At 32.3% G+C, this 288,358-nt stretch overlaps 3 protein-coding genes, 2 long non-coding RNA genes, 1 other non-coding gene and 1 pseudogene across 22 annotated transcripts in view; 4 read left to right on the forward strand and 3 right to left on the reverse strand.

Annotated features, from left to right (window-relative positions):
* The first annotated feature begins 7,413 nt into the window (after positions 1 to 7,413).
* LOC143244688 (uncharacterized) lies at positions 7,414 to 76,313 on the forward strand. The gene is made up of 3 exons (XR_013025278.1): positions 7,414 to 7,655; positions 74,636 to 74,695; positions 76,135 to 76,313. It is a non-coding gene; the product is annotated as an uncharacterized LOC143244688 (long non-coding RNA).
* LOC143244682 (uncharacterized) lies at positions 31,953 to 42,774 on the reverse strand. Of its 2 annotated transcripts, none has more exons than XM_076489781.1 (3): positions 42,668 to 42,738; positions 35,358 to 35,447; positions 31,953 to 32,930 (listed from the first exon to the last, which is right to left on the reverse strand). In XM_076489781.1, the coding sequence occupies exons 2-3, from the start codon at positions 35,431 to 35,433 to the stop codon at positions 32,296 to 32,298; spliced, it is 711 nt and encodes a 236-aa protein (XP_076345896.1). In that variant the 5' UTR covers positions 35,434 to 35,447; positions 42,668 to 42,738; the 3' UTR covers positions 31,953 to 32,295. The 2 variants fall into 2 exon arrangements, with proteins under 2 accessions (XP_076345896.1, XP_076345895.1); XM_076489780.1 differs by having other exon boundaries at positions 31,958 to 32,930; positions 42,692 to 42,774.
* LOC143236915 (NADPH oxidase 5-like) lies at positions 47,440 to 72,290 on the reverse strand (annotated as a pseudogene). The gene is made up of 13 exons (XR_013019798.1): positions 72,256 to 72,290; positions 67,070 to 67,188; positions 66,532 to 66,682; positions 63,692 to 63,902; positions 62,969 to 63,139; positions 62,156 to 62,335; positions 61,251 to 61,417; positions 60,542 to 60,730; positions 59,603 to 59,837; positions 56,092 to 56,300; positions 51,988 to 52,186; positions 51,189 to 51,458; positions 47,440 to 47,603 (listed from the first exon to the last, which is right to left on the reverse strand). The product of XR_013019798.1 is annotated as an NADPH oxidase 5-like (transcript).
* A 3,961-nt stretch (positions 76,314 to 80,274) lies between the features above and the next one.
* LOC143244684 (uncharacterized) lies at positions 80,275 to 133,242 on the forward strand. Of its 2 annotated transcripts, XM_076489782.1 has the most exons (12): positions 80,277 to 80,635; positions 97,235 to 97,317; positions 101,316 to 101,589; positions 102,657 to 102,848; positions 103,658 to 103,819; positions 115,752 to 115,849; positions 122,172 to 122,269; positions 127,155 to 127,344; positions 127,809 to 127,933; positions 129,038 to 129,666; positions 130,628 to 130,805; positions 133,015 to 133,241. In XM_076489782.1, exons 1-12 carry the CDS (start codon positions 80,524 to 80,526, stop codon positions 133,100 to 133,102), a joined length of 2,229 nt encoding a protein of 742 aa, XP_076345897.1. In that variant the 5' UTR covers positions 80,277 to 80,523; the 3' UTR covers positions 133,103 to 133,241. The 2 variants fall into 2 exon arrangements, with proteins under 2 accessions (XP_076345898.1, XP_076345897.1); XM_076489783.1 differs by lacking the exon at positions 102,657 to 102,848 and having other exon boundaries at positions 80,275 to 80,635; positions 133,015 to 133,242.
* A 19,327-nt stretch (positions 133,243 to 152,569) lies between these two features.
* TRNAE-UUC (transfer RNA glutamic acid (anticodon UUC)) lies at positions 152,570 to 152,641 on the forward strand. The gene has a single exon. It is a non-coding gene; the product is annotated as a tRNA-Glu (tRNA).
* A 12,352-nt stretch (positions 152,642 to 164,993) lies between these two features.
* On the reverse strand, positions 164,994 to 279,903 carry LOC143244685 (nuclear factor 1 X-type-like). 14 transcript variants are annotated; one of them, XR_013025275.1, is made up of 16 exons: positions 279,764 to 279,903; positions 253,925 to 254,014; positions 240,300 to 240,455; positions 237,544 to 237,735; positions 225,723 to 225,906; positions 223,213 to 223,269; positions 213,280 to 213,348; positions 208,232 to 208,582; positions 207,683 to 207,877; positions 206,131 to 206,318; positions 205,424 to 205,541; positions 204,657 to 204,803; positions 198,444 to 198,553; positions 198,008 to 198,242; positions 167,785 to 167,920; positions 164,994 to 165,633 (listed from the first exon to the last, which is right to left on the reverse strand). XR_013025275.1 is itself a non-coding variant. In XM_076489788.1 (16 exons), the coding sequence occupies exons 3-16, from the start codon at positions 253,988 to 253,990 to the stop codon at positions 195,516 to 195,518; spliced, it is 2,223 nt and encodes a 740-aa protein (XP_076345903.1). In that variant the 5' UTR covers positions 253,991 to 254,014; positions 268,345 to 268,401; positions 279,764 to 279,897; the 3' UTR covers positions 195,498 to 195,515. The 14 variants fall into 14 exon arrangements, 12 of the variants coding, with proteins under 12 accessions (XP_076345904.1, XP_076345906.1, XP_076345903.1 ...); XR_013025276.1 differs by lacking the exon at positions 164,994 to 165,633 and adding an exon at positions 166,735 to 166,751; XM_076489788.1 differs by lacking the exons at positions 164,994 to 165,633; positions 167,785 to 167,920 and adding exons at positions 195,498 to 195,670; positions 268,345 to 268,401 and having other exon boundaries at positions 279,764 to 279,897.
* A 99-nt stretch (positions 279,904 to 280,002) lies between these two features.
* Positions 280,003 to 288,358, forward strand: part of LOC143244687 (uncharacterized) — a 10,702-nt gene continuing 2,346 nt past the window's right edge. Inside the window, exons 1-2 of the long non-coding RNA XR_013025277.1 lie at positions 280,003 to 280,142; positions 285,396 to 288,358. The exon at positions 285,396 to 288,358 is cut by the window's right edge and continues 1,041 nt beyond it. This is a non-coding gene — a long non-coding RNA (uncharacterized LOC143244687). The remainder of the gene's footprint in view (positions 280,143 to 285,395) is intronic.

Raw genomic sequence — 288,358 nt, forward strand, 5'->3', positions numbered from 1 at the left:
ATAACGCTCCTACGGTTGAAAGGGCGAGCATGTTTGGTGTGACATGGATTCGAACCTGCGCCCCTCAGATTACGAGTCGAGTGCTTTATCCAGCTGGCCATGCCAGACCCACCTTGTAACCAAACACACTTCCCCCTTTTTGGCGGCATTATAATGTTACAGCTAATCCCAATATTCGTTGTTAAAGAAAATTGTAAGAGTTGGCAATGGGTTGTGTTGACTAGCTGATTTCTCTCTGTATATCAACATTAAAAAACAGCTAGTGAAGACAGTCATTGAGTAGTTGTACACAAAATTGATTAGTATACTATAGAAATTTTAAATTAATGGTGCTTACATTGTCAGAGTCAGCCAAATTAAGGAAGGGGAGGGGGGTATTTTGTCAGAGCCATCAAAGCAAATACAACAGGTAGGCATTTTCAAAGAAATAAAAGATGATTTGCAAACCTCTTCTGTATATTGTAAACAACAAAAATTTACCTACGTCTATCAGTGAGGGTAATTCTTAACATATTAATCACCAATATTACAAGTAAAAATAATATCTATATGTGTGTTTTGATACTGATAATTTACTAACTAAAACTGAATTATTTTTCAGGAAACAAAACTTCATGTGCGATCATAAAGAGGTAAACTAGTAATCAATTTAACGCTCTCAAAACGCTGCATAATCGACATCGCAGATGTAGACATACAGAAAACCAAAAAAGGTCATTTTTTAAATAGTTTGTTGTTGATGTAACAAACTCTTTGTGTAATTATTGATAAATGAAAACGCTGCATAATCGACATCGCAGATGTAGACATACAGAAAACCAAAAAAGGTCATTTTTAAATAGTTTGTTGTTGATGTAACAAACTCTTTGTGTAATTATTGATAAATATTGATTTCGAGTATCTAATAAAAATATTAAGACTATTTTAATTGATTCAATGAATTTCAGTTATTTTATACATTTTTTTAATTTTTATTGACGTATTATAACATATTTGTACTGTTCAATCTATTCAGTACTAAAAGTAATTCCCACTTGAGTTTCTTAAAGTTAAGTTAGAGTTTCGTTATTAAATTGGAAATGAATTAAATAATTTTTTACTACTAAGTAATTTGAGTAATAGTAAATTTGCTTCATACTTGAAATAATAAGAGAAAGAAACTTATTGACTTTAAAAGTTTTGTGATCAACTAAGAGTATCGTTGAAATGCCACCTTTTATAAAAAAAGACACTGATCCTCAGTGAAATTATACAAATTTTATTTTTTATGCTCTTTAAAATCAAAGAGGTGATATCAAATCAAGGCTAAAGCAAAATGTCGAAATACAACTGAAGCAATAAAATTTAGTGAGCTCGTAATAATATCAAAACTTCAAATCGGCCCTCCAACATTGTACAATGAGGGACTGTTAGTATGTATTCCACCTTAAAAAAATCTCTCAGTCTCATGGGAAGAATTGCAAAAAATTGCCTGAAAGTGCTAGATGTTTAGAAAAGCATCAACAGAATGTCCATTCAAAGCAGCTATAACGCAACGATCTAGGCCGTATGTTTTGCTTTAAATTGTCTGCAACACACTTCCAAATACACTTTAAGCCATCACTTGTTATTCTTTGCAGTCATCTGATAAAGATCTACAGACCTCCCAACTTTGTTTCAGGAATTATGGTCACTATTTGTCTTGTTTGGAAGAGGAATATATATCATAAATGCATTTCGATCATGTTCTACAAAATGGCTTTTGAGATCTATCAATACTGCATCAACTGCATGTATGAAGTCAATGCAGACAACTGCTCCCAAAAACATTTAACTACAAGATCTTTATTTTCAAAATGAGCAATGAGAAGTTTTATAAGATTTTTACTTCTATACGCCTTCACTGTTCTTATCTTTTCTAACGTACAGAAGCAGTTCTATACTTTTTGTATTGTCTGTGACAAATGCAATGATTTCTTACGTTGCATAGTATGGATTTCAAACAACATCCACAAAGGTCATCTGAAATGTTGCCATGTTCATTGCGGGTTTGCACAATAAAAGAAATATACATGAAGCACAGTCTTCTTCACATATACTACCATACTTACCCTTACACTTGACATAAATGCTACTCCATCACAGTACTATGCAATAAGTTTGAAGATCTAGTACCCACTTTTGCAGGTTATCTTTAATCATGAAGGCTATACTTTCTATACTCATTTGTATTTGTTCAGCAGCTCCTAGCCCACGTATTAGTTTACAGATGTCATAAAGGATATCCAGTCAATTGACAACAAAAGTATCGCTTTCTTTTAATGTGTAACGCATTTCTAGTGTAATTTGCTTTCCATTGGCTCAACCTGCGACTTTGTTTACCATTAATTCCCATGCAGGTGAAGCCTACATTTTGCATTTATTTACTGTTGTCATATTTGAGAAAAACTCATTTTGCACCGTTTTGCTGGTATACGCTGCAGTTTGTTTAGTTTCATGTATATACTATTTCTAGATTCTTATCATCACATTGCATTCTGAATTTTAGTAGCATACTAAATTTACCAATGTTTTTAACAGTAAATGAATCACTTGGATCCATAAGGTCATCAAGACGATTTCTTTGCAAAGGGAAATTTTGAATAACAACAAACTGAATAAGTATTTTCCGTTGTTTTGACAGAATATTATTACGTCATTATATTTTGTGGTGTGTAAAATGTTCTAGGCCTTATTCAGGTCATAAATACGCATACAATATTTAGTTCGAGCAAGTAAGAAAAAATTAGATAGTTAGTTAGGTGGATACATAGAGTTAAATTGTGTTTGTGAGTTTACCCATAAAGACCATATAATGGTGTGTGTTTAAATAACATTACCACAGATTGTCTTGATAGTTGTGTTCTAACGTAACGAACAAACATGATGGACGTTTGACAGAAAGAGAAAATTACTTAAAACTCTGGATATAACTGTGTTAAACAACAGCGTAACGTAAGAGAAATTATCAACGTTTGCTTTTTAACCACACAGCAAGAGTTAAATAATTAGTCTTGTCATTTCTGTTCTGACGTAAATGAACCGGATTGTGTAGACTTGGACGAAAAGATATGATCATTTAAAGCTCTGGATATAACTGTGATGATTAACTGTGTAACAAATGCTTGTTTATACGTTTGAACATAGTATTCAAAATCAAATGTGCTGTTTGTTCATTGTTAACATCTATTGACAAAAGTCTCTCTAAGAAAACATTATACGCCCAGGTAGCCCTCGTGTAGCTTTGCGCGAAATTCCAAAACAAACAAAACATTATACATCTTACTTGATATCACCTTAACGGCCTTTTTTTTTGGCGAGTAAGCCCTATGGGAAGTTTACATACAAAACTTAGGTTTATGTGTTAAAGGGCAGGCTTTACAATTCTTTTGGTTCAATCACATCTATGATAACACTGCAGCAGGAAAATAGTCGTTTTGAGCTCGAATCATTGAATTCTTAACCACACGGAGATACTGTTTTCCTTATATGGTGTGTAAAAGTCGTTGCGAAAATGAGTCACCATTTTCAAGAGTAAACAAACAGATTCTCTTCATTCATTCCACTTCTAACTACATCCATTATATAAGACATCAGTCGGTTAAATATAGAGATTCACAAAAAATATACTTTATAAATACTTGCTCCCTTCAAAGGTTAGGCTTAATAGTTTATCTGCGTATTTTAAAAATAAGATATGTGAAATAATTACAGTATTATGGGCGATAATAAAAGCTTTTGAGGCCGATATTATATTTAACAACCATCCCTATACTTTAAATCTGGCTATATATGAACAAATCTATTCCATATAACTTCGAGCTGCTCCTTCTCATTATATTTTGATTTTTATGTTTTAGAATATATTTACAATAACTAGACGTTAAACAGGATAAAATACTAATATAGGAAAAGATTATTGCTTTTTTGGTTGAGAGTACGGGTATACAATGAAATTATAACCTCGTTAGACTTATATTTAAAATTACTGTAAATACAACATATTAACTTTCGAGGTCATTCAGTCTTATGAGCTTCGATACCTGTGGTGGGCAGAGCGCAGATAGTCCATTGTGTAGTTTTGTGCTAAATTTAAACAAACAGTCTTGGGAGGGGGGATTGTATACCGTACTGTTTCACCTCAAGAGGATCTAGTTTTAACAGCATTAAAATTACAGCAATTTTTTATCTTATTACTAGCCAATTGAAGTCATTCCCGTGTAGAGTCATGCATGCTATTGATAGTTTTTATTACTCTTTAAATACCTTATGTAATATTCTTCTGAGTGAATTTCTTTGAATTAGAGAAACGAAAGTCCAATGACTCTCTCAGTTCTCTCCCAAACATCAGTATTGACAGTGTATTTCCTGTAACTTTAGTTGTTGCTTTAGGAAACCTCATTAATAACAATGTAATATCTTTATCATATGTTTCTTTGTTCATTCACATACATGGCCAATTTTGTGTAATTTTTTTCTCTCCACCATAATGTCAGAAGATGAATGAAGGGCTTTTGCCTTAGTTTTTTAATTTCAAGAATCTAATATTTCTGCAAGCAACTCTAAATCGAAGTCCCATTTCCGATACACATGAAGTTATATATTTACACCGAGTCATAGTAGCTAGGTAGTTTTGAATTTTATACAAACCATCTCTTGGTTTACTTCTTTATAAACAAAGAATGGGATTGACTGTCACATGATAACACTTTCATGGATGAAAGGGTGAACATGTTTGATAACAGGGATTTATGTTAGTGACCTGCAGATTACAAATCGAGTATCCTAGAGATCAAATCTTTAAATAGATTCATTGACAAGTTTATGCAAAAGTTCCTAATTCATTGTTAGGAATATAAGGTGCTTTTGACCCTTTGTTCAACCATAATGCATTTGTTCTCAACACTGCTCTGTGGAAGAGTATTAAGCACAAATTTCACCAAGAGTGTTTGGTTTCATTCCCAAGTCTTTTTTTTTAGTCTCAATAAAATTCGTTTCCGCTTTTAACGAAGTTAACGTAATCATATATATATTTTTGCAACAGTTACATTTATCTGTCGATATAGATGAGATAAACAGATGGTACATAATACTGCCACGAAATTTTATATTTCCTTCAGATATTGTTATTCACAAAGTCATTTTACTCATTAACAATAACACATAACAATTTCAAAATTAAGACTTATTCGTTTATCAATTAATAAAACGTCCATTAGTATAATATTGTTACAATAATTAGCATAACTTCAGTTAACTTTCAAAGGATTACATTGATTATATTCATTGCTTTTAGTTTTAGAATATTCATTTATAATACTCAAGTAATTCAATATAATTATCAACATATTTATCATACATGCTTTGTGTGAAAATACAAATATTAATATTAAAAATATAATTCAAATTTATATATTTATCTTTATCCTCTGATACTTAATAAAACAAACAAAAGAGGAAATATAGCATAGTTCTTATAATGCAAATCACTTGTCATACCAAATGTTTTTAATTCCTATTAAAGTAATATATGGAGTATAGATTGACACAACATTTATACCATCGATTTATATCCTATAAATTCATTAACACCGCTATAATTTTTTTGTTAAAACAATCCATAGCAAGTGATAAAATTGTGAAGAATTCAAATATATTATAATCTCACTACCTCCCATCTACATATTTGGTTATATTGATATTTCTGCATATAATTTATTTGTTATATATATATATATATTAGTTAAAATAATTGGCCCGGCATGGCCAAGCGTGTTAGGCGTGCGACTCGTAATCTGAGGATCGCGGGTTCGCATCCCCGTCGCGCTAAGCATGCTCGCCCTTTCAGCCGCGGGGGCGTTATAATGTTACGGTCAATCCCACTATTCGTTGGTAAAATAGTAGCCGAAGAGTTGGCGGTGGGTGGTGATGACTAGTTGCTTTCCCTCTAGTCTTACACTGCTAAATTAGGGACGGCGTTCAGAAGAGACCTGCTCTTCGTCCTACATGCGAACTTAGATTTAGCTGTACTGATGATTAATAGCTAGCTACACCTACAAAATTTAAAGGTAACGAGATTATGCAGTCAACTGGTGTTTCGCGAGAGGAATATTTACTCCATAAAAAAAAAAAACACAACACGAAGGTAGGGGTCTGTAAATCCTAATACTCGGTAATTTAGCTGTGGGAGCGAAACGGGAGTACTCCGAGAAAAACCCACTTTCACTAACCGGATGCTGAAAAATATATCTGGTTAGTGCCTGAGCTGCAAACAAAAAAAGGTAATTAGACAAGATAATCATAACTAAATTGAGATAAAAGACATTGGCAAATAGAGTTGAGTGTATTATAAAGTGAAATGTGCTTTTGCCAAGAGGAGGGGGTAGCTGATAAATCGGCAAACTCGGCTGTAAGCAAGTTACGGTTTTCTGCTTTTTTATAAACTTTAGTGGCTAGTTGAAGTAAACGTGTTTTAATAGGTGGTATGCCGTATATTTTATCGAGGTAGCAATGGGGAGTGTAGCGTGGTAAACGGAAGGCAGTCCTGATAGCCGTGTAATGCTTGTAATGTTTTGGTGAGAGAGTCAGGCATGTTACAGAGTAGCATGCAACCGTATTCGACTAGAGGTCTACTGTACACTTTGTATATGAACATAATAGTTTGAGGAGTACATCCTTTGTTTATACCGCTAATCCTTCGAAGGAAGTATATGCATTGACTAATACGTGATGCAATTGTGTTAATATGGGTTGACCAGGTAAGTTTAGAATTAAAATGTACACCTAGAAATTTAACAGATTTTGAGAAGGGGATCACAGTATCATGGATTTTAATTTGTACCTTGGACATTCTTTTCTTTTTCTTTTTAAAGCATCTATAAAAGAAAATAGCTTGAGATTTGTGAGGATTGAGTGCTACCCGCCATTTGTCACACCATTACGTGATGGCGTTGGTAGTCTGAACACGATAGGCGGCTGTAACCGCGTTAATAGGCATACTCCAAACAGCTATGTCATCGGCGTATTGTGAGGCATGAGTATGAGTAATGGCAGGAAAAGGAATGTCATTCACAAATTTCAAGCCATTTAACAAATTTTGAGAGGGGGATCACAGTATCATAGATTTTAATTTGTACCTTGGATATTCTTTTCTTTTTCTTTTTAAAGCATCTATAAAATAAAATGGCTTGAGATTTGTGAGGATTGAGTGCTACCCGCCCTTTATCACATTATTGCGTGATGGCGTTGGTAGTCTGAACACGATAAGCGGCTGTAACCGCATTAGTAGGCGTACTCCAAACAGCTATGTCATCGGCGTATTGTGAGGCATGAGTGTGAGTAATGGCAGGAAAAGAAATGTCATTCAGAAAGAGAATCTATAGCAAAGGGCTGAGCATGGAGCCTTGGGGGACTCCCGCTAATAAGGGGAACGAGTGAGTGAGTATATTTTTAACTTTAACGCTGGCGAGATGGTTATTAAAAAGTTAGCTATTCAACGGAAAAAGGTATGCAGAATGTTTATGGAGAATAGCTTATAGAGGAGAGCGTTGTGCCACACCGAATCAAAATCTCGCCTGACATTAAGGAATTTGCTCACGGCTACCTGGTTCCGGTTAAAAGCTTGAAATAGATATTCGGTAAGTCTAACGAGGTGGTCAGCAGTTTGACATTTTTGCAGGGAGACGTTCTGAATATTTGATAGGAGATTATTAGTCTCAGGGAAGAAAATAAGTCTATTACTAACTATTTTCTCTAGTAATTTGCCTAGGGTGTTAATAAGACTAATAGGTCTGTAATTAGAAGGATCAGACAAGTTAGTTGAAGACTTGGGGATGACAGTTATAGTGGCTGTTTTCCAAAAATTAGGATAGTAGCCATGCAAAAATAAGTAATTGTAAATATAAAGTAAATGAGTTAGAAAGTTTAAGGGTAGATGTTTAATGGCGCAGTTATTTATGCCATCTTCTCCGGGGACGCTATTGATTTTGAGTCGTTTGATGGAAATTTTGAGTTCGGCTAACGTGAGCGGTTTGGTGATATAGAAGTTATGGATGGGAAGGTCTGAACTAAAGTTGGGATTTAATAATTCGTGATGTTGGGATATGAAATTATTTATTTTGAGGAGATGAGTGCTGTCAAAAGTGAGAAGGTTAGGTGTAGTGAAGGATTTTTTGAGGACTTCGGCGAAAATGGTGCATTATTTTTATCAGTAGAGACCGTTTGGTTGTTATATACCAAATTATGAGAGTTAAGGTTTAGTGATGTTTTACAAACAAATTTAATTTTTTTTCCAGAATTCTTTAGGGTGGTTACGAGAATTGTCTATTGAGGCGCAGGATTTTTCCCACTTAATTATTTGATGTTCTTTTATTAGTCGTTTAATGGTATTATATGATTGATTGATTAATGTTTTAAGATGTTGGTTGCGCATAGAGATAAGAAGTGACTATCACGCTCTAGAGAAGCCTTTTTATTCTGCAAGGCGTACATCCGCATAAAGTAGAGCCAAGTTGTTAAATTATCTTACTCTTAACTAAAAATAGTTATTAGAAATCTTAAGTACATTTTTTTCTAATTTTTATTTCTTTATAAGAAGGTCGAAACGTCGTTCTCTGCTTTATTTTAGTAAAAGTGTTAATATCCATACCAGTCATCCTGAGATACATATTTATTTCAAGTGGGTTTCTAGTCATCAAGAAAATTATTTTTGTCGTTTTCTTTTTCATTTGTGATAAAATTAATCCTACTAATTTTAATACATAATAGTTGTGTTTTATAATATACTAGCTTCATAAATTCATGAAACTAACCGGAGTTGATCATCAGTCTACCTTATAATATATATTAAATGGATGGTTTACAATCATTCATTTCGACTACTTCAGTAACCTTTGAATATGACAATCTATTTTTGCGTGGTTGTGTTCTCTTTTCCTTTTAGAATTTGTATAGCAGCCTATCCAATCTCATTAATTAAATTAAAGCCAATTTGTTATGTGCTATTTAGAAAAGTATACTTGCTGGTAAGCATAGTGTTATGAGCATTGAATTCGATAACACCCACTTATCTAACCTTTTTCTCTTTGGCCTCGATCTTTAGCGATCTACATGCTGTTGAAATTCTTTAATAGTTAACAGTTATCTTTTAGCGGACAATCGCTAAGTTGCTTTAATATGACTGTAAGCTATTTAATATCTGAATGTGTAACTGAAATTCCTTCTCTGTTAACAATTCCTGCAGATCAAATACTTTTGTATTTAATTGAGCTTCTTTATATTTAGTTTTAAAACTTAAGGATAAAGCTTTCCCAGTCCATGTACAAGACAATTTCTAGCTCGTTTAAGGTAAACACTTAAATACTTCAGTTTGATAATCAGATTGATGCACATCAGATTTAGGATATACTACTGATATAGTTATTTCAGTCCGTGTCTTAAACTAGGGCCTGGCATGGCCAAGCGTGTTAAGGCGTGCGGCTCGTAATCTGAGGGTCGCGGGTTCGCATCCCCATCGCGCCAAACATGCTCGCCCTTTCAGCCGCGGGGGCGTTATAATGTGACGGTCAATCCCACTATTCGTTGGTAAAAAGAGTAGCCCAAGAGTTGGCGGTGGGTGGTGATGACTAGCTGCCTTCCCTCTAGTCTTACACTGCTAAATTAGGGATGGCTAGCACAGATAGCCTTTGAGTAGCTTTGTGCGAAATTCCAAAACAAACAAACAAACAAATGTATTAAACAAATGTTCCTATAATTCTTATCTTACGGAAATAAAAAGGCTGAGGACAGCTACTCTGTTTTCATATTAATCAGCTATTCTATTCCTAATCCCTGAGAATATAGCGTAGTTACAAGTTATAATGGGTATGTACGAGGGCTGTTCAAAAAATACGCAGACTGACGTCATAAAACAAAATGTACTTTATTTAGAAGTTACAGGTCTGGGACTCCTTCAAAGTACTCTCCTCCCCAACGCACACACTTATCCCAACGGTGTTTCCACTTGTTGAAACAGTCCTGGTACGCTTCTTTTGTAATGTCCTCCAGCTCCTTCGTCGCATTTGCCTTAATCTCGGGAATCGTCTCAAATATTCTTCCTTACAAGGGTCTTTTGAGTTTGGGGAACAAGAAAAAATCGCAAGGAGCAAGGTCAGGTGAGTAGGGGGGGTGGAGAAGAACAGTGATCGAGTGTTTGGTCAAAAACTCACGAGTTCTGAGGGCTGAATTTCGCAGCAACGCGGTGCATCTTCAATTTTTCGGTCAAAATCTCGTAACAAGATCCAACTGATATCCCACAACCTTCAGCAAGCCCCCTGACAGTCAGACGTCGATTTTCCCGCACCAGGGTGTTGATTTTGTCGACGTGTGAGTCGTCAGTTGACGTGGAAGGACGTCCAGGACGCTCATCATCTTCAATGGACTGTCGACCATCCTTAAAACGTTCATGCCACTTGAAACATGCCGTACGCTTCATAGCAACATCACCGTAAGCCGTGTTAAGCATAGCAAAAGTTTCAGTCGCAGATTTTCCAAGTTTAACACAAAATTTCACAGCAAGTCGTTGCTCCTTCAGGTCATTCATTCTGAAATCTGCCAAACGAAAAAATCGCACTTCACTTAAAACCGCGTAGCTAATACACAAATAAAGATATCTGCAATCGGGAGATGGCGTCGTAATCAGCTGATCTGTGCAAACCTAGCGACACCAAGCGGATTCCCCTGGAACCAACTGGAGCCGCTCAATTCAAACAGTCCGCGTATTTTTTGAACAGCCCTCGTAATAAATTCCTGAATAAGTCTCATACTTGAATGGGCCATATCTTCTGTTATTCCTAAGCATATGCTGACTACTTAAAACAGTAGTATACGGGTTTTTATTGTTTATAATTAGCATTAAAGTGTTGTACAGTAATATTGGTAAAGGTGAAATTCTACATATCTTAAATATTCTATTTCATGCTTTCAAGGGTACTTCTAATAACTTATATATAAGACATGTAAATTTGATCACTAAGAATTGGGATAACAAATAATAAGTGATGTCGAGAAAACCCACTTGTAGAGAAATATATATGCAAAAATGGCTCGTTTGGGTTGAGAAAATATTTTACGTAGAAGAGCGAACAACGTTTCGACCTTCTTCGGTCATCGTCAGGTTCACAAAGAAAGAGGTAACTGACCGGAAGCTGACCACATGTTTGAAGGGGTTGTGTAACTGAGTGTCGGAATGTAGAGGGCGGTGTTAGATGTTTGAATATATAATTTTATTTTATTATTCTTAATATAGGTATAAAGGCGTTCCTTTATATTGGTTTATTTTGGGCTTAAGTTGTTGTATAAGTAAGGCTTCTTTAATTTTGCATTTGTTTATGTTTATTTCTTTATTTAGTATTTGAGTGTTTTCTATGGTTATGTTGTGTTTATTTGACTTGCAGTGTTCGAAAACGTGTGAAGGTGACTTTTTATGTTCTTTGAATCTGGTTTCCATTTTTCTACTTGTTTCTCTAATATAGAAGTCGTGGCAGTTATCACATTGTATTTTATAAATAATGTTGGTTTGGTGTTTGTCAGTGTAGTTTTTACATGGTATAGACCTCAGTTTTGTGCCTGGTTTTTGAATAAATTTGGTATTAACTGGAATGTCATATTTCGTTACTAGTTTTTGCCAAATGTTGGTTATTTGTCTGCTGATAAGTCACATTTTCTTGACTTTAGCTTCAAACCTGCTTTTTTATCCTCTTGAAGTGGTCAGGTTCTCAGCCACAGACTGGAATAAGTAACAGAATACTAAAATGTCATTGACATAAACCAGACATTTCTCTTATTATGGCTTCTTCATTATAAGCTCTTATTAACTTCTTGAGAGTGAATGGCATATTACAGATGTCAAATACCATGACACGAAACTCATAAAAGTCAATCATCTTGTTAAATGTAGCTTTGAATCTGCTCTCATAATGCTGTTGGACTTGTCAGCACCTGGATATCAGGTTTAATGCACTGAACCATCAGACCATTTTCAATGTATTCAAACTTTCATCTGCTTGCAGCAAAAAAAAAAAAAAAATAGTGTGAATTATCACGTTCATTCATCTAAAATCACATTAAACCTTGTTGGACCCGTCTTTTTTCTGGCAATCACTAGATTACTCTAGTTTTCCTGAGTTAAAGCTGTATTGTTCATCACTTACTACTGATATTTTTGAAAGAGCTGTGTTGTGAACCAAAACCGAGAGCATTGGCTCTCTTGCTACTTGGTATGATATAGATAATTCACTTGAAAGCAACATAGTGTTCTACTGGTTAAATAAATTCCTTGTTTCTCTTCTTAGATTATACTGAAGTAGAAACATTACTGCAGATTACATGATATAAAAACATAGGAGGATGAGAGTAATGCTGCTTATTCACTGGGTACCTTTGTAATTGCATCACAGTACCAAAATATGTAGATGGCTGATTACCCCTTGACATGGTTTGAGTTTAGTATGATGTAGTTGCCTAGGTGGGATGTACTGAGATATAGTCACAAAGAAACTTTTTCATCTCCTTTTACCATTCAAAGCTAGAGCTTTGTTACTTGTTGTGATAGAGATGTCTCTATAAAGACAAGAGTATCTCTCACACCTGCCCTCCACTAGAAACCACGTTTTTATACCCATTATGGGCGCAGTATAGCTTTGTTCTTACTTACAAACAAGTAATTATTCACATCATGGTGATGTCTGATAATTTAACTGAGTAGTCTCTCCACAAACTTGTTAAAGAAAATATCCTCACAACCAGATGAAGTTACTACAGGTTCAGCAACACCATTTACATGGCACAGGTGGTCTGAATAAATGGGTAGACTCTTAATGACATCTGTTTTCTGAGTACTGACCACCGGTAATTTACGTTTTCTAGCACTGGGGTTAATTTTCATTGCACTTTTTTAAAAACCTGAGGATCTAAGTTTGATTGGAAAAAGTACTTCGCTCCTTTGCTCCTACCATTATGTTATTCTCTGTAATTTTAGCTAGTAGGTACAGAATGTGACAAAATCTATTCTTTGTTACTAACAAGATTACACGTGAAAAACCCACATTCATATATCATTTCCAATTAGGAAGAATAGTACACGTGCATAGGTAAGGCCTATCCACAGCACAATTATGACATCATATAGAAATAACCAATCCCATTATTCTGAATTTCAATTCAATTTTTATAGGAATTGATAGTGAATTTGAGAACCTATGTCTGGAGAAAAATTTTCAGTGTCACAACGCCAAGCTGGTCAAGATAACACAATGGCTAAAATGTCATTGTTCATTATTACTACCCTAAACTGTCCAGACTAACCATGAATATAAAATAATGGCTCAAAACCAGGATAAAGGTTATGTTTGGATTAATAAGTGAATAAATTCAAGTAACTGAGCCCAAAAGAAGATGGATACAAAATGACAATATAACATATGGTCAGACAATCAATTAAATAACAGATGATTTTTGCATTGCTTATGTTAATTTATTAAAACTTTGGTTAATTGTAGACATATAATTTGGTTTAGATGGAAAAGGTCTCTGTCCAAGATTACAGAATTTGATAAGCTATTCTCAGCAGAAAAACAACGACAAACTTCTTATACGTCAAGGTTTTGCAATTCTGGAGCACGGAGGAATGTTTTTAGCAGAGAAACCCATTAAAATATACCTACATTGAAAGAAAAATTGTTAGAAAAGAAGTTTACTTAGACTATGGACAGAATCCAGTCCAACAAATCAAATTATAAATACATAACCTCAAGCAGTACATTAGAATGCAAATAAGGAACATGTTTAAATTGGGCAGGTGACGTGAGTTGGAACATATAATTTTTAAATTTGTATTTATCTGGTATGTCAAGTTGATTTGAATGATGTGAACACAGAGCGAGAGTATCATATTGCCTAATAGCTTAACTGTTGTTCTGAATAACTAATATATTTATAAAGAGTGACACTCATAATTCCCAACGAGGCAAGTTGGTGAAGAAAATGTCACTTATGGAAGGAAGCACAAAGATAAGTGTCCGTGGTATAGTCATTAATAAACTAGTTTCGTTTGTCATTCAAATTCTTTTCTCTAATGATGAAGTAACCATATTATGACAGTTTATAAAAAATTGTTTTTAATCTTGGTAAATATAAATTGGAAATGAAAAATCAGAAAGAACTAAGAAGACTCAAACCATCTATAGTCAATAATGAAGACTTTAGATTTGCTATAAACAAGAATAAAAAGATATTTTTAAAAGCGTCACTTGAGTCTTGAAGGTTAAGAAGATGACGAATGAAGCAGAAGTGCTAGATGAACAGAAAAAGCTTTCGCCGATAGTATTGACGAGGCTCAATGGATGGAGTGGTGGAAAATAATTTCCGAGCGTCTGGGTAGGAAATATTGTTTACGGTCTTTAAACATTGCACCACTGCCTCCTCCTCCCACTTAGGGCAAGAACAATAGTATGAGGGGTGTGAACCACTACAGTTAACATATTGTGGTTCCAGTTCACACTTGTAAGCATCATGTTCTTGACCACTGCAATGAACATATGTTAAAGAACAACAAGAAGATGTCTTTGAGTGACTGAACTGCTGACACTGAAAACATCTAGTGGGTTGGTAATATATGGCGGTACCTTACAGTTCAGATAATCTGCTTTGACTGTGGCAGCAGGACGTGGATATAAACATCTATATCAGAACATTAGTAGGCATCATATTTCCGTCTTTGCGAGTGGAGATTCGGCGCACTGCAAACACGCCTTGGCTGGAGAAACCAATGAGGATCTTCGACTCGGGAGTGTTTTTTAGATCTTTCTCAACTATAACTCCTCTGGAAGAATTCAAAGTTGCATGAGGAGTAACCTGGGTAGTATATTCCCAATGGCTTTTGATTCTAAGACGAGTTTGGTATGTTGTGGTGAAGATGCTTCCACCAAAATGTCTCCAGCGTATAACTTCCTTACTGACTTGAGAGAACCAGTAAGCCCCTCTAATCCATTTTAAATAAAAAAGGGAGACATCTGTCCTATGGATTTCTTGAATGAGGAATATATAATTAGAAATCGAAGTACAGAATCTAACTGTTATGGTGGCTGTACAACAGAGTCGTCTCTGTGTAGTTGTATTCCGATAATCTGGTTTTTCATTTTTTTCATATGTATTTATTTTTTCATGGATGGGGTATTCATAATAAAGACAAAACTTTTCAGTACCTACTGCTCGCACCCACCTTGGAGCTCTATGAATGACGCACTGCAATACCAAACAAGGACATTGTAGTAATTCCTGGCTTTGTGAGTACTATATTCAAACACCAACATCAGACACAATGTTCACAACACCTGTTTATAACGTCCAATACCGGTACTCAATTGTTCTAAGTCTAAGTGGAGCAACTGATTGACCTTGGGTGGGCCGCCCTAAAGTCACCCGTTTACATCAATTCATGAACAAAGTGGTGTGTTTGGGTTGGACCTCTCAATCACCAGGATCCTCTTCTCCCCTCCAATGGTCGTTATACACGGCACACACGTGAGAGGATGTTCAGTTCCCATAGGAGATAAACTGAAAGTACAGAACCTTCTCTGGGAGGTCCCCTCACCACATACAGGAATCCACCTCGACGGATTCATTATGTAAAGTTAGAGCACAGAAATGCCAGAGTTTATGGGAATTGTATTTAAATACTAGTCATAGACATGAAGTATGATATTATTAGTTCTTAGATTACTTTATAACCACTGTTGATCAGCCAACTAACAGTAAAAAAAGTACTATAGGAGCTCTTTTCTGATGTGATACAGGATGACATAATTACCAGAATTTGTTTTTTGCCACAAATGGATTGTTAAACACGAAAAATGTGTACGTGGATGTTGGGATCTTAAGTAAGTGCACAGGCTGACCTTTCATTGTTATATCTCATCACTACAAAGAGGAAATCATGTTGAAGATAGGATGGATAAGAAATGATCATAAAGAAAAACCAAAGAGAATACTTTTTATCTGGAGATAAAATTAGTAGAGAAAATGTAGGTAATTCCTAGAACAAATGGTCAAATCATATAATGAAAAACAGATTTATATCTTCTTTAATAATATTTGGCTCTTACTGTCGTGGTGCATTGTTTATAGGAATTAGAGTACATAAGTAGCACCTTTCTTCAGATGACAGGAGATTCAGTCACATTAAATCGGCAGGTCAGTCAATGATTCAAGATATGCAGGTAGTAGTAAAAAGACAATATCAAATGAACAGGGAAAAGGTTTAATAATCACTCAGATACTGTACCATGACTGGCAGACAAATGAAGCTCTAGTAAACATCATGATATATATTACACATGTTCCAAGCTTTAAAATACACTGGGCAAACAAATAATAATACACATAAACAGTTTTTTAATTGATTCACACTAATATAACTAGGGGATGATGTATCCTCATATAGATATTGGGCTTGTAGTCTATAAATAGTCTATATAAATCTTCTTCTAACATTATAGAGTTTATTCTGAACATACTTTTGTCTTCTATATATGTGCAGGTTTCACATAAAATGTATTTAAGAAAACTGTTAATTTGACTTTCTTTTAAAAATGCCATTGCTCCTTTGTTATTTTGGAAATGAATAATATCTGTTATTGCCTGACAAGGATGTTGCTCAATATGACATGCTGTGCAAGAACGCTGAAAGCAGTATCCTTATACTATTCTAGAGGCTATGTTCAGTCACAAGAATATTACAAGTTAAATCACCTAACTAATGGACTAGGAAATCACTTGACATTTAAATGCTTATGCTTGAAAATGTTGGCATACAAGGAGAAAACAATTCTGTACAAAGAAAAGGATTTCAACACCAACGTTCTAGAGGTGGTGCATATCATCAAAATAACTTGGTGAAAAAAGAAACAATTCAAAAATTGCTTCATGTACACTTTTATAACCATCACTAACTGCAAACAAATTCAATGTTTTTTCTCATTCAGATTGGAGAAAAACTCTAATAAAGAACTTTTCCAAATTAAATAATGAACTTCTGGCTCATAACGTTGATTACCAATGTGCACGCTGATGGATGATAAGTGAATTACTGATTCAATCATATGAAATAAAGACCACGAGAAAACACATGAGAGGGAAGTTGAGTGGATTTAGCCAAGCTTCCTATAATAATATTATGAAAAATATGCTTATATATTTATAGTGCAACTGCTTATTGTATTTAACGTTTTGTACATTGTCTACAATCTTCTGATGAAACATCAGCATTTTTGGCTTACAATAGTCACATGAAATAGCTTTTGACACTGTTATTGAAAGCCGAACTTATATTTCTACTGTTTAGTTTTGTAAGCCAAATTTTTTACAGTAGGTGTCTGTGATTCATTGGTGATAAATTTCAACAATAAACAAACAGAAACACAGTCCACTTGTTTTAAGAGAATATATTAACACAAGTCAAAAATATATACTAATGTTTTTTACATTGTTGATTATCACCCTTGTACCCATAATTTTAGATAACTGTTTTTTGTCAAACTCAAAAGAGTTTGGTTCGGTTTGGCTGGGTTAGAAAACAATTAACAAAACAAATTATTATTCTCTGTTCTGTTATTACAGTGCAGCCTCTTATAATTTCACTTTAAAAGTCGCCACTACAGATTCTTTATTGTTTAGCTCAAAATTATGCAGCCTAGGCTTAAATAATTTTTTGATGCATATTTGTACCTTAACTAAAAACATCCAGACAATACTAGATGTTTTGATGTAATAATTTTCAATTAAAAAAAGAGAAACATTCATAATGTTCGAGTAACATGATACAACAACATAACAGTTGTATCGAGAAACGGCTGGTATTTGTATTAACACAACTTCAAGTTAATATCATCTGCACCATATAAGCTATTTAAATCATAATGCTCTCTTTGTTAACCTGAAGATGATCTAGCTAGATCGAAAAGTTGTTCTATGCTTATCAATAAAAGTGTTAACACCTATACCAGCGTTCTAAGATACATCTTTATTTCAAGTGGTTTTCTCGTCATCAAGAATATAACAATTGTGAATGCATAACGATTGGATGTACACACTATTTGATGTATGATTTGTAAACAATTACATAAGTAAATTTGGCTTAAACTCTTGCCTTTAAAAATAAATGATTATGGCATCTGCATTTTATAAGTTATCCAAATCATAATGCTCTCATTAAACTGAAACAGTTATATATATCTAATAGGTATACGTTGTTTTGAATACAAGCAAGCTTGTACTGTGACTAAAATAAAACTATAAAGTGATTGTGGTTTGAGGTTTAAGAACGTTTGTAGCATTTTGTTTTCGTACAAAGAAGGAACTTTCTTAAACCCATTTGAAAATTACCCACTATTCAAGTAAGAGTCTGGCTCGTGAGAATACATAGTATGCAAGTTTGTTTTGTTTGTTTGTTTTTGAATTTCGCACAAAACTACTCGAGGGCTATCTGTGCTACGTCCCTAATTTAGCAGTGTAAGACTAGAGGGAAGGTAGCTAGTCATCACAACCCACCGCAAACTCTTGGGCTACTCTTTTACCAACGAATAGTGGGATTGACCCCCACGGCTGAAAGGGCGAGCATATTTGGCGCGACGGGGATGCGAACCCGCGATCCTCAGATTACGAGCCGCACGCCTTAACACGCTTGGTTATGCCGGGCCACATAGTATGCAGTATATAAATTAAACCTTCGACACTTTTTACTGAACAGAATGAAGCACCTATATGAAACTCATTTGAGTAATATACGAATATTTTTATCAGCAAAATAAAAGGATTAAAACATGAAGACCAAGGTATAGTACTACATAATATTGCTGCCTTATTAGATAATATAGGTTTTGACAGACAATTATAATAGATGTATTGTGCTGTGCTATGCATATATCTTGTGTTTAAAATGGCAAAGTTTGTGCTTAAGTTCTGAATTGTTAAACATGATATTACAATTCATCCATGTGCAGCTGAGTGCAATAATGATTTTAAGTATCATAAATTACAGTTCAATATAAAAAAGCATATATTGCTCACCTCTTATATATATTTTTGTTTTACAAACCAGTTGCCATCTGTTTATTTTTTGGCGCTAGCAGTGAATGTGAAGCTTGTAAGGTTGATGCTATTGAGTTGTGTAGTTGTGGCGATGACATTGATAATAAGCAAACTGGTTTATTTGAGTCTAAAAGTGGTTTAAACAATGAAAACTGTTCTTTCTGAACCACCATCATTTCACTGCATTATGGCAATCAAGTATTCATCAGAGATTTGTCATGATATTTCTGTATTCACCAAGTCATGCATTGACATTGGTAATTCATTGACACAAAAAAAAAACTTCATAAAATCTGCCAAGGTATGTGTAATCTATCAAATGCTGAAAAGTATTCCTATCTTTATAAGTGTGTAGCACCACCAAACACTTTTCTATCCCATTTTCTCATGGGTGTAACCGCAAGTTTAAAATAGCTTGGTTTGAGAAATACCTAAGGTTATCACCCAACCAAAAATTGAAATTTTATGTGGTACTTGTGCTACGTTTCTTCCAGTGCTTAAAATACGTCATAAAGTAGTTCTTGTTAACAAATCGTTTAACAACTGAATGGAAATTAGTTATAGTTTAAGCAACCACTCTAAGCTTGTTTATCATTGTGATTTTATTTAGGCTGTAGATATTGTGAAGGCTTTTATTGAATATGTATCATCTACTATAATTGATATTAGTACAAGTTGTGGTTTTCAATCATGTATAACTTAAAATAAGCATGCTCTTCAGCAAATTGTTCATGTCAATTTTAGATTGATTTTAGAAAAACAAGGCTAATCATTTTATGGTAATACTTAACCTTTAAATTTTCCAAAATTCCTGTCAGTTTTTTGGCTTTGCTGAAATAGTATGCTGAAAATGATAAAATACAAAGAGTTCATTTGTATCATTCTAAGGAAAAATTTTCTTCATATTTATTCGCATGTTCATGAAATAATGCAATGAATGTGAATGATATTATGTAATTCAAGCAAAAGATATTGATGAGATAACATGGATTCTATTTTGTTCTTGCTGATGAAGTATCTTCTCACAGTGTGAAAAATTTACTGACATGTCCCTGTTTTCCAGTTGACAACTGGAAATTATAAAATAATTTTTGTCTTTCTTAAGCTACAGAAAGTCAAAGCAACAGATATTGTATATGTAATTACAAACATATTGATTTATGTTGGATTATCTCCAACTGAATTGCGTAATTAAGGATGTAATGGAGCATCCACCATGGCTTGTGTAAGATCCGACAGTCAAAACCAAATATGTGATATACAAAACAAGGCCTTGTACAATCATTGTAACTTGATCTTACAATTATAAATCCATGTTCACTTCTATTATTACGAAATTATATTAGTGAGATTGAAGGTATAAATATTAAAATAAAATCCTCATTCATCAAATGAGGAAAAATTTTTACAGGCAATCTCACCCATTCTTAATTCACTTGTGTGAGGTCATTGTAGGAAAGATTATAATTTTGAAGTGTTTAATAACAATTGGGCTGCTAAAGCTAAGAAAAATGTAAATACTTACATAAAAATACTGGAATTATTTGAATATATTTCTTGTTTAATAGTTTTGCAATATTCCCTTAGCTATTTGGAAGAAGTTTCTGTGAATTTGTAAGTTTCAAGCCAAGACATTATTTCTGGTATTTTCCTAATAGAAACAATACTATAAAGAACTGCTTTCACACAGCAGTAGTATTGTAAACAAACGTAATAACTGTATTAGCATGCCACGAGCTAGTCGACTACAAGCTCAATATGCAAATACAGAATATAGTTTCATGGAAGATTACTTTAAGAAAACAATAACTGTTCCTTTTCTTGACCATATTATTAGTAATCTTTCCTCCAAGTTTGATGCACATGTAAAAAGTAGAATAACTTCACAAATTATGCTATCAAACGTAACACAAGAGTTTTCTATCTTTGATATTAGACAAGGCATAGATTTTTACGGGAAGGATTTGGCAAATTCTGATATTTTTGATGAAGAATGTAATCGATGAAGACAATACGGAATTTTGTACCACTCTAAGACAGACCTCAAATTCTGGCTGACTGCATAAAACCATGGTTCAATGTACTGAATATATTTATGTTATTGAAAGTTTTTGCTAACTAAGCTCATGCAAATGTTTAAAGTTTGCTTTCCACCAGTTATATAATTACCTGATGCGTACACAAACTAAATAGACTGAGAGCTCTAGCTTTAACACTTGATCATTATAATATTGCTATCAACATTGAAACTGAATGTAATTTATTTATGGAAGAGTATCTCAGAAGAATGGAACATGCTAGGATGTTATTTCAGCAGTGGAAACGTGCATATGTGATAGCGAACGATTGAAATAGCTAATATACTATTGTTGTACAGAGTTTGTTAAAGTAGTAATATAATTTAACAATTAATTACCACTCTACATATAGATAATACAATACTTTATTACAATAAAACATACATATTTATGCTAATTTAAGTCTCGCTCTTTAGGCTGTGTTACAACAAAATGAGAATTTGTGGACTTTTCACTGAATGTTTGTGGATTTTATGTTAACCACCATGCAATTGCATGTGCTATATTTCGTACAAATTGGCTTTCTTATTTAATCACTTTGCACCTGTTTTTTTACAATCTTTTGGAGAGCACGATCACAGACCCTTGTTGCATTAGCATGCTGATTGTGCTTCATACAATATGTGTTGGCTTTTGGTCTCACAATTTATAACTCTATTTTCAAACATTTTGAATATGCGCCTAGGAAGAATAGGATAAAAAAGTCTGGGTAGAGCCCAAATGACAATATGTCACTAATTCTGAAACATTTAAAAACTCGAGTAATTTAGTGATCATTTTTCAAGCATACAAACCAAGTGATGAAGTCTTTGATTTGACTGACCAGCTGTCAGCTGCTGTCGAGAAAGTGCAGCTTTCGTGAAAAAAACAACAACACCACAAACAAGTATCATTAAAGACCATGCCAAAGACTGGTCAGCTTGATCATGAGAAGTAGTTAAGACCATGCCAAAGACTGGTCAGCTTGATCATGAGAAGTAGTTAAGACCATGCCAAAGACTGGTCAGCTTGATCATGAGAAGTAGTTAAGACCATGCCAAAGACTGGTCAGCTTGATCATGAGAAGTAGTTAAGACCATGCCAAAGACTGGTCAGCTTGATCATGAGAAGTAGTTAAGACCATGCCAAAGACTGGTCAGCTTGATCATGAGAAGTAGTTACTTTTACTTTTACTTTCTAGAAAACTCCTCTAATTGTTTTTTGTTCTAAATGTTTTGTGACTTTTGGTATATATGGCTAATAAATCTTCTTTCTTCTTATATTTATTTTGTATTGAAAGCTTCATAATGCTGATTTAGAGTAAAACTTAGTTTTCATTGTGCAATCTTTCCGCGTGTGTGTAAAGTAAAAGGAAAAGAGCTATTTTTCTCTTCAAACTTTGCTTTTGTGACCTGGGTAATGAAATTTTCAATTTTACCTATTTTCTAGAACATTCCAGGTAGACTCAGTGCTGAGTAGCTGATAGAGAATTTTCTCGAACTTACAAGAACTTTCTAGAATGTTGTAGAACTTACAAATAATTTTCTAAAATGTTGCAGAACTTACGAGAATTTTCAAAAACCTTTTAGAATTTTCTAGAAATTTCCATAGTAATATACATACAGGTATGAAGTATGATTTTGGCGTTCGTGATGGGTCTCCAAGGAAGCTTTACCAAGTTTCCTTGTTATCTTTGCCTTTGGGACAGCAGGGACACCAGAGCAAATTACAACAGGAAGCACCTGGCCACAACGGATCGAGTTCTCTGTAGGGAGACACAATGTCAAGTGTGAGCCACTACTGGACCTCCAGAAGATGTTCCCACCATTGCACATAAAATTGGGTCTTATGAAACAATTTCTCACAGTTCTTGATAAGGAGACTGCAGCCTTCAAGTACCTTCGAGACTTATTCCTTAAGCTGACTGAGGAAAGGTTAAAGCTGGTGTCTTCGTTGGACCACAAATAAATAAGATCCTGGAGTGCACAGAATTCCCCAAGAAGAGCTCAGTAGAAAAGAAAGAAAAAGCTTGGGGCAAGTTTTTCGCAGTGGTTTGGGCCGAAAATTATGTGGAATTGGTTAAGGCTCTGGTGAAGAACTACGGCAAAATGGGTTGCAGGATGTCCCAGAAAAACTATAACCTTGACGCTCATCTCGATAAATTCAAGGAGAACATGGGAGCATACTCAAAGGAGCAAGGCGAGCGCTTCCATTAAGATATAGTGAACTTTGAACGTCGCTACCAAGGAGCGTATAATGAAAACATGATGGGTGACTATATTTGGGGGCTGATGAGGGAAAGTGATTTACATTACCATCGCAAATCTCGAAAAACTACTCACCTTGTGTAACACTTTTGTATAAATTTAGTTTAAATATATATAAAAAGTCCTATGTAACACAAATCTTGTTCCTGGATAGAATGTGTTATTTTTTAATTGCTTGTGTTGTAAAAGTGCAGAAAACTATACAAAAATCACTAAATACGTAGGATTTTAACTTGAGGCTTTCGAATTTCTCAGTTATATTCGCCAACCACTCAGCCATACTTGGGCCTTTCAAGTTATGAATATGACCACAAGTAGGAATGCAAAGTGACTTTTATAAAATATAATTTTGTATGTTATATAATAACGTGCTTAATAACATCCATATATATATGACGTGTAAACTATAAAACGACTACACTTAAATGTTACTAGTTCCAAGGCTCCAAACCTTCCTCATGATTCACAGATGCTCTAATGTATAATCAAGTCCGTCATTGTGTCCATTTACTTCTGTAGCTTTTCCAAAGGGGGTTTCGTTGCTCAAAACAAATGTCGTTATAACATCTGTTCGTGGCACCTGACTACGTGTGTCACATTTTTGCTTGTAAATAAGAGTATTTAAAACAGTTTCAAAAATAACTCCCAGAAATACCACAGATGGGGAAGGGATGGCAATAACAAAGTATTCGATAGAGGGTAAGTAACCCTGAAAGCCACCTCTTAAGTCACTATCATGTCTGAATGATCTTGTTTGTTTTGAATTTCGCGCAAAGCTACTCGAGGGCTATCTGCGCTAGCCGTCCCTAATTTAGCAGTGTAAGACCAGAGGGAAGGCAGCTAATCATCGCCACCCACCGCCATCTCTTGGGCTACTCTTTTACTAACGAATAATGGGATTGACCGTCACATTATAACGCCCCCACGGCTGGGAGGGCGAGCATGTTTAGTGCGACCGGGATTCGAACCCACGACCCTCGGATTACAAATCAAACGCCTTAACACACTTGGTCATGCCGGGCCCATTGAATGATCTTACGGGCGCGTTTTAGTTCTCTCCCACTTTATATATAGAATGATACGTCGTATAATACCTTAAGTCTGGGTTCTGCTAGCTCCAAAACTATGGAGGAGTTCTCTGAAAAACGGGAAAAAACTTCAAATACAATAAGAGCTAATTAAAGAATAAGTAAAGAATGAAACACTGAATCGATTTTATTGCTAAAAATAAAACTCCCTGATTGCTTTAAAGTACTTTTGCTAATCTTATTAATTAAATAATAATACATTGAGTGTATCATTAATTGCAGAATTAAGAGTTTTGTTTTAATAGAAAACTTAGTATCATCTTGAACGTCTTATTTTCATTCACATTTTTATCATGGCAAACACATGTGCAGTATTTCATTAAATTAAAATATGTGTTTTTTTTATTTGTATAAAAACAAAGAGACCAAAACTTATTCTATAATCTATGAATGTTACATAAATGGTATATTACTTTACCAAAAACTCTATACAAAACCAATAATGCTTAATCTAGTTTCAGTGAACAAAAACCTATATTTGTTCAGGACCAGTTTTCACACAATGTGCGTGATATGTTTACACCGGTGATTTCAGTTTCTCAGGACCGTGATTTAAGTGAGTGTGTACATGTATTTTAAGTTAATACGTAAATTCATTTGAATGAGTGTTAAGTAAACCTATATTGATATGCAAACAAATTTTAAATTAACTTACAGTACTGGAAGTAATGATGGGTAAAAGGGGTATAAAAGGCAAATACTACGAAAATACCACCCACTTTATGGTATGAAAATGAATTCAAACAAAATACAGTCACATATTAGTAGTTTTCATTGTAATTAATGTTCACTTAAGGATGAAAAAGTCCCATAACACTATGTAACACAAATTTTCTTGCTGGATAGTATGTGTTATTTCTTAATTGCCTTTATTCCCTTCAAACATTACTTTTGTGATCTGGATAATGAAATTCAGATGTTAATCTATTTTCTAAGTGAAAACTGACAAATTTGCACATTTTCACTCATATAAGGTCTGAATAAAACAACAAATGAATCAAAATTTACATGTACAGTCATGTGAAAAAGTTAGGATACCCTATGAAAGCCTGTGTATTTTTGTAACATTTTTGGATATATAGATATTTAATCTCAATTTCATCAATACTGAGAGATTATAGGAATATAACTAAAAAATTAAAACTGAAGAAAAGACTTTTCAAAATCTTCTGTACGTGTAATTCTACAAAAATGCATATTCTAACTGAGGAAAAAGTTAGGACACCCTACCCCCTAATAGCTAGTGTTACCCCCTTTGGCTGAAATAACTGCAGTGAGACGCTTCTTGTAGCCATCTACCAGTCTCTAACATCGGTCTGAAGAAAGTTTGCTCCATTTCTCAGTGCAAAATTCTTTCAGCTGTGAGATGTTTGATGGGTTTCTTGCATGTACAGCCCGTTTCAAGTCACCCCACAGCATCTCAATGGGATTAAGATCTGGGTTGTGACTCAGCCATTTCAGGACTCTCCATTTCTTAGTTTTCAGTTAGTCCTTGGTGGATTTACTGGTATGCTTTGGGTAATTTTCGTGTTGCAGGGTTCAGTTCCGCTTCAGTTTTAATTTTCTTACAGATGGACTCATATGATCCTCAAGCACCCTCTGATACACGGTAGAATTCATGGTGAATTCTGTGATTGTGAGCTGTCCAGTTCCTGCTGCAGCAAAGCAGCCCCAAACCATGACACTTTCACCTCCATGCTTCACAGTTGGTATGAGGTTCTTTTCCTGGAATGCTGTATTTGGTTTACGCCAAACATGCCCTCTGTTCTGGTGTCTAACTAATTCAATTTTGGATTCATCTGTCCAAAGAACATTATTCCAGAAGTTCTGGTTTTTGTCTACATTCTCTCTGGCAAACTTCAGTCCGGCCTTGATATTTCTCTTAGAGAGCAAAGGTTTCTTCCTTGCACACCTCCCATGCAAGTTAAACTTAAATTAGTTAAAGTTAAATCTCTTTCTGATTGTAGAGGCATGCACTTTCACATCAACAGTAGCCAGAGCCTGCTGTAGGTCTGGTAATGACATGTTAGGGTGTTTTGAGACCTCTTTTAGCATCTTGCGGTCTGCTCTCGGGATGAACTTGCTTGGGCGATGAGACCTGGGCATGTTGGCAGTTGTTTCGAAAGTCCTTCACTTCTTGACTATTTTCCGGACAGCGGAATGGCTGATTTCAAAATCTTTTGGGATCTTTCTAAATCCCTTACCAGACTCAAAAGCTGCTACAATTTTCTTTTTGAAGGCCTCAGACAGCTCTTTTGCTCTCACCATGGTGATCACTCACACATCAACAGTTAGGAGCACACCAAACTAAATGTCTGAGGTTTAAATAGGGCAAGCCTCATTCAAAATGCTGAGTAACGATATTCTAATCATGTGCATCTGGTGTGATACACCTGTGTGTGAGTTGAGCCCTTTTAAGTGGGAACAAATGTGGGGGTGTTCTAACTTTTTCCTCAGTTAGAATATGCATTTTTGTAGAATTACATTTACAGAAGATCTTGAAAAATCTTTTCTTCAGTTTTAATTGTTCCGTTATATTCCTATAATATATCAGTATTGATGAAATTGAGATTAAATATCTATATATCCAAAAATGTTACAAAAATACACAGGCTTTTATAGGGTGTCCTGACTTTTTCCCATGACTATTTATACTAAAGTTATACAAAAATGTTTAGAAGTGAGTAGTTTTTCGAGATTTGCGACTGTAATGTAAATCACTTTCACGTATCAGCCCCAAAATATAGTCTCCCATCATGTTTTCGTTACACGCTATTTGGTAGCGCGTTCAAAGTCCACTCTTTCTTGGTGGAAGCGCTCGCCTTGTTCCTCTGAGTATGCTCTCATGTTCTCCTTTATCGAGATGAGCGTCAAGGTTATGGACTTTCAGGGACATCCTGCAAAAAGCCCCGAGCCACTGCAACAAAGCTGCCCCAAGCTTTTTTTCCTTTCTACTGAGCTTCTTGGGGAATTCTGTGCACTCCAGGATCTTATTTATTTGTGGTCCAACGAAGACACCAGCTTTAACCTTTCCTCAGTCAGCTTATGGAATAAGTCTCGAAGGTACTTGAAGGCTGCAGTCTCCTTATCAAGAACTGTGATAAATTGTTTCATAAGACCCAATTTTATGTGCAATGGTGGGAACAACACCTTCTAGAGGTCCAGTAGTGGCTCACATTTGACATTGTGTCTCCCTACAGAGAACTCGATCCGTTGTGGCCAGGTGCTTTCTGTTGTAATTCGCTCTGGCGTCCCTGCTGTCCCAAAGGCAAAGATAAGAGGGAAACTTGGTAAAGCTTCCTTGAAGACCCATCACGAATGCCACCATTTTGAAGTCTCCGATAACCTCCCAGCCATACTCATCATACTTCAAGGCTTCTAACAAGGTCTTGACGCTGTTGTATTCCTCTTTAAGATGCACCGAATGAGCCACGGGTAGAGACAGATACTTATTCCCGTTATGGAGCAGCACAGCTTTGAGGCTTCTGGATGAGCTATCAATGAAGAGGTGCTACTCGTTCGGGTTATAGGCAATTGCAATTGCCTCGCACAGGCCGGACACATTGTGGCAGAGGCAGAGTACATCTTGACGAGTTAAGAAGCTTGAAAAGTGTCGGTGACGCTTCCTCTGACTTGTGACTTGCACACTTTCATCTTTCAAATCCCAGTTAAAATAAGATGCTTAGGGTTTGTTTTGATCCCGACAGGCTTGCCGAAATATGCCTTGTAGACTTCACACATTTTAGCAGATGCTGTCACAGAGTACTTTTTCGCTTTTTTTGATAAATTGGCCACATATATATGAGAATGCGTCTGGAAAATGCTTGAAGCTTTTTGATGCCATATCTGATAAAATCAGATAGGTCTATATGTTCACCTAGGCAGCTAGAACTAAATTGTAGTGGTAAGTGGTGAGCCCCATGTATATGTATTACTATGGAAAGTTATAGAAAATTTTCGTAAGTTCTACAACATTCTAGAAAATCCTTGTAAGTTCTACAACCTTCTTGAAAGATCTTGAAAATTCTTGTAAGTTCGAGAAAATCCTCTATCAGCTACTCAGCACCGAATCTACCTGGAATGTTTTGGAAAATAGGGAAATTTGAAAATTTCACTACCAAGGTCACAAAAACAAAGTTTGAAGAGAAAAATAAGTCTTTTCCATTTACTTTAGGCATAAGCAAATGGGAAATAACACTTTCTGCCCAAGAACAAGAAAATGTAAATATTTTGTTACATAGCGTAATAGTTGTAAAACCTAAAAAAAAACTAATAAAACAATTGCAAAACTTAAGTGTGATGCAGGGATTGCAATATTAAAAAGTACAAAGACATAAAACCATACAAAAATCTATACATAAGTAACCAATTAGTACTGAGTCAACCTTACAATCTTATCATTATTAGCAAATGTAAGACTCGATAACATTATTTAATTTGAGTGCTTTTAAACAAATTCGAATTCATGAAACTGACAGGAATTATACATTTGGTCGTATAAAAAGTTATTTGTCAAATTGTTTGGTTATTTATTTAGTAACTTTTGAACGGTTTTTGTGTATTCATCACTACCATATTTATGCACTTATTGACACTACCATTCCAACATCATCGTTACTTTTTGCAATTTTTTATTATTTCTTTCCCTTTCTTTATAAAACAATTTCATTTAAGTAGGTTGACAAGTGAACATTTGATTAATTTTGCTAATTTATTAGCATTAAATGATGTTAATATCACATCAGTTGTGTAAGTTTCTTTAATTTTGAATTACATTGAGTGCCAGTGAAGCTAGAATAGTTCCCCAGAACGATACAAATACTCCAAAACGCTGCATTGACGTTAAGATGATATTTACAGAATTCACACTTTATAACTTCATCTCAACTCACCAAACGTGGATAAAATTGACTCCACCACATGCTAGGATTATGTTCATTAACAGGGAGGACATTATATAGGTCCAAGTTTATGATGTGTAATATCTCACGTAGAAACACAGGTGCCATTCTTTGCCCAACTGAAAATTTGAAGAAAAGCAGACTGCTTTAAAATCTATTGTTCTGCTATCTAGTGACTAGCACTGAAACTGTTATTTATAAAACATAAAATAATTCATGCTTACAAACAGAACTTTCTATTATTTAGAAGTTTTTGTTGTTATTATTTCTCTACAACAATTCGTTTGTTAGAAGAAAATAGTAATGGTACTGTTATACAATACGAGAATCACGTAATAATGGTAATTGGGTGCTCAAATAAGGCTATAACTCAATTTTAGTGGTTATTTGTAAGCATTACAGAGTAATAGATTGAATGTAGTAGCCATTTTATCTTTTGCTCATCCCTACACACGAAGTACTACTATGCTTAGTGGTAACCTGTTTCCAAGTATTCTTAAAATGCTTTTCTGTCGTACTAAAGATGTTGCGAAAACTTTACTCATTTTGTAGTTAACATTGGAGAAGAAAAAAGAAAGATTAGCTCTCTGACTCTACCTGGTTCCCAGATCTCTACTTTAGTAACACTTTGAATGATACTGGGAGTCTCATAAACTCTGAAACACTTGGTAGCAGCAATTAAGTGCTCAAATAAGGCTATAATACAACTTTATCAGTTATTTGTAAGTACCATAGAGTAATAAATTGACTGTAGCAGACATTATTTCCTTACCCAACCCTACATACTAAGCATTACTGTATTAAGTGATAAGGTAACTTATTGTTCGATATATTTTCTCAATCATAAATGGGCATATACTATTAAGTGTGTTTTCAAATGGTGGAGTTCTGAACCACAGGTTTGAATTTACATCACATCGATTATGCTTACCATTTCAATCGTGGGAGCGTAATAATGTGGCGGTAAATCCCGCTATTCAATGGTAAAGAAGTAGCTCAAGAGTTGGCGGTGGATGGTGTTGACTAGCTTATGTTTGTAAATAGATTGAAAGAGAAACTAATAATTTTGTCAAAACTGTTGAAATGTAATGAAAAGTTATGAACAGTTATGAGATTTTTTAGTTACGTATAACTTGTTTAGAAACCCAGGTATTAGATAAGTTTTGTGTACACCAATATAGAAAGTTTATAATTATTTTGTTTTCTAAGAAGTATATTTGAAGCCTACAAAAAACAATATCACTTCACTCTTCACTTAGTGGAATAAACAAACTTTAGGGCAAATTACCTACAAGTAAAAATCCCACAACACTAAGTACAGATAGTCCTTCTGCAGCATTGTGCGAAATTCAAACCAAACCAATCTTTCATGGAAGGTTTGTTTTTGTTTGTTTGTTTTTGGAATTTCGCACAAAGCTACTCGAGGGCTATCTGTGCTAGCCGTCCCTAATTTAGCAGTGTAAGTAGAGAGAAGGCAGCTAGTCATCACCACCCACCGCCAACTCTTGGGCTACTCTTTTACCAACGAATAGTGAGATCGACCGTAACATTATAACGCCCCCACGGCTGGGAGGGCGAGCATGTTTGGCGCGACGCGGGCGCGAACCCGCGACCCTCAGATTAGGAGTCGCACGCCTTACGCGCTAGGCCATGCCGGGCCCTTCATGGAAAGAATATTTACTATTAGGTATAATGGTTTCACACTTGAAAAATGAAACAAAACAATAATATTAGTTACAGTTAAGTGTTAATCTCCTAAGATAAAAATTAAATTCATTTAAGCTTCTTTCAACACATAAAATAACAGTTGACAACGTCTCTCTAAGTTTAAAATAATAATATACTTAAATACTTCTTCACAGCTACAAAAGAGCTCTTATTTTCAAATAATCTTATTATTAAATTTAGATAGGTACTTTTTCTTCCTTTTTCATATTTATAGATTCGACTGGTTTCCAATTTTAGGATAAAGATTTTTAGTTTACTTGATTTTGTTTTGAATTTCGCGAAAAGCTACACGAGGGCTATCTGCGCTAGCCGTCCCTAATTTAGCAGTGTAAGGCTAGAGGGAAGGCAGCTAGTTGTCACCACCTACTGCCAACTCTTGACCGTCACATTATAACGCCTCCATGGCTGAAAGGGCAAGCATGTTTGATGTGACGTGGTTTTAGTTTCCAACTTGAATCGTGCTTCTGCTAATTTAATATTGCAATGTGTTGCTACATAATATCTTGATTAAAATTTAAGTAAAGAGATGATGGTTTATGTTTATTGTTGTTTTCATTGCTGAAGATTACACCTAAAAGACAAAAAAGCGAATATTCGAGACCGTTTTTTTAATGTTAAAGCTTAATTATCAACAGTTTGTTTTCAAAATATTTTAATAAACCAGAAACATTTAAATTTAAATAAAAGGTATATACAGTTTTTAAGATATTACAAAATAAATTAAGCTGAATAAATTCAATACGAACACCACTATCTGAAAACGTTGCTTGAAGAAAGATTTATTTCACACTAAACTACATAGGTTTCAAACTGTTTAAATATGCAAATGCACATGACTAAAAAAGGTAATAAATATATTCCCATAAAACATTATCTTATTGATTTAAACATATTTAAAGGTTAAGTTTTTGCTTAATGTTTATTTCAGTGAATTATTTCAAACATCTATAATTAAAGGTTTAATTCATTATGATAAAAACAACAACAAATTTGTTGCAGTGCATTGCTGCAAACTCATCATAACCCAAGAACGTGTGTATTTAATTTTTAAATCCGTGCTACTTTGATGTGACTGTTCATTTCTTGTTGACATATTTGAAACACTTAATGTGTTTTACGTGAGCCATTGAGAAAGAGAGATGAAAGGCATATTGTTCATCTGAATTTGTAGTGTCTTCGTTACAAAAAAGTCCAGAGCATCTTGAAAAACTGGAAGAAAACTAAACGGGGATAAAGCAATAAAGATGTTTATTAGACTGCATGAGAAAGCATTACAGTCACTTGCTGTTATATTCGTCTGTGTGGGTCCTGCAATCTCCATCCTGAATATTGTCGAGTTTTCCTGGCATCCAAAATGTACATTTGTTTCGCTTATTATATCTAAAGAAGAGACTTGGAAGGTAATTTTTGCAGAAAGAGTTCGAAAAAAAAAGGGTCTGACACACTTGCACTTCACAGTTAGATTATTTAGACTGAGTTGGTTCCATATCAAACTTTTGTTCCCAGAGCACGACATGTATGGTGTGGCCACCCGTGTCAAGTTGTAAAAGCTATAAGCTGAGCAGTCGTTACAGGTAAACATTGCCATCTTGGTAGGAACGTTAAAACAGCAGAATGTTCCATTCGAACTGTCTGCAACTTGAGCTGAGATAAATTCTTGATATTTTATAATTAGATCTGCCATTAATGGATGGCATGAATTTTGTGGAAGAAGAGGTTGGAACACCGCCCCTGCACTCGTTTGGCTAGCTGAGAATAAAAAGCATTTGCATTTTACGAATAAAAGTAGATCTTACACATTTGGGAACAGTTTATGTTATTATATAACAGTTTTTTTCTACTTATAGTAAAATGAATGAAACATTATTTTTAAATATTGGGATTCTTTTCAGTATTTTCTTACCTACATAGAAAATAAACCATTTTTCATACAACCTATAATTTTTTGGTTTTTCATCTGTAGAAATAAACTAGGAAAACTTAAATAGTCATAGCCAATAAATGTACTATCAAGCAGAAAAGTTCAGAGACAACTTATTATAAATTGTTGAACATTCATATGTTTAAACAAAAAGAAGAAAAATGTACAAATCATTCCAAATGAATTTATTTATGAAGAATAAAAGAAAATTTCATTTTATGATATCACATTAAATTGAATTGAGAGGTTATGAAAATATGTGTACTGCAGATGGCTAAGTACGTTATATTAAAACGGTTTTGAATATACAAATCAAGTCATGTGAAACAACAGCAGATCTGAAGTCACCGTGTGTCGGCATGTATCAAAACTACATTTTTACGTTGTGTTTGGATTTCCCAGATAGTGTGATGGCACCGCAAATTGATTTCTTTAGAAAAGCACATGTAACAGCCCTTTCCGATGCAAAATATTCATATACTCAGATAAAAACACGTGCTTTAATAGCAAATTAAGAATTTTAGAACTGAGATAACTTTTATATTAAATCACATTGGAAAAACATTGAAGAAAGAGAATCGCAGTATGTCTTACCCAAACCGAAGTAAATAAAGTTCGGTGTTGTGTAGCTGGTGAGAATCCATGAACATAAAGATTAGTAGTAAAAGCCGTTCATGAGTCCCAGGCAACAGAACGCAACATATTCAATAAATGTATCTCTGTTTAGAATGGCGACACAAGATGCTTCTGTTTGTTTTGGAATTTCGCACAAAGCTACTCGAGGGCTATCTGTGCTAGCCGTCCCTAATTTAGCAGTGTAAGACTAGAGGGAAGGCAGCTAGTCATCACCACCCACCGCCAACTCTTGGGCTACTCTTTTACCAACGAAAAGTGTGATTGACCGTAACATTATAACGCCCCCACGGCTGGGAGGGCGAGCATGTTTAGCGCGACGCAGGCGCGAACCCGCGACCCTCGGATTACGAGTCGCGCGCCTTACGCGCTTGGCCATGCCGGGCCATAGATGCTTCTGCAACATACTGGTTTAACTGTAACAAACCTTGAACAGCTGGAGAAAGAATTGGATGTCCACGCTGTTCTATCTGAGGGCAAACTGGTAAAGTCGCCAGTCACAGTACCTAATGATTAATGCTCAACTCAATTATCGAAAAAAACCAATAGAAATCTATCATCTTTGTTAATTATACGACTTAGAAAAGCACACAAGGAAATGTGCTTTCAATATTAAAGTCCTAAGATGAAGGTTTTCGCAACATAAATAACATTGAAGCACAGTAAGACGCTGAGAAAGAGCATGACAAGACGTGGCGACACGGACTGTAACGACTGTAGTGAAGCACTAAAATCGTTCTATTCAACTTCTGTTGAGTGTCTTACGCCGCGCAACTTTTTAGCTACGTTTAGATAGCAATAAAACTCGTATTGTCCTGTGTTCTGAAACACAACAAAATGTCAAGTCGTCAAACAGTCTATGAATATAAGACAGTGGCACATTAGTTCATTCACATTCTAAATAATCGCAATACAAAAGTGTTCTATGTTCTAATTTATTCACTTCACTCTAATTAATTGTTTAAAGGTTTTTTAGAAGAGTACTTAAAGAATAGAAAATGAAGCTATAGCTTGGTCAAGTTATTGAGTTCTGTACTACAATCTTTATAGCACTCAGTTTCGCAATACCAAAACTACTCGGATTCCGGATGTTAAGTTGTTGTCTTGAGGTCGTGGTTCATGTTATTTAATATTTTCAATGTTTTAATTTGTCAAAAGAAAATGTGTCACTCTTAAAGCACAGTTTGCACTTCGAAGCAATCGTTATGCAATTAAGATAATAAAATAAATATTCAGTTTAACGCTACGTACATGTATTAATATTGAAATATTTCTATATAAATATGTATATTACTATATAAACAAATTTAAGTAGTTGCGTGTTTCAACAGTAGGAGCATATAAGTGTCTGGCTATCTGCTGAGTCCACCGAAGGGAATATATGTTTGGAAAACAATTTGTATGTATAGTAATAAAATCTGTTGAAACAGTTCTTTTGCATTACTATAATAACTTGTGAACATTAAAAAAAATATTTTTTAAGCAAATAAAAGGGTTTAAGTTAATATTAATTACAAAAAAAAAGTTAATGAACATAGAGAAAAAAATTAATGCAATTTAGGAAATCAGAACCAATTCCAAGGATATATTTATCAGCAACAACATCGGCTGCAAATACTTACCTACAAACATCTGACTGAGTGCAATTCCGTACAACAATAAGGACAACAATAGAATCACCAGGCTAAGAAAATTCATTTTTCAACTCTGCTCTGAAATAATATATGCCTGTTGTTACATCCTAGTTGTGATGCTTAGATTATCTTTTAAATGCAATTAAACTAGTACTTTTTGTAACTTAAGAAAATATCAGATTACACCTCATTTTTGTTTGTTATTTTTAGAACTAATGTAATATAAGCAAAATTACAGTATTTTATTTACTTTTTCCATTTAATTGTTGTGTCTACTCTAATTAGGAAACCTGTTGGTGACATAAATATATAAATAAACAAGGCACTTGAAATTATTTTAAGTAGGTAAATTAATCTATGAGACCTTTATCATCATTGTATTTGCTTTTTCTCGTGCGCCAGCAGTATGAAGCGTGAGATTTACATATAATAGATTCGATTTTATTATTCATCAAGATCTCTAACAACCTACTGTCAAATTGAAATTTCTTTTAGGAAGGATTAGAATAAATAACTTATGAGATCTTGAGCATAGTCAAATATATAAATGGAAGAGGTTTGACTTCTTCAATCCCAAACTGTAATTATATCTTAAATCGCCCAAGAGATGACGGACCTAAGGGTTTGAACTCAGAGCCATTTTATGAGCCACTCAACCGCAGCTAAAAAAACTCAAAGCAGACAAACATATTTTGACTCTAGAATTACTCTAAATATTGGCTTTTAAAACATGTTTTTTTAAAATTATAGTTGTAGAGAATATTTTCTAATTACACGACTTTGTTGTTTGTAGAATCGTTAATAATACGTGTCACACAATAAACAAAAATACTACTAATACTGCAATTAATCTAGGCATGCAAAATCACTAATTTACTGTGTATTTTGCAAAGAAAATGAGTGATTTTACTGTTTGTGTTTCGCAGCTTCTTTTCTTTCAACAGGCAGGAACATAAAAATATTTAATAAGTATTGCAATATATGGATCTCACTGGTAATCAACGTTGTGTAAAAAGAAGACAATTTTGAGTTAAGTGCTTCGCATATTTTGAAAGAAAAACATTTTTATAATGTAGTCGTTTGTTAATGTCATTACCAAAACATGAAAACAAAAAGAGTATGTAGAAACAAAAAAAAAACAACTATTATTATAATTTTGGTATGATAAATTAACTTATATATAATTTTAAAGCTGTCTTCAATTTTTACTAAATTAAAAATTATCAAGGGCAGGAAGTTTTCAGCCGACATAAGAACACACTGTACAAAGAACTTTAGCGTGAAATGAATATTAGAACGAGTAAAGGGTACGTAATTTCTTTTGAGATACATGATGTTACGAGATATTAAATGTGAAACACAAATACGACGTTTTTGGCCTGATGTAATATAAAGTATTTTTTAATTGTATCAGCAAATTAATTATCATCGTTATTGGTTGTAAGTGAATTGTTAGCATAACTTTGGCAAATATAGAGATTTTTAGTGTGTCATTAACATATGCTGTGATATCTAGATGTAAACAACGTAACAATGTGCTTAAAAGCAGTAACATTGGGTGAAGGTTATTATCCTAGAACTATTGGCACAGCTTTTAATAGAATAAAAGACAAAACCCTCCAAATGAAGTAATATAAATTAACTTAATAAAATTCATCTCATTATAAAATAATTCTGATCCAATGGTTATAAGATAGCTTTTGTTCATTAGAAAAATATTGTTAACCATTTACAAACACTTAAAGATAAAAAAGGTATTCAAAAATGGAATTATGAAATTAGTTGTAGTTGTGGAAAAAAATGCATAGCACAAATAAGAAGGAAATAAAACAATACTGAAAGAAAACCAGCATAATAAAAAAGGATAAAACCCTTTTAACCTTTTTTGAAAGAGATTTTAGTTGAGTGGATTGAGTGACAGAAATATTATCGTATTGATTGATAGCTTCTGAGATAGGAAGAAATATAGAATTGAGACAGGGAAGAGTAGAAAATCTATTAAAAATTGAAATAAGAGATAATTGGGGTAACTTAAAACAAGAGTGGGAGAATGCTAGGGAAATAATGTATTTGAAATTTGAGACCAGGGTAGAAATACAAGAAAAGTTAAGGCGAAGTTCATCTCGTGCGAGAAAATTAGTGAGTAGTGTTAGATTTGTGTGGTTAATGCAGACAAGTAGGGAGTTAAGTCTGCATAGGTGTTTGGTTAATTCATTAAAATGTTCAATTTTATTGTTCAGCTGTTTAATTATTATGCTGTTTTGTGTGCGGCAATCAGAGAAAGCGTGTCTATTCGCATGCTTGTAGATAACACTAGAGTTTAATGTGTGGTATGCGCCTGAAGACATGTGTTATTTTGTTTATAAGTTTTAAGAAATAGTCTTCATCAGTCTTACCGGATTGTTTCAGGCCCTTAGTACCAAAGTGAATTACCAGAAATCGGACATACTCGGGATTGTTTATTTCGCTGCACGGGTGGGTGTTTAAAGGACTGTGTGTCCAATAATAAAAGCTAAGTGCTCGTGTAGGTACTTGAGCATTGAATAACCTACAATGTCTATGTTAGAAAATAAAAGGTTATACTTACATGAATTGGGTTCGTGTTCCTTTTGTGGTAGTATATTCATGATGTCAGAAAAATATGTAGGTTCAAGAAGTCTTGATACAAAATGACAAAAGAAACCTTTATGGTTGTTATCATTTTGTATTAAGACTTCTTGAACCTATGTTTTTTTTTTGACATCATGTTTGTTTGTTTTTGGAATTTCGCGCAAAGCTACTCGATTGCTATCTGCGCTAGCCATCTGTAATTTAGCAGTGTAAGACTAGAGGGAAGGCAGCTAGTCATCACCATCCACCGCCAACTCTTGGTTTACTCTTTTACCAATGAATAGTGGGATTGATCTCACATTATAACGCCCCCACGGCTGAAAAGGCGAGCATTTTTGGTGCGACGGGGATGCGATCCCATCACCCTCGGATTACGAGTCGCACGCCTTAACCCACCTGGCCATGCCGGGTCTTGACATCATGAAAGCTTAACATAAAATATTGTAAAACCATATCTTCAACGGTAGCTGAATATTTTTAGGACCTCATATTGTAAATATTTTAAATACCGGAAAATTCAAAATATTAAGAAATGCACAACAATAAAAATTAATTTAAAATAAATTATTTAGATAATATTGAATAATTTTTGTGTAAATATTGATGATGTACCAAATAACGTTTGTGTTAAGTATTTCCGTATTTACCTACCCACCTCATCTTCTTAGTTCCCATCCTTTCCTGATTCTTTTTTTAAATATAAATTTATGGATATAAAGGTTATAGTTTACTATAAGCTAAGCTAACATAGTATTCATAAATCTTAACGGTGGTAACAGTATTATCGAAACTAGTGATCCCAATATTAGTTATTTCAGCCACCTTGATTAAAGTACTTTTGACGACATTTCGTGTTAAAAGTAATAATACATATTAGGTGTACCTTACTATCTAAGCTATGGCAAGATGACATTCTTATTTTTGACTTTTAAGGTCATTTCCAGGATTATAATATTCAAATAGAATAATATAAATGTGATTTGAGTTTTTTAAAGGGAAATGTGTTTAAGTGAGAATGTTCCACATGAAGTTTCATGAAGCGTATAAATGCTCACATATTAACCAGTTTAATCAATAAACATATCACGCTGAATTGATTAAAACAGTAAATATGTTTGTTTTTTTTGTTTTTTTGTATAGCAAAGCCACATCGGGTTATCTGCTGAACCCACCGAGAGGAATCGACCCTTTGATTTTAGCGTTGCAAATCTGTAGACTTACCGCTGTACCAGTGGGGGACAAAACAGTAAATAACTGTTGTTTGTTCAAAACTACTTTAGAACTACCTATGAGCTTGGTATGGCCAGGTGGTGCTCAAATTGCACTCTGCAGATAGCGGGTTCGAGTTCCCCGTCCCTCTAAATATGTTTGCCTTTACATATTTACCACTAGTCTTTGGTAAAAGAGTAGCCTAAGAGTTGGCTGTGAAAAATGATGATTAGCTACCTTTCTTCTAGTCTTATACTGCTTAATTAATGAAGGTTTACGCGAAATTTCAAGCACACCAAACCAAGACTGTTTATGCTAGCCGTCCATAACCTTGTAGTAATAGGCCAAGGCAGTTAGCAACATCACTCATTGCTAACTGTTTTAATAGAATAGTGGGATTTGACGGTCACTTATAACACATCAAAGTTCAAAAGTGAGGGGACTACCTCTGTCTTTAGTATAAAAGTCTTTAATCGATTTCAACCGAGTAAATTTAATTTCATAATCAAATCAAATATTTCACTTTGTGGTCAGCTAAATTCACTGTGTTTCTTTTATGTAAAAATTAAATACATTAATATTACACGAAATTTCATATGTAATGAATAGATGTCTGTGATGTTCAAAAGAAGTGAATATGTATTAAGAAATGTGTATAACTTATGTGGTTAACTTTCTGTTGGAAAACTTTCGATTATTTACTAAAGTTGTAGAAGATTCTTAAGTGTAAGAATTAACAATATATTTGTGTGCGTAAATACTGATGTATAGTTTGTATTGTTGCGTCAACTGAAGTCTCAAGCAATTTTCCTCCAGCCTTAAATTTGACTAATGAGACCCATCAAGAGACGGTATATTTTAATGGTTTGCTACAGTTGGTATACTATAAATCTCGAAAGTTATAATTGTGATTAACGCTTATTAATCGAGAACTTCAGATATTTTATCAGGAATGTTTATTGATATTGAATATTACAAACCTGTTAACTTCAGCAGATTTACATTGGACATTACTATTTTTACAAAGACATTATATAACTTCAGCAGTGAAAATCTCAACATGTGGACAGCGAAGAGTGAAGAAAGCAGAGCTAGTTAGCTCTCTGTTAAGTGAATTGTATCTACATAAACAGGAAATTAATTCGTTCGTCTTTAAACCCTCGATAAGATATCAAATAGAATACTCAATATTGTTTGCAAAACTTTTGTATATAGATCATTATTTGTAATAAACGTTATTGTAAATTGTATTACTATTTGTTCATTAAATTACATTTGTACTAAAAAAGAAGCCGTGTATATCATTCTTGCTGACAAGTATCGTAAATTAGATACATATCGACATCTATATAACTTTTAAATCTAAAATATATTTTTATTCAGTTTTATGGACTTTAAAATTGTAATGAGCAATATTATTTTACCAATAAAACATAAGTAATAGTTTTATTTCAGGAGTAAAAGATTCAGTTGTTTTGTTTGCTTGTTAAGTTGCTACGTTACACTATTAAAAAAAATGACTTAGAGAAATTAGAGCGTGTGTGTGTTTTCTTATAAGAAAGCCACATAGCTGTCTGCTGCATACGCCGAGGAAAGTCGAATCGTTAATTTTAGCGTTGTAAATCCGAAAACTTACCGGGGTACTACAGAAATAAAACCAATGATTTTATTAAATCTTATTTTGTCACATCTCGCAAATGTTGCAGTATTAAGAACTAACAAGAACTATGAAATTTTGAAAACAGTTGTTTCAGATAGTTTTGCTAATGAAAATCATTTGTTGACAACTAAATATATTGTCGTAGATATTTTTCAAGTAGGGTTTTGCATTGTTGTAGGTTAGTACATGAAGATGTGTTTATTTTAAAAAGCATTTACTCATTTTAGCTTGCCTTTGGATAAAATACCATATTTCTTGCTTGTTTGGAGAGGGACATGAAGCAGTTGCTGTTTTCAGCATGATAGCATGCCATAGCTTTTATTACCTGTATATGCAGGGGAGAATTTAGTGGGTATGGTGGGAAAGTATGTAATATCCAATCTGCAAATGTTTTGAACAGAAGTTACATATACAAAAATCAAATGTTGTACAACATTATGTTACAAAAAATATGATATGAATATCGCACTTATGAAGATGACTGTAAAACAACAAATTTTTTATAGGACATTAATTTTACCTTATTGACTAATTAGCTGTTTCAGCGTATTAGTATGAACCATTTTTATCAAAGCATGTGAGCCAGTAAGTTAAACTATTTGCACAAATACATTTATGATAAAGATTAGGTATATACATAATGTTGATAATGCTATTTTGAGGGGGAAAAAGTGCGTTTTTTGTTCTTATTTTGCTTATATAGCAAGACAAAGCAAAATATTTATCACTCTTTCATATATGTTGTTGGTCTTCTAATTATAGTAAAGTTAGTTTTTTCTGGAAGTTATCACAAACAAGTGAAACTTCCAGAACGTTAGTGATTCGACTTCTGCTGATATCTATCACATTTAATTTGATTTTAAAGGGCAAAAGTGAGAATGTCACCTATCTGAATCTTAATACTTAATCCTTTTATAGACGAGTGGGCGACTGCTTTTATTAAGGAATGCGACCAAAACATTTTATTTCCGATGTGGCTAGTAAACTATAATGACTTCTGGTGGTTAAAATGTAAGCTTGAGAGCATATAAATGGGATGGCCAGAGCAAAAATAACCTATGTGCAACTGCGCTTAACAACAACAAAGGCAAATAAACCTCCTATAATAAACATCCTAATATTCGGTAGTATCAGAAAATTTTTTTTTCCATTTTTTGCTTTAAATTAAAGAACACATTTTCGTATTGACAGTTAAATCAAAGAGGTATTTTTGGACAGCTTAATAAATTCGATGTTCTGTTAAAGATATAATCTAAACAGATTTTATAAGCTTTACGATCTAAATACAAAAACATATAACAATTAAACTCTTATTTGGGGGAAATGTTAAATCGTTAACTTAATCAAGGGATTTGTTATACTTTCAAAGATTTATCAAAAGAATATCTGTTGATGGCAATCTACATAGAGTTTAAAATATCCAGAAAATAGCTACAATGGAATAGAAAAAATATGAAATAAAACAACTTTTCGCCACTGTTAACGTGGCATCCGGCCTGATGACGTCACGTTAAGAGTGACGAAATGTTGTTTCATATGATATTATTTCCATCCTATATTAGCAAGTTCTGAATTTTTAAAATTTTGAAATGTGTGAGATACCTCCAGTATCGATACAGAGAGTTTTATTGTATTATGTTAAATATCGAATCTAAAAGATATACTCTTCTAAATATTATCTTAAAAGTGAGATATAATCTTGACAAATTGAGCTATCGAATAGGTAATAATTTTAAAGGTCTAATCAACATGGTATCTTACAAAGCCAAAGACACATTCAAAATCTATTTTAGTTCAGACTATCGTAATGCATACTTACATTACAGAAATATATTTTACTTACTCTCTTGTACGATGCTGATTGAAATGGTAGGTTATGTGTTCTCACGCTTAGTTTCAAGAACGTAAATCCAATATATATATCAAAGTATTATAAAAATAAGAAAGATTTATAAAAACACAAATACAGGTAAATTTCCCTACCTGTTTCTTTAATGTTGTTGCTTAAAGTTTGTTCTTGTCATCAAATGAATAATGTGGTTCCTGTTGCAATGAGAGGCTGTGTATTCTCAGGTGCAGGATATTTGCGTTGTATGATACTAAGCTTTAATTCAAACATTATTTGTGGCATTACGTTATAAATTACAGGAAATATTAAATAGACCCGAAGCCTTCTAATGCTTTTACACATAAAATGTTACGAATGAAAGTAAAATAAGTTAAGTATTTGATATTTATAGTAAAGTATATGTTTGCATGATAGAAGTGAATTGAAAAAAAAAGTCATTTTATTACATATCAAATAGAAAAGGTATTTTTATTGGATTTAACCATGCAAGAACAGCTGTCCTGTTTGTATTGTTAATTATAAGCGAAAACGTTTAGCTATTTTTCAAATTATGAGGAATTTTGACTGTGTATTGTGTAAACATTTTTGACATAGAATATTTGTAGTCAGTGGTCAATGCATTTTTCGATACAAATCAACGTAAAACACAGATAAATGCATGTTATTTCTAGACAGGAACTTGAAGTTTTGAAAACGATATTTCCTGTATGAAGATTTCCGGTATTTTTGTTTACAGTTTTCAAACATTTCTGTGTTGTTAAAGACGCTGTAAGATACCCTCAATATTACTACCTTAGGTATGTTATCTTTTTTATCTTTACAGTCTTTTACAAAAATGAATTAAAAATATCTTTGCGATTTTGCAGTTGTACTAATTAATGCACTTGCTGAGAGGTTATCTTATTAGATGACAATAAATTGTTAAATACAGCTTACGGTGAATAATAACCTCCATGCTAAAATCAAATGAAAAATATTTTCATATTTAATTAGTAATCTAACTTTCCAAATAACGTTGGCTGGCATGTTGATGTTTACGCTGGTTCTTTTATTTAATTCTCCTATAGGATTAAATCCAAAGCACAAAAAAGATTTTTCATGAACAGTAAAATTTTATAATGCGTATCGTAGTATTAAATAAGTTAATTATGTAGAATTTAATCTTAATTTTTTCATTTACATATTGCTGTTTGTTTGCACTTTATATAATGTGCCACAAGAACTGAAAATAAATCAGCGCATAAAGTTGGACGTCAAAGTTAAATACTCATAACGATGAGACTGGAATTTTATTAATCATTTGTGATGTTTGTATCTCAGAACGGTTGGTATGACTTTTAACACTTTTATTGATAAGCAGAGAACAACGTGTTAATACCCATTCTAGTCATTCTGAGATAGAATTTTATTTCAAGTGGGTTTCTTGTCATCAAAAATTTGTGATATTCATATATAGTGAATTTCGTAATCTGGAGTGTGTGCTTATTACGTTTTTAAATAAATATATTATTAACTAACGATGTAAAGCTAGTTATATTACAATCTCCGATAACTGTACGACAGGTATGTTTAAGAGAATGTAGGTGATATAATCATAAAGTTCAATTATGATAACAAAACCGTATGTATCTTGAAGGTACAATATTTGTGAGATGTTCAATAAGTTGGCATTAAAACTTTGTAGAGCTCTTAAAAATAACTTGTCTTTACACTTTTACTATTGCATAAGAATAACGGCCCGGCATAGCTAGGTGGTTAAGGCACTCGACTCGTAATCCGAAGGCCGCGGGTTCAAATCTTCGTGACATTAAACGTGCTCGTGTTATTATGTGACGGTCAATCCTGCCTATTCATTGGTAAAAGAGTAGCCCGATAGATGGTGATGACTAACTACCTTCCCTCTAGTCTTACATTGCCAAATTAGGGACAGCTATCGCAAATATCCCTCGTGTAACTTTGCGCGAAATTTAAAAACAAACAAAGTGATATTATAAAATTACTTCGTCTAACACACAATTCTCGGATCAGATGCAGAAAACTTCGCTTTTATATATTAGATCGTAGTTAGAACCCAGATCTAGATAATATACGTAGTTCTTGTTGTTTTTTTTTTTATCTAGTTGATGCAACTGCAGGTTGATCATGTAACATGTATGCACAACCACTTGTGCAGTTGCACGTGATATAAAGGCGGGTTGCTACTAGACAACTTAAAGAACATGCGCGTTATCATAGAATATGGCTACTGGTGTATTATTAACGCGTTAGTAGCGTTGCAAAAATATTCTTGTTACTACTTTTACTACTAGTAAAATTGTAATTAAAATAACAACAACATTAAAAAACACTTTTATCCAAGGTAACGTCATATGAAGTTAGATTTACGTCAGACAGGACAGAACTATGTCTTTCCAACAACGTTAGTCAGTCAGATAGTCAGACTGACAAATTTATGGTTTTTGTGAAGGTTTTCGCTCTATCGATTCTCTCAAATGCTTTGTTGACTTGTTTACAACTCAATAATGTGTGTAAAGTGCTTATAATGTTTTATTTACATGCTGTTTGCTGTGTGTTTGAAATTTTAATTTTGTATTGCACATCTGTACTTATTATATCATATTATCTGATTAGTTTAAGAATTTTGTTTCCTTGTAGTTAAACACAAAGCTACACAATGGGTTTTCTGTGCCCTGCCCATTACAGGTAGAGAACCCCGTTCATAGTGTTGTGAGTACGCAGATATATCACTATGCCACAAGGGGAGCTAGTTTAAGGAAGAGAAAAAAAAATTACTATTTTTTCTGAGGGTCCAAAAGAGACACATTTTCCTTTGATATTTAAATAAGAAAACTATATTTATAATTTCTAAGTTTAAGATAAAAGAAATTTTATTCAATAAAGTAAATATGTAAGAACTGTTGTCCATTAAAACTCCACCCCAATATCACAACGGCATGTCTGCGGACTTACACTACTAAAACAAAGGTTTTGATACTGGTGGTGGGCAGAGCACTGATAACTCATTGTGTAGCTTTGAGCTTAAATATAAACAAACAAATGTGTAAAGAAGTAGATGTTCTACTCTTTATACAATTTATTGAATTTTATGCTATTAAGAATCTTTATAAACTTGCATGTTATATTTCAAAATGGTTGTTGGAATTATTTCTTTTGCAAACTAGAAGTAACATTACAACAAGTATTTGGATTTCTAAGCACTTTACGAACTGATGTGGTACAAATTATTTTTTCTTTTATTTTGTTATGGTATTCTGAAATGAAAATCTCAATATATTTGTTAAACAATATTGAGAAATACCTGTATAACAACAGGGATTCACTTTTTAGTGCATCAGTAAGTATATTAAACTAATTTCAGCAATAAACTTCAAAAAATTAAACTTATATCTTATAATAAATGAGGTAGTCAAATGAAAATGTAAATGTCTTAGGAAGATAGTTAAAAAGAGTGATATAATAACTGTTGACTTAAAAGTGAACATTGATATAAATCTAAAACGAATATACAGTGATTGAGTTTAGAACAATATTTATATTGGCGTATTATTCTTATTTCGTTTTCTGTGGTTTCATGGATTATTAAGAGCCTAGTCTAGAATAAGTTTTTGTATTATTAGATCCTCTTCCTTACACTGTACGCTCTCTAGTGGCTCAGCGACAGTTCTTACGGGTTACAGCGATAAAAGATAAAAGTTTCGATACTCATTTGCCAGTTGTGTAGCTTTATTCTAAAAACAAGCAAACAAACCTTATAACGCGAAAAGGTTTTGAATGGTATTTTTTATTGTTGATATGTAGATTGCATGTTTTGTAAATGCTCTTTGTATAACTGTACTTTTGTAACGGAATAAAGCATTACTATTATTTTTTTTTGAATTAGGAGCATAGATAAAATATTTATATTAATTTTTTCATAAACAAAAAATATCATGAGATGTAGTCCAGTGTATTATTTGTTTGTATTGAACTCTGATGTTTATATATTTTTGTGAAGTGAAAAAAATAATCAGAAGCGCATGTTCATTTCTCAGTTAATGATATGAATAAAAAGTTGAAAAATATAACATTAAGTTCTATTAATCAGTCATTAAACACCCTGGAAACCATACGTATCTGTTTTTATCATCCATTAAGTAGCACATGGTGATAGGTAGATTATACATGAATAAAACGGTTCCACAATAACCACATATCTATATAAATTTGAGAATATTTCATGCGATCAAAGGTTTTACTAGTAAGTAAACAATAATAAGTTATTTTATCAAGTATAGATGTTAATTACAAAAAGACACATTACTGTTATCTTTCTTTATGCCTCTCAGTGGCAGCGTGGTATGTCTGCGAATTGTAACGCTAAAAACCAGGTTTCGATATCCATGCAGGGCAGAGCACAAATAGTTAATTCTGTTACTTGTGTTTAACTTTAAACAACAATCTTTCTTTATCCATTATAATAAACCAAAACAAGTTACAATGTTCATGCCAGTTGATTTATTGAAACCTTTGAATAAATTTTAACAGGAAACGGCTAATAACAGAACATGCTTTATTTATTGGTATAGAACAGTAGTATGAAAATATTATTTAGAACCATTTAAGGTAAATGATTTATGTATAAAAAACATTTTCCAAAGTTTCAAAATGCAAGCAAAAGAAACATATATATATATATATATATATAAGTATTGCAAACAAATTAACTTTTTATATTTATCAGTATTACATTTTGTATTATTGTAATGCAAATTATTTAAAACATTTCTTTCTTGAAACAAAAACCGTATTCATTACATTTCGCATGTAATATCTTGCCCAAATATGGAGGTTCACAGTAAAACACTGAAACTTTGCCTTTTCTCTGATCAACTAACTCTTGAAACACCTGTGTATAGAACGTTGACGTAAGTTTTCTTTACTGATTCTTTAACACCGACGTAAGTATTGTTAACAAAATAGTCAGTCGAAAATTTACAAACAATAATGTTTTGTAAAACTATTCTATTTGATAATTAGTATTGATCCAATATAGTTTTCTTACGGGAAGTAACTGATTTAGAGTCAAAACATGTAACATGCAACAGCAATATAATTACACAGAATCTAAGCGGGAACATATTTCTAATTTCTTCCGAACCAGACATAATACAAGATATTGTTTTGCTAAGTTATTTTATTTTTCAAATTAGCTATTATACCGAACCTTAAAAATATAAAAGTACATTTCTTAATTATACTTATTAGAAGTATCTTTGTCAGTGATACTTGTTATTAATAAATTTTCAAGTGACACTTATTATTACTACTTTTGTCAAAGACATTTAGTAGAAGCACTTGTGTCAATTACACTTGTAATTAGTACTGTTGTATATGAAATTTTCTATTAGTAAGCTCATCAGTAACATTTGTTACAAATATCTTTATCAGTGAGACTTGTTACCAGAATATTCGTCAGTGACACTTATTATTAGTCCCATTTTCTTGTTTTCATTAATTTTGCTATTGGCACTTTATTCCTGTATCAGTGCATTATTCATGATTACCTTTGTCAGTGAAAACTTTTGTTATCTATATCCCATATATAACAATTAAAAATAAACCCAGCAAATAATGTAGGTAATTAAACATATCACTCCTACTAGGAGCTTGCAATTTCAATAATCAAATATTTCAATATCAAATATAAATTGATTCATCATTTGGGTATGTTCGCCATTAACGATATTTTCGACTATAACCTCTATAATATCTTAAGCAATATATGCCGCCTGAGTGTTACTTAACTATTCTTTCTTCCATGTAATAGAACTTCATCGGTCTGATTACCACAGGCTTGTGATGGTTTTATTGTCTTGAAATGTTTTACAGTAACTTCTGTATGCTAGATCCAAAAATGATATATTTTTTTGCCTTCACGTGCAGATGCAGATTTTTCACAGAATGTCATGTGTACATTTACCCAAATGAAACATTTTATTGAAACTGGATTACATTTTACATTTATAATCACTTAAAATGTTTACAACTACTGGCTATAGATTTCTCAGACAAATAACGACTTGAAAGTCTTATCAGTTATTCTAGAACCTATTAGAAACACACCATTATTATATAAAGGACCAACAGACTTTATGGCACATCATTTCTTGATAGTATTTGTGTTTGCATGCACTTTGACATTATTTTTTTTTCTATATTACATATTCATTACTACGACAACAAGAGCTTGTGTAAACGATGCAAACATATTTTGTTATATTTTTGGTAAATTAGTTATAAAAACAAAAGCAATACATTATAAAATTTGTCAAAATTAAACGTGTTTTGGAATAAAACTTGGGTAGCAAGAGAATTTATGAGCTCTGCACAATGTTAGCACCATTTGAGTTGAAGAGTTGAGACAATGGACTAAAGGTAAGAAAAAGCCTTTGCTTTTTGCAATTCCAGTGGTCTGGCATGAAACCATGGAGATTACTGCTATTTTTACTTATGTACAAGGCTATAACATTCTAAGTAAAGAGAAAATTTCTTATCAGAATCTATAACTAACCAGAGACTCTTGATACAGTTTCATCTGGTTCTGAATCTGATGTCAATAGAAACTATTATAGGGATTGTTTAATACCTGAAACATCTGTCAACCAAAAATTTTCATCAAGGTGAGCTTAATGAATTAGTGAAAGATTTGAGCCTTTCAAAGGATTCTTCAGATATTTTGTAGTAAACAAAATAATAGTCTGATATAAATAAGTTTTTCTTCCAAATTTGTAAAAATTCCTTGTTTGATATAAAAATAAACGTTATGTCTGAAATAGCTTGAGTATGGAAAATCTGTTACTAAAATCAGAACAATATATATAAAGTTTGTATTCGAGCGTACCAATGATAATCAGAAACAGCTAACTCTGTTACCATTCGAGTCCACAATTTGTTGTATTTTATAACGAAATATGATACATTTTAAATGCTTATATAGTCTAAGTAAATGTCATAGAGTAGAATTTAATTAATCTTTAATTTTTTAAATTATTCTAAGTCAACTGACACAGTATGAGCTCCTGAATATTTGTTGGTTACAGAACTGAGTAGAAAACAGTAATAATTGCACGCAAGTTGAGATGTCTCATCAAATATTTATAATATAAATTTAGTGTTTTTATCACTATATAAGTGAAAGAACTATATTTACTGACTTTTAATTCATTAAAATAAAATACTTTACTGAAAATATGGTGAGCATTATATCTATGTATAAAGTATATGATTATGTACAGTTTGATCATTTATCTTCAGTATTAAGTATAATGTTAATACATACAGGGGTGGGCAAAAAGGTGCCTCCCTTGAAGATGTTAATTTGTTATATCTTTTATTAGAAAAAATGTGTGAAACTATATGTTTTTTAGAACGTACTCTATGACATCTGTTAAAATTGGTCTTAAATCTTAATTCTAACATCAGATTTAACAAATATCTGAAATTTTCATGATTTTAGTTACATTTTCTCATAAAAAGTGTTGTGCATCTGGTGTGAAATCTTAGATCTTATTCCAATTAACCTTCAAATTAGCTTACAAATTCTTTTCTAATAGTTTTAGCATTAAATGATGACATTTTGAGCATTATTATAACTATATTTGTAATTTATTTCCGTATTAGTTTTCTTCATTAATCTATCTCTCACTACTGTATAGTCATAGTTTTAGGTTGCTCTTACAGTTCAATTAATAACCCTTGCAAACCTATCAGCCCCTATCTATTTAAATGTAAATCATCTATTTCAAAACACTTCCTCTTTCCACTGAATTGAACTCAAAAATAAAACCAGCTAACATACTTGTCCTTATAAATTAATCTTAGCCTATTATTAAGCCCCAGTAACCAACCTACATTTAATTTCATTTTCACAGTGTTATCTTTTGGCAGTATTCCTGATAAAACTAAATTATTATAATTCTTTTCTTTAAATTCTAAAAGGTTCTTGAAATTCTCGTAAGTTCTACAACATTCTAGAAAGTTCTTAAAAATTCTCGTAAGTTCGAGAAAATTCTCTATCAGCTACTCATCACTGAATCTACCTGGAATGTTATGGAAAATTGATTAATTTTAAAATTTAATTACCCAGGTCACAAAAGCAAAGTTTGAAGAGAAAAATAGCTCTTTTCCATTTACTTTAGGCATAAGCAATTGGGAAATAACACTTTCTGTCCAGGAACAAGAAAAAGTAAAAACTTTGTTAAATAATGTCATCGTTATTACTTTAAACTTTTTTCTTCGATTTTTTTAACAAAAAATTAATTCATTAAGTGCAATGTTCTCGTATTAGGACATATATCAGGAACGACTCTTCACCGGGTCAGTGTAAGCACAGGGTGAAACTAACAATTACATTTTACAAATTAATAAAACAATCATCCTACCAAAGATAACGTAGATATCCATACAGCTATATATTTAAACCGAAACCTACCTTATTCCAGTCTGGTCGGCCTGGCAGTGTTCTTGTTTTCAATCCAGTAATTAAACATCTTTTCGATTTTTCATGAAGTAGGTCAAGAGCGATTTGTAGGCCAAGTGTTTTCATGTCGTTTTTACGAAAAGCTGATGTAATAAACATTTGGATGTCAAGAAATCGTTCCATAATGTCACTTGCTTCTGCCTGTTGTATTTCGAGCTCGCTTAGAAGGTTAACAAACCATTCGAACGACCGTTAATCTCGGTTTATCCAAATAAAATCAATCTGAGATATGAGAAATCAATTATAAGTAATATTTTTAGGATTACTAATGATACCGGGATTGTGCAATAATCTCATATTTAACAGATAGCGAAGGCGAAATTATTATCATATATATTGATATTCTCTTGAGTATAAAGTTAAAACATAAGTTGGTACATTAAATTTAAAGTAAAAAATGAAGTTTTTGGCACAATAAAAGCTAAAAGGCTGTAACCTATAATAAAGATTATACTTATTGCTGCGCCAGAAATCAGTCGTCTTTTGTGTTTTTTTTCACTTTTAATGTTGTACCACAATATGCCTGAAAAGAAATTATAGTATAACTAATTTTTCACATTTCGTTTGAAGCTGAACTTTATTCAGGTACAAAATAAAAAAAAAACGTTTCTTGTTTTTTGTAGTCTAATTAATTGATGTTCATGAGAAAATTAAAAAAATATATTCAATTTTGAGAATAAGAACAACATCGAATACAATTTCAAAACATTTTTTATGACATATTTGTCTATGTAATTCCAATTATGGTCACCTTACAAAGATTATAGATAGAGTGTAACATTTGATTCACCCATTCATGGTTTCACTTTGGGCATGTCATTCTTGCGTGTCTATACCTCATCATAATGCTTTGCAAAGGGTGTTACTCCAATTTCAGTAGCAATGAGAAATGCGTGTTGAGATATGAAGATTTGTCTGGTAGGTGAGCCGTATGAACCTTCTATAATTAGCTAGAGCAATGAGTAAACTTTTGTTACATATTCTAATACAGTACCACTAGATATAATATTTAGATTAATCTCACTTATTCAACACAAGAATTCTGGTGTGTGTGTGTTTGTTTTGTTTTTGTATGCACCACAACAACAATAATGAGAATTATTATATTATATAAATTTTAACTCTACTTCCTTTAGAAATAATTTTCATAATATTTTCTGTTTTATAGAGATCGCAAATAGCTCATGTACAGTATTACTACTACAAGTTAATTGCTTACCATTCTCTAGTATTTTGTTGAGAAGTTGTGATATTCCTTATTTATTAAAACGTCATCACACACAAGTGAGGTACCTTTAAAACAAGTAGTGATGTATGAGAAGGACAAGATGCACAGATAATTTCACATTTAATTTGTATTTAGCTCTTGCAGCCAGAGTGGGAAAAACACGTAAAATAAACAAAGGGTGAGAGAGAGAAGCGATGAAATTGCAAAAATAAAGTTGATAGACCTCGATGATGCATGCATTTAGAGATGCAATTGGTTACGAGAAGATCTGTTTAACCCGTTTCTAAACTGAAACTTAAAATCAAGCAACGTAAGAACAAGGGTATAACGTCACCTTTTATAGAGAGCCAGTCACACCTAGACAAACATAGTTTCTGATAGCTCTATTTTCCCACTTTATTAATTCCACATATCAGTAAGAAGACGTATTTGTTTGTTCGTTTGTTTTTAATTTCATGCAAAGCTACATGAGGGATATCTGCAGTAGCATTTAGCAGTAATATACTAGAGTGAAGGTAGCAAGTAAAAAACACTATTCGCCAACTTTTGGTATATTAGTTTATCAACGACTAGTGGGATTGACCGCACGTTATAACGCTCCCAAGGCTGAAAGAGTGAGCATAATTGTTGTAACGGCGTTTCGAATCCGCAACTCTCAGATTACAAGTCGAGCGCACTAACCACCTGGCCATGTCGAGCCTCAAGAAGATGGAAATACCCGAGATTATCCAATATATAACACGTAAAATTCCAAGGTCGTGTTTACCAACAACGAATAAGGGGTTACCAGTTCAAACAAGGAGAATAGGAAGAGTACTAAATTTTGAAAACAAAAGGAGAAAAGTAACATAAAGTATAATGTATGTAATTATACATTAAAATATGACAAAAACGAACGTTTTATTTAGTTTGAACTTACTACATCAAACGGATCTTTTTATCTCCATTTTTCTTTTGTTTTGAATTTCGCGCAGTTAAATGAGAAATATCTGCACTAGTCGTTCCTAATCTGAAGGTTGCGGGTCGATCGTCCTAACCACTTCTGTTGTTCTTTTTAATTAGTGAAAAATGTTGTGGAAAATAAATGTTATATCTAATAAGTTACCACAAATATTTTGCCGATTTCTCCAGTTTCCCACTGCTAGTCTCATTCAATTGATAACAGTTGTATTAAACCAAACATGCACGTAAGAAGTGAATCGGTAGCACTTAAGATGATTTTTTTATTTCGATGAATACACTATTGGCTAAAATCTTAAGGCCAATGAACATAAAGAAAAAATATGCATTTTGCGTTGTTAGACTAATCCACTTATTTGAGTAGAGCTTCGAAAGATAAAAATAAGAAAAGGAATTTTTTTTTTTTTAGTATTTAATAGGGAAAACGTGACCACTATGAAATTAGCCTAAATACTAGCTGGTCAAAAGTTTAAGACCATACCCAAAAGAAGTCCTAAACAAGGTAGGAAATGAGATTAAAATTAAGAAAACGTTACATCAACTTAAAGTTATAAGATCAATATAACTTTATTGTAATAGGTCATAATTTTTGTTTTCAACTTGCCTTAAGCACTTTTTATTTCTCTGATTATAGCCAAATAAGTTTTATCTGAAGTAGATATTTTCAAATTTATTATTTCATTATCACGATTATTGATATGTTGTATCGTCATATGAGTTCGTTAATGGTATTCTGTTTGCTTGCGTCTTGTTGCGATAATTGACATCTCTTTATTAATTATTCCCACGTGTCAACGTGCGTACATTATGCAAAGAACTGCATGTATTTTCTGAACAAAACGTGCATTCTATCACAGTATTAATAATTAGAAATGAAGCACTTACTTGCTTGAGAAAATATAGTTTAATTTTTCAGGTAAAAGAGAATCGTGGTGGAAAGTCATAGGTCCTACGGCTATAATGAAAATAAACATAATACCGTCTTATATGTAGGATTTACGACCAAAATAAGTTAAAATATATTTCTAGGTGCTAAAATTTTATCTGTAGTTAACGCTAGTGAAACCAAGCGAGAACAATTAGAAATTGTTTGACTTGATCGCCATTGATCATTTCCTCCTATTTATATGAAGAGGATGTAAACGAATAGACTTAATTCGCAAAAGAGAGGTTATTTCGGGTCACATTATACTTCTGTTTGTTATTTATAAATAAATTTGGTTGCATGAATAAAAAAGGTAAGAAAACAAATAATGCATTGGATTTATCGATAATTTAGAAAAAATATTGCTGTCAAAATATTACAGATGAAAAATTAATTTCATAATTTCTTTTAAACCACCTGGTATGGATACATTTTCTTTAAAAGAGATGAATAAAACAGTAATATTGTTGAGTCATTACAAGATTGAATGTTAAGACCCATATAATCTGTTTAAATGTATTGTTTACTTCCCTTCATAAACAGTAACTATAAACTACAATACACTGAACAATTCTGGCAAACAAAATAGAAACACCTTGATGAATATTTATGATTACCTTCAAAGGCTTCGTCATTTTGACAATATCTTCGAGTTAAAAGGTTTCATGTGATAATGGTGGCTCTAGTCCTGTTGCTTTCTCTTGGGGTACAAGAAGTAAAATAGTCGGCAGAGTTTTTTTTTAATCCTTGAGGAACAGCGGGAGCACTAAGTGACCTCTCGCTCATCTGCGGTCTATACGTGTTTCTACCTTCTCTGATCAACCGAGGCGATATGGATTTGTGAGGTGCGGGCGCTGAAATTGTTCGCATCATCTTTTGTCTCTTATTTTTCACATAAACTGAGAGAAATGTAGAGTCTGGAGTATCAAGATGTTCAGTCAATTTATCAGAAACTGCAATATCGTTGTTATCACTTTCAAATTCCGTTTGGCTGCATGACTTGCTCTTTCTGCTGTTTTCGTCTTTAGTAAAAGGGATACAAACAGATTGTTTATGACTTTGTGTCTCCTAATCATCGATTCGCTCAAATAGAATAGTTTCATAACTATATATCTGTTTTTCTGATCCGTTATCATTTGCATTTTTTTCAGTTAAGTAAAATGCACTACAGTGTATTTGGTCTTGTGATCTAACTTCGTGAGTACCACTTTCAGATAATACCGTGTCTGACATTGTGACGCATTATTAGGGATATTACTTTCAAGAAATGGAAATGCATTACTTTGTGTCTGAGTTTCCAACTGGTTGTTGATATCACCTTCAAGTAATGAAATTTTGTTATGCGCATTATTTTGTAATTGATTATCATTACTATAATTTTCGAATGAAGACTTTTCATCATATTTTTCACAGCCTTCTGAGATACCATCATTGTTATCTTTTTCAAGTACTGTGGATAAACTATGTTTAATTTGTTTATTTGACCTGTTATCTGGTTTATCTCTGCATTCCAATTCCAATGTAACAGTGACAGGATATGAAATACATTCTGTTGCATTTTCTTTAGAATGCTGTTTAGTCATCTGATGTTCAGCTGATGAAGCTTCAATGCCAGTCTTTGAATGCATGTTCTCAGTTAAAGTCGAGATCAAATTTTTATTTCCTCTTCTTGCTTTCTGTCTCCGTTCGTAAAACTAAGATTCATTATTCTACTTTTGAATGAACTAACATATTCTCTTTCATAATCCTTGCTTATGATTGACACGATGTTTCAGCGGAGAAAGTGCTGCATTATCGGCATCATTTCTGTTATTGTTAAAAAACTGCTGACGATTACAGATATAGGAATGATTATTATTGTTATTTTGATTGAGAAAAAATGGTTTATCAAAATAATTCCACAACTGACTTGTCCATTGTCCGACAGTCCGGATATGCAACCACAGGACATCTGTAAAAAGACTCAGAACAATTATTCATATTAATATCATTACTACTGTTATTGAAAGCTCCTCGGTAACTCAGAGGTAAGTTTGAGGAATTATAACGTTAAAATTCGAGGTTAGAGCTCTAGCAGTGGACACAATGCAATTAGCCCTTTGTGCGTCTTTGAGTTTCAAAATTCAAATAAACAAATTAAATAAAGTAAATTATTTTCCTAGGTTCCATGTTATGCAAAGCATAAATCAGTTTCATAAATAAATTAATTTGATGGAAAACATTATTTTTACGTGCTGGGAATGGCGTATTGGTTAACATGTCTAGCGGTGTGTCAGAGAATCCATGGTTAGCTTACGGTGACTGAAAAGAGAAAATTTACACTTTGAGCTCAGTCCCTTGATGGAGGAGGGGTGGTAAGTCTACGGAGTTACACACGAAAACCCAAGTTTTGATTCTCCGCGGTGGACACAGCAGATAGAACAATGTGACTTTGCTCTAGAAGCAAAAAACAAACTTTCATGGCATGTATACTGTCGATTTGAGTAGCTCAAGAGTGGACGGCGGGTGTTGTTGTTTAGATGTCTTTCTGCTAATTTATCATTTAAAAATTAGAAACGATTAACACAGTCTATTATAGGCTAAGAAAATACAAAGAACGATGAACCATTTCTTGGAATATGAAACGAGATGCAATATAATCAAAATATAAACGAGAAAATATTTTTAGCTTAGATCTTTCTAATGCGTCCCTCGCATTTTTCTCTTTTATGCTTAGTACTTGATTTATACTTCTTTTTACTAACTTTACATTATACTTGGGGTATTACATTATGCTTGGGGTATTACATTATACTTGGGGTATTACATTATACTTGAGGTATTACATTATACTTGGGGTATTACATTATACTTGGGGTATTACATTATACTTGAGGTATTACATTATACTTGGGGTATTACATTATACTTGGGGTATTACATTATACTCTCAACTTCACAAATGAAAATTAATATTTTCAACTAGATCGAAACATTCTACTTACTCAGTTTCAAGTAAATCCAGTATTTGATTTACAGAGACTCAGTAAACCCTTCTCACATATATAAAATATAATGTAAGTTTTAAACAAATGTTTTTAAAACTATCTATCTTGTAAAAGTAACAACGCCAAAGAAGGCAGTTTTACGTATTAAAATCTTAATTATAAAAATTAAAATCCAAAACAGTTTCTGTCTACTTTGTACGTCTAGTAATTATTGTAATTTATGAATATTTTTAATATGACGGTTTGTCCCCAAAAATCCGATTGTTTTTCAAAAATAGGTCCGAGTGGATCAGAGGGAAAGTCTGTAAGCTTAGGATGCTAAAACTTAAGTTTCGATACACGTGTTGGCCAGAGCACAAAAAGCCCATTTTTTAATGTGTATTTAACTACGACCAAACAAGAAGTAATATTTTGTAAGATGCATTAAAGTTGCAATAGTTTTTAATGTTCTTAAACTCAGATTTATAGTACGATAAAACCTGAGTGAACGATCTTTGAGTGTATTTATTAGAGTTTATACTTTTATTTAGGATTTTTATCAGAATTTTGTTATAAATCAGTTATTGTTTATGAAATTAAGTGTTTACAATATCTTTAAAAACTGCTTTTGAAATGAAATCCTCATATTTTATTTATACGTTAGTGTTATATTTGTAAAGATAGATTTGTTTTACCAATTAAGACAATAACGAAATCAATGAAATTGATAATGCTCCCAATCTATCTTTAAACTTTCATTGCATAAGCCCTAGATAATTAGAGAATCAGTTTAATTTATAATAACATAGCTATTTCAAACTATTCCTTAATATTATGTAATCAGGCTTCTGACCTAAAATGTATATAGTTGGACATTCAACCTACACAACAAGTTATATTTTCATTTATATTATGTTGTATTATTATATTGTCTCACTTGTCACTTCACAATGAATCGCAAAAAATAAAGATTTCGAAATAGTGATAAATCATGAATAGACCCCAATAAGATGTTTGTATGTGTCTCTCCTATGAAAATCAATCAAACAAATGGAAGTCAACCAATAACAACTGCTCAATGCAAATTGGTTACGTAAGTACCTCAACTGTTGTTAACAGACCATGAAATGACTTTGAAACAAAGATCACAATTGATCATGCATCTGAAAAAGGCATATTATAATTATTAATGATGCAAGCAAACTATTTCAGTCTGATTCCAAGCATTTTTAAAGTAGCTAATCCAAGACTAAACCAGATTGTAGAATCCTCAGTTGGCAGCAATATAAACCAATGTTGTTAATAGCTATTTGTGATAACCATTATTATAAATTGTATTGTTGTTTTATATTAAAATATATTTGTGTTAAGAAAAAAAATTATGTGTATTGTTTCTTGTGAATTTCGCGCAAAGCTACTCGAGGGCTGTCTGCGCTAGCCGTCCCTAATTTAGGAGTGTAAGACTAGATGGCCCGGCATGGCCAAGCGTGTTAAGGCGTGCGACTCGTAATCTGAGGGTCGCGGGTTCGCATCCCCGTCGCGCCAAACATGCTCGCCCATTTCAGCCGTGGGGGCGTTATAATGTGACGGTCAATCCCACTATTCGTTTGTAAAAGAGTAGCCCAAGAGTTGGCGGTGGGTGGTGATGACTAGCTGCCTCCCCTCTAGTCTTACACTGCTAAATTAGGGACGGCTAGCACAGATAGCCCTCGAGTAGCTTTGTGCGAAATTCAAAAAACAAACAAACAGTAAGACTAGAAAAAAGGCAGCTAGTCATCGCCACCCACCGCCAACTCTTGGGCTACTCTTTTAGCCACGAATAATGGGATTGACCGTCACATTAGAACACTCCCACGGCTGAAAGGGCGAGCATGTTTGGTGTGATGGGGATTCGAACCCGCGACCCTCGGATTACGAGTCGTGTGCCTTAACAACCTGGCAATGGTGGGTCATAAAATTATGTGTATTGGTCTTGTTGGCAAATATCATAAATTTGATAAATATCGAAATTCAATTAAATTCTAAATTAAAATTAGAATTTCCGGCTATTTGAAGTCATAATACGTAATAGCTAGCATTTACTCAACAAATTCTATGGACACTAAAACTTTGCAATTAAATTTTAAAAGTAACAGCAATAAAGAAAATTAATTTCAAAAACACTAGGTCTATCATAATTTAAGTGTGAAAATTTATCACTATTTATACATGTTACTGTAAGTTACAGAATAATAGATGCTCAAGCTTTATTTGTAATGCTTCTTCAGAATTAAATCCCTACACTTACCTTCTTGTTCTGGCGCGCTGCTGATGGTAAATGGATGCCACTCAAACTGAGTAATTGAAGGAATTTTGATAAATACATAATCTTGTGGCTGAAAGTAAAAGTGCTGAGGGCGTTTGATAACCAAGTCATAAAAAACATAGAAATATGCCATGACGTTTTTGCTTTTAGTTTTCCGAAATAGAACTATGTTAATTGCTTGCTTTTTTACATTTTTCTTATATTTTCCATTTCGTATTCAAAATAAGAACTATGCAAATATATAATTTAACATCTGTGTTTTGTCTCTCACAAGTTACCATCCAAGATGCTTTTCTTTCAACATCAGAACTGTCAATTGTGTTGAACGAATTCAAAAGAATGTGGAAAGAAGCTGCAATTTTTATGATTTTTATCATACATCGTATGAACGACTTAAATAAATATAATTTGTGAATTACCTTTGTTTCTTTAAACGGAAACCAATACAATGAGCTATTTGCGCTGTGACACGGGGGGTATATAGCCAAATGTTTAGCTGAAGTTCAAGTGGTGCTGGAACTTTTGTTGAACTGACGTTTTTGATTGAATTTACACTAATCATTGTTTTTTGCCATAAAACATTTTGTTTTTAAAACCCAGATAAGCAACTCTTAACTAATATTGTGTTGTTGTAACACAGGATGTTTATTACTTTTAGAAGAAGCTCATTTTTAAAAATATTTGTTTTCATTAGATCACTTCAGATGCAGAAAAATATATTAATAATGATTTTTAATTGAGAATTTCATCTCATTAAGTCGTCAGATAATTTCTTATTGCTCGTCACCTAACTACAATCAAGTTTAACTCACCTCTGGAAGTGGAAAGCGAAATGAAATTTTAACAACTTATCTTTTGCCTACTTTTGACATCAGCAAAATGCTGTTTACTATGTAAATTTTGTATCTTTTTTTTACCTACCTTTGACGGTAGTAGAATGCATTTTACTACATACGTTTTGCCACTTTTACTCAAGGACATCTGGATCTTCTTGAGGGTTTCGACTAAAAAAGGCAGAGCTGGTCCCAGAAACCATTTCCAAAAATTAGGTCCATGTAACAGAAGAAGAATTCAGAATGCCAAGTACAGTAGGTGTGTGTAGTAGAATATCTAAGGAAGAAACAGAATATGCGTCATTATAATCAATTTTCAAAAAAGTATATGTTTAATGATAATATTCAATAATATTATTTCACAAAATCTGAACAACATCCTTTATTTACCAATTATTAAAAACTATTAATATCGAAACCTTCCAGTACGTTTTTGTCGGCCTCGTTATATTTAAAACTACAAAAACATTGTTTTTTTTAGAGTAAACATTTAGTTTCATATTCAATTGGGTACTTTTCCTTGAAGATGAGTTTCTTTAATATGCATGATGTTTTATTCATTTTTACAAGCAATAAAAAGATTAGTTAAAGTTGTATTTATAGTTTGATGTATCATAAAGACATAACTTAATAGGTAATTTGACAGATTTAACTTTCCATATAAAAAGCAAGAAATATTTTAAAATAGGTCATTTTAATAGGATTTATAGAAAAAATTATGTCAATATTAGTGGAACCACATGTGTTAACGAGAAAAGCAGCTGCAGTATATAACTAATATTTGAAAGTACTTTTACCTCGAACATGCCACGTCGTCTAATACAGTTTAATGCACAGATAACCATTGTTATCAGGATTACCAAGAGGATCCAGAGAGTGATACAAGCAGATCCTCTCATCCATCCAATTTCTGTAGAAAATAACAACCAACCAACCAGACGATGATTTTCATTGGATATTCGAACTATTGGATGTAAAAAACGTCAGTTTTTCTTAAAATACTTACTTTAAACATTTATAAATGCTTTCTTTTGTTACGATAAAAATGGAAAGTAAAAGAAAATTAAAATAAATCAGCAGCTCTCTATCATGCCATGATGATTCCTTTTATAGTAATGAAAAACACTTTCTTCTTTAAATTTTGAATAATTTATCATAATAATATTCTTATTTGTGTTGTTTTAATCATTTTACTTAATTTTCAAACATTTAATAATATGTTTTTATAGTTTATTTTCATGTACAACTTAAATTATTAGATACAAAGTTTATCATTAGTAGAAATTTTCCGTATTTTGAAAATGCAATAAAAATAAACCTATCGTGCACCTATTATCAGTTATAACAAAAACACTATTATGTGTCATTAAAATATTGGGCCTGACTTGGTATAGCAGTTAACGTGTCCGACTGTAAATCCAAAAATGACCAGTTGTCACAAAAACTGCTCTCCACACTTTTGTTTGCTTTAAAAGTGGCAGTGAAATACTCTGTTCGATTTATAATAACGTAAAAAAGTATTAATTTAATCTTGAAATGTACAAAGTTATACCATACATAACTAATATACTTTTAGAAAAAGATATCACTCTTTAGGATAACTAATAACATGCTTTTTTTTATTTAAGTTTTTGGGTAGCAGAGCAAATATCACAAACTTATCATAACACGCCTAGTATTAAACAAACAAAAATATCCTTACTAAAATTGCAAATATGCATGACTGTGTGCAAAATACTATAAAAAAGAATAAACCAGCCAGTCAGTTTGTGAAAATATGCTCTATGGTCCAAAGGCAGATAATCTGAGAAGCCACGTTAGAGATCGTCTTAACACTGGTAGCCCGATGAACATACACGTAAAGTTGAGACATTGTCCTGAGCTGGAAAAAATATTTTTAACACTAAAAATAATAGATACAATATAAATAATACTCTATAAAATAAATTTCTGTGTTTCTTGTTTTTGAATACTGAAAAAATTACAATGTTTGTTTTTCTGTGTAAATCTATTTTGTTTTCATTCGACAACAGTTACTTACAGCAAACACAGCTATTCAAATTATTTATTTTTATAATTAATCTTCATAAATTATTTTTAACTTTGAAAATTTTATGAAAACACTGTTATGTACATTTTCATGAAGTGGTTTGAGCAAATGTTAAATTACAAGTTTCAGAAGTTTAATGCATTTCTGAGAAACTTCATACACTTACAGTGCACAACAGTTTAAAACAGTAATTAAATATAGATTAATTATGTCCACATTTTAAGACAAGCGTGATAGCATTAAACGCTTTACATATTTACACCACGATAAATGAATCATTGTAATTTCATTAGAATAAACAACACACTTACCGGAAGCACGTGCCAAGACTTCAAAAGTAAACTTTCTCGGATAGTTATCTAGCATAGCTTCTGTTATGTTATATATTCTTTTGGGAAGGGTCAGGTTATTCAACGTATCGAATTTTGTCAGAATGTCGAGAGAAATGTCTTTCATCTTATTCACTTGAAGACTTCGAGACACAAAAGTATCAAATTGATCGCCAGATACATAAGCAGAAATACAGTACTTATGTAGTTATTACGAATGTAGCGCCACCTGAGCTTACTTGGTAGGTAGTCTTGGAGACGTTTTGTTACAGTTTCCTGAGTTGAAGGTAATAGTTGTTTCTCCGCACTATACGAAAGTTTAAAAGGAAAAACAATGTAAATAATTTTTTTAAATTTAAGTATTGTACATAACAGCGAGTATAACAAAATATATCGCAGTACTTACAAACGTTTCACTATTACACGTATTTCTTATTAGTAAGTATTTTTTTAACTGAACTATATATATTATATTTCTATTTTAATATATGTTTCTAAGCAGCATGCTTTTATTTAAAGCTTTTGTGATAAATAACATTTTCGTCCTAAGTCATAATGAAGCATGATCTTCAACATTCAGTGTTTGTCTGTTTTTCGTACTCTGTGAATATATTTATTGGTTTCATAAGTAGTTACGTTAGTTCAGTATGATTCGTATATTTATGTTATAAAAACTGCATAACTGGTGAATATATAATTATAGCTAATAGTGGGATAATGTTTTGATGCACTTTCACAAAACAGACCTTGATATTATTTCATGATATTTTCGTACTTGTTCCTATAAGTTCTTATTATTTTAGAAACTTTTTGAGCTATATATATATTATTAGGAACATCTGGTATTGTTCTCAGTTACCTTATAGATAAGTTTTCGATAAGACCCGGATGACGGTTTAGCTGAGCTCGGAAGTTTTTAAAAGAAATTACTCCGCTATTATCAACATCGGCTTCTTCGAACAAAGTCATTACGAGATCTTGAAGTTGAGCATCTGTAAAAGTGAGGCCATTTTCTTGCATACATTCCTTGACTACCATATCCAGCTCATTCGGTTGCAGAAAGCCATCACCTGTGCAAAAGTTCAAACTAAGAAATCACACCAAACTAAAAAGCGTTCCTTTCAGAACTGGGGTTTAATATAAAACTTACAGAGCTTAACGTATAATATATGAAATGTTAGTATCATTAATATTATTAGCAAAAATATCCGCTTTCTGGGCAGGTATAATTGATAGCTCTTGCAGAACACTACTGGGCCTGTGGCTTTTCTGCGATTGTCTGATAGTTCTAAAACACTGTACTTGACATTCAGTAATCTTCACTAGGATGAATTTACTGTCATGCACGTTTTAATATCGATGTTTGTGAGTTAAATTTATATTTGTAAATGTACATAACTTACACTGTTAAATCTTAACTGAGAAATTTCCGCCTATTCACTAAAGTTGTAGAAGATTCTTGAGTGTAATAGCCAACAGTATATGTATGTAAACATTACTGTATCCTCAATACTGTTGCGCAGGCTGAAATTTCTAGAAACTCCCCTCACGCCTATAAATGCAACCAACGTGACGTGCCGAGAGACAGTGTATAGTATTGGTTTGTTAAAGTTGGTATACTATAAACTTCGGAGGCTGGAAGCTATAACCCAACGTAATATGAAGAATACAACAGCGCGCGTACTTTCCAAATATCAAGAAAGGACCTTTGATCAGATAAGCCAATATTTTATTTTTTTGGTTTTCACAGACTTTGCATAAAGATTTATCTTCAAAAATTATGTTTAATGGGAAACTTGCATGCTTCATAGTAGTTTTATCTGGAGATCGACAAGGATGCCTACTGTGCTAATTTTTTGAAACACTTATGTCACAAATTAGTCATCATCTGCACATTAGGAGTATTCCAACTCCTAGGAAGCCCCTGCAACAACACCAATGTTTCGCTCACGTCGACAAAGTAATGTTCACCATTTTCTCAGAAGAATCGACTTATCAATCATTAAAACTTTTTCAAGAGTACAGTGAAGCTTCTGGCAGTGCCATCAATTTGGGTAAATCACAAGGATTTTGGTGAAGGAATAGGGAAGATTTACCAGGTGAACTAAGTTTGGCAGACGAACCAATGAGTATCTTGGGCATTTGGTTTTTCTCGAAAGATATGATGTACATTGGTCACTGGTCGGGTTAAATTAGACAAATTATAGATAACTTAGATACTTGAAAAAAATACATCATATTTCTTTTACAGGTAAATTTCAGTTAGCGAGACAACTAATTTTCCCAAATGTCTCGTTTTGGGGGAAATGTTATCTGCCTTCTTGTAATTACATTAAAGCTATTAATAAACGTTTTTTTTAGTTTTACTTGAGACAACAAATTCGAATTGATCATGAAATTGTCAGTACAAGAAGGTGGCTTAGATGTAAGGATCTAAACACCCTTATTCTTTTTCGTACAATTTAATTATTTCTGGATATTCTACACTTGGGTCATTATAATTCTAACCTTTTTATGTTTGCATTTAGGTGCTTTACATGTTTTAAACAAAAATAATTGTTTTTATGAGCCACCTTGGTTTATTGCTTCGATAATACAATCATACTAAAGTGTAGAAAAAATAGTTCGGTACTTGGACTGAAAAAGCTAGAAACTTACGACATTTTGTCGCCTTTTTGTAACCTAAAAATACAGTCATGGTATCCGCATATTCAGTGGAAAATGGCGTGGAACAATGTTAACAATGGTTTATTTTTGTCATCTATTAGGGACCTCATGGGGTTTTAATATACGTTATCGTTTGAGTCGATTTACTTATGGCTGTAATTTGTCACTTTTATGTTCATTCCTATCAAATATAATTTATATTATGGTTCTATTATTACGTTATTTAACATACTTATCTTACTTTTTCAATTATTCTTGCTTTTTTAGTGAAATTGAAAAAAGCTGACATGAAATATAATTAATTTTGTTTGAAACATGTTTTAATTTGTGGGTTTATATATTAACAATTGCATGGCACTATTGCGAGACGGGTAAACTTATAGTTCTCTCTAATCCGTTTGTTAAGTACATAAAGTAAAGATCTGTGGTCAAATTCGATGTTAATATCCTGAACTGGTAACATTGTAATTACATAGTTCTTAAAGTTTTATTTGTTCATTTTTGTCACAAAACAAGGGAAGCTACAACTGTGATTAATGCTTATTAATCGGAAACTTCAGATATTTGACCACGAACGTTTACAAATTTCGAACATTACAAACCATTTAATATTCAGCAGATTCACGTCACACATTTATATTTTTACGAACACATTATATCAGGTCATTCCATAAGGAATGTCCAAATCTCCGTCACACCAAACATATTTGCACTTTCATTCATGGGAACGTTATTTGTTACAGTCAATCCCACTATTCGTTGGTAAAAGAGTAGCCCAAGAGGTGGCGGTGGTTGGTGGTGACTAGCTGCCTTCTCTCTAGTCTTACACTGCTAAATTAGGGACGGCTAGCACAGATAGCCTTCGTGAAGCTTTGCGTGAAATTCAAAATAAACAATCATACTAAAGTGTGACAGCCGTAGGTTTTGATTTATAATAATCATTGGATATATTTTAGCATTTCACAAAAGCAAATCCTTATCATAAGTTTAAAAATAAATTATCTGACTACGAATTTTAAACACGTTTCTTACCGTCAATATCATAGATGTCAAATATCGACCTTAGCTTTTCCTCGGGTTGCTGTCTAGCGAAGTTCTTTGTCCGTTGTAGAACCTTCTCAAGAGAAATAAAGTCTTTATTGTCTGTGTCGTACAGCCGGAAGACTCGTTCACGGAAGAATTTCTTTATAAAAGATATAAATAAATTTGTTTTACTAACTTATCAGGTGGAACAGATATTGACTGTTTTTAAGTATAAAATGTGTGTTTATAAAAGAATTGTTCCTGATTTATTTCTATCAGTTTTCATATACTTGTAGAAGGACGTTACTGCATACATATAGTGATTAGCGAAAGTTCTGCACCGCTTAACAATCTTTTCACTCTTTTCTTACTTTTCACTAATGAAATAATTATTTATTTATTAAAGTATGATAAATTGTAATATTCTAGAATGAACTTTCAAGATGAATTCATTGGTGCAAACAAATTGTAAATATCTTTATTTGGTATTGAGTTGTAAGTTAGACACAAAGTTTCATGCAAATTCAACAAGACCAATATCACTGACATTTTTTGAGTTAATTATTCTTGAATTGATCCAGATCTATTTCTTTCTTCTCTCCAACATGTCGTCTGAGCACTTCTTCAAGATAAACCAAATATTTTGATGAAAGGCCACGCTGGGACCTAAAGAGTAAAAAAAACAAACAAACCTAGTATATGTTGCTAAAAACTTTGTTAAATTAGTGAAGAAATATAACTTTTGTTAGATTTAAGTTATCAATATCTTTATTATAAGGAGTTTTATATATATATAGAATTGCCATGAATTTTCAGACTTGTTTATCCCGCTAATATAATACTATTTAAATCTGAAAGGTACCATAGTAATATATTGAAAACTATTACCAGTACAGTAATTAATATGTTTATTAAATACATTTCGTTGAAAATTCCATTTAATGGGGGAGTTTTTCTGGCATTTTTAGGTTACTTACCAATATTAATGTTCACATTGGGGGATAAAATGGCATCATTTTGGTAAGTATTGCAAATGTACTTATTTGTGTAACCATAGATGTAAATTTACATTTATGGTGTGCAGGCATATTAAATATTTCCTGCCCCCTCCTTAATACTTTAAAAAATATATATCGATCTACTGTGTATGTAGTTTTGATTTAAAAAAGCCAGAAAAAATCGATTAAGTTCTTCTTGCATAATTAGTTATCCACTAAACTGAACAATTCAGCTTGGATGTCACATGGTTCCTCGTGGAAAGGATTCTTGTAAGATAGAACAAACTGTATACTAATAGATGATAGTCATTTTTACTGACAAATCAGCTGATACTTCAAGAATATATTTTAATTTATTTTGTAATGAAAGTGACTTTCAGTTATTTAGGTAATGCTCATATTTGAAAACAAGGGCATTGTTGTATTTCACATTGAATGCTTTGTTTCCTTAAAGTTGAACAGATTGAGAAAGATATTGATTGAAAAGATATATTTATTTGATTTAAATATATGATTGTATCTGGAAGCTTTCAGTAAAGGTGCTAAAATTATAGTTTTATTTTTAAACTTTGCTTTTTATTGTTGTTTTTAAATACAGATGTTTCATTGTGTGTAAATTGTCTTGAGTCGTTTTGTATTTTTTAACTCATTCAAAGTCAGACATTTCAGATTTACTCTTTGCAATAAATTTTGCATAGGGCGTTTTCTTAGGACTTGGATTCCACTCACGTAATTAAAAACAAATAAGTGAACCTCAGAATACTAAAGAACAGATATGAGGGAGAATTTGGTACTATGATTACAGGTCTTGTTTTTGCATAATTTCTATTTCTCTTCTGTTGAGTGTATTTATCTTAACTATTTTAAGTTCTGGTGTTAAAAAGTTGAAACTTTATGTTTTCATGAAATAGCATTCTCTGTTATTGAAAGAACTTATAACCAGAAGTTAGGTGTTGGACAATAAAAAGGAATAACAATCAGAGTAAGTTATTTGTTGAAAGTCCATGCTTATTTCTTGCTAAAGCAGAATAGTTGGAAAAGAGAAATACTGGAACATTGTGCACCCAAAGTGTCCAAAGTGGTTCTTCCACTGAGGCTTAATTTCAATGCAATGGGGCCATCTCTAAGGAGTTTTAATGCATTTACCAACTACAGCATAACAACCACGCTCTGATGAATGCCACCCATGATTAGCCAAAAGAGATTCAAGATGCTGCTGATGGACTGTGTTTGCTAGCGAGAATTGTATTGTTAGCAGGTGAAACAATGGGTAAAGCAGTGAGAAGGTACGTTTCAGAGGTAGCCATGGGTTACACAGAAGCTTGGATTAAGAAGAACTTATGAACTAATAATTGATCATTCTGTAACCCAAGAGACAGTATTTGACATTTTTCTGACTATAGGTGTCTTTACAAATGCCCACTGTACTACACCTGTTATGTTAAAGAAGTTTTAGCTTGGTGTTTGCCGAGATGTTTGAAAAGAGAGGGGTTTGTGCTACCTCTATAAGTCCTTGTGAGTGATGCAAAACATATCTTTCTCTTTGTTCTTTAAGGATGTAGAGAAGGAAATGTGGACCATTTCAATTTATGACATTTCATTTTCTGGAATGCATGAATTTGGAGGCAAAAGTGCAATTTCTTATGCTGAATCTTCATGGTTTAGTGCATGACTCAATCAAGTGTTTCGATGAGTTGAAGCAGGATCATAGTTATAATTTATTAAGATGTCAATGACGACTTGCTGATTTTGGCAAAACTACCAGCAATTAAAATAGTTAATAGCTGTAAGATCAGTGTCTGAAAGGAAGTAGCATTTTCTGCTTTATGAACTTAAGTTAGTATTTCATTATGAAATATTCATACTATATTGTGCAATTGCCATTCGATTATTCACAAAATTAGGATAGCTTGTTAATTTTAATATTAATGGAACCAAATAGGTTTTTAATCCTTACTTTCTGAGGTATCGAGCAGTTTCACTGTTAGAAATTAGCAGGATATTAGATTATAGTTGTGCAATTATTAATTAGTTAAGATGACTTGTGTCAGTAGATGTAATACCTAAAAAAAATTTTAGTTGCAGTCTCAGTTCGGCTGAATTTTGCCAGTGATTATTTATACTGTGCTTCAATAAAAAACTCGTTGAATTAAATGACTTATACTATATTATATTTACTATATTTATTATATTAGTAAATTATAGCACTTTAGCTATCAAGATGTAGCTTATGAAAATAGCTGTTATGGATTATGATTATAAGCATGCAGGCTGGAGGGAGTATGTTAACAGTTAATGGTGTATCTGTCAATGTTGCACACATATATGAAGACTACACAATATCATTCATAAATATTGTGTAGAAATAATAAATCTATTACACTGAAAACACACTATTAAATAACTTATTGATGAATTAAGATATTATTTAATATGGATGTTAAATCTGTGATTACTGGCTTGTGAAGCGTTAGTTGAAAATGCAATGCACTTCATATTCTTACATATGATAATGAAAGATTGTATAAATTATGGCACTAAAATATTTAATAGGAAGAAAATTTTCATGAAAGCAATAAATTCAATGACAAGGTTCACACTACAGTTAAAATAAATTCCAGTTTTGATTTTGTTTGAATTTAAGCTTAAACTTGTAAGCTGAGTTATAGCCCAAAGGTATGTTAATTTTCATTCAAATCCATTTAGCTATTTGAGAAATATTGTTGACAAATACAAACAAACACGTGGTGAAAACATAACCTTTGTTCATCTTTGTTGGCATTGGTAAAAACAGTATGATCAATTACACCTTAATCTTTTCCCACAGCATTGATATTTCTTTCATAAAGGGTTTACGTTTTTAAAATTCCATAACCTGATAAATAATTTTATATTTACAACGAATTATCGGTATTATGTCCACTACAAGTGTGAAAAACCTGTTTATAGCGTTGTAAGTCAACAGACACACCACTTTGTTACTGACGTTTTTGCTAGCGCTGGTGAGTAATATTTCTATTGGATAGAATCGAAGTAGTCGTGTGTAGATGAAAATATCTGTAAAATGAGAAATCCAATCAGTATCTTAGATCATAAATATAAACTTAATGTATCCAGTGTTCCGCATGGTTGTGATTGAAACTTTTCAACGATTCGGATTGAAGTATTTTGAGAAGTACACTGTGTGCCTATGCTAAACGTTTATCTGAAAAAAGTCTGATAGAAAATGTTGGTTTTATTGAACTTCCATGGTCAAAAATAAACGTCAGTGGTAGCTAATTTCTTGTGGTTATCTTAATATGAACTAAAATCTCTAAGATGTGTTTGCATAACAACCAGATTATGAAAGAAATATGGCTCGATTTCAAGATATGCGTACTAATTCTTGTCATGACAATGACAGCAGTGAGAAGGACAACCAAATAGTTGTGAAAGTGTAATACCCTATTAAACCTTTGAGAACTTCTACAGGTATGAGATATAAGGGTTAGATATAACCTATGGATGATATACATTCCAATATAAATAAGTCCATAACAATGTCACTTGATCAGGTTAATAGTTAGTATCTGTGACAAGGTATTCACAGCACTTAAAGCAACATTTCTAACAAGTAAAAATCTATGTGATAACATATCGTTTTTCCGTGACTTTTTTGCTTTACGACCAAAACCTTGATTAATTTGTCCATGTTATCTTTTACTGGATTCGCCAGTAATTTTACACATTCATTCTGTTTCTTGACGTAAACATAACTTCATCATGAAAACTGCATTTTGTTCAATGACAAAAGTATCAATAGCATCCTGGATGTTTCATTGATTTGTTTATAAACTATGTTAGGCCCATGGATGAAGGCTGGTTGTCTATATAAAGAAACGTTCAATTAAAATATTTTAATTGATGATGCTGAGCTACACCCCTGAACCTAGAAATTTGGTGGTTTTTCACGAGACCACTTTGGGACAGTCTAAAGTTCTTTCCTCTACCCAGGGGCCCGGCATGGCCAGGTGGTTAAAGCACTCGACTGGTAACTTAAGGGTCACTGGTTCGAATCTCCGTCACACCAAACATGTTCATCTTTTCAGCCGTAGGGGCGTTATAATATGATGGTCAATCCCACTATTCGTTGGTAAAAGAGTAGCCCAAGAGTTGGCGGTGGGTGGTGATGACTAGCTTCCTGGTGAAGCTGCCTTCCCTCTAGTCTTACACTGCTAAATTAGTAACGACTGGTGCACATAGCCTTTGTGTATCTTTGGGCGAAATTAAAACACACAAATAAAACAAAACATACTCTACCCAAACCTCCCATCACTGAATGAGTGTGGCCAAACCATATTTATATAGTTTTTCTAATTAATTTTCAATTTTAAAGTTATATTTATGGATAATTGACCTACCTGAGCTTAAAACGTAACCCTTATTTTTAATGGAAAAGAGTTTTTTTTAAACAACGTCTTTCTTTGCTAATAAATTTAACATTTTTAAATACTGTATCTTACATAATTTACATCTTTTTTTGTCAGTGACTGTGTTATTAAAAATCGATCTGTTATATTATATTAATAAATTTGGTTTAAAACTTTACTTCCTGTTGCCAGTAATTCAAAATAATTAACTGTTTTTTTAACGTTAGTGAGAAGTTGACCTTTACACCATATTTAATATAGAGATTTTAACTCTTCTAGCACTGGAATGGTTTCCCTCACTTTTTAAGCGACACATGTGCTATTACCATTCTTCTTCTGTGAACCAGTTGTTTAAATCCATCTTCATATTACAATTTGTATCCACAAGTAAAGCCTTCTTGTAACAATACTCATAATTTTCGGTGACTATGATTGTTGTTTTTATATCTTTATAGCACTTAAAATGCATATCTGTATTAAACGATGTTATACTTCTTTATTTTCATAACTAGAGTTTGGTTTGTCTCGACGTTTGTCGAAAATAGATATTTCTACATTTATTATTAAAAGGCTTATTTTTGTAATGATGTTTTCTATTATGTAAGACGAGTTTCTTAATTATAAAATATTTATACAATAAGCATTGTTTAAGAGATTATTTCTTTATGAAGCGTTATGTGGTTGTTGGCGATTAACGTCAAACGGCATATCTGGTATATTTTTGTACTCTTACTGCTATTCAGCAGTAAAGGACTGTTTTTCTTTAACATGTAATATTGATATACTACGTTTAAAGACTTAGTTTGTAATTTGCTAATGTTATTGCTCATTGTTAAAGAGTTAACCAAAAATATATACAAACAAATGGTCTAAGCATGGGCAACCCAGTACAACCAGTTCTAGCCAATATTTTTATGACACAAGTTGAAACACAAGCAATTAACACAGCATTACATCCACCACTACACTGGTACAGATATGTAGATGACACGGTTGCAGGATTCAAATCTACAGAACACATACTTAATTTTTTCAATCACATTAACTCTATACATCCCAACATTAACTTCACATGTGAACAGGAAGAAAGCAATCAAATATCATTTCTTAACCTCAAAATTACAAGAACTGACACACAATTCAAAACAGAAATCCACCGAAAAATCACCCATACTGGACTATACATTCCTTGGGACTCAGCACATGAAACAAAACAAAAACTCAACATACTAAGAAACCAAATAAACACAGCCATAAAACTATGCTCACCAGATAAAATTAACGATGAATTAGACAAAATGAAACAATACTTCATCAACATCAATAAGTTTCCTCCACAAACCGTGGAAAACATTATACGCACACATTTAGACAGAAAGCAAAATCAACCAACTAAAGTAAATATATCTCACGAATCAAAAAATCACGAAACCATATACTGCTGTATACCATATATTCCTGACATCAGCAAACAAATAACCAAGATTTGGCAAAAACTAGTAACAAAATATGACATTCCAGTTAATACCAAATTTATTCAAAAAACCAGGCACAAAACTGAGGTCTATACTATGTAAAAACTACACTGACAAACACCACACCAACATTATTTACAAAATACAATGTGATAACTGCCACGACTTCTATATCGGAGAAACAAGTAGAAAAATGGAAACCAGATTCAAAGAACATAAAGTCACCTTCACACGTTTTCGAACACTGCAAGTCAAATAAACACAACATAACCATAGAAAACACTCAAATACTAAATAAAGAAATAAACATAAACAAATGCAAAATTAAAGAAGCCTTACTTATACAACAACTTAAATCCAAAATAAACCAATATAAAGGAACGCCTTTATACCTATATTAATATAATAAAATAAATAAAATTATATATTCAAACATCTAATACCGCCCTCTACATTCCGACACTCAGTTACACAACCCCTTTCAAACATGTGGTCAGCTTCCGGTCAGTTACCTCTTTCTTTGTGAACCTGACGATGACCAAAGAAGGTCGAAACGTTGTTCGCTCTTCTATGTAAAATATTTTCTCAACCCAAACGAGCTGTTTTTGCATATAAATTTTTGTAGCTTTATTGTAGCACAGGGTTAAATCTCGAGACTTATAACGCTGAGAACTTGGTTGTGATTTTAATAGTCTCGATGGTCGTAGCACAGATAGCGCTTTGTGTAGCTTCGTGCTTAACAATAAACAAACGAATCATTAATTGTACGAAAGTGAGTTTGAACAATAAGTGGTCACCATGTAGGCAGTTTGACCGTAAAACAATATGTGGTCACAATGTAAGAAGTGTAACTGTAAACAAGGTGGTCATCATGTAAGTAAACAAGTGGCTGTAAACATTTTTCTATGTATTTCAAAAAACTGAATAGATTGGGTTTAGATTTTAAATCGTTCTTCACAAAAACACAAAGAGCTCTTTATATCATCTAAAGTTTAATTTTTAACAATGAATACTAAAGTAATAGATTAATATTAGGTTCATTGTCTCTAGTTTCTATTTACTCTAATTGATTTCTAACATAAATGATATCGTGGACATATCTCAATTTTAATACATTTACCAGTAAGTAATACTGGTAATAATAGATAAAAACTTACATATCTTAACATCGAAACGCTAAAGTATATTCTTATACAGGTTGTTTTATTTCGTGTATTTTTTATTTCTTTAGGTACAGGAGCAGAAATCACGAGTTTAGAAAATGCTAATAAAATTAAAAACCAACAACTGAGTAAGTATCTAATATGGCTTAAATCTAATTCAAAACTTTCTTAATTGTTAAGTCTCCATAATATTAATTATATCTGAAACTTACTCTGTTCTTGAAAGTTTGGTAATAAGCTCCATTTTTTTGAAATTCTTTCAATGAGGACAGATTGGCAAAATATCAAATAACACCTTTCAGTGTTTGTAAGAACTTATCTTGTTCCTTACAGAAAACTCACACATTCTTATTAAGGGTGAAATAATTAAAATATTGTTTAAGTTATATATAATGTACTGGGGAAGCTCACATCAGTTTCATGGTAAAGTGTAAAAATGCACGACAATTTGGATTCTTTGAATGAATATGAAAATGAAATATACAGCTTATAAATTATTTGAAGCAATTAAAATAGGACAGCGGAAAATCTACGGATTTGCAACACTGAAATCAGGAATATGATTCCCCGTGGTGGACACAGCAGATATTCTGATGTACCTTTGCTATAAGGAAGACACACACACACACACATACTCGTCTACCATAGAGAATTTAGCCCCGGAAATTAGGATATTAAGTTCCTCAAACTCGCTGTTAACCATCTGGAGAACTATGCAACAAGGACTAACAAATTCAACTTAGTTTCATTTCTCACATCTCCAAAAAAGTTTGTGTAAAAACGTTATATCATGAATATTAGGTTTTGTTTTTTTTTTCCTGGAAGTTTTATACTACCATTAAATTACGTATGGTTACAATTAATTTTAAGTTAACAAAGAAGTTGTCCATTATATTAAATAACTTGGATGGTAACTGAAAAAAAAAAAAAACCCTCGAATTAGTAAGTTTATAACTTCTAATATATAAACATATACAAAATCTTACTTGAAATCTTGTTAAGCGCGTAGTAACATATATCCATATTTATAGAAAGAACAACGTAGATGTTTATGCCTACACACAGATTTAATTAGTACAATCATTTGAAACTTATAACCCTCTAACAGGTGTGGTTAATGACAAGTCTATAACAATACTATATTATCTTTATAATATTTTGTATTCTTATTCATTTTGATAAAAAAATATAACTATTTATACCAGAGGTTAAAAATCAACTCTAAACAAATCACAAAGGCAAACGTGAATAACTTTCTCTCTCTAGGCACGAGGTAAGCATGTAACATAAATTGCAAAAAAAACACCAAAAAAAACCCACAAACAAACGAGTTTATAACTCAAGTTTAAATAAACATGCATTCAATAAGAAACATAGAAGTATTCATATATATGTATGTATGTGTATATATATACACATCATTGTTCGATATTATTTTCCTTAAAGAAACAAAAACGTAAGTAAACATACAGTAATGGTAAAGGATATAAAAGAATTACCGTGCATGGATGTTCCGTCACTGTCTTAATGAAGTGCAACCAACAATATAAATTCCTTTCCGAAACAGGAAAACGATTGGGATCACGTGATTCACGACTAAAAGAGAGTTCATGGTCAGGACACAGAAGAAAACGATGATCCGGCTGCACCCACTCAGCATACATTTGGGAGCAACAGTTAACCCTGGAAAAATTTTGGGGTAAAAGAAAAATCTATGACACATATTAAATTTTCTATACAGTTTGCTGTATATTTTAGATATGTATTTAAAATCAAAAACTTATTTCAACTGAATAGTAGGAAAGATAAACCAATGAGAAAATGTGTTGTCAGGCAGGATTATACTAAGTTTTGCGTATAGTGGTATGAGAACACCGAAGGTATAGAGAACCAGTAACTTTGCATGAAGCAAACAGTTAGTTATTACATGTTTCGTAAGTTATAGTCCGAAAGAACAACAATTATTCTTCGGGTTACAATAACTGTATAATTATAAGAAGTATCATATAATTTGCATTCTTACACGTATCTTATAAATGTATAATATTTATTGCACAGTTTGTTAGATACCTTATTAAGTAAAGTACATCACTTTATTATGCTTATAAATCATTGTTTCCTAACTTATTATAGCTATTATTCCAATAAAGTAGGCCTGGCATGGCCAAGCGCGTAAGGCGTGCGACTCGTAATCCGAGGGTCGCGGGTTCGAGCCCGCGTCGCGCTAAAGATGCTCGCCCTCTCAGCCGTGGGGGCGTTATAATGTGACGGTTAATCCCACTATTCGTTGGTAAAAGAGTAGCCCAAGAGGTGGCTACCGGTGGGTGGTGATGACTAGCTGCCTTCCCTCTAGTCTTACACTGCTAAATTAGGTACGGCTAGCACAGATAGCCCTCGAGTAGCTTTGTGCGAAATTTCAAAAACAAACATTTCCAATAAAGTACACCATTGTCAGAAACGCAGTGAGAATGGTGTTGCTGATATTTATATCACGCATGCGTAAAACTCTTGCTTGACGAATAGCTCATAGGCTATATTTCCTATTGAGTAGAAAATAACACGTGTTATTTTTACTAATATTAATATAGTTATTACACATATACATACGTATTTTGTACATTTATCTCAGTATACGGACTTAGAAATAACTTAAATCTTCCAAAGCTATCCAAACCTTGTGGAGTATTAATGTGGTTTTGGCCGAAAATATCGATAACGAAGATACCCAACTGATAAATTAATGCATTATATACATTACATGTTTTTTTTTACCATTGTACTCATCTGGTTAGAATGATATGTAAAGTTAGATGTGTTGTTTACAGGGTTATTTTTTCCTCAGTTATTGATCATTATTGTCTCACATATCTAATCTAAACACTCATTACTCTTTCAGGCGCTTTATATTTCCTGAAAAAAACCTCCTAGGCTAATATGATGAAGTGATGCTGTTACTATTTTTAAATATTCATAAGCTTACATAATTGCGTAATGTTATCTACTTCTTCGATATTTTCCTTTTTGCCCAATATGGGCAGAGGGAAGGCAGCTAGTCATCACCACCCACCGCCAACTCTTGGGCTACTCTTTTACCAACGAATAGTGGGATTGACCGTGACATTATAACGCCTCCACGGCTGAAAGGGCGAGCATGTTTGGCGCGACGGGGATGCGAACCCGCGACCCTCAGATTACGAGTTTATTTTTGTAAACATAACTACTAATATATATTTATTCCTCTTTTTAGTCTTTCTCTGTGTATTCATAAACTTAAAACTTCGTACTTGGTGTTTTGTCTTATTCAAGTTCTTATAAATTCACTTATATAATAGTTGCTCTTATAATAAATATTCATACGCATGTTTTATTACCTGATTTTTTCCTAACTTAAATATTTTTAAATTTTCCTTCTTAGCTCGATGTACCTTTTTGACTATACTTTCTCATTTATTGTCTTCGTTTCAAAATATTCAAAAGTTTCTTTATTATATTTGTAGAATTCGCAAACTTTTTTTATTTAATGTCTTCTTTTTCCTATATTCTGTGACTTAATTTTTGAATATATATATTTATACTTAGCTAGTACTTGCTGTTTCCATTTTCTTTGTTTCTAATTTATCCTATTGTTCCACAAAAACGAGAGCCAGTTAGTTAAACGTATATTTAGCATATGCAGTTCAAATTTAGTCAGAAGTGTTAAAATGAAACCTTTAAGCTAAATATTAATATGGAATAGATCGTAGCTTGTAGATCAAACATTATAAGAAGAGCCGTTAGCAGATGAGTAGCGTCAAAATAAATTTTGTTTCTGGATAGTACGTGTTATTTCTTAATTGCTTATGCTGTAAAAGTACAGAAAATGGCCATTATTCTCTTCAAACTTTGCTTTTGTGATCTGAATAATGAAATTTTCCTATTTTATATGTAAAACGAGCAAATTTGTACATTTTCATTTACATAAGGTCTGAATAAAACAACATATGAATCAAGATTTACATATATTTATATTAAAGTTATACAAAATTGTTTAGAAGTGAGTAGTTTTACGAGATTTGCGATTGTAATGTAAATCACTTTCACGTATCAGCCCCCAAATATAGACTCCCATCATGTTTTCGTTATATGCTCCTTGGTGTGGCGTTCAAAATCCAGTATATCTTGGTGGAAGCGCTCGCCTTGTTCCTCTGAGTATGCTCTCATGTTCTCCTTCAATTTATCGAGATGAGCGTCAAGGTTATGGACTTTCAGGGACATCCTGCAAAAAGCCCCGAGCCACTGCAACAAAGCTGCCCCAAGCTTTTTTTTCTTTCTACTGAGCTTCTTGGGGAATTCTGTGTACTCCAGGATCTTATTTATTTGTGGTCCAACGAAGACGCCAGCTTTGATCTTTGCCTCAGACAGCTTGGGGAAGAAGTAATGAAGGTACTTGAAGGCTGCAGTCTCCTTATCAAGAGCTGTGAGAAATTGTTTCATAAGACCCAATTTTATGTGCAATGGTGGGAACAACACCTTCTGGAAGTCCACTATTGGCTCAGACTTGACATTGTGCCTCCCCACAGAGAACTCGGTCTGTTGTGGCCAGTGCTTCCTGTTGTAGTACGCTCTGGCGTCCCTGCTGTCCCAAAGGCAAAGATAACAAGGAAACTTGGTAAAGCTACCTTGGAGACCCATCACGAATGCCACCATTTTGAAGTCTCCGATAACCTCCCGGCCATACTCATTATATTTCACACTTATATATATATTACTATGGAAAGTTCTAGAAAATTCTAAAAGGTTCTACAACATTCCAGAAAATTCTTGTAAGTTTTACAATATTCTATAAGGATCTTGAAAATTCTTGTAAGTTCAAGAAAATTCTCTATCTGCTACTCAGCACTGAATCTACCTGGAATGTTCGGGAAAATGAGTAAATTTAAAAATTTCATTACCTAGGTCACAGAAGCAAATTTGAAGAGAAAAATAGCTCTTTTCCATTTACTTTAGGCATAAGCAATTGGAAAATAACACTTTCTGCCCAGGAACAAGAAAAAGTAAAAATTTTATTACATAGTGTAATTAAATCCTTGTGTTAATAATGTTGATAAAGTTGTATGAAAACGGAATAAGTATTTAACTTCTTTTATTTACATAAATGTGTCAACAACTTTTTAGTTGAAATTGTCGGGGTAATAATTTAAAAAAAGGGAAAAGAACTTGATTTTATTTATTTATAACTTTTCCTTACTGTACTTGGATAATAATTTCTTTATAAAGGTATTATCGTTTGTTCGCGTTTCTATAAAATCTGTTCAGCGTAATTTACAGTTAATTTGAAATGGGTTATCCAAATTGATGTAAATTTACAATGGAATATTTAGCGGTAAAGAGACTAGAAAACAATAGATCAGTGCATATGACTTGTATAATTCTGGCTGCAGTTTCTAATAAAAAAATATTTTGCACTTTTATAAAATAAATAATTGTGTTTTCCTACTACAAGTGATAAAAATTGTACGGTTAATTTTCTTATGTTATTTTTACAGACGTAAAGTTATATGCAGTGTGTTATCAGTAATATTGTCAGTGCAAGATAAAGGTTAATTTACGAAATAGCTGATAATCTTGCAAACATGCACGAATTGATAAGATTGACATTCTAGGTGCAAAGTCTGAAACATTTTTGATGCACATGCTAGTTTACAAGTTATAGTGTACAATTCTATGAAGTTATAAGCTCTGTGAGGGATTGTCACAAACATGTTATCTCACTTTCGATAGACTCTATTTGTATTTTAACCAAGCAGCCTTTACAGCTAAACGTACTATGTACTCGCAGATAAGAATTTTAAACATCAGAAAACTATTTATTTAAGCAACCTATAACCGTGCTTATAACAGGGACTTTAGTGACAACCATTTACATTAGTTTTAATGTGCTGTTTGTGAACTCTTGAACTTCAAATAAATCAACAAGATGAAGGATGCAAAACTTATAGTACTGTTGATTATATCTTTCCTTTTTATGTCCAGAGGCTCTTCTAGGTCAGTGCTAATGACGACCTCTGTTAATTTACAACCGCAAACAGGTGAGAATGTTTCTTTTGATAGCTTAAAAACTGGAAAGTACTTAAAACTGGAAAGTTATTAGATTTTTTAATAACCATTAAAGTTTAAATACATACGTTATCTTCCCTAACTATTCAACTATAACTGTCTTTTATCTATTATTAGGTAATATACAGGGTGTCCCAAAATCTGTATACACACTTTCAATGATTATAAATACAATGTTTATTAAGATATATCTAGGTTTTTACAATCGAAGTTTAAGAAGACAAGTGCAGCATGTTTTGAGTTATCGCAAGTGTCCAAACTAATGACAATTCTGATTCAGGCACTGCTGATAACGCGGACAGATGGAATTGCAAACTTCACGAATCATTTCTTTTGGTATTTGGCTGCATTCTCTTTCAATTGCTGCTCTCAGCTCATTGACTGTTTCAGGTTTTGGGCTATAAACCTTATCTTTGACGTATTCCCATTTAAAAAAGTCCAGTTCATCAAATTTTTGTCAAGATAGGCCCTCAGATTACGATGGTAGTGAGACAGTGCTCCATCTTGCTGGAAATAAAACTCCTCATCTCCAAATTGCTCTCCAATGCGTGGCACGGCAGATTCTTGTAGCAAGTTCAGATAAACGAGACCAGTGACTGTGTTTTTTTTAAAAAGAATGGTCCAATTACGCCAACGCTGATAATCCACACCACACTGTAACCCGTGGTACGTTTACGTGGTGACCATAACATGCGGTATTTCAGGTGCCCAGTAGGTGCAATTGTGACGATTAACTGAGCCATTTAACTTAAATGTGGCCTCATATTTTCAGACATTAAAGTTGTAAGTTACTTTAAACAAAATGGCAAATATTAGTTGGAGTCAAACCTCTGTTTAGTGTTAAAATATCAGTATGTTGCAAAATAATTTTTGTTTTAAATTTTGATTTTTCTTCATTTTATGTTTAGATAAAGAACAGATGAGTAATAAGTTAGGTTGAAGCTAAAAAAATATAGCTATTATGTACAGCTAGATATACGTTCGAAGTAAGCGTATGCATTTGGTTAGCAGCACGTATTTGGTATCAAAAGAAATTTATCGATATTGGATTTTGTATAGTATCTATAGAAAATGTAATTTTCTTTACGTTTATTGGATATAACTTTATTCTTTCGTCAGCTTAGGTATTTGACACCATACCTGGCCCGGCATGGCCAAGCGTGTTAAAGCGTGCGATCGTAATCTGAGGGTCACGGGTTTGCATCTCCGTCGCGCCAAACATGCTCGTAATATCAATGGATATTACGACATAGCAATTAACCAATAAATATAATCCGTAAATGTAGTAGTAGACTATCGTGCTTTGTGTCAAATTATAAAATAATCTGGTATAAGATTCGAATGGTTAATGGGAGGTATGCTTCCTATTCCTTTTCCATTTTGCTCTCTAGTGGCCAGGAAGTTGTTTATATACAGAACATCTTCACAACTCTTCTTGAGAGTTTTTCTCATGAACCCAAATCTTCTATTCCCTAACTGGATCTTGCAGATTAATCTTTTTCTCTGATGCTTAGAGTCTTAGAGAGGATGGTTAACGCTCGTCTAATTAGGTTCTTCGAATCAAACAGCCTCTTCTTGCCCATCCAGTGTGGGTTCCGTCAACCTGGAGGTACGGCATTTACCCATTTTTTATTTGGATATTTTTACTGGACAAGTGATCCCAAGCATATGAGGGTTTAACGCTTTTAGCTTCTTTTCCACAGGAACTTGGAGTCCCTCACTACTTTCTATTGAATGCCACATTTTTCAGTTTTAAGATTAATGCCAACACTACACAGCTTCCTCTTAATGTTGTAAACGAGCTTTAGGCGACGACTTCTATCTCTTATATCGGTCATCAAACATGAGGTTTATTGAGCAGAAGCTCCAGACTACCTTCAATTGCTTGTTGAATTTGACCACAGCAAATGTTTTCCTTTTTTTCCATCCAAAGCTATTTGCATGTTTTGACATTATTATTTCTACGAGGACATTAAATATCTTCATCAGTAAAAAGGAAGCTGTGGGAAGCCAATCAAAAAATGGCAGCAATGTACAATACTAACCCAGAATTTACTTGTCGTGGACCTGGACCATCAATAATGCAATTAACTTTTAAATTAATAGTCTTTGATTATTTGTTAAGTTAAGGAAGCGTTAGGGGAATACTCTAATGACTCCATTAGTCAGCCAGAGTTCAGCGATAAAGATAAGTTATAATTCGAATTAAAACTCAAACAAACCGAGCGTGTACGAGCCCGTATTGAAGCTAAAAGAGAGTGTAAATGTCTCGATACTGCACAAGCCCGTATCAAAACCGAGCAAGAAATTAGACCAAAAGAAATTGAAATTAGACTCAACTCCGATTGACCAAGATAAAATGAAAAATTTGAACTCAATCAGTATATTAAGGTAGCACCATTTAATGAAAATAAAGATGATAAATATTTCCAACATTTAGAGAAAGTTGTCCAAACCATGGAATAGCCCACAGAAAAATGGTCATTATTATTGCAATGTTTTGACAAATAATGCCCAAGAAGCTTATGCTGCTCTCTCTCTAGAAGATTGTTCCAATTATGATAAGATTAAAGAAGCTGTCCTAAAAGCATGCAACTTAGGACCTGAGTCTTATCACCAAAAATTTAGAGGTTATAACAAGCAAGATAGTTAAAGTTATTTGGAATTCGCACGTGAAAAAGATATTTATTTTGATCGATGCTATGAACATTGGCAACAATTTCGACAAATTAAGAGAATATTGTCTTACTGAAGAATTTAAACGTTGTACAAGTGACAACCGAAAAACTTACTTGGATGAAAAAAAAAGTTGAAACACTACAGGAACCAGCTGCTCTTTCTCATGATTACACTTTAATACATAAAACCATTTTTTATAAATAGAAATTCCGCTATCTCAATAAAAATCTGTACCTATTCAATTTACTAGGGTTGAAGATTTAAAAAAAAATCCAGCTTCTCTAAATTAAAATCATATTATAGACGAGATAAAATTGCCGTTTTGTAAAACATCTAATCATGTAACGTCCGATTGTTGGAGTTTGAAAAAGAAAAAAGAAAATTAGCCAACACTCATTGTGTTCGTGTCTATATATGGACATAGTTTCAACATATCACCCAGTGATGTTGATTTGGTTACTGATAAAAAGGCTGATATAAATATAATTTATATTTTTTTTCTGTTGGTTCTATACTTTTGACAAATAACACTAATACCCTACTTATACGTATTTTACGTGATACTGGGGTGGATCAGTTATTGTTGTTAGAAGGTGTACTACTTTCATATTCGAGTTCTGCCGCTGATAGTCTATTTTTGCTCAGGGTATTACGAGTTGTTTTGTTAATGTTACTCTTGAAAACATTATCTAACATCAGACGTAGTTTCAGGACCAATTGTAGTTAGATGTTGTTGAGAATAAACCGGAAGTGTTTCCTCGTTTGCTGTGACTCGAGCTCAGGCGAAGAAATTAAGCCAAAAATAAATTATAGACAATTGTTCAGAGGACGATATTATGTATTTTTTATACCCGACGGGGATCTTTTGAATAACTGTCCTACTGACAATTCATTGATGAGTGACAATCATGAGGGTGAGAAATCTGATTGAACTCATAAAGTTCCACTTTTAAGAAGTAAACTGATCGGTGAGGTAGAAAACGATTTGCAGATCTCTTCAGTATTTAAATATGCATTCCCGGAGAGTGTACTGGAGAAAGTTCCAAATGTTTACTTTTACAAAAATGGTGTGCTTATGAAGAAATGGAGACCACCAAATGTACTAGCTTCAGAGAACTGGGCTATAGTTTATATGCTTGTTGTTCTAAAAACATCATTTTGAAATATCGAAAGTATCCGATGAACTACCTATGAGAGATCATTTAGTGGTCAAGATATCTGATAAAATTATAAGAATTTCAAAAATCACGCAAAATGTTTTCAGTTTTGTAAAACTTGTAAATTGGTTGAAAACCTAATAAGAAATTTCCTATTACTTTTTGAAACTCATACCAGCTTTCATAGAACACCTCAATCGTGGGATCATTGACTGTGTTAAGTCAAAAGGATAACATTTATAATCAAGCATTTTCACGTGCTATGTAATTTTATTGTCATCAGGTTATTCGTATTGATTGTGTTATATATTGTAATGCTTATTGAAATGAAAGTACATAATTGTTTGACAATGTACTACATTTATTGTATTGTTTGCTTTTAAATTTCGCTTAAAGCGACACGAGGGCTATCTGCTCTAGCAGTTCCTAATATAGCAGTGTAAGACTTAGAGGGAAAGCAGCTAGTCATCACCAGCCATTGCCAACTCTTTGGATTAACCGTCACAGTGTAACGCCACTACAGCTGAAAGGGCGAGCATGTTTGGTGTGACGGGGATTTGAACCCGCAATCATCAGATTACGAGGCAAGCGCCCTAACCACCTGGCCACACGGATATATACATACATATATATAAACGCTAACGTGTTTTCGAACATTGTCGAGCGTTCTATAAACTCACCTTAAACTTTATAAATCTATGAGCCAAGAGACAGTATTATTGTTGTTGGTCGTCTGCAGTTGGTGTGTTGTGGGCCTTGGAGGCTAGGTTTGTAAAACTCTTGTATATAAACCAGTATTTCTAATAATGATTATTATAAATTTGTATTGTTGTATGCATATTAAAATATATTTGCGTTAAGAAAGAAAATTATGTGTATCAATCTTGTTGGCAAATATTATAAAGTTGATACATATTAATATTAAAATTTCTGCCTATTTAAAATATTAATACTTTGTATACGTTACAAAATAAACGGGATAGTCGTCTGAAATTAATTATATTACGTAAAGTAATAACATTGACTCTCTTAGTCCTCTAATGGCCCTAAAATCGTTTCACATTAGTTCTCACCTTGTTCTCATCGATACTTATAAAGGATTGTAACTTTATAGAAACACAAAGACATCAACATATAGTTTGCACCAACAAATAAAATGAGTATTTAAATGAATCAATGTGATATCAACTGTATGATTTAACCTGTTGACTGCCAAGTATTTCAGCTGCTACAATACAACTCTAATGCTTTTTCATTTTGTAACTTTTTTCGTGGTGCTATTTTGGATCGAAAGTGAAATCATTTGTAAGTAGGTCAAATGCATGTATGGTTCTGACATCTAGCGTTGAAGTTAAGTATTATTGAGAACGAATTAACTAGTTCGTAGCACTATGTTACCGATTGGCTTGGACGAGTTATCTTGTCTACGGCACTGAACAAGTTAAGAATACAAATAAACAAAAAAATTAAATAACAATCAAAATTTAAAATAACAGAAGAAAATCACACAAAAGATGAAATAAAGTAAATTGAAACATAAATGAGTGTAACATTATATAAAATACACAAAAAAAAAACAAAAAAAAACCTGTTAAATCGAACACATGACATGAGATAAAAAAATTTAAATACAAGAGTGACAAGACACCTGTATGGTGTGAACTTTAGTGAGGCGAGCTAGGGCATTGATTAAGGGTTCTGAAAACTTGCATGAAAGTGTCACCCATAAGGGTAGATGTATCTATCATGATGAAAATTCATTACTCATTCTGATATAACACTTTATTTTAGTGGAGAATCACAGATTGGGAGCATTGTTTCGTAGTTCTTTCATTTATCATATGCTTCCACATCTGGCAAACACCTACGTGATATGGATGTAAAAATTGGCATAAGTTGACTTGTTTGACTGTATTGACTCAGACGTGATAGGTAACATGTGTGCAGGTTCATAAATCGTGTTCTTATTGTTAGTATCTGCTTCTTTCAACATTGTGGAATTGATGAACGGTTACATTAGTTGTTAAAATTTAGAATGAAGAAAGTAAAATATTACTAGTACGAAACAATTCCTCATATTTTTCTGTGTTATTGATATAATACTAAGCAGAAAGTTATGTTTCACTTTGGTGTGAGTAAGTTCCTTATAGAACACTAATAAAAATAAAATTTCATTATAACGGGAGTATATCAAAGCGGTGTCAGAAATTGACCCACAACAGTGAGCATTAACATTAAGTAATTACTGAAAAGTTCAAAAATAATTATATTTTTTTCAATAAAATATAATTATAAGACACAAGTACTGGAAGAAAATAAATATATTATATTTCATCTGGTTTTGAATAAACTGATAACTATGATTCTGTTTAAAAATAATTAAAAAATGTATGAGTCCAGCATGGCCAGGTGGGTTAAGGCGTGCGAGGGTCGCGGGTTCGCATCCCCGTTACGCCAAACATGCTCGCCCTTTCAGCCGTGGGGGCGTTATAATATTACGGTCAATCCCATTATTCGTTGGTAAAAAAGTAGCCCAAAAGTTGGTGGTGGGTGGTGATGACTAGCTGCCTTCCCTCTAGTCTTACATTGCAAAATTACGCAGATAGCTCTCGAGTAGCTTTGCGCGAAATTCAAATTAAAAAACAAATAAAAAATCAAAAATTTATGAATATTGAAGTTATTTCATTTGCAAAGTATTCTTAAATCAATGTTAGATATACATGATTATTTCAGTTCAAGTTTAATAATGTAATGATTTAGTTAGTTGATAACACATGTGCTAAGTTTAGATATTTTTAGAAGTGGTAGTTTTTCGAAAGTTTTTTTACATAACTGCATACAAATGATATGTTGTTTAATTCAATAGTAAAGAATTGTTGATTATTATAGTATTGGATCATATTATACCCCCCCTTCTGGGATTTTCGTTGTTTAATTGAGTTTTATTGCATCATAATATCTCGTCGTGAGTGGAACATCCTAAATTTGTATTGGGGTATAAGTCCTCGAAAATTTAGTTTGATATTTAGATATAGTGTGTGTGTTTTCTTTTTAATAGGAAAGCCACATCATGCTATCTACTGTATTCACTGAGGGGAATCAAACACCTAATTGTAACATTGCTAATCTGTAGACTTACGGCTGTCCCAGCGAGTGATAATTAGATAGATCTAGACAGCATGGTTGTGAATTTAGCCATAAACAGTGTATAGCGGCGATTTTTAAAATGAAATTTTAACAACTGTACTGTAATAACAGAGCAGAGAGAATAATTCATCTTGTCAACTTGTGTTCTAAAATAAATGAACCAGTTTGAGTGAACTTTGTTAAAAAATCAATTATTTAATGCTTTGGATACAACTGTGGCGACCAGCAGCGTAATAAAAATGTTTATATATATTTTACTTGTTATAGTATAATTTTAAAAGAAGTGAACTCTGTACTGTTTGTTTATTGTTGAATTTCAGTGGTAAATGATAGTAAAAAAGATGTAAACAACAGTAGCAAAAAGCCTTTTATATGCATAACAGTAATGATAGCGAAAATATCATTCACAACAACAGTATGTAACTATGCCAATTGACTTTAATAAGTGGACAGAGAAGGGTGAACAGATTGAGCTCAAAGGTGGTGATCTATGATACTTTGTTAAACAACAACAATACCTGAAGAGAAAGAAGCATCAATAGAAGCAAGAGGGGAAGAGGAAGAAAGAGAATGACAGAAATAAGAAGGTGAGCATGAAATACAAACCCAAACAGTAAAAGAAAAAACAGAAAAGAAAGAAAAGAAGAGTTTGGAAATAGAAAAAAACGAGAGCACAAACTGAGAAAGACAAAAGAAAAGGGATGACAGATGTAAATAGAAAGAATAAAAGCGCCATGCCCACCTAACAGTAAAAAAAAGAAAGAAGGATGATATGAATGCTTTCCTGATGAGAAATTGGAACAAGGGTGGTTGGGCAGTTTTTCTCAGCTCCTTCTCGAAATAAAAGGACTATAAATTAATGCAGGCATGACACTAGAAGATGCTATAAACTGTGGCTAGTTACAAGTGGTCTTACTGTAATGCTATGAACGTAGTGACAAAGCTTGAGCTAAAAGCTCAGTGAAGTCAAACCTCTTACTTCACAAAGTGGACTGGCATGGCTATATGTAAAGATAATTTTGAAAGACTGGCAGATTTACTAATATGTAAACAGTTCGTGCTAATGTGTTCCACTGAGATGTTACTGTTCCTGAAAGACGTGGATGAGATAACCAAGATGGCAAAACAGTATATGGTTGCCCATGGAGGGATTATAATTGACAAGTCCAAGAATAATTAAGCATAGTCAAAATAAAGTATAGCTGACAAGAAGCAGGATACCAGCAAAGGTGACAATAAGTCAATAGACAAAAGGCAGAAGAGATGATATACTTTTTTTATAAAATGGGACACACTGCGAGTGAGTGTAAGTGTGTCACCAACTAGTAACAGCAGATATCTCAACATAAAACAACTGAAGATATCTCCAAAGATAGTGCTGACAGAAACAAGAAAAAAGTGGTTCTCACGGTGAAGATAATAGAGAAAATTCATCAATTTTACTACAAGGAAGGAGTTCTACCACCATGATTAAACAGTGCGTTTCGATTTAAGCTCAAGTTAGCAAATGACTGCACAGTGCCAGTGGTGATTAGAAAGAGTGACGAACATTAAGAGGCACCAAGAAACTACAACATGCTAGTAGGTGAAGACTACGTTGGGGACATGAAAGTGAAAGTTCTATGGAAGAGACACTGAAAACAGCAATGTAGTGGTGAGAACGACTCTAGTATTTGATGACCAGATTATAGAGAAGTTACACCTGTATGTGCTAATTAAGGGAACAGTGATACAGTTTCCATTAACAGAATAAAGGTAGATATTCCATAACACATGGAAAGCTTTAAGGTCACTTTTATGAAGGCACCCATCTATGACTTGATGATTGGCAATATACAAGGTAGTAGAAGCTTTGAAGAACCAGATATAAAGAACATGGGGCATTTATATCACAACAAGAGCTCAAAGAAAAAAAAAGCAAGCTCCTGCTAGTTTCAAAATATGACATCCTGAAAGCTAGTTTACAGGAACTGAAAGAAGCACAGAAGAAAGAAACTTCACTGCTGAAACTTTGAGGCAGTGCCTGGAAGAACATTGAGCCAAAAACAAAGGAGAAAGGAACTTAAAGATTAAAGAATCAGAATAGATTGCTGTACGAGACCTATAAAAACAATTCTACTGGAGAAGCTAAACAGATTACAATAACAAACAGAATACTGAACTCAAGTGAGTAAACTTATTATGGAACAACACATAGAAACGAAGAAGATGGTTGACAGAATCACCAGAATCTTCATAGGCCGGCGTTTATTGGAGATGTGATGAGTTTCTGCAGGTTATATGACATTTGATAACTGACAGTACCTAGGTGGAAGGTAACCAATGTGCCACTGGTTAAGATGCTTCTTAAAGAAGAGCTGTTCAACAAAGCAACTGTAAACTTTGTCGGACCATTAAACCTGTATCTGACAAGGGTAACCGGTATATACTGGCAATCAACTATGCAACACGTTACCAAGAAGCCATGGTATTGCCGAAGATAGCGATACACAGAATAGGGGAAGCTATCCTAGACGTGTTTTGCAGAGTAGGCTTTCTGTCTTGACTATGAGTCAGAGAGGGACCGAATTTACTTTAGAATTGTGTAAAAGTCGTGTATACTCTTTTACATTAGGCAACTCTTTATGTACTAATCTGTACAATCCAAAGTGTAATAAACTTAGTGAGAAAGTCAATGGAGTCTTAAAGAGCATGCTCAAGATGATATGCCAGAAGAGATCGCATGATTTAGACAGGTAGATGCAGGCAGTGTAATTTTTTTACCAAGCTGTCCCATGAACAAGTACAATATTTTCACTCTTCAAGTAACTCTATGAAAGAACAGCATAGGGCCTGGTGCAGATATTAAAAGAACCATGAACCGGAGAAGAAGAGCCGGTAGTGAGGAACACATAGCAGTACTTGTTAAACTTGGATATAAAATTAGTATGCAACTCAAAACTTGACCAACAGATGTCAACCCAACAAAGTGAAGTGGGAACAACCGCAACAGATGATACTTCAGAAACTGAAAAACATGTTTAGAAGTTTGCTCATTCTTAGAGTGCCAGACTTCAACAAACTATTCGTTGTTTACTTCTGTACGAATACGTAGACAGATTGTTTCCCATAATTTATATAAGTAAAAAGCTGTTGATTACTGACAAAACTACTCTGGATTGAATGAGAAAGTCTAACCACCTTATTTGCTATTCAGAAATTCCAGAACTACCTCTACAGGATGAAATTTACCATTCAAACGGACCATGAGTCACTTGCATATAAAGTGTGAAATCAACAGTACGAATATCACTTGGTAGGTTTATACCATAATATGATCAAGAGGCTGAGAATGTTGATGGAAATTGTATGAGTAGACTTTGAACATGTAAATATTTTTTTCTTGAATAGGGGTTTATTGTGTATGTTTAATGCGAGTGTTATTATTAAGATATTTTTTAAAGTGCGAGTATTAAATTTAATTTTATTATAGAAGTGACAGTTTATCGCAAGTTTGTTTGTTTGAAATTAAGCACAAAGCTACACATTGGGCTATCTCTGCTTTGCCCACCGCAAGTATCGTAACCCGGTTTCGAGCAGTGTGAGTCTGCAGACATACAGCTGTGCCACCGAAGGCGCAAGTTTGTTTATGTAATTTGTTTGGTATATTGACTTATTTCAATATATTATTTTAAAACAAGTGAACTGTGTGTTATTTGTTAATTGTGGAAATTTATCGCAGCAAGTCACAGACATCTACTGGTGACCATTATATGCATCACAGTTGTATTGCATCCATGGGATCTCCACTTGGCTATTTGGTGGTTTGACATCTACATTTTAGTGGCTCATAAAATAGTACTTAATGCCATTTTGCTCTTTTATTTGAGAAGAAAAATTCCAAATGCTAGGTGTATCAGTCCTACGTTCAACTGATTTAAAATCTGAACATTTGACAAGTGGAAATAATTTCACTGGTTAGTATATTCACGCTGCTGGCAAAAGCTGTGTTGTACAATAAAGTTGTACATCTGCAGCATTACTATCTAAACGCATTGGCACCTTTTAGATGTTTGATATTCATCAGTTATTTCAGAATACGATTTTTCTTTCTGGTCATGAACTCTCGGCTATAAATGTAGTGTCATTAATGTCTGACAAATATAATTTAAGCATCATTCTTTAATGCTTTGATATGCATGAAGCTGGAAAAATCTTCTTTCATGCAGGACATCTAATTATTAGCACAACTTAACAAACAGCTCTCATCATATGTTGTAGATATTGATATCCACTATTTTGGCAAAACATGTTGTACAGTCTTGGTATAAAGGAGCTTTTAGTATATAGCTATCATGCATATACTTTATACTATTCTATACTTCTGAAGAAATTACTTAAGTTCCACTATCACTGGAATTAATTGTCCTGTCAAGGAGAAACAAGTACTGTTGTTTTTTACCAAATCACATTCCAAGCACTGGAATATCTTTACATTTCTCTATCAATACAAAGTCAATATATACTGTAATGCAACTACTAAAAGCCATTAACAGTACCACACAAAACATAGAGTTGAAGACTTCTGATTAATTCTTTGGAGAGGGTTATTTTTCACAACTATATTCATCGCAGGATCAGCCATCACTATGTTCTTGCAACAATAGGACTAGGAAACACTCTCTTTCATGCACATGAACACAGGTTTCAATTTCAAGCCTGCTCTTAATCTAATAGAACATCACTCTCATTTACATTGGACTAAAATGTGTGATCAATGACTAATAAGTCAGTCAGATAGAAAATGTCACTTCAATTTATTTCTCTAAATGTAAACTCCATCAAGCTTTGAAAATTAACACCACACTAAAAAGCTAGATATTATGATTTGAAATCTATGCTGTTCTCCCAAATGGGGAAATAATCATATATCTACTTTTATAATTAATTTCAAATTTGATGTTAGAAAGACGTCAGGAACGTGTCCTCAGACACATTCCAATACTTCCACATTTCTTTGTAGACATAGTAGAGGAAAGGCATCAACATAAGTTACCATGTTCATCAACCTAAAGTCCAAACAAAAATGTAGCTTTCCCTCTTCTTCTCCTACAATTACTAACGAAAATGACCAAATATTTTCCATAGCTCCGATTTATCTATCTTTCATCATAGTTTGATTTTAATAGTGGAAGCTTCCTTAGAAAAATATTTTGTTTTGTTGAAGACATGTTACTTTTCTTGATATGAGACTGTTGATTGATAAAAAATTTCATTGGTTCCACAGGCCTGTCAGCAATGTTTTAGAAATTCACTGAATCCTTGCCTCTGTCCAGTTCAGCTTATTATCATAATCTTTAATTTGCTCTTTTGGTGCTCTAGAAATGTTGAATTCATTTTTAGACAAACTAAAGTGACTACGAAATTAGCTATTTAATGTATCTGCATCACCTCTGCCTCTCTTACTGTAATAATGATCATTTCTCCTTGGAGCTGAATAGCCAAATATCTATAGTTATAGATTATTATCGGTACAACAGGAGTTCTTGGAGATCATTGATCAAACATGTTTTTCAGACAGACAAGATATTTCTGCATTATTTCTATTAATACAGAATATGACAACAGTACATTGTACTGTTTCCATAGGTCATCTACTTGACCACTGGCGGTTTTTAGCATAAACAGGTGCACTACGCTGTTTTCTGACCAAATATGATTGTTACTGTATGACTTTTCTGATGATTTCAGTTCGTTTTTGAATAAACCAAACCTGTAGAAAATTTAACTGAAACTAAGATAACAATCAAATAACTAAGACTCTATACTATTATCTCAACTGTACATGTAGCATTAAGAAGAAAATGTTGAAGATGCAACTTTCCATTCATACCATGCTTGCCCACATTTGCCATTACGAATTTAATGCTAATTGTTGAAAGCAGTAAATTTTGTAGAGTCTGATGCAGTTGTGGTATCCAATAGAAACCAAAACATTCCATAATTACCTGAACAGTGTATCTGTTCAAGTATCGGTCTTTTATTTAAACAGGATATATACATTCTTATCACCAGTGATCAGCTAAGCTATGGCAACTGAACCATTCTTTATATAGTGGTGTTGGTTGTCAGTATATTTGTGAGCCTTAAAGCAACCTTTCAATCAACTTATTGATAAGTAGTCATTCCATTTATCTAAAAAATATAACTTTTCAGGTTCAGCATTTAAACTTTTGGCATTTTAATTTTGACCCTATTCTTCTCCATACGTCTTAATATGTTTCAATTAATTGATAACTGTTTTCCACTCAGTAATCTATTTGCCCATACACTCTACACTCACATCACATGATGCTTCACATTTCCTAAGTTCTTTCATTTCGAATAACAACATGTTTGAAATTCTTAATAAAGTGTCTATTTCACATTATCATTTCAATTACACAATCAAGAGGCTTCACTTAAACTAAAAAGCTAAGTTGCTTTTTCTTCTATAATGTGATCCACCATGGGTGCTACTAAAGGATAGTCAATGTCTTCTCAAAATATCTTGAATAAGTCAAGAACTGAATTTCGTGACATATATGTATTCGTGTCATCCACAAAATTGCAGACTTTTGCCTCAGTACATTATATTGGAGGATTATCAATATACCCTGTCCTGTCTGATAAGATTGTGATACTATGCAGCAAACTCTGTATTTCATTTCTTTATTCAGCCATGGGTAAAACACATAATATCTCCAGACAATATCTGAGGTAATGAGAGAGCATCGTAGAGTTATATAGTAATTATTTCAGTATATCCACTTTTCTCTTTGCAACCTTAAACTTTCTTTACTATACTATGCTTCTATATTTAGAGTGTATCTTGCAGAGAATATACTGAAATGTATAGTTTTTTGTAAAGCACATCAAACTTACAGTCTCAAAAATGAATAGAGAAACTTTACAAAGCTTTTACCATGTCTGGAAAAATATTGGTTCAATAGTGTGCCTTGTAGCATTTTATTATTGTATCTCCTCTTCAACTACAGCCTCATTCTCTTTATCATAAATTCTACTCAGGTTTAGAAATTGTCTTTTCAATATAACGATTTACAAATTTTGCAAAACTAAAGATTCAACTGGAAATAGAAAAATATTCAAAATAAACGTTGGACAAGGAGCGAAAGTTTTTGTCACAGCACCACAGTGTAACAGGATATCTTACTCTGTTACATTTTGTCAAAATTCACAATATGTAGGTTCCAATATGTACAAGAATATTAAGTTTAATATTGTTGAGCAAAGGCAATTCAGACAAATGTAAGTGTCAAATGAAACGAGAGCTTGCGAATGTAAGTCTTTAGACAACTTAATAATTTCCACTTTGCTATAAAACTTCTACAGGAAGCTAAGCAGAAATAAATTTGAATTAAAGATGTCCCTAATTCCAGGGTTGGTGTGAAACCCCTTCATACCACACATGCTTGCCTTTTCAGCCGTGGGGCCGTTATAATATGTGATGGTAAATCCCACTATTCATTGGTAAAAGAGCAGCCCAAGTGCTGGCGGTGGGTGTTGATGACTAGCTGCCTTCCATCTAGTTATACACTGCTAAGTTAGGGATGACTAGCACGAAATTCAAAAAAACAAACATGAAGGTGTTTACCGAAGACAAAGACTGAATGTCTGCCCAGGTTCATGTCTGAATGGGAAGAACAATAAAGAAATACTATTCTGTTAAATAAATCCAATGTATTGTTGAAGTATCTCAAAATTCTTATATTGCTTATGTCATTAAAGAATTCTGTAAAAATATTCATACAAACCTGTACATGTCTCTTTGATACAGACAGCAATAAGTGTGATTCCTCAAAACGGTACAAAAACAAAACCGAGAAAATATAAGCGTGTGTAACAGTTCTTGTACAATGCAACCTTTTTCTAAGATTAAGTAATTACTATGTAGAATATTTGAATAGAAGTTTAAAGAAATGTACCTTAATACTTAAAGATCACGTTTCATATCATTATAATATTTTGCACTTGCTGATTGAAACGTGTTTGATTAATTGTAGTAAAATAAAATAAGGTCTGAAATTTTGTGTTGCACTCACAATTGATATTCAAAGCGAACGTTTTTAATAAAACATTAATCTTTATCTTTCAATGCTGTTTATTTTAAAATTTCTCAATTTTAATTCATTATTTCTTTTCACATGAAATTCACGCTTTTGTTTAATGTTAGAAATAAGTATGGTTCTTCTGCTGATAAGAATTTCTGGCACTTTTATGGTTAAATATGGCTATTCTAAACACTTTGCAAAATTGTTCTTATTTAAGAAGAGAGCGATGCTATTCCAAGTAGCTATACTAATTATGTTTTGAAATCGTTGATCTGTCTTAATGCCCTACTTTTTCACTTTGAATTAACTCTGTATTTTAATCTTTAATAACGAAAAATAGCGTAATTCAATTTAGAGAGAATGTGTACATTCATCTTATCAGTTTTTTGCAATGCATATTAGTATACATTTTAAAGTTTGTTAGAGAAAACGTAATCATTGATTCAGCTTATTATTTGTACAAATAGCTAAAATATGGTAAAATTGTAATCCCACATATATTAGACTTTCTACTTCTACAAGAAGCAAATATCTGAAACAGGATAAACCAATGATAGACTTTGTCCTTCTGTTTCATTAGTAACTTTATGAGGCTTATGAGATTAACATTCAGGTATTCATCTATATTTTGTGTGTATCATAGATAGATTATAGTAAAAATTTGTTTATACAAGGTAAAACGAAATACAAACTATAAAATTTACATTAGCAAACTTTTTAATATACGATTTGTCGTTTGCAGAATTTTGAGAAAAGCTACTCTAGGACTATCTGTATTAGCCTTTCTTAACTTAAAAGTGATACAGCTAAGTCAACATCAAGCACCATCAAATCTTGTTCTACTCTGTAACCAGTGGAAAATGGAATTGTCCGTCACATTATAAAACCCAGAATGCTAAATGTGCGAGGATGTTCCGTGAACGGGATTGGTACTCGCAGGGTGACCTAACCACTAGACCATGACAGTCCCTTTTATTTAAAATATAGTTATAAACATACAGATGGTTTAGCAATTTTTATATCTCTCTTTAATAAACAAAAGAGGGGAAGTTGTGCTTATAATATGTTTGTTTGTTTTGGAATTTCGCACAAAGCTACTCGAGGGCTATCTGTACTAGCCGTGCCTAATTTAGCAGTGTAAGACTAGAGGGAAGTCTCCTAGCTAGTCATCACCACCCACTGCCAACTCTTGGGCTACTCTTTTACCAACAAATAGGGGGATTGACCGTCACATTATAACGCTCCCACGGCTGAGAGGGTGAGCATGTTTAGCGCGACTCGGATGCGAACCCGCGATCCTCAGATTACGAGAGCATGCCTTAACGCGCTCGGCCATGCCGGGCCTACTTATAATATGAATTAGGTGTGAATTCTAACTTTTTTAAGTTTTGGAAAAAATATTAATTAATGGAATTATTATAAGTATTATATTTAAATATATATATAAACTTTGATTAACCTAATTAACATATAATAAGAAAAAAAAAAACTTTTCCAGGTGACAGTGATTACGAACTTAACTGTAACTATACAAGTCTTAACAGTTGCATTGAATTTCCAGACATCAGTTCTCCATTTCAGGTATGTGCAATAGCTTAACATTTGTTTTCTCTGTAATAAAATATAAAGGCGTCATAACTAGCTCATTAGCTTACATCTGTGCTGTAAAGTGGGAGGTCATGTTGAAAAAAAATACACAATACAACAGTTGCTTCGTATTGCAGTAAGTATAATTATTAAAAGCCCCCGCTAGTACAGCGGTATGTCTCCGGATTTACAACGCTAAAATCAGGGGTTCGATTCCCCTCGGTGGGCTGAGCAGATAGACCTTTGTGGTTTTGCTATAAGAAAACACACACACACGATTATTAAAAACGAAGTCTTGCTGTCGCAGATAAAGTTTGTTTTAGGTACTCAAGGACATTTCTCTTGTTATATATTATAATTTATCTCGGACGAGTCTCCTATATATTATATTACGTACTCTACTTATTAAGATTACAAATAGCCGGAAATTTTAATTTTAATTGAGTAGTTAACTGAATGTTGACGTGTATCAAATTTATGATACTTCCAACATGACTGATATACAAAATTTTCTTTCTTAAAATAAATATGTTTTAAGGTACAAAAACAACAACAATAAAAGTTATAATAAATGTTATCACAAATAGTTATTCATATACGAGTATTTTACAAACTCACAAACAATATTTAGTCTTCTACCTGGTTAGAACTAAATGTTTTATGAGCGGTCATAGTCCACAACGAGCAAATTAATTTTATGTTGGTACACCGATATACTTTGTTTGACAAAAGTGCTAGCTAGCTCTGTTATCCATAAGTGAGTTTTTCCTGACCCCAATAGTTAATGTTCTCGTAAAAACACTAACGTTCGAAGTTAATTCACTGAAGTTTGCAACAGCCAAGATGTATTAAATGTTTCTGGTAAAATATATGTAGCTTACCGATTAATAAGCGTTTCTCACTAGAGTAGCTTCTGAGGCGACCAAACAATATAATATTACTCTCTCGGCGACACCCCTGTGTCTTTGTTCTTAATTCCGAATAATTAAACAATCTAGCCTCTTGGCGTCTGCAATAATTAGCTTTTATATACTCATTAGACGAGATTCTCGAAAGTTCAACAATATTCAAAGATACGCTAATGTTTTCATGAAACATATATTGTTGATTCTTGCTCTCGAGAATCTTCTATAAATTTGTAGAGTAGGCGCAATACATATCGAACAATATATGTTACATACATCAAACTGAATAAAAAGTAGATATTAAAATAAATGTATAACAATAAATTTGTAACACTATAATATAACATAAGAGAAATGACGGCTGGTTACCTGAAGATGACCTAAGAAGGTCAAAACGTTGTTCTCTGCTTTGTTAGTAAAAATGTTAATACCATACCAGTCATCCAGATATGCATTTGTACTTCAAATGGGTCTCTCGTCATCAGGAAGAAATAAAAAAATTTTGGTCATTCAAGGCTGTCATTTGAGAAAAGTAAAAATCTAAATCTAATTTTAATCTTTAAGAAAATTATCAATTTCCTTTTTAACTCTTCCGAAATGTCAATTACTAATACTCCCAACAGCTAATTACCTTGTTATAAATATAAAACTTCTCTAAATGTAGCCTAGCTAGTTCAGAATATAAGAAAATAATGTAAAGACGTTTATCGTAACGATAATTTTGTAAACTTATGTAAGATTGAAGTATAGAGAATATCTTAAACGAGATCTAAGTAGAGAGATAATTAGTTAGTTATTTAATAAATACAACGTAAAATTCCATTTACTTTACTATTACGAAACCAGTAAGTTTTAGCAACTTCATGACTTGAATGAATTAATCAACAATACGTTAAAAACTTTGTATGGTGTTTTATCGATTATCCATCTCTTAGTCTTTATATGTTATTCATATTAATTCCAATAACACCTCCCCACCATGTATTTTCTTACGTGTTGCCGATCTTGTATTAACAAAACAAAACAATATTCGCAGCAGAAATGTTAGTTTAAAAATCTTTCATGCGTCAAAAACAATTTTGGGGCTGAAAGACAACCAGGGGTGGTCAGAAACTTTTGTTTTTATGCACCCAACCCTGAATAGATTCTTCTTCAATAGCAAATTTTATCAACGAAGAAAATGTGTAGCTGTGGGGACTGAAATGGTACTTCTTTTGCTTTATAGTTTATTGGCTAAATATAAAATTTTGTTACTTATGAAGTAAAACTTTCCACTTTTTACAAATGTTATACTGATGACATTGTTGGTATTATCAGCACATTTTTTACACTTTTAAAAACTACAATTTCAAAATCACTTCTATCAAGACCATTCTCCAAATCTAACTAAGAATTTCTATATTATTGTGATCCTTCATTTCAATTGAGGCCCTGAAATAATTAAGTTTATTCTTAATACTCTGAGCCTAAGCACATGAAAATAAAACGAAAACTAATATTATATGTCTTTACTCTTCTTATTACATATTCATAAATTCTCTTGTTCCATATACTACAATTATAAAATTTTTCTGTATTTAATAGTTTTGCATCAGACTTAATAACATTAAATATTGTCTGATGTTTACATCATAACTTTAAGTCGAATAACAGGATTAAGTGTTCCATGAAAGACGATTATCTTTTATATTTCAGTTTAAGAGTATAGTATTTTAACCATGAGAAACCTCTATTAATATGGATATTTGAAATATCAGCTGTATTTATTTAAGTAAAGAGCTCTTACATACTAAACATTTTAGCAATAAGAAACGTTTGGGTCTGTTTATTACTAAATTAAACATATGCCACAGAACGGAACTGGCTTCTTGTATTTTTACGCATCATCGACAATTCTGTGAGAAAAAATTAAATAGAAAGATTTAACATCATTGAAGTTAAACTCAAAGCAACGGCTTTTTATAGAGATGGTATATTTTGATTAGCATCCCGTTGGAAGAAAACCATTGCAGCAAATGATTTCTAGAAGTGGGAGTCCGCATACTTACAACTATGCCACTGGGGTCGTCTGGCTTCATATACTAGCTAACCGTTGTTTAAGTGTCATATTTATATTTTTAATAATAGATCAGTTGCAGAATTCTTTTGTTTCAGTTATGATTTTCTTTTTAATATCAGAATGGTGTATATTTTCTATTAATCTGAAACAAACAAAAAAAACCTTATATAATACAGGATGTTTGGAAAGTCACTGTGCAGTTGTGTAATCATATTTTATTGTCTATTGCAAGCCAGTAACTGATAGCGGTGTTTAGAAACAAAATAAGAAGGATTCAAGCATGTATTGATGCCAACAGGGGTCACTTTTAACATTGTTTATAATTATCATTCATATTTACCTCCTATATTCTATATTGAAACATGTCTGTTAATAAATATATAAGTGCACAGTGACTTTCCGAACACCCTGTATTAAGACTCTGAGGAAGATTATTAAACACCATTACTCTCTTACATCAATAGAAAATAAAAACTGAGCCAAAATTACTCTTCATTTTCTTTATTATTCAAGATAGAAATTATTTTTACATGCTTATTACAAATAGCCTATATTCAAAATACTAAGTTTTGTCGCGGGTTTGAATCCCCGTCACATCAAATATGCTCGCCCTTTCAGCCGTGGGGGCGCTATAATATGTGACGGTCAATCCAACTATTCGTTGGTAAAAGAGTAGCCCAAGAGTGGCGGTGGATGGTGATGACTAGCTGCCTTCCCTCTAGTCCTACACTGACAAATTTGGAACGGCTAGCGCGGATAGCCGTTTTGCTGCTTTACGCGAAAAAAAAACAAATTTAGCTTTGCAATACGATTCACTTTCATGTCATTACATATAAAATCAGGGAAATTAGTTTTATCTTTCTTTCTAATAATATGTCAATTTCAATTTAAAGTTCACTTTCCGTGTGTATTTTTATGGCTTATTATAAAATAATAATTTTACACACTAAATCGCTAATGTAGTTGCAATTTTAGCAGATTTACTTTGATACAGATATATTAACAATTTAGATTTTGCGTTTTCACAGTCTTTTACTTACCGTATTCTTCTGAAAAATCCTGATACCACCATCATCTTCATCACTATTGAACATAAAAGCTTCAATTATTTCGAAGATTACCAACTAGATATTGGATATGGGGTTGAACCAACTCGAGAAGAAACTTTAATAACTTCATACAAAAATACCACGTCTCTAAATAAAATCGAGAAATTATCTGTTTGGAGGGGAGAAGCATGGTTGAATATCAGAATTTCTAAACATCAAAACTTGTCCATTTGTTACGAGGGAGTTCCAAGAAGTAAGTCTGTATATAAATTGATAGAAATAATGTTAATGTGTTTTTGTGACGTATATGGATATGTGTAAGTAAAAAAAGGTTAAAATATTGTTGAAACTATAAGTACAATGGTTAAATATTGCTTATTTCATACTGATATGTGAATTAATTAGTAGAAGAAGAAAGGCGTTAATTTGCCTGGTTAAAATGTATTATAGTATTAAAATATCATAACAGCTTTGAAACATCATTTCCAGTTGTTGAAATAACATTTATAACTGGTTAAATATCACTAATAACCGTTAAAGTATCACTTCTAGTTTACTTACCTACACTAAAAGACTTGTATGAATGATACTTGTTTTCTTCGATATAGCTGATCTGATGGTAACTGATATAGTTTGAAACTAAAATATTCAGTTGATCATGGTATAAGGTTGGTTATCTATAAGGAAAATGTATTTTTTATGTTTAATTGCTTATAGCTGTCAGAAGTATATTGTGATTATAACTATTGTAATATTTATAATAATTGTGAAATATCACTTAAACTGGTAAATGTATCACTTATAAATATTGATATATCATTTCTAACTGTTAAAATGTCATATGTAACTGATGATACACCATTAATAATCTTTTAATGTCACTTGTAGCTATTGAAAAATCACCTACAAATAAGAGAAGACCACTAATATTTAAATACATATGCTTACAAACTTCCGTTCATTATTCATTGTTTGTTAGATATATTGAAATATTTGAATTGCACTTATATTACTTTCTAAATGTATTGTACACGTTTCTTCATATTTAGTCTATATTATAGTTATTTGCTATAAGTATTCAAAGATTTATATTTGATATTAACTTCCGCATGTATTTAGAGGTATAAGACTTTGAAAACCATAAATATTTCACAACATTTTGATCTTTAATATTTCTAGGGTAAGTTATCCTTCATTATTAATTAAAATATTTTACATCAAGTAGCATAAAATTAACTGAAGTGATAGTTTGTATCGATGTTAAGAGGTATAATTTGTTCAAATTGCTTCTCATTCCTTCTTTATAAAACAATCACCCAGCTATAGATGAGAAGGTTATTGTGAAAGATTCCGGAAATATCCAAATAGATTTTTTGGGGCGTTATCCATCAAATACTATAAAAACATGGATTCTACGAGATAATCAGTCGCATGAAAATGGTGGGATTGAAATAACTGTGAGTGCACTTCATCTTGACGAGAAAGTTGGTGATACAATTATGATTAGCCCAGGTTAGTACTGTACATAAATTCGTAAATTTCCCTTGATGGGCCAACTGTGAATTCACTTTAAATAAATAAATCAAGTTTATTAGTGGTAAATAAAAATTGTGTTCTTGAAATCTTGCATTGTACGATTAATCTTTACAGAAACTAACAGAGTTATTTTTTACCAACTTTATTTGCATCACTATTGTTACAAACAATAAGCTTTTTACGAAGCCAAATCACCACAGTTAAAAATAAAAAAGATATAAAGATACTAAATAACATTGATAAAAATTATACAATTCCTTATATGCTAAGAATTATAGATAATAAATTTCTGGTTTGAGAAAGAAATATAACTTAATTAGTATCTTTATATCTTTTTTATTTTTAACTGTGGTAATTTGGTTTCGTAAAAAGCTTATTCACTGAGATTTGCTTATGAATTACAATAAAACTCGCATCCAAGGTTTATTTTTTATTAGCATAAAAAACACACTCTGCTGTGAGATTCTAAGGTCCTATCATGGCTCAATTGGCTCTCAAAGTACCAATCAAGTGTCTTCGTTATCTTAATTACTTCTATAACAATGTCTGTTACCATTTCCGGAATTTATTTCAATTTCACTCTTTTTAAAAGCACATAGTTTAATTTAGCTTCTCAGATTATTTTGTTCTTTTTTTAATTATTTTTATTTTTGAATTTTCCAATAATCTTTAATCCATATTTTTACCTGTTGCTTTTTTCCCATTTCCCAAAAGTTATCTGAATAATGACAGACTTCACATTAAGAGCTCCTCAAAGAAAAAAATCTAATTGATTTAATTTGCAGCTATTGATGAAGAAATATTGTGTGGTTCGCCGACTTACTTGCTGTCTGGGTATGTAGAAGAAACCAAAGTATTTGTTGCCAGTAAAGATGTTTATATAATATTTGTCTCGCACCACTCAGTGCGCGCATTGCCAGGATTCTCTTTCAGCTGGAAACGAACTGGTGAGTAAAGAGGTACATGTTATATTGTGAACAGACATTCAGGGAATATATATTTCGAAATATTAATTTTGGATTGTTTAATTGTAAATGTGGCTTAAGTGTATACCACGTTTGCTTTCTTTGTATAAAGTGAGAGTTGCTAGCGAATCATATATCTAGCTTAATATGCTAAATTAGCAATAATACTTATCAACAGTAACGTATTGAGAAGTAAAGATTATGATTTGAACATTAATCGCTACAATTCTTACATATTTAAAATATTCTAAAGTTTTAAAATACTAAATAACTGCAACATTATTAGAGAAAACTATTCATTTGGTGTTACGCCTTTTTATAGCTGTTAATGTCGTATAACCTTTGTGTGATTAAATTCAAAGTGAGACAGTAAAATATTAACATATTTATCTTGTTAACAAAAGATATCTAAGAAACAGAAATAAAAAGAGGTATTGTGGAAGTGTAACTTTTACACTACAAAATCACATGGACATAAAAATTGGACACACTCGATAGTTCCGTTGTTACAAAATTTTCAAACTATCAAGCACAACAAAATATAAAACGCAGTAGACATTATAAATCTATAATGTTGCAAGTGCAACATCAGTTTATGAACTATTAATCGTTATCGAAGCTGTTCAGTGGCAAGAGGATGCTGCTGCCTAGGGTTGCTCAATTGTTATAACATGAAAATTGTACTGCCACCAAAGGGTCATAACAATTAATTCATGTATACACCTCCAAGTTACATAACCTTTATGCTTATTTGTTTGTTTTTTAATTTTGCGTAAGCTACACAAGGGCTATCTGCGCTAGCTGTCCCTAATTTAGCAGTGTAAGACTAGAGGGAAGGCAGCTAGTCATCACCACCCACCGCCAGCTCTTAGGCTACTCTTTTACCAACGAATAATAGGATTAACACGGCTAAAAAGGCGAGTATGTTTGGTGTGACGGAGCTTTGAACCCGTCACCCACAGTATATGAGTCGAGCGTCCTAACCGCCTGAGGATAGTGGTTCTAACATTTATGTAATAAACATCAGAGAGTATATAGCAATAGCCACAAAGTGGACCAGAGTACATGTTGGTATGATGATTGTGCAGACAATTTGCAAATGAATCACCAGAGGGTGATATAGAACAACATGCTATCAACTTTAAAGTGACAGTCAAAGTCTTAAAATTATTATTCTGTGTATATATATAATGTTTTTATAATTATCACTACTACAATTTCACTTTATAAGTAAAACATTAAATAAGCATTTCTATAGGCGGAAACTGTTACTAAGGGTAGTCTTGGTATAAGCGGACGATGTTACTAAGTTCTATAGGGTTTCTCAACATGTCTTCAACGTCTATAAGTGAAAACTATTATTTTTTACATATCGTGTATAACAACAAATGAGCTTTTAACAAAATAATTCATAGGATAGTGTCACTATAGAAGGATGGTGCTACTGAGACTAGTGTTACGTTAGGATAAATTTGAACAACACAGTTTAAGTTGTATGATGGGTGATAACGATATTTCCTTATGTGACTAAACAGCTACACTCCAAAAAGTGAAGGAATCGTCTTTCTTATAAATCGTGTATGCTGTCGTAAGAAGCGACAAAATTGAAATATTTTTGTCAAAATGTTTTACGGATTTTCTTCTTAAGAGCTTCAATAATAGAATGTATGGACATTGGTTGTCTAATATTTGATAAAGTCGTCTTTTTCAAACTTGAAATTTTATTAATAAATGTTTCACTTGGTGTACTACGTGACAAGTTTGTGATTTGACTGAGATATATTGACAATAACATATTAGGATAATATGAGGATCAAGGTCTGATGAGAACAGACAATTTAGTTATGGGTTTAAAGTGCATAATATCTTTTCTAGAGTTTCTAAAATAAAGAAACTATCTATTACGATATATTAGCTCGAATCACTTTGTGAAATGTCATTTATATATCATATACTATGTTTTATTATACTTAACTAATAACCTGGTAGAACAAGTATATTTTTATATACCGCTGATATTATTTAGGGTAATAACCTATTTTGTTTTTGTAAAGAGTAAATTAGTATATTTTGAAGTTTTCTTTTAAATGTGTCAGCATGCTTGTTAAATTTTGCTAGCATATATTAATGATATCATGTTGGACTATGATGAAGCATGAGTTTTATATGAGAAATATAGAGATTTTTATTAAATGTTCAAATATACCTGCTAGAAACTGACATTTATGGTGTATAATTTATCATTAAAGACTAAGACACAAATGCATACGTTAATACTTTATAAAATTAGGTACTTGTAGTTTGATAACTTGCATATAAGTTTAACTTAACGCTTTGTTAGCAGTTGTTTCAGTATGTTTCTTAAGTATGTCATTTTCCTTACATATATTAACAACAGCAGATTTATTTCACAAAATATTGATTTGTAACTGATGATTAATATATACTTGGTAATTCTTCTATAAAATGTAAGTGAAAGATAAGTAATCGCATGTTGCTGAAAATCTGTTCTAAAATCTGCGTGTGGAAAGGGTAATTTTTCTGAGGCTTAAACTTCAAAATATTATCAATAGTTGGTTGGTTGGTTGATTTAGTGTTTTATGGCACAAAGTAGCTTGGCTATCTGTGCCAAACATCCGGTAAAAAGTTAAAAGTTAATTTAGCAAAATGCATAAAAAGAAATTAAGGTAAAACAAAATAAAGTTTAAAAAAGATAAATAGCATAAAACCAATGTTTACATCTAGTCTACAACGTCAAGAGAAAAACTACAGTAATTCAAGTTGTAAAGGACTTTTTGCAGTGTAACTGTAATAATCATAACTCGCTAGGAAGACTAACATGTAAGTACAAAAACCACCGTCAGTCACCTGAAGCTGGCCTTTCCAGTCCTGGTTCCGAGTTATTCAATGTTACGACCAGTTTTTAATTTCAAATCGAACTAGATGAACTGTGATTTTTAAAAGGTAGCCACATTAAAAAGGTGTAATGTATAAATTAAAAAAAAAACTTAAAGGGCATTAGAAAGCTTAATTGGCTTTAAAAAACTAAAAACATTACCAAGGTGTACAGTGTCACCATCACTAATAATACTGTCTAACCAGTGATGTCGAGAAACCCACTTATTGAGAAATTTATATGCAAAAACGGCTCGTTTGGGTTGAGAAAATATTTTACATAGAAGAGCGAACAACCTGACGATGACCGAAGAAGGTCGAAACGTTGTTTGCTCTTCTATGTAAAATATTTTCTCAACCCAAACGAGCCGTTTTTGCATATAAAAATACTGTCTAACGTTATGGACAAACCTTGGGAAAGAACATGCTTAAAATGATGCCGTCGTTGTGAGTCGTAACGATGACGAGAAAGTAAAATGTGGCTTATTGTGACTTGAGTGTTACACAGACAACATATAGGTGCATCAGTCCCACATAAAAGAAAATGATGAGTTAAAAAACTGTGACCAATGCTTAGTCTAGTTAGAACAACTTCCTCTTTCCGATTCTTACGAAAGCAAGACGGCCAAAGTCCAATATAGGGTTTTATTTGGAAAAGCTTGTTTTCGCGTTTCTCACTCCAAGTCGACTGCTAGTTGGCACGGAGCCGAGCCTTTAATACAGGACCATAGTCCATGTATGGGACAGGCACAGCGGTGATAGTGCCAGAGCAGATAGACTTAGCTGTAGTGTCTGCGAGCTCATTCCCGTGAATACCAACGTGGTCCGGTATTCAGAAAAACTGGATAGAAGAAGATATTAAAGAGAAATGGGCCAGCTGGTTTAGAATATCGGCGAAAACAGGGTGTGAGACAACGTGAAGCGGTTCAAGGGCCAGTAGAGAACTAAGCGAGTCAGTATAAATAGCGCAGTTTGAGCACGACTTAGCTTCTATGTGATCCAGGGCAATAAAAATGGCATACATTTCAGCAGTGAACAAAGAAGCTGTAGAGGGGATTCTGCGCGCAACCACCAAACCACAACAAACCATGGAAGAGCCCACATAGTCACCTGATGTCGAACCATCTGTAAAAATAGGAATGGAAGGATAGTTCGAAAGATGTTCAACAAATAGGAGACAGTATTTCCAATCAGGAGTGTCTACTTTTCTCAGATTACTTAAAAATAGGTCACAATTTGAGACTTAAAGAAGCCATGGTGGGATGGGCTGATCAGTGGATACAGCAATGTTATTCAAGGACAGACCCAATTTATCCAACTGCGCCTGGATGCGAAGGCCAAAAGAAGCAATGGCAGACCGTATGGTTTGCAAAAACATGGCCCTTCAAGGAAGGAAAATATAATCTCAGGTGGGATGCTTTGGTAAGGAACGAAGTTTCGAAGCATATAGTAAAGGCAGTTTCAAACGGCGGCTGTGAAAAGAAGGTTCATGAGACTCAATGTATAATCTCTGAACTGGGGAAGTGCAGAAAGTCCCAGTGTAGAGCCGAAGTTCTTGATGATGAATAGGGTCTAGCATCTTTAAGGCCGATGGTCTGGCAGAGCCATAGGCTAGTGATCCATAGTCGAGTTTCGATCGAATAAAAGCACAATATATCTTTAGCACAGAACGTCGATCCGCTCCCCAGGTGGTGGAAGAGAGGACACGGAGGATGTTCAGTGCTCTTGTACATTTGACCCGTAGCTGCTTGATGTGTGGTATATAGGTCAGCTTACGGTCAAATATAAGCCCCAAGAACTTTTTCTCAGGGACCACAGGCAGCACAACTTCACCAATACGGAGTTCAGGATCAGAGTGAATACCCCATTGGCAGCCAAAGTGCATGCAAACGGTTTTAGAGAGAGAGAGAAGTTAAAGCCGTTTGCTGTGGTCCACTTCAGTAAACAATTGAGGGCAGTTTGTAGCTGCCACTCAATATACCTCATGTTCGACGACTGATATGAGATTTGAAAGTCGTCGACAAAGAGCCCGTTTACAACAGTGAGAGGGAGTTATTCAGTGATGGCATTAATTTTAATACTGAAAAGTGTTACACTCAGAACACAGCCCTGAGGGACTTCAAGTTCCTGTCGAAAAGAACGAGAAAGTGTTGAAGTCATACCATCTCGAAATATCCTGTCTATTAAAAAAAGTTTAATAAAAATGAGCAAATGACCACGTAACCCATATATATGAAGGCCTCGCAAAATGCCATACCTCCATGTAGTATCATAAGCCTTCTCAATGTCAAAGAATATTGATAAAAGGTGTTGTCGTTTGAGAAAGGCTTTTCTAAATGACGTTTCAAGTCAAATAAGTTTGTCCATGGTGGAGTGCTGTCATCGGAACTCACACTGGGTGGGTGAGAAAAGATTGTGTGATTCGAGGAACCAAACAAAACGAGCATTAACCATCCTCTCTAAGGCCTTACAGAGACAGCTCGTTAAAACAGTTGGACTGTAGTTTGAAGGAATCTTGGAATCCTTCCCAGAGGATTCCAAAGGTAGAACAATAGCCTGGCACCAGGCATTAGGAAAAACATTATCCTGCCAGATCTGGTTAAAAACAATCAGAAGAATAGCACAAGAAGCAGGAAATAGATGGCGCAGCATGTGTGTATATCATCAGGCCCAACCGATGTACTGCCAGATTTATGAAGAGCCAGTTTGAGTTACATCAGTGTAAAGGGACGATTATAGTCATAGTGACAATCAGCTCGAAAGGAAAGAGCTGATTGCTCTGTCTGGTTCTTGAAGGCTAAGAAGAGGCTAGATACCCAGGAAGAGCTTTCGCCTAGAGTATCGGCGATGCTCCAGGTATCAGCTACTTCCTGACCATCAGGGAGCAAGATCGAGAGAGGGACAGAGTTACATTGCTCACTGAACTTTCGAATCTTGTCCTATAGGACTTTGGAACTGGTGGTAGAAGAATGATATGCTGGTTGTGAACTTAATCCAATATTCCTCCTGGCTTTGAGGTCTTACCCATCGAGCATGTGCACGGCCCGCTGGAAAACGATGCGGTTTGAGAGTATGGGATATCTACGGAAAGTATTCCAGGCTTGTTTTTTAGCCTTCCATGTGATGTCGCAGGCAGGATTCTGCCATGGACGAGGATATAATGGAAAACATCTCGAGGTTTTAGGAATACATTGAGCAGCTGCTTGTATTATACAGTCAGTTACTGCTACCACATAGTCGTCTATTGATGGCTTATAGACGATGGCAGGATCAAGTTCTGCAAGAGCAATGAAAGAGGGCTAGTTTGCCTGATCCAACTTCCACCGGGGCACGCGGGTCGAGTGGCATCGACCACGGCCAGTCTCTCTCAAGATTATAGGAATATGATCACTGCCTCGTGGATTATTGTCAACCCTTCATGCAAAATGAGAAAATAATGAAGGGGAGCAAATTGAGAGATCAATAGCAGTAAAGGACTAACTATGTGCATAAAAATAAGTAGAAAAACTAGTGTTAAAAAGAGAAAGGTTGTAACCAGAGAGAATATGCTCTACAGAGCGGCCCCTCTTATCAATATCAGCACTTCCTCAGAGGAGATGATGTCCCTCAGGATGAAAAAGGGAGAGGGCAACTGTTCAATGGGCGCATCAAGGTCTGATTGATCATATGTCTCTCCAGGTGACAGGTAGAGAGAACAAACATTGATGGTATGACCCAAGGAAACACGGATGATTGCGCCCTCCAAAGGTGTGTCGAGTGGCAAAAACAATGTGGGCACATGCTGATCAATCAACAGTGTCACCTTTCCATGCACTCGTCCATCTCACAGCCTGTCATAAAGAAATTCGCCGAAAGGTGACTGTAAGGAATGACAAACAGGATGGTAGGAAGCAGTCAGTGTTTCGATGTCATCCAGATTAGAACGTAAAGTTCGACAGTTCCATTGTATCAGGGTGACCCGTTTTATTTATGTGTAGGCAAATTGGGTGGAGAACCCTTCTGTTTACGACCACGTCTTTTTTCCTTACTGTCCTTATTCGAGGGAGCTTTATCGACCTCGATGGATCCTTCCCTGGGTCAATTGGGCAGGTCTTTGCTGTTGAAAGGGGTTCCAGAGACTGAGAACATGTACGAATGATTGTTTTGCATCTTGGGGTGGGAGAATAAGACGTATCCGAGGAAATGCCAGTACCTGAAACCAAAGGTTGTGGATCTTGGGGTTTGGTGTAATGTATATAAAGGACAGAGATAGGTGTTGAAGTTGATTTATCAACTTTGTTAACCATGGAGATCAAAAACTTTTCATTTGTTTGGAGAACAATTCTTTAGGACGCACAGAGAAGCTTGTCTGCACTCCCACAGTAGTTGTGGAACGAAGTGCAGCAGCATACATCCGAGATGAGGTTGTGGACAGCAATTTTTGAGCCTCAGAATTGGTAATGTTATGAATCGTTTTCAAACGCTGCATTTCTATTTCTTCCAACCATTTAGGGCAAGAACGAAAGTAGGACGAGTGAGAGTCATTGCATTTGATGCAATGAGGGTCCGTTTCACACTCATAAGCATAATGGTCCTTGCCACTGCAACGAGCACACGTCAAGGAATTGCAACATAACGTTTTTGAGTTACCAAGCCGTTGACACTGGAAACATTGAAGAGGGTTTGGAATGTATGGCTGTACTCTGCAATTACGATAACTTGCCTTGATGGCGACAGGCGGACGTGGTGACGTAAATGTGACAATTAGAACATTGGTTGGCACCATAATTCCATCTTTGCGAGTGGATAAACGCCTCACTGCAGAAACTCCTTGGGTGGAGAAACCAACGAGAATCTCCGACTCTAAGATGTTCTTCAAATACCTCTTAACAATAACTCCTCGTGATGAAATCAAAGTAGTATGAGGTGTAACCTCAATAGGTATATCCCCAATCGCCTTTGAATGCAAGAGGAGTTTACTGTGTTGAAATGTAGATGTTTCCACCAATATGTCACCAGATCGAAGCATTTTTAATGACTTTGGAGAACCAGCAAGTCCCTTTAGTCCCTTCTGAATGAAAAAGGGAGACATTTGCCCTAAAGATTTGTCTAAAAGTGAATGCAATATAAGAACATGAGGTACAACAGGTGGTACAGATGGTGAGGTTTGCTGCTCAGAATCTCAAGACGTGGTCGTTTACCTATAGACTGTTTTTTCATTATTTTATTAAGATTTTTAATTGGAGTATCCATAATAAAGAGAGGGAAATTTCAGTGCCCACTGTCCCCACCAAACATGGAACCCTACGAGCGGACGCACTACAATGTCAAACAAGGACTCTGAAGCAACGCCAGGGTTTTGTGAGCACTATACCCAAACACCAGCATCAGATATAATGTCCACAACACCTGTTGAAAACATCCAATGCTGGTACTTGGTTGACCCTCGTCCGAGTGGACCAGCCAATTGACCCAAGAATTCAAGGCCAAAGTGGGTTGTTAGGGTTGGACCCCTCAACCACCAGGATCCTCTAATTCCCTTCACGGGTTGCCACGCACGGCAAACACGTGGGTGGATGTTTAGATCCCAAAGGAGGTAAATTAAAAGAAGAGAACCTTCCCTGGGAGGTCCCTACACCGAGTGGAATAATGTGATCAATAACACGGGATCATAAGATTGTTAATATTTAAACATATGAAAATAAGGCTTAGAAAAGTCGATAGCTAACGTAAAATAGATCATGATTCATAAATAAGAAAAATAATGCATTTAAAGGAGAACTGAAGAACACAAATTTCAGATGATATGTATGTATTGTTATAACTGGTTAGTGTATATAACTTATTTTTTGTAAAGTACAGATGATTACAAACTATTATTTATAGTCTAAGCTCATTCATGTATGAAACTGCACATTGTTGAATTAATAGGTTTATTTCTTACAGTGCAATAGAATTTCTGATTTTTAATAAATGTTTAATATATGCATTTTAAAGTGTTATGACTTTAGTCTCATATATGTCGTTACAAACTAGTAATGTGTATATTTGTGTGTGTGCTACAAAACTTTCTAATTCCAGATGTTATTGACTCTATATTGTACTAGTTTATGGGGATTACTGTTTAGCCAGAAGAATTCTATCATGCATTCAATGATCAATTTTGTGATAAACCTTATAGAATCAGTGGGTTTGAATCTAGATCACGTCAACTATGTTCAGTCAGCAATTGTATTAGACACACTATATTTCTTAATATCTGTTGCAAAAGAAAAATTGTTTATATCTGTTTTTTACTGATGTGTTTTAGTAGAAATAATTCAGCATTATGTCTACACTTCTAATTTATCAAGAAACAAGGCTTCTGGAAATATCTATACAGAAAGGCAAAAATAATAATCGTAAAACATTGTTATTTACAAAGAACCTTTTACTGGAATAAATACATACATAAACATAAAAAAATTAACATAACATTTAAATAAGCATCCTTTTCAGAGTGAATAGATGTTAACCAATATATCAGTTATATAAATGAATTTGTGATAAGTGTTTTAAATATAAAACCTCAGAAAGTGCACAAAACTATATTATGCAAGTTAAATACACAAGTGACAACTTCAATACTAATAAAGCAACAGATAATTGTAAAAAAATATTTAACGTAAGTTATTGTTGATAAAATTTGCCTCATTCAAAAAATGGAGAGATTAAGATAATACAATGATAAAAGTTGACGTATTGCTATTACAAGCGTCTCGTTCAAGTAATTGTTTTACTTGTAAAATTGAAACAGTTGATGTTATAAATAATAATGAACTCTTGAAACTGTGATGAAATAATAATCCGTTGTTCGCTCCTCCATTAGTGCTTTCTCTACTCATACCAGCCGTTTTTAAATATAGAACTATAGAAACACTGTTCTTAATTAAACTGTTTTCCTTAACTTACACAATCATTAGTGTGATCTTGTAATAATATGATCCGACCACAAAAGCACTGTCAGCCTTTATAAAATATATGCAATATTTAAGTTAAAACTGTCAAAACGTTCTCAATAAATCATTTAATTCCTTACCCAATAAAATTCATAGTTATATGTACAGAGAAATAGTATAAAATATATTTAGTACATGAAACCAAACTAGTGGATCTGTAAGCTTGTATGTTAAATTATTACATGATATTCAAAGATTATATAATGAAAACGCATTTCTTTACAGTTCAAATATTTCTAAAAGTATGCTTTATTAATAAGGTAAAATACTATTGATTGATTGATCATATTATGAACTATGGTAACACTTGCCTTACCACCATCATCCACTTACAGTAACACTATCCTATGAATTATTTTGTCAAGAAATAATTTATTATAAATACATAATACACAAAAGTAATAGTTTACTTGTAAAATTAAGTCACAGATGACGTATGTAGATACTCTATAATGAACTCACCATCCCGTTGAACTATCCGCCTAATGTTACTTATACAAACACCATCCTTAATAACTCTACCTGCTTTTGTAATCACTGTCCTTCTTTGTAAAGTGTATTTAATTTTTAACATGTAAAGCAAATCTGTATTTGTGATAATTGTGAACCTAATACTACAAATAATAATTTTAAGTATTTGATTGCTACGATAAAGTTGTCGACACATTGATCTACACCTGATGCCACTTTGTGGCCCTAACAACGTGTTTTTTTATGTTTGTTAAACAATAGTTATGTAACCCTTAAGTGGCAACCTTTGTCTATTACATAAAAGTTGTATTACGCCAAGGCAGCAGCATCCTTTTGTCACTGAACAACTCCTATAACTACTCTTATCTTATACCTTATCCGTATTTTATTGCAAATCTTCATCTAAAATCTGCATGAAACGTTTAAAAATTAAGTATGGTAATTAAGCTGTAATATTGCATCAGATACCTGAAGCATATATTTATAAGTAAGCAGGAAGAAAGAAACGATTACAAATTGTTATTTAGCGATATTTCAAAATGCGCATTGTTATCGAAATGCATTATCAATAAAGTAAAAAGAGTAATTAAACAGTGTTCATCAATACATATATGTATAGAAATGTATTAAATAAATATAAATAAATAAATTTTACTAAAATTTTAATAACTATTTTTGGTTATGAATAAGATAATTTAACAACTTGCCACTACTTTGTGCGGATGTACACCTTACCACATAAAAGACTTGTTTAGAGCATGATAGTTACAGTAAACTTAATAGATAGTGGTTGAGAGTTATATTAGTTAGTTTAGATAACTGTACGGAACCTTTCATACTAGTGTAATTCGTTTACTGGGCTACCAGTTAGTGTCTTTCTACCATAATGGGCGCTTTAATGCTAATTTCAAGAGGTAAGTTTATTTAACTTACTTATCCGCAAATGGTAGTATCTTATTTTTATTCTTCTTTACTTTGGAGAGCGGTCGCCTTCCCATAAGTGTCTGTAGGCAGTGAAGGGTGATATAGATGTGGAACGTTATAGCCTTGAGTACCACATCTCGCTCTCCTAATTTATATTTCTGTATATATTATTTATATTGCTATTCCTTTACTTTATTTTTCTTTATGTAAGACTGGCGAATGAAAGTTTAAACTAATAGACGGTGTATCTCCAGCGCAATGTGGTCTTACTTTCGCAGTCACCTCCTAAAAATAGGGTACATTTTATATCCCACATTATAGCTTGTACCCTGGATACTTTCAATTAGTGCAACATTTTAAAAATATTTTATATATTTCGTTTCGGCTTGTTTGTGGTTATAATAAATTAATATGTAGTCAGAAGTTTGTATTTGCTGTTTTTAATGGAGTACTTCCTTTTGATTTTGTTTACTTAACTCTATTAGTATTAATTTTCTCTAAGCACATAAACACACACATTTAGTTATTTAAAACAAATATTAGCTATAAAGTGAGCCTATATAAATAAATAACCAAACTCATCTAAGTCTATAACCATACAACAAACATTGACAAATAGATTGGAAATTGATTTTGTTGCCTTCCAGGTGACAAAATTACACCAAACAAAGATGTTTCAACTCCTTTGCCTGATTCTTGGTACCAAGCTATCCCAATATGTCTTTACCAGTTAAACGCTTCTGATGTAAGTAGAGCCAAGTAGTTACGATTGTGTATAGGTTGAGTTTTCAATATAAGTAAAGCAAAGTCACCTTTGGTATACCAGTTAATTATATTCTTTGTTAAGAGTTATTAATCCTTTGCGACTTGCCTAGAGTAGTTCTCTTGTACTTTTAATACTTCGGTATTAAGTCACTTAAGTTTGGTTGAAGTAGTTAAATAACTCTTGTGGACTTTTTGTTTATTATATTTATATATATTTCAATTTGAACAAGCTGTGTATCAACCAGCTAAGAAAAGTATAGCTTGCTGCATACAATTTGTTTCTGTTATAAACAAACTTTAATAGCTGTTTTATCACAAAAGAAGATAAAATCAAATATTTTCCAAAACACCGTTTTCAGAAGCATTAGAACTACAATTACAAAATATTTCAAAGACGTTTATCACTACAAGAGTTAGTTACTCAGTCTGTTGCATGAAAAAGTGCCTGAATAATTATTTCAGGCTATTTGGGAGGAGACGAGAGACAAGCAGGTGACGTAACATCAAACTTCCCATTATGTAGCCAGAAGCATATTACTAGGGTTGAGAAATGGTGATAAAAATGTTGTTAAGTCATAGTTCCACGTTGTGTTAGCAGTGAGTGTGCTGATAGAGAAGGAACATTCCTAAGTGCAAGATAATGAAATCATTGAGTGTGCATATGATTCACAAACGATCCACAAGATGATGCTGTAAATTAACATATTTCATCAACATGTGATTACGTCAACGATATGATAAGTTTCGTTTTACTTCAATAATAATAATTAAAACCAATGTTTCATCTAGTTTCCAGAAGTTTTCGTTGCACAAACATACAAGTTCATCTTACATAATTCTGAAAATTCAATTTAATCTAAAGTTTTCAGTCTAAATATTTATTCAGTTTAAAATTTTGATCTACAATCTTACTCTTTCCTTTTGTGTTTATTTGTAAGAAATTCTAGATAAGTATCAAAGGCATCACATTACAAAGTAGAAACTACCGTTTCAATCTCAATTGTTCCTTTAACACTGGTTTTGTCATTATGATGAAATTTACAGTTATTATAGTCCTGAAAAGGATTATTTATGATTGGTTTTTAAGCAAAATGCTAAATACCTAATTTCAACCTAAATAATCCAATGTTCATTAACTTTAAATTTTAACTGTACGTTTTACTTATATTATTTTACTGACAGTCAATGTAATTCTGAAAAGGACTATTTTGTGCTGTTATTATAAGTGAAGCATTCCAATTCTTCAAACATAATGCATATTTCACTAATTACAAAGTTTGGCTTTACGTTTTACTTATGTTTTTATATACACTCCATGTACATAGCTGTTTTTAATCGTATTTCTCATTTTACCCTTAAGTTATTAAACTCTGTATGTTAATTTTACAAAAATGCTTGTTCGTTAGTAAAACACAAGACTTAGTGTAAAACAAAAGTTCTTTCACTTAATTAATTTTTCATCTTTTATAATTCAATAAATTTAATATTAACACTTATCATGCTTTAGTCACTGTAGAACATTCATTTTGAAATATAAAATTAAATCACTAAGGTAACTGATGTAGCTTATTTGATATAAAACTATAATTAAATGAACAATATACATAGCATAGGTGTGTTTTATTTTAGGAAAGTCATACGGGAATTGTTGCCGTGTCTACCAACGGGAGTCGAACCCCTAATTTCAGCGTTGTAAATCCGAAGACTTATCGTTTTTCCAACTGAAGACAACACACATCGCCCACACTATTTATAAAATGTTTGTAACAAATATGAAAGCATTCATTTCATATTCAGACTGATACTATCTAAATGTCAGTTTAACTTAACTCTTGACTCGTACATCAGAGTTCAAAGTCCACAGGGTCATTCAAAGAAACATTGGCATGACGGACAAGTGTCAATGTACGGACAATGCACGAGCCATTATAATATAGTTTATAAAACTCCTCCTTCTTTGTATATATTAGAGTTATTATAACATTCTTTGTGATTAGTAACAAATTGTTAATTCTCATTTTTGAGGTTCTGGTTTTATGATGTTGTTTGTGCTTAAGCAGAATGCTACACAAAGAACTATCTGTGCTCTGTTTATTAATGGTATCGAAACTCGGTTTCTGGCAGTATAAGTCCACAAACATACCGTTGTGTCACTAGGAGGCTTGATTTTATGGTTCAAATATTTTTAAGGATTGATTTAGTGTATAATTACTGAATATCGTATTTAGCGTATGGTGTCTATCATTATAAAATATGCTTTTTCAAAGAAAAAAATATTTTCATTAGACTTTAAGAATTAAGTTTAGCCTGAAAAACTGAAGAGCGGATTTTGTATTGTTCCATGAAAAAATACTACAGATAAACTTATTAAAACCTACTAGTGACAATTTCTGTGATAATGTAGAGAAAGAATGGACTTATCCAAAGTTTGTTAGATGTCCTATGTTGGAATGTCAAACAAAATCTATAAATTTTAATACTGCTGTTCTTCATTTCTCATAATAAAGCTCTAGCCAATTAGCAAACAAGAAAAACATACATACATATCTATATATTAAAAGTGCTTTCACATTAAGCTATTTTGAAACAAAAGTATCATAAAAACAGCATATCCTTACCATCTTTATCGGTTCAAAGCTTGAATGATTAATTTCTAAAATTTACTGAAGTTCTGCATGAACAAGAATATTTACAGTGTTGGGCAAAGCACTACCAAAAACATATTTCAGTTTCTAAATTTCTCTATTTCGTGTGTGTAAATTTCCAGCAGATAGACCAAGTTTTAGGTTCAAGGCAAAGAGTTTATGTCGTATAAAATATTCGTCATAGCTAATATCAATTGCTTGATCTTAAAACTTCTTTTCTGTTCCATTAACTAATGTTTCATAGCTTCAACCTTACACAACTACATCAAAATGTGTTTGCAAAGCTGAGCAGAAATCTAATTTTCCTCGATGTTGATTGTCACAAAATTGATATTGTAATGTTTACAACTGCATGGATATTTATTTCAAATTCATTAAATTCATCATATATCATCAAGTCCATATTATAATAATACACGTGGATTCAACACCCGAAAATACATTACTGATAGATGATAGATATTTGTTAAGTTTTCTTGTGAAGTTGAAAATGAACTGAATATTACATATTTTAAAGGATATTTAGCTCTTACTTGCTGAAATGTTTTAATAGGAGCCGTAAAGACTTTAATATTACATTTTTAGCATAAATAGAAAAGAGTCGTTAAACGATCTTGAATTGCAATTTGTTACTTGATATAATACGAAATTCAGTTTTACTTTGCATGAGATGTGTTTTTACATTTAATCCATTCAGAAAAAATGGTTGTGCAAAAGAATGTCTGAATGTAGATAGTTAATTATACCAACTGTCTGATTATCACATTTCTTAATGCAACGATCTTTTATTCCATTTCTGTTGACATCGTTAAAGTTAAGATAATCAAAACTATTCAAATGTACTTCACCCAAATAAATAGTATCAAACCACTCCCCTTAGCTTCTACATGACAACTCAGTAAAGTTCTTTGTATGCTTTATATGAATAAAAATTTTAAGATGAAAAAATGAGCTTATCTTTTAAGTGTACATCCACTTTAGAAAACAGAAAATTAAGAAACAGACTGACAAAAACAAAGATATCTTCCTCTATTTTATGTTGGTTCCATTTGGTTTCCCAGACTTTGCTTTCAGATGAAGATACAATTGGACTGAATCGAAGTATTCATCCTCTCAACGTGATATGGGAAATTCAACTACTAAAGGATAATATTTGTTCCACTAACGCTCTCCAATTAAAAAAAAAAAAGAGCTCTATCTCAGACTATGTATTTAGGCAGGACTTTTAATGCAGAAGAAGAGTCATGATTACTTGTTGAAAAATCTGAAGTCAATGTTCTTTGCCTCTTGATTTTAGCTATTCCAAATATGGTACCTTTAGGTTTCTTTTTTGTATTAGGTTGAACAGTCAGAAACCGCTTAATACTGCAGGTGTAAAGTTAATAAAATCCCCCATGCATGTTGATATTATATGAAATTACATTAAACTCCGTTAAAATACGATTATTATCAAATGAAGTAATGTTCTTAATGCAGGATCGAGTGATATGGAAGCTCTATCATTCACATTAAGTCTTACTTTTTGGGTAAGCGAAATAACTAAGTTTAAGATTTTGGTCAGGTTTAAGAAGCGATTTTATTATTTGGTATGTTATTTTAATTAATTTCCAGGGTCACTGTAATGACTTTATTTTATACAATACAGATTGAAAAACTAGCAATTAGTACCATAAGGTACTTTATGTCAACCCTGAAGTTACATTAATTTGACCAAGGCAACATCTCATGATCATTGACGGTCTATAGATCACTGTAGCTGAGTAGCATAATTTATCAAAGTATTGCTGTCAAAATATTTCATAGAACTATTATTAGGTAACATCACACACAGTTGATCCATTATGAATAATTAAGATCAGAGTTATATTTATGGTGTTAAATGATTACGATCTAAGTGAGGATTCGAACTATTCAATTTTAGTATATACTTTAAGTTTTATGAAATACCATTTGTTTTTGCCCAACATGTCTGATGTTTTGTGAGTTGGCGATTCCTGAAAAATAAAACAAAGCTGAAATCCTATAAATATGTGTACGTATTGATTTGTTGCAATGTACGTAACGCTTTATTAGTAAAATTGTTAATACCCACTCCAGCCGTCCTGAGATACATGTGCTATATTTCTAGAATTGGAATGCTTCACTTATAAAAACAGTTTGAAATAATTCTTTCCATGATTACATAAACTTACTAGCATAATAATATAAGTAAAACGTTCAGTTAAACTTTACAGAACATTGCATTATAAGTGCACTGTATGAATAATTAGGTATTTAACGTTTTATTTATAAAACAATAACAACATTTGATTTTCAGGATTGTGTAAGATAAACTATTTTAATTTTAAGAAGTACATTACTCAAGTTAGTTTTAAAAATAATTTTAAGTCTTTGAGTATTATTGAAGTGAAAACTATGAAATTCACTAATAAGATAAAACTTATCTTAAGAAATAAAAATATTTGTTTTTTTTTTTTTTAATTTTGCGCAAAGCTACACAAGAGTCACCTGCATTAGCCGTCCCTAATTTAGCAGTGTAAAACTAGAAGGAAGGCAGCTAGTCATCATCAATCATCGCCAACTCTTGGGCTACTCTTTTACCAACAAATAATGGGAGTGACTGTGACATTATAATGCCGCCACGGCAGAAAGAGCAAGCATGTTTGGTGTGTCTGGGATTCGAGCCCGCGACCCTCGGATTACTAGTCGGGTGCCCTAACCCACCTGGCCATGACGGGCCAACTAGTATAACTATAAGAATTAAGTTATGCAAATTAGATGGCAAACCGATTTCAATTCTTATTACTGAAGTGTTATTAAAGCTATGATATTGGTGATGTAATCACGTATTGCTCTACAACACTTACTGGTGCATGCTCGATGATTTCATCATTTTGCACTTTGGATCTTTCTGCACCTATTAGTTTATCATCTAGCGAAACAAATTTGAGCTTAAACTTTACAAAATTATTTGAATTTTTTTACCTCTAGCATAGTACTCCTCTAGGGACACAACATCAAACTTTGACATCACCCGACACTGTGGTCTCAAGCTCTGTTACTACTTCCCTATAGCCTGAGGCAACTAATCAGATGCTTGCCATTCAATGGATAATCAAAATACTTGTGTAATCACTACAGTTAAAAAGGAAGATACAATATCATAAGTAACTGAATATCTGAAAATAGAAATTGGTTATATATTTATACTCTTTTTGTTTTTATTACTTTATATATAGTTGTACGTTATGTATATTGTTCGCTAAGTTGAAACAGTTTACGACCAAATGCTCTATTGTAACGTAAGATACTGCATTAGAAAAAGTATTTTGAGACTTTATGTTTCGTCCATAGGAATTTTTTTAGGATTTAACCCTTTAAAACATGTTAATCATAATTTTTACATTTGTGGTCAGTGTGTTGAATGTACAATAATTTGAATCGTGAAGTTTCTGAATGATATAATCATTTATTATTAATAGATTATATTCATCACCTGTAAGAGAACAAAACATTCACCTCAAACAAGACTTTTGAAAATGCAATTATCATGCACATTTACATGTATTAGTGAGAATGAACGAAAATCACATAAAAACTATGCTTTCAGTTCGACAGTGGCCATCATATTGTGGTGACTATTGCTTATTTTATTAGTTTACAGAAGGAAACTTGGCAGCGAATATCAAATCACAACTTATGGTGGCTGGCAACCGATACATTAATGCCATGCAATTGGACCTACCACTTATAAGGTGAGCTTTTTAAACTTATACATAAGCCATACAAACATTACTTTAATATAAAACTTAGATAAGTGTTGCATTTTTTCTGCTGTTTTATTTCAATAGTTATTTATCTACAATTAAAACAATAATTAAAGTGCCTGAGCGTAAGTAAAAGACGGTGCTATCATTCATAGGAAAATAAACTTTTCACTAGTTCATTGTGTTTTAATGAATTAGGAAAAATAATAACGATTAAAATTGTCCTAACATGTTTGAAAATAACGTTTAGAATAGTATGTGTGGAATATTAGAGTTAGTAGAAACTAAATTTTAATTTTCTAAATATATATAATTAGTGATTTACAGTTTTTCAAAAATAGTTGTTTTTTTCATGACAGTACACGATTTGATATAAAAGTAAGAGAAAATGAAGACATTTAATTTAAAAGTTTTCATATATACACACACATACATATGCATTTATAAATTTAAATCATTATGAATTATACGATATACTTATACCGAAGAATTATGGGCACACAGATAAAGAAGCACACAACGAATAACTTTATTCCGTACATCCAAAAGCAAAATTCCATTTACCATAGATAAGTTTAATATAAGTCGTATTATCTTTTTCGACACCACCGTAACCACTTGCAAGACCCATTAAGTTAACACATAATAATAATTTTAAACTATCAATATTGTTATCCCACCAAGAATTACTATTGTTTTCTAAAAAGGACTGCTATAAGTATTAAGACTTTAATTAAAATAACATACATAATAACTACTGGTAAAAACAGCAACAATTTTAGTTTTAGATAAAAGGAAAAACCAAAGAAAGGGTCGATCACGCATGACGAAGATGCTGAAAACCATAACATCGATTTCACATTACAAATTACTTTTTCATTGAAAATCGTTTTTCAGAAAAAACAGTAAAAATATTCTCTTTAAAGATATCTTTACGACTCTTTTCCATCTCAAATGTAATTTCTTACAAATCAGAACAATTATCCAAGGATCGAATTTCATTGATCAACTTTAAGGACTGTCTTTGTGTCTTTCGCTTATCTCATGCGCTCGTTCTGGTAAGCTCGATTTTTTTTAAAAAGTTTGTTTATCAACTGGCTTGAGGCATTTATGTAATCAAATTCACGTACATCGAAAGGAAAATCATGTTGGCATCGCAAGGAACTCAGGAATAAGGAATCTAACACTCAATGAGACTTTTAAAACTATGACTCTCTTAAGGTAGCCAAATGCCTCGTCATCTAATTAGTGACGCGCATGAATGGATTAACGAGATTCCCATTGTCCCTATCTTTTGTTTGTTTGTTTGTTTGAAATTTCGCACAAAGCTACTCGAGGGCTATCTGTGCTAGCCGTCCCTAATTTTGCAGTGTAAGACTAGAGGGAAGGCAGCTAGTCATCACCACCCACCGCCAACTCTTGTCCCTATCTACTATCTAGCGAAACCACAGCCAAGGTTTATAAACCAAAAAAATCATACATTTAAACAGAAGACAATATACAACAAACTAAATACAATTCAATAATACTTTTGAAACAGACAAGCTCCTTCAATAAAATCCAAATTTACACATCAAAATAAAATAAGTAGAAAATAAAAACAAAATCATTTAGCAGTCATTAAACATAAAATAAACTGTTTATATGAGAAAAACACAAAATCACTTATTACACTAATTTCCCCCCAATGACACAGCGGTATGTCTGCGCACTCCCACTACTAGAAATCGGGTTTCAATTACCGGTGGTGGGAAAGGCACAGATAACCAACCCTTTGTGTAGTTTTGCGCTTAATTCTAACCAAACAGTGATGTAAGAATAACCAAACATTGAATGAAATGACAGCTTTAAATATAATAAAGCATAAACTAAACAAAAACATATTCACAAATAAAATGTATAAAATAATTTTATACAAAAAATCAAATTCAAAACAAGACATTTTACCTAAGAATTAATAGTAACTTAAAAAAATAAGTGAACAAACATTTTAACAATTAACAGAGCACAATAAACAAAATAAACCTTGATACTGAAGAAAAATAAATAATAAAAACAATAGAAATATACAAAGTGAAACACCCTCTATAAAATGATAAACCACACAAAATATTAATAGATATTATTAATCTAAAATTCATCAGATATGCACATATTTATAGGCGTGCACACTATAAAACAGTTACGTTAGAAATGACGCAAAAGAAATGTAATAGCAAAAATTAGCCTATTATAGTTTACATCGATTATATCCAAAAATGTCTACATGCATCTTACTTAAAAAATAAAAAAAAATATGAAAAGGAATAAAAACTAGATATAAGATAATAAAGAAAATACTGATAATAAATGCACATGCAATGAATACATATGCATATATACAAAGACTAGGAAACTTCAAGATTTCTACCATAACTTGGAATAAAGAAACAAATTTTCTAGTTCAGGAGCTCATTTTTGGTGCTCTGTGGCATGTAACATAACTGTTCTTACAATTTGCCTGTTTCACCCCTTCAAACTAATGAAAAATTCCAATTTAGGCCAATTTAGTTTTCCAATGCAGAAGTAACAGCAGCTATGACTTATTACAGATTTCTTACACATTTTCCAGCTGTTTAATACTGAATATCTCACTTATTTTTTGCATGGAAAAGTACAAGGTATACACAGTACATTTTAAAATGATCCTGCTATTAACAACCATTACAAAGCAATATTTAGGAGCAGGTATTATCAGCAGTTATTGCAACATAAACATCATGATAGATGTAAATTTACACATTTAATAGAAACCTATGTGGCTGAGTAACAGTGTCAAATCGTGTCAGCTGATTCGTCCTTGGTGAAGCTATGCTTGTCATGAGGAACTTTCTGAGGCATGGTCATGCAGCTGCTTCTATGAGATATTCGTTTGTTATACTCTTGAATATTATGAGTGTATGTGTTTAACTCTCACTACAGTTACTTTATAGTTAAAATTTCACCCATGGTCTCTTGCCCCATGCGAAACTGAGACATCCTAAATGTTACAATGTGGTGTAGTGGGTTTGTACAGGGCTTAGTTTTTTATTTATGTCTTTAGGTGGCAGCAAAGTAAGTTACTCAACGAAACTTATAAATTAGTTATTTCCTATCCTAGTGTATTAGTGGCCAATGGCTGACTTAGCGACAATCATCCCTTATCTTAGCTCAAAACTATACCATGAATTACCACCTTCATCAGTGTTTTTCTTCCGTTCTTCTTGTTGGAGAACATCATCCACCAATGGCACTTCCTTTCTCTCTTGTGCTGACAAAAGCTGATGTTGTGTTACTCTAACTGGTGAGTACCTGAAAGTCCTATAGATATTGGATTATTCACTTTTTGTTATTGCTAACTACTCACACCATGACAGTCATCAGTCGTTTGTGCTTCCTAAGCACTGAGGTGATGTTTTTGGTGGAAGATCTGACTAATCCTTTTGGTTATATAAAATCTAACAGTTTTTATTCAGAAGTCCATAGCTTTACCTCAAAAATGTTATTGACCACTGCATCATTGGTAAGAGACCCATGTCCACAAGAAGTCTTCTTCTAGAATGATATCACTCCCTGACAGTCATCATGATTTAGTTTCTAAATGTTATTCTAGACCATGATATTTTATTGGAAAAAAATGCCACATCGCAGATACGAAGCTTCACTGAACAATTAAAGAATCCTAATAGCATAAGTAAATAGACAAATCAAGATAGATAGACACTCTGAAAAATAGTATCCTGTTCAAGACAACAATTTGTGCTCATTCCTATCTACTTGAGTAGTATTTTATTATTATTTTCTCTTATTCTCTCTCATATATCAGAGTTAACAGGAGGATTAACACTTATGTTATTACAAGGAAAATTAATTTTTCCTCCACCTTTAATAAAGTGTGAAGCAATGAAATACATTGAACTCTGGTTTTAAGTGAACTGAAACTCATCGTGATGACAAGAAACCCACTTGAAGTAAAAATATATCTCAGTATGGGTATTATCACCTAAGAAGGTCAAAAAGTTGTTCTCTGCTTTATATTGGTAAAAGTGTTAATACCAATACAAGCCGTTCTGAGATACAAAATGAAACTCCCTTTATTTAAGAACTTTACAAATATAATCAACTTCAAAGACGAATGTATCTTAGCGCCTACACTGAAATGTGTTCTTTTTATTTCTTGTAGTAAACTGAAAGAACATGACATTATATAGAGACATTAATAACCGTCTGGAACCATCCATGTACCTCAAGGCTACTTTCATTATCAATAGGGGAAGGGGTGTCCTTGGAGCATGACTTTACTGTCACAGTAGATCTCTGTCGCTTACTCTAGCATGTGTCATGCTCTAACAATACATTACAAATTCTATGATTTTGTTGAAAGAAGCTAATTTTACTTTCGTTTGTCTCTAGGTTCCTCAGCTGCTTAGACATTTCATATCATAAATAATTTCTTCTATCACTTTATTTCAAGTGCTGTAGCTTTTATGATATTAAAAGAAAAAAATTCTTGTGTATTAAAAAAGATACAGTTAAAACGTGATCATCAAATGAATCTAATTATATCTCAATGATTGCAATTTTAAGTGCTTATATAAAATCAAAAGTTGCTTTAAAAATTCATAGATATTGTAATATGCCTAAATTAATTTCTGCTTTTGTGGTGATTTGGAAAGAAGCGAATTGTAAATTAACTGTAATTAAGTATGAAAATTACTATCATGAACAGCTTCTACTTTCTCGAATACTTCAAAGATTTTTTATGTAGCAATAAAGTAGTTAAAAATGATACTTGACGAAGACACTTTACTACATACTATACGTAGAAATTATGACAGTATTTGTTTTATTTCAGAGAAAAAGATGTGGTTTTCATACGTGCGGCTCTCATTTTAGATGGACCTTCGGAAAAAGGAGAGGGACTCTACCTATTGTTTACCATTGTTCAACGAGAAGCCCCAAAACAAGCTTTATTTACAGCTGATCAGTTGCTAGATATTATTGATATGTTTCGGCCATCTCTAAATGAAAATTTGAACCTATTGGTATTATGCTTTTCTATAAGATATGAGCTTTTGATTCTGCTTTATTTTAAGTTTTGATATGTTGTACTTTCTACAATTCTGACACAGCATTTCTTATCGCTGTACTTCATGTGAAACCGTTATACTTTTCATTGGCTAATCACCTAGTAAGTTTACTCTTTAAATAGTTACTAATATTTTCATTTATACGGAATTATAAATGTTTGTTATATTTAATGAAAAAGTTGTTTTTTATCAAGGGAAAGAATTTTATAACAAACTTTATCCGAACATATTTATTAAATATTTTTATTTGTAGTAAACTCTTATAAAATGTTTTAAAATGAAGAGTTCGTACTTGACAGTGAGTTTTGTTATGACTGAACGTTTTTGATGGTTTTATTCTTAATTTAATATTATACAGAAAAAATAATATTTCATTTTTATTATTTCTTGTTTGTTTAATTTTGAATATTTTTTCTAAGGTCACAAACTGTCCTACATCTTTCGATTCGATTACATGGGTCATAGTGTCATTATGTGTCCTTCCTATTTTCATCACGTTCTTCTTGTTTGTTTGGCGTTGGCGGTATCGAGAATTTTGGAACATGTACGTAACAGACCCATTATTCAAATCTATTGAAAGCTTTCATTTCTAATTTCTTTTAAAACTGATGCTCTAATTAAGAGATTTTATTGTAAAGTTTGTTTGTTTTTTGGAATTTCGCACAAAGCTACTCGAGAACTATCCGTGCTAGCTGTCCCTAATTTAGCAGTGTAAGGCTAGAGGGAGGCAGCTAGTCATCACCACCCACCGCCAACTCCTGGGCTACTTTTTTACCAACGAATAGTGGGGATTGACTGTCATATTATAACGCCCCCACGGCTGGGAGGGCGAGCATGTTTGGCGCGACGCGGGCGCGAACCCGCACCCCTCGGATTACGAGTCGCACGCCTTACGCGCTAGGCCATGCCAGGCCAAAACTTTCATTCCCATGCCGGGAAATTATTGTAAAGAATGAAATGTAAAACACTCGTTAAAATTACACTTGATACATCACGTGATCAGTATGTAAAGCATTTAAACGTGAATTTGAAGCATATGATTAATTTTTAACATTCCTAATTTTTTTAGTATTTTCGTTAATATTAATCGAGATCTTAATAAAGATTATTAAACTCTATATATCAGAATTGATCAAGTGTTATGATGCATCAGCGTTTTTGTGTTGTTTCGAGAGCTATTTTCTATTGCTTATACTAATTGATGCCTAATTGTTAAGTGGTTATTGCAATATTATTCCGGGAGATGGGGATAAATTATTTATTTGTAAATATATAGAGGAATTGAGTATTATTAGGGTGTTGATTAAGTTGTTAGTATCACTTATATTTATAATTAAAAGCACTATATAAATATATCCGGCATGGTCAGGTGGGTTAAGGCGTTCGACTTCTAATGTGAGGGTCGCGCAGATAGCCCTCATGTAGCTTTGCGCGAAATTCAAACAATATGAATATTTTCCTTAACTGTTTGCTTCAAATACGAAAGATAAACTCTGAATACATTAAGTTATTTTGTTAATAACTATCCTTAAAAACATTTTTGCCTACCATTTCTAATGAAAATAGTTTTTTTTTATTTCTGTTGAAACCTTTTAATTTAATCAACCTCAGGGAAAAAATAAATAAGTCTATTATACGTGTCTTTCAGCCGAGCTAAGAAAGCTAATGAAGAAAGGAAAGAGGCTGAACTTCAAGTGAGTGTATGGCCTTCTACCACAGATAACCCAGTGTTCGAGCCTGAAATTCCAGAATCTCCCGGAGTCCAAGAGAATGAGTACGTAGAGCAAAATCAATTACCTCCACCTGCTATGAAAACTTCTGTAAGATCTTTCCATGATGAGACTCTCAAAAAGAGCAGTCGATCAATGTCAGAAAGTTCACATGCGAAGCCAAATCTGATTCGCTCATTGTCGACACAGAACGTTTACACCGATAGTGGTCTACTTCGATCACAGTCCTCCATTCCTTCAAGAAATAGACCAGTAGACAAGACTTTGAGCCGTTCATTTTCTGAACAATCTTTGAAAAATGTTCTCGTAATAAAGAATCAAGGAACGGAGAGTTCGTTTGCAAAAAATAAATCCTTTGATTTACAGTCTACTCCTTCAACTTCCTATAGATCTGCTCAGCAAGATTTCCAATATCCTTCAACATCTCAGCATTCACATAGGGCTTCTCAACAAGAATTTCAAAATCCTCTTAAGACAAACAGTGATAAATCTATGACGGCAAATGAAAAGTGTGATTCCATTCGTTTGCCTAAGAAAAGTGTTTCGTGTAAGTTTATAGGTTTAAATCGTTCTTTGTAAAAAATCTTTGTTTAGTTACTTAAACTGATAACTGATAATTATTTCTTTCTAATACTTGTGAATGGACGCTATTTAAAGATATTTCGATTCACAAGATCAAAGATTATACTGCACAATAAAACCTACTTACTACACGAGCATACAAGCCTGTAGTTCCATAGAAGGCGTTTGTTCAATACTTCATCTTGAAACAAAACTTATTTTGTATCATAACGTGTACTTACATTGCTTTTTTTCTATGGTACTGGGTGTGACTGAATAAAATCCTTATGCAGTCTGAAAAAGCCCACACTGCAGTTATAACAAATCGAGTCTCAAGCTGAAGTGAAGCTAGTTTTCATTTACAATACACTTTTCTTTAACTTCTCATATCTGATGTGATCAGTTTATTTCTATGTTACACCTTTATTTAGTAAGGTTAAATTGCTAAAGCAGTATGATTTCCTTTAGTTTAGAAAGATCTAGTTTGCTACTGTAACAAATCTCTTTGTAATGTAAGACAAGGACACTATGCTATCACAGCACTTGTTTCTGTTATTTGAAATGAAATTAGATCTTGAAAATAATATTCATCAGATAAAACTACTTTAAATTGTACTATATGGTTATTAGGAAGAAGCTTAAATAAACTTTACATTTATTTAATCGAGTAAAGCATGTCCAGGTTTTAATCAATATATTTTACTTTGTTAAACTGTTGTGGAATAAGGCCGTTTCTTTACTAACCTACTAATAGTATTTCGATTCTTACAATACTAATCGCGTAATTTGTGATACATAATATTAAGAATCTACATTTTACAAACAGAAAACTCGTTTTGAAAATCAAACTCCAAGTTGTTACACAATTTCAGTGTTTATCCTTAGGATATAAAAGGATAGCGAAACGTTACAAATATTATTAAATCATGCATGATATTTATATTTAGTCAGGTCACGTGAACTTCCATTAAATCCTCTTCAGGAAGAAATGGAAGTGACGAAGAATGAAAAAGAAGAAAGTCAAGTTCGATTATCTTCGGTAATGGAAGTTAGTGAGCCAGTTTGCACTCCCGGGTTGGGTTCACTACCTCGAGTTAACAGCGCAGAACGGTTGTTAGAGGATTCGTGAGTAATTTTATGATTTTAAAATTTGTTTTCAAAGTTTTATTTTTATTGTGCTTTTTATAAATTTTTACTATAGATTTTTCTGAAAATATTACTTAACAACAAATCAACTGATAAATGTTTTTCTCAACAATGCTTTCAAATTAAATCCTTCCTTCAATATAATTATTAATCAGGCTAATTACAGAAGCAAAGCTTTTAAATACATATTATTAAATGATTATTTTTAGTGAAAGTCCTTTAAATTTAAATCCTTGAATCCAAATAATATGACGTCTATTTTTAAGAACATTTCAAATAAATAAAATACTTTAACTACAGATAACTTGATTAATATACTCTTCAAAACAAGAAACGCAAAAGGGATATTTTTATTATTTTAAAGAGAAATATATGTAATAACGTTACAAGCTCAGAGTACGTGATGTTACACGTGTTAATGCACTGATTGTCAGACCAAAATGACAATAAACGTTGTGCACTTTGAAAACGGAGGAAAACATCGGATTTTTCGCTAAAACGCATGCGTGTCCAATAAATTTGTTTGAGAGATCTGCATGTTCTGCAAGTGCAACATGTGCAAAATTCTTATAAAAGTGACGGGTTCTCGGTTTCCATAGCTCAGTGTTTAGCCACCGACACACAATACAGTTACGCCAAGACTGACTGAAGCACAACGCAACAACGCCATTGGTCGATGGGAAGCAGGCGAATGTCGATCAGATGTTGCCAGAGCTGTGAATGTCCACCCAAGCACCATCACAAAACTATGGAATCGTCACAAACAACATGGATCAACTCGTGACCGTCCACGATCTGGCAGACCTCGTGTGATCACGTCCGCACAAGATCGCTACATCCAGTTACGTCATCTTAGGGATAGGGCCACCACTGCGACGTCTACTGCCTCAACCAGGGCTGCGTAGGATTTCCGATCAGACTGTACGCAACCGTCTACGAGATTCTTAGGCCCCATGTGCAACCCATCATGGTGAACGTCAACGTTTTTCAACATGACAACGCCCGCCCTCACACAGCCCGACTCACCACTGTCTTCTTGAGACACCACAACATCAACGTTTTTCCCTGGCCCTCCAGATCACCAGATTTAAACCCCATCGAACATCTTTGGGACGAGTTGAACCGACGTCTGCGACGATGACAACCTCAATTGCAGACTCTACATCAGCTTGCAGCAGCTTTGCAGGCTGAGTGGACAGCCATTCCACAGGATGTGATTCGTCATCTCATTGCTTCCATGGGCAGGAGGTGCCAAGCAGTTATTGATGCTCACGGGGGGCATACTCGTTATTGACGTTGAGTGACGTTAAACTTCACCTAGTGAGCGTGGACTTCGCCTTTGCAGATTTTGGATGTTCAGCAGTGAATGTGCAAAGTTTCACACATGTCATACAGAACTACCCGGAATAAACTTGTTAACAATTTGTCTCATATTTTGCCTTTTGCGTTTCTTTTTTTGAAAAGTATATTTTCTTTGTTCACATCTTCCAGTACATATGCATATAGATCCACAAACAGATGAAATATTATCATAACCATTTGTTTAAATTCTATTTACTTTTTCTCTTTCAAAATGTCTTTATTCTGACTGCCACAGAATTACCACCAGTAGTTCACAATCAACACTGTCGATATAGTTTTATGGTAAAATGGACGTAAACTTATAAATTATTTTTACAGTTGAAAAATGTAAACATTTTTATTTGTCAATATTAGTAATGTGTGATATATCTGTCATTTTTAAATGTACTAAATATTTTGTTTATTGACCACACCATTGGGTTAAAGGCAACAATATATCATTCATTGTACCTTTCAGCTGTCACCATGACATTCTATTTACATTTGAGTAACTAAAATCAATTAAAAATCAAGCCACCATTTGTTGTGAGTTTAATCCTTTTTCCCCAAGCCTAAAAATAACAAATTAGAGAAAATTCCAGAACTCTTTTCACCACAAAGAATTTTTAAATAAAACTTTGAGAAAATATACAAAATTTAAACATGCGTAGCAGTTTTGTATTTTATCATAGCTAAGTGATACTCTGTGTTTATTTTGCAGACATCACAGACAGAAATATCTTGGCATATATTCCAAATAATCTGTACAACTCATTTTCAATATATATATATATCATGTTTACAGCAAAAATAATCTGTATTAACTGATCGTTTTATTTTCAAATAGAGACAAAGAAAGTCATATTTACGACGATCCTATGGAGATCCGTATGGATGACTTCCTCGAAGTTGGCAATGCTGAAACACGTCTTTAGGCATTTTTCCCGTTTTGAACAAGACTCTTTTCAATGAACATTCAACAATAAATCAGATATATATATACGCAAAAACGGCTCGTTTGGGTTGAGAAAATATCTTACATAGAAGAGCGAACAGCGTTTCGACCTTTTTCGGTCATCGTCAGGTTCACAAAGAAAGAGGCAACTGACCGGAAGCTGACCACATGTTTGAAAGGGGTGGTGCAACTGAGTGTCGGAACGTAGAGGGCGGTGTTAGATGTTTGAATATATAATTTTATTTATTTTATTATATTAATATAGGTATAAAGGCGTTGTTTTATATTGGTTTATTTTGGGTTTAAGTTGTTGTATAAGTAAGGCTTCTTTAATTTTGCGTTTGTTTATATTTGTTTCTTTATTTAGTATTTGAGTGTTTTCTATGGTTATGTTGTGTTTATTTGACTTGCAATGTTCGAAAACGTGTGAAGGTGACTTTTTATGTTCTTTGAATCTGGTTTCCATTTTTCTACTTGTTTCTCCAATATAGAAGTCGTGGCAATTATCACATTGCATTTATTAAATAATGTTGGTGTGGTGTTTGTCAGTGTAGTTTTTACATAGTATAGACCTCAGTTTTGTGCCTGGTTTTTGAATAAATTTGGTATTTACTGGAATGTTACATTTTGTTACTAGTTTTTGCCAAATGTTGGTTATTTGTTTGCTGATGTCAGAAATATATGGTATACAGCAGTATATGGTTTCGTGATTTTCTTATTCGTGAGATATATTTACTTTTGTTGGTTGATTTTGCTTTCTGTCTAGGTGTGTGCGTATAATGTTTTCTACGGTTTGTGGAGGAAACGTATTGATGTTGATGAAGTATTGTTTTATTTTGTCTAATTCATCTTTAATTTTATCTGGTGAGCATAGTTTTATAGCTGTGTTTATTTGGTTTCTTAGTATGTTGAGTTTTTGTTTTGTTTCATGTGCTGAGTCCCAAGGAATGTATAGTCCAGTATGGGTGATTTGTCGGTGGATTTCTGTTTTGAATTGTGTGTCGGTTCTTGTAATTTTGAGTTGCATAACCCCTTTCAAACATGTGGTCAGCTTCCGGTCAGTTGCCTTTTCTTTGTGAACCTGACAATGACCGAAGAAGGTCGAAACGCTGTTCGCTCTTCTATGTAAAATATTTTCTCAACCCAAACGAGCCGTTTTTGCATATAAATTTCTCTACAAGTGGGTTTATCGACATCACTGAATAAATCAGATACTTATTTTTTAAAAAATATATAATGTTTGATGCATGAAATTATGAACTATTGTTAAATGAATAACAGATGAAAATAAAAATGGTGATTTACTTTCGATAAAAGTATCCAATTGTTCGTTGAATTAACAATTACATTTTACGTATGTTTGTTTTTATGGAATACTTGCTTTAAATTATAAACAGTTTTCTAAATAACATACTTTAATATAAAAGGCAATAATAAATGCTACTTAAGTAATAATATCAAAATTAATGGTAGTCAACAACAAAAGTACTTTACATTTTTTCTGATTAGTGTATTTGGCTGTTGTTTTTTTTTATAGCAAAGCTACATCAGGCTATCTGCTGAGTCTACCAAGGGAAATCAAATCCCTGATCTTAGCATTGTAAATCCGTAGACTTACCACTGTACCAGCAAGGGACTCTCTGATTAGAGCCATTATTTTATAGATATTGTAATTAGATACATATGGTTGTAATTTTATTATACTTCTGTAATTAGATGCATATAAATAATTATTTTTTATGTTAATAAAAAATCAAGAAAAAAATCGATGTTTATCAAAATGCTCAAAATGACCTATAATCAATCTTACATGTGTGATAGGTACTAACTCAATTCATGAAGCGGTCATAATCGACCTATAATTCACGTTCATAAATTCATTCGTAGCTTCGAAAAGGGGTTTGGAATACTTTCATATTTTAGCATGTTTTGTGTTTTGATATGATCATGAATCAGACATTGTAACAGTTTGAACTAAGGCCATATTTTATGTATAAGTGTATTTCCTAACTAGTGAAGTAATATTGTTTGATATTTGAGTTCATATAATCTGAATATATATAATAATAAAATGTCACATCTAAATTCTGTGATTAAATGTAGAACACCATCCTTGATTTTGATGTTTCATGGAATGTATCTTTTCTGATTGTATGGATGAACGATCTTTGAACTTCTGTCTAACAACAGAGACCGAAACGTCACCTTATCTCACATTCCTTCCAGGTTATGTCTAAACCTCTTTCAAGAGAACAACACTTTAAACGAAACTGGAGGGGTAACGTCTAATCGTTTGAAGTAGATGTTTTGTTGGGAATAGTTTTCTTGTACTCTCTGATTTCCTGAAGTAGCAGTAGTTCAAAAATAAAAAGACTAACATTAATTACTGTTAATAAACTAATTTTGTACTTGGTAGTCCTTGAACTCTGGAAGAATGAAATATGAAATTTTACAAATATCTATATTAAATACACATACACATATATACTAATTAAACATGAAACCACTTTAAAAGTGACTACGACTATAGTTTAATCTAACTGACTTCTAGTGCTACGTTATTTTGCTTGAACAACAGAAAATTTAATATATCGCATTTATTTGCTGATATACTAAAAACATTATTATATTTTCTTTTAAACTTGTGAATATAAAAATTTAGGTTCGCACCATTTTATTTATCACTAAAAATTAACTAATGTAATGTTTAGCATAATATTGCTCTACCCCTATTACAACTTTTATTCCCAACTAGTTTTGAAGGGGTGGAATTTCTGTAAATCAAGACTTTTTACATCCGTTTTGTTGGGCTAGTCGCCAACCGTATAGAACGACTAGGTACGGTGACAGGAATTTGAACTTGCGACCCAAAGATTGTGAGACAAGCGCGCAAACCACCAGTCCGATCAGGTAAATGTTTTTTTGTTTACGTGAGACTGGCTAATGTGAAATTGCGTTATGATAGTTGTATTGCTTGCTACGAACGTTGAATAATATAATATCTCGATCACGTTATTTTATGTTTTAATAGAGATGAAGAAGAAAACAATAGAATGTTAACACAGTATTTTGTTATGAACTTAAAGTTGATCTAAAAATGTGAAAATTTTAAACATTTATTTTCGTTTAAAATGATCATCACTGCAGTGGATTTAATATTCAAATTCTAGTTATAGTATAGTTTTTCATTAAACGACTGTTACAAGTGTCACTAAAACTAGTAATACCCGTTTTTATATGTGTTTTTCTAAGAGCAAAGCCACATTAGGCAATTTGCTGTGTCTACCCAGAGAATCGAACGACTAATTTTAGCGTTGTAAATTCAGAAACTTACCGCTGCCCCAGTTAGGGACACCTGTTTCATACAATGAAATATTCAATCAATGATTATTTATGTGTCTCTATACAAAATTTGCAAAACTGTTCGAATGAGCTTCTAAAACAATTATTTAAGAACAAAATTTACGTAAAGTATTATTTTACAATTATTATTTTAGTTGATGACACTATGTTTATACAATAATATGATATGAATAATCATTTTAAATTCTTGATTCTTAAGTGAGCGTTTTTTATGAAAATTAAGACAATAGTTTTTTTTTCTTTCACGATCATCAGGGAAGCTTTTCTTGCAGTAGTTAGAGCTGTGAATGTTATACAGTTACGACAGAAAGTGTTCGTACCCCTGAGTAGTTTTTTCCTCATAACTTAAAATGTATCACGATTAGGATAATGAAAGTAAAGTATATTATAAATATTATACTAACAAACACCTACATAAATTTGTATGTAGATTGGACGACAAATAAACTGTTTATAAACAAATAACCAAACATAGGAGGGGCAGAAAGTGTTTGTGCGTCTACTTTAATGATCAGTTGTGTAGCGTTTCAGGTAAATTACTTGGCGCAATCTCTCCTCATAGCCTTCCATGATCGTTTGACAGTACTCAACTGGTATTTTTTTCCATTATTGTTTACAAAAGGACTGCAACTCTTGCAAGTTTTCGGACGACGCTGATGAACCGTGGTCTTCAACTCATGCCAAACGTTTTCAATTGGGTCGAGATCGGGTGACTGCGATGGCCACTCCAGAACGCTTTTATGGTTCCTCTGCAACCAGGATTGCACATATTTCGATATGTGCTTAGGGTTATTGTCGTGCTGGAAGATCCAACGACGTCCAAGCCGCATGTTCCGAGCATCATTCTTGATATAAGTGCCTAATATATCAACGTACTCTTCTTCTTCATTATTTTGTTGACGCGGTGAAGGCTGCCTATACCAGAAGAGATAAAGGAACCTCCGTGTTTAACTATAGATACAGTGTTCTTTAGAAGATTTCATTTCCCCTTCTTACGAAAAATATAGCGAACATCATTGTGACCGAAAAGCTCAATTTTAGTCTCGTCTGATCAAAGAATACTCTTCCAATAGGTAAAGAGTTTATCTACATGCTTTCCTTCATACCTCAATTGTGCTTCTAAATGAACAGGCTTTAAATATGGAGTTCTACGAGGACGGCTTACTTTGAACCCAGAATGAGCGTAACATGTTTGTAACTGTGGAGGTGCTTACTTCAACCCCAGTTTCCCTTACCAGTTTCTGTATGTCATTACGTGTTAAACGAGGGTTCCTACTAACTTCTCTGAAAACCTTCCTCTTGGTTTTCTCTGGAATTTTGGTGTGGCGTCCGAAATGAGAGAGGTTAGCAGTTGATCCTGTAAGCTTAAACTTGGCAATTATGCTTTAAACAGTAGATTTCGGCACATTAAGTTGTGTAGCAATACCGGAAAGAGACACACGAGACTTGTATTTTACAATAATTTGTTTTTTTAAATCACTGGACAGTTGTTTCCTGTTCGCCATGATGACCAAGCAGATAATGACGAAGACGGCGTTAAATGGTCAAAAGTACATTCTTTGCTGGCTAAATTCTAATAATTATGAACCCATTATTTAGTTCTGGAATGGTATAATGTAGTTTATTCGCCAAACTAAACAAAATGTTTATGGGAATATCATTTTTTTCACACCTTCTGAACTGTACGAACACTTTCTGCTCCTCCTATTTTTGGTTATTTGTTTATAAACAGTTTATTTGTCGTTTAATTTATATAAAAATTTATGTAGATGTGTGTTAATATAATATTTATAATATAACAAACTTATATTAGCCTAATCGTGATGCTTTTTAAGTTATGAGCAAATAAACCACTCGGGACGCAGGGATACGAACATTTTCTGTCGTAACTGTACTGACAGTAAATGGTTGAAACGTTTGGTGTTGAGGTTGTTATAGAAATAATATCTTATGAATATTTAATATTATAATTGCATTAAACTAACCTAGTTTTCGTTTAGATTATAGTAAATTCGGTTATGTCAATATATTACTAATAAGAAAATAAAACTTGTGAATTTTTTATGAAGAAACAAAATTATTTTTTCAATTTGTTTATTATTAACACTAATATGACTGTATGCAGAGTTTCTGTACCACCATACTGAGTGAGGCATGTTTAACACTTATTGTAACTTGTAAACCACAACAAAATTTACATTTATATTTCCATTCAAGTTGTGTTCTGGATCTACGATGAAATGTGTATATATATATACAGGAAGACAAAAAAGACAGAAAGAAGATAATATTTTCAAAGTTTTTTATCTTATTTATTAGTGTGTAGCATGTTATTTCAAGTCTCATTCAAAGCTCTGTGTATGTTAATTCTAGGGGAAAGGTTTTTAATCACAATAACAATAGTGGATAAAAAAATAGTTTTTTCATTTTTGTAAAAATTTAAAGTCGAACTCGACTAAGTGAAAAATATAATGTGTGTTTTTATTATATCCAAGCCACATCTCCAATAATTTATTCCTAATGATAAAAGTAAGAAATAGTTGCCCTTGGTCTTACTAAATTTAATAGAAATTAGGCGTTGAAACAAGTTACATATTTTTCTTTAAAATGTTTGCCAAAATAACACTTAGAACGTTTCTTTGAGCAATTTTGCTAGTTTAAATTCCTGGACATAAGACCGAATAGCATTTTTTTTTTTACACCTTAATATGTATATCATAACGTACATTGAACTGAATCAACTTTGTTACTGTAGACCATTCTAAAATTTCATTGAAACTTTGATCAAGCAGAGGATAGACATATCCAGTGATGACGAGAAAACCCACTTGTAGAGAAAAATATATATGTAAAAACGGCTCGTTTGGGTTGAGAATAATTTTTACGTAAAGGAGCAAACAACGTTTCGACCATCTTCGGTCATCGTCAGGTTCACAAAGAAAGGAAAAGGTAATTAACCGGAAGTTGACCACATGTTTGAAAGGGGTTGTGTAACTGAGTGTCGGAATGTAGAGGGCGTGCTTATTATATATAATTTTATATTAGTTATTTTATTATTATTATTTATTATATTAGTTTTAATATAGGTATAAAGGTAAGGTAAGGTAATGAAAAGCTGTGAGAGGCATTCCCACTATTGTTGATATTATATAGTGATTTTATTGAGCTTTAATACTATCTAAATAGAAGAAACACCCTGAATTTACTGCTCCAGCTTTACTGATTGTGCATATTTAGAGATATCCAGATCCATAGAGCAAGAGGGAGGAAAGATGTCTATAATAATTTATTCATTGTTAATGCTACTTTCTTTTCATTGTAATTGCACACCAGTCGAATTTGACCAATGTGCGGACAACTGGCTCTTAATCATGTCACATTTATCAGCAAGCCATGGATCAAACGTGGCAACTGCTCATAGAGATGATTATCATCTCTCTATTTTATCAAATGAGGTATTCGGATCAACTTCTGTGGAGTCATTCATTACTTTATATGTGTCTGTGGAAGTAAATACATAAAATATAATATTTCTAGTTGAAACAAGTGCAACTACGTCTTTTTGTAATGTATCAACAACTGCAGTACAGACACTAATAAACAGACGTTTATCCTTTAGTGATGATAAACTTGCAGTAAGTAGAGAATAATAACTGTACATTATAACTAATACCACATCTAATCTTGCAAGAAATATTATTATTATGAACTTGAGCCGAAACACTGACATTTTAGGCTTGGATATACTACAAAAGTTGTTTATAAGTCTAGACTGTGTGTTGTGTGAGTTGTATCACTGTGATAAAACCATAAATTTTCAACCAAAATATGCTCAAAATCAGTGGATGGCACATGCATATATATATACAACATGATGCTACAGTTCTATCTAATTTTGGAGTGTTTATTGTGTTTTACACACATAATCGCAGATTTAGTCAGTATCGATCTTTCAAAAAGTGACTGATTATCATCAGTTGTATTAATAGGAAAAAGAGCAATATGTAAAGGTTTGTTACATATTTAGGTGAATGAAAATAATGAGGCACATTGATAAATTTCGATTGATTTGCATAGACCAATCTGTAGATGTGTATAAAAAATCCCAGGAGTTAATATACTAGATATGGTTACTAGCAGGTGAAGCTATATAATGAAATCAGTAGCCACACTTAGCTTGTTTTCTCGAGAACACTTGCGTGAGTTTTGTATCAAGCCATTCCGACTGTGATTTGTACCAAATATATTTGAAGAGGAAATACAGCTTTATTTGAGGAAAAATTTGTGTGTGTCTTTCTTATAGCAAAGTCACGTTGGGCTATCTGCTAAGCTCACCGAAGGAATCGAATTCCTGATTTTTGCGTTGTAAATCCATAGATTTACCGCTGTACCAGCTGGGAACGAGACAAAGTGCTATGAAACTAAATCCAAAGATTTTTTAAAGTGAATAAATGTAAAGGGTCTAGGATATATAATTAATATAAGCAGTCAAGTCACCCAAACCTTTAAATAAAATGCAAAACATTAAGCTTTCTTGGTTTTGTGTAATGTTATATACACTGCTGGCCAAAATCTTAAGGCCAATGAACATAAAGAAAAAGTATGCATTTTGCACTGTTAGACTCAACCACTTATTTGAGTAGAGCTTTAAAAGATAAAAATAAGAAAAGGAAAAATAAAAATAACAAACTTTTTAGTATTTAATAGGAAAAATGCAAACACTATGAAATTAGCCTAAATACCAGCTGGTCAAAAGTCTAAGACCATACTGAAACGAAGCGTAAATCGGTAAACACGTTAGAAAATTTAGTCGTTTGTGTTCAAGCTTTATCGTTGCCAACATCTCCCACTGACACCTCCTGTGTTGCATTGGGTAAAAACATAGCAAAGGCTAAAAAGTTGACAAAGTTTGAACGTGACAGGATTGTCGAACTGCAAAAGCAAGGTCTCTTTTAACGTGATTGGGCGTAGTAAGACTACTGTTGCAAATTTCTTAAAAGACCCTAAGGGATACGGAACGAGAATTTCAAGTGGTTGGCCAAAGAAAATTTCGCCGGCGTTGAGCAGGAGGATTTGGCGGGTTGACCGGCAAGACACCAGCCGATCATCGAACCAGATTAAAGCCCTTACGAACGCAGAATGCAGCTCAAGAACAATAAGACGGCATCTACGAGAGGAAGGCTTTAAAAACTGCAAACGTCTTCAAAGGATACGCTTCCTTCCACACCACGAAACACCTCGATTAAACGTTGCTGAAAAACACCAAAAATAATACGTAGAAAAATGAACGAAGGTTTTGTTCTCTGATTAGAAAAAAAATAACCTGGATGGTCCAGATGGCTTCCAACGTTACTGGCACGATAAGGATATCCCACCGAAGACATTTTCTACACGACACAGTGGAGGATGTTCCATCATGATCTGGGGTGCTTTCTCCTTCCATGGAACAATGGAGCTTCAGGTTATACATGGGCGTCAAACATCAGCTGACTACACTGGCATGTTGGAGAGAGTATCCTTACTGACTAAAGGCCATCGCTTTTGTGGAAATGACTAGATCTTTCAGCAGGACAACGCCGCAATCCACAATGCCGGCAGGACAAAGGACTTTTTCATGGCAAATAACGTGATTCTTTTGGACCGTCCAACATATTCGTCCAAACTGAACCCCATTAAAAATGTTTGTTGGTGGATGGCAAGGGAAGTCTATGGAAAAGGACGTCAATTCCAAACAGTGGATGATCTACGTGAAGCCACCTTCACCACTTGGAATAACATTCCATCCAGTCTTCTGCAAACGCTTATATCGACCATGCCAAAGCGAATGTTTGAAGTTATTCGCAATGACGGCCGTGCAGCTCACTATTGAAACCTCTTGTTGGGCATTTCCTACCCTGTTTAGGACTTCATTTTGGTGTCGTCTTAAACTTTTGACCAGCTAGTATTTAGGCTAATTTCATAGTATTCACATTTTCCCTATTAAATGCTAAAAACGTTTTTTTTTTATTATCCCTTTTCATATTTTTATCTTTCGAAGCTCTACTCAAATAAGTGGTTGAGTCTAACAATGCAAGATGAATATTTTGTTTTTATGTTCATTGGCCTTACGATTTTGGCCAGCAGTGTATATATTTTGTTGTCAAATTATCTACAATAGCAACACTACGTTTTGTATCAGTTGAGGGCAAATCTCACTTTAGGTAAACTGAGGAAGCTGCAAAGTCACTTTAGTAAATGAGTTATTGGAAATATTCCATATACCCTGGATGATAATGCCAAGGAAATGAAGTTGGAGTCCTATCGTAAATCTAATATGTTTAAGTCGTACTATAACACAGTAATAAAAAAAACTTTTTGTGGATATTAAATGACGTAAGGATGGGAGTGCCAAAACGAATGAAAACAATAACATAAGGATGACATAGCTATAAATAGATCACCCCTACATGACTTTCAATATTATAATTTAATGTTGCGTTGTAAAATGCACGATTACAAAATGATTATGAGGTCGGTCAATTCGTCCGACATTTATAGCGAGAATGTGTAATAATCAAGACATGTATTAACTCGGACTTGTTTTTTCACGTAAGTTCTGAGCCCTTAGTTACACTACACTGATGCTTCCTGATATAACGAAATATTATTACAAACAAATGGCAAACAAACAGTCTGGAATGCATAACTTTTAATTACATTTATACTAAAATCAGGTATGTATTATGCAGTGTATCATTAAATTTTAATATTGAAGGTCATGTAAAGATGATCACTGTATAGCTTTATCGTTCCTATATTCTTGTTTGCATTCTTTTCGGCACTGCCACTCTACATCATTTTATGTTTGTAAAATTCTTCTTCTGTACTTGTTTTGTGGCGTTTCCAAGACTGAAAGTTAGTGTATTATACGAATGTATATTACAAAACTTTTGTATTATATAATTTTTTTACTTCTTCACTTCATACATTTTTATAGAGATTGGCTTCCTAAAGACAACGATTGAATTATGTATAAAGCATTAAGTACTCTGTGCGTTACAATAAATTAATGTTCATCTGTTATTGACTGATAATTCCTTTTTCAGCGTGTACTTAAGCTTTCTAGAGGAACACCATATTTCTGTAAAGAAACTAACTTCACGGGTAAACTGTGGTGTTATTTTCCCTTGAAGTTAATTTTTATTTTTGTAGAATTTCTCCCTTCCTTGTTTAGTTGTGATATCAAGTAATAATTCAAAAATAATCATAATTCTAATATGTTATCTACATTTCATTCAATGCTTCTATAATTATGTGGAATACTTACGTTTCTTAAACCTGGTATTCCTTTCAAATTAAGTGTTTCATTATATTCTTCATTTCTTTTGTATAATATACTAAAATAAATTTTACATTCATTTTGAAATCGTCGCTTAAGAGATGGCGGTGGATCGTGATGAATAGTTGCCTACCCTTTAGTCTTACATTGCTAAATTAGGGATCGCTAATGCAAAAAGCCCTTGTGTAGCTTTTCGTGAAATTCAAAAACAAACAAACAAATAAAGAATATTTAATGTTCTTTTCTATATTCAGCTTATACTGGTTATGTCAACCTTATGAGTATACCATATTTGTATATGTAAGTAAAACATTAAATTTTACACTCTTGTTTTTACTTAAGCAGCATATATTTGAAGGTTATATTCGAAATATCTCTTTTCAACTTACTGTATTTGAAGTAAGAAATCAAATTTGTACCCTACCAACCTACTTAGTGACATAACAACTTGACCTAAAACATTGTAGAGAAACAGTTTACAATATATTCTCTCCAACACAAAAATGTTAAGAATCTTTCGGTATTATATAAAACAATTTTAAAGAGAGGAAATAAAATATAAGATAATTTAATACGTGCATTTTACACACACACACACACACATATATAAAATTTTTCAAACAAAAGTATACATGATGATGCATTTATGCAGCACGAAAAGCCACAGAAAGCTAAGATTTAGCTATCCAGAAATAACACTTTTATCATAGGTAAAATATCACCTTTCTGCAAACAGACACCAGTTTCCGCATTCTAACAAAATCTTATTTTAAGAGAAATGTTTGCTTGTTTCTATTTTTTGCTCAAAGCTGCACGAATATTACCTATGCTAACCACCCTTGATTTAATGCTGTTATACTTGAGGAATGCCAGGCAGTTAAAACTACCCACCCGCAGCTCTTGGAATATTCTAATCAAATAGTGGAACTGTAGATCCTCAGATTTTCAATGCATCACTCCAGTTACTAACCCCTCCAACATTTCATTTATTAGAAATTTTATATATGATGTTATAAAATTAATTTCGCCCATCTAAGTGGTAAATATAAAATGGAAAAGAAAAACTGCTCACAAATATGTTAGTAATTATGGCTGCACTTGCAAGATATGCCGCCAAAGAGGGTTACTCGTGTATCGACCTCAACCAATGGAAAGTTGGAGAAAGGACAAAGACGATGATGTCATTAGAGAAGATGAAGTCATAGTTTCACAATGAGTTACCAGAGGGCAAGCTCTTATAATGCCTTTTCAAGAACGATATGACAGGTGGACATGGCGATGAAACGTCAGAGACAAGTAAGTCATAGTTTCACGAAGTAGAAACAGGGGTCACTCGCGAAAAGTAAAAGAGTAGATTTGTTAAAATCCTATTGTCGTTAATATTGTCATTAGAATACATTGATGATGATGATGATTGTAAGTGGAAGTATAGTAACACTTATATAAGGTAAAACTATAAAGTAACATATATTAGAACAAAATATTTTGTCAATTGAAATTGATAGCATAAAAACAAAGTAGTGAAACAATAAGTATTAAATTCTTCCATGATTAAATGAGCATCATTTTCAGATCAATTTGGTCAGAAGTTATAATTAAATCTAGAATTAATGAATTACTATTTTATATCGATTGTATTAAATATAGCAATTGAACATATGTTAAGATATTTTGATCCACTTTCTATACATCACTGTTTCTGACGTTCTAGCCATTGTAGCCTTGCAATACACCTTCTGGTGACACCTCATAGAACTATGAGGTAATTATCTCTATTCTTTTCCCCCATTCACTATTTCCTGAAGACGACACACGTGTCTTGCAACTGCAGCCCTAAACTATTTGTGTTGAAATTAATATAAGAAATCTTTGTTTTATTGACCTAACACAATGACAAGCTCTCGCTCAATCTCATTATTTTTCATCAGTTAATGCTTGAACCAGCATAAAAACACCATAATATTTTAATAACGTGTTTATTTTTAATAGAGTAAGCATACATATGATTTCTAATGTGAGTATTTTAACATTTTATTTCGAGATAACAATTTGTATTTGTTTAAATATCAAGTAACAGCTGATTCCTCTGTTAAGTGTTTAGTTAAGATAAAATGCCAATACATGAATATATTTGCAAACGTGATATTTGTCCTAACTCTTTATGTGTATCACATAGTGTAAACCATTCACACTTTACTGTTAAAATTTTACATACTTCCTTGTAACCATATAACATTGCACATTTTCCAAAGAAATATAAACATATTTTTTGTCATTAGAGTCAATTAATTTTAATCAAGAAAAATTAAATTCAGTTTAAATAGGCTATTTTATTATTATTTTAGCAATATTTTTAAAATATTTTATTTTTTCTCTAAATTTAAGACTACTTGAGATAAGCACAACCAAATTAAAACTTTATATATAAATCTTAAAAAATAAATATATTTACAAATTTTCAACGAAATCAAGAGATAAATGTGTTCATTCAATGCAATTATTATTTATTTATTTGGGCACTGTCTCTTATGTGGTTAACCAATGTATATATTTATAGGGAAAGCATATTTTACTTTTTATATTAAGTGTTATTAAATAATTTCTAATAAAGGTGAGACTTGACGTATAGTAATAAAATGCTCAAGCATATTGAATTCAGTATGTCTTGTATATACTTTCTCATTACTTGTATTGTTTTTAAGCTACCTTTATTAAAATGATTTAATCTCATGGAGAATGTATAGAGTACATAGAGTTAAATATATGAAAATTAAAAGCTTTATGCATAAATGTTATCTTTTCTGATTTTGATCAGATTATATTTTTCAGAGCAACCTCATGTCTTTAAGCATTCTTCCATTTCTTTTTTTATGTAAAAACTAGCTTGGAGTATTTTATAATTGTTCTAACAATGCTTGTACAATTGCTTCATTTTAACTCTCATAATCTTTATAGCTTTTCTGATTTAAAATTATTAATTAATTCACATTGTTTAAATGTGTTTCTAAACTCCTACATTTTTAAAGTTATTGAAATCAAATTTAGCCAGTGGAAGCATAATGGCTCCAGATGTTTTAACAATGTGATGAACTACTCCCCCTCCACCACTAGTGTAGCATGGAGGGACTAAATCACGCCAAGAAGATGAAAAAGACATGATAGGGTCTAAGAGTATATTTTCAGTGCTGCTGAACTCGTACTTATAATTATATTTTGCATCACTGTTTTCGCACCCTCTCTATATCTTAAGCTGGATTTATAACCCCAGTAAAAAGCTAGCCGAACCAAACTTGACATATGTTATGTATTCTTAGAGGCAAATCTCTCAAAGCAAGTTTTGTCAAGTATGAACCTCTCTTCGGATAGTCATAGAGACATAGGCGGAGCTCAAGCAGTGGATATCAGTATTAAATGTACAGGAGCATAGCTATTTTATACTAGTTTTACTTAGTACATCATATAATTCAAGGAAATTCTCAAAAAGGCACATTTTTATTTATGAATGCACTAATCAATAATATTAGTGTATTTAATAATTCATAAAACTGAAAAAATCAAAGATATAAAAAACACTAGAGTTAAGAACATTAACTAACAACAGAATGAATAACATTTCAAGACTTTTCTGTACATTTATGATTCAGGAAGTTTTTTAACCTTGATTATACAAACTCTAGAAATTTTGCAAATAATGATTAAGTTTAGAAAGTTAAATTTTTATTCTTTCTGTTTTGTAGGTATTGGATTTTCTGAATGAGTCAGTGATTGCTTTTTCCTCGTCAGTAGGCATTTGTTTGGTTGTTAATAGTGTTCCAAAGGCTCTCCTATAGCTTGTTAGTCCTCCTCTCAAAGGAAGGAAGTGAATTTCTTCCTTAAAATTTCTATAAGAAAATTGAAAGGCTTCTGGTGGTAGGTCCATACCATCTTTGACTGACAGACGCTGGAAGCTTTTTAAGGAAGCGTCATATAATATGTCAAATGATGGTTTGTAATTAAAATGATTGTTTTTTCTAGTGATCAGACCTCGAGACTCAGAGGAACTACGATTAGCTGCCGGTCCATAAGGCTTTTTCTCTTGATCTACTACTTACTCCAAAATTCCAGTCACATGGTTCACTCATGGTGGTAGCAAAAGATGCATCTAGATCAGTTATACGAAGTGGTAAATAAGGTAACATACTGCCTTTTAAGGTAATAGGCCGATACTTAAACGTTTAAAAATCCTTAATCTCTTCTGCCTTCAGATATGAAATTTCATCAGTTTCTATTAAAGTTTGAGTTTCTGAATGTGGCATATCTTCTATGATTTTGTGATATTCTGTTTCCATGCTATTTCAAGATTTTAGAGCTTCCTTCAAAAGGCTTTCATAGCTTTCGCCTGCTTTGTTATTCTCATGGTCTATGGTACTTACAACATATGTTTCTAATGGTTCTAATGTTTTTAATTCGAAGTCTGTTATTTGTAAACGTTTTTGAATAATTAGGTTTTCTAATTTTTAGGCTCTTTTCGAATTGGATAGATAGGAGTAATTGATTCTGGCTGTGGAATTCTCGTGTTGGATTTTATTAAGCTTACGGACTTTAACCTTTTCAAATTATCTGACCCAAATGAATTTTTAGCATCAGTTGTTTTAGATGAAAAATAATCAATATCATGAACTGTCATATTATTTTCTTTTCGTGATTTATTTGTTTCCTCATCAAGGTGCAATGATCCAATCTCATCGTTATGGTTGAGGATATTTTTTGTACGATCTTCCACTGTTTTATTTTCATGTTGCTCATGAATTCTAATATTTTCCTTTCTTTTATCTTCATAGAGACTTTGAACACTTAGTTCTTCTACTTTTGTAAGTTCAGATAGGCCATAAACACCAATATCTTCCACTGTCGTATCTTTACAAAGGCCATTGGTATTAACTTCTTCCACTGTTTTATCTTTAAATAAGTCATCAACACTAACCTCTTCCAATGTTTTATTTTTAGGTAAGTCATCAGCACTAACTTCTTCCACCGTTTTATTTTCAGATGGGCAATAAACATTAGGACTCAATTAGCTCAATTTCTCTTTTCAACAATTTTATACACAGCTCATGACCATTATCTATTGCTAATTGTAATGCTGTGTAACCATTGTTGTTTTTTGCAGTTAGTTCCAAAGCTTTCTTGAGATACTTGAAACTATTAAAGAACGTGGATATAACGTCAGCATGACCATAAGCAGCTGCAAGCATAAGGGTAGTATTCCCTTTAATATCTCTAACTGATGGATCTGTTTTTGCTTGCAAGTTATACAATTTTAGCCACGAGTAATAATACCAATAATAGCACAAACTAGAATTACTTTGTTGTTAATAGACAAAACTCCATTATTTGTGACATGGGGTTTGCATAACTAAAATAAATATACAACCATACATAAGAATTTTATAGAAAAGAAAAGTTAAAAAGATTGTAGTAGAAAAACCTGTAATTTTGCTATTGCATTTTATTCTAAATGAATCAATTGTTTATAAATTAACATAAAACATTAAATTATTATTTTTATTTGAAAAGCATTATGTAGAATGTGTAATATATATGTGTATACTACTTAGCAGCAGTAACATAGAATAAAAAAATATTTTCATAAATCAATCTGTCATAATGCAGATTATTTTTACTACAATCATGTTTAACACAATAAAGTTACATTAATGAACTGATGGATAACAGAATGTTAACTAGAAAAGGAAAACACTGGTGCTTGATATCCACTACCCAGAGATTCAGCGGCATGTATGCAGATCTACAATGCTACAAACCATGTAGTAATACATGTAGTGTGCACAAGACAGATAGCTCATAATGTAGTTTTGTGCTTAACTACAAAAATAAATAAATATGGAAGCTTTATGTCCATTGTATTTTTTAATCTGTGTAAGGCATGGCATGCAGTTAATTATTCTTTTTAAGCGAACGTGACTTTTAAGACCTGGTTGATTTGTGCCAAAAACTCGGTTAGAGATACATTAAGAAGGTTTTGAGAAAACTGGAATTGTCACCAAAATGACTGGACTATGACGTGTGGATTTGGATAACTATTGTTACCTAGTAAACGAGTGCTTGACACATACCAACAACGTCATATGCGATTAAAACATATCGCCATTTAAATTTTATGGAAAGTGGAAGGCTTGTGTTTTATATGAATGGATTAGCAACAGCTCTGTATTCAAGTACTTTCCTGGGGAGTTTGGAGGGAGAGCATCCAGAAGAAGATAGTCGTAAAGTGAAGAGAGGAGCGAGACATTGATTGTATTACCGGTGGCCTGCAATTGTACTTATATTTGTAATAACCTTTTTATGATAGTAGTAAATGATAATTAACTTGTCCATATGGCTTACTTAGTAATAGTGTTTAGTATGGTATGGTTTGACGTGTATTCTATATATATTAATCTATGTATTCAGTAACGGTATTATCATTTGAGATATATGATGATATTGATATGAGTTTGGTGATATCTAATGACTGAGGTGATAACAAAAGAGTATATAAAGAATTAAGAGATAGGAGTCTTATATAGAAGAAACCGCAAACATTGTTTGATATGATGAGAGAAGGTAGGAACATTGAGATCTAATGACGAAATTTTATTAGGGATAAAATCTCATGAAATGAGGAAGGAGTAAAGCATTGTGATAGTTTGAGGTATTTCTTTGTTATTTTTAATGTTTCAAGAAGAATGATGTACATAGCTCATTATGACGAAATATTCTAATTATCTAATGGATTGGAACGCAATGATGATGGCTGACTATGGAAGAAGCATGTTGGGGATGCACATTATCAGTACTGAGAAAAAGTTGTTTGAGCCAACACTGTATTAGAAAAAAAATTGTCACTGGAATATTTATGCAAACTTTTTTAGACACTGAACACGAGAAACAATACGTCAGATTGACGCCGGCGTATCGGAGAAAAAGATACGAAATATGTTTGCATTAACTTGGAAAATTTATAAGTAAGGGCTTAGTCAGAAGTTTGATGTAGGATTGATGTCCAGCAGACGAGGACAGAAACGTGTGAATAGGAGGCTGAGTTATCATATAAGAATTCCTGTTTTGGGCCAGAAGGTTTTGAGTCAGAAGTTGAATTTTGTGTTGCCAAAATCATCTACAGACAGTTCCTGAAAAACTGCCAACCTATAATATGATGCTCAGAACAACCATACCAATGTCTCTCCAATCAATATGTATTGCTTGAGATTCATGTAAGTAATCCAATCAACTAACATGATTAGAAGGATGTTAAGGAGACCTCAAGACGTAAAATTGAACTGAACCTATGTTCTTGTTATTTCTATAAGAAATTACTGAATTTTATAAGAGATTTGAAATGTATTGCAAGCTTATTAAAAACCAAAGTGGATTTTGAATATCAGAGTCATTTCTTTATTCTAAATGTAAACTTCCTGGAATTAATGACTTGTGCACTCCATTCGGAACTGCATATCTGGGTTTAATATAAATCTGCTGTGTCTTGTGGTAAAGTTGAGCTCCAACGACTATTCCATATGGCCTGTCTGTCATATTATGAAAAATCTATTTATTTTATCAGCTGCTTTATCTAATTCTGGCCTGTTTACAACAGAAAAGACAATCAGTGATAGCAACCACCATCAACTCTTGAACTAATCTTAACCAACAAAGAGAGAAATTGATTAATACACTATAACACCCCACAGCTGAAAGGGAGAACTCGTTCAGTGCTGGGTTCTGATCCCAAGACTTTAAGAATACGATTGGAAGCGGAGCATTCTTGTCAAAAGATTATGCCAGGTCTAATAGAAAATAAAATAACTAATTAAATCTAATTTTAAAAAAGTCCAAAGAATAAAAATTATTCTAACATAAGCTTAATTTTAAAAATCGCTGAAGGAAACAGTTAAAATCAATTTCATAAAAAATAATTTCAAAATCCCAACTTAAATAAGGGCTAGTCAAAAAGGTTGTTAAAAGCTGTAGCATACGACTTAAAAATATTGTTCTTACACTAATTTGAAAACGTTATCTATTTTTGCTTTAAAGTCACTTTTAGGGACTAATGACCAAACTCAAAAACAGTAATGTAAAATTAATATTTACTATATTAGTTTCTAACCTATTACTTAAAGTCTGCTTTAGGGCTTATTAAAATTTTCTTTCCAAAAACTTCCTGTATTTTTATATTTTGTTCTATAATCCGTAATTACAGTATAATAGGTTTGAAAGTTTTGAAACGTTCTGTGATAATTAAAAAATGCATAAATAAAGAAATACAGAGAAAAGGAGGAATATTTTGCTAGTCGTTCGTTTGTATTTATTACTTATTCAACAAACTTATTGTATCATTCAGTTCTGTGTAATATATTGTTTTCACTTTAAAGTATATTTTATTTATACGTTGGTTTTATTTTAGTGATAATATTCTACATTTATATTTAAGAACTAACCTTAGAATGCAACTGAATAGATGTTTTACAAACTGTGCACCTACGAGTACTTGGACGACGTTTCCACTTGGACGCAGTGGTCTAATTTAATCATAAGTATAATTTTTAAACAAATTTAACGTTATACAGAATCAAATTTATGTTTTTCTTACCTGTACACCAGTAGTAGTTAGATAACATATTTTTTAAAAAATATATTTACAGTTTATCTAGAAATCTTAAAGTGCATGTTAGTCGGCATGCACAACTAAAAATTTCAGATGTTGTGAACTATACATTTATCTACGAATCCCATGTGGTCTAGTAGCTAGGATACCTGGCTTTCACCCAGGAGACCCGGGTTTGATTCCCGGCATGGGAAGTTTTCATTTGACCCGGCATGGCCAAGCGTGTTAAGGCGTGCGACTCGTAATCTGAGGGTCGCGGGTTCGCATCCCCGTCGCGCCAAAGATGCTCGCCCTCCCAGCCGTGGGGGCGTTATAATGTTACGGTCAATCCCACTATTCGTTGGTAAAAGGTTAGCCCAAGAGTTGGCGGTGGGTGGTGATGACTAGCTGCCTTCCCTCTATCTTACACTGCTAAATTAGGGACGGCTAGCAAAGCTAGCCCTCGAGTAGCTTTATGCAGAATTCAAAAACAAACAAACAATTATCTACGAGCTCAAATCGATCAACAAAAAGCTTCTGAAGTTATTTCCTTTTTCTTATTAGTTAATTTGTAACAATAATGTATTTCTAATTTGATTTAATGTAACTAATTTCCCTGTAAGTAGTTTGCAGAATAAGAACTTTGTCGGCGATACGAGATTATAGTTTGTTTTTTTTTGTGTGTGTTATCAGCATTACGAATTTATTTGTTAGTAAAATTAGACTAAAGAAAAATGCCAAATATTCTGTAATTAAAAAAATTAAAAGATGGTGTGGACGCCTTTTCTAAGATGATTAAGCATAATAATTAATAAAACTCCATATATGACATTAATATTATGTTTTGTCAACATTATATTTTTAGTATGTCACTCAGGGTTTTTCATGAGGGAGAGTGTAGAAGAACACTATGTTTGACATATTCATTGTAAACGACGCGTCTCGCTCAATTCAAAGATCATGAGGTTGATTGGAGCACAACTAAACCAGTAGTAGACGGAACCCAGTTAATTAACAATTGATGCTAAAGCAAAAACATATTGTCTAGTTAATTACTAATGCCAGTTTTTTCATATCTCTAACACAGTTGTGGTTTTTTACAGTTTCCGAGTACGTTAGTTATCAAATTGTAAAACGAATTATGAAAACAGACTGAAACGAGTGTCACTCTCATTTATTGTCTAATATTCATTAATTTTCAAAATTTCTTCATGAATTGGAAATTTCTGCTCAACCCAAATCAAAGCAATTGTTATACACACATGCAATTAATGAATAAAGATTTTAACCTAGAATATTTCTACAGCGAAAAACTTGCTGCATTTTTTAGCTTATTCTTGATTCTAAAAAATTCCATGCTTATCTTTAGCCTAATATACGACCTGAAACTCCAGAAATATCATTGAGTCTCTATAGCTTAGTCAACGAGCTATATGCATCTTCATGCATCAGTTTCGCTCAATACTGGGTCTGTGAAAAGATCAAAGATCTTCTTATTTAGCCTAATCTGGAATCTAAAGGGCTATATGCTTCTTAGCTCAACTCTAGATATGAAACTCTAGATATCGGTTTTGCGTTATAATTGGCTTACAAATTTGAAGAATATCTTTAACTTAAGACTTAATTGTATTTAACATAAATTTTTTTAAGCTTATATAGTCTAAAAAATTATTTGCTTTAATGCTGCTGTTTGTATTTGCCCTAGTAACCAAAACATTCCAGACAAACAATACTGTATTCATACGCCTTAAATCGTGTTTAATTTACACTACGCACTAAACAAATATAGAGTAATAACATTTATCTACATATACTTATACGAAAATCTGAAGCAATGTTTATTGGCATGCTATTCCTTAGAAAACGATTTCTTTTCACATAGATTTAAAGCGACGAACGTTCTACGTATTAATAAATAGTTTTTTGAAGATGTCATAGATGATAGGATAAACGAAAAAGTATTATAAACATCAAACACTGTATGTTTAGAAAATGGCTTTCTTTGATACATATGGATTGTATCTATTTCAGTAAACTCCTCGGTTTTACCTAAACACATTTTTAATTTATTACTGGTTTAAAATCATACACTCATAAAATTTTCTGAAAACAAAGCCACTAAAAAGGATTAAATAGCTGCTAACAAATTAACAAAAGGTATACTCATTAAAACACATGTTAATATACTTTAATGAATACAAATAGGAAATTTCTAGATTTACGAATGTTAGTAAGGTGCATAAAATTAACTACGAATTAGTAATATTTTAATATTCACACATTATCTCATTTCAGACTTTGATTTAATACCTACAAAGTGAATTTTACTCATTAATAGGACGGATACCTCCTTCCTCAAAAAAATAAATTACATGATTAAACTCCTACGCATATATACTTAATCATATTTTACACTATTAGTATCAATATCACATTGTATGTTACATTTTTTGCTTATAATTTACGCAAGAATATACAGGGTGTCCGAAAATTAATCTATCAAAAATAAAGTTAAATAACGTTATTGTTATTTGAGATAAGAACAAAAATTTAATATGAATACAAATAGTAAGTTTGTAAGTTTTATTTTGTTCTTGTTTCTTTGACGAATGAACTGTTAATGGAAATTCGTATCTACACATGCTACAAAAGTTCTTTATTACATAACTACGAGAAACTCCTGGCTTGGTAGAAATGGCTATCTTCTAACAGGATAGAAACTTACCCCACTTTGCTTGAATTGTTAAAATGTTTTTTTAAACCAAACGTTTACTGAGCATGGAACTAAATGACCATCTAGTTCGACAGATTTAACTCCTTTAGATTGTCATGTGTTGGACTTTTTGAAAACAAAGTTCACCATAACAAACCAAAAACACCCAGAAAAACTGCAACATCAGATTTTGGTGCTGATTTTCCATCCTTATTGCTGGGTTGCAAAACGTTTTCTCAGAATTTGAGCACAATATTATACCTCTTATAGCGAATGATGGAAGACATGTAAAGTCCTTTGAATAATAACACTTAACTTTACATGCCTACTACTTGTATTTATATTCAGTTTTTGTTGTTATCTCAAATAATAAAACTTTTTTTTAGTATATTAATTTTCGGACACCATGTATAGTGTCCGGATTTCAAGTAATGTAATTATATAATTCACTTCTAATTGCTTTGAAATAATTCCTTAATTGTCTGACAAATACAGTATATATATATATACGTGTGTGCGTATGTAAACCAAATGATGCAAGTTTAGCCCCAAAAAGATAGCTGAAGTAAATAGCATTTAAATGTGTCAGCATAATAAATCTCATTGAGAGTGAAAAAAGAAAAACTTATGAAAACAACGCATTTAGACAAGCAGTGAAGATAGACTGACAGTAAGAAAACAAGACAAATATGACTGTGTACAGAACCGTGTTACTATTATTCAAAGTTAATTACACTTTATAAAAATAAGGTTACAGATCCGTACTGTTTTGAAACTGCAATGGTTATCAGGACATTCCGATAATCAACAGTTGCTGATTGGCTGCCTCAAGCGACAGGAGAATCGCACCACAAGCTGACGTAACATCATGGTACCATGAAATAGCACCAAAGGGAAAACTCGTTAAAGTTGTAAAAGTCCATTGTGGTCAACCGGAGAGCGTGTTACTAGGAGCATAAAATAAAGAACCGAAGTGTAGGGGAATGATGTCTTCTATGACGAGTGTGCAGATGGTTCACGAGCAAATCGTAAAATAGTTTTGTGCATCAACGTCTGTCAACATCAATACACTGATATTTTTTAATTTTACACCGATTATTTGTATATCATGAATTTCTGTAGCGCTGGCTGTGGTGCTCGACGCGCAATCTGCGGGTCTTGAATTTGAGTCTCCATCCCACCAAACATGTTCGACATTCAGCTATGAGGGCATTATAATGTGATGTTCAATTCCGCTATTTATTGGTAAAATAGTAGTTTAAGAGTTGGCTGTGGGTAGTGATGACTAGTTTCTTTCACTCTAGTCTTTCACTGCTAAATTAGGAATGTATAGCTCAATAGCGTTCAGTTTAGTTTTGCGGAAAATTTCAAACAAACTAAGCCAGTCTGTATTGATTTGTTTTGCATGAACCCTTAATATAGTCTATATGGTCTTGAGAAAGACCGTATGGTGTTGACTTATAAGTAAAATCCAAATATATGTTGTTTGTATTATATGCCCATCAATAGACATTCCCAGTAACCAATTAGCAACTCTCATAGAAAACAAACTCCATGTTCAACAACCACAACAATATACAAACAAGTGGCCTAAGCATGGGCATCTCAGTATCACCAGTTATAGCCAATATTTATATGACACAAGCTGAAACACAAGCAATTAACACAGCATTACATCCACCACTATACTGGTACATATATGTAGACGACACGATTGCGGAATTCACATCTATAGAACACACACTTAATTTTTTCAATCACATTAACTCTATACATCCCAACATTAACTTCACATGTGAAAAAGAAGAAAGCAATCAAATATCATTTCTTAACCTCAAAATTACAAGAACAGATACACAATTTAAAACAGAAATCCACCGAAAAATCACTCATACTGGACTATACATTCCTTGGGACTCAGCACATGAAACAAAACAAAAACTCAACATACTAAGAAGCCAAATAAACACAGCCATAAAACTATGCTCACCAGATAAAATTAACAATGCATTAGATAAAATAAAACAATACTTCATCAACGTCAATAAGTTTCCTCCACAAGCCATAGAAAACAAAAAGCAAAATCAACTAACAGAAGTAAATATAATCCACGAATTAAAAAATCACTAAACCACATACTGCTGCATACCATATATTCTCCACATCAGCGGAAAAATAACCAACATTTGGCAAAAACTAGTAACAAAATATGACATTCCAGTTAATACCAAATTTCAGTGGCGGCTCCAGGATATATTCGTTGGGGGGGTCTGAGGGGGGTTGAGGTAAACTGTGGAGGGGCTTCCCAAAATGCTATCAATATGAAGTATAGATGGTAAATTATAATAATGTAAATATCAAGGTACATTTCAGAAAGGTGTACTATTTTGAATTGCGTTTTCAATGCAGTTTTCATTGGAAACTCATACTCTGATTAATAATTTATTATTACAAATTAGAAATAATCTGTTTATGAAAATATGTGTATATGTAAAAAAGGAAGCTCACCTAAATTCCACCCAGTTGACCTTCACAGAAAGGCTGGTTTCTTCAAAAGTTCACATTATTTATACAGGTCAAACTGTGATTGTGATATTGTTCTCATTATCATAAGTGTGACGAGCACCTGTTACAATAGTGTAACTACTACATTACATTAAATTAGGCACTTCTAAATAGCCCAATGACAATTTCAAAATTCATTCGAGAATTGTTCAGAAATAATATTTGATCAGTTAACATGTAAGACTATTATATAATCATAAGTATAACATTAATTGGATTGTAAGTCACAATTTTAAGTGTATGCTACAATCATCAGTACAATTTTGGATGGCTGATACACAATGCAAAATGATCTCACAGAGGACACAACACCAGCTAAATGCTTCATAGTTTTGACCTATACACAATACACGCATGTTATGTTTTACTTTTCAATAAAAGATGAATGAAATTAATGGGAAAATACCTGTGAAACCTTTGGTTTTTCAAGTAAAATACATGATGATCTGTTGTAACTTGAAATCAACGTGGTTGTCTAATATTCGTCAAAGTTCAAGATAAAATGGCAATACACAGGGAGCGGCAATAGAGCGCATGAGTTTCAGTGCATTCAGTACGTTGCTATGCATGACACATACTTCCGTTTTAATGAAGACGTTGAGTTCTACAGATCTTTATCTCTTTGATGTTAATTGTTAAGCAACAACGACGATTGTGTTTTCCATATTTTATGAATATATGTAGATAACAATATTGGGGGGCTGAGGGGGGCTATGCTCATTTCGTTTTGACGCCGTTACTGCCAAATTTGTTCAAAAACCAGGCACAAAACTAAGGTCTATATTATGTAAAAACTACACTGACAAACACCACACCAACATTATTTATAAAATAGGCCTGGCATGGCCAAACGTATTAAGGCGTGCGACTCGTAATCTGAGGGTCGCGGGTTCGCATCCCCGTCGCGCCAAACATGCTCGCCCTTTCAGCCGTGAGGGTGTTATAATGTAACGGTCAATCCCACTATTCGTTGGTAAAAGAGTAGCCCAAGAGTTGGCGGTGGGTAGTGATGACTAGCTGCCTTCCCTCTAGTCTTACACTGCTAAATTAGGAACGGCTAGCGCAGATAGCCCTCGAGTAGCTTTGCGCGAAATTAAAAAACAAAAAACAAACAAACAATGAAATAAGTATTAAACTGGAAACCAGATTCAAAAAACACAAAAAGTCAACTTCATACGTTTTCGAACACTGCAAATCAAATAAACACAACATAACCATAAAAAACACCCAAATATTAAATAAAGAAACAAGCGCAAAATAAAAGAAGCCTTACTTATACAACAACTCAAGCCCAAAATAAACCAATACCAAGGAACACCTTTATACCTATATTAATAAACATAATCAAACATATAAGCACGTCCTCCACATTTCTACACTCAATTACACAACCCCCCTTCAAACATGTGGTCAGCTATCGGTCAGTTACCTCTTTCTTTCTTTGTGAACCTGACGATGACCAAAGAAGATCGAAACGTTGTTCGCTCCTCTGCGTAAAAAAATTTTCTCAACCCAAACCAGACGTTTATATATTTTTTTTCTACAGGTGGGGTTTCTCGTCATCACGGATTATTGTTTGTATTACATTGCAAAAACCAAATCTGCGATTTCAGTTTCTTTCATTCTTAACGTTAGTTTTGTGCTTATGTTCAACTTTATTATTCCAGTTCAATAAACATAGTGTTTTATTAATTAAACTGATGTCTCTTTGAATATAAATTAAACATTTTTATGATATATTTCCTTGGTATTCATACACTGATTTTATAATCTACATAGGTGTCACTTTTAAATCTTAACATTCACATTATAAATATATATAATATTCATACACTACCTCAATCAAAGTTTTGAGTATTTTGCTTTGATAAATGATATTCTACAAGTCAATTGAGTGTCATTTTGTGTGGCATGATATATAGCTTAAGTATTATATTATACCAGGAACTTGCTTCATGTTTGCCATGTTTAACTTACTTCATGGAAAGTACTCTTTCCATATAAACAATCAAACCATAGATATGCATCATACACTAATTTAACTTACACAGACAGGATGATCACGTCAAAGTTATTCAAATTACATTAATCTTACATCATATTAACTGTAATATAATACAATTTTGCTAATTTCTGTATAAGTACTTAAATGTTTATTTTAACTTAGAACCTTCAAACTCTGTATGAACCAATAAATGAATGGCTTAGTATAAAACAAAATCCAATAACTTAAGTAAACTTTACTATTACATAAACTAAGTGAAATAGTAAAGCTAACCTTTTCAGTCACTATAATTTTCTGTAGGAAATTCACTTTGAAGTACAAATTACTAGGTTTCTGAGCCAATTAGCAAGTAATTTTTGACATAACAAACTCACAACACACATTTAAGATTGATAAAATTGTCATTTTTTTGGTATAGCCAGTTTGGTGTAAAAATAAGCTATTAAAAGTTATGAAAATAAAAGGATTGGGTATGATTTCTACAACAAAGCCACATCAGGCTATGTGCAGTGTCTACTGAGGGTACTGGAACTGCTCATGTTGGCATTGCAAAACTATAGACTTACAGCTATCCTAGCTTAAATCATAAAGAAAAGAAAGGAATTATTTGATGTTATGTTATACAAAGAAAAAGACTAATATTTTCTCGTGTATATAACATTATGTAAGAAACTGGACAAACGTTGTCCTTTCCATAATCATTTCACGTAGACATCTTATTATAGTCTATATATATCAAACACTCAAAATAATTTTCCCAATCATTTGTCATCTTTGTGTCCAAGAAGTATTTCTTTGAAAGTGAATTGTGTTTTGTAAGATTTTAAAATAAACGAATGAAAATTAAACATCTTTGTGCAAACTTAAAAGGTGGCGAGTCAGAAAGATGATTTTCTGGATTAGTTATGGAATAAATTCATGTCTATGTTTCCTCTGTAGAGCAGTAGATGTAGTGTTGATAAGTGTAGCATTTACAATAACTTTACAATAATCAGTCATTAATGTATAATACATTTTTACAGATAATATACAAGTTAATTGGCTTTTGTCCTTCCAGCTACACCAACGACCGAAACAGACTTAGGCATTGTTTATAAACAGATCTTCCAGTGTTAGTATGAATATGACCATGACTCTGGTGAACATTTTTTTCATTCAGTATCCAGCTTAATGTAGGTTTTTGACTCCGTGATGTTGTATTGCAAAGAACATTATCAAATTTCTTGTTCACGTTTCAAGAAGAATGCATCTATATATTGCCCGAAGAAGTTAAAATATTCAAAAGAATAATAACACACTTTGTAAATCTGGATTATCTAGATTCCACACTCAGGAACCTTAGCTTCTTTTCTCATCCAGGTTTCAATAAAATATTGTTCTTCATCTTTGTGCTGAAATGTGGATGGGGGTCTTTCTCCTATCCAGGTTTTACTTAGAGGAAAAGTTGATTATCCATGAAATTTTAAATGAAGAAATGGATTTTGTGTTTTTATTTCTCAATTTTAGTCTCATTTTTGTTTCCTTTTTACATGTAAAGTTTCGCGAACGTAGGTTAAGAATGATAAACGATGTACTCTCATCGCTGTGCAGATACTACTTATTATTACCTCCCACGTTCTTACATGTGCCCTAGTGACTTTGGTTCGTTGTGCAGTGGCTTTGTTTAAGGCTTGTGTTATATAATATTATATATATATATATATGTATATACATACACACATACACATATATATAAGAAAAGAGAAAGACTTAAAGACTGAAGCATTTTTACAGAAGTGGATTGTCTGTGGTTCAGTAACAGTATCCCATATGCATACCTGTTCTTAATTATCATCGGCGGTTCTAGAGGAAAATTCATCCTAATATTGTAAAATAATTTAATTATACGTGTCTGAAGTATTAAGTAAGTTTTATTCTTGGAAGTGAATGTTATTTGGTGATAGCATTGTGTGAATTATTTTAGTGTTCCTGAGAATTAGTTTAAGTAAGTGAAAGTATTATATTATAAGCATTTTCAGTAATGATACCTTTTTGTGATATCTACATTTCATTTATTTCTTTTAGACACAAGTATTCAAAGTAAAATCATCGATATTAATTTGTTACATATTGTAAAATATTTTACCCTTTTGTGAATATGTAGGTTATATAACTGTAATTAAATTATTGACGATCTGATATTAATGGTATTCACAAGTAATTAAAACTTCAACACCAATTATAAGAGACTTACGAAAATAATAGATAATCGATGAATTGGTCTGTTTTGAAATTTGCGTTAAGCTATACGAAGACTATCAGCGCTATCTATCCCTAATTTACTAGTGAAAGGCCAGAGGGAGGATAGCTAGTCATCATAACCCACAGTCAACACTTTGGCTACTATTTTACTAACAAATAGTGGGATTGACTGTATCATTATAACGCTGAAAGAGCGAACATGTTTGGTGGGATGAAGATTCTATCTCGCGACCACCAGATTTTGAAAAAAAGTGTCATAATTACCTGGATATATTGGGGCAATAACGGATGAACGGCAGTACTTAGTGTTGCTCAAATAAGAGACATAATGACTGAATATCAAATAGGCATTACTAATATCCGACATGGCCAGGTGGGTAAAGGCATTTGACTCGTAATATGAGGGTTGCAGGTTCAAATACCTGTCGCACCAAATATACTCGCCCTGTCAGTCGTGGGAGCGTTACAATGTTCAGTCAATCCCCTAGTCTTTGGTAAAAGAGTAACCCAAAAGTTGGTGGTTGGTGATGACTAGCTACCTTCCTTCTAGTCTTACACTGCTAAATTAGGGACGGCTATAGCAGATAGCCCTCGTGTAGCTTTACGCGAAATTCAAAAACAAACAAATATCCGACAATAATACGTAATAGATAAACAAATGAGAGTGATATTATGACAAATATTAAGACGATTTATGGATGCTAGTGATACGAAGTGATACAAGATAAAACTGGTAAAATAAATAAGAAATACATCGATATAAAAGTAACTGAAAATAAGCTTATATTAATAAAAACATGAAATATTACGAAATAGCAGAAAATAATCATGAAACATATGATCATAATAAATAAACAAAGCGCAGATAACTATCAGGGATGTGTCTTTGCTACAAATCTACTCAGGTAACATTAAATCAACAAGTGTGTATTTTTCTTGATATGTACTGAAGTAGAAAAACTAAATCTTAGGATGTTGGAAGTCTATTATTCGTACAGATTCAATCGTATAGAAAATACACGCTATTAATATTGGTATGTTTGAAATTAAGCACAAAGCTACACAATGAGTTACTTGTGGTCTAACCACCACGGATATCGAAAGCCGGTTTCTAGTGTTGTTAAGTTCGCAGACATACAGCTGTGTCACTATCGTTCATAAAGATTTACTCCTATAAAAAAGTACATAGTGTTAACGTGGGAAGACGTGCTGGCCAAAATCTTAAGGCCGATGAACATAAAGAAAAAATATGCATCTTGCATTGTTAGACTCAACCACTTATTTGAGTAGAGCTTCGAAAGATAAAAATATGAAAAGGGATAATAAAAAAAACGTTTTTAGCATTTAATAGGGAAAATGTGAACACTATGAAATTAGCCTAAATACTAGCTGGTCAAAAGTTTAAGACGATACCAAAAAGAAGTCCTAAACAGGGTAGGAAATGCCCAACAAGAGGACTCGGTAGTTAGTTGCACGGCCGTCATCGCGAATAACTTCAAACATTCGCTTTGGCATAGTCGATATAAGCGTTTGCAGAAGGCTGGATGTAATGTTATTCCAAGTGGTGAAGGTGGCTTCACGTAGATCATCCACTGTTTGGAATTGACGTCCTTTTCCATAGACTTCCCTTGCCATCCACCAACAAACATTTTTAATTGGGTTCAGTTTGGACGAATATGTTGGACGGTCCAAAAGAATCACGTTATTTGCCATGAAAATGTCCTTTGTCCTGCCGGCATTGTGGATTGCGGCGTTGTCCTGCTGAAAGATCTAGTCATTTCCACAAAAGCGATGGCCTTTAGTCAATAAGGATACTCTCTCCAACATGCCAGTGTAGTCAGCTGATGTTTGACGCCCATGTATAACCTGAAGCTCCATTGTTCCATGGAAGGAGAAAGCACCCCAGATCATGATGGAACATCCTCCACTGTGTCGTGTAGAAAATGTCTTCGGTGGGATATCCTTATCGTGCCAGTAACGTTGGAAGCCATCTGGACCATCCAGGTTAATTTTTTTCTAATCAGAGAACAAAACCTTCGTTCATTTTTCTACGTATTATTTTTGGTGTTTTTCAGCAACGTTTAACCGAGGTGTTTCGTGGTGTAGAAGGAAGCGTATCCTTTGAAGACGTTTACGGTGTTTAAAGCCTTCCTCTCGTAGATGCCGTCTTATTGTCCTTGAGCTGGATTCTGCGTCCATAAGGGCCTTAATCTAGTTCGACGATCGGTTGGTGTCTTGCCGGACAACCCGTCGAATCATTTGCTAAACGCAGCAAAATTTTCTTGGGCTGACCACTTGAAATTCTCGTTCCGTATCCCTCAGGGTCTTTTAAGAAATTTGCAACAGCAGTTTTACAACGCCCAATCTCATTAGCTCTCATGGCAATTGAGAGAGACCTTGCTTTTGCAGCTCGACAATTCTGCCACGTTCAAACTCTGTCAAATTTTTAGCCTTTGCTATGTTTTTACCCAATGTAACACAGAAGGTGTCAGTGGGAGATGTTGGCAACGCTAAAGCTTGAACACAAATGACTAAATTTCGTTATGTGTTTACCGATTTACCCTTCGTTTCAGTATGGTCTTAAACTTTTGACCAGCTAGTATTTAGGCTAATTTCATAGTGTTCACATTTTCCCTATTAAATGCTAAAAAAGTTTGTTATTTTTATTTTTCCTTTTCTTATTTTCATCTTTCGAAGCTCTTCTCAAATATGTGGTTGAGTCTAACAGCGCAAAATGCATATTTTTTCTTTATGTTCATTGCCCTTAAGATTTTGGCCAGCCGTGTATATATTCCTAGAGAAACTCGTATTCTCAAGATATTAGGAGTCTATCACAGGGGAAAATGTATTAAAAAATGTGCCTTTGATTCATTCTTACAGATATAAAAACTCAATCTTAGAAAGTCTAGAATTTGTTTTCACAGATAAAAAAAATAATCATCATATTACATTAACGTCCAATATGTGGTAAGTCTGTTTTGCCGTGTGCTGCTAGTAGTGTTTTGTAAAATACTACAAAAAAAAACAACAGAAAACAACAGCAAACCAACAGTACGACATTTTTATTATTCTAAGATTATCATCGAACATTTATATATTTTGCTAAGTTATTTAGCTATAAGCAAAATTATTTTACAAACCTGAATAAGTAGTTATCCCTAATCAACGACTGTTTTAGTAACAATCAGGTAAACATAATACGTCAAATTTACTTGTGGTAGATTGATATAATTTTATTTTTCTTATAGTCGTTAAATTCTCCCGTCAAATTTTCCAGCTTTTTGTTCTGTCAAGAAAGAAGCTACACAAAATACTCTGTGTGCTATACCTGCCACGAATATCAAAATCAATTTTTGATACTTATGAACTTTCACATTTACCATTGGGCTACCTAAGAGTGAGTCTTTCAGCTCAGTACCTTATAACAAAATGATACAATAATGCTATAAGTTTTTGTTAATTTACGTTATCTATGAGCAATAGCACAACGTCTGATTGTCCATTTATACATCCATATATGAGAGGTGTGAAGCCTTTCCAGTCTTGAAGATTAGGATCAGCGCCAGCGTTCAGGAAAAGTTTAAACGGCTTAGTACGTTTTTTACAATCTTTTACAGAGATGGATGTGCAGACCAACGGCGTTTCACCTCGAACATTACGGCTGTTTACATCCACTCCTGCCTCTACGAGAAGAAAAACTTGTTGATATTGTTTATTCTTTATAGCTTTGAATAGAGCATATTGTCCTGGAGTTCTGTTGGCCCCTCCAAATGCAGCCATTACATTTACGAAGTGCTATCTTACCGCAATTTGTCAAGCAAGAACAAACTCAGAAAACAATATTAAAAATAAATGTTTTTTTAATATTTTCTTTGCTTCTATAAACTTAAATTTTTATTCCTATCTGATACTAAAATAAACTATCTATCAGTGTTAGGGGTTGCTTTTTGTCAAACAAAACTTTCTGTTGCGCTTTCTTTAAAATAGGAAACAGAGAACAATACAACACATAAGCACGACTCTCTAGTTACTTGTTAGTCCTCTATCCGTACAGATAAAACAAATGTAGAGTCGAGTTGAAATAAGTAGAAGTATTTTCATTGATCAGCCATAGCAACAACATTTTACTATCCACTACAATGACGAATATTATTAACCTGTCTGTTGATGCGAAACATACTTACGAGAAGTAAGATATTTATGTTTTGGTGATTTTGAGATTCATATTATAATTATTTTACAATATTCTATAAAAAATATTTCAAATTACCCCTTTTAAGAAGAAAATAATGTTATTTCTGTCATTTTGTGTTTTTGTTTTACAAGTATTCTTACTTAATTTAAAAGGAATAAATTTTCTATTAATGGACAAAAATGCACAATAACTTTCAAAATAAGCAATTATGTCATCGATCGTATGAAAAGTTTATCTTAAAAACGTCAATAAGAAATCCCGGTCAGATCTTTATAGGAAGGTATCATTTAAAAGACGTTAAACGTATAATGTTTGTAAACTCTTTTATTTTTTCCTTTATGATTCATTAACACTAGTTTAACAATATTTCATTACGAAAAATCAGTTAAAAACTGTAAACAAAATGTGAAGTTATATTTATTAATGCAAAATTATTTTTTTTGCATTTTGGAGCTGTGGATGCGTTAAAAAGTGAATGCAAAAATATGTTTTTCGAATACAGTAGTCACATAAAAGCTGCATACAGATGTCTTTACTCTAAAGACTGTTATTTCAGAATCAGAAACTGTTATCATCTTGATTCTTTGTGTGGTGTAGATACAATATCTGCAACAAACAAACTGATACTTTAGAGATACATATATCTCTTTTACTACTTGAATGGGTTGCAAACTATTCGTAAACGCATGAAATTAGCATTACACACGAAAACACAAATTACTAGGGCGCAGTAGGACGCAGTTCGTTCAAGGCATAATATATACATTAAGTGCGATCTTGAGGTTTTGTGGTTTTCACTGCCTACAAATTCAAAACAATTATTTCTATGTTTAGTGTGGATTTAGGTCTCAACTTACAGTAAACCAGTGTTAGTATCTATTTGTGGATGAAGAATAGTGGTTTGTTTATTTGTTTTGAAGTTCGCGCAAAGATACACGAAGGCTATATGCGCTAGCCATCCCTAATTGAACAGTGTAAGACCAGAGGGAAGGCATCTAGTCATCTCCACCAACCGCCAACTCTTGGACCACTCTTTTACCAACAAATAATTTGATTGACCGTCACATTATAAAGCCTCCACGGCTGAAAGGGTGAGCATGTTTAGAGTGACAGGGATTTGAACCCGCGACTCGGATTACGAGTCGAGTGCCTTAACCACCTGGCCATGCCGGACCTAGTAACAAATAGTAATAATTTATTTACCAAAAAATTGGAAAAAGAAGTATACATATACCCTAATAACTTATACTAAACATGTTTAAGGCATTTTATGGTAAGGATTAAGAGACATTAGTTAGTTCTAGTGTTATAAAAATCTGGTGTGAAGGATCTGTTGTAATGAGGATTCTAAAAAGAAAGATAGCAGAGCATATTTCAAATATTACTTCGTTTCTAATACATCCTATTTAGTTTGGTTGATCAAAATAATACAGGAGATAGACTGTGGAGAAGAGAAACATTCATTTTCATTATACAAAAGCGAAGACAAAGTGTATTTGCTACCTCAAACTCGATTAAAAATTAAATTGTTTCTAAGTGTAACAAGTTTATGGAGCCCCAGTGGCAAATTGAAAAAAAAAGGCTACTGATAGACTGAAACTTTAAAACATACATACATACATAAATTTATACATTTTACCTTTAAATTAGAGGTATGGTGAACACCAACTAGTTCGTCCTCGGCTGGTACAGTCGTAAGTCTTCGGATTTACAACGCTATAATCAGGGGTTCATTTCCTCTCAGTAGACTCAGTAGATAGCCTAATGTGGGTTTTCTATAAGAAAACACACACACACACTAACTAAATGAAGATGCTTGGAAAATTAAGAAAATATTTAACAAACTTTAGTTCGCACCATTCTAAAATTATTATTCTATAATTTTTGTCCAAGATAATTTTATTCTCACAAATTACCTTTTTCAATTGGCTAGCAAATTTTGATCAGTGCCATTTTTTATGTCTAATGCAGTAAGGTGTAGACAGGAGGTGGAAGTGTTTGTAAATCACTCAGTTTCCTTTACATAACTTAATGAGTATGCTTCTTTGAATATCTCTCAGCGGATTGGGTTTCTTAATGGCTTAATTACAATTTTTCCAACATATAAAAAGTTAGTAATCATAAAAGATTTTAATTGTGTTAAGGACATTTTGTTAGATAAAACTCTAGTTGTCACAGTTTTTAATACCTTACTAAGTTCTTTCTTTTTGTCAAATGTGTCTTGGTTTTGTTATGGTGATACACCTAGTTTTTCTTGGAGGAACTTTATTCAAGGATCATTGGTTCAATTTCGGATTGACAAAATTCTGATTATTCCTAATGTGTTGCCTTTATTGGGGAATTTTGATATGTCTTCATTTCGTCATATATAAGTTCATATCTGCTGATTATATAATTATTCACCCTCTTAATTCAGTATTTGTTAGAAACACCTTTGGCAGCAATTACTGTTGTGAGTCTTTTAATAGCCTGTACAAGATTTATACAATGGGGTAATGTAATTTTTGGCCGTTTAACCTAGTAAAATTGCTCCAAATCTGACAAGTTCGTTGAAGATCGTTGATGCATTTAAATCTACAAATTTCTCTATAAATGTTTTATTGATTTAAGTCAGGGCTTTGCGTGGGCAATTTCACGATATATATATACTTTTTCTTCTAAAACCACTCCAATGTAGCATTGGCCTTGTGCTTTTGGTCATTATCCTGCTGGAATGTGAATTTTTTACTCACTTGTAGATCACTAGTTGTCTTAAGCAGATTTTCCATCTTCCCTCCCATTCTGACAAGCTTTCCTTTCAGTTTTAATGAGAATCATTTTAATAACGTGATGCTGTCACCACCATGCTTAACAGTTGGGATGGTGTTGAATGGATGGTGTACTGTCTTTGACTTGTGCCACACGTAACGCTTTTAATTTAGATCATTAAGATCAATTTTCGTCTCGTCTAACCATCCTCTACTGCATGTCCGTAGTTTCATTTAAATGATTTGTCGCAAACTCTATTCGAGATTTAAGAAGGTTTTTTTTCAGTAATGGTTTCTTTCTTACCACTCGTCCATACATGCTAACTTTACGTTGTCAATGTATGAACACTGTCTTGTATTCGAGTTACTGAATTTTTCAAATCTTTCAAAGTAACTGTTAGTTTTATAATGGCATCCCTAACCAGTTTTCTGCTTGCATGGTTGCTTAGTTTGGTAAAATGGTTTGATCTGGGTAATGACTTGATATTATCAAACACATTTTTCTTCATAATGATAGAATTCATTATACTCAAATAGACAATCACTGACTTTGAAATTTTCTTGCAACCCTCTCTTTTAATCTTTTACACTTGAACTAATTTAAGGTTATCGCATAAAAAAAAGGGTTGAATACTTATGCAATTAAGAATTTATTAATTTTCTTTGAAAATCTAATTTATTTACATAATATAAGTATTTTAAAACATTTTTTCATTTAAAGCAGATCGTGTAGGTTCTAGATGTAATGTTCCATTTGAAAGTTTTGTGATTGCAAGCTCAAACAGTAACACAATGAAGACAATTTGCATGTGGATAAATTCTTTTTCAAAATACTGTACACATATATTATCCATTTAATATCACTGGTATCATATGTGTCTTCAAAATAAAAAATTTAACTTAAGAATACAAAAAATGAAATATAATAATGCTTTTGCTCAAAACTCACAACATCAGCCATATGAATAACCTTATTTCAAAATTCCAAGTTTTCACAAATGTAAAAATTGATTAGTTTAAATTGTTTTCACTTGTAGGATCCTGATTTATTTGCAAAAATAACATAAAATATAAAAACGTGGTTCTTGGTCATTTCCTACAATATAGCATACAATTTGTAATTTTATGTATATGTTATTTTATGAATTCTCATTTTTATGAAAATATAACAATACCAAAGGTGTTTGATTTCGTTGATATGCACTGTTATATTGTACAATTTATTTTAAGTACCTTCATACTTGAATTGTATAGATATCTATTCACTGTGCTACAGCATGGAGATAGATTTATCCATCATTTTAATGTACTAGGATTAATTTTTTTATATATTCCAACTTTTCTTTTAACATATATCTATATGTATTTAGGCTGTTATTCTATATGTACTATACATGTATCAGTTTATTTTCATCTATATTCACCGGCTTTCTTTTATATATAACTTAATAATAAAGCTTTAAATGTTTTGCAAGCCACTGTGTGTCGCTATTTGATTGTTGTCCCATATGCGATGTTGCCAAACCACCGAGCGTGATTATTCCGAATATTACCTAAAATTAAGCTTATTTTTCTAACAAATACAGTTTTTGTATTACCTTGTATCCTTGTAAATAAAGCTTTACGTTTTACTGAGGACAATGTCTTTTTTTATATTAAATATGCCAAGTAATTAACTTCAGTTAACGCTTTGAACATTAATATATGTGATGCAGATAGCGTTGGGCCATTAGTTCTGCCATTCATCTACAGCAATGCATACACATTTTTGCATTTACATTCAGTATAACTGAAACTTGTACTGTATGAATTTTAAGAAATGTTCAAATCAGTTAAAGATACTTGAATCTACCCCTGACTTCATCTTTTACACGCAGTGACCTGAAATGTCTGAGAAAAAGGTAAAATGTCTCACTTTTTATTTCCTTAAATACTGGAAGAGAGATTTGCTTAGATTTTACTACAGCTACTTGTAGTTTTAGTGCAAATCTTTCCCACAGTGGTCTCCTGGGCTACACTGTTAGAGGTATAATAGAAGAGGCTGGTGTTAAGATTCTTACACTCAAGTGAAGGTTAGTTCCCGATCTTTGGTTTTTGAGTTACTGGGGGTAGCTTGCCTATCAGCCACTCATGAACCTAAATTATTTTGTGATCCTCTGTGCCTTTATTAGCATACCTTTCATCGCAGAGTTTTTAACTGCTCTAGATATTATTTTCACTAGCTCATGATCTTGTCTTACTTGCTGGCAAAACGACTTCTGTCCATAAATACCAGTCAAAAATGGTATCATTCTTCTCTTTCTGCTAGTTTTTAGTAACAATATACAGAGATGGATTTCTTTTGATCTAACTAGTGAAAAATGTCTGTTCTATAGAGATTGTGTTACTGAATGCTAAATACATCTCACTGTACACCACTACCATGTTGGTCTCAGTCATCTGAGTTCATAACTTCATTGGTTGCTATGGATGTAACAGATTATTGCAGTCCTCTTTTACAGCAATTGCAAAAGTCTAATGTCTGGAAGATACCCTCTCCTAGACAATGTCACCCTACCTGACAAGATCCTATCCTCAGTGTCTTACCTTTCTCCATGCCACATATTTTTTAACTTGTAGAAAATGCTATTTTTTCAGGTTTTGAGCTTTGATAAAATTTTCAAAGAAAATACGAGCAGAAGAAATGCACATTAATTCAGGAAACAAAATTGTCACAGTAAAAGCATCCACAGTAATGGAATTATAGTTTTTCCTGCTTGTATGCTCTTTAGCATTCTTAAATTCACAATTTTCCAACAAAATAGTGGTATAGGACTACAAAAACAGGATATTTTAAATCTATATTAATGAGTATAGGTTCGTTTTTTCCAACACTGATTAGGTGTGCCACAAAAAATTGACAATACGTAAAATTCTAAAAATCCAAAAATTTTGTAAAAGAAAAAACACTAAAATATTAAAGGTAAAAAAAATTATTTGATTTCCTTTTATCAAGTTAGTGTAGGCCACTGTGAATAAAAAATTAAAGCTAAAATGTATGCCAAAATCTCTATCCTGAACCTCAGTCTAAACAAAACTCTAATATCTTAAAGTCTTTAAAAGCATATAAATCCAACTTTCCAGACAGGAAAGAGCATGGCATTTTATATATAAAACAAAAGAAAGCCAAATTATTCACAGTTCTACATCACTCACTTGACCCAAAATTAATCTTGATTTAGCAAAAGTTTGGGTTAAGCCTCTGGAGCATTACTCGATTAATGAAAGAAAGTATATAGAACATATTTTGTTATTCTTTCTATTTCATGCGACTTATTCTTCCATGACGTTACAGAATGTAAATTTCAACACTATGATAATGCTTCACTGATCCCTGTTGACAACATAATGAGCTAGAATGAGAGTACCTATCCTTCGTTAGAATTCCCATATACCAAGGGCATGTCAAAAGGCATCTGCTTGAAGTAATATATTAATGCAAATTAGGGTCTGAAATAACTGTCATGGTACCCCTATGCAATGTCTTAACTATATAGAAAAAGTTTTCAAGAAGCTGGCACACGGTACAAGTATACAAATAAGCCTTGATTAAAACAGTTTTAACACTATATATATTAAGTTTTTGTCATGTCATAACTCGAAAAGCGTAGAGTAAAGCACAGAGTTCACATAAAAGCTTTAGGTGATGTTGCTAAGACTCTCCGACAAATTGCTGCAGACTTGAACTACTTCCCAAAGTACAAGTATGCCCTAGTTTGTGAGACTGAAACAGATAAAACTGAAAATAAAGAAGGAAGCGGCCGAACACCTAAACTCAATAATACTGATGTTAAGTATTTTCGTTTATGCAGTCTTCAGGACAGAAGGAAGACTGCATCTGATCATAAGCATGAGATAAACGATCATGTACCAGTTGACAGAAAGTAGTTCATATATACTCCATGAAGAAAACACAAGAAGAGTAGAATATTTGGTTGTGTATTGATTTAGAAAAATCTTAACCTCAATCTCCAAATATTGCCTATAGACCAAAACTTGCTAAAAAAAAGTACGAAACTGGACTGTTGATGATTAGAAAAAGCTATTATGGATAAATGAGTCAAAGTTTGAAATATTTAGTTCAAAGCGTAGGTTGTACATCGAGCAGAAGGAAAATAAAATATAGTTACTTCAGTTTCATTACACCTAGTATTAAGCCTGGAGGCGGCAGTGTAATGGTTTTGGTGTTTCTATGTTGAAGCGACCAAATATATTTGCAAAATAGATACAATAATGGGCCAATGCAAGTACTGTGAGATATTGATTCATCATGGTTTACCCAATGGTTTAAATATTCTCTTGGTAGAGGATTCTTATACCAAGAAAATAATTACCTCAAACCCTCATCAAACATATACAGAAATTAGATGGATAAAAAAGGACCTGGAGTCATTCAAATGAAGCAATGGCCACAACATATACACGATCTCAAACCAATTGAGCCTATCTGAGACTTGAGAGATCAAAAACTTGACAAATCAAAAGTTACTTTCACAGAAACTTTATTGAAATGTATTAAAGACATTTGGAGTAAAATTCCAAAGAACACTTCAATTAAGTATGTTGCAACAAAGTCTGAAAGACTGTCTGTAATTATTAAAGATAAAGGGAGACACATAAAATATTAACTGTTTATTGAGCTCAAACACTTCTACTGAATTTCTGTTGTACTAAATATAAAATTTTGATGTTTCGCATGTAATTTACCTTCCACTTTTCCTTGAAAGTAGCCTGAAATCTAATATTTCAGTTTACACTTACAGTACTTTGCAAAATAGAAAAAAAATTGACATAAAATGAAAAGGCAGAAATTGTTTTACTTGATGAAACCAGAATGGTTATACATATATAAATTTTCAGTTGACATTTTAGCTATAGTGAGAATCGATGCCAGAAAATTCGTCTCGCGAAATAGAATACACTAACTGAAATGAACTACTAACATTTTGACTGAATATTCTGGTAATGATTCAAATAAATATGTGGATAAAGTTTGGTGGTTATGGCTCCTGACTCAAAACCTACAGGCTGCAGGCTCGAATGCCATCCCCAAAAATGTGTTATTATGACAACTAATAAACTATTCGTTGATAAAGAGTAGCCCAACAGTTTAGGATAGGTGTGTTGACTAGCTGCCTTTCCTCCAGTCTATAACTTCAAAATTAGGGATGTTTAGTCTAGGTACCATCTGAGTAGTTTTGGACTATAATCACAAGAAACAAAATAATCTGGTCAAATTTCCTTCTTTCTCTGCAGACATATCTTATTAACTGTTTTTGTCAGTTTTACCTGATAACACAACAGAAATACATTAAAATATGCTTTTAATATTCAAAATAATTTGGACGAAGACAACCTTTTTAAAATTTCTTATTTTGTTTGGAGATTCATTTAGTCTGACTCTGATACACAGGCTAGTTTATGATAAGGGTGTTTTTATTAAAACTGTGCATCAAATTATCCATTTATTAAAATGGTACTGTTGAAACTGTTAGATGTTTTTGAGTTATTTTGTTTGTTTGTTTTTGAATTTCGCACAAAGCTACTCGAGGGCTATCTGTGCTAGCCGTCCCTAATTTAACAGTGTAAGACTAGAGGGAAGGCAGCTAGTCATCACCACCCACCGCCAACTCTTGGTCTACTCTTTTACCAACGAACAGTGGGATTGACCGTAACATTATAACGCCCCCACGGCTGGGAGGGCGAGCATGTTTGGCGCGACCGGGATGCGAACCCGTGACTCTCAGATTACGAGTCGCACGCCTTAACACGCTTGGCCATGCCGGGCCTTTTTGAGTTATTATTAATGTTCATAATTATGTGAATTAGAATGTTATACTCATTGATATGCTTTTGCAAGTTATTATTAAAACCAACTCTTACTCTATATATATATACAAAAACGGCTCGTTTGGGTTGAGAAAATATTTTACATAGAAGAGCGAACAACGTTTCGACCTTCTTCGGTCATCGTGAACCTGACGATGTATGATCATGTTCATACAATCTTTGAGCTTTATAAATTTTTCATTTTTGGTTTCTTTACTTTAAAATATAATGATTTGAATTTCGCGCAAAGCTACACGAGGGCTATCTGCGCTAGCCGTCCCTAATTTAACGCTCTAAGACTAGACGGAAGGTAGCTAGTCATCATCACCCATCACCAGAGCTTGGGCTACTTTTTTATTAACGAATAGTGGAATTGAGCAGGACATTATATCACCCCCACGGCTGAAAGAACGAGCATGTTTGGTATGACGGGGATTCGAACACACGACCCTCAGATAACAAGTCGAGTGCCTTAACCACCTGGCCATTTTAATATAATGACTTGTTTCATCATAAACGATAAATTGAAGTAGAAATAATAAAAGCTTAAGTCTAACTAAAGAAGAAGAAACATTTAGCAGTGTTTTCACTCCGTTTTTTAACATTATTGATGTGCATAGAAACTCTTTAAAAATCCTGAAATTAATAACTTAACTTGAAATAAATCCTCAATCTACTAGTTTATCCAAATATTTTATTATAAATTTCGAGAAATTTCACTTTACTACTACGATAAAACCTATATTGTTATATGTTATAATAAAGTATTGAAACTGTTAGCAACGATACTGATTATTGAGTTAAATAATTACTGGCATTGCCAGGTGGTTAAGACATTCGACTCGTAATCCGAGGGTCGAGGATTCGAATCTCCTTCACACCAAACATGCTCGCCTTTCAGCCGTAGGGGCATTATAATATAACGGTCAATCCCACTATTCGTTGGTAAAAAAGTACCCCAAGAGTTGGCGGTGGGTGGTGATGACTAGTTGTCTTCCCTCTAGTATAACACTGCTAAATGAGGGACGGTTAGTGAAGATAGCCCTCGTGTAACTTTGCGCGAAATTCATAAACAAAAAAAAATTAGCGAACTCACGCTATTAAATGGACCAAATTCTCAGCCATGTATGTGTTGTATGGAGAATAAAATTCCTGCTGTAACCAAGATGACCAATCTATGATGGCTTGGAGACCTCTCTAGGCTTATGCAGACATAGTCGAAATCAAAGAGAAAGTGGAAAAGGCGAAGAAAATTACACAAATTATAAGTTAGAACAAAAATAAGGCCAAAAATCTGTTGCAGAGCTTCACATTGGAGCTAAAGCAGGAAAGTAGCTTTTCATCATGTCCTTCCCTATTCTGTTATTTTTCATCATGTATAAAGTACTTTCACGAACCGCTCGTAAAGATAATTTACAGTTAATTGATACTTTACGGATATTCTTTGTGTGCGGTTTAAACAATATTTTTTAGACATTTATAAACATAAAATCTGAAACAAAAATTACGCCATTGAGGAATTTTGCACCTTCTTTGGACACTTAAAAGATAATGTGTAAAAATGAAATTGTGTGCCACTTGTGTGCCAAAATGAAAGGCAACAACTGTGTTGCATTGTTTTTTACTTATTCTCAACTGTGATGAATTGTATTTGAAAGAAGTCAAAAACAAAGAAGTATGTGACTGTTCTAGTTTATTGGTACTTCTGTAAGTTCCAGAGTTTGTGCAATCGCCATCACTAATTTATTTCTAATTGAACCAAGCTCTGACAACAAAAAAGTAATGAAATGAAAGTAATATCTTGGATCGTAAACATCAAGCATGTTGAGGTAATTTTTGGCAAACACTTAATTTTGTTTAATTTCAGGGTGACAATTTCAAAACGTTTGTTTGTCCTCTTAGCAAATGGCTTTTTCGCCCTCAATAATGAAAAAAAGGGCCAGCGACCATTATGTTTTATACCCAAAAAGTGAAGGGAAATTTGTATCTCGACCATTTAATTACAATGTTTACTGTTTTTGATACAGAAATAAATGTTTTTTTTTTAAACTAAACTAGAGGAAATCCTTAATAGCCGCGGTACTTAAAACTCTTTTAGGCAGGATTTGAGTAAATTATTTTGTAAGACTTTAATTTTTCCTTTATTATTAGCTTTATATTTGTGTGCCACTCTTGTGACCGATTAGATTTTATTACCCATCAGGCTCTCTACTAACCTACCTATAAATTTAAATTATTTTAGGCAGGATTAGAATAAATTACTTTTGAGACCTTGGGTGTGGTCAACTACACCAAACAAGATAGTTTGACTTTCTTAAGTCAAAAATTGTAATTAGATTTCAAATCGGTCAAGAGATGATGGAGAAGAGGTCAAATGGTCAAGAGGGTGAAAAACTTATCTTACCGAAAAAAATTAAATATTTACATTGACATTTCAGATTAAATCTCTATTTAAAGAGATTTCAACAGGCTAGATCAAGTGAACAAACAGGTAGTGTTAATCTGTAATTTTCTCCTCCAATTTGCAGAAGCTTTGTCTGCAATATAAAGTCTGTCTGTGATAGTGCTGTGAAGTACTCCAAGTGTAAAAACAAGAAGGACAGGTCCCCCAGTGGCTCAGCGGTATGTCTGCGGATTTAAAACGTTAAAATCCGAGTTTCGATAACCGTGGTGGGCAGAGCACAGATAGTACATTGTGTATCTTTGTGCTTAATTCAAAACAGCGACAAGTACAGAGGTGAGCTTGAGGTTGCAATGAAGCAGGTAATATTTTTAAAATGATCTTGGAACAATGGTGAAGTTGAGTATAGTTTTTGTGTCATTTGTGAGGAAGTCAAGAATGATACACTATTTAGTAGTTCTGAACAAGGTCTAAAAAAGCTGAAAAAATGTGTCATGAAGTATTCCAAGTATAAAGACAACAAGCACAGAAATGAGGTTGAAATTGTGGTGAATGCACTCACTACTTATAGATATACAAAAGACTACATACATTGGCATAAAAACTGCTAATCCTAGTTCACCCGCAAAGGAAAAATTGTATGTTTGAAAAGAGATCATTTCATGCAGCAGCATTTGTTTATGAGAAGATTTAAAACTTATCAACGATTATAATTAAGTGCAAGTCATGAGTTGCCAAAAACTTTGCAAAGCTCCTTGAAACCTCTTGACTGGTTTTCGTATATATTTCATCAGAACAATGAAACAGAGCCCATCATATAGTAACATTCATTTCAATGAGTGAAAATATATCTGATGAAAATTATCACCTTAAACCTTGTATAGCAATCTTCATTGTTTTTATTTTATAGCTGCAAAAGCAACGTATAATATAACATCTTTGATGAATTTCAACTAGTTAAGGTTTCAAAAGCTCAAAGCAATGTTTCAGAACGTGACATATCAATGGCTTGGATGTGTGAAGAACTTGGTGGCTTTGTTAAGGCAGGAAATGTGCATGACATTAGTGATATATGTGATGGATATGTCTATCTCTCTAATGAAGAACAGCATAAGATTTTTAAATTTGCAAGCAGGTACTCAGCATTCATTGAGGGACTAAAGATGCTTATTGGCAAGCTGTATAAATTTCTTTCTCAAAATAACAACAGAAGCATGCAAAAAGATTCAGACTAAAATCATCTCACCATATCTTTACATACTAGTAACATATTTTTATATGGTTCATGTTAGCCTTAAGCTAAGGACTGACATATTGTATCATCCAAATGTAAAGGGCAGGAGCTGGATTACATTTCTAAGTGTGTTATATGGTAGCCAAGTTACAATAGTTGACGGCTTAGAAATGGAAAATGTTGGTAGACTTGGCAAACCAGTTAATTAAACGTCAATAAATCCTTTAACATTTGTGTTAAGTGTTGCCCAAAATTTGGTGTATGACATCAACGAAGAAAGTATATGGGCATTTAAGTATATTAACCTTGGCTGCTCTCTTTATCAAGTTACCAGATCCAAGAAACTTGTTCGTCTGATTCATAAAACATAGCACAACATGAACCATTGAAACATTTTTCAAATAGATACAACATAGGCATAGAATGCTTTAACGTCATTGGACATAAGAATAGGTGGCATAACTACACCAAACATGGCAAAATATAGATTTGTACATTTTGTGTCAGTGACGACACTAACATCCTTAAATGAAATCTAGAAGGCAAATAAACACTTCTGAGCCATAAGTGATGTATGGCATGGGTATGTCTGTCCTTTCAAAAAATCACAGTTATTGACTAAAATCTAGATGGCAAACAAACACTTCATGCCAGTCAGTTCACAGCTTGACAATGTGGTCCTGAATCCAAGGAAAATATTTCAGAAAACATTGTTTCTTCCTTCAGACAAGTACTGCAAGCACGCAAAGAACTGAACAATCTCATTCCACCATCAAATTATGTTACCAAGTCTACACCAAAATTTGGTGATCCTTTTGATATGGAATACTTTAAAGACTGTACCGGAAATGGCAACACAAGTGATGCATCAAGTGATACAAAATAGTTGGCTTTTGTTTTCAAAAGGAACAAGGTAGCAATCAAACTTAGCTGGAAAAATGTTCATCAACAACTGTGCCTCACTATGTTTGAACAATCTATCACTGGACATGTTTATGGTTCTAGCTCCAGCTCACATACTGGAAACTCTAAATACTCTCACACAAAGATATCACTTTGTATTTGCTAATCTTGGAGAGAGCTATATGGTATTGATTGCAAATGGATGCATCTGAAATGGTGAAGCACAAACTACCAAAAGTTTTTAATTCTCTGCTTGGAGGTTTACATATAACAATGAATTTCATCAAAGCTTTTGTTTGTTTGTTTTGAATTTCGCGCAAAGCTACTCGAGGGCTAGCTGCACTGGCCTTCCCTAATTTAGCAGCGTAAGACTAGAGGGAATGTAACTAGTCATAACCACCTACCGCCAACTCTTGGGCTACTCTTTTACCAACGAATAGTGGGATTGACTGTAACATTATAACGACACCATGGCTGAAAGGGCGAGAATATTTGGTGTGACGGGGATTCGAACTCGCGACCCTCAGATTGCGATTCGAACGCCTTAACACACCTGGCCATGCCGGGCCTTTCATCAAAGTCATAAGCAAACATATTCAGTGAATTGATATTCTGCAAACTTGTATTGAAAGTAGTATATTGACACAAAGAAAAGTTGAACTTGTAATTTGTAAAAAAAAAATTTAAAAAGTGATGCGTACACACAAACTGACCTACTAAGTCAAGTAAAATATTCTTCTACCACTAGTTTTTCAATACTTAGGAGAAAAAATAAGACTTTAAAACAGCGTTGACTTGATTATTGACCAGGGTGCAAATGATGATCTAATAAGCATACCATGTTCTCAAAGAATTCTCGATCTAATAAAGGAGTTGAAATGGAAGTTGATTGAAAGTTGCAGCTGATTTTGTTTTAAAAAATTCTACCATACTTTTTCAATGCAACCGTATTAACTATGCTTAATATAACACTATATATCTGAGAGATACACTACCTTCCTCTTATAATGGAAGAAGAATTCAAATAAGGTAAATTTGTTATTATAGGTTGCTAGAAGTTATTCAATCATTAGATCTTGATCATACTCTGAAGTGGTTGAACAACGTTGGAAGAAGCATTGTTGTAATTACCAGATCAACTTTGCTTTGTCAAAATGGTTCTTCTTTTACATTTGACACGGTATGGCCAAGTGGTTAAGGCGGTTGACTTATTATCTTAAGGTCGCGGGTTCTAATTCTTGGCTTTCCAAACATTGTCGTCCTTTCAGCCGAGGCGAAGCATTATAAGGTGATGGTTAACCCCACTATTTATTGGTAAAAGACTAGCCAAAGTGTTGGCGGTGGGTAATGATGACTAACTGTTTTTCATTAGACTTTCATTGCTAAGTTTGGGATGGCTAGTGTAGATAGCTCTTGTGTACCTTTGTATGAAATTAAAAACAAGCAAACTCTTACAATGTTTTATCGATATCGGAGAGAATACATATCATCTTCATGGACTTATCTTAGATGATTCAATGGAAAGTAAAGAATTTAGCATAGGACAAATGGACTTGGAATAACTGTGTGTAGAAAGTTTCAAAGACATGTTGGAAAAGACTTAACTTTTCATAGCTTATTCAAACTTCAAGTTTTTTCAACTTTACAAACAAAGATCAAGCATTTCCATATGTAACATCAGAATTGCTTTATGTGAAGGAAAGTGGATGAGCTCAAGTTTTAACAATTTTATAACAAATACTTATCCTGCACACTGTACCTTGAAATGATCCTAAAGCCTCAGTACAACTGAAATAGCGGCTATGCTACACTCTCTGCTAAAAATCACAGAATTAAACTTAAACGTGGAACTCTTTCTGCAAAAATAATTAATGGAGAGATGTAAATGAAATTTTAAAAATACTGAGTGTTTAAATGTATTAGATCAGAAAGGGCTAGTGTAAATGGAAAGAAACGTTAAAAACCATCAAGAAAGTTTGGGAGATGCAAGTTATTGGAGAATCCACCATGTTTTTTAGAGAAAAATGGATAATAAGTTAAGATAATTGTTTAAAATTGTACATATATCTTTTTAAAATAATTATTATGGCTAATTCTAAGTTGTATGCTCTTGAAGTAAGGACAATGAAATAGTTCGTTGATGGGTTGATAATGATGTAGAAATCCTGAGAGTTTCAATTTAAGGATAAATACGTGTTAGGTGTAAAAATATGCTATTAGATAAATAAGAATTAGTCCAGCACTCTTTTAATGGCTGTTTCAGTTACAACTTACTTATGGATGAAAGTTGACTGAGACGTTTAGTCCAGATAAGTCCAGCATTCCAGTCACAAGCTATTGGGTTATAATCATTTTACATATCTAGCTATCCATATGTCTATCTCTATATATACACACACACACCTGCTGTTAGATTTACACTAGAACTCCCCTCTACGACTATGTGAGCTATATTTGTTGAATAGGTTAACCAAAGTTGGTCATAAATTATGATAAAGAAATTAGTTGACGCAAAATGTTCCATCACTGTTTAGGAATACTTGAGTAATAACATATTGACAGAAAACGATGAGTCAATATGATACATCTTTTTGTTTCGTTTTCCTGAAACCTGTAAATTTGTTTTAATAAAATCTACAAATTTTCATTCATATTTGTATTATAAAATCCTCGTGAGGCTGTATATCAGGAAATAAATTTGTTTTTCTTCGTGTGGTTTAAGAGTTACATCTTTTTGTTAATTTGTAAATAGTCTTTCTGAGTTTATTTACACTTTGTTTAAATCAAGTCAACGCCTCTTTAAAATTGATTCTATTCGTAAATATCGTTTCATTTAAGATGATAAGATATTTGTAAAGCGTGACTAGTGTTGACTAAGGTCAATGTTCAATGTTCTGATTGTTTTGATGTTGTCATAAACTTTCATGAATTCTTGTCGTTATTTAACTGTCTCATTTTTATGAAATACTGATACTATATAAATCAAACAATAAAACATTTTGCCTAGAAACATTAGTATTTCGAAATAGAAAAGGAAACATTATATTACAAGGGTTTATAATTTGTAAACATGAAATCTGGGTAATTAAGATTCTTACTCTTTTTTATTTAAAGTGTTAATTGCTTGATATGTACTTCAAGAATTCTACTAGAAGTTTCACAGAACATTAACTTCTGTGATGATTTTTATTACCAGGTTGATACTTATTACTTTAGAAAATATTCTCAATAGCTGGCTTAAGCCGAAAGATACTGAGAATAAAAGGAAAATTAGATACTGGAAAAAATTTAAAGGTAACTCTTAAATACTTGATGATATTGTAAACACGTTGATTGTATGCTGAAATTATGTCACTTAAAACAAATATAGTAATCCTTTGTCAAATCTACAACTGTTAACTAGAACTTTTATTTGGTTTATTTCTTTTTGCTTGAGATAAATAACTTTGTTTTATTATTAGAAAGTGTTTACACATTTAATTAAAAGTTTACTCTTGGGCTTATTAACAAAAGTAACAGGTAGTTAAGTTTTAATTAACAACGTACATCCGCTTTTCTGAAACATGCTTGAAAGAACATATTAACTGCATTTCCTTCTTGTCAGACAACTTAAGGTAAAGTAATATATACAGTTTATGAAGGTTATAACTATTTCAATAACCAAAAACACAGTGACTCTTACATCTGTTTCTCTTAACTCTTTTTAATCCTTCATTTATGTATTGCTGTAGGTACACATCAGTTTGTTATAAACTCAATATATTCATTTTCACATTAAATTCAACTCTCCCAACTGTACAGGTAAAGCTTATGACTGTCATCCGTCATGACAAAAGTTACAATATTTTAATAAAATTAAAAGACATTTTACAATTTCATACACACTAAAAAATTCAAAGCAATAACATGTAAGTTAACAATTTTTCAGCTAGGTCTTAACAAGTGAGATTATTCCTACAATTATGAAAATAAAAAAACGCTACTAAACACTTTACGTCATAGCTGTCTGCAGCTCATATTTCATTTCCTTGTTTTTAGGTTTGTCTGATGTGAAAAAGAACACATTTCAAGCTATAAAGCTACTAAGAACACGTATATAAAGATTAACGAAACATCAAAAGCTAAAAACATGTTATAAAATACGAAGCATTCTAGAAACCAAAACAACATCTTTATCAATTCACTTAAATTATTTTAGATAAACTATTCTGCAAATTTTATTCACCAAGCTATATACAGTGTTTTATTCTTCATTCATTGAATGTATAACATAACAGTCTATAAATATTTTAAATCACCACAATTAGTTTCTTTGATTTAAATGTTTTCAAATTATGGACTATTTCAATTAATGAAATTCATTTTTTTGCTATTTATATCTATGATTATGATTAAAATTTGTGTGTCGGAAACAATTAGCTTACACTTTGTCTTATTTCTAACTTGCGCAAATTGATTATATCAGCAAGCATTTCAGTGGTGACATCAGAGGGAGGTTAGGGGTAGTAGTGAGCCAGACACACTAAATATTTGTCTAGCTTCCCAAAATATTCCACTAAAAACTACAGCTCCCAGGATATCGTGTCTTGAAGCACAAATCAATTGTACACGGAAACATCCTGCTATACGATATATTATTTCAACTATGACTTAGTCTTTTTACCTTCACAGCCAATCAGTGCAAGAACTGAAGCAATTGAAAGTTTTTTTTATTGTTAAGTACAATGTTACACAGCGGCTTTAGCTACCACAGATAAGAAAACAAAATATCAACGTTATAAGTCTACCACTTAACCACTGAGGTCAAAAACTAATAATTGTGATACAAAATTTCAACAGTTAATCACCACTGTGGTCCTTCATAATGGCATACTCAAGGAGTCCTAAGTTTTTCCTCTGGAATTAAGCACAAAACTACACAATATGATATCTGCGCTCTTCCTACCACTGGTATCAAATCCCGGTTTCTAGCAGAATAAGTCCGCTGACATACCGCTGTGCCACAAAGAGGGTGGGGGCAGAATCGAAAGTAAGTGGGCATTTTGTATAGGTAGTGTGAATTAATTTTAACAATCTTTATTTAGCATACGATTTTATCCAATAAATTATTTGGCCTTAAAAGGGGTTTATTATCTTTTTATCATAGTGAGTCACCCAATTCATAAATACATCCTGCAGCAAAAATAATTTTTCTTTAGATCTTCCTAAGTTATTTTTCATAACTGTCTCCTTATCAATTAAAAATAAAATAAAAATTTGTCCCCGAAACAACTTTCCTGTCACCACTTCACCTACTTTACATTTGGAATCCTGTGTTGACCCCACTAAATAATTTTTTCTTAAAGAAGTGTGCTTTCCTCAGCTAAGTATTTAAAAAACGTAAAAGCAACATTATCGAAATATGCGTAAAATTTATCACAAGTTTAGTTACTCAAATATGATTTACTTTTAATTTGTTCACTACAGATATGGAGTTCTTTGATTTCGTAGCTTCAACGTCAAAATATATATTATTATAAACCAATGAAAACTATATTTTTCTTTAAGGTTAAAATAGATAACAGAACCAAATCTTAAAATTTCAAGCTTGATTCCATGAATTAAAAAATAAAACTTTGTTACGCCAAAGAAAGTTATTATTTAGGATAAATAGAGATCCGAAGGTAATGAATTTCAAAAGACTAATTTAAGCTAAAGAGTAGCTTCAGAACAAATAAACTTCAATAGACTAGCCCAGATTAAATAGGTACCTGAGAACAACCAACAGCTAAGGCTAAAGAAGGATATTAAAAGTTACAGAAGCTATAAAAGAATAGCTCACTCTTGAAATGAGTCAGAAGCTGCAACACTTTAGTCCACGCTATTGGGGATGCTTAAAACACATAGGAGGCACAAAAGACTAGCTCAAGAGATCAACAATTGAAAAAGTTATATAATTCTACCTCATGTTAACCAAGAGGTAGAAGCTACAAAATGTTGGTGTAGGCTAGTCAGAGACCACGAATATAAAGAATAAAAGTATTAAATTACCTTCAAAACTTATGATACTTTCCAGCGATCTTAAATTATTGTGATTTATTGAAAAGTTCAACGAAAGTTCTGGTATTTCTTAGTTTTGTGGATTGTAACAACCTAATTTTTGAAAGCTAGTATCATTTAAAGATTAAAAATTAGAAGCTTAGTATGAAATAGGATCAGTCAGTCCTAAATTCTTTAATATGAGTATGTAAATTAACTACACTCTACTGTATCAATAAAATTCATTCTAACACAAAGACACACATACACACATGCAGAAAAAGAAATACTCAAGTTTTGATACAACTCCATAATTAACCGATTTATATTGATAAATTTGTTTTAACCATAAAAATAATACGTAAAAATTATGAAATAAATAAATATATTACTACACATCATTTCTAAACATTTACTTTAATAATAACAGATGCATTAAACTAGCTCGGCATGGCCAAGCGTGTTAAGGCGTGCGACTCGTAATCTGAGGGTCGCGGGTTCGCATCCCCGTCGCGCTAAGCATGCTCGCCCTTTCAGTCGTGGAGGCGTTATAATGTGAAGGTCAATCGCACTATTCGTTGGTAAGAGAGTAGACCAAGAGTTGACGATGGGTGGTGATGACTAGCTGCCTTACCTCTAGTCTTACACTGCTAAATTAGGGACGGCTAGCAAAGATAGCCTTCGAGTAGCTTTGCGAGAAATTCAAAAACAAGCATTAAACTAAACAATTTTTCAATGAGTAACCAGATGCATCAAAACAGGTTGTTTTTGACGGAGTAACTAGATACATAAAAATAGATCATTTTTCACAAAATAACGAAATGCACTAAAATATATGTTTTCTCACGAAGTAACTACTACTTTATAGAAAATAACTGCTCACGGAGAAACTCGACATCCTAATGTAGATAATTTCCCAGCAAGTAATTATATGTATTAAAACAAACCATAAAGTTTTGTTTGTTTTGCATTTCGCACAAAGCTACACGAGGGCTATCTGTGCTAGCCGTCCCTAATTTAGCAGTGTAAGACTAGAGGGAAGGCAGCTAGTCATCACCACCCACCGCCAACTCTTGGGCTACTCTTTTACCAACGAATAGTGGGATTGACCGTAACATTATAACGCCCCACGGCTGAAAGGGCGAGCATGTTTGATGTGGCGGTGATACGAACCCGCGACCTTCGAATTACGAGTCGCACGCCTTAACACGCTTGGCCATGCGGGGCAAACCATAACGTAATTAGATACATAAAGCAGATATTTCTTACAAGTTAAATGTGTAAATACGAAATGTGGTGTATGTAAAAAGAGCAAAAATGTAATGTTTACATGCATTGAATAAGCATTTTTCTGACTGAGAAATTGTGCAAAAAATAATAAAAGAACAAGTTTGATTACTTTACCTCACATTAGCTTTATCACGATCTATTGATTATTGAGCAATGAAAGCTGTAATGTGTGCATGTAACATCGGAAAGGGATATGTTTCTTGATTTACATCCTTACTAAGAGTCGTAACAAACATTGAAATTCATATAACTTTCGAAAGCTCCATGATTGCTATAAAATTGCGGAAAAGTACAAAAAGTCTCGATTCTAAATCATTAATTTCAATAATACATTTTATGAAGGTGAATTGGGTATAGTTACATGTCTTATAAACTCACTTATTTCTAGTTAAGTATTTTCCTGAAATTAAACTTCCTTAATGTATATAAATAAAAATAAAATATTTACATGTGTGCTGTAACAATAATGAATAAAATACCCTAGTCACAGTCTTCCTTGAAAATATTGAAACTTTAAAAATTTAATAACCTCATACTTTGATTTCTAATTTTTCACTCAACCGTTCAAACTTTGTCGTATGTTGTCAAAATAAGTTTTTATATATGAAAGTAAAATTAAATACGATACAACGGCTAGTGGAAATTTACCAAAAACTGGTAGATATATCACTAATAAACTTAAACAAAATATTCATATTAAAAGAAAGCTTGAGTTATTAAATAAGGTTTTTGCAAAGAGCATTGTTCTTGTTTTAAAATAACATCATCTTTTAAGTATTATACATTTGGTAACCTTCGAATTCAGAACTAATTTTGATGTTTTGGCAACACAACCAGATTAAAATTGGTTGTAAAACCAACAAGAGAATGAAAAAAAACTTTGTACTTATAATGACACGTTACATAACAGACCTACCCCCACAACAAAAGTGTATGTAAGGCATCTAATACAACTTTAACCTTGAAACCTGATTAGTTAAATAGTTTTGTGTATTTTTACGTTTGTCAAATAAATATCTAAGTATCTTAAACTTGAATTGCTTAAGATATCACGATTTACTTAGCTAAGCTTCAAACCATGTTCTGTACCTTATCAAATTTGCTCAGTGTAACTTACTGTGGAAGTTTACAATGTAAGTGTGTAATAAAAATTATCTCACAACATTATCTCATTTCGAAAGTGGCATTTTTATCATATATTGTTAAGAATAGTTAAGAAATTGTTAACAATTGTTATGAGTATATTGTTTTTTTTATATTTTCTAGTTTTATATGTTTACTGAATCAACAACGTGTTTTGTTTATAAAACTCGGACAATATTAATTCAAAATATAATAATGATTGTAGAACTTATTCCACGTATTCGACGAAAACAACCTTATCGAAACACTATTTTTTCACTGGTTGAAATATACTGTACCAGAGGATTTTGATAGTATTATTTATACTCGGAGAATAAACAAAGAGAGAAAATTATGTATTCTGTAAACTTAATTTTATTGTTTACTACTACTACGAATGTGAGATAACTTAGATTATAATGTATACAGGCTAATATATTAAAGTACTTAACGGTCAACGTTGTATAATATACAGTTAAAATTTTATCTCAAAACCAATAAATAGTGGTAAAAAGGCACTCTACATGTTTCGACATTGTTCATCCCTTCCTCATAAGTGAAGAAAACAGATTCTTTGCTATATATACATACAAAAGAGACATGTTAATGTGACTATTTTAACAAAAACGTGTGTGGAAAATTCATGTTGTCAATTTAATAACATTTATAAACAGGCTGAGAATCTAGTTATAGGGTCTACTTTATATTCTCTACTGTATAATCTTCTCATGGATATGTTTGAAACTGAAGCTTTATAGAATGCTTGTTTGTTTTTTTTATTTCTCGCAAAGCTACTCGAAGGTTATCTTTGTTAGCCGTCCCTAATTTAGCAGTGTAAGACTAGAGGTAAGGCAGCTAGTCATCACCACCCATCGTCAACTCTTGGTCTACTCTTTTACTAACGAATAGTGGGATTGACCGTCACATTATAATGCCCCCACGGCTGAAAGGGCGAGCATGCTTAGCGCGACGGGGATGCGAACCCGCGACCCTCAGATTACGAGTCACACGCCTTAACACTCTTGGCCATGCCGGGCCCTTACAGAATGCTAAACTTAAACCAGAAACGTGAGTTTGATATGTCGATGACACTTTCGTGTTATAGTGATATGGTGGAGAAAACTTGCTAATTTTTGGTAATTACTTGAATAGTCTTGAACCTGCTATTTAATTTACTTATGAAGTTCAAGAAAATAGTACATTACCGTTTTGGGGCGTACCATTTAAGAAAAACAAAAGTCAGTTAGAAACTGGGATGTATCATAAACCTTTTCCTGTTTTCTTACCGCCACAGCAAGAATAATGTCATACAAAGTTTGTAAAAAATGTTATATTTTCACTTTTTTGCTTACAAGTCAGAAGAATTAGTATGAAGTGTTATTTGTCAAACATGTAGCATTAGAATAAGATTTCTAGGATCATATTGTTGATACAGCTGTCATAAAATTTCAATAAATAACAAATAATGACCAAAAGGAAACTAAAATCAAAAGTTAATAAAATAGATAAAAAAGAAATATTGTTTTATCACAATTTTTCGTTAATATAGAAAAAAAATCACTCCAAACCATTGAATAAAATTAGTCCAATACTAAATAAAACGAAAGATCAAATCAATTTGAAGGAGAAAACGGGTATTTATAAAATTGAAGGTAAGTGTGGTTGTGTTTATATTGGTCAAAATAGAAGGAATTTCAAACTTGAAATAAGTAAACACAAGAGGAATGTTAAAAACAAAATTGAAAACTCTGCACTAGTTGAGCATGCAAATTATACTGGTCATGTTATCGAGTGAGGAGAAAAACAGTTATTTTGGCTCAACTTAATAATACAACGACAAGAAGTATTACCATTAGAGAAACCATAGAAATAATGAGGTATAGTAAAAATAATTTCACATTAATTAGGTACGAAAAATTAGGAAATTAGAGGGTAAGTAGACGACGTGATTTTTTTTAATGTGTAAACTAGTGGCTTTCGACGTCGAAATATGTAGAGTATCTTTTTTTCTACCGTTGATCGTTTTAAGTACAATTTTTAATTGTATATTATACAAAGTTGATCGTTGAGTAATTTATTTTAAATACTTATAAAAGTTTTTTTCAATGTATATAGGTATTTTACAACGTAAACCTCAGTGTAGTAAGAAGAAAAAAAAGCAACAACAATGAGAATCATCCAAGCAGACATTGATTCTTGACATTTTCAGAACCTTCGTGCTCTTTGTATATATCACAGTATTCGTGTATGTGTGTTTGTGTATGTTTGACGTACGTGCTGCAGGGAACTACAATATCGTATATTTGTCACACAGCATATTTTTTGTTAGAACTATATTTATCGCTAATTTTTTTTGAAACAAAACTCTTGTGACATGCTCTTTAAGATAATTCAACTATACATTCTTGATACAGTATTTTTTCTTTATATGGTAACACTGCTATACAACATTACAGACACAGACATTTGGAAAGTTAAGGTGCTCCTATTCATGTTTCAGAAAAATAAAGTCACGCGTTTTAAAACAGAACGATTTTCAGGTTCTTTACATTATATTCCAATACTGCCATATTTTAAACTATTCTACTGTAAAAATAATTACTATAATATTTTCATTAAAATACAATGAAATACTATTTTTAATTCTCTTTGGTACTACATTCAAGCCACAAGAATGAGACACAATATACTACTTCTAAGTAGTTTGTTATTTATTCAATATGTTCACACAGTAAGTAAATCAGAGGTTCTGAAAGACACAAAATATTATAAGCCTAATCAACTAATAAATACGGTATGTTCCGTTTAGAAAACAATAAATAGACAATAGTAGCTTTGAATCTGAAACGTAAACTGTATGCCATTCAATGCTTTCTGGGCTACTAATAAAAGTATGATCTACACTTTATCACTTTCAATATCAATGAGCAAACTCTGCTCATAAAATGGACTTCATTCAGCAAATAGTTATATTTTTCACAGTTTGACAGAGTATTTTTATATTTATTCCATTGAATATTTGATGGTAATGACCAAAACTATATTGTGTTCCAAAACTACGTTAAAAAGTATTAAAAGTGAAAATAAGGAAAACATTATATTATACAATAGTCATCATTTGATGCATCACATTTTAGCAATAACGCCTTAAGTTTTCAAATAAAATCATATACAAATCTCATCACAAAACGCATGTGACTAGCAGTCAGTTCTCCAATAACCTTCCAAAATCTTTGTAGAGCTTGTGCTAAATGTTCATTATTATTCAATAACACAAAACCTCATCTTTTTATCACTTTAAGTACAGTAAGGATACAGAGTTTTAATATGACTCATTTCTTTGTTTACTTTTGTCCTAACTATTACGAGTATTATCACAAATAAAACATTTTACAATTTACTTTATCTATGTTTAGACTTTTGCGTGGGGTTATCAATATCAGAATTACAGTAGAAAGATAATATTTTGCAGTGAACTTCAACCTCAAGTCGTAATAATAACACCTAGAGGTAGGATATAAAGATTAGTAAATGTTCATTGGATGATTTCTACATTTTGAGTCGTTAGTTTAATTTAACAGAGTAATTTAACCTAACTATAAAATGTTTTAAATTATTATCAAATTTAATGCAACAAAGGAAATATGAAAAAAATTTAAAATCACACCCATGTAAAAAAATACTTAAAACTGACAATAACTACACTAGTCAAAAATACTTCAACTCTTGTTTATTCTATGACAGATATTACAATCTATTTCAGTTAAACATAAGAACTAAAATATTTATTATTTATCTTTATTAATCTAATCTTGCAGTAAAGTATCCTTTCTTTATATTATTTTTATATACACGTGAATTTAGATTGACTTGAAAAATACTTCTGCTTTGAGGCTTCAAAACTGGGAAATATATATATATATCAATTTCTATGCTACTGTTAAAATTCTCCTGAAGTTTTCCACAAAAGACTAACAGTGTTTACTAAATGTAATTAATGCGAAGATATGCAACACCTGAAACGTAGGTTTATTATACGCTGTCTGGATTTTTGTAGAAGTTTTGTTATGGAAATAGAAAGATACTGCTGATTTGAAATATACTTTGCAAATCTATCACAAGCTACTCGATGATGTCATTCATATTTCAAAACGTTGCTGGAATTTGCTATAGATTTTATGAACTTTTATATATCAAAACGTATTTTTAAATTTTACAGCAAAAAATATACGAACTGACCATTCTACATACTAATTACATCTTGTCTTATTGTCGTTATTTCGATTTTTGTTTTTGTAAATAGAGATCCTAAATATCTATAATACATTTAAAAGTACAGAAGTTGATGGAAATGTAATGTCTTCAACCTATTTTATAAAACAAATATATTTTATTCTCTTCTAGGCTAAAATCAAGTTCTGTTAATTTTTGAATAGCTACTTAATGTACAAGAAATAATTACAGATGATGACACAAAAACTATACTTTTTTCCCTTTGGTACATGACCACGTGATCGATTATTAGCAGTTTGAATAAATCACATAACAACTAGATTTAAAAAATATGCAACTCAACAAATCTGTTGCACCGGATAAACATTTTCAAAAAGATTTCCTTTTTCCATGTGATATATTGTATACAATATATATATATATATAAGCAAGACCTTTTTTGTAAATGTAATGCTCAACAATATCACAGATCCGTCTCAGTTTCACAATTATAATTTTTTCATCTATCCAAAAGTCATATAATATCTATACATAAAAACATAAACAAAACATAACGTATGCTTTTTTTTTTCACAATCACAAGATTTCTAGCTTTTAAAAAACTTCTTGGTATTACCATATTTTATCATATAACACATCTTTAAGTACAACATGACAATCATGATGCTCTTTTTAGAACAAAAAACACACGAAAAACTGGCGTTAAAGTCTTTAACCGCTGAGCCTATCTTTAGATTAGAATTTAACGGAAATCGAGTTTAGAAAAAAAACAGTCTTTTCTTTGATGAAAGGAATCTTTCTTAATGAGGCATTTAGGATAACAGAAACCTGTAATAATGTAACATAATACTTTCTTATGATACAGCTTTACGTGAACAATGATGCAAACATTCTTGTCACTAATATTTTTTATGAGCCGCTACGATTTGATCTCAATGATATCTTTAGCTAGACCTTATTCTCAGTCAAGATTAGCTAGAATATTAGACTACATGAAAATAGAGAATATTGAGTCAATAAATAATATAAATGTTATTTCTGCAAAGTTACATCCATTCTTCGTTTAACCTAATACTGAGAACTCTTAAAATAACTAGTGATTTTATTATCAAAATAATGAATACGTTGCTATTATTTACTTTTATCAATAATCTCATTCTAGTGAATTCCACTTGATGATACTTCATTTAGTAATTAACTACAGTACATACAAGAGACGCAAAGCTAAATTCTAACTCTATTGAGTAGATACTTATACTAATGTATTTCAGACATTCTGGAAATACCAGGGTCTAGTCAACAGAAAATGCGGTTTTAGTTTCGCTCACGTTAACTTGTTATTTTTCATACATCAAATAGAAAAACGTTCATGGATTATTCAATGTGTGTATTAAACAAGAGATATATGACTAAAATAATACATATATATATACATGAAAAAGCTTTATTTTCAATTTCTAAGCTTGGGTCAGATCTGAAATAGTGTGTATTTCTTTTATAGAAAGCCACATAGGGCTATCTGCTGCATCCGCCGAGAGGAATAAAATCTCTGATTTTAGTAGCCTAAATCCGAAGAGCTGCGCTGTCCTAGCGGGGGACCATATGAAATAGCTGAGTTTTTTCCAGTTAATACTCATTAATTATGCTACATTTAACTTAGCATATCTTGCACTGGATTAAATTGACCAAAATAGGAATAAAAATTATTTTTTTCAAGTACCATATATTCTAGTATACATGTTTTCGTTAACTACGAATTTTATCATAAGTACACTTACACGAACATAAGATCGACATGTTTAATAAAAACAGCAGCATGGGCTTATTTTGTGATTCAGAGATTAAGTTTGACTCAACGGATCAAGTTTTCTAATACAAAAGTGACATGATTTTCCTGGAATATTTCATAAATTATGTAAGTTAGAATTACAATTTTAATAATAATAATACATCTATATTATTGTGCTATTTGCTATAGTAATTTCATACAAGTACCCAAATAAATGTTCTAATTGTTGCGCTGTGAGGAAAACAAGAGACCTCTTTTACTTTGGAGAGAGAAAAAAGTTATTGATATTGTAGTTGTTTCAAATATATATATATGATTGTATAATAATCAATTTCGCTACATGTGATTACAAACATACTATATAATTCTAACATGCTCGTGTTTTTTGGCGTAAAATACAACGATGATGATAGCATTTTAAATGAAATGCTTATAGCCTTCAAATGTTTTTGCTAATTTGTAAATGAAAGTAAATTATCTCTATAAATGAGCTAGTATATAGTAGCATCTCTATATGAAAAAAATCGTTGTAAAACATCCTGCCTTTATTCAAATGCGTACAATTCAGAGGTAGTTCTTACCATGAAAAGCTAACAAACAACTCTCTAGCCTTCCATGTAACGCTGCTCAACAAATTATTGAAGAACAGCACAAATCTAGCATTTTTCCCCATCTCATTACAATTATTAAATAACATCACCAGATATGACAGCGATGCTTCACCTTTATCTAGTAAGAGGGTATATTTGCTGTAAGCTGACATTAGTCTTGCAGGCTTTCATTGCAATCCAATAACTTACTATTAAATCTTGCGACTATCGAATGTATCGTTTATGATGGATGTGTCTTTGTTGGTGCGGAGGAGTCACTGTTCGAACCGTCAAGAGGCTCATTACTTTGTACCGAGGAGAAGAATCGCTCTGTAAACAATAAATAACACTATGCACAATTCACATATTTGTTATCTTGCAGTAAAGATATGTATTACGAAAGAGATAAGTTTGTTTGTTTGTATATTGTTCAATACAAAGCTACACAATGGGTATTTATCCAATGCCCATCATGAATATCAAAACTCGTTTTTAACTGAGCCACAGGGAGCATAACAGGTATGTAAGCTTGCAAGGGCAATCCCACTAACTTCTGTTTAGTCTTGCTCAAAATTTGCAGTATTATAGACCAAATTGGAAGAGTTTTTAAACTGTTGAAAAGTTTTTAAATTTGGAAGAAAATTTTACATAGCATTTTTACTGATCCTATAGACTCCATATAAAATGAGAAATTTGAATAATTCAATACTTAAATAACTGAAGAATACCTTGCAATACTGACATTCTTTAACTGCTGAACAGCCCCTACAACGCAAACAAAAATAATTAATCTAATACACACTGCTTGTTCAAAAACAATGTATTTCTGAAGGAATATGTATGACATATAAGGATCAAAAATGCAACTTAGTAAAGAAATGTTTAGTGATTGAAAATAAACATTTAATATTGTAATATTGATCATTGGATGACAAAATCTATTGATTTTCTAAATTTTATCCGAAACGTAAAAATAAATTTCATCGTTAAACTCTTGTCAATGGCTCAAATGAAATGTTTGAAGATGGAATATTCTAATTTAGAAATTGAAGATAAATGATCAGAAAATACACTGAATAAAGAATTATCTGCTAGTCAGTGTGTAAGTGATAAGAAAACGTGAAGGTGGAAATTGTGATCAATGAATATAAAGAAAGTGTGAGCGATGAAAAGGTTTATTTACTGAAAATTATCAAAGAATATTCTGCAGTGTGGGTTACTTGAAAAAAGAAACACTGAGAATAAATATCTGTGGAGAGGAAACTGAATATTGAAATAACTATCCGTAAGTGATTGAGAAATACCCTCGAGTATCCTATAGCGTGAGTCACTACCGGAAAAAAGAGTATAAATATAACTATTAATGTGTCAGAATAATAAAACTGTGAACATTGAAATAAATATCACTGCATGAGAAAATGTCTTGAAAACAGAAATCATGATAAACAAATAAAGTCACTGCATATAGAAATAACTGGTGATGAGTAAAAAGAAAACATAAATTATGAGTAATCGAAAGTTATCAGGATAATATATATATTATAAGTAGAAATAAATATTTACAAATCATGTAATAACTGAAAAATAAATAATTTTAACTAAAAACTTAAAAGAAAGCGATAGAGAAGAACTACCAATGGTAAAGTAATCTCTAATGAGTAAGAACCGATAAATGTTTAAGTAATGTAGTAGCACAAGAATGAGCACATACACAAACAAAATGCTGTACAAAGGTGGAAAAGCAACAATGAATTTAGAAATAATAGTCATTGTGTTAGAAAAATAGTGATTATAGAAATACTGGGTGATAAATACAAAATGGTCACTTAACAAGCATAATCACTGATTTTAAAATATAATCAATAAATGTATTAATTCTGATCAAATAATTCCATTCATAAAACATTATTGTTTTAGTAAATTAATAATAATGTGTATGTGTAATATTTATGAGAAATAGGATAAAACATTGACACATTGTACAAATATTGAAAAATTTCTGAAAAGGTACAAAATATACAATAGATAAATTAGTAATATATAGGCTTCATATGGCAACTTGACCAATCATTGAAAGGGTATACTGAATATCTTAGTAGTTGTCAATCAATAGAACAATGTACTGAATATAACAATACTAGCATTTAGTGAAAAAGCTCATTAAAAGTAAAAAGTAATGAAAACCCATATCCTGTCACTGCCTAAAGGTACGTGTCAGAGCTGTGATTAATCAAAAATGAAAAATTTTTACTATACTACTGATGATAACTTTCTGAGATACCGCAAAAATTGCAATTGTTATCATTAAGTGAGAAGAGTTTGTTTTCAAGCTTCTCAGACAAATACTACAGAACAACTCCTAAGCTAGTTTTTGCTCTCTTAAGATAAGTACCTTTATTCGGCAATATTCCAGTATATAGATAAGTACCTTTATTCGGCAATATTCCAGTATATAGATAAGTACCTTTATTCGGCAATATTCCAGTATATAGGGCACAAAGATTATAAGCAAATCATACTATAATGAAGAATTGAAAATGACCAAATTATTGGTTTTATGGACTCAAACCAGTGCAGCTTCTTGAATAAAGCTTGTGTTCCTTGAATATTCGTATTTGTAAGTTTGAGTTAGTTGATTATGAATGAAATTGTTTGGTGTATATATTGTGAAACCATAGGAGAGATATTATTGTTTCAAGTTTTATTATTACAGGAAGAGCTAGCCAGTCAAGATAATTTAGAATAAAATTTATTACCTGCTAATTCCATATAATGTGAAACTAGAACTACTGATGTGCTGTGTTTTTATCCAACCTTGAATTATAACAAACAGGTTAGAAATAAATGTTTAATTATTTTTGAATATCATACATTAATTGGTTATTAGAAGTCATGTCGTTTATTCGTTTGAACATGAAGAAAATGTTAAATTTGTATAAACCCACTTTTTACCACTAGTTGGCACCAGAATCATATAAACGTTTTAAAGACTTTACTTTCGTGACTAAAAATTAGTGTGGGCAACGCATAGAGAAAATAAATGTATGCATATATAAAACAATAAAATACTTAATAGCTTAAAACAATTTCCTTTGGACCACTTGGGTATGTCAAAAGTATAGATAGCTAAAAGAAAATAGTGGATTTCAATACTGAAAATATGCTTGTTCTTCCTCCATTTCTTTCATATGACGTTTGATAAACTAAGGATTGCTGCGAAAAACTTTTATCAAAAAGTAGGAATTTATTTGGGAATTGACGAGAAGGGTATATATATATATGTGTGTGTGTGTGTGTGTGTGTGTGTGTGTACTTGGGGATCTTTTTTAAGAATAATGATGTCAATCAAAAACTCATTTTCATATCGTAGTTACCACAGCTTAAATAAATCTTTATAAGAAATTCCAGTCCAACGAATTTAAAAACAAAACAAAACAATTACAATATAAAGATAAGTCATCAGTACATATGAAAAATAGAATTATCAGAAAGTTAAAGGGAACAAAATTATTATAATAATCCAAAAGAAGGAGCTATACCTAATAATGTGTTAATATAGTTTGTAGCTACAACAGAGGAAGTTAAAAACAAACCACGAATTAAACTAGAGTAAAGCTACACTTTGTTTAATATTTTTCTTTGTTAAATTAACATAAAAGCAACAAACCTTCTGATCCTAGCACATGTGGATGTTCTCCTTCAGAAGGTGTTAGCAAGCCTGCCATCATATTGTAGTCGATATTCTCGTCAAGAGTAATGAACGGAGGGTTCCAACGAGAAACTGTTGTGGCTCGTGAAGTGCTGCGAGAATTTGTCATTGACGATGTAAACATGCCAATGCTGGTAGAGTTAATAACTCCACTCATCCCACCACTTGGGTTGATATTTGAATATGGTAACAGCTAAATGTGAATAGGTATAATACTTTAGCGTTGAAAATCTGTGAACAAAAATTAAACGTAAAGTTTGCTTATTGTAAATTATTTGAAAATTACGTTGTAACTCAAAAAAAAGTTCAGGATTATTGTTCTGCAAAACTAACTTCTACATCTTATACCTTCAGCAGGTATACTCTGAAAAGACTTTTACACAAGGTAACATACCTGAGACTGTGAGTGAAAGTGCGAAAATCCATGGTCATTTCTCCCAAAAGAAGTAGAAATCACTGGACGACTAACCAACGGCATGTCATGTCCAGTGGACAACATATGCCCTAAGACAGAATGTAAGTAGTATTTTGGAAAAAAATAGAAAAAAATGCACGATTTTAAAATTTTCGTTTAGTGAACTTCCATTTCTAAATTCAGTTGAATGTATGTTTGATTCAGATATTCCCAGAAAACTAATAAGGGGGAAGAAAGCTATAAAATAGCACTTTTTGATAATGTTTGGGCTATTTAATCGAATAGTAGGATTTGACTCTCATTTTTATGGCCCTAAGTGGGTAATGCGACTTTACGACAACGGAACGTGAGCCATGAACCTTCGGATTTACGGTTTGTTTATTTTTTCCGAATTTTGCGCAAAGTTTCACGAAGGCTATCTGTGCTAGCCGTTATTACGTTAGTAGCGTAAGACAGTCATCACCACTCACCGCAAACTCTTGTGCTACTCTCTCGTTGATTTCGACTAGGTCGTCATAGATTGGTTATCTTAGCTATAGCAGGTATTTTATTCACCATACAACATGTACATGGCTGAAAATTTGGTCCATTTTACAACGTCAGCTTGCCAATAATTGTTTCCTTGTTTTTTTTTAATTTCGCACAAAGCTACACGAGGGCTATTTTCACTAACCTTATTTAGCAGTGTAATACTAGAGGGAAGGCAGACAGACATCACCACCCATCGCCAACTCTTGGGTTACTCTTTTACCAACGAATAGTGGGATTGACCGTAACATTTATAACGCCCCCACAGCTGAAAGGGCGAGTTTGATGTGGCGGTGATACGAACCCGCGACCTTCGAATTACGAGTCGAGCGCCTTAACCACCTGGCCATGCCAGGCCATTCGGATTTACGGTCATGCACGATAGCCACTAGATCTAAATTTAATAATTATTGTTATTTTAATTGTAAATAATGTATGTTTCACTCAGTAATAAAAAAATGAAAAATTGGTGTATTTAAAATTTTAAAGCCCTCCAGCAATGCAGCGGTATGTGTGCGGACGTACTACGCTACAGTCCGGATTTCGATACCCGTGGTAAACAAAACACAGATAACCCTATGTGTTGCTTTGTGCTCAACTTCAAAAAATCAAAAATAAAATGTAAACATTGGTACAGAAATGTACATATACAATAAATATATGCAAAGTGTGTCGTAAAAAATATCAAATTCAGACTTTATATGTATGCACTTCACTTTGTATTTTTGTTTGTTTGCTTGTTTCCTGTCGAAAAGAAACAATTGAAAAACTACTTGTGAAAAATGTGATGATTGACTAGATTAAACATTTTGCATTATACATTATACATGAGTTCGAACATAAGTATTGTAATTAACATATGTTCTAGATCCTAATGCTGAATTTTTTAATGTGATTAAGACAACTGACGTTTTAGCGCGTGCACAAACTTTGTCGATTACGATGTTGAGTACTGCGACAAATTTTTTAACTTAAGATATCATATATTCGACACCTACCACACATGGCAGCCCAGAATTTTGACGTGGATAAAAATAATAGTAATTTTGGAATAGTTTAAGTTGTTAAATTAGACAAAAATAAAGAGATATAGAGACGTTTGGCACTATTTTTGAGGAATAAGTCTTTGGACCAGACCTATAATCAATGACTAGACCCATGACCTAGCTCAAGATCATGAGAGTCAACATGAAGAAAGTACATTACAGATGTAAAGTAAAACGATGTAGCAGTGAAATACGCTTTAAATATTCTAGAAATGGTTGTGAATTTGATAGTTTAGGTGTAACAATTAAGCTAAACCGTGAGTCCAGATAGGATAAATAATAACTTATTCAAAGATATCTCAATCGAATTGAAATACCAGCCGAATCGGAAATTCGTCAATTTATTATTGTATTGACAGCGGAACATAAAACGGATTGTAATCATATACATAGAAATTATAAGTTTCAATATTTTGTGAAAATGAAAATGTAGTAAAATCCAAATATATAGTAAGAAGCTGAAGCAGATACAAGATGTATTAGAAGATAATTTCTCTAGCGGTTCTGAAAAAAAAGCCATTTCTGTAATGAAGAATAGATATAAGAAGAATGGTATAATATTCAGTATGGTACTACTATAGTATAATCCATTTAGATTTTATTGTGTTGTATTTTGATCAATATTTAGTTTATTTTCGTTTCAGAAGTTGTGCCGAGCTTCATTCATCGAGATCCGCCGAAATAACCCTAACTCACCGTTTCTGAACTTCATGTTTATCATCCGAAGCTCAGGTGTTAGAATGAGGGATTTAAGTGATAGACAAATTAAGAAAAGAAAAAACAACTATTTTGAAATTTTCATAAGTTTACCAAACAATTGTGTTGACTGGCATTTATTATTACCATTAGTTTAAAACGCGTGACATTATATAGACAATGAAAATAGTTTGCCTAATTTACAGAATAACCAGTATATGATACTCGTAACTTCATCCCGGTACTCTTGGGTAGAAACTTTTAAACGTATTTGCACTGCACTTATACCTATATACACTTTATCTAGAAATGTTCTTTCCTCCTTTAAATATGAATATGTTACTAAATTATTTGTATTTTAAAAAAATTGATTGTATTATTTAAGAATCATAAGATATAATTTAGAGTTGTAAAGGAGTCACTCACTAGTGTTTACATTTTTAGTTTATTTTGTTATCAAGTGTCTAATTGGTAATTCTGAAGGCATATAACGCTAAAGCCAAATTTCAATACCTGTTTTGGGTACAATACAAATAGCCTATTGCTTAGCTTTGTGCTTGACAACAAATGAAAAACATTATTTTATTGATTAATAAGTACAATTTTTGAATCTGCAGGTATTTTAAACTGCCTGTTGTAGAGACGCAAGTGTAGAGGACGATGTTTCGAAAGTCTCCACAACAGACAGTTGCCGTCCATTCTACAAAGTTTCGTCATGAATACTTTGCCTAAATAATCTATTAATGAATACTTTAAACTTATTTTTGCTTCTCCAACAGTTTTCAGCTCGTGTGTTCTATTTTATGTCAAAGTATTTCTTCATTTTGATAAGGACTTGGCATTTGTAAGTTAAAAACAGTTGTCACTTTCCGTAGAAATATTGTTCTTTGAAGCTTCTACACTGTCAATGGTACCGCTTCGGTTTTACTAAACGTACCTCTTTTGACGGCAGCATTTATAATGAGTGCCAATGCCAAGACATATTTTTCACTCTCTTTTTTTCAGGTATTATTTTTTATCTTTCACAGCTAACTTTTCGGGCAATGCATATATTCTACAGTTTGGAACAATTATAAGAATATGATTGTCTGTTAATAACACAGTCAAATGGCCGTAAAAGAGATTTGTTTGTTTTATACTTCGAATAGAGACATAAGTGATTCAGAAAAAAATACTAATACCTTATACACATTACATCCTGCGTACCTCTAAATATCCTCGAGAGTCGGGTACACCCTCTTATTCTTCTTTGATATCTTTAATGTCTCCAACAAAAGTGTAAATATTTTTTATGGTTTATATGAAAAGCATAACGAACATGTTCACCTTTTTCACTGACCACTACAACCCACTACTCTCCAGACAATTGAGAAGCTGTGACACTCCTGTACCATCAATCCGAAGGTTTTAGAAGAAAATATGGTTTGTAGAATGGAGAAAATTGAATTCTAGAAACCAATGGAATCTAAAGCACGATGAATTTAAATTGTGATTAAAATATAAAATGGTTCAACAAACAATTATAATAGGATTTCTATGCTTTTGGACAGGTACTGTAAAAAATTTCTGTAAAGTTAGTGAATATGATTTCCTGCTAACATTAACATACTCGATAATTATGTAAAGTTTGCCTTGGACATCTTCTACACAAATAAAGATAACACTGTATATCTTTTAACATCATCATATTCCCTGATATCGAAATATTTGTTCCTTGGAACGTTTAAAAATAATATGACACTATGAAAACTATTGCAATATCTACTTGTGGTAACACCCTACACACTCTAATTATCAGTTGATTATCTGTTCTTCAACACATTACATAATACTTAGAAATATTCTTGTCTTGATACTTTAACATGTCCATCACACGACTTAATTGAGTAAGATTTGTTCTTCTGTACTTTCCCTCATACTCCAATCCACAAACCAACATTTAAATGCCTGCCATTGAACATGGTACGCACAATTTGTGATGACATACTACAGTTCACTAAGCACATACTGTAACGTCTAATAATAAGTATATTACGTTCATCTAGTACATTGTAATGTCTGATGTTGAACATATTGCATTTACCTAGTACATTGTCACATCTGGTGATAAGCAAGCTGCAGCTACCTAGTATATTTTAATGTTTGTTCTTGAAAATATTCTAGTCTATTCACTAAAGTTGTAATAGCTTTTTCCATTCTCTGTGTTTCCAAATACATAGATATAATCCTCACATTTTCCACTTATAAATAAAGATGGAAATCTTTGTGCAAAACAATTATTTTTTATTTTGCTTAGTTATCTGTGTACGTAAGGTAAGTAATTGATAATAGTTGTTTCCATGACACTGTTTCGAAGTTTTTCTAAGATAATTTACGACTTTTATGAAATCTCCTACTATAGAGTTACTTATATCAGATAAAACAATGTGTAATAATCTTCTTTTAGTGATATTTAAGTTAAGATTAAAATATTGTGTTTGGAGGCCACAAGCATAAACATACACACAAGGTGCACAAAAATATTTAAGAAATTTTAGTTGTTTGCAAAATTCACTGTATTAACCTTTACATGCATTTTTTTTGCATAACCAGCTTAATGATTATTGTTCCAATAATTTTTAACTTGATATAACATTCACTGTTTCTAATATCGAGGTTAAATAAATTCTATTACATTGGTTTTTTCAGTAATTTACTTCATTTAGATATTCAGACATATGGAACTAAGAAAAATGCAACTATTTTACTGTAATTTCATTTAAATAGGATTTAAATTATTCTATTTTTTAATATTATAATTAAATTTCGTAAACATATATTTCTCAGAAAATGCAACTGCGATAAATCAGTGACGCTAAGTTCTGCCGTGAACAGATTGTTTCTTTGTTTTGTATAAATTTCACGCAAAGCTACTCAATGGCTATCTGCGCTAGCCGTCTCTAATTCAGCAGTGTGAAACTAGAGGAAAGGAAGCTAGTCATCACCACCCACTGTCAACTCTTGGGCTACTCTTTTGCCCACGAATAGTGGGATTGACCGTTACATTATCACACCCCCACAAATGAGAAGGGGAGCATATTTGGTGCACCGGGATTCGAACTCGCGACCCTCGGATTACGAGTCGAAAGCCTTAACACGCTTGGCCATGCCGGGCCAGGTTTTAAAAACTAGCTGTTTTTTCTCTATTCTGTCACTGACGAATTAATGAAAGCTAACGCAGATAGCCCTCATGCCGCTTTGCGTGAAGTTTATAATAGACAAAACTTGTTTTATTACATCTATAATTTTCCTTCTTAAACGGTATAGTCAGAGGCTAGAGGGGTAAGTAGTGAGTTTCATGGCTTGCCCGATAATCTCTTAACGTCGTAGTCTGAATCTGTGATTCTAACCAGCGTATTGCTTCATGGTGTGCTAATCCATAATGACCCTTCTGTTACGAAAGAAGCTGTAAAGAGTGTTCAACGTTTGTATATCATTTTTATTGTTGCTAAACCCACTTTTCAACAAAATCTAAAGTGTTTTTCTAAACCTCAAACATATGTTACCCTGTTCAAGTTTGGCACACTAGTAGACACTTAAACATTTCTCTTTTCAAGAATTGGCGTAAACATTATGAATAAAACTCGATCAGTAGACATGTTTTGTATCTGCGTACTCACCATAAAAGTTGGTACATGTAGAAATTAAGTACAACCTTCTCTCAAAGGACCCATTACATGAACTGTAACTATTCTGATAGGAATGTTAGAACTCGTATATTAGACCTGCCAACATAAGAAATACTGTGATACATTCTACGTGCAGAGCAAATCAGGCAAAATATTAATGTATGAGAAAGGTTATTGATGTGGGTCATTCTAAAGTACTCTTTCTATAAATGGTTATAAAATATAATGTACCAGTAAAATCGTCCAGCACTTACCCGGAACTGCTGGAGAAGAAGACATAGCTTGTTCTCTCTGCTCTCTTCCAGTGATAATTGTACCAGGGGTATTAGGAACGGGTGTATCACCATTTCTCGTAGCAGCATTAGTATGTATAGGTGGACTTGGAGTTGACGAACCCAAATCTGAAGTAAAATAAGTTCATAGTTATTATAAGCTTATATTAGAAATAAATTCAATAGATAGTATATATGTGTTTAGTACCGCAGTTGCATCTCTCTCTCTCTTTATAGCCATTATTAAACTGGCACAATATATACATATATATATATATATATAGAGAAAAAAAGATCATATTTATTTACTATTTTTTATATCAGAAAATTAGTAATTCAGCACCTGCCAGTAAAATCACACTAAGCAAAATCAACTGAGCATTGCAAACTAGATTGGCACTGATGGTAAAAATGGATACAGATATTGCCACTTTTTCTAAATTTTTTAAAGATTTCATTGTACTTATTTCACAATCTTGTTGGAGTATATATCATTTATTTATATAGCACAGCTGCATTAAAGATTTAGAACACAGCTAGTGTCTACATTAAGCAGCTGACCTTACCTTCGCTGTTCAACTTACACGGAATGATTGGATTTCGAAACAAAAAATAAAAGAATACACGTTTTCTTGAAAACTGAGTAGATCAGAATACAAGTTCCAATTTTCAATACTGAGAGAGAACTACAGAAAACAGAGCAATTATATCAGAATATCTGTTCAATATAAAAAAAAACACGAAAAAACCTGTTATCTTGACAATTGTCACAGGTCTTGCTTTCGGTCCTGGAGGTGGTGGAGGGAACATGGGATTATTGTAAAAATTGGGTAGTTTTGATGGGGTGCGAACACCTGAATCCGTATTCTGAAAACATAAAAGACAATTTTATTTTTCTCTTGACATTGTAACGTTGTAAATATTATATATGATGATTTCACATTTTTCAGAAATAGTTGTTGATATGATTAATGTACAGATCATGATGTAATAACAGAAATAATTCAACTTTTTTTTACAAATATAGTCATAACATCATACTTAACATATTAACATGAGCTCCATCACATGCCACAGAATAACATAACATTGTTTTGTTATACATAAAGTGAACTAAAACCTTTTCTTTACATTCTGAATCAGATTTATGATGAAGAACAAAAATATTTTGTTTACCAGAAAAACTTTAAAGAAAAACAACAAAAACGTCAAAGTAATCTGCTGACGATCACCACCTTGAACATTATGACAAGACAGATTTTAAGTTTCCTGAGGCAAAAGGTTACCACACATGTCGTGATAACCTGCTAATAGCATCTTTAGGACACACAAAAATATCGTCTTAATCTACTAAAGACCATCATTTTGAGATTTGTGACACAAACAATTTGCATGATTTTACATACTAACGCTCACTATTTCCAACTTATTACTACACAATATTAAATTTTCTCACTAGCTGATGTCCACCACCTTGGGATTCTTGACACACAAGATTAACAAAGTCTGATAGAGTATCTCCATTTTCTTGATATTTTCCAAGACTTGGCCCAAGATAATAAGCTCCAGAAGCGGATAGGGAGCTTCCTTGACTGGTTGATTGTGAGGATGCTAAGTTAATTGTCCCTTGGTGATGAGTAAAATCTGAAAATAAAATGTTAAAATAAAATTTTATTGTAAAGACATTAGCGGGGTAAATCTAGTGATGTTGGTTTTTGTTTTATCTTGAATAACGTTTGATATTTTTTTACTAACAAAAAAAATGTGTACATTGATGTTTCTTTGAGTTAAATTAACTTATTTTTTTCTTTTTGTAAGAAGTAGAAAAGGTCTTTTTCTATTGAAACACGAAATTAAAGTTTTTCTTATTTTTAATGTGTTAAGCTTGTCCATAGATTGAAAATTACGAAAAATATCGGATATACTGATTTTAGCATGAAAATATATTTTGATAACACTCGTTATGGAACTAGAACAATCGTATGTGTAAAAGCCTTCAAATAGTTTTGTAATATATTATAATTAAGAACTTATCACTTACGGCCTAAAAATTTCTCAAACCAATCATAAGAGCTTGGCCTAAGCAGTAGCTGACCACACAGAAAAAAAGAAGGTGGTATAAGGAATTTGAAGCGAGACACATTATATATACGTATCTATCAATAGTAAGTCTTTCAATAGGTGAGTTGAAAACTAATAGCAGATCTTTATAGTATTTTTAAATGGAATACACAATAATGCCAATAAATATTATTTTACAGTAATCATTACAATATATTAGAGTTTGTAAAAAAGTGTTTACTTATAAATAATAAATGAATTGCAATAAATCCTTAATTCTACTAATAACTAAGTCAGATAAAAAAATCATCATAATTCGCTAGAGACTCTCCTTTACCACACAGACTAAGATTAACAAACATTTTTTGAGAATTTGTCAAATGTAAAATGCCTAAATCAAATGCCACATAATAAATTATGTGTTTGTTAGGCCAAAACTCTTATTACGTTATTTGATTGCTAAAAGAGTAACATCAATTTATATCCAAATAAAGCTTGATTATCACATAAACTGATATCACGATTGATTAAAATAATTAAGAGTGTACCAGATTTCAGCAACAATAATATTTATCATAGATAAAATTTAACTTATTCAGGATTTTGTTTCTCAGTCACACTAATATTTCTAGCTTTCAAACTTATTGCTAGAGTCATGAATCCTTATCAATTTCTTAAATAGAAAATGTAGACAATTTTACCTTTGTCTGATTTTGTTAAACTTAAATAGAAATTTCATAGTTTTGTTAAGAGTGAAAAGTATTAATGTTTTCCTCGCTAACTTTATGAAGCTTTCTATAATTGAGTATAAATATTCTCATAGTTTGAAGATAATTGACATTTTTCAAGTGTATGAGTAGATAAACAAGTTGAGAAGCTAACTCCACTACAAAGTATTCAAATACAGGAAAGACGTGTTAATACCATTTTCAAAATATCTTACGTACTTTCCCTTATCGGGGGAGAAACAGCTCCTTTAAGGACCCGGGAAGACTCGTTTGGTAAAATTACAACTTCTCTTGGAGGAGCGTGAGGACTGAGTGGTCCTCCACTGACAGGAACAAAGCTGCTGGAAACCCCATGTTTGATCTTCCCAGGGTGAGACAAATGCGGAGAGTTAAGTGTAGGAGGGTTTCCAGTTCCTGGTAGACAGTGTTTTCAGTTAGACAACTTTTTATAGCTAATCACGAAATAAATATTCTAAAACGAAAGAAAATATTATCCAGCATTCTATTCAGAAGTATCCTTTAATGAAAACTCTTGTAAGTCACCTCACTGCTATTACTAGTTTTCAGAGATACTATCTAATTAAAGCAAAATTTAGATCGTATACTGAACAGATTGGAAAGTATATTCTTTTGGGTAAAACAATGTTTCACTTATAATTTTGGTTATTAAAATAATATAAAAATATAGTACATTCTTTAAGAACAATATAAATAGTGTAAATTATACCTGGTGATATCGGTGTACATAATGAATCAACTGTAACTTACGAACAATGTGAATTCTGCTTAGATCTGTTTCACTTCCCCATGTAGAATGGCTGCAGATGTCTGCAGAATTGTGGCAGTAGTAACCACTAACGTCAGCCACCTTGTCCATGTCGCCGTCGTTCGCAGATATCCGGCGGATACGCTTGTTACGTGGCTCTATGGATGGACTAGGAGGTTGATGTGGAGGAGGAAGTCCAGACAATCCTTCCTCTGGTGGATGATTCCCTAGGAGAGGACCCATTCCTCTGTAGTCTACTACGGAAGAGTAACTATTGTAGTAGTAAGAGGGAGACTCCATTTTAATCATATTAATAGGCGGTTGACTTTCATTAGTAGGTTGTAAAATGGATCCTTGAAAGAATAAAATTAGAATAATGTAGCCGGAAGTTTAGAACCCTCGCTTTTCTACAAAATCTATTAATACAGTTGCTTAAAAGTGCAACTAATGAACAATATCCAACGGAGAGAAACAAGTTTATAAATCGCAGTTCGACAGTTTAAACTTAAAACAGATTCTTTTCGAAACGATTACAGATAGCAGTCAAACTCTTACTAAAAATTATGAAACTAAACGTGCAATAAACCGTTATCGTTTCTATTGTATTATATCCTCAACTAATAAAGAAACTACGAAACAAAATAATAAAGTAAATCGGATTAACGCTTGCAACACATAACACAAGTTTATATTTGAAATTGAATGCCTACAGATAATTCTAAAAGTCACACCAACAAATGTTCAGTTGCAAATGAAGCAACCAAGAAAATAAATGTTAACATTTGCAACAACTAGAAGAAATTACATTTTTTAAGCCTGAAGTAAGTAACAAACATTTGAGGTAAAAAACAAAGACTGAATTAACACTTGAAATAAATTATAAGAATCATTTAAAAGGTAAAATAAACGTCAAATATAAGGATAACTTCTAAAGCAAATGTCTAAAGTCACCTACATTTCAAACAATTAAAGCAAGTACAAAAAGTTGTTTTAATACTCAAAGCAACTTAGAAAATCTATTCGTTAATGCAAATAACAGTGAATACCTTAACACTTCAAATAATTAAGACAGTGTTTAAGTCAACAATTAAAGCGCATATCAAACGTCAGCGATATTTAAATCATCTAAAAAATCAAGGTAATTACCGATAGCAAATGCAAAAGTCGCATCGGCATTTGTAACAACTAAATAAGTCCCTCAAGCGTTTGAGGCATATAACATGAATCAGGTTAACACTTAAAGCAACTAATAAAAAATTATATTAAGAGTATAGAAAAGATCGGGGTTAATGCTTGAAATAAACTGCAAAAGTTGTAGTTATCGCTTTAAGATCAAATCATAGGTTAGTTACACATGAATCAATAAAGAAACCGATAATAACATCGGAAGCTATTATAAAAGTTAAGGATAACACTTGAAGCTATTATTAAAATTCATGTTTAACTCTAAAAATAACAAAACTATCTTAACGTTTGAAGCTATAATATAAATGATATTAACATATGAATAGCTCAGAAAATCATGTTAACACTCAAAGAAAAATAAAGCTGAGCTAAAATTAAGAGCATACATCAAAAATCACCTACACCAAATAAATCAAAGGTTACACATGAAGGAAATAGAATAAGTCGCTTTAAATCTCAAAGCAACTAACGAAGACGTTTTACTATTTGAGGCAAGCAACATGAAACAGATGATCCTTGAAAGAACTAGCTAAACCTATCACTGCATCGAAACATAGAAGGAAATAGTGAATTTGCAGTTAGGACGCTGAGTGAAACAGTTCTATAAGTTTTCTCAGCTGGCTGACGAAACATTTAACTGGCCGTTTTATTGAAAAAACTAACGGAAAATATACACGTGTGCTAACAAAAAAAATAGGTTCCGCTACAAATAAAAACAAATTGTTAAACATACATAAAAAGATGCAATATATTCATATCTTTCAAGATATGTATTTTATTTATATTTTATACATCATGTTATCAACTTCAACACTTTCCTTAAGATTGATTGTCTGTTGTGTGAATAAATTTAATGTTGACAGAAGCAACTAACACTGCTAAAAATGTCCCCACTGGTACAGCGGTAAGTCTACGGATTTACAACGCTAACATCAGGCGTTCGATTTCCCTCGGTGAACTCAGCAAATAGCCCGATGAAACTTTGCTATAAAAAAACACACTAGTAAAAGATATTTGTTAGTGTTTTTATTGTTATTCAAGAATATTTAATGCAACTGTTGACACACACGCCTATCTTGATACATAATTTTAAGTCAAATTTATTTCACGATAAACAGTATGTATTAATACATAAAAGAAAAACTCGCGTGAAAGTAAACGAATTTCGGTTGAGAAAAGCGACTGCTGCATAAAAGGTTTCAAAACACCATTAACATCGTAAGGTTATGATAATCTGGTGAACTCTTAATACACGACTATTAAAATACTGTTACGCGACCCGCAATTAGTTTTCAGTTATTTTAACCATAAATTTATGTAAAATTTTCAAGCTTACGAATTTATATTATCCAACAATGTAACGATACATAAAGTTCTAAAAAGTAACTCGTACAAAATAGTCAAAGAAAAATCAATTCATGCAGCAAAATCAGCAAAATATTTTCTTACTCATAAACTCTGAGAAGAGTCAGAGGTTGTCGTCCAAAATGGACTTTCTCCATCTAACAGTCTGTTTAAAGCTAATTCTCATGCGTATACTCTCTCTGCTGCGTCAAAACTTATTTGACCACTCAGCGTTTCTAAGCTGTTGAGAGACTAGATTAATGAGGTCAGCGTGTTTTATGTTCTTATACAGAATGGGTGTAAGCTATGTCTAACTCCTGACGGAAACCTTAATCTAGTGTCTTGTTGAAAACGATAACTGTTTGAGATCAGGGTTTAAAGCTTTAAATAAATCAGATAAAGTGTCCATAGTTCAACTTTATTGTTTCCACAGACATTCAAAAATATTTCAAATGTTTTCAAGCATACAGAACAAAATTAAAAATTATTTCTGTGAGCTTTTCTTATCATTATACTATTAAAGAAATGAATTGCTATCCTTAAATAGTTTTTTATTCTGTTACTAAAAATTAAGTTACTGTGTTTGAATAATTATTACTGTTGTAGGTATTAAAATTTCTTTTTGCTCCAGTATTAAACAAATACGTTTTTTAGCTTTAATTTTGTTTGTTTTGGAATTTTGCACAAAGCTATACGAGGGCTATCTGTGCTAGCCGTCCCTAATTTAGCAGTGTAAGACTAGAGGGAAGGCAGCTAGTCATCACCACCCATCGCCAACTCTTGGGCTACTCTTTTACCAACGAATAGTGGGATTGACCGTAACTTTATACAACCCTACGGCTGGGAGGGTGAGCATGTTTAGCGCGACGCGGGCGCGAACCCGCAGATTACGAGTCGCACGCCTTGCGCGCTTGCCCATGCCGGGCTCTTTAGCTTTAATAGTTATTCTAACAATAATAGCATTAAAGGAGTATTTTATTGTATTTGAACAATATTATTTTATTACTGAAGATATATAGTATAATATTTTAAACTGTGTTTACTACTGTTGTGTTAAAAATATTTGTTATATTGAAATTGCTTATAGTATTTTACCGTTAAAGAAACGTATTTTACTTAACCTTTTTCTAATATTAAAGAAATATGTTGTTGTAAATTTTAAACAGTTTTTGTAATTTATCATTAAAATTATGTTAACGTGTTTAAATTATTTCCTTATGGTGTTGTGGTATTAAAAAATACTTTACAGTATTTAAACATTTTTCCAAGGTTAAAATGTGTGTTATTACCTTATAATAGTTCTTACTATTTTAGTGTTAAAAATAAATAATGATTTGTGTTAAGCTGCTTTTGGTGTTTTTGTAGTATAGAAATATGCAATATTTTACTCTAGAGTAACAATTGTATTATCTATTGTTAAAAATATCTTACTGTGTTTAAACAGTTATTTGAACTGTTAAATATGTTATGTTTGAGCACTTGATTTTTATAACATTCAAATAATATTTTATTTTGTTCAACAGTCTATGTTATTATAGTATTAAATAATTATGTTATAACATTAATAATTTCATTGTATACTGAAAATATATTTCAATGTTTAAACATTTGTTATTATGTAAACTGAATGTAATAAATTACTGTAATTAAAATGGTATTTATTATTTTACTATTGAGAAACTATACTATTGCGTGTTGAATGCTGTTTGTTATTCTAATATGAAAGGTAAATTTGACTGTGTTTGGACAAATCTTACTATTTTGGTATTACTGGGACTTAATATTTTATTTGAAAATGTATTATTGTGGTATTTGAGAAATACGTTATTGTATGTGATTCAGTTAGTTAGTCAGCATTTCGTGCAAAACTACACGAGGGTATTTTGCGCTTGCTGTCCCTAATTTATCAGTGCAAGATTAGGTGGAAGGCAACTAGTCATCACCACCCACAGTCAACTCTTGGACTAGTCTTCTACCGACGAATACTGGGATTGACCGTAACGTTATAACGCCCCACGGTTGAAAGGGCGAGCATGTTTGGTGTAAAGGGTATTCGAACCCGCGACCCTAGGATTACGAGTCGAGTACCTTATCCACCTGGCCATGCGATATAGAGTCACGTGAAAGACCCTAAAACAGCTGAAGACACTACTAAAAAAAATCCATTCGTACACATCAATGAAACAATGTAAAGATAAGATATGCTGAGAAAGAGTCTGCTAAAATAAAATATACATCTTAGTCTACACTCTTGCTCGTTTCACTCACCTAGCGCTCATAGTCTATCATTACTGAATTTTTTTGTCTGAGTATTTTAAGATTTGAGAATATTTTGAGGCTGATCATAAAGTATTTAAATAATATTGTGTATTGCATTACGTCTATTATAAAGTATTGGTTTCCTAAAAGCTTTAGAAAGGTTTGAATAGTTCAAGATTGTTTGTAATTAAACAGTATTATATCTTATATTACGTCTACTATGATGTAGTAGTTTCCAAAGGATATAACTATACGAACCTACCTTTAGATAGCGTGTGTAACTCAAAGGACGTAAAAACACCCGTTGCTTTAACTGTGTTTCTACACATATCTGAAAAATGATAAATCCAAGTTCTTAACTCAATGAAGAAACAACAACTTTAACATGAAACTATGTGAAACTATAGCAATTTTCGAATTTACCCAGAATGGTTAATTTGTGAAGGAAATCAACTAAAGTGCAAGTCAAAATTGTTACAATATAACATTATGAATAATACGATGCAAACTCTGTATTACTTTTGTCACAGTCTCCAGAATTCACTGGAGACATCCTATTCCTTTCCATTAGTTTTAACACAAAGCATTTTTGGTGAATAATACTATGTATCATTTATATGATTGTGACGATTCATTCATATAAAACCACGTTTGAATTTTCTACTGATGAGATTCAACATTAACGATTATTTGTGTACCAGTATTTATAAAAACATTTAAAAATACAAAAATATATGCTAAACATAATATTAAGGACGTCATGTATGAGCTACTAAATAATTGACTATTTTGTCATATTTTAATCAACTAAAATGAAACATGTTAAGCCTCACAAAGACGACGTCAACTTATCTTTTAAATGCCTGAAGAACAAAAATATTTAGTTAACCTCTTAAGATAAAATGTAATAGCTAATAGGCCTTAATACAACTTAATGTACTTAATAAATTAAAATTTAATTTCACAAAAAAACGACCACCGCCCTTCAGGACGAATCATGATGTGCAAATTGATTATAATCAATAAAATAATACAATTAACTTGATTCATGAACAGTAATGCTGTTAAACTAAAAACATATTTAAAATAAAAAGTAATTAAAAGGAAAAATATAATGATATCTTTTAAATTTTTGGAAGACATAGAACCTATGTTTAATAAGTAAGAGGCTATTTCATTAGGTTTCCAGCTTATAGTGTGGTGAATTTTTACTTTCATAATAGGTCTATTCGGTAGATGGCAGAAGGAAAGCTGTAAGAATGTAACTCATATTAGTTGAAAACAATGATCACAATTGGTTCATAGTTGTCAGCACAAAAATAAAACAGGAAATGCAAAAAATTCAAAAAATCTATATAGGGTTCAGATCCGGTGATACTGCTGATCAACGAAAATAAGATAAGTAGCCTATGCAAAAACTGTAAAAATACATTCCATTATAGCGATATTAGTTTGCCAAGCGTGTTAAGGCGTGCGACTCGTAATCTGGGGGTCGCGGGTTCGAATTCCCGTCGCACCAAACATGCTCGCCCTTTCAGCCGTGGGGGCGTTATAATATGACGGTCAATCCACTATTCGTTGGTAAAAAAGTAGCCCAAGAGTTGGCGGTGGGTGGTGATGACTAGCTGCCTTCCCTCTAGTCTTACACTGTTAAATTGGAAACGGCTAGCGCAGATAGCCCTTGTATAGTTTTGTGCGAAATTCAAAGAAACAAACAAACAAACAATTTTAAGAGAGTATTTCTCGTGCTACTTAGAGAAATGAATTAAAAAACTGAGGAGGCCACCGCAAACACTCATGATTTTAACGAATTTTCTACACAGGTTTAGTTCAACACTGGAATTGATATCTAAAAGATGAGAAAATATGTGAAATTAATGAGTAAATATGTAAAAATCTAACCAAAGGTGCTACAGTTGAAGAGAATAGACAATAAATTCAAAATAACTGGATTAATTTCATAGGATGAAAAATATATACCTCTGATAAAGTAAAGATACATCAAAATAAACTACATGGCTGTTAAGTTATTCTAACAACTATTTAAAAATGATAACATTTACGTCTCTTTCGTTTAATATTGGCAAGATTTTTTGTGGAAAGAGAAAACAGCATAGTAAAGATGTCTGAAAAAATGGTTCCACGAATAAGCGGAGTTAGACTAGAAAATTCCAGAAACAAAAGAGTCAAACTCTATCTAGACCACCATAAAGAACACAACATATATTTTAACCTACTCCAAGAAATAAAGAAGGATTGCTAATGGCGGGAATTCGGTAACAAAAAGGATAGAAAGGTTGGGGGGATGTTTATTTCTTTTAGAGTAACCATACGGAGCTATCTGTTGTGTCCATCGTGAGAAAACGAACTATAGTCTAACGAGGGACTTTGGGGAGAATTTAACAAGTGGATCCAACAAAAACAAAAAAAATAATGTTAGTATTTTAACAAAATGGAATACTGAAAACATAGGTGTGGGAAAAATAAAATTCAATATGTAGCAAGTAAAGTATATAAACGTATTACATACAAGTTCAAGACCCTTACTGTAGGCCCGAAATGGCCAGGTGGTTAGGGCGCTCGACTCGTAATCTGTGTGTCGCGGGTTCGAATCCTTGTCGCCCCAAATATGCTCGCCGTATCAGTCGTGGGGGCGTGATAATGTGACTATTCGTTAGTAAAAGAGTAGCTCAAGAGTTAGCGGTGGGTGGTTATGACTAGCTGCCTTCCTCTAGTCTCACACTGCTAAATTAAGGACGGCTAGCGCAGATAGCCCTCGTGTAGCTTTTTACGAAATTCATAAAACAAACAAACTATAACTGTATGATAACATTTAAAAATAAAGTTTTAGCTTTTACTTTAGTTAACAAACTGATAAAATAAAAATTGAAGAAGATTGAAAACAGTTTATTGGAAAATTAAGGTAAATATGTTTTATTGAATTTATTGAGAATAATGTGTTTATAATATGTAAAAATGGGAGTTTGAATTACCAGATGATACAATCTTAGAACTGTGTGCCATTTTCAGTTAAAATGAGATTTCCTGTTTATTCAGAAATTAGTATTATTATCTATTGTATGCAGATAAATAACAAAATAAAGTTTTAGTTGTAATAAAATGGGCACACTGTAAAAAGGTACTTTCAGTACTTAAATGACAAAAATATTTACAAAAATATATTTCTCATAATATCTCAAACAATTTAAGTGATGTAACTAAAAAACACTTATACTTCGGTCTTTTGTGATATTTGCACCAGAAAATAAGGGAATTAATGGCACTCTTTGTATTCCGGTAAATATTTACAAAAATTGAAGAATTAAATGTAAAACTAAAAAAATTTAATTTAGTTATATATATCCACCTCAAAAAAAGCAAAAACCTTATTATTCATAGTGTATAAACACTCTATAACTAGTGAGTTATATTTTAGATATTAGTTAAAAACCTTTTATTGGTGATAATATCGATTTAATACAAAGAAAATTTTCTTCTATCTCTTTTGGTATTATTTCTCTTTATCCAAGATTAAAGTATGATAATAATTGCAAAATGTACATTGATCATTATTCAGAGTAGTTCCGCGAAACGTTTAACAAGAAACTAGTTCTTCAGTACTCACTAACTCTCTTTCACGGTCGTTGTTTTTCATGTGAAAAAAACATCTAATAACAGATTAAAATTAAAAACTATAAGAGTCAAACCTGCTTATAATTATATTGCATTATGTATTTATTGTTGCATTTATTTGTAATTAAAATGTTTAACTTTCTAATCAAATATTTTATAATTTAAAACTGAAATAGGAAGTTTTGTTGATGCTTGTTTCATAAACTGAAGCAATTTTATATATAAATCAAATACGTATCCTTTGAAACAAGCGAGAAATGTTCGCCTTTTCTAGATGCTCTGATTAATATTATGCATAGTAAATATTTAGAGACACATAATATATTAAAAATATTTTAGTTCTCATCCAAAATCTGTGCTTTTATTGGCATTATCTCAAACACTTCAAATGAAGTGTTGACTTTTGCTAAGTGAAAAAAGAATAGATAACTTAATCCGAAAGTTAAAAGAACGTAATTTCATTATGTAAAACTTTATTTACAATGTTGTAATCATCTACATGATACACAAAAAAGATGATTTAATTTAAACACATGTTTGTTTTGTTATTATACACAAAGTTCCACAAAATGACAAGGGTCCTTTGCTCACCACGGGTACCGAAACCCGATTTCTAGTATTATACGTCCATAGACATGCCACTGTGCCAGTAGGGAACAATGTAAAAGGAACTAAAAATAATAATCAGATGTGAAGTGATGATGATAAATGAAACATTCTTTTAGTTATTATCCAGTTATTATCAACAGGAATAGAATCCAAAGATAATTAAATAAAATTAAATGAAACCGTACAATAAAATCTATTCTTCAATGATCACTTTAAGAAGATAACTAAGAATAAAATGTGTAATTTTAAATAACAATGAATAAATTGAAAGGAGGCACTTTTTTAGTTTAAGAAAAAGTTTGATGTATCTGCAATGTTGGTTATTTTCCATGTGAATTGGCGTATTTTTGAATTGCTGAAGAAAAATTATATTTCGAAGAACGTGCAAACTTCGAGTTGTTTATACTTTATAATGTTTCATACTTAATACCAATTGAAATAATCTGAACCATAAATTACCAAAATTGATGCAAACAACAATGGTTATAGGCAAAAATGCAGATGTGATAAATATTCCATTACCTTAGAAAATGGCTACAAACAATTTGTAGTTGTGTTTAAAGTGCAACCGACATCTGACAAAAGAAAATATAGCAGCTTCATTGTCAATAATTGTTGATGTTCTAATAGCTCTGTCCTGGGAGTACACAAGTCATATAATTGTTGCACGCCCTTGTGTTTTTAATTGTAAAACAGCTTTTAAAGTTTTATGTTTTATTTTGTCCAATGTCTTTTTCTGTTATCTTTTTAGTGCACTTGTTGATAGATTGGGTTGAACACAATATAATTTTTTAAAGAATCTTCGGTTGTTTTTAATTGAAATGGGAGCGTAGTATTCCTGTCAGCACTCAGAAATGAAAAGTCCCTAATAGTTATTACTATAATTAATACTATACTAATACTACTATAATACTATAACTATACAAAAGCATGTGAAAGGTAACTGTAAGAGCAGAATTAATTAAACCACAGAGAAAAAATATGGTTAATTTTTTGGTTCAACTATAATTATTTTTAAAAAAATGAAAATATGAACGGTAATTTTTGTTGCTAAAGTAGCTTAAGAGTGATAATAATGTTAAATTAATAGAAGTTAAGGGAATTATATCATGATAATATTGCAAAAAATTGTACTTGTTTTTAAAAACAAACAGCAGTTATAGTAATTACCAGCGCTCGTGGAGGATGCTGTAACAAAGAAGATAACAATGACTAGTTATAAACATATGAAAACGTCCAAAGATATTGTTTTATTAAAAGTTTGTTTGTAGTTAAAGCGTATCAAAACTTGGTTTCTAACGTTGTCATTCCGCAAACATACCACTGTGCCACTGGAGATTTATCAAGTGTAAAACAATTCCAACTGTATACATGGTTAATGCTAACTCATTAATATTAATAAAACACTATATATTAGCCGAAATAAACAAAAACAAAATTATATTAAAAATCCAATTTAAACATAAGTAATAAATTTTAATGCTAAATATGGTGGTTAATCATCTCGCTTAAGAGAATCTCTTTGAACACGTCAAACCTTGTGACGAGATTATAACATCTCATAAAATGAGTCGAGTTAGATTTCAGAATACTAAATTTTGATAATGCTCGTAATTCAACATGTCGTTTTATTGAAAGCAAAAACACATATTGAACTCTCTACACAGCCAACGCTAACTTCTTAATTTTGGTTATACAATACACATTAGCCAAAAGAGTGACATGGCATTACGGTTTATTATGAACCAAATGCGATATTCGTTTTGTATATCCCGTAATTTGTAGAAGACAACTATCTTGATGAGGGCAAACAGGTCATTCTGTTCATCTCTAGGGAGCAGTGTATATTAAACCTATGTTAACGCTGGTAGAAGCACCAGTGTTGAGATCTTGCCAACCAGGAAGGGAATACTACTTTTTAACTGCTGTTGTGTGCTGTGCGTGCTATGTATAAGACGTGTCCTACATTTCAAGGCCTTCAGGTTGTAACACCTACTGACGAACTGCTTTTCAAGGAGAAAAGTTAAGACTGAAGGTTGGATTATACAGGAAAAACGTTAAAACAGCTCTCTATCTAAAGCGAAATGTCAGTCACATTCCTGGTTTTAAATTACAAAATGTTAATTAACATGTATATAAATATCTGTTACTCAAATAGAAAGTTCAGATATTGTTATTAACCGATGTTTCACACACAATGAAATCCAATCATGGAAGTAAGAAGTATGTCGTAAGACAGATACACGTTTGTGGTTGAAAATAAACAGTAGGCGAATTGACAGAGTTTTTATTAGCTCTGACATTAAATACATTTTACCATAAAAGGCAATTAGGATTTTACAGCCGATTAATTTAAATAGAAATAGCTAACTTTGTAACAAACTTATACTTATGTACGTATTTTAATATTGTTCTTCTATTTTACTATCTTATTTTCTGTCAATCATCGATAGAAACTTGCAGACGATGAAAGAACAAAACATGTACAAAATAAAGCTTTATTACTTTGTGGTCTTGAAAGTATTTTCACCGCTTCTACTTCAAAAAATATCGCAGTTGAAAGTCATAACACAAACTACAGAACATGATACAATTGTGGTACTAATTATCAGAGTATAGTATTAACTTCACTATATCAACACAAGATGGTGTTAAATTCATAACTTTCAAGGACTGTTTAAGTGTGCTTAAAGAAATAGCTTTCCTAAATTATTGCTTTCTTACTTAGGAATTTCTAAGTTCCCAAACTTTTCAAGCCTAGTATGGCCTGATTCTTAGAGCACTGGATTCGCAACCTACAGGTCGCAGAGTCAAATCCTCGTCACAGAATATCCTCGTCCTTTCAGTTATGGGGACGTTATAATACACAAAAGGTGGCATTAGTAAAAAGTAACTGAAGAATTTGCGATGACCAATGTTGACTAGTTAGTTGCCTTTTCTTTATTCTATGATTTCTCAACTGGGGACAGCTAGCGCAGATAGTCCTCGCGTAGTTTTGCGCGCAATTCAAACCAAGCTATTCAAGCCTTGTTTTGCACATTGCGCTATGACATACTTCTAAGCAGATCATATACTTTTGGAAAACCTTACTCAAAAATGAATTGTTACATTCACTTGTTCGCCATATCATACATGATGGAAATGAGCCTAAATACCTCTCACACCAAAATAGTAATATGAGTATTGCGAAAAGTCACCTACTGTTACACGTACCTAACATTGCATTTAAGTGGTATACATGTTTTGTATTAGAAAATGTTTTATGTCAATATATAACAGATATATTGCAGAATGAATAAGCACTGGAGTATATGAAATGTTTGTGATTTGTGAGAGAGTCAACACAGCAAATGAAGCAAAGTGTATATCAGTGAAAATGCTAAACGCTGCTCATAATTGATAGGGTTTTGTAATCATACCAGTAACATTACACAAACACAACATTTATAAAATGTTAATATTTAACAGTATAAATGTGAGGAAAAGGTGGAAGCATCAAACCTGCCCCTGCCAGAACTCTATAAAGAATTCACACGCTAATGTATTAATTTTATGTTTTGCTTGTTTGTTTGTTTTTGAATTTCACGCAAAGCTACATAAGGGCTATCTGCACTAGCCGTCCCTAACTAGAGCTAGTCATCACCACCAACCGCCAACTCTTGGACTACTCTTTTACCAACAAATAGCGGGTTTATTACAACGCTCCCACGGCTCAAAGGGCGAGCATGTTTGGTGCGACGGGGATTCGAACCCGCGACCCTCGAGTGCCTTGACCACCAGGCCATGCTGGGCCTTTACTGTTTTACTAGTTTCATATATCTTTGAAAAACCAACTTAATGTCATCTAATTATATACAGTTTGTAATAATATAATATTTCAATTTTAAAATGTGAATTTGTATTATAATACTATGATAACATATGTTTTAATATATTTCTTGTAAGTGTATTACATCTCTTAAATTTGTTAGATAAGTTCTCCTCAGTAGGTTATACTATTCTGTAGGATAGAACGAAACCGACCATATTAGATATTTTGTATATTATATTTAATTTTCTTAAACCTGACAGAATAGCAAACACAATTGAAAATAAGCAACTGAAAATCACTAACTTTGTTTCTTCTGTTCGAAATTAGGTTTGTAGAATATTAATATCTATACTGTGCCTTATACGGGTATCGAAACCCGGTTTCCATCGTCAGAAGTGTAAAGACTTACAAATGCACCACATAGACAAACCACTTACGATCCGAACAAAAGTAATTTTGAATTAAATGCTTAAGACTTCTGTACAGCTGGTCAATAAGTTAACGTAGCTATAAAAGTAGAATTACATTTAAAAAGCATTCAAAATTAACTTATCGATTATCAATTTTATGTATGTGATGCTTTAAAATACTGATTATGCATTTTCATTGACGTCTATACTATATATATTTAAATAATCTAAAATATTGATGCAAACCAAAGGCAACATTCTTTTGGCTACAAACAATGTTATTCAATGACAAAGTTTAGTTAGCCGTAATTTTAAGTGATTTATCAATACTATAGACAATTAAATCTAAGGTTTGTTAGATATACAAGTGACATTAACTAAAAACGCAACACCAATGCTTTCTGTCGCTACTAGTTTTACATATTTTAACAATTCTTGAACAACAGAATATGTACAATATGCAATTCATTGCTGTAGCCAGTGAAGGAAATCTGAAATTTTCCTTTTGTAACGTGAATTCAATACACTTTATTTCGAACGTAAACATCATTTTTAATGTACTGATTAAAAGTCTTACCTGGCTAAAGACGAAGGATTAATTTCGAAAATTAGTTTTATAGAGCTGGGCTGCAAGGTGGGCGATTCAATGCTCTAGAATGCCCAATACTTTATTCATGTTTAGTTATGGTTGTGTAAAAACTGACAGTTGAGCTGGCTATTCATTTAAGAGAACAGTCATGTGTGTATTTTTGTGTAAATCCTTAGACTTACCGCTGTCCCAGCAGGGGATGAGAGAAAAGCCGTAAGCAACAGATGTTGTTAACCAATTATTTGCATTGAAATATGGGGCTTCCGATTCGGATCGTTTGTCCTACTAGCACATAATATAATTTTAAGATTATCATATTTTTCTTGCAAACGTCACTTGGTAGTTCTCGCATTCTGTGAACAGTGGGATCGAAACCCGTCACGTACTATGATCACTCTTTTAGGGATGTTATATAATACGACAGTTATTACTACTATTCGTTAGAAAAGATAAGCCATAGAGTTAGCGTTGAGTAGGGATAACTAGCGTAAGTAGCACTTGAGTAGCTTTTTACAAAATTCATCACAAACAAACAAATTATTTCTATAGCTCCGCTGTCGAGAAAACGCGATCCGCACTTTGGAGCCACGTGAATTCTAAAGAGCGACGGTAAAATCTCAATGTTTGGTCAAACAACAATGTGTAAATAGTGTTTTGTGTAGCTCTTCGTAAATATCTATAAATAAGCAAATAAGCTTACCATTTAAACACCCATAGCAGTCTAATGCTTTCATGTATACAATTTGGCTGCACGGAGAACATTGGTTATCGTCGAGATAAATGGGGTATTAAACAAGCTTTAAAATGCTTAATTAACTAACTTTAAAGATATAGACGAGAATAAACATATCTAAAGCACAAAAAATTGTTAAGTTGCAAGTTTATATTTAATTATACAAGTTACTAGTTTTTGTAATATGCTTATAAGCACTTGAAATTGTTTGTCGTTAAGGGCATAACTATACATAACTCTGCCCACCACGAATGTCGAAACGTGCATTTCTATCGTTGTAAATTCGCAGACATATCGCTGTACCACTGGGGGGAAAAGTTTGAGAAACATCTCTTTAAACAAACAACTCCAGTACTTATTCTAGATATAAATAATGATACATCTTTTATAGAAAAGTTTTTATACCTCACCTCTTTCATCTTCTTTATCACTATCACATCCTGGCTGACTGTAACCTCGTAGTGAATCTTAAGAAATAAAATTAAAATTCTAAAATTACTTCATTATTTTTGATATAATGAACCTTTATTTCATAAAGTCAGCAACAATGTTTTCTCCTACTGTAGTGTAACATTAGAGTTATTACTGTGAGTTGTTGGTATCCACAACCTGATTTGATGTCTCTGTATACAAAGCTGCTAAAATATATTACAAAAAAAAACATTTCAAGTTACTGCAAGATAATTCATAACTATTTTTAAATCCATGAGATTATACCTATAACAGAGATATTAGAAACTTATTTTAATTTACTGCCAAATATTTGAATGCTAATCCTAATTCTTTCTTATAGCAATGGATACAACCCAGTTCACTCTGAATTAATGTAGAATGATAGAACATGCATCCTACATTCACCAAAGTAGCATGAAGTTTGTGGATCGACTATAATTTGGGAAAAGTCTTGTTCTCATGTTAATAAAACGTCATATTTCTTAGTACTATTTTTTTACAAATTTTAATTTTACAAAATTACAGAGAAATACATTAGCATTAATTCAGAAATTTATTACTTTCTAAAAATGAAAAGAAAATAATATTGTTTGTTTGTTTATTGTTAAGTACAAATGGGCTATATGTGCTGTACCCATCATGGGTATCGAAATCCAGTTTCTAGTGTTGTATGTCCGCAGAGATGTCACTGTGCTACTTGGTGGCAAAATAATATTGAATTCATCCTCGTTTAATAGGTAAATATTTACTGAACGATTTCTTTTGAATCTCGTTATAACAACTTCAGAACTGTACATAATATGTATTTTTCTGTTTCTTAAGAGGCAGTATAAATGAATAAAGTTTGAATTATACTGTCGTATTTAGAAATGTCAGAAGTAATTAATTTTTGATGGCCATTTAAGTAAAAAAATATTCCGAAGATTACGCTTAGTGGAACATATTTTCATATTTATATTTACTTTTTTTATATTTTAGAATACATTTAATAGTGTCATCACTCAGTGTTGCAAAAAATATAAAAACTAAACATAGAATAAAGGGTAATGTGTGTTTGTGTATAGCAAAGCCACATCGGGTTATCTGCTGAGCCCACCGTCTGGAATTAAACCCCTAATTTTAGCGTTGTAAATCTGTAGACTTACCACTGCACTAGCGTGGAGCGATAAAAGATGGAAACAGTGTATTAAATCATATTGAAACTTAAGAAAAAGCTAACTTTTGCTTCCTCGTCTTTAACCATGAGGCTTAGATCCTATGTAGTCTCAAAGAAAGGATATGACAAAAGACAATGACAAGAGAACATCGTTTAGATATGACCAGGAAATGGTGAAACAGCAGGGGTTGAATATAGTATCATAAAACCTGTCCTTCATCAATAAAAAAGCGTTACTCTTAGGACTTCGCGAAAAAAATGGCAAATGTCGTAGTCTATTTCTTTAGTTTATGATGGTGGTGATTTCATTTCTTCCCCTTTTTATCTCAGAAAATTTTACATTACTCTTGAGCGCACACTATCTTCCAAACTCTAAAATTTAGAGTGCTGATTAAGAGAAGATGAAAGAAATATAGAAGGTGAAACTCTCTCTAAAAGATGCTGACTGGCATAAGCTATGATTCCGTGTTCTGGACAAGCACGTTGTCATTAATTTCAGTTATGTTTGGAAGGAGATCAAAATTCATTTTGTCTAGTAAAATTACCATATTTAAAGCTGAGATGTGAAAGATACAAAAGTAAAAGAAATGAAATAATTAAAAACATGTTAGCCTCAATGAGGTAGTAAAACTGAAATCATGAAAAGCGGAGTTTGTTTCAGAGCTAAGCTATACAATGGCATATATAATTTATATTCATTGCAAGAAATCGAAACTCAGATTTTGGAATTGTAATTCCAAAAGCTTATCGCTGACTCATATGGCGACGATTAGGTACAACTGTAAATTTGTTATATTTGTTTTGTCAGTCTAGATAAGTTAATGTTAAGGAATTTCGCCCATTCACGCTTCAGGTGAATTGGGATGGAAAAAAAGATCAAAATATAATATAATTATTTCTGCTTACGTGGCATCTATCATAAAATTTCAATTAAAGACTTTTTTCTTCCTTAATAAATTTCTCAGAAAAATAAATAGGATATTTCGTTGATAAGTAACTTTACTGAACCTGAATGGTTACTTATGTCTATGTTATGTATATATTTAAGTTATTAAATTATGACCACTATCCAAGCCATACATAGGTTTCAATCACTAAACTGGAAAGTGACCCACGTAATGACCTCTATGTGCACATTACCAAAAAACTGAGATATCTAATTGTGTTACAGACAAATCAATTAAAACTCTGACCTTAAATAACATCACACCTATAGGTCGGTTACTAAACTGTGACCTTTAATGATATCATAAACATGGATAAGCTACTAAAGTGTACGAGATGAGTGACTTCCGGACGTGATAACTGTACCTTGACTGAATATAAAATTGGCCAGATAGAGGTCGAGTTCTCGGACGGACACATTTATGTGGAAGGGGTTGACACAAAGGCTAGGATGCAGGCACTCAGGTGACTTTTCTAGACGTTCTCCGTCTGTGCTTTCCAAGGGAATAGCTTTGAACAGGATCACCATAACCAAGTCCAGCCGCCACACCTATCATTCAAATGTACTTCTTATAAGAACTTAAACGTTAAGGTTTATTGTCTAGCAAATTTGAAAACGTTATCATTTCTATTATTTTTATCACAAATTCCAACAGAATAAAGTATTTCAAAACAATAGTTTTCGACAATGCTATAATAAAGAAATTAGTCTTCGCTATTTTATTAAAAACGCACAAAAATTCACAATGTTTAAAACACGAGTATTGAAAAGAAAGCTGTACTCAAACAACAAATACTGAACAGTAATCGTTTTACCACATACCAGCCACTAAGTGTTAATTATATACTCATATAAACTGTAAATTGTGTAGATTTTGACACAGATGTATATATGTATATTCATTCTCCAAACTACTTCAGAATCAACACGTATGTATTCGAATCTAGAATTTCAAGTTTATCCTATTCCTTTAATTTTGGTTATGAACTTCGAAAAACTAGAAGCCCGAGTGTGAATATTACTTATATTCACTTTCCCTTGTGACTTTGAAAGGAAATGTTTGATGTTGTAAAAATAACTAAATTTAGAATATTATATTTTTCCTGTATTTGTTGGTAAGCACAAAGCTGCAGAAATGGGCTATCCAATAGCAGGTATCGAAACACGATTTTCATTACTATTAACAACCAGACTTACCTCAATGCCAACTAAGTAGATTAAATCATGCAAAAAACAAGTAAGTTTGTCAAGTTATAATTTTATGCTTATGTAAAATATACAAGTAAATAGCTTATTAATTTCTACCTTATCATATGAGTAAATATTGCCAAACACATATATTCTAAAAATGTTATGAGGATATACCTGGAGGTTAAGTGTTCATATTCTAGTAGGTGACATGATGACATCAAAGATAACATAACAAACGTTTCAGTTCAAATTGATCTATTTGAAATTATTGTCTAAGTCTCTCAAAATCTCTAATAAAAGTCATGTTGCTTATTTTCAACTTTTTCTCATCCTGTATATCATATAAAAATAGTTTAGTATTCATAAAACTGATAAAATAAGACGTATAATGGACGTGCCCTTCAAACTGCATGAATTGTGTTTTATATGCGTTAAGTTTAACTGATTAAAAAGTGCGGAAATTATTGTTCACTTTTTCATTATAGCATTTACTAACCTTTGTACTTTTTCATTTAACTACTACACAAACATACTGTGTTTCTGATAACAAATTTTATTTAAGAACTAAAGTCGATGAAGGCCGAAAATAATTGATTCTTTCTGCCAGATATGAGCCTGGCATGGTCCGGTGGGTTAAGACGTTCGACTCGTAATCTGGGGGTCGCGGGTTCGAATCCCCGTCGCGCCAAACATGCTCGCCCTTTCAGCCGTGGGGGCGTTATAATGTGATGTTCAATCCCACTCTTCGTTGGTAAAAGAATAGCCCAAGAGTTGGCGGTGAGTGGTAATGACTAGTTGTCTTTCCTCTAATTTTACACTGCTAAATTAGGGACGGCTAGCGCAGATAGCTCTTGTGTAGCTTTGCTCGAAATTCTAAAACAAAAAAAAACTGACAAATATGTAAACTAAATATCATTTCCATTTACCCCAGTGAGGCTAACATCCAACTTACGTTGCAAAATAAGTTCATAAAAAAAGCAACAACATTTTTATTCCTTGTCTTTGCTTTAACGAAACATCTTCAAAGTTCCTGCAAAACCTAGCTTCAATCTTTTGTTCAAATATTGCGGAACCTAAAATTCATTTTCTTTTAGTTATTTTTATATTTTTAAATATAAAAAAGGACCCTTGATAACCAAAGTGTAGAGTGAAAAAAACATTTCTTAGAATTTGTCCAAAATCCTAAATTCAAACAGTCTCTCAGATATTATCTATATGGTCTTGTAATTTCTTTGAATACGTTATAAAATATCAACTTCGAGATTCAATAATAATAAAGTGTTGTAAGAATAGATAAGGATAGCTAAAAAAATGACATCCATGTACACAAATAAAAGAAATACAAATATGCTTGTATCTGTGAAATAAACATTGTCACTTATGTAAAAATTCAAATTATTATATCTTGTTGATGTGTAAATTATTTACTACATTAAGAAAACGTGGCATTTTGAAGCATCAGATAATATGTCTAAAGCAGAGTTGAAATAATAAAGTACAAAATGATATATATATATACATGCCATTAACAGCAATAGTTACAACATTAGAGGTCTTTAAAGAATGATTTCTGAACAGGATGCTCAGAAGAAGAAAAAACAACAAAGTATTAATACGAAACCAAATTTATTTAGAAACATAAATTTATTACAAAATGATAAATATATTAAACACGTATAAGAATTTTAAGATAGAAGTTACCATATATAACTTCCTGAAAGTGAATATTTAATATTCAATGATCTTCTGAATCATGTATTTTAACCTATGATATTATGTATATATAGAAAACCATCAACTGCATTTAACAAACATTCAATACGACTGATATGGTACTAATCTATTTATTACTTAAACTTACATAAGTATCAGCATGACAAGAACTGATAAGTAAATAAATCAAGTTGCGGTCTTTTCTCGAGTTATGAAAAACGTTAACATGAAATTTAGTAAGAATTCAGAGACTGATATAGTTAGTTTTGTAACTGCTAGAGAATAATCGCTCCTGTAAATTCTTTTAAAGATATAAATGAATTAACGCTGCAATAATGTCAGAAACATGTTGAACAGATATTTAAAGTTGATCCCTAAAATTGAACTACAAGAGCATCATTCAACTGTTGTACATATTTAATAATAATAAGAGGGGGAGAAATGTGTCAAAGGTTAAACAACCTGTGTACTTTTAAGTATATTTACACAATTTAATTTTTCATTTATAATAACATAACGTGATGTTGTTCGTGAAAGTAAAAAAGAATCACGGATAAATTAATGACTCTTTAACCAAAGGATTTGCAGGCAGCTAAAAAATTAAAACTAAGAAGAAAGGTAAGAGCGTCAAGGTGATGGAAATTATAACTTGTGAAAACAAAGCCACATCTAGCTATCTGCTGAGTCCACCGAGGGGAATCGAGCCCTTGATTTTAGCGTTGTAAGTCCGTAGACTTATTGCTGTACTAGCGGGGGCTAAACACGAAAGAGACTAGAAAATTGAAAGTCATTTCACTTTAGAAAACAAAATTAATTTTATTTACACAAAGAATATAAATATACAAAACCTTGACTTCATATTCTGGCCAGATTAGCTTCATTTGAATAAATTATAAGTAACTTTTATTAATACTAAATTAAAGTATAGAACGTTTTAAACTAATGCTCACTGCAAGCTAAGAATTAAAATGAAGGCGAAGCAATCTCTTATATGTACCTTAGAAGTAGAAAAGCATTTCCCAACACATTAATTAAAGCTCTCACCCTTTATTATGAAATCTAGTAAAGGTTCAGATATCTTCGTATTACCATAAGCATGATATGCCAATGAATAAAAAGGCAAAAGGCATTTTTCTAGTCATGTACCAAAACTCAACACGTTCATTTTAACGCAAAAGTCAGTTTTAAAGTTATGGGCACCAGTCAGTACAATTTTCCAAAACGTTTCCAAAAATAATCAATAGGAGATTTTTAAAAATATCTACTGTTTATAAGTATATCTGAATATTAAATGTTACTCAATTAATTTTAAACTAGAATAAGTATGTTAAGTCCAGAGTGACTTTGAAATTGAGATTAAAATCCTAATTCATTTTCATGCGTATCTATTGCAGTTGAATAAGCTAGAACTTTAGGATCTACAAAACAGCAAAATATAAACAAATCTATAAGAGAATAAGACCAAAATTATTTTGCAGAGTCACGACACGTTATCATATAACATAAAGTTCCCCGTTAGTACAGTGGTAAGTCGACTGACTTGCAACACTAAAATTAGGTGTTCGATTTTCCTCAGTGGGCTCAGCAGATAGCCCGATGTGGTTTTACTATGAGAAAAAAACACACATATAACACAAAATAAACTTCCTATTTATACACACGTCAAATTAAATCGGAAAAGCTCAATGTGGAAAAGCTAATTAGAATAATTAAAATGTAACTAACAAACTTGATAATTATATTTAAAAGTTACAATATCAGTTAAATATAAAACAAAATACGTAGAAATGTTTTCATCAAATAAGGAATTAACGTAAATTAGATAATAAGTTACATGACAAATTTATGGTGATACAAAATCCAAGGCAGATATAATAATATTGAAAATTGGATTACAGCAGAGAAAACACATTGATGTACTGTACAAAACAGTAGATTTTTAAAACTAAATTTAAAGAACAAAAGTAAAACGTAATTTGCATAAACAAATTCTAATCCAGTAATGGAGTAATAAATAATATATATATATACACACATAAATATCACGTAACAATAAAAGATTTTCACTACAGAGTTACGTGCTAACGAATACAAGACGTGCCAACGAAACTGTAACAAATAGTTATAACATTCATATAAAATAGTACAAATGATATCGTACTAAAAGAAAATTTTTCAGCCAAAACACCAAAATACTCTTAGACATGAGGAAGACAGCAGGTGCAAAGCTATAAAGATTGCTTGTTTTTTTTTAATTTCGCGCAAAGCTACTCGAGGGCTATCTGCGCTAGTCGTCCCTAATTTAGCAGTGTATGACTAGTCATCACCACCCACCGCTACCTCTTAGGGGCTACTCTTTTACCAGCGAATAGTGTGATTGACCGTCACTTTATAACGCCTCCACAGCTTAAATGGTTAGCCTGTTTGGTGCGACTGGGAGTCGAACGCCTTAACACGGTTGGTCATGCCGTGCGAACTATAAAGTAACCTTGAGATTCAATAAAGGGTTAGTATATGGATGCTAATAACTACTAACAATAACAATAATATATATATATATATAATATAATGTTAAGCGCAGTTGAAAATATCTGATAAAAAAAATTAGATTTCCCCTTTTGGGACTACCCTTTCCAATATTGTGATGCTATATTTACCGTTAAAAGGTAAAAATAGTATTACAAATTATGAAATATTTAACAATAAGTAATAAAAAGAACTTTTTTAAAGTATTATGTATAGCTGTTAAAGATATTTTTTATATTATGGCTACAATAATCAAATTATTAGTTTTAAGTTATTTTATAATACATTTTATACCTTATTAAAAAGTAAATATTTGACAAACAATATTAATGCAATTATTTATGACTTCAAATATTAATTTTTAGAGGAATTTAGTATATGAAATATTAATATAAAAGCCAGCTCTATTTAGAACAAAACTTTAGCCTGGCCCAGTGTACCTATGTTTTCCTGAAATATTACGTTCTGGTTGAGGGAGGAAGTAAAGGTATAAGACCTATAGAAATGGGTTTATAGTTCATGAGATCATATTCAGAAATAACAACAATAAGAATCAAATAAAGCAGACAAACATCTTAACTGCCATAAACTGCGAACTAACCTCAGTTATTTCTGCATATATTACTTTAGCTTAAGTGTAAAATAGCACTGATGATTTTCCACAGATGTATTCAATATATAACGTTGTTATTATATTCTAAATCCACCACAAACGAGTTTCATCCACCAATACTATAGCGTAAGGATTTATGGAACTATTATACATGTATTACACTACTGTTTTGTGAGAGAGTTTGCAGCGTTACATATTATAAACTTAGATCTCGCATCCTGAATTTAAAGATATATAAATGGTCAACAGAAATCTTCATACTTTCAATTGCGAAGTTATGATACTTTAGTAAAGTCTAAACTTTTTATTATAGTTGCTAGTAATTTTTAGAAGTAAAATACTTAAATTAGGCAGAATATTTTGAGTATTTTATCTGGTACCTGATAGGGTTTAACAACGTAGAAAACAGAGATTCGTTTGCTAGAGACAACTCCTTTCCTCACTCAACTACCATGTCAATAAAATGGAAAATTTTAAGTTTCGGACCAAAATGTATAAATAAAATCAATTTTAAGTTATCATGATCAGAGAAACCTTTGCGCCATAATATTGTGTGCTTATTTAAAACTTTTAAAATGATATATCTATATTTGCTGTCAACCTGACATAAGAACAATTTATAATACTCCCCCTTTCAATAAAGTGAAAGTCATAATACCATTTCACTATATGTTGTCCCAACTAGCCGTCAGTGTTACCAGCCTATCTGGTTGTTGCAATTTCCTAAGGTCCTCCAATTGGACAGCGGTAAGTCTATAGATTTACAACACAAAAATCAGGAGTTTGATTTCAATCGGTAGATCAGAAGATAGTCTAATGTTGCTTTACTATAGGAAAAAACGTGCATACACACTTGTTTAGGAATTTGACTTAAACCTTAATATACTGGCGGTTTGTAACTTTACTGAAGTATTAGAACAGATTAAATGTCATGTCTGATGCGATTTTAGTTTCCTCTGAATTTTAAAAGATAGCAATAAAATTATATTCCAGCAACAGAACTATGTGATATCGACAGAGATTATGAGTTCTTAGTCAAATAATAAAACAAGCTCAATGAGCAGCCTGTTACCCGTTGTTCAGTAGCCTTATAGGCAATCACCAGTTAAATAAAGTAATCATATTTGATATTACTTTTAATTCCTTTTGACGAAGTGGTTAACCACAAATTTGCTGTTTTAATTTCAGTTGGCCACAGCACAATAAAACATCTATACCACTTCTTTATTTCCTATTATGCATTTAGCTAGGACACCTATAAACAATGATTTACGGTTCAAATCAGTCCAGGTATTTTTTATTAAGTTTTTAGAAAGTCCTTTTTAAAAGATATGTAATTAATGGTCACTGTAATTCCACATCTACGTAGATGGTCAAATAACTACCAGAGAAAAAATAAATATCTGTTGATCTGCCATAATTTGTAGAACTCACTTCAATAGTGGAATGGAGAAGCATGATATCCTCCTTTCGTTACGGTAATGTTTACTGTGGATTTTACATGTGAGTTTTTGCCATTTTCTGACATTTGTCATGCCCACGGTATGGTGATATTTATACAGAGGATAAATAAACAGAGTCTCAAAGTTTCATAGACCACTGATAGAGTTCTTTTGTATTCTTATAACCCATTATTAAATACTGTAATGGTACATCCGAAGTGCAGTGATCCAATGCATTGCCATATTCTCTTATTGCCAAAAGTTTATGAGACACTTAAGAAATGCATTGTTACCTGTTATAAATCTTACCAGTACACAGATGATGAAAATGTTTGATAAAATACAAACAATTCCTTCTATAGTTCTGCTCAGTAAAATCAGAGTACATCTTACATATGCCGGTACCTATTCTTCATAATATATAGTAGACCGTAAAATATGTATATATATATTTGCTTCTCCTGTGTATCGTGTCATGGGAGTTAAAAAGTAAGCAGACGTGTGGGAGAAAACAAAGAGAATATTTGTGATTTCACTTGATAAAAACAACAACTTTATTTACCTACAGTGCATTTATCTATTTACAATTTTTGTCTTTGGTACCCTGGTTGATCCAATTTTACGTGAAAAAACAACAAGAAAACAAGTAAATCTAAATGCTATTACTACTTAACCACAGAGTAGCATTAGCAATGAACTTTTTTAACTAGATTGATAGAAAAGCAGAACGTGTATCAAAACTTTACATCCACATTTTTAAACCCATTAGCTAGAAAAGTTACACTGTTAAGTCTTATACCATGTCATAACACTGTAAAAAACACTTAAAAGCTCTATGTCTTTCCAGGAAACTGTTGTGTATAAAGTACAAGAAGGACATACTCTCGGTCAACAAGGCCATGTTAACACAAAGAGTTTTTAAATTGGTGAACATTAGCCACGAGTTATATTTTGAAGATTAAGGTTAGAAGCGTTTAGTAGTAAATATCTGAATTCATATGAAATGTAGCTGACTTGTGAATTATTACAAAATTAAAATAATAAAATTATATATTTGACATTACGTACATCCCAATATCATCAACTAGCGCCAGAATTGGCTCTGTTATCATCTACTCTAATTTTGCTAAAAGAAAATTGGAATCGATGTTAATGGTAAGGATAGGGAAATAAAAACAAACATATGCAGGAAACAATATGCATTACAGAAGTGATTTTACACAAATATTTTTACTGTGTATCATCGACGATAACTTTAATCTTTGTTCATCAAATAAATACCAAAACATACTTATCAATTAACTGTATTCATACGTTTAGGAGTATAAAGATTTCATAAAATGAAATAACTAAAATTGTATATAGAATATTTAACACTAAGGGGAAAGTTTTTCAAGATGTGAGGCCAAGATTTATCTTACTATCCTTGTTATAACGAAAACTGCTTGTGTTCGACATAATAATGAACACCAAAATGAGTATCATTGACCATGGAGAACATAGTTTTTAGGACAGCATCAGATGAGGTATATGATCCTTAAAGAGTTTGATTATACCACTAAACATGTCTCACTGAACTTTGCACTACTAAATAAACTGCTGTAGGTAAATTATGGTAGTGTTAACAAAGTAGACACATAACGTGTTCTACTGGATTTTGTTTGACTGTGTCCAGTAGAAATAAGCTTCTTATTTAAAAACTTGATCTTGGTGTTAACCTTTACAGTTGAGAGATTTAGTGCTGATGTGTGCTATAATTTAAGAAATTAAAGCTAAAGAACTAGTCTAGTGAAATTTAAAAACAGAGTATTATACGAAGAAAAAGTTAGTCAGCTTAGTTGTAGCTAAATATAGGAAGTAGCATTTCATTTTCACTGATATTACCTTTAAGAACTGTAACATCTATGTATTAACAAATTATTCATTGCAAGTACATGTGCGTTTGTTTATTGACCAAATTAATTGGTTGCTTATATTTTTTTTACTACATTAACTCCAACTTTCGCCAGTTATTCGTAATAATGAAAGTAATATCTCGTTGGAGGCCGCACATCTAGATTTTAGTATTTAACTATTTAGTATATAAAAATTAATGTTTTTAAGTTATCTAAAGGGTGTTATATATAATATTTAATATAAATGTTATATTTTCAAACTTTATTAAAGTAATGTTTGCTCAAGGTAGATGTTATCTTAATACTCACATAAAGGAAAGATTTTATACGAGTTAGGTCCATAAGGAATAGCTAAATTCACTTTTATATTGGCTAAGTATGACAAAAGCGTAATTCCCTGCTCCTTGTTAAAGTAATCGAGCCACCATTATAATGTCATGCTTTATTTTAATCAAAAACAAGAGAGGGCGAGGTGATTAAAATTTTGCTTGTTAAAGTAGCCACCCATTCAAAACATTCACGCCAGTGAAGTGAATACCTTTATCAACATTGTATTCAAGCTGTATTGTACTGGGAAAGAATAAAAAATAAATTATCATAGTTTGTGTCGTCCGACCTCTGTTGTCTGCTGTACTATATTTACGTACTTTCTCGCACTAAGAATAATATAGTTAGTTTCGTAATGTATGATATTATTAATGAAAGTTAAGTTAAGAGGTAGAAGTATGCAATTCGTATTAATAATACATATGCGAAAGATAACCTTTCTGGTTGAGGGGTAGATATGAGAATATCAGAAGAAGAGTATGAGCCTCCTTTACAATGGGGTTCTTTTAAAAGGTAAAACTGCTAGTGAGAAGACGGGGGGTGAAATCAAACACATGAAAAGTTTTTAAACTTTCAGAGCAGAAAATAAAATAGAACTGATATGAAAGTCATTTAAATATATGAATATACAGAAAACTACATTCGTGATCTTTTCTTTTTAACATTGTAAAATTATTTACTTCGTAATCAGATCAGATATTTTCGGTTTTAAACTGCCTAAACAAAATATATCCATTACCAGTCAAGAAGAAATTATTGATTAATTTACAGTTTCATAACACCAAGTCAAAGATAATTTTGGCAAATGTAAAATTTATATAATTTATACTATTAACTATCACACATTTCATACTCTCTTATTCAGGCCCCCCGCTAGTACAGCGGTATGTCTCCGGATTTACAACTCTAAAATCAGGCGTTCGATTCCCCTCGGTGGGCTGAGCAGATAGCCCTATGTGGTTTTGCTATAAGAAAAACACACACACACACTCTTATTCAGTCTCAACAACAATAAATTCCGGAAAATGTGATGAACTTAACTGAATCGAAAACATCTTTTCATGATGAACCACGTATAGAATACTGTCTAGTTCTCAATATCTTCTAACCGTAATCTCTTGATTGATTTCATACTCTTGTACGGAGATGGCATGGGAATATTTCTCCTTTTGTACAACTTTAATACGACATTTGACATTGCTGTTTCCTTCTTCCTAGTCTTAGGCATTCCAATTCACATACATAAACCTTCTTTACTTTTTTCTTCAAAACTTACAAAACACTAACGAAATTTTCCGATATAATCCAATATCTTGTGCTTTCGTAATATTCAATATACATTACACAAAAAATGTGAAAATGCTCTTCAAATAGATGTAAATGAGCCTGTGTGGTGATGTACTAAGATATTATTTTTAATGTTGCAACTGAAGAACGCGGACTATCAGATCAGGTTTTTCAATGTTGAAATGAATTTTAAAATTGTATTCTTCCGTTTTAATATTTGTATTAATTGAACTTCATAACTAAAATTTAACTTAATTAATATCATGAAAAGAAATTCTCATATTACCCCCAAATTACAGTGCATGTTCATATAGTGGCATATTTAACAAGCATCGAACTACTTAACAAACAGTAAAAGTAGTTTCAATGCCACCAACAACTAAAAGCATGTATGTTAAAATGAAGGAATTCAATGTTTTCCACAAGCAAAGATCGTAAGTTACAAGAACTTTACAAATTCAACAGAAAGGTAAAAGTAAGATAGAGAGTTAGGAAGTCATACGTTAGATTATCTACTGAATGTCCTGCTAATCACAATTAACCTTTTTTTTACCGATGTATTAGCTTACATGCCGAAAATCTTTTTCGCATGAACAAACATAAATTTGAAAATAATCCTCAGAGATTAGAAATAAGACGTTTGTAAGTAGTTACCCTGAATAGTTCCAACATTCTCTTGGAAGTTGTCTTATTTATAGTATCAGTGAATACTTTTCATTATTTATGTTACACTGTAATGAATTTACTATACAATAATCAGCCTTTTATGTAGCGTAGAAAAGAAAAACATAATTATAAGTTATTCAAATATTAAAAATGAAACAGATCAAGTAAAATCTAGGTGTACACAGAAAGGTTTTGCCTTGAGAGCTATTTATTATCTAACAACCTTGGTGTTCTGTCGCCAAGAATATCTATCATTTGATAACTTGGTCGTGTTAAAAGACATTATGATACCAGACAATTCAGATAGCGTACAATCTCGATGTGTTAAAATTTCTTTTGTTGAATATACCCATTAGATATCAATATGTGATTTTTACAAGGGTATTCTGTCACTAGAATGCCAGTAACCATATTCTCAATGAACAAACTGATATTCTTTCCTCAAGATTACTGGTGAGTGAGATCTCGATATATCATGTGGCTTTCAGGACTATACAAGAAATACAAAACAGATATTTAACAATACCTTGTCAGCTTGTCTTAGGCAGTCAATTCTGCGCATTTTGCCCTTTTGATCCGGATTACTCAAAACACATGTTGGCCACTTTTTCCCCGTAATACCCAGAACGAAGTCTTCTCGGCATTCCTGAGATACATCTTTTCTCAACTTGCCTAACAGACGAGAAGCCCATTTCTGCTTCACCTCTGACCGTTCATTCTGTAATTCAACATATGATAGAAATAAGATAATAAAATACATATATTTGGTTATTATCATACACAATGGATAAGTACTCTGTAAATCTACAAAGTTTTCAAGTTTCATCTTTAAGTTCATATACATTTATATATAAATGGTAAGCTACATACAGAGAGAAAACATATTGTAATAATTAGATGCTTTGAATAGTTTACAAGTCGTGGGTTTAAACTTTTTATTTTGTAATATCTTGTTTCTCTTCCTTTTCGTTTGTTTCTTGTACAAAATATTTTGTTTATTAGATAGTGCCAGATATAATTTCTTAGTTTTTAATGTGGAACTAGTCGCAGGCAATCACACACATATACTACTAAATTAAAAAAATGACAGAGTAATTATTTCCAAAGTATATAGTTGTATTTTTTGGAGCGTTTTTTGTTCAATTTTAGACAACTGCTGTATATCCATGTAACTCACTTCACTATATATAGAAGCAATAACGTGTTTTTATAAGTTATCACAACAAGATTTTTTTGCGTTTCCTTGTTAAACTACTAATATGTTGTTTTGCATATTCTGACATGTTATTGTTTTATTTTTGAACTAAAAATAAACTGGCAAGTAAAATGTTTTTACCTTCCGGAATTATTTACAAACATCATTCCTTAGTGTTGAGCGGGATTGTTGGTAATCAGAATTATTCGCTAAGAAAACATTTTGCACGTATACGAGTCACAGATTTTATTTTATTGACAAACTGCAATACAGCTAAAACAAGGTATCATGAAAAAAAAGTTTACGGATGAAGTATCATGGACAGAAAAATCACTACAAATGGAAAAAAGTTAAGTATTTCAAATCTTAAAAAAACTTTATGCATATATTATTCCCGAACTTGTTTTAAAATATGATATAGTTTTTATTCTTTTCCATTACGTTTAGTAAAATAAAATATTTTAACCTTAGCAAATTGTTAGAAGTATAAAGACTAGTCAAGCAAACCTAGAAAAAAAACTAATTTATTTTGATTTTCTTTTCTCACTGCATTTTATTTTCGGTATTCGGAAAAACATGAGATACCGTATTTAAAACGGGCTAGTGTACTGCGATAAGATAACTGGATTATTATTTCACTTTTTATGAACGTCCCTCAGTGGCACAGCGGCATGTCTGGAGACTCGCACCACTAACAACCGGGTTTTAATAATACACATGGTGGGTAGAGCTCAGATAGCCCCTTCTATAATTTTGTGCTTAATTCTAAACAAAAAATCCTTTATGAACAGACTACATTGCACTATAATTGTTGGCTTTGATTTGCAATGTTAGTATATTTGTATCAGTCACATCAATGCAGGAGTTAGGTTTCAACTGTTACAACCGACAAGTTCTTCTTTGTTAAGTCGTTTAGTATGCAAAACTATGATATTTTATGTTTTATCAGTTCATATCCGATTTACTTTTTTTGCGAAACTAATTAAGAGAAAGTAGTAAATTTATATCGACTGTTCTATTGTATGTCAAAACAAATTTCGTTAAATAGACGTTTGTTTTATTGGTTAATGACCACTAAACTGTTTGTTTTATTTCAAAAAGATGTGATAAAAAATAACAATATGCATGAATAATTTAACAAAAATGTCTTTGTTCACCAAATGGTATTATACGGATCTTGCAAATCTGCTCAGAGGAAAGAGCTCAAGATAAAAAGATATAACACCCTCGATGTCCTGTTTTACAACTTTAAACATTTGTGAAAACTGTCTTGCTTATATTTGTAAGAACTTTCTGAAGAATAACCGAATTTTTAGTTGGGCAGTAAAACAAAACCATTGCCAAATGTTAAGTTTGTTTGTTTGTTTGTTTTGAATTTTCGCACAAAGCTACTCGAGGGCTATCTGTGCTAGCCGTCCCTAATTTTGCAGTGTAAGACTAGAGGGAAGACAGCTAGTCATTACCACCCACCGCCAACTCTTGGGCTACTCTTTTACCAACGAAAAGTGGGATTGACCGTAACATTATAACGCCCCCACGGCTGGGAGGGCGAGAATGTTTAGCGCTACTCAGATGCGAAACCGCGACCCTCAGATTACGAGCGCATGCCTTAACGCGCTCGGCCATGCCGGGCCGTGCCAAATGTTAAGAGTAGCCCGCTAGTACAGTAGTATGTCTATGGATTTACAACGTTAAAATCAGGGGATTTGATTCCACGCGGTGGGCTCAGCAGACAGCCCAATGTGGCTTTGCCAGAACAGAACACACACGCCAAAGGTTAAGAAGAAAACATACCTTATAATAAAGACAGCAAATTTTTTCATATCGGTTAGGTCTTACTTTTAACTAAATCTTTGTGTTATTGAAAATTATTAAAATTATTTGAATTACAATTTTATATTGTTTAATTGCAATGAAAAAATATTACAGATGATATTATCAACTTCTGAAACCACTTCCTGTGTACCAAAAGTCGTAATTGTCCAAATTCGTACGCTTTTGCGAAAAGTAACAGAATCTTGAACATTTTACTTTTGTCTTTTACTTTAAATTATGTGATTTCCTTATATAAAACTGTATATACTTACCTGGAGCTCTTCCTTGCACCTCTTTTCTTCTTCTGTTGACATTCGTTTTTCATGTTTCTTAAAGTATTTGCGTTTAGCGGCTTGTAAATTAAACCATGTGTAGGAAAAAGCCTTCACATGAGGCAGCAAAGCCTCAATAAATGGATGGAATTCATCCTGTAAAGTGAAATGAAGTGAAATATGCGTGTAAGTGAAGAAAGTATGTATCAGTAAGTCTTAAAAATAAACACTGAATGAATGCAATAACAATAAACTCTACAATGATAAATACGTGAAACAATTTATCCACTGTAGGATTCTCATTACACATCATGTACATACGCAATGTGTATTTTAATTTAGATTGGACAAATATATTATAAAAGTTCTATTTATCATTAGAAAACCTAAAAATATGAATTTCATAAAAAGTCCACGATGTTTTTCGAAAGAAAACTTTCAAAAAAAGACATCTTCAACATAAAAAATATTAAAAGAAGATAGTCTATTGATAAAAATATTTTTCAACAGAAAAGAAGCCTTAACATACACATAACATAACAATTTTTTAACACAAAAGATGAATCTGAAAAATATTTTCTCAACCCAAACGAGCCGTTTTTCCATATATGAATCTGAAAAGACTTGGAAGCTACTGAGGAAGAGGCTAAATGGTGTAAAAATGTATCTCAGGCTTAAATCATTCGATTTTTACAAAACGTTTTACATTTTGGTTTTTAAACTTAATTTTGTCTGTTGTGTCAGTAAAGAGGCTGTTATTATCCATGTGAATTCTAAGAATGCTGTAAACCATTTGCCACAGTCAACATATTGTTTTATATACAGTCATGTGAAAAAGTTAGGACACCCAATGAAAGCCTGTGTATTTTTGTAACATTTTTGGATATATAGATATTTAATCTCAATTTCAACAATACTGAGAGATTATAGGAATATAACGGAACAATTAAAACTGAAGAAAAGACTTTTCAACATCTTCTGTAAATGTAATTCTACAAAAATGCATATTCTAATTGAGAAAAAAGTTAGATCACCCCCACATTTATTCCCACTTAAAATGGCTCAACTCAATAACACCAGGTGCACATGATTAGAAGATCGTTACTCAGCAATTTGAATGAGACTTGCCCAATTTAAACCTTAGACATTTAGTTTGGTGTGCTCCTGACTGTTGAAGTGAGAGTGAGCACCATGTTGAGAGCAAAAGAGCTGTCTGAGGCCTTCAGAACGAAAATTGTATCAGCTTATGAGTCTGGTAAGTGATTTAAAAAGATCCCAAAAGATTTTGAAATCAGCCATTCCACTGTCCGGAAAATAGTCAACAAGTGAAGGACTTTCGAAACAACTGCCAACATGCCCAGGTCTCATCGCCCAAGCAAGTTCATCCCGAGAGCAGACCGCAAGATGTTAAAAGAGGTCTCAAAACACCCTAACATGTCATCACGGGACCTACAACAGGCTCTGGCTACTGTTGATGTAAAAGTACATGCCTCTACAATCAGAAAGAGACTGCACAAGTTAACTTGCATGGGAGGTGTGCAAGGAGGAATCTTTTGTTCTCTAAGAAAAACATCAAGGCCAGACTGAAGTTTGCTAGAGAGAATGTAGACAAAGACCAGGACTTCTGGAATAATGTTCTTTAAACAGATGAATCCAAAATTGAATTAATTAGACACCAGAACAGAGGGCATGTTTGGCGTAAACCAAATACAGCATTCCAGGAAAAGAACCTCATACCAACTGTGAAGCATGGAGGTGAAAGTGTCATGGTTTGGGGCTGCTTTGCTGCAGCAGGAACTGGACAGCTCACAATCGTAGAATTCACCATGCATTCTACCGTGTATAAGAGGGTGCTTGAGGATTATGTGAGACCATCTGTACGAACATTAAAGCTGAAGCTGAACTGGACCCTGAAACACGACAATGACCCAAAACATACCAGTAAATCCACCAATGACTGGCTAAAAACTAAGAAATGGAGAGTCCTGGAATGGCCGAGTCAAAGCCCAGATCTTAATCCCATTAAGATGCTGTGGAGTGACTTGAAATGGGCTGTACATGCAAGAAATCCCTCAAACATCTAACAGCTGAAAGGATTCTGCATTGAGGAGTGGGGCAAACTTTCTTCAGACCGATGTCAGAGACTGGTAGATGGCTACAAGAAGCATTTCACTGCAGTTATTTTAGCCAAAGGGAATAATATTAGCTATTAGGGGGTAGGATGTCCTAACTTTTTCCCCAGTTAGAATATGCTCTTTTGCTCTCACCATGGTGATCACTCACACATCAACAGTTAGGAGCACACCAAACTAAATGTCTGAGGTTTAAATAGGGCAAGCCTCATTCAAAATGCTGAGTAACGATATTCTAATCATGTGCATCTGGTGTGATACACCTATGTGTGAGTTGAGCCCTTTTAAGTGAGAACAAATGTGGGGGTGTCCTAACTTTTCCTCAGTTAGAATATGCATTTTTGTAGAATTACATTTACAGAAGATCTTGAAAAGTCTTTTCTTCAGTTTTAATTGTTTCGTTATATTCCTATAATATCTCAGTATTGTTGAAATTGAGATTAAATATCTATACATCCAAAAATGTTACAAAAATACACAGGCTTTCATTGGGTGTCCTAACTTTTTCACATGACTGTATATGTAAATAAATAAGTAGATAGTATTTTAATTTTGTCTACCTTTAACTGAGATGCTAACTTTCTTTAATTTCACTATATGTTTAAGAGACAGTTTTGTAATTAGTGCTTAGTCAATATTTTAAGGAAACAAAAGAACCTACATTTTAGGTAACATCTTCAGACTTCAATAAGCGCAACAAAACAGTCACCAAGAGTCTCAATGGACTGTTTCAATGTCGTATTAATAAACAAAGGTTTTTATTGTCTGTAAAAGTCTAAGTAATATTTTTCACATCATATATTATATTTTGATATAACTAATTACTAGTAGAAAAAATAAATGATTTTATCCAATCATATGTACAAAATATGAGAAATACCTTTAAATCATTCTATTTAATAGTTTAACATTTGTATATCTCATTTTTTTCAGCACAAAAATAACTGCGTGATAACATGGTGAGAGTGTGCTAGGCTTTTTAATGAAAACATCCAAGCCCCTCAAACAAATAGAAGTTAATTGTAACAATTCAGTTGTAAGTATTATCTCAGTTTTCTTCCGAATTTTTTAAAGCAAATGCACTGGTGCTTGAATATCTTGTAATTATCATGGTATTCCGAATATACAGAACTGTCAGATTTGTTAAATAAAATATTTAGATTACAATCTGTTTGTTTACAGTTAAGCCCAAAGCTACATAAAGGGCTATCTGTATTTTGCCCACCACGGGTTTCTAAACTTAGTTTTTAGCGTCGTAGGCTTGCAGTGTTACCACTGTGAAACTGGGAGAGCCTTTTATAGGCCGCATTTAATATAAGTAAAACATAATAAAACTGCATAATAACTTAACCAATAAGCAAAATAAGTTTTCTATATTTGAATCTTGTTGATAAAGAAAAATATAAGAAAATATATTTAAAAGGATGGCAAAACATTTCCAGCATAAATTATTTCTAATGTTCGCTCAGAATACAGATGAAAGAAAGAAGTTTTTATACATAAAATTCATTATCTTTTTTTAAAGTATATGAAGAGTTAATAACATACACTATAACTCATGAATGAAGAAAAGCAATATATAAAGATGGAAGAATTGTGTAATTTATAATTCTAGATTTGCAGGAATGGTGGTTAGGGCGCTTGTCTCGCAAGCTGAGGGTCGCGTATTCGAATCCCCGTCTCACCAAACATGCTTGCCCTTTCAGCTATGGGAACTTTATAATGTGACAGTCAATTCCACCATTCGTTGGTAAAAGTGTTGCCCAAGAGTTGGTGACAGGCGATGATGACTATCTGTCTTTCATATAGTCTTATATATTACAGCTGCCACTTACTGCGGAGAAACATACGTTATTAACATGGGGTAAGACACTCCCACTGGGGGCAACATAGCCTAAGTCACTTGTGGTATAGCAATCGTACGTTATTAAAAATAAAAAGTAGGTATTTTAATTGTGTATAGTTTACACATTTGTCTTGATTGTCTATAGCTCCTCATTGCTTTAACTAAATAAAGTGAAATTTCCTCATATATCATCATTCATAAAACCTTAAATGAAAGCTGTTTAAAAACAGAACAAAAATTAATCATTCACGTTCGCGTCCGCCTATCAGACTGTTTATACAAGGGGGCACATAAACAATATTTACATATATCCTACTCAGATGGCAGCACGTCACAGCTAAGGATATACCGGGTTATAAAACGTCTTACTTCACTTTCTCCTGCATGTATTTCTAACTTACAAAGGTATATGTTTTGAAAGCACTGTGTATGTCGGGTTTTTCGATGATGTTACATAACCTCATGTAAGGAGAACTCGATCTACTAAGAATTTTGGGAATTATACTCTCTAACATAAAAACTAATAATAATCAAATGTTTATGTACATATTATTTTAGCAACTCAATTCAATAAATTGCTTTACTCATTCTACGTTTTGTCAGTTTAACATGAATGAAGCCTTTCTGAAAATTTCTTTCGACTTACGGTATCTTCACACTATCTCATCTACTATGTTTTTTAACTTAGACATTCTCAGAATATTCAGCATCGAATGTACATAGTATTTTTCAATAGTGTCTACTAAATTTTGCTTTTTTAACAACTTATTATAATCACGAAAGTCGAAGCTCATCAGAAAGCCTTAGTTTGAAATATTGTATAACACTTAATCCTATTATAACATCTACGAAAGAAAGAAGTACATTCATTCACAGTTCTAATTTTATACAACAAACTCAGTTAATATTCTTACAATGTGTTTACAATTGCATTTAACTGAAAAATAATTGAACTATGGACTTAGTGTGGTTTTGTCGTTATTCAATGCCATCACACTCGGTCAGCTGTTATCTGATGACCGTGTATTTTGAAGACAAAGATACTGTAAAAAAAAAAAAAGTTCCGCTGTGTAGCTATCATTTTCAAAGTAGGTTTATTATGTCCATAATCCATCAACTTTACAATAACGCGATTACACAGTACCTGTTTCCACAGTCCGAATGCAAGGAAATTTTTAGGAGCTGCATCAAATGACTCTAATGTAATGGAGTCAATTTGTATATACGAACATTTGTCACTTTTCCAGGTATATATCCTTTTTGGCTACATTTAGTTCTACTATCTATGACACGTGGAAGTTTTTGTCGCTGACTTTGCGTTCGTGGATTCACAGCTGTTAAACTTATTAAATTATTTCTTTCTCATAGAATCATATATACTTTTAACGAGTATCTTTTATGTTGTCATTGAAACTTGTTTTGACCTAATTTCAAACCTCAGTGAACCACCGCAAGTCTTAAAGAATCTAATGATATAGTGTTTTTGTGTAAGAAAAAGAAAAAAAGAATATATTTAATGAATTATTTCTAATACAAATATAACATTTTTCCTCGTATCTCTTAATGACTAGTGTAACTTTGGAGCTCGATATTTTCGCTTCTGTCATGAATTGTAGCTCCATTGCTAATCGTTTTCTACTGACTCACTGTCAATATCTGTGACTGTTAATATTTTTACTTTAAAGCTATCTCATTATCCAGATATTTTCAAAGAAAATATATGTACAGATATCATGATTGGTGTTACATGTCTTGGAGCCATAAATATTCTAGTCAAGTTGTGGTTATTGAGCAATGTCAAATATTGATGTTATCTTTCTTGTTTTCCATTTTCATTTTTCGAAAATGTATATCATCATAATCAAATGGCCCTAACCTTAATAGTTTTTAACTATGATGGGAAAAAAGCAGGCAAACTGTCAGTATGAAATGACTCTCAACCAATTCAAAAAATATTATCAGTGAATGTGGAGTTTTTTATTTCATTGTTTCATCTTTTGACCTTGAATGTTGAGCACAACATAATTATTTACATTAAAACAAATTGTTGAGTTTCATGGAAGTTTAGGGAAAATGGTAATAAAAAAGCCACTTTGTTTCTCGTACTTGAAGATGTTTTTGCTTTCTTTTATTTTGTCGTTACAGACGTGACTAAATAACCAGTATGGAGAGGGCTTTCTCGGTAACTTGATTTCTTTAGCTGTTTGTCACGTTTAAAACAAGATATGACGTCATAGCCTTATATGTTTTCGAGTTTTAACTACGTCAGCCCAGGAAGTTTTGTTTGAAGTTAAAGACTACAGGTTAGATTCGGCCTGGTCAGCTGTTAGCAAAGCAGTGTGTGACCTCCACCAGTTCAACCATGTGGCAACTAGGAAGTCCTGACGATATTACCAGTAACTAGGGCAACTTGCTGTCTCCAAGGTCGCCCACTTAAACCACCTTATCAACACAAGGACAGCCTGTCTTTACAAATAACAAACACATGCAAGGTCTTGTATGACATTACATATGGAATATCTCGTAATATTCCAGAAACGTATAATGCATATAACACTATGAAAGTATATTTTGTGAAATATTTATACTTAAAACAATATAAAATTGATATGAATATGCTTCATCTGAATTACGCTAATAACTTAGGTTTGTTTTAAATCTCTATTAATGTTCCCCACTTTTTGAATTATACATCAGAATGTATGCATTCATAGATGAGAATACAGCCAAAACAGTTTAAAAAAAGTCATTAGTACATTGTGTTGTTAAATTTAGTATGCTCCCAAATATCTTTCAGTGCTGTTGTTTTTACTTTGACCTGTGAACTTGCTAAAGTAAAGTGCACTCAACAGGCGGTGACACAAAAAGTGTAATTGTTTAGTTTTTGTCTGCAAGTCTGAATAATTTTTAATCGCCGAACAGAAATGATTGTTCTTCGACATAAAATAATTTAGTTTATATAGATTTCATTGCATAGCTCAGAACATCCATTAATTCTAAACATTTTGTTTTCGATTTGGCGTAAAACTACACGAGTTATTCCTGCTTTGTTTGTAGGATCTCAAACTCTAGCATTATGAAACATGGTATGAAAGCAATAACTAATTAACCGAAGTTTTCCATTTTTAAGATAAGTAGATTGATGCACATCTAGAATAATTGTGATCAATCAAAGTAAAAGCTCAGTTTGAGAAAAAAAATTATATTATGGTCATTGTACAGCTGGAATAGAATGGTTAATTGACAGACAACCTAGTGCAATCATTCACAATTATTTATAGTAATTTCATTATAAGTTTCTCTTTAATGAATTCTGGAATAGCATTCTTGAGCATCCATAATAGAACAGTAGTGGAAAATGTGAGTTGCTTCAAAAATCTGACATAATGAAAAAAAATGTGTACAGTAAAATAAAATCAATTTATTAGAAATTGTCAAGCACCATAGTTTCAAAATAGTTTTCATTAATAACTGTGGAAGGATAAAAAGATAATAAGATACAAGAGGGCAGAAGATTTAAGTTTCTTATGGATAAATAATAATATATAACAGAGGTGTCTAAAAATTTAATGATCCATATTAAAAATGATTCATTTAAATAAAAACCTCTGATTTACTGATGTTTTAGCTATAAAGAAGTCAAATTTTTAAAAAGTTACTAATATTGCTAAAATTATACGTGAGTATATTACTAAAATTAAATGATTTCCGAGCATTTTAAGAGCATAATTACAAACATACAAGGTAAAGGCGTTAGTTCTAAGAGCATGCGAGAATGTCTGTAACGTAAAATTAATGTTACTGCTCTTTTGCACGTTTCTAGCTTGAACGCTATCTCTTCTTAAGTTAAACATTTTAGAACCAGAATATAAATTAATTTGTACCTAGACCTTTGTCCAAAGATGCCACATTGTGTATTTGTTTTTGAATTCAAAATAATTTTACATGCTGTTTTGCATAGTCAAACGTTCAATGTACGAAATGATGGCACAATGTCGTTATCATCGCGTGACGACTGGCTTCGAATTTAACTTTTTTATTAATTTACAAAGTATTTCACACAAACAACACTTAATCCTCATGTAACTTTCTTAAAAATGAGAAATTACGTTAAATACAATTTCTATGGGCTATCTTGATTTATTGAGGTTTAAAGTACGCATGTGCAGTTTGTTCAATTTCACATGTTTATAACTTTGTGAAGACGCATTCAGACGTTTCTGAAAGCGAAATAAGTTAGTTTTATGGAATACATTCAACAGAAAATACACAAACTACGCCTTTTTCAGTTTTAACTCAGCGTGAAATGTAAAACTCTTTTTCTTTTTTTTTCTCACTGAAAGTACAACATAATGAAAATGCAAACTACATTAAACTAGCCAGAAGTATCTGAGGTATGGCGTAAACGTATTCACCCTGTCCGCCACTTATGTTTGTTTTTCATTTTTACGAAGAAGACTGCATTCTTTAAGTAAATCTACGCATTCTTTAAAACAGTTATAACAGATCCCTGAGCAACGGTCAGCCCTTCCTGCAAATTTCGAGTAACTAAAATATCAAACAGATTTACACTATTTTGATAGCATAAAATTCTGAGATTTCTCGCTGTAAACAATTCCCGCGTGTCGTTTTTTTTTTTTAACATTATAACATTGAAAACTAAACACCATAACTTTGTTTCTTCTAGTTTAGGCTTCTATCATATTAACTTTCAAACAAATTTCGATCTCTAAAGATAAACTATCAAATAGAAGTTATTACCTAACGAACACTAATATGTTATTAAATACGACTCGGTTACTCATAGAGATGTAGGTCTTTCTTTATTCAGCATTGCTCTTTATTACCGAAAACAACGTGCATCTTTCTAATATTTGCTTTCCAAACCGTCAACGTTTCATTCGGAACCTAATTATTTTTAAAAACTATACTTACTTCTCTATAACAAAACCTATTATTAATTATGAAGTCATGTTTTCAAATTATACATGTTTGTCTTTATCAACATCATACTGAGATCTCAAATTATCATTTCAAATGCCCTCCGCGTCAAGATTATAATGAGTTATCTTTTCATCTAATAAATGCTACTTATACTAAAACTTATTCGGCTCTAAAACTACGTATTCGAGTTGCACATATTCTGCCATACAAACATTATAGCATATTTTTAAAGTTTTGTCATCGTGTTACAAATGGTCCTCAATAAAAATATAACATAACTTCTAAAAGTATTTCTTAATTACCAGTTATACTTCACAGCACTACTCATTTTAAATTTCCCTCTTTAACTTAGACCGTTTATAAATTGATATCTGAAGATAAAACATTCTCATTTCAACCTAACTAGATAGAGCAATCTAACCTTAATTGACAATATCAACAGATAATTTTTTAGTGATTTTTCACCAGTTAATTGTTACTTAGCAAATCCTTTCGACTTGGAAATTCTGTCAAATCAAAATGTTCCAATACTACAATCCAACTCCATTTCGTTAGTTCGATACGGTGTGACAACTGTGAATCCAAAGTCAGTATATAATTGTCACTACATAACATTATCTAGCTTTTCTCTTTGGCGTAACAGATTGATAGATTTAGATTCATAGGGCATTAAAAAGGATTTTAAAACAGCATAATGCACCCAAGCTATTTTGGTGTTAAATATAGTACTCTAAGGGCCGTATCAACGTGTTATCGTGATGCAATTCTAATCTAGCTGAAACTATGCTGTCATAGCTTCTATAAAGACAAAAAAATTATGACTTAAAAGCTTTCACATTTGTGATAATAATATGTAATGCAAGCCACTCTCAACATTCTTCAGACCTGTTTAAAGCAATGCTTCATGGACATAATTGTCAGAACTATAGATGCTTACACATTCCACTCTAATTTATTTTGGGGCAATCTTATCTCTTAATCTACATGGCATTTATTTAAAAATGAATACAATAAAGTTAATTAGTAGAATTAAATTGTGAGGCAATTAGAGTGTGCTATAAAAATTTATGTGGTTTCAATTTCGTTAATTTTATTGGTTAAAATTGTTTTCAGTAATTTGTACTGTGAGTCTAAACAAGAAAAATCAAAATATGACTTTGATTTAATATACTTAACGATACTAAACTGATGAATACTTTTACGTACTTGTAATATGTCTTTGCTGATATACCACGATTTTTATTGATTATATTCGTGGTTTAAGGAATAAAAGTGTCAAGGGTATCCTGAAATAAAACAATTTAGTACGATTTTCATTTTAGATCCTCACCACATTGTTACAATCCTGTCGCCAGACGGATCATACATTATCTGCCAACCATGCATCATTGCAGACAACAGTAGCTCGGCAGCGTAGTTATCATTGCAAAAGGCTCCGTCGTACTTATTTCATGTTCAAATCAGAACCCTTCTTTTCGGTGTTTTGCATAAACTATTTGCTTCACGATGGTGACATTTTCCGAACGCTTTTTTCAACAGACCAGTCGCATGAAAATCCATAAGAAAATAACACCAAGTCAGCATGCATAGATAGAAGGGAATTTGAAAATATGCCTCAACAGGTCTTCAATTCGTGGTAACATTAGCCAACTTTGACCAGCCCTGATATTATTTTTAAGTTATAAACCTCGCCTGTAAAACTTCAACGCTTTCATGTGACAAAATTTAATTGATCTCTAAACCTTATATGTTGACTATGTATTTTCACGCGTCAGCTATCTTTGTATTTTAACCTTGTATGTTTAATTTGGTATCGTACTAGAAGGAGACAAACCAAAATACTGCCGAAACATTAGTATGCGTTTCTACCTTAAACAATTTTGCTTGCAAATTGCTGTTTGTTAATTTACTGCCAATATAGTCTCAATTTAACTCCTAAACCTCACATTCCTAAGTAAATCAACATTTGGCAGCAATATCTGGGCAACAATTCACAAAGCAAATCATGAGAAATAGGTTAGTTTGAATATTAGAGGATCAATAGTGTAAGTTCTTTCAACCAATCAGCAAAATAAATCCCATGAATATATAAATTGATAAAACGAAAGGAAGGCGAATATTTTATTCATATACAAGCCACGCTTCACACTGCAACTAGATATGAGACATGTGGAAATTTGGAAAGTGGAATATATCAAATCTAAAACACATTTAACTATGGATGCAATTTATAGGGATGAAGACAACAATTAATGTTTTCATATGCATATATGAACATATGAGTTCTGACCAATGTTTAATAACTTCCCTGAAGAGAAGGATCTCGAGCGTATACTTGATCAACATGCTTGCTGTATCTAACTTCAATTGATCATTTACAGAACACTACCAGAAATGCTGTCCTTTGTACAACTCTTGGTGAGCCTAATGGTGAGCTTCTTTATTACAAAATTGCTCTTGACTTCTTATAACTGCATCTTGGTGAGCAGTTTGATATATTTAAATTTTTTCCTAGTGTCTTCTCACTGGATCTTTCCTCATAACTCGGTATAAACCTATCTCTTTATCGGTCTATCTTTAGGTAACTAGCACCCTAACGTTTCATTTCCTTTCATAAATATTCAGACTTTTTCCATAATAACTCAATTTTCTGTTTTGATTTGTGACCTTTTAATCACTTTATACTCATACTGCAGAAAACTACAATAACAGGATACTGACTTGCCAGAGGAAGCTACTTTGAGCCTCACTAACACAGTAAGATGTAGAAGGAAAAGACTTATAAATACCTTCCATGATTTAGACAGCAAAGAACAAAAAATATTGTCTTCATATATATACCATAACACACAACTGTGAAAACTTAAGGAGTGTTTTACTTGTGGGAAAAATATATACAAGAAATGTTGCTTTCTTTGGACGAAACATAAGAACTTCAATACTTATTTTCTCAGAAATATCATATTCATTTTAAAATGTAATTAAACATATATATATTACTCATAAAATGTTCAACACAAAAATTCTTTCATTGTTTCTGGGGTTTGCATGATCCACGAGTTTCTAAAGTTGTGATATATATATATATATGTGTGTGTGTGTAAGGAGAAGTGTTTATCTTAATCGGGTTACAATATATTAAGAAACAGAAAATATGGTTATATTCTCAATATTAACAATATAGTGTTGAAATATCATCTAATAAGTAGAACAGATACGTGTTGAAACACTAAATATTACACAAAGTGTAGTGAAGATGAATGTTGATGCATTAAAGGACAATGAATGAGATAGAAATTATCCTCTCCTTGTTACCTTATATTACGATTAAATTATTCTCAAACATTGTGCATTCTACAAATAATGACAAACAACTAAAAAAGTGTTAAATAAAATGATGAAATTCACAATGCATAGATGTTTTAATTTATTTACATGGATGGAGAATATCTCTTAATATTTTAAAAATCCCTTAAATTTAAATTTATGATTTTATTTTACAGTTCAATCTTTATTCAATCCATTGTTTAACATTATTTGTTATAGTTCTTTAGCTTCATTACTTGAGTTCGTATAACATATTGCAGTGTATCGAGTATTATCACTAAGTGATCCTAGCCAAGGTTTTGCCTTAACTTAAGTTTGTTTGTTTATTTTTGAATTTCGTCCAAAGCTGCACAAGGGCTATCTGCGCTAGCCGTCCCTAATATAGAAGTGTAAGACTAGAGGGAAGGCAGCTAGTCATCACCACCCACCGCCAGCTTTTGGGCTACTCTTTTACCAACGAATAGTGGGATTAACTGCACATGATAACACCCACACGGCTGAAAAAGTGAGCATGTTTGGTGCGACGGGGATTCGAACCCGCGACTCTCAGATTACTAGTCCAACGCCTTAACCCACCTGGCCAAACGAACCTTCCAAACAAATAGACCTATTGGTTTTGGATCCAAAATGTCTGATGAAAGTAAATATTTAAAGATTTAGTATACATTTATACTGTGGTTGTATCTTCACATAAGTGCTTATCTTCAGATTCTTTCATAAATGTGTTAGAGAAAACGAATAATATCAGACTTACCATGAGAAAATGATGCAGTGGAAAGATTTTAATCCATCATAAGAGAAAGCTGAAATAACTTTAATTCAACCTACCATGACTGAATTTTGATATGGTATAATCTAGTTATCAGAAGTAAGTAAAGTGTTCTGTTTTTTAATGGGGGGAACTGTTGTTTGTATTAGTTATTTTATTAAATAAATATATGACGAACACGGTTATTGAAGAAAATTAAAAGATTGGATACTACCTTTCTCTGTTTTATTAATATTATATAATAAGTTAATCTTCCATGGCTGAATATTTACATGGTATAATTTTAATCTACCTGAAATTACTTGACGTGGTATTAGTGTAATGTGCTATGAAAAAATAATTAAGTTTTATAACTTCAATCTTACCTAAGAAGAACTATGACGTAGGTGATTTCAGACTACCATAAGATGACAAAGTACAATATTTTAATCTATCATGAAGGATTGATGAAGTGCCATGATTTAAATTCGACTATTTGTTCACTTATGAAACTACAATCGTAGTGCTTGCTTGTCTCCAAGATATATTTCAGGATTGTTACTAGTGCCGAATAAAACATAAACTGCAGAATTCAATCAAAAAAGATGTTGGTTTGGTTTATACTTACCAGAGGCATGCAGTCCTGGATGTAAGGAGACACGTTAAAAGTAGCGATCTTGCCACGAGCCACCATCAGCTGTTAGACAAGCAGTGTATTCTGTGGGGAAAATAAAACTCACATTAGACTGAATGGTGTAATTACTAAACTGTTATTTACACTTATTGTTTCAAAATGTAACTTCATTTAAACACCAAAATTTTTTACTTTTAATCTAATCAAAATATATATCAACGGATATCGAAACAGCTCAAAGAAGCTTCTGTTAATGTGCATTTCTCTCTTATAAAATATAAGCTGTAGTTACAGATTTACTTTATAAGCTTATTGTAAAGTCTTAAAGTTCTCAGTATACTTCTATGACATTGGAGTTTTTGTTCTTTGTTTAGTATTTCACTTAATATTCTTTATGAAAGTACTAAAACTGAGTCTTAAAAGACTCATGAATTTATTTACTGTAGATATTCACGGATTCAAATCCCGCCCGATCTCATTTTCAATTGAAAAACTTTGCAACGTTACACAATATGATGTTCACGTGTCCACACCATAGTTCCAGTTTTAAATAGCTCATAACATTGTGTTTAATTAAAAAAGGAAATAGTACATACAAATTCTCCTTTTTCCGATAAACTAGATATTATTTCAAATTGTAGTTGTTCTTGTGAAGTTACCTCGGTACATATATTCATAGTGTATAGTTTAAAACCTTGATTAGTTCGATATTGAGACAAATAAGGATATATAAGTGGATGTATCATAATTACCGAAACATTTCATTTAGTCATATTTTTAGACAATACTAAGTTTTTGTTGAATAAGTAAACATTCTGATTCAGAATTTCACTTAAAATAGCATACATTTTAAAAACAAGAAAAACATAAATTATGTCATGTAAACAAACTTTTCATTGTTAGAATAACCCTTGTTTCGCAACTCTTTTAGGCTACCAAGTTTATCCTTCTGTATTTTCTTTTAAATATTTTTAACCCTTATAAGGCAGCCATCATCAATTGATGATGATATATACAACATTTGCGCTGTTTAAGAGTTAATGCATTAATGTTTTATTTATGAATGGTGAAACTTGTCAGAAATCACAGTGTTTGTTGATTATGAGCTGGTAAACAACTTGTAAACAAAGGTTTACTTTTGAACTAAAAACAATCGAATAATTACTTGGAAAACATTCAGCTATCACAAAAAGACGTTAGCAAAAAATATATTGAGACAGAAAATAATCGCAAATTTTCAATCCCTTAAATTTACAAACAAGATTGAAGCTTTGAAACATAATAAGTAATCTTAAAACTTTTTTGCAACCTTTCTATTGGTCAAAATTTAAATATCTTACCAATCATTCACAAATAATGAGATGCTTTTTTAAGTACACGATTATAAGATGGTGATTGTCTATTGTATGAATAGGTTAAATACGTACTTTCACTTACATTAAATATAATAATAGTGTTAAGATAAGTTTGAGTAAAAAGAGACATGATAGATGTAGCATAACGTTATATGATTATATCTGAAAGCATGGATCAGGAAGTATTTGTCGAGTTAGAATTTCGTAGCTGAACGACACTTCATTCGCACGTGGGCTAAACGGCCAGGTAAGATACCTCTAGGATTCAGGTATAATCATCCCAAATTTGGAACCATCTACCAACCAAAAAACAATTAACCAGCAACATCTATCACCACGATAGTTCTGTTTGGCTCTTTTGATCCCAAATAACGTGACTGACTGTCACTTTTAGAAATCGGCAACAACTGAAACCACTGAATACAATCAGAAGCGTCTTTCGAATCACGAACCTTCATTACACAGTCTGACGTGCTAAATATAATTCCACGTCCGGCCAAGCTTTGACGAAGTTTCATCTAAAAATAAATTACTGCTAACGTGTTTTCAGTGACATGCGAACTGTGTGATGGTCAACTTTCATTACCTCTATAATATATCAAGGACTTCAATGTTAGTTTATCAACTCCAATTATGTATAATTAAATTATCGTTGCTGTTCTTTTTCTTTGTTACTTACAATTTATTGCGCAGTCAAAATTGTCACTACATTAATGTGAAAATAAATATATCTTTATATATATATTTTTTAGAATTAATAGCCTATTTCATATATTACCGGATTTAGTAAAAAGTTATCATAAAATATTTCATTTCCAAAATGTTGTTACACTGTTTTTCAGGACGTTCTTAAAGTAAACTTCTGGAGATCTCAAGCTTTCAACGTGAATTTCTTGCAACTATCAAATCATCTCTTAAGTAATGCCCGATTTTAGGTTCAGAAAAAGAGAAAGAATTTCAAACAATTTTAATGTTATTTAATGAATAATGTATGTTCCATTATTATTAATTACTTCCTGCCAATGATTCACAAGCTTTCGAATGCCACTTTTATAAAATTATTGGGGTTTGAAGGAAAAGAATGTAGAGAGGATATTTTGACATTTTCATGTGTTCCAAGCTCTTTTTCCATCAAGATAGTTTTGCAAACTTTGGAGTAGATGATAAACAGATGGGGAAAAGTCTGGAGAATAAGGAGGATGTGGAAGTTTTTCCCAGTCAAACTCTTCAATCTTTGCAGATGTGATTCTTGCCGTATGAGGACGTGCATTACTCTGATGTAACACAACTCTTTACGACTGATCAAAGCAGGCCTCTTTTCTTTCAGTGCAACACTCAAGCGCTCTAACTGTTGACAATAGAAGAATGTTGTAATCATTACATTGAGTGGCAGCAACTCAAAGTGGATCACACCAACTATATCCCACCAAACGCTTAACAAGACATTCCTAGAGTAAAGGTCCATTTTAGGCTGTGCTTCAGCCAGTTTACCTGCAATGAACCATTGTCTGCGACGCTTAACATTTTTATAATATACCCATATTTCATCTACAATCACTAATCTGTCCAAAAAAAGTGAGTTACGTTCACGAAAACGCAGAGAAGTGCAAATGTCTACTTTTGCTCTGAGGTTGGCTTTTGTCAAATCATGGAGGACCCATTTTCTAAGTTTTGACACCTTTCCAAGCTGTTGAAGATGACGGTAAACTGTTGAATGGGTTGATTTAAGCTTCTGTGCTAGTTCTTTAACTGTTACAGCACAAGCTTCATCAAGTGCAGCCAGCAGCAAGTCATCATTAAACTCAACAGGACGATCTGAACGTGGCGCATCACTTAAGCTGTAGTCACCTGATTTGAACTTCTGAAACCATCTTCAACATTTTCCTTCGTTGAAAGACTCCGCACCATAAACACCTTAGATGTTTCGTGTAGTTTCTGCTGCACTATTATCTATTTTAAACTAATAAAGCATGATATTCATAATGTGCTTCTCAGACACATTCATCTTCATAAGGGTTTGTTTGATTAATTATCTGAGAAAATGGAGTTGGGTTAGTTTCTTTTATTTGTCTGAACATTTTTATACACGTCCTACTGCATATTTTAGTCATTAAAGCCTTCTACAAAGACAGAAATGATGATGCACTTTCTGTACTAAATTTTCGGACATTACTTATGGGATGACCTGATAGAATTAAAGTAAGCCATGATCAGGTAAAGTATTGACATATTATTGACGGTTGTACATTTCTTATAATGAGCATGACGCAAAATTGCGACCCATTCTCTAAGCTTGCTATTGATGGCCAGCTGCATTTCTTGAACATTGTACTCTCCTTTTTTTTCTTTCTTTGTTTGTGTGTTCCTGGGAAATGAAATACCAAACAAAAATCATTTGGGAATTTCATGTCGTCAATTAACATAAAGGTTTAAAATAGACCTTGAGTTTGGCTCTGCCCTTTGTTGTTTAGAGATATCTTTTATTAATTTATTACTTTAAAAATTTATTTATATTAATTTTCATAGTAGTAATCGCTATAAATGGATACCGAGTATATCTTGTATACAGTATGTTAGTTAACATTTAACATTAAAAATACAATATAAAATAACATAGGTTTTGTTGGAGGCTTACATAGTTAAGAAATTATAAATAACAGTGAAACTAGTCGAACTCTGTAAACAGAAGTATTTTGCTATAATTGTCATTTACTTGGCTTCTATTTATACTACTAACTTCCGTAAATAAATTTATTTAGCCACATACAAAATACCATATATTAAAAATTTGAATTAATATTCATATTTCTAACACACTTTAACCATTCTCTATACTACTTGTGTCATACCCAACATATCGCAGCGATACCTGATCGAACGACAATGTATGAACAAGATCGTTGTGATTAAATATAAATGAGATATTTTTATAAAATTAAGAAATAAAACAGGAAACAGACAAACACTGTTTAAGAGATGAGATACAACATGTAACGAAACTCTTCCTAAAATCGATTATTTTGCTTCCTCTTTATGCTACCTTATTGCATTGCACTGAAACATAACAATAAGTTAATTTAATCATAATGAACAAAACAGTTACATGTGTGGAATGTGAAATAAAACACACCAATAAGAACAAAACTTTACGAAATGAAACGGATTTGTCTCTAAACCTTAATAATATGTACAAGTGATGTGCAGTGAACGGATTTTTCTTTCATTTTTATAAGGAAACATGAGACAATAATATTATTGTGTTGTGCAATAAAATAAGCATATGTATATTGCCTTAATAATTCAGCATGAATTAATTATCTTTGTTAGATGTGCAAGAATATAACGTTATGTGTATCTTAATAACACAGGATGAAACGATTAAATGTGTCCTGTGTGCAGAGACAAACTTGTATGTTATATTAATAATATAGCATGAAAAAATATCTGTGTCAAATGTACAGGAAAACAAATTGACATATATTTAAATACCACTGTATAAAAATTTAATACTCAATACTCAATTCAGCTAAGAACATCTTTAACAGCAACGATATCAAACTGATAAATTGATGTATTCTAATCACTATAAGTTGCTATTTCACTATTTGTATACTTATTTTTGTGAGTAGCTTGCTTTCATCAGAAATCGCCCCTCCTCAGTGGCACAGCAGTATGTCTGCGGACTTACAACACTAGAATCCGAATTTCGATACCTATGGTGGGCTGTACACAGATTATTCATTGTGTAGCTTTGTACTTAACTTCAAAACAACAACATAATTTTACATATATATATATCATGTTCTTAAAGACAAGCGTGCTATTAAAAAAAAACTCATTATGAATTATATACTAAATAGAAATACTTATTATTTTCTGCAGATATCAGATAATGTAACCACTATTCATATAAGCTGGTCTAAAGTCTTAATTCTTTTTTATATTTTTCAATTACACACTCACCAGAAACCTATTACAATGATAGTAGAAAATAAAAGTAAGGTCACTTTAATTCTTAGTGCCAAACACGTTTTACACCTTTAATTCTTACTATTTTCCCCTTGTGTTTTATAAATGTGGGAAAACCCAAAATTATCACATCGTGTGATTACTAAATAATTTACACATGTATATATCCTTGTCATAGTAATACTATACTTCCGACTCCATTGGTGAATAGAAATATAAACAAGTAATACACCAGAACTCGCGGTACATTCAACTACATTTATTGACTTCATTCTCAATTATTATTGGTCTTTGTATCATAATGTATATTTGGTTGAATAAAAACTCTTACGGCTTTATCATATCTGACACACTTTCAGAAAAAATAAAACACGATACTCACAGAACGAATGGCACAAGGGTATTGCTCAATTCTTTGCCGACCGCGACACTGGTAATGACTCTGAGCAGCTGGTTGGCGGATTTTTACGAAACTCAAGGAAAACTAGATAACGTAGTAGTCATAGTGCTTTCAAACACAAAGCAGGTTTAAAACATGTATCTTAAAGACAAGTATAACCCTGAGAATTCGCTAACTAAAACAAAACTATGAAATAGCAGCGAGATTAGGTTGTATGCAGATAAGGTTTTGTTGTTTCCGCTTCACTCGTTCATGCAATGTAATGCAATCTTTACGTTACACATGTTTTTATCAGAAACATGTTATTATATAAAGGGAACTAACTATTGTGTCATAGCATTAGCAAGCATCTAATCAGAAGGAAATGTGAATGAATTAGAAAGAACTTAAGAAGCATATAATGTCCTTGAAAATTTCATCCTTATAGAACTAGTGTTTCGTAACTAAAAGTTTTATACATAAGCTGAGATAGCTACCCATTGTTTAACAGCTCTTTTATCTTGAACAAATATGAACGTAACTGATTGCATACAAAGCATTTTTATATCCTTTACTGTTTTTTTTGCTTAGTAATATTTTTATGTAAAAATATTCTTAAGGTATCGTTTTCCTTTATTCTCTGAGACTTGATTGATTGTTTTGTTTGCTTTTTGAATTTCACGCAAACCTACTCGAGGGCTATCTGCGCTAGCCGTCCCTAATTTAGTAGTGTAAGACTAGAGAGAGAGCAGCTAGTCATCACTACCCACCGCCAACTCTTGGGCTACTCTTTTACCAACGAATAATTAGATTGACCGAAACATTATAACGCTCCCACAACTAAAAAGACGAGCATGTTTGGTGCGACGGGGATCCGAACCCGCTACCCTCGGATTACGAGTCGGACGCCTTAACACAACTGGCCATGCCGGGCCCTGTGACTTGAATATCCAAGTAAGAGAACTGTCAATACAGTTTCTAAAGGCACAGCATAGCCAGGTGGATTAAGGCTTCGACTCGTAATATGAGAGACGCGGGTACGAATCCCCATCACACCAAACATGCTCGCCTTTTCAGCCGTGGGGGTGTTATAATGTACGGTCAATCCTACTATTCGTTGGTAAAAGAGTAGTCCAAGAGTTGGCGGTGGGTGGTGATGATTAGCTCTAGCTGCCTTCCTTCTAGTCTTACATTGTTAAATTAGGGACGGCTAGCGCAGATAGCCCTTCAGTAGCTTTGCGCGAAATTTAAAACAAACAGTTTCTAAACATCGCTAGATCCTTATAAAATTCTACATATCTGTCTAACCTCTTTGTCCTCGGTAATTAATAAAGAAATATTGCTTTTTCCGTTACTATTGAATTTTATAAAGCCTTCATTTTTCGTCTTTTAAATCATAATCAAACGTTAAAATATGATGAAACTCTGTAGAATGGACGGCAACTGCCTGTTGTGGAGACACAAATGTAGAGGACGACGTTTCGAAAGTCTTCTGCTTTTCGTTAAACTACTATCCTCAATTAATGAAAACTTATAGAACATTGTTTTTCGTATATTGATTACGGCATGAAACGTCAAACAACAACATATATTAATTCTGAATTTCATGTTTTGTTGACAACCTGTATCTCTCTTATCATAATAAAATACTTACTTTTCATTTACCGAAAAAATATGTTGATTTAAATGGAAGAATCAGTAAGACCACGAAACATTTAGCTGCGCTTAAGACCAATGTAATTTTCGAGATATAGAACTAATGCCTAATTTATCTTTAACTAAGTATGTCAAACTCATTATACTACACACTTTATGTAGTTTCTTTATCCAGGTTGTACGTAATAAGTTTTATTTCAATCATTGATAGTAGGAAAAGAAAAACAAAACTCTATAAAATACAAAAGCATATATAAATCGTATCATGATTTGATTTTATACTGATATTTAGTAAAATATAGAACTTACACGTTACTTCTTATTAATACAGCTGCTATAGAAGCACCAAAAATATTGAAGTAACAAAGGTTCTAATAATTACCACAGAAATGTCAACGAAAAATAAGGTGTCCTACAGTTACATAACACAATTAATACAGTCAACCACGTATGTACAAAATAACGAAGAGAAGTTTGGTTCTTATTGAGAAAAAAAGAACAAAACAACTGAGATAAACAGATATCTGACAAAACTCAAAATATACTTTCACTGTAATGGCAAAGTAAATTGTTTGTTTTGGAATTTCGCACAAAGCTACTCGAGGGTTATCTGTGCTAGCCGTCCCTAATTTTGTAGTGTAAGGCTAGAGGGAAGGCAGCTAGTCATCACCACCCATCGCCAACTCTTGGGCTACTCTTTTACCAACGAATAGTGGGATTCACCGTCACATTATAACGCCCCCACGGCTGAAAGGGCGAGCATGTTTGGCGCGACGGGGATGCGAACCCGTGACCCTCAGATTACGAGTCGCACGCCTTAACACGCTTGGCCATGCCGGGCCCGGCAAAGTAAATATTAATGAAACTTGGGGACTATGGCGCAGATCTAATATGTTGAAACTCAGCCTTTTGGGAGTTTTCAGCTTCGTATGCAGCGAAAATTTAAAGTTATAATTTACTTATAAGTTTGTTTTTTAATTTTACCTAATTCCTAAGTCTACGCTAATGTAGTGCTCCTATTACGCAGCTATTTGGTTCGGTCAAAATCGGTCGTGTAAACGGTTTAATTACCACAATGAAATTCAATTACAATCTAAACAATATTAGATTGTATGTATATTGGTCGTTCGAAACGAGTTAAAGCTTCCAATAGTAACGATGTGTAAGATTTCTTAATCTACAATATCAGTAGCTTTTACTCGTCAGTCTTATGACTTTACTGGTATAGACTAAATTTAAACGTTTCTTTCCAAATATGCTCATAGAAAAAGAACCTGTAGGTTTCTTTGAGTGTTTATTCTTAAGCCTAAAGCTACATAATAGGCTATCTATGTTATGCTCACAAGGGGTGCCAAAACCCAGTTTTTAGTATAATCAGCCTTTGGAGTTAACGCTGAGCTAATAGGGGCCGAGCCTAAAGGTAACAGTTGCAAGATACAGAAACTTCTCAATTTACATCAAGTAAACTCGAGCTAGGGTCACATATTTTAGAAGATACAGATTATTTAATCTTTAATGTTACACACAATTATATTAGTATCAACGTTCACTAATGTAAAAATATTGAAACTTCGCTTCCGCGAGTGATTCAGGAACGTAATCGACCAAGCATTATTATAGCATAGGAGAATCAGACCTTCCGCCGGTTGCTGTTCGCCTTATATACGTTAACATGCTCATTTTCGTGGTTTACAAAGTTAGAAAGTTTTTGTTAATAACGTTTGTAGCCGGCCCAACATGGTCAGGTGGTTGAGGTGCTTGATTCTTAATCTGAAGGTCACGGATTCGAATCCCCGTCACATTTCAGCTGTGAGAAAGTTATAATGTGAAGGTCAATCCCACTATTCCTTGGCGAAAGAGTAGCTCAAGAGTTGGCGATGGGTGGTGATGTCTGTCTGCCTTCCCTCTAGTCTTACACTGCTAAATTACGGACGACTAGTGCATATAGTGTTCGTGTAGTTTTGCGCGAAATTCTAAAAACAAACAACCTTTTGAAGCCTATGACGTAAATATCACACATATCTTTTTAGTAAAATTAGATATATTGTTTGGTAAAATTGTAAAGTGAACCAAACGTTTGGTATGTATTACTTTCAAAATCTTTCATTTCTAAGAGTAGAACCTGAAATCACTATCATGTATGACGCCGCATTTATTCAAAAGCTGTTTTCAGTTTTGAACTTGTAGGCAAAGCAACCATTAAGTTGGATGATTTTTTTTTATGTGGGACCTGGATAGATGAACAGGAAATTCATGGACATAGAACGCTAAATCCATGAATAGATTCCTGTCGGTAAACAGCGTTCAAATAACACATAAATTAGTTTTATACAAAATAAACAAAACTTTTAATGTGACAAAATATTATTTTTTACCCTTTAATCTTTTTTAATTTAATATATATCTTTCACTTTTTGTGAATGTGTGTTCGTCAAATATCAGTTTATGCAGTAAACACCTATTGACCAAACTGATATTCTAACGAGGTAAATCAATTTTGCCATAGATGTAGCAATTAATCAAGTTTGTATATGGGTATCCTGCTTACAGGTTACCCAGTGTAGAACTAACGATAATAATTACAAAGACGTATCAGGTTGTCCCATAAGTAATGTCCGAAAATTTAATACAGAAAGTGCATCATCATTTCTATGTTTGTAGAAGGCTTTAATGACTATAATATGAAGTAGGACATGCACAAAAATGTTCAGACAAGTACTGTGTGTGTTTTCTTATAGCAAAGCCACATTGGATCATCTGCTGAGCCCACCGAGGGGAATCGAACGCCTGATTGTAACATAGTAAATCTGTTGACTTACCACTGTACCAGCGAGGGGCCAGACAAATAAAAGAAACTAACCCAACTCCAATTTTTTAGATCATTTATCAAACAAACCATTATGAAGATGGATGTGTCTGAGAAGCTCATTAGGAATATCATGCTTTATGATTTTAAAAAAGGCAATAGTGCAGCAGAAACTACACGAAACATTCAAGTTGTTTATGATGTAGAGTCTTTCAACAAAGGAAAATGTCGAAGATAGTTTCAAAAGTTCCTACGTTGAAAGACCCAGCACTATAAACATCTTGAATGTTTCGTGTAGTTTCTGCTGCGCTATTGTCTTTTTTAAACTCATAAAGCAACTGTCGAAGATAGTTTCAGAAGTTCACGGCGAGGATAGCCTAACTGCTTTGCCCAATAAAACACCAAATCAACCAACCATTCAGAAGTTCAGATCAGGGACTACAGCTTAAGTGATGCGTCACATTCAGGTCGTCCTGTTGAGCTTAGTGATGACTTGCTGCTGGCTGCGCTTGATGAAGATTGTGCTCTGACAGTTAAAGAACTAGCACAGAAGCTTAAATCAACCCATTCAACAGTTTACCGTTATATGCAACTGCTTGGAAAGGTGTCAAAACTTGAAGAATAAGTCCCCCATGGTTTGACAAAAACCAACCTCAGAGCAAAAGTGAACATTTGCACTTCTCTGCGTTTTCGTGAACGTAACTCACTTTTTTTGGACAGATTAGTGATTGTAGATGAAATATGGGTATATTATAAAAATGTTAAGCGTCGCAGACAATGGTTTATTGCAGGTAAACTAACTAAAGCACAGACAAAAATGGACCTTCACCCTAGGAATGTCTTGTAAAGCGTTTGGTGGATATTGTTGGTATGATCCACTTTGAGTTGCTGCCACTCAATGTAATGATTAAACCAGACTTTTATTGCCAACAATTAGAGCGTTTGAATGTTGCACCGAAAGAAAAGAGGCCTGCTTTGATCAATCGTGAAGGTGTTATGTTACATTAGGATAATGCACGACCCTATACAGCAAAAATCGCATCTGCAAAGATTGAAGAGCTAAACTGGGAAAAACTTCCACATCGTCCTTAATCTTATGGACCTTACCCCATTCGATTATTATCTATTCCGATGTTTGCAAAACTGTCTTGATGGAGAAAGAGCTTGGAATACATGAAGATGTGAAAACTACCCTCTCTATATTTTTTTCCTCCAAACCCCAAGAATTTTATAGAAGTGGCATTCAGAAGCTTGTGAATCGTTGGAAGGAAGCAATTAATAATAATGAAACATACATTATTCATTAAATAACATTAAAATCGTTTGAAATCCTTTCTTCTTTTATGAACTTAAGATTGGACATTACTTAAGAGATGGCCTGATATAAGAAAATAAAACCAAGCATAGTTTAAGTAAATACAACGTTTTCAGAAACACTTCAAGTTGTATTTTGTTGTTTCAAACGTTATTTTACTATCACAGCTGTGCATATGAATCTATACATATATTGCTACTCTTATTCACTTGCCTGTAACCAATACAATCCAAGAATGTTAGTTCGAAATGCGATTTTTCTGCATACATCCTTTTCCGTTGCCAAAATAAAGAGAAAAATATGCATTGCCGCAACTCGTTTATTTGCCGATAATTTTTCAAAACCGTGTTAAGTTTCAAGATATTCGAAGTGTTACAATACTTCGGAAACGTTTTGCACTCCACACCGACATTAAAGTTTTATTTCTGACTTTTTTCTCTCAAATCGCTGTCAAGTAAATTTATATTTTTCATTGATTTGTAAAATTTGTCATTTTATCAACTGGTAATATTCAGATGTAATGATTCCAAACACTTGTGGAACAATAAATGGCAGTTTAGATAATTTACATGTTAGAAATAAATTAAACAGTCAAGTTAATTATCATTGGTGCTCTTATCTGTCAAGCAAGATTAATTCTAACCGAATGAAACTACCTCGTTATATCATACTTTCTATAACCACATGTTGTAACAGGGTTTTAAGATAGCTGGTTGTGTTAGGATACAAGAACCAACTCTCAACTGTCAACAGCTTTGAATGCTGACTCAAAACTCTATAATTATACACACTTAGTCGCAGGGGAAGCAGGAGCTATAAAACATTTTAGAAACTAGTTCTAGTGCTGAAAAAAATATATTTATTTAAAAGGACTATATAAAAACATACATATTAATTAAAATTCAAACGAACAGAATTGTGCATAGATAAAAATTTACAAAAAAATTATTTAATTTGAAATCGATAAAATTTGATACTGAGAAACTTTGTTTGATAAGGAATGTCTCAGTTGCACCGAAATTGTTTACATCTATAGAAATTCCCATTAATCTCTACACATATTCATATGCCTTATTTTATGTTATTCTAATAACATTTTAATTACTACTTGAAACAAATATTAAGTGTTAAAGTTCGTTGTATTTGTACATTTCTGTACAGAAATCTGTACAACATTAGTTCTAATTTTTTCTAAGAAATATATATGCTAAAGACAAAACTTTTCACTACTTAGTAAAATATTAAATATGTTTAGAGTTGATAAGGAAACACTGGGATCAATTAGTGCAAAATCATACAGTCTTTCATCAATATATTAAAGTTTATTGATTAAGAATGTTTTGCAAATAAACTAAAATTTTGGAATAACATTTAAAAACAAAAAATTAGCTTACATGAATGAAAAATGTACCCAAAGTAACAATGGTAACAGACACAAGAACAATATGACATGGCAGCGTAACATATGTTGTTACTGTTTGGGGCAGGAACTATATGAAATGACAGAGCAGCAGACACGTTGTTACTGTTTAGAAAAATGTACATGACGCTATTGATAACAGACATGCTGGTACTGTTCAGAATTGGAAATTCATGACATGACAAGGTAACAAACATATTGTTAATGTTTAGAACAGTAACTGGGTAATAGATATATCGTGATTATTTAAAATTGCGGCTGTTGTTGTAATAGACAGTCATGAAGTATGCATATGAAAAAATATTGCTGTAATTATTTTATGTTATCATTTTGAGTGAATGCACACTCCTTGTTTAGATATATTGTGATTATATTATACTGACTAACCAAATATATTGATACTGTAAACATGCCACACTTGGTTAAGTGGTTGGACACAAGATGAGTGATAAAGGATGTGGTAAATATTTCCAATGTTATTAGAATGATTTAAACGCGTTCTGACTGAGGAGATGATGTAAAACAACATACTGTTGGTTAATGTTTTAAACACAATGTACTTGATAAATGATATTGTAAATATTCCTGGTTAGATAAGTAATGTTGCACATTGTGACTGCGAAGAGAATAATTATGAAGAGAATAACTGCGTTTTAGTTAAAATCTGGTTACAAACATAGTGTTTCTTGTAAAAAAAATTGACGGAAGCACATAATTTTTTGTTATGGTATTATATAAGCATGTCTATTTAATTTTTATAGTTGTAATCATATTGTGGTTGCTAAAAGTATTATTAGACATATTTATAAACATGTTTTATTTACTTGGAGTGTATTGGTAAGCATTTCGGTATGGCTTGAATAAGTTGACTTAAAACAAGTTTTCTATTGTAAGCGTAATTTTAAACATGATTCTTTGATCAAAAAACACCTTGTGTTTGGAGATGTTTTCTAAGTACGTTATGTTCGATAGGCAAGCTTTTTTTTTTCATTAATGTAGTTGAATTGTGTCAATTTGGTTGAATAATTTCATAAACGTGTATTTAACGAAAATGTTTTAATAAGCATTTTCCAAATTTCAATTTCAAAAACTGTATGCATTTGGCTGGAGGGTGCTGTAAAAGTTTTTTTTTATTCGGTAACTGACTCTAAACATATCTTATATTGTTATCATATGATTGTAAACACGTTGCATGTTTGCTTGGAGGATGTTGTAAACTTTTGTTTGTTCCGTGAGTGGCTGTTAAAGTTGTTTATTATTATTATTTTATTGTAAAAATGTTGCAATTGTTGTTGTCTGTGCTATTCAAAGAATATCTTACTTTTAACTAGAGGAGATTATATGAAGTGCCTTTATCTTTATCTCCTAAAACAAAAGTAACAACTTTATAAATATTACGTCCCAAGTTTGATGTTAGAGAATGTTCTTCTTATTGTCCTGTCGAGCATTAAAACTCTTGGCCGTAAACTTTGACTTTTTTATGAAACCAGCGTTCCATATACTAATATACGTACAGTTTATGTCTTTTACGGAATTTGATGAACCTCTATGCTAAACAGTCCACAATCCTCCTAAAAAAGAAAATAAAAACCAATTTCCACTTTACAAATGCAAGAAATATCTATTTTAGGCATAGCTGTTTTTTAAACCTATCTGTAGCAAAAAAGAAACTTCTTAATACAATACTAAGATATTTGTATTCTTCTATGTTTTTCGGAGCTGAAGTGAAGAACAATCATGATTTAATATCTGCTTGCGAACGCAAGAATAATTAAGTTGCTTGTATTGTTTGATAGTTTGGATTTGTATGGCTAATACATTGTTACTCTAAGATGGTTTGAGCTCATTCGGTTAACGAGGCAGTATTGTTTGATGGATTTGATTAGTTCATGTAATTAATAAATTAGATCTTTACGACTATATAACAAAGAGCAAAAAATGTTTTATACTAAAGCCATGAGCATAAAGTACGCATAAATTATTTATCTAAAACAAAAATTACATTGTAACATTGTAGTTTGGTGAAATACCTCTCTCAACAATTCCACTACTATCGTCATAGCCGGTAGAAATGAACTTCCGTTTCAGTTCAGTTTAAGCTACAACATCTTAAAAGCGTAATATAGAATAACAGACCTAGTTTGTAGTTTCAACTTTGTTAAAATTAAAGCGAACCAACTTATGCTTTAAACTTCTTTCTAGATACAGTATTATGCAAGAGTTTTAGAACAAAGTCAAAAATTAGTTTTCAGGCTACTTTTAAAAATTAGTAGAAGGTAAATCACAGGTGAAACATCAAAATTTTATTAATTTTTATATTTACTAAAACATAAACTCTGTGGAAGTGCTTGAGTTAGGCATACAGTTAATATTTTTTGTGTCCCCCTTTTGCTTTAATAACTGCAGAGAGTCTTTTAGAAATTGTTACAACATATTTAAACAAAGTGTCCTATGATATTTCACTCCAACTAACTCTAATACACTATCATAAAAAACTACTTGTGAAGTAATTTTGGATGTGTAAATTTTTTTTTATTTATCCAATCCAAGATCTGCTCAGTTTGGTTGAGATCGGGGCTTTGAGAATGCCATTTCATTATTTGAATAACTCCAGTAGTTTTTCTTTTAGCTAAGTAATTTCAAGATAGGTTAGACGAATGTTTGGGATCATTATCTTCTGGTTAATAGAATCCTTTATCAATAATACACAAACCACTGGGATTGAGCACTTTCCTGTTATTATCGTTTATCTCATGCTTGAGAACAGTGACAGTCTACCTTTTGTCCTGAAGGTTGCATAACGTCAAGATCATTCTGTTTAAGTGCTTTGCCTCTTCCTTTCCTATTATCAAATTTACCTATCTCGGTCTCACGATTTACTTTACAATAATTGTGGAACATTTCAGAAATGCAGCAATTTGCTTTATATTCCAACCAGCATCAAGTGAAGCTTTAACGCGAACTCTCTGCTCTACTGACAATTCTATGCGCTTTTTGGGCCGTGACATCAGTGTTAAGCACTGTTTTTATAGAGGTTAATTTGTGGAATGCTATTAAATTGATCTCTACTACCATATACAAGTACCTTATGTTAGATTCTTGCTAGCTTCTTTCTATATAGATAAGACACTGCACATAATGCCATGACAGTTATTCAGACCCATATTTGATCAGAACCCTTATGACATGCCCTTGGTACAACTATTCTAAAGAATGATAAGTATTCTCACTCTGTCTTATTCAACTGTCAAAAGGATCAGTGAAACATTACTATAGTGTTAAAATTTACATTTTGTAATGTCATAGAAGAATTAGTCTCATAAAATGGAAAGAATAATAAAAGATTCTCTTGTCCTTTTACTTTTATACAGTGCTGTATTTAATACAGCCTTACTTTTTAAAGTGATTGTATCAAGAATATGTTTACTTTTAGCCAATGTTAAGTCAGCCACACTGATTTAGAATTGGAGTTATTATGAATATTTTTCCTTGCATAGTTAAAAATAATCCATTATTAAAAATAGAGAAAAATAAGCAAATTTTTTCACAACATTACTTAAGATTATGAAAGCAAAAGAGTCAAAAACGTTGTTTTATATTTCAATGAATCTATTCATTGCACATATGAATTTGTTTTCTTACCGAATCAAAGTTGTAAGTACCAAACGCGCTAACAAATATTGGCTTTTTTTCATGCCCTCCCTAAAATACATGCTAGCCCAATAGATCCACGAAACTCTGAGTATGGATCACGTGACAATTTGGTATGAGACCGAGCTCTATTTTCGGGGATTCCGCGACCCTAGCACATCCGAAAAATTATATCTAAAAATACTCTTTCTGCGCACTCGGTAACTAACAGAAGCTGACTATGAACCTCAATCCTACATCACTTACCTCACTAGAAGAACTAATTTAAAAATATCCCAAGGTTGTTAACGGTTTTAAAAACTAGTTGGAAAATTTGGCTTATCCTGTATTTATATACTTATATAAAAAATGTCTCAAACAACATTGGAAATGATGTTCTACATATTTAACTAAATTTATACTCTCGTACTAGATTTGTGAAAGAAGTATTCTTTATGATTTCTAAAATGTTTCGATACTCTGTCTTGTAAACAGGCTAACAGATTTCATTTTCAAATTATTCCTTTGAATATTTTAAAGCACCTCGAGATGATAAGCATATCTTTGCAAAAATATTGTGCATAAAACAGTTCATAACCTAAATATTTTATTATTTATTGTGTTTAATGCAAGTACTAACCAGAACAAGTTTATTCCTCCAACACACATTTCTCTTCCAGACTTAAGTGATGTAAAACGAAGAATAAAGTAAACTATAAAATACAACTTGGAGAATTGGAGAAATTTTTCAAAAGTGTTTATTAATGCTTAGTCTAATATAGGTAACGTACATGATAATAGATCTATAGATTACTTATTAACTTCAATACATATATCTTCGAATTGCATTACTCCAACTACAAGAGTAAAACAAGCAGAGAAATATTGCAAATCTTAAGGGAAAATGAACTGAGGAAGTTGCAAGAATATTTTAATTAGTTTTCTTCTGTATATTTCGAGTACAATATTTTGCTAATACTTCTAAAAAATGGGGCTTTTGTATCTGAAGCAGTTACAAATACGTTGAATGTAAAGTTGCTTCAAAATGAGCTAAATAATATTTAGAAAATATATTTGAATTAATTGAATATTTATCATATCAGAATCATTAAAAAACTTGTTCTGAACTTGTATAAATTATGTAATGTATGTCCTTGGGTCGTTTCGAAATAAGTTATCTCAGAATTGAGAAATCAAGTTTTCATCACACTTCTTGTTTGTTTCAAGTTTTTAAAACTAAGTAAACATGAATAAAACGTACACAAGGTCAAATAAAAATTATGCATATTTAATATATCCTTTACAATACGAAACGTCAAACTGTTTCAATGTTGCCAGGTGAGAGTGTATGTCATAGCAAGAAAACAGGGTTGTGTACCTAAATTGTTCGAAACACTTTCTTCACTAATTTTCAGTCTATAAAATTCATATAAACAAATATTATCACAAATCCGAGGTACAGCTGTAAGACAATTTAATATACAAACCTATCAATTTTTAATTTCAAATATTTGTTAATCTGTTTGCGTTCTTGTGAAATATGTCTAAAATGCGCATAAGCTTAAAGACAAAACAAAACAAAATCTTTCAACGCAAATATTGATTGAACACAACACCAGACTTCATAACTGCCACAAAAGGATTCCGTTTCTACAATACTATTTTTTATTTTCCTTTTTGAGGCTCATTCATCTTTCATAAGTAATTGTAATATATAAAACGCAATAAAGAAAGAAATAAGGCATTGCTAAAATAAATATAAAACACTAACTAATAAAAACAATTTTATTAATCGTAATTTATCGTGAATTCTTGAATTATTATATTTGATATTACAATAGTTACTGATTATAAAAAATCATAGCAGTTATCCACGTTATCGAAAACGTTGTTGTCTGTTTTTCACTGAGATGTTTAAAAACCAAGTATCCATAAAATTACTGAACATATTAGACTTATGACAGATTGCCTTACTACAAACAGATTTTATTTTACTGTTGCTAAAGCATTCAAAGTAAACTCCGGTTTAATCAGGTTGAAGTGATTTTTTAAAGAAAATTTACCTTCAGATTTCAAACTATGTTCTATCGTTTTACGGTAAGTTTAATTCAAAGTTATTAAAACTTTAGAATAATAAGATATTTGGGCTAAATTTTTATCATAAATATTTACATGATGTTACACTTAGCCTTTTAGTCATTAAATATTAAACCATAATAGAAATATTAAACCATATTTCTTAATACCGCATTAGAATCTGATATTCGAAGTAAAGTTTTAGTCATTAAAAGGTAGGTTGTTAATATACATTTTAATTTAATTTTAATCTTAACATTTTTGTTAAGATACATTTTAATGATATATGTTTAAATTTTTTAGGCATGGTTTAATAATGTATTACAAAATTAAGTACGAAAGGTCTTACAATGAGCACACATTTGATTTTAGTCTAGCTGCAAAAGTTTTGAATTAGTTCAAACATATATAGTAACAGTTAAGTAAAGTATACCTCAAAGGAGCGCTAGTTTCAGAGAATGTGGTAGCAACTAATTTAGCACAGCTCTGATGAATATATATACTAGTTTCAGACAATGTAAACCTCATTAACACTCTGGTGTAAGGTTCTAGGCCGTTCAGAGGGGTATAATAACATTACATGCAAAAATATAAAACTTTATATTGATTAATATATATATAGTTAAAGTATTAAAATAACTTATATTATTAGATAAAAATATAGTAACTTTATAAAGCATGAATAGATTTTAACTTTAAAGACATTGGTATAACAACTCTTATGGTTCAGAAAGGTATTTTTAATTTTAAAGGTGTAGTTAACAATATATTTGTTCATAAAGGTATAGTAACTTTAGAAACATGAATATTAAAATTTAATTGGTTAAAAACGTTGTAGTAACAGAAAAGAATGATCATAAATGCTTGACATGCAGAAGCGAGGTACAAAAGCTTATTTTTGAATTATTGAGTAGTAACTTTATAGAAATGAATATAATGGTTCATACTGGTTGAGATAACTAGTAAATTCAAAGTTATGATAATATTAGTCTTAGATATTCTACAGTATGTTTTCCAGATAATGAACTATAAAAAGTAATATTAATCTTTAAATATTTCTTAAGCTATAAATGAATCTAAAATATAGAACGTTAAGTTTAAAAGTTATTCGATTTGGAATTTTTATTTTCGGAAAAATGAGATGATACAGAATATGCTAACAGTAATAAATAACCTATCCCAGTTAGCTGTTAAGAATATACTTAATTCAGATGATTGCATCAAAGCAATATATAATGCCTCCTCAGTACCGTTAATTGTATAATGATATTATGTTTGTGTTTATCTATTTAGTTTCTGCAAAACATTTCTGGACCAATTCAGATAAATATCAGAAACGATATTTCTAGTACTTGTTATTTATCATGAATAAAAAAGAAAAAACTCAGTGTTCATAATAAATCATAAATCGACTTTCTGAACTTTTGAACTGTCATTTACATGTTTTGAACTTACCCTAAATAAAATATTTTCTTTAGCTTTTTATTGTATGCACTGGTAACTACAGTGAGTATTTTTAAAATTTGCAGAAAGGCTGTTTTCAACTAAATAATTAACTAATATTATTTTGACTATTTAAAATAATAATAAATCTATAAAAGGTTACTACGTCTGGAAGTGTGAATGTTCTTATATAAATTGAAGAGAGGTTAAACTAACGACGAACGTATTAGCAGCTGTGCATAGAACAATAGATGGGTGAGAACTCATTCCACAAATAATCATTCTCAGCAACAACAAATCAGGATGTGCAAAAACAAAATGTGTATTACAGTTATTGAAAACACCAAAGTATATATATCTCATAAGTTATAATTCAGTTATTCAACAAGGTGCGTCCAATCGTACCATTCTTCAAGCTAGGAATATTAGATCCAGTTAAAAATATGTGACAATAAACTAAACGAAATTTAATGTAATTCAATGTTTCAATATTGATATGTATCATTAGGGAACACTGATCAATATATTACCGTACAAACAGTTTTTCTTTACAGCAGCTTTATTATTATTACCTTCAAACAAACGTGCATTAAATGCTTTGTACACATGAATACTTGAAATTAACAATAAAATAATAGCTACTTGTAATTCTTGTAAAAAATAACTACGAATTAAAGATGTGTTCGTTTCATTTTTTTTTAATTTCAAAAGAAAGTCAGTATTATTTAAAATAAAAGAAACTCCAGATGATTCATCAAGTTAGAAATATGTATATAGGGAATTGGATGTGTATATATATATATATATATATATTATTTTTTCTCAGTAAATTGCAGCCAAACATTTTAAACCCTACAAAGTTATCTTAATGGAGAAACATGTATAGAACACTTTTGGAAATATTCCTCAAAACTAGTTGCGTCAAATCTACTTTGCTTCTGGTGCTAGTTCTCAGAAAAAATTTTCAGCCTGATATAATTTAAGTAACATACTATAATAAAGTTTTTCGTAAAGATAGGAAAACTTCAGAGTCAGACTTAATAAGTATAATTCGGATTTAGAATGAAGGCGCGTCACACACTATTTTTAAGAAGAAACAATGATTTGTAATTACCTTAGCAGTAACTTAGTTTTACGAATTATTTTCACGGGTTCATAAGAAACTAAGCTATCAGATGAACTTATTAAAATATCAATTCAAAATTTACACCAATGACGTCCACACATGGGTCACTTTGATGTCTTTTTTGTTTCTTACAAAGGCTATGATAATAATCTTTAAGCTCCAAACTACCAGTACTTCTAAGTGAGTAAAAATATTATTTTCCTGGAAGGAGAAAGATTTAGGAGAACAAGCATCATCACTCCAGAGAGAACACATGTTAAATGTTTTAGGTTTTGGTCGCTAACTTTGGATGATGTTAACTAAATACGTATGTATAAACATTTGCTCACTGTTTTCCTGTACCTTCTAAACTGAATCATTCGAAAAATTATTTGGATAACTTGCATATAATTTTATTGTTAATTTGTCTGCTTTATCCGAACGTTACAAAACTCTATGGGCTAGACTGATGTAAGTTTTAAGTAATGCAATGAAGCTTCGAGATCAATAAAGTCGTGTCAAATATTTAGAAAGTTTTAAGGATTTGATTATTAAAATTACAATTTTCACTTTGGCCTATTTTCTAAAATATTCAAGAGTGTTTTTAAGTGTGCATTGTATAAAAGTTGTACAACAAAAAAGTGTGTCAAAAGAGCAAAGCACTGACATTTGGAGTCATGACGTTTATCTTCTTTGGGTAAAATGATATATTAAAATGGTACATTCATTAAAATCCCGGCATTTTGTTTAAGTTTCATCAAACGTTCTATGTATAAATAAACATTAAAGAAAATAATTATTAATGAGTAACATTTATCACTAAGGAAAATTTTTGTAATTTTGCAGGAATTTACGAATAGACACGTAACTTTCGCGTGATATTTTTGGCCAAATTTTGAACTTCAAACTCAGTCTTGCGGTGCTTAATTTTTCTCTTGTGAAACATAGCAATTTAGCTTTTAAGATGCGTTAAAAACGATATGTACTTAAGAACATAACACAAACACAGTTCATGGTGCATTAACATAAATCATGGGCCATTTTGACAATACTCTATATTGAAATCGGTCGACCATTGTACACATTAGAAATAAAGATTTATAAGAATTAATTTATTATAAATGGATAAGTAGTGGTCTTTACTTGTTTTATTATTATTATTATCAATTTAGAACGGAAACTTTGATTGTGTACTTATTTTCTCGTGGTGTAAATTGAAAAACTAAATAATGATATGTTAGGAAGTTAAAAATCCATTAATTGTTTCCGTTTATCTAGCTGCTGTATGACTTATATAATAGAGCATGACATGAAGTCTAATAAATGTCAAGAACAACTTCCGCTAGTAATATCTTTAAATAGATGTATTGAGGGATTTGTCATATCGATATATTAAATATTCCACTACTTTTAATATCTTAAATATTGCTGATTAAAGAACTAATAGTATGTCCACCAGGTAAAGTGTATATCTCCACATGTACACACATACGTATGGTTTTTACACAGAGAAATACAAGATTAAAAACTTACAGAATAACTCATTAAAGTTGCTTTTTGATAATTCTTTTATATTAAATACTAAATAACTTTAACTTTTATGCGCAGTTTGGCGGAGTGTTATAGCTCTGAATTTTGCAGCTGTTGATCTTAGTTCGATATCTTGCGCTACAATAAACTACTTCCCTCAAACTTTAAGTTATGGCAGCGTTATAAGAGTTACAGTCAATCCATTAGCTTGAATACATTTTACAATGCTGTTTACTGGGTACCATCCTTTTGGATAGTAATCCAAACTTACGCACGGAGGCAGATAGTTTACGAAGTTTTGCTTTAAGTACAAATACAATTTAATTTTTAATATTTGAATAAATATACTAGTTTTTTATTTCAAATATTTGTCTTGTTATAAAAGAAACTTTGATTAATAAAACTTATGATCCTCAATATGTACCTGACGAAAATAAGTTTACCTCGGATAAGCAGGTTTTCATATAATTTGATTATAAATATGGTTGTTTTTACATAAACTTCCTGCATAATCGTTGTTTGTTTGTTTTTGGAATCCCGCGAAAAACTACACGACGGCTATCTGCGCTAGCCTTCTGTAATTTAGCAGTGTAAGACTAGAAGGAAGACAGCTAATCATCACCATCCACCGCCAACTCTTGGGCTACTCTTTTATCAACGAATAGTGGGATTGACCGTAAAATTATAACGCCCCTATGGTTGAAAGGGCGAGCATATTCGGTGTGACGGGGATTCGAACCCGCGACCCTCAGATTACGAGTCGAGTTCCTTAACCACCTGGTCATACTTGGTATAAAACGTTTCACTCCTATCAAACTCTCAACAGAAACAGGTAGGCTAATCATAGAATCCACGAAAGTGTAGGAAACAGTTTTAATATTATAAACAATATTCTTGCATCATTAATTGAGATTTGTAGTAATTAGTTCATAATAAAGGGTAATTCTCAATAGCCGCGACTGTAATTAGATCTAAAATCCTTCAAGAGATAGAGCTATGAGCTAAACGTTTTTGCCATTTTATGAGTCACCATGCTGCGGCTAATTATCAAAACAAAGACGGCTTTCTCTTTAGCATTGCACTTGTGCTGCAAGTCTAACATACCCTAGACAATTTTCACTAAAGCATCTTAAGGAAGAAGTTATTCCTTAGACAATTTAGGAAAGATATATTCCTCAGATTGTTTTACGAAGGTTTATTTTGTGAATAATATTCTGAAGCTCCTTTATTATTTTAAAATAGATAAGTAAGTGTCTTAAGATACTAATGGTAGAACTCACCATGATCGTCGTCTAACATTTATTTATTTTAATATTAACTACATCGATATGTTAAGCTCTTTTTTGTAACAGAAAAAAATGGAAACAATCTTGTGCTTAAAAAAATGTATAATGATGTTTTACGTTATTAGTTTTTCTTAATTTACTAAAAAATATTGTTAAAATAAATAAAGAAGGTTACGTTACATTTATATAACTAAAAAGAAATAACATGGTTAATGAAATATTGAGATTTTTTGAATAAATTCTACGTAACACAACTTATCATAATCTGAAATATTTTAATCCACTACGTTGTGCTGTTAAGGTACGTATAAGTCATTCTCAGCCAAGACATTTTTAAGATACATTTGTGAAACAGCGGAAGAAATATTTCATGAGGATTTTATGAAACTGAGACTTGTTTTGCAGTATCGCGACAATGAAGTTGAGTATACAATATAAAAAAATTTAAAACATTTACACTGCTTTACTCTTGCAGTATTTCTTCATAGACTTAATTTTATGTGTTTTTAGTTATTTATGTTACATCAAATAATTAAAGTACAAACATTGTTGACTGTTTTTATACTGATTCGAATAAACACTTTGATTATTCATTTACAAATAATTTACGAAAATACTTAATTACCATCATTAGAAAATAAACGACAGGTTGTTTAGTAAATTGCTTAATGTGTAATAATTTATGAAGATGCAAATGTTACAATAATAAGTGTCAATGCAGACGAAGCCACAAATTAACGAAACTTTAAAATTTTAGATACGTTATAAGTCTTGCTTCAAACAAGTATATTTCACTCGTTAGAAATAAGAAACAAAAAACGTCTTTCTACTTAAATATCTCGATGACTCACAATTTGAGGGTCGCGAGCTCGAATTCCATAAGAGATCATAATCACTCTTTCAGTCGTGGAAGCGTTATAAAGTGATGGTCAATCGCCCCATTTGGTCAAAGCAACTCGAGACTTAGCAGAGGATTGTATCACTTATAAATTAGAGACAGTTAGCCACTGTGTAACTTTACGAGAAATTTCATCAAACAATCAAACCTAATACCAATCTGTATTGGGTGTCTAAATGTTTTGTACGTAACAGTTACTGTATATCTCTTGCTGAAACATAATCATCATTGTAATTATTTTAGCTTTCTCTTACACTTTTTGATCTTGCTATTTAAAATTTGGTGATATGTTTAGTCAGTTAGTTGATACAAGTAGTCATTCACTTATTCTGTAATTTTTTAGCTTTTCATCGAGTATCCACGTAACCAAAATAGGATGGTAAATGTGTAACACATCTTGTAACATTCTAACAAAACTTGCTACACAAGTAAGTCTCAGGATGAAAATTGTTGCATTTACATGTAATTTGACGAAAATTCGAATATAACGGATTAATATAACTATTTACGCTTTTGCTAATTTACTGTAACAATTATAATAACTTGTAACATAGAACCTGTACTATATTAAACTCAGAACATTTTTTTCAGGACCATACAAAAGCTAGTTAGTAACGCTTAGTAAGAAGCTTAATGTGACTAAGGGCTTAAATGAGCCAACGAACAGTATTTCTGTTTGCTAGATTATAGTAATACTACACTTAGATGTCCTTCGCCACTCTAGCAAGCTGGTTTATACACCTACATCAAAGGATTTAAACCTTGGCCAAGATTTGAGCTCCAGTAGCCATGCTGAGAGCTGGCATCTCTTGTGGTGTAAGATATTTTACTACAAAACTACTTTGAGCCAGGGACCAGAGCCAAAATCTGAGAGCCAATTTTGAGATTATATTAAAACCGACTGTTATTGTGTGTTTGGCCCGAGCTGGAGCAGAACGAGCCAGGCAAACACAAGCACTACCCACCATGCTCACTTTCCACTTGTATCCTAGATGATGTGCATCGCTGGGCTAAATCCGTAGAGGTCCGACCACTGAAAGAGTAAACTCCGGTAGACCAGAATGGATCAGACGGCACAACTTTCCTTGCGTCGATCGATAGCAAAAGGCGTAATGTAGAAAAGGAAAATACAATTTCAGGATGATAACAGCGCAGCGTTGTGAGCACAACAGAAATTTGGATAGAGCTACTGATGGGAAGGTTTGTTGATGTACTAAGGAGCATGTCAGTCAGAATATCATTTACCAATCACATTTGTCTATTTTTGGCGCTTATAAGGAATAAGCAGTGACGTCATGAAGGGCGGGGTTTACCGATATTGCAAGCATACACCTGACCACGTGTGTAAGTTTTTAAGTGTATTATTGGCTTTTCACAATCCTGAAATATTGCGTGTACGCCCCATCTAAGCAGTCTGATTTTCTGGAATTTGTATATTTTATTTTTACGTTTACTATTTGAGTGAACAAGTAATACTAATAATATGGCCAGCGTACAAAAAATATCCAGAAACATGTTTCTCTCATAATGTTTCCTGGAATTTTGTTCGCTGTAAACTGCTAATATTAGGCAGTTTTGTATTTCGAAGTGATTAATGATATTAGTTTAATGTAACTACAATAAACCTTAATATAAAATTGTATTTATTAACCTAGCTAAGTTCCACATAGAGTAATTATATGTCACATCAATTGTGCATAACGTGGCCTATTGGTTAGCATGAGGAACTGTGGATGAAAGGTGAAGAGCTCGAGAGAGACGACGCTGAATACGCCCCACACATTCATTCGTGGGCCAGATATAAAAGTAACTATCAATCCCGTTATTCGGGTTAAATACCTGAACAAAGCCTTTTGGCGGAGTTCTGACTTGATTTGATTCTGGTCAGTAGTTTAAAATTATAGATGATTACACTTTAATTCTATTGACATATTCGTTTAGATAAAGTGAACATAATTTTATTTGAAACAGATAATTTTTTTTTAAATATCGTATGTATATATTCAATAGAATAATAATGGATAAGTTACTTATGTGAAAATACTATAGGATTGTGACTTTAAAACATTAGGTTTAGTTAGGTTTAGTACTTTTCAATTAATACTGCATATTTCCTAACTTTGGTCTGTTTTGTTTCACATGCCGCACTAGATAGTTCTGTTCGTCAATTTTTTATCTCTTAGGTTAAACTAGTAGATATTACTTCTAATTCATTTTCAAACTTGGGTTGTTGAAACCGTCTATTAGAATAAAAACAATCTCCTGACAGTCTGGAAGAAGTTTCTATATATACGATGATTTTTTTTTTGTTTTTCTTCCTGATAATTATATTTCCTGGTAAAATATTTGTAATAGATATTGGGTAAGATTTATCTATATATATAAACAATAATCCATCAATTAACTCACGTTACAATGATGGACAGGATATTTCCTATTAAGTAAATAATTTCTCTGATTGTGATGATTTGAAGGTGCATGTAAATTCAAAATCACGACAACTGAACATTCTCGTATTAATCACAAAGAACTGATCTTTGAGCCCCCAAAACATTACAAGGTGATGCTTTATATAACAATAGCAACTGAAGCAATTATAATTAATTATCACTTTTCAAAATCAAATTTAGAATACACAGGACGTGTAATATTTGATAATGATTATCCATATTTCTTTGATTTGATTATCTTAATGATTATAGGAATCTCTACATTATAAATCTCATACAACTATTATCTTCAAAAGGAAAAAAAAAGATTATAAAGTATAAACAAATTTTGATATGTATAGGGTGTTTGTTTTTGTTTTGCTTTTGGAATTTCGCGCAAAGCTACTCGAGAGCTATCTGCGCTAGCCATCCCTAATTTAGTAGTGTAAGACCAGAGGGAAACAGCTAGTCATCACCACCTATCGCCAACTATTAGGCTACTATTTTACCAACGAATAGTAAGATTGACCGTAACATTATAACACCTCCACGGCTGAAAGGGCGAGCATGTTTTGGTGCGACGGGGATTTGAACCCGCGACCCTCGGATTACGGGTCGAACGCCTTAACCCACCTGACATATAGAATGTCAAATAATAAGTTTCTACTACATAGAGTATATGAAGCAACATTATATATTATTTTGATTGCATATATTTTTATATAGCCATAAGAGAAGTTCATAATGCTGTAAATGATTAAATATTATAGCTAAGATATTAACACTTTATGAACATAGATTTCAATTATAATTAGAATAATATAAACAATTGTTAAAAAAGCTACATGTATAAATATCTATCTCTATTTGTATATACAAAACTTTTACCTTTATTAACTTCTCTCGCAAGTACAGCGGTAAGTCTGCAGATTTACAACGCTAAAATCAGGGCTTCGATTCCCCGTGATGGACTCAGCAGATAGTCCGATGTGGCTTTGTTATATGAAAACACATGCGTTTACTAACGTGCATCATTAAAAAATGAAAACACAACAATTAAGACAATAAACTAGTAAAAACTGGATCGCCCCCTCCAGCTAGAATGCGGGTTTTTAAATTATTAAACATAATTTTGAATAATAAAAACGACCATGAACTACAGGAAATATTTCAGAGCTGTTTTATTTTATCAACACTACGGTCTTATGCAGTTATCAGAGCACACACATTCTTATAATAAAATTATCTTTATTTTACTGGCAGAATTCATTGAGATGAAGGCGTAAAGGCAAAACGTTGAGCAAATAAAATAATTTTGAAAGATTTTGTGGTGTTCACGAAAGTTTTATGTGTACTATGCTCCATCCAATAGTGCATACTTTACTAAACATAATTTTTTAGTACTATTATTTTAATAAAAACTGGTTGCTTTTATTTTCTTAATTTTTTTTGGAAGGGAAGAGATTGCTGTTGTTTTTAATAAGGCGTAGTGGGTTTTAGTTTATGAAACTCATCTATTGTTGCAAAGAAGTAGTATTAACAAGCCAATTTAAAAATTTCTAGATTTTTTGTGACATAAATCGACAGTGTTTAATACAATGCAAAGTTATAATCTACTTAGCGGGATTAATTTTTACTTTTAAATAGAAGTAATACTAGTAGATGAATTTAGAAAGACTTAGATTTTTTGAAGAGGCGTACCAAAAGAAACATTTAATATTATAAGGTGTGAATTTCCCTGAATTTTTATATAAGTATTATTAGGATGTAAAATAAGTAACATACATTATCAATTAGTGAACATTGCAGTATTTGAAACATTTGGTCGGACAGCTCATAAGGATTTATTTTGTTTTGTTTTTATTGGATTTCGTAAATACACCAGACCGATATGCATTAGAAATTTTTAATTTTGAAGTGATAGACTAGATGGAAGACAGCCAGTCAATTGAAACCACCGCCATCTCTTGGGCTATTCTTGTCAGACTGATTGGTGGGACTTGATTTTCACCCTTAAAGTGCATTTATAAGTTCAAATATGGAATTTAATTTCTTTTTCTTTGTGGTGACAAGACGCCAATCCCAGAACCTCAGCTTTACAGTTTGGAACGCCTATCATCCGGATACGTTCGATCCTATAATAATAATAAGTAAAAACATAAAACAATTACTACAGTTTGCATAATTTTGAAGAAATGCAGCAATAATATAGATACAACACTTTAAAGTCAAGTTTTAACTCACATTTAACATTTGTGTTACGAAAAATGTAAATGTTGTATATTTTTTTATCTCTTCTTCTTATAACATAATGTCTGTACTTTTAATGGCTAGCCACGGAGGACTGAATTATTATATTTCGAAATATCAGTCTAATTACTTATTTGAGATGACAACATACCTGATATTCAATTTTTTTGTTGCGTAACATCAAGTAATCACATTTATTAGCATACGACTTTGATTATTTCAACAAACTCTTGGCTAAATATAATTTCTGAAAATATACGAAAAGAACAAAATTTTCAATGAAATACTTTTAATAAAGAAACGGAGAAAGATATAAAATTATTGTGGCATTGTTTTCTTTGCTTATGACCAGTGGCAGAACAAACATAATATTTTTAATGGCTGAACAATGTATTCATATGGTAATCTGATACTCGTTACAGTTACTAGGTTATTTGGTAACCACGATACTTTATATACTGGTTGTTTAATGAGAAGTGTGTTTCCCATATCTAAGCTTGTTTAATGGGATGGGTGAGTTTGGCGTTTCATGATGCACAGCAACTAGGCTATCTGCAACAAACATCCGGTTAAAAGTTAAAAGTAAAGTTCAATGGGAAGTGTATTTCTCGTACTATGTCCAATTACAAGAACTGGACGATGAGCGGTATTTGCTAACCTATTATCAAACTCTTCCCCTCTATCACTAGAGTAAATATAAACGGAAAATTTGTGAAACACTTCATTATTGTACCATGGTATTCTTATTATTATTTGCGAACAGCATGGTTTTTGTCCAAAGAAATATTTTTCTAGAAGTTTTTAAAAACAACTTGGACATTTCCTAATTGACAAAATAGTCATTAATTTCATGGTCGCTATTATGTTTGTTTCTGAATTTCTAGTAGTTTAACATTGATTTATTATAAATCAAATAAGTTGATAATTAAGTAATGAAAACGTTTTTAATGTCAATGTTAAGGGTAACAGTACTTCTTTTAAACACATTAAGATTACAATAAGAAATAATCAAGTAGACAAGACAGTTGGACGGTTTGTTTACGCATGTTGTTTGAATAGAATAAACATAAAAATAATATTCAATAAGATTTGAATCATAAGAATATTTATAGTCACCTACTTTATGCACTAAACAATAAACTCAACTAAACATGTCTGATTTAATGAGAATTTTATTTGGTGAACAGAATAATAATAATTTATGTTGATAAGCATTGGAACTCAAATCATAGTATATCAATTAAATAGTAAAAAACATTAAATTTAAGAAAAGAACCAAATATGAGCAAAATATTAAGCCGTATGACATCTCCATTCATGTGACTTCTTTGCTGATGACTGTATATATATATATACATATATATCATCTGTCTAGGTGAACTACTTATTTGTTGTTAAGCATAAAGCAGCACAATGAACTATCTATGCTGTTGTCACCAGACTTAATCAGCAGACTTACAGTTGAGACACTAGGAGGCTAAACTACTTGTTCCTCACGATGACAAACCCCTCTCTAAATATTTTACACTCGTTACAGTGTTAAACTTGTATCAAAATTTACTTCCTTACCCACCTAGCTCATCTTTAAACTGAATAACTTCATGTTACCTCAAATTATCTCAATTTGTCTTACTGAGAAAAAAGTTCTAACCTTTCAAACACATCTAAAGTAGTTGAAATACTTTCACAGTTTACAAACTAAAAAGGATTCAAGTGAACATTTACGTAAGCTATACAAAAATTATTAAACCTAAATATGTATTTAAATGTGAAGTGACAGTCTAACTCTTGCTTTATCCTATAATATTCAACTATCCTTCATAGTTGTTTCCATAGAAGAGCTGTGCTTCATCAGTAAATACAGGTTGCTTCAAAACAACATTAACACTTTTGAGAATTATTTTTATTTCCCTTGCAGTTGACTGAAGTGGCAATGTGGTTGACCTTGGAACGAGAAAGAAAGGTTGCTGCATAGATGGACGTCTTTCAGTAACTCAGGGCGGTTTGCAACAAATACATGAGCATTTCAACTGCGATTTACCCTCGAGATTGACCATTTATCGAGTTTACAAGTTCGTCGAAACTGGCTCAGTTGTTGATAATTACAAAGGGAACAGCAGTCGACTACGACCAACTCTTTGACTTTTTGAAGCTATTAACGTACATTTGTTATCATGTTACTATGTATTATCCGTTCTTTTTCCATTTTTCTACAAGTTGTAACATTTTTGAAGCACCTTGTAATCAAACTACTTGCTGTAACACAGCAACAAGATTTCAATTAAGACTTACAAAAACAGAAGGAAGAGTTGAAAATAACGAAATATATAATATATTTTCAAGGAGGTGAAAGATTCTTAGCAAAAATATACATTATTTGAATTGGGCAAAAAATTTCCAAAAGAAAGATAACTGTTTTTCTTTATTTGGACACAAAACCCATTTCAGCTATGCAGGAGTGAAAATATGAACCTAGTTTCAGAAACTAAACTATACAAATGTCAGAAAACCATTAAATATTGAAGTTGTTGAAATATAGATATAATTCAAGGATAAAATTGACTTTAAAACTTTTGTCTCAAAAGCATATGAGAAGTGACAAAAAATATGAACACCAAAATACATTTTTTCGAGACTTCGTTTCGTGTTTTTCTTTATGTGTTTGTTAAGCAGAGAGGTACTCAATGGACTATTTGTATTGCACCCACCACAGTATAAGCCCTCAGACTCATCGCTGGGAGACATCCAAATTTCATTCACAACAATTTAGAGCTAAGTTTGTTTTAATCATAAACTTTGTACATGAAAATGTATCATACAATGTTTAACATTTTGAAATAACAAAAGATTCATATATCAGTTATCTGTTATAATAATACTGGATACACTTTTTCAAAATTTTTATTCCAGACAATTCACTATTGTTTTACATGTTTATAAAGCGTGTTTGCGACAATATTGGGACCATAAGTGTCGTATCTATAATTACACAGTTACTCAAACTCTTAATAATCCACAAATGAGAATGAATAATTATTATTATAAATTAATTGGCAAACGGGTATTGAAGCAGTACTCAGCAGCCTTGGTCTGAATAACTAATACTATAAAGCGCTACGGTAGAGGTTCTGGTAATGTCTGGCACAGTTTGTCTCTATTTTTATTTTAAATGCTTAAAACACTTGTAAACGACTGAAATTCTTGTCAAAGTGGTATCAAAGAGTAAGATTATGTTAAAGTTTTTTTGACATTAAAATATTAATGTCATTACTTTGAAATACGGTCAGTACTTGATTCCTTTAAGATGTTTATCCAGTTATCACTGAGAAACTGAGGTTGGATATTAATCACACAAATAATTCGTGACCGAATGTCAACAAATGACATGTGTTGAATATATGTTAGGGTTATATATTTCACACATTTCTTCCAGAAGTTTTCATAATTGTGACAAGTGCAAAGTACAGAAGTTAGATACCGTGCATACTTACTTGTGGCCATACTGAACACAGTCAAGTTATTATGCATTCATCACAGAAATAATGGTATATGTACACAAATCTAAGAAACGAATGTTTGTCTCGCTTTAACAGTAGTTTGGTTACCTTAATCTTATTTAGACATTCATGTTCAGCAAATATCACATAACAAACGCTGTGGATATTTCACAATTCCATGCTTAGAATAGTGTAAAATATATTCTTTGATAGATTGTTTAGGCAGAGTATTCATGATGAAACTTTGTAAAATGGATGGCAACTGCCTGTTGTGCCTTTTTTTTTTCAGGTCATTGTGTGTGTAGATATAGTCAGTCTTTTATAGTGTCCTGGTGGATTGTGGAGAGCATGTTATGATTGGATGGATTATCACTGTTTCTGATTGGAGGAGAGATTTCCTGTAGTTTCAGCCAATGGCAGCCACAGGCTACTCACCTCTAATCCAGAATCTTTGTTTAGTGAAGGTTTAGTAGTGTTAATATAAAATGATTCTTTGATTTTTCTTGTATTCTAGAATTTGTTTGTGTCGATGATTCTAGTTTTCTCCCTGTTTATTCTGTGTCCAGTTGACGTGGCGTGTTTTGCAATGGCTGAATTTTGTGTTTTCATGAGTCTTGTGTTATCTTTATGTTCTTTTATTCTTGTCGCGAGTTTTCTTCCTGTTTCTCCAATGTATGTATCGTTGCAGGAACACGGAATTTCATAGATGACGTTTTTAAGATTCTCTTTGGTAGGTCGCTGCTTGTTTTTTTCCAGAATGGACCTTAAGGTATTGTAGGGTTTCCACTGAACTTCTATGTTGAATTTCTTGGCTATGCATTTCAGTTTTTTATTGAAATGTCGCAGGTATGGTAGGTAAATGGTGGTAGTGGTGGTGACATTCTGATTTTTTCTTTCTCTCGTGGTATTTTTCAAGGAGTTTTTGATGAACCATTCTGTTTAAAACTTTATAATCATTTGGTATTCTGCTTCGATGGATGTCTTATCGAAAGTGTTTTCTGCTCTCTTTTGTTTAGGCATTGGATTATACTACGTTTTATTAAGATTGGATGATAGGACTGGAAGTGTAGGTATCTGATTGTGTGGGTGGGTTTTCTGTGTACAGTTGTGGTTATTTGTCTTGCTTATTTGCTGATGAAATGATTCCGTTTTGTTCCTTTATTTTCACAATGAAGTGGATTCTTTTGTCTACGGAACTGAGATGTTCTAAGAAGGCTGGTAAGCTTTCATGACCGTGGGGCCAATTAACGAAGGTGTCGTCAACAGAACATCTGTAGAAATTTGGTTTTATAGGTGTGGCCTCTTTCTTCAAAGTCTTCCATGAAAATACCTGCTAGGAGTGGAGAGAGTGGTGATACCACTGCTAGACCATTTGTTTTTTCAT

This window comes from Tachypleus tridentatus, chromosome 2, assembly GCF_004210375.1.
Source record: "Tachypleus tridentatus isolate NWPU-2018 chromosome 2, ASM421037v1, whole genome shotgun sequence".
In the NCBI taxonomy this organism is placed as follows: Eukaryota; Metazoa; Arthropoda; class Merostomata; order Xiphosura; family Limulidae; genus Tachypleus; species Tachypleus tridentatus.

Coding starts and splice junctions, on each gene's coding strand:
- LOC143244682 (XM_076489781.1), bottom strand. CDS start 35,433: ATGAATTTTCTTAGCCTGGTGATTCTATTGTTGTCCTTATTGTTGTAC. Junction 32,931..35,357: donor ACTCAGTCAGATGTTTGTAG/GTAAGTATTTGC, acceptor TTTTATTCTCAG/CTAGCCAAACGAGTGCAGGG.
- LOC143244684 (XM_076489782.1), top strand. CDS start 80,524: ATGAAGGATGCAAAACTTATAGTACTGTTGATTATATCTTTCCTTTTT. Junction 103,820..115,751: donor TTTCAGCTGGAAACGAACTG/GTGAGTAAAGAG, acceptor GTTGCCTTCCAG/GTGACAAAATTACACCAAAC. Junction 129,667..130,627: donor GCCTAAGAAAAGTGTTTCGT/GTAAGTTTATAG, acceptor ATTTATATTTAG/TCAGGTCACGTGAACTTCCA.
- LOC143244685 (XM_076489784.1), bottom strand. CDS start 253,990: ATGGTGGCTCGTGGCAAGATCGCTACTTTTAACGTGTCTCCTTACATC. Junction 208,583..213,279: donor GTTACACACGCTATCTAAAG/GTAGGTTCGTAT, acceptor TATTCTTTCAAG/GATCCATTTTACAACCTACT. Junction 206,319..207,682: donor TTCTCCCCCGATAAGGGAAA/GTACGTAAGATA, acceptor TTTTATTTTCAG/ATTTTACTCATCACCAAGGG.